General features: G+C 38.4%; 2 protein-coding genes across 4 annotated transcripts in view; one reads left to right on the top strand and one right to left on the bottom strand.

Annotated features, from left to right (window-relative positions):
• Positions 1-84,003, top strand: part of NTNG1 (netrin G1) — a 158,899-nt gene extending 74,896 nt beyond the window's left edge. For 2 of the 3 annotated variants that reach the window (XM_054212387.1, XM_054212388.1), the window contains 3 exons: positions 22,296-22,468; positions 32,953-32,979; positions 82,762-84,003. In XM_054212387.1, the coding sequence (XP_054068362.1) occupies positions 22,296-22,468; positions 32,953-32,979; positions 82,762-82,988 (427 nt within the window). In that variant the 3' untranslated portion in view covers positions 82,989-84,003. Of the gene's footprint in view, positions 1-22,295; positions 22,469-32,952; positions 32,980-43,028; positions 43,095-45,017; positions 45,078-50,231; positions 50,400-56,366; positions 56,505-82,761 lie in introns of all 3 variants that reach the window. The other variant, XM_054212389.1, reaches the window with a different exon arrangement.
• Positions 84,004-113,621: 29,618 nt separating this feature from the next.
• Positions 113,622-284,551, bottom strand: VAV3 (vav guanine nucleotide exchange factor 3). Its single transcript, XM_054211330.1, has 27 exons — positions 284,295-284,551; positions 251,286-251,402; positions 222,653-222,711; positions 221,696-221,761; positions 219,388-219,496; positions 213,465-213,557; positions 213,292-213,360; positions 209,877-209,980; positions 207,754-207,853; positions 206,375-206,470; positions 204,630-204,698; positions 201,922-202,008; positions 201,424-201,509; positions 200,918-201,050; positions 200,474-200,583; positions 183,343-183,444; positions 180,665-180,765; positions 171,420-171,442; positions 168,405-168,450; positions 144,834-144,970; positions 139,433-139,498; positions 133,971-134,005; positions 132,423-132,539; positions 131,628-131,715; positions 128,825-128,954; positions 117,934-118,085; positions 113,622-116,185 (listed from the first exon to the last, which is right to left on the bottom strand). Exons 1-27 carry the CDS (start codon positions 284,496-284,498, stop codon positions 116,144-116,146), a joined length of 2,541 nt encoding a protein of 846 aa, XP_054067305.1. The 5' UTR covers positions 284,499-284,551; the 3' UTR covers positions 113,622-116,143.
• Positions 284,552-288,358: the final 3,807 nt, after the last annotated feature.

Raw genomic sequence — 288,358 nt, 5'->3', positions numbered from 1 at the left:
AATGCAATACATAAGGTACATACGCATGCCCATGTCGCAGTGCTGGAGGGCAGTTTTCTAAAGTTATGCTCTTTCTTTGAACACTTGAGTCTATCCTCTGACTTTGATGTTCGCACAAATGTCAATAGTTGTCTGCTTCTTCCTTGTAAACTCCCTGGAAGACCTTGTTATTCTTTTCATTTTCACCCTTAAATCCATATGTGTCTTTATGGGAGCTATGCAGAGTCTCTTTCCTCTGTGCCGTGCCATATCCCCGCTTCCACCCTCTCTAGATGTGTGTTGGCCTGTAATGTGAGCCAGTACCTGATATATTAAGATTTATAAAGTACTTTGAAATACACTTAAGAAAGATTGGTAGAGAAGCACAATGGATTGTTATAATTTGTCCTCCCTGCACCATCACTCATAAACAGGCATGTAATGGGAGTACTGGTACAAATGTTAATGGTGGCAATGCTGTCCCGATGACAGAGGGACTCGGTGGGTCATGTTTAACTGCCGGCAGTATTCCTGTTACGCTGCACATTAAACCTATTAGCAACCAAAAAAATAAAATTTGATTACAATAAGGATACATACATTGAGATATGCGTCTTCACACTCAGCTAATTAGTTGCCATCGACTGTTTTCACTTTGCTCGGTGACATGTGGTATATAAATCATTTCAATATGTTAAATGCAAATGGTTGGTAATAGGGTAACCATCTGCTCACTGTTGGAAAGTTAGCAGAGGAATATAGTAAGCTGTACTTCTAATAACGATGCTAAACTCACATCCCTGAAATACCAAATATCTAAAAACAGCTGCCTCCACTAATGCCAACATTACTAATACGTCTCTTACCCTTTTCATTTTCAGAAGTAAACCACATATTGTAAGAGGTAATTTTGTTCTTCCGCATGAACTTGACTTCAAGGCTAGCGTCTGTTAACAGCAATGTGAACCACCGTATCTCTAGCCTGATCTTTTTCTTAGATTGTGTTGAGTGCTTTTGAACTGCCAATAAATAATCAGGCTGCCCACTCTTCTCGGGACATCTTTTCGTCCACAAATATAATTAAACTCTCTTCCTCCCCTAACCCCTGCTGCCAGGCCCTTTTTCAGGGATGACATTATTTTGTAAGTGATAGATAGTTGGCACATTGCTGTCTGGTAACGTATTACGCTGGAGACCGTCAAAGGGTGCCTTCCATCTAATAACCTCCCATGCCCTATGAGCGTTAAAGATCACCACTGCAAAGAGGGATCAATTATTTTGCCACAGACATGTATTATCAGGGGCTGTCACATACCTTCGTAATGAGCATTTCTGGGTACCCAAGTGACAAAGTAATGCATTGGAAAATTAGTAGTGGGACAAGAGTGAAGAACTGCCTGCCAAAGTTGAGGCTGTGCCTTCAAGCTAGAGCAGCTCCTTCTCTCCTTACCCATTCAGTCATCTGCTGGTCAGGGTCACTATCACAGCACTGATGTGCTGGCTCCCCTGTCAGTAATATTGCCTATCAGAGAGATAAATATGTTCCCATACTGAATTCCCAAGACGTGGCTCTCAGCATTAAAGAAGCTGAGGAATTAATTTGGCTCTCAGTGTCTGAATGGAAAAGAAGTTTGCGATTTCATCGGTCAGATGCCGGTGTTGCTGTGGCTTTCTTCAGCCATGTTGGGAGGGAGGGGTTGGTGTTTGTTTGGGGGGTTACATCTGGCATGGCAGTGTCTGATTCAAGATTGTGTTTCCCGGGAAGCACCTGCAGGGGAGGAGGCTGCAGGAGAGCTCATTAGCCTGGCGGTTTCTCAGCCCCGGGATGAATTACAGAATAAGATGCTTGCTCTACAGGGTCTCAGAAACCTGCGGCTTTGTGCAGGTGAGCTGTCCTGCAAAGCCTTCCAAGTTTAAAAAAACATTACAGGGAGACGTTTTTGTGCTAACACATTTTCCTTTGTTGCCTTGCAAGAAAAGAAGTGCTGGCTGAAGGCTGCACACATTTGGTGACTCCATTTTGATTCACAGTGAACGCTTGCCTGTTTCAAAATGGGGTGTCTGCACTTTAAAGTTATCTGGAGCATTTATAGACAGAGCTGGTGTGATGAGCAGCACTTTATAATACCTCAAAGGCATGGTGCCAGAGCTAGGAATTCGATAAGCCGGGGTCCTGAATTGGATTCCAGCAATGGTCACAAGTTTTAGGAAGCTCTCATTTGAAATTGCAAGCAGGGGAAAAACAGGATTCTTTCTCTTTAATTGCATTAGTTTTATTGAACTGAAGCATTGCTGCAGTTCCCAGAACACTTTATATATATTTTAATGCAAGTTACCAGAGACAGAACGGTTGCAGGACCGTTTATTGTTTCTGACTTTTATATTTGGTAAAATTGATTTTACTCATTTTCTCATTTAACTCTCTCGTGCATTAAGAATCTTTAGACTTTGGGATGGTGTTTACTGAAGTCATTATAAACATAGTAATTTTTTGGTAATGCTTCTGCAGCGCTTTTGTTCAGACCTGTTCAGAAAAGCCAGGCCAAGCCACATGAATGTGAACTGGAGTCCAGGAACCTCCAGTAGCCTTTTGCGCAGGAAAGGGAACGTGAAATTAATTCCCTCAGTAGCTCATCCTTTAGTTTGTTTGATGTACGCTGCTGGAGCTCACTGCGACATGAATGTCCTGGTCATCAGATGTTTCCCATCTGTTGTTTTTGGGGGAGAGGGAGGGTCATTTGAGAGATTTGGGGTTTTTTAACCTTGCTTACCGTGTCTGTGTTTTTATAGCCTCACCACATTTTGATTTACTCTAGATCTTCTCATTGTAATTATTGAGCAGTGGGCTGCTTCTTCCCTTACTTAGAGCTAGGGGTGTTGATTTTGCCATGTAAGCACAACCAGGAAACAAAAACATTGACTTGAAAAAAAAAATTTGAAAAAATTACCATTCCTGCCCCCCAGTTGGAGCACAGCAGGTCCAGCGACCTTCTGCGCCACCGGGGGAGCAGAGCTGGCGGGAACAGGGTGCAGCAATGGCAATTGGGACAGGGGACAATGCTGCACTGTGAGAAGGCATCTGTTTTGTCAGTGACCCACTTTGGGAAATCCTCCTTCCATCGTCCCAGCCCCTGCATACCTCCGGCTGCTCATTTCTCACTGTCTTCGCTTCTCTTTTTGGTGATCATCACTCCTTCCGTTGTATCGCATGGGGAGTTGCTGCCCGTGTGGCTCAAAGAAAGCATGGAAGCCTTCGGCCGGAACATCTCGATTTACAATGAAAAAGTAAACCTATTATACTTTGTCAATGCAGAAAATTGCTTATCATTTAACAAGCTTCATTAAAGATACTGTGCTTGTGGAACTGTGCCTCTCTTCCTTTGAATGCCCCTGAAATAATTCTTCCAGCAGGACGGCAGAACAGCAAGGAGCCAGTTACATTTTTAATCACTTGAGTCCCGTAGGAATTGCAGTCTGCCAGCAAGGGCAGCTCCTTCCCCTCTGTAACACAGGAGAAGAATTAAAAGATGGGAAGCTGTGTTTCCCGAATGGTGTGTTACAGTTATTAATGAGCTAAAGATCAAACAATCTGAGCGTCATTAACTGCTAATATTCTGCTAGTGAAAATGTTTAACCCAATCCACAAGCTAGATCTGGAAGAAAAAAAACGGGGGGGTTTCATCCCCCTTTTCCATTTGTTTTTTTCCTTAATGGTTAGTGGAGAGTGGAGAAACAGCTGGATGCAAGGAATAGGGAAAAGTAAAATAACATTTAATTTCTCCTCTACTGTACCTATCTCGAAAGAAAGTTTCAACAGTGTAGAATCCTTACACACCCAAACCAGTTTGCATCATTTTACCTTCTCATCAGGTTGATCAGTTAGTCACTGCAGAAGTAACCCTCAGCGTGGGGATTCTTTCCAAGATTTGTCCTTTCAGGTGGATGACAGCAACAGCCTTAGTTCTGACATGTACATATATCCATGTTTTAGCCTTGATGTCTTAAAATATACATCTGGACTTTTGTTTTTTACAGATACAGAGTCACTATATTGAGAGATCAGATTCTGAAATCTCTCTTCATTCCAATGGCTGCTTTTGGAGACTAATGCAGGCTTTGGATTTTGTGGTCTGTACATTTGTTTGTTTGTCTGTTAATGCTTCATAAAATATACATGCTTTAAATAGGAGAGATGCAAGAGAGCGATACCACCAGAATGACAAAGGGTTCTGTGTCTTGATTCCGAAAGCCAGTGAAGTATATACTTTTACAATAGTTCGTTGGTTTCCTCACTGTACAGTCATACCCAGGTTACCCAGGTTTTGCCAGACAAAGGCACAATTAGCGTGTGGCTGACATTCAGCTTGCCTGTGAGTTGTGGAGGGGAGGTGCATATCCTCTAAAGGCTTCATACAGACAGCATCACGTTAGATTTTTAGAGGCATTTGGCATTTAAAATGAAACCACCTAAAGGTGGTTTAGTGCCGGCACTTGGAAAAAAATTGGGGATTTTGTAAATTTTGACTGTGTTTTATTGTACCAGGACTTTTGAAAAATCTCTTGCACGTACTATGACCACCAATAAAAGGGCTTACTCCTAGAGAAAAGGTTCTGCAATTTAAAATGGGATGAGTGTAGGCTGTAACAGGAGAGGCCTTTTGGAGTGTTGTCCGAATATTGCTGCAATGCACACACCATTAATGGAACATAAAGTCCGGTCTCAATGCCCTGTATACAGGAGCTTCTCTCCCCTTAAGTCCTAACACATAAAGTGTGTACTTTTCTTATATCCTCATATGAAACCAGATTTGAAAATTCAGCTGCTATAACTACATTAGGCAAACAGGACAGGGAAAGAATTGCCATGAGGCGTAGGGGAGACTTCATCCCAAGAGAGTGGCAGGCAGCAGCCCGGGACCCTTGTCCTGCCTCCCAGCTGCAGGAGCGGGTGCCAGTAACACTGAGAGGGGGGCAGCTGTTTTGTCACGGGTGTTACCGGAGTTCGCAGCCTGCAGTGCATCCATCTCAAGAGAAGCCTCTTACGGACCTTTTTTTTTTTCCTTATTTTTTCCAGTTCTTTATCTTCAGAGGTATGTCAGCACCTGAAAACCCAGAGATTATAATGAAGGGGTAAAACTGAGATGAAACACAGGACTGATTTGCATAGGAAAAAAAAAAAGAATAAAAATGTTGTATTTTGAAAGCTACATTCAACTTTTGTTACAAGAAGCTTGGACAGGTGCCAGCAGCTTATTCCCTTTGTGATATGATTATATGGCCACTAAGTCATTTAGTTCAGTCAATTTGCTGTATATCATGATAAATCTGTATCTAGCAGAAAATCCACAAAGTTCTGCCCTTTTCCTCTCCTGAGGCTTTCTGCCCAATGTGAAAGCAGAGACCAGCTTTAACAAGATCTGGGGACACTTCTGAGTCCTTGTGTAATGCTCCCTTCCTGGCTTGCATAGGTCGACAGGAGGAGATGCTGAGCAGGCATGAGAATAGAAGAGGAAAGACAATGAGCAGTAATGGCGAGGTCAGAAGGTCATGACTGCTGTGGGCACCATCCTAAATCCCAGTGGAGCTGTCTCCGTCCTTCTTCTCTGCAGCTCTCTCGGTGTCCGAGAGAGAACAGCACTAAAACAAGACACAAACACTAACTCCTTCATCCCCAGAAGTATTACTTACAAAAATACTTCCTAATAAAGTGGCCGCTAACCTTTTCTTCTTGTTTTTTTATTTGCATAATTCAGGAGGCTTCTGATAATTAGGCCCAAGTTCATTAAGGATAAAGCTCTGTGTCATGCAAGAGGTCTTGTTAGATTCTCTTGGGGCACCTTGTCTCTTCCTACTCATCAGGTCTTCAGGAGAGATCCCTCCTCTTCTTTTCAGTGGATGGCAACTCTGTCAGTGTGCAAACACACGAGATCCATGCCCTGAAGAATGCTTTAATTCAAGGGAGCGAATGTTCACCATCTGACTGTCTATGCCCTGAACAGGATCCTGTCCAGCCTTGCTAGATCTCTTCCTTGTAATAAGCTGCTGCTTGAGAAATAGATGCCGCTAGACATCCCGGTATTAACGACCTCTTTTCTTTGTTATTCCAAATGTAGGGTCTTTCTTTACCTGCATCTGTTAGTTCTCTAGTATTGTTCATAGAGCTATGTATTATATTTATTTTTTATATATATATGCATACATTTTACTTCCAGATTAGCTCAAACATCAATTGAGAACAGAAACAGCCTGTACATTTTCCATTGGAGTTTGAGGCTGAGGAAGCCTGCTTGACATTTCAAGGAAAACTGAGAAGTTTGTATAGGATTTTAAAAGCTATATTATGCAAGATGGAATTGCAAAAGTTTGTTCTTCAGTATAAACATGTACTGATTGTTTTTGTCAGCAGTATTTCACAATTTGCTTTCCCCTATGACATCCTTACATTATTCATAACTTGCAATCTATTCCTTAAATTTTCAGTTATAAGAGTTTCCTGGTGGGGGTCACAGAATACGAAGGGAAGTATTGATTTGAAACATTTGAAATATAAATGAAGTTGTTTAGTTCTTCTGGTACATAGAATATTATAGTCACTGGATCAAATTTGACCTCCCAGCATGTCTGTTTTCATAGACAACAAAAACATGTTCCCGACCCCTCGGTGGACAGTGCAGCTCAGCTCTAGCCTCTGTCTGAGCATCCTTTGATTTACCCAGTACTTGTTAAAAACAAACATGAAAAATACATGTTTCAGTGCACTCGAAGGCCAAAAGCAATCACTATTTTATTCTAGCCTGACCCTAGGTCAGAATCTTAAGACTTTGCTTTGAAACTACCAGTCCATTGTCAGTTAAACTTATGGAACAATATCAAAGCAGTATCGTCAACCCCATTTCACAAAGACGTACACAAAGTCTCCTGTCCCATGTCACGAGAGTTTGGGGCTAGGGCAAGTACTAAACGCAGTGGCAGACCTGTTTCGGCACTGGGGGAAAACTAGTGAGTGTTGGTGGTACTGCGACGGGCAGGCGTATGTGCATGTCTATATGTGTCTCCTGCTCGCTGCTCCAAGGCCAATGCCAGAAGCCAGGTCTCCTCGCCCTTTCCCCATCGGAGGTCTAAGAGCTCCTTTCCCGCTGCATCTGACAAGCGAGTAGGACTGCCAAGCTCTGGTCACCCACCTCTGAGAGGACCGGGTCATCCATTAGGAGCCATACCCGCAGACCATCTATTAATTTACTACATTCAGATTTTTCTTCGGTAAAAGGCCAGTAAATTTGACCCGTGATATCATCTATATCTCAAGCTTTCTAATACTAAAGAGCATTTGTAATTTTCCCATCTTTGTGTAATTCCACTGACCTTAATAAAACATAAGGCAGAATCTAGTCAATATAATGGCTTCAAGATAACAATAAGTAGTGTCTATAATTAAACAGTAGTTATATGGTATTTTTCAAAAAAGAAGACAAGCTTTCTCTATATGAAGTCACCAACTGAAATACAGTAGGTGAAAGAAAAATTGTTTTCCCAAGTTAAAAAGAAAAAATACAGTTAGAACTTTATTTCCTGAACCATTAAAAATTATCCCCAGCAAATGCTTCCATTGGGCTGTGTTATTATACCAACAGGGCTAGCGATAAGATGACGCAATAGCCCTTCTTCAGTTTCTAAGTTAGCTGAAGGATGCTAAGTTGCTTTTGGCATACTTCAAACACTGTGCACAGACACAAACCACTCACTTTCCATCTAGTTTTCTTCAGGAGAAAGGATTAGTATTTTTGAAGTATAAATTATTCACAGAATAAACTTCTATCAGGGATGGCTGAAAGTGTCTTCAGAATTCAACCCACATTAATAAATACCTTTGACTAATATTTTTGAAAATTCAAAAAAGGCACTAGTTTTCCTTTGGAAATATTTTTGTTCAAAAAATTGTCAAAAATAATTTCTAAAAAGGGATTTAAAACCTGAAAATAAAACTACACATTTCATTTGGCACAAAAGATTTTTCCCCCCAGTTTTTTTCAGTTCAGCCGGCGAACTGAAAAATCAATTATTCACACGGCTCTACTGGCAAATAATTCTTATCAGAATAATTCCAGAGGGGATTATTCTGTGACAAGCAGCTTATATTGTATGGAATTTAAAAGTTAAAAAATTGAGGCTAGCATGATAAACAATGAGAAACGATCTGTTCAGTTTTCTCAGTTTTCTCTTTCAAATTATGACCTCCAATCCGGATGAAAAACTGAAAGAGAAAAAGGAAAAAAGAGAAACAAAAAAAGATCTATATATTTTAAAGTGGATTTGCAGTATCTGTTTTGATAAGAAGAAGCCAGTTCCCAATTATTTTAGACGGAGGCTTAGATGGAGGCCTAAGCATTTTGAAAATCAACCCTAATGAAACACAAGAAAACACCAGAACAAAACCACTTTGGAAATATTTAGTCAGCGTCATTCACTCTGAATGGCTCTTTATGCACCCTCAACTTTGATAGCTTATTCATTAATACTTTGGAGCACACTCCAGAAAAGAACATAGCTGCCTTTTACCTTATAATTATCCCTAAAGTTCAAGTTCAGCAAGATGATTTTTCAAAAAGAGACCAATTAACCTGCCCTCGTAGTAAGTACGTGCTTCTCCTCAGCCTTTATGAGAAGCACCAAACGGAGGTGCCGTCGGGACCCGGCAGAGAACGATGGCAACCCGCAACTTCCCAGTGCTTCTCTCTTTTCTGGTAACGACGGCAGCGCTGCAGAGGGAGAGAGGTGATTCCAAGTCCTTAAAACTCAGGCAACACCTAGAAGTAATACCAGCGATAACCAGCAGAACGGCAACACCCTGGGGGGAACAGCAGGAAAAAGGTGACCTTCAGAGTGGTTGCAGCGATGATTCTTGGGCAGCGGCTTCAGTGCAGACAAGGAGCAAGGTATAAACCTGGAAAGAGGAATATTAAGCTAGTTCTCAGAATCTAGTGTTAGTGTTTTGGGCTGGGCTGTGTATTCACAATTCAAAAATATTTTACATATTTATCATTTAAAAATAACTGCCAAGAGGACAGGCCAATAAATTCCTACGCCAAAGGTTTTCATGTCCGGATTCTCAACAGAGAGCAACCTGAATTACATTTCTGTTACGCCCTCGCTTATCCCAATGGTTTTCCTAAATGTCCGGTGAATGCCTAGGCATCTCATGGTGATATTGGTGTGTGAAATTAGAGTGTGCTTTTATCAACAGTTCTTTACCTTTTCCCCCCCACGTCTCCTATAAAAGGATAAGATAAAAGGAAATCTATTTTGAAGTACGTGTCTTTTTAAAGTACTTAAGACCTGGGCTTTTCAGGGACCATGAGGTTGTGTGTGACTGTATTAACAGAACTTAACTTCAAGAGAACTCAGCCTTTGTTCTATATGTGTGTTTTATTGCTGGTTGTGCGTATTTGGTGGTACACCTAGAGCAAAAAGTATCCAAAATATGTAGCAAAAAACCCCAAGGATATGTTCGATATTCCTTTGCTCTTTGGAGAAAAGTCTGCCTTCTTTCTGGCGGTTTTCAAAGGGAGGTAAAAAGTGGGGTCTCCTGATCAACTTGCTCAAAGCTTTCCTGCTGTCTCCTACCCATTGCTCCGACTCCGCCTCCCTGGCATGTCCCGCATGGCTCCAGCCACTGTTTCGTAGGAGCCACCATGAGTTGGGTTGAACCAGCCACTCCGACAGGGTTAGAGAACCTCCGTAAATGATTCTGCTCTGCATTTGCTTTTCTCTGAATGATGACTCATTTTCTTCTTGGAAACAAACCTTTCCCTGGCGTCTGTGTTTGGAAGGGAGGTGGAAGTCTCCTCAAGGCTTTGTTTGATGTGTAAAATCCTCTCACCCACAGACATAAACTTAACAAGAGGGCTTAAAAGCAGAGCTGATCGAAGCAGATACCTACCGGAGGATGAGCAGGGGAGAAGGTTCCTCACTAAATCCTGATGCTCGGACCTGTTACTGACTGCAGGAGGAGCAGGACCGAGCTAGTCATTGCGTTAAAGCTATCAGAGGTCTCACTTTCTCAAGAGAAAGCTGGTGTCCAAGAGCAGAGGTGTGTGGGGTGGGCTGTTCTGTACCTCTCCTGTGCCTCTGTGGACGGCTCCTGCCCAAAGGGCTGCTGCGGTTGCACGGGGCCTGGTCCTCGCCAACTGCAAAGGGACGCCCAGCGAGGACAGCAGCGGTGGCATGCTCCTGCACTGACCTGGGGCTTACATCGACTGCTCCTCCCAAGAGTACTGCTCAGGGTAGCACAAGGCATGTTTTCTCTCCCTTGGAGGCAACCCATTATACCCAGCTCTTTGGTATACACCGTCCCTGCAGCAGGAACTACTAGGGGCACATTCGAGCCTTTAAATAAGTCCATAGGAGGTCTCTTAAACAGAAATGCTTTAAAACCTTTTGAAAAAGAGCAGCAGATGCACTGCTTCACAGAACTGGTTTCCCTGGTGTCGAATTCTGCGCGCACCACGGATTATTTTTGTGCTGCTTTTCTCTATTATAGTCCTCAAAAAGTTACTGAAATCAGTATGAAATTAACCTTGCTTGTTTCTCACATTGCAGAAATGCTGCTCCCCTGACAATGGCTCATGAAAATACTTTAATCCCTACTGTGACACAATAGGTGCTACATCCTGAGTCTTTCTCTAAGCTTAAAGTAAAGATATTTCTTCTTCGGCCAGGTCTGTCCAACATTAATCGTGGACACAAATTTGTAACAGCTCACTTGGGCTATCTCCACATGCAAGAATAAAATTTTTCCCATTGCAGAGAGTTAAGTAACGTTTTTGAATGGTATTGTAAGCATGTCCACTTGGATGGTAATTTAATGACCACAATTTTAGACCTCCCACACAACAAATTGTTCCTTTTCAGTGTTGTGCTGGGAAAAAGAATTCAGGGTACCAGCTGGCAGCTGATACTGTGAAATACTACTTACAAATAAAGACAGGAAGTTTGGTGTAATCGCTAGCATCTCAGAGCAGCTTTCTCGGGATTGCTGCTGAGCAGATGTAAGACTGGTATTAATTAAATTAAACCCAGAAAAATCGGTCTCTCAATAAACTTAAAAGTGGTGATGCGCGTTAACACAATGCCAGGAATTTCAAACCTAATGTTCAGATTTGTATTGGGAGATAAGAGAAAAGAGAAGAAACGGTGACTCCTAAAGGCTTTTTAGATTTCCTTTTTAAATTTGTAAGTTATGAACCTTTGCAGTGATGTATTGCTGGCCCTCTCCTCTGAGCTTTGCATGTCACGTTCTTAACGATGTAGCAGGTTGTGGTACAGACTTTTACAATTGCTGTGATGTGGTGGTTAAGTTCTGCCTGGTGGTGTTATAGTGATTAAAATAGAAGGTGTGTCTGGGGTATCTGCTGATATGTATTGACTTGCTGATAATGACTTCTGCCCGAAGGATGGATAGCAAACTAAGGCTGGCTAAGCAGGATGTTGGGCAGCAGCAAAAAAAATATTTAAATTTTTTTTGTTTTTACACATTTAAATTTAAAACAGGTTTAAAATTTTGTTTAAAAACAAAAACTCTGCTTCCTTAACATCCTGATGTCAATGAGCAGTAGCCAGATCTCAGCCAGCATGCTCCTTAACTTTTTTGCACCATCAGACAGACAGTGACAGGGTACTGCCAAACAGATTGCGTTAGTCCAGCTGGTGGAGGGAGAACTGCATTCTTGTCCCAGCAGCCCTTCTCTCTCTGGTGTAGAACAGCCTAAGCAGCTGAGGAGATGTTTGGGGTTTTACCCTCTCCTGGTTTTCTTGATATTTAGAACAAACCAATTAAAACACATGTGATATGTCATGGCAGCTCAGAACACCTAAACTCTGTAGTAGCTCTGCAACAGATGTGCATCCCATCTCCCATCCCATCAACGTGTGCAAGAGACTGATCGTTGCGTGAAGTACGGCAAATTAGTAGGTGACACCAAGTGATTCCAGTGAGAAATAAGGGAAATTTCCGGTGGGAGAGAAGGGAAAAGAGGGACTAATTGTAACAATGACATACTTAGAGTTTACATCTGCTTTTTCTCCATTCTTCAGTGGTAGTCTGGGAACCTACCAAAATAATCACTAGTGTTAAATGATCAGTTGGTAGCACTGGAAAAAAAGGTCATTGTTCATCTTCACCTTAGCAAGAGATTTGGCTTCCTCTTTGGGAGAGACACGACTGCCATGGTCCCCAGTTTTGGCATCCTTCAAGTAGATAATAAAAGCTTCCTAAAGTTAAAGATTAGAGCAAAACAGACGCATGTGAACAAGGTAAAATACCAGCATCCTACCTTCTCAGCAGTCATGTCCCTAAAAGCACATCACGCCTGGGCTCTTTATCCTCCACTGATGCCCAGTTTCCATCTCATGCTTGTTCAAGGTCTCGGGCCTGCCATTTAAAATGATAAAAAGATTATCTGCCATTATCTCAAAATACAGCCACCGAGCCTAGGATAATATGAATGAAAGCTGGAAATAAATTAGGCCACATTTCAGACAGTGTGAACTAACATAATTTCATTGATTCTAGTGGAGCCAGATGGATTTACATCAGCTAAGAATCTGGCAAACTGTGTTCACGGGTGAAATTATTTGCGGAACATGCTGCTGGCAAACTCTAGCAGATTTTATAGCCACTCTCTTTATTGACACATTTCCATGAAAACTAATATCTCTGAAGAAAAAGCAAAAATGAATATTTGAGAAGGGGATGGAAGTTAGTTCTCCACAGCAGCTAACAGCAGCTCTATTTTCAGACGTTTATTTCAGCTTTAACACTTAAAGAATGTGAAATAAAAATTAGAAAAAGCATTTGGCCATTGCACTTGGCTAGATGTATCTAAGTATTTCGTATTAAGAATAGGTATTTTTTAATGAGGTAAACTGAAATAACTCAGACTCAGAATTAGCTGTTCTGTTCTACTAGGTATAAGCATCGTTGGATTATTCTTGGACTTTGGACCTCAGAGACCGAAGTAAGTCTGAAAATTTTCAGATCTGTTGGTCTGCAACATTTTTTATCTAGCCAAGAAATCAGAACAGTTTCAAATGCTTAACTACTGAGGTTTTTGTAAGAGGTTTAATGGGTTACTGCCTCCTCCTTTCCATGTTTGAGTTCTGAGTGTTGCTGATCTAGCCTGTAAACATTTTGAGTTGCCTCTGTTTGTTTGGAAGGATGTCATCTAGTAAATTACTGCATTTTGGAAACATTTACAGTTTATTTGGCAAAGTAAGGTCGCTTGTGGCCCTCTGTCTGAAAGGGGGAAAGGAGCGGGGAAGCTCAAAGGAGCTGCCCCACTACCGTTTGCCTTCAAAAGGAAGGCAGTGTGCATCTGTCAGATGATGTACTCATCAGGAACGGGTTGAGATAGAAATCGATCAGTAGCGATCCTGTAGTTCTTGTTCGTATTGACCAGCATTTAACTTGGCAGTAGTTCCATTTAAATAATCAGAATATACAGAAATGTTTACTAGCATGTGAAGGCAATAAATCTTATGTTAATTTAGCGCTTGTGTACTCTTGTTGGGCTGGCTTAGCGCAAACAACGCGCAATTCCATGCCCTGCATGCTTTCTGGCAGTCTTGGAAAGTCCTCACTCCTGTGGGAGAGGGAATTATGCTGCCCTTTTGGACTTTGTTTTCTTTTTTAATTTCAAGGTCTCCAGACTGCTTGGAAGTAGGCCACTGAGAAAGCAAAGCAAACATGCTCTCTGTGCCTGGGTTTTGCTGTTCCCCACTAGATATGTTATATTCAGCTGAGGGAGAGTAAGAAGCTATTTTCCCCAATTTTCCATACCGCCTGTGGGAATCTAATTCAATTTCCTCCCAAATTTAGCAGCGAAAACTAAACAGTAAAGAATAAAGTTGAAGAGGCTTCTGTAAATCTCTGGATTCTAAGGTACTAAGGTGCAGCAGGATTACTCAGCGCAGGTTAAACTTCTTTTCTAGCCACAAAGCTACTTACAGATTTAAGAAGCTTAAAACCCTGATCCAACATTAGTCCTTGCTTTGCAAATGAAAGAATAGTATATCTACCTATACAAAGTTATATTTGTTATTATTGAATTTTTTTATCCTTCATTATTGATGTAGCCCCACTCCACAAAGGAATCTTTTTTTTTTTTTTCAGTGGGAGATTATGATGTATTAGATAAATTCAGGGAAAGGGACAGGGAAAAGAGATGGTGACCAAATGCATTTCCAGAAATAAGCAAATGAAAGAAAGCACTCACATTTCATTACTCTCACTACAGTGGCTACATTTCACCAGCAGACCACAGGGGTCTTATTCATACCTTCCAGAAAAATATGTAGCGCCTTTTTTGGACCTGGATTCTGTACAGCAGCGTGGACCCGAGGTAGTCAAATGGCTCAAAAAATACTGAATAAAAACCACAATTGACTTTTCTGCTTCATGTGAGCTGGAGCGTTTGTTCAGCAGACCTACTTGCAGCCAGCAACCCATGCCGTTTTCTGATTGCCAGCTGTCCTTAGTTTTTCTGACTCTTTTAGCTCAGAACTTCTTCAGATGGGTAGTGCCTGCAGTGAGCACTGGTAGCCTAGATTGCAGTAATTATCTTGTTACCTCTTTTATGTGTGTGTTCTCACTGTCTGTTCCGTCTTCGCAGAAATAAATTGGCCAGCAATCATTTTATTTCTTCACAATAGTGTCCTTTATACTTGTTTTCATCCCCACAAAATCGGCTTCAATAGTGAAGCGGTGTAGACATCTATTAAGCTTTGGAAATTAGGCTAAGGACCAGCATACTTTGGTTTTTTGACATGACATGGAAAAGTCCTATGATATAATGAATAATAATATTCAGCAGACATGTGGTGTTTCTGGGGCTGGAGCCTCTGTGAAAAGATGTTCCACTTGTTAGAGAGATTTAAAGGAAAAACAGACTTACCTAAGTATTTTCATGATGTTTATCTTGTACACTCAATGGTACAAGAGTTTTGTCACTTACCTGTACAGACAGTTTCTCAAGTTATGATGAATTTGTCTCATGAAGTGCCAAAAAAAATTAAAAATAAAATAAAATATTAAGATGCAAAACCTGAAAAATTAATTATTCAAATGCAAAGCTGGTTTTATCCCAAAGATTTCATGGTATATTTTAAAGGTGCTTGTATTTTAACTTTCGCTTTCTCAACCTACATCTCTTCCTCCTTCATGGTTGAGATATCACTTTAAATGTATTTGCAACGTGGGATTTTCATCTTCGTCTACATTATATTAGAAAACTAAATCTCAGTGGTGAAGCTGCCTCAAGGTCATTAGAAAGCTTGAGAGGCATAATGTAGATGACAGCCTTAACATGTTTGATGTCATGCTAAACACAGCCAAGTCCTTTAGGACAACTGTAACAAGGTGCTGGAGGTAGTTGCTAGCACTGGGGAGCTGACTAAGGCTCCTAACATTGCTAACAGTGATTTAAAATGCCTAATTAAATCTGCGAGGATGGTATTTTACATTGTGTGTGCACCACGTTGTGTGGGCAGTAATGTGAAGCGCAAACATGCCAACTCCTCTGCAAGCTTGGGCTTTGCTTACCTGGGAGCAGAGCGCTGACGCGTGGCATGTGAGAGCAAAGAGTCCATGCACAGGGCTTACGAGTTGGTTTTAAGTTGATTTTCTAAACTTTCACGATGACCTAGAATGATCCAAAGAGAGGAACATATGGCTAGTTGTTAAAAATATATCAAAGAGCTTCTCTTGCCTTTCTTTCTCATGAATGATCTCTTCAACAGAAACGATCCCCTCATGTAACCCCCAGTCTGTTGGTTGGCACTCACATGCAAGAGCACCAGCACGCTATTAGCAATTACCTTCCTGGTATTTACAGCATTTTAATGTCACTTGTCTGTATGTAAATCGAGTCTGAGAGGAACGCAGCCGGCTGGGGGCTCCTGCTCCCACTACAACAGCCCTGCTCCTTCAGCACACCAGAGTGCTTCCTGCGCCTCACCTAACTGCCAAAAATATCACTTCAATTGCTTTATGACAAAATAATGAGTCTGTCAAAGATGAGCGGTCAGAAAAACAAATTTGTTCTCCCACACAATTAGAGTTTATAACGTTGGACAGCAGTATCAATCTCCCGTGATTCAAAATTGAATTTGCACGTTGGAGGGAAATGTGTTCTTGCGTGTGCTGTAACCAGGCTGCTTAGCGGGACGAGTCCTTGCAGGTTGAACTGGAAAGATGGATATCAGCTGAGCTGTGGGAACATCAGGATGGAAGTTTCCAAATGCAGACAAGTGTTGTGGGGACATGGCGTTCGCTTTCACAAGCTCAGCACTGACAGCACTGCTCCCACAGTCATCAACAAAAAAAAAGGTCTGGAAAAACTGTCACCAGATATATAACAGGCAGACAACCGTTCCCTTCAGGTAGAAAGCTGTTTCGAGACCTGCAGCTCCCCGTATGTAACCTAATTCCTCATGGAGTTGTTGATGGCAATCCCAGGCACAAATACAGGTTGGGCGGAGAATGTCTTGAGAGCAGCCCTGAGGAGAAGGACTTGGGGGCGGCTGGTGGATGAGAAGCTCAACATGAGCAGGCAATGCGCACTTGCAGCTCAGAAAGCCAACCACATCCTGGGCTGCATCAAAAGAAGCATGGCCAGCAGGTCGAGGGAGGTGATTCTGCCCCTCTGCTCTGCTCTGGTGAGAGCCCACCTGGAGCACTGCATCCAGCTCTGGAGTCCTCAGCACAAGAAGGACACGGACCTGTTGGAATGGGTCCAGCAGAGGGCCACAAAGATGATCCGAGGGCTGGAGCATCTATGCTATGAGGACAGGCTGAGAGAGTTGGGGTTCTTCAGCCTGGAGAAGAGAAGGCTCCAGGGAGACCTTATAGCGGCCTCCCAGTACCTGAAGGTGCTGCCTACAGGAAGGATGGGGAGGGACTCTTTATCAGGGAGTGTAATGATAGGACACAGGGTAACAGCCTCAAGTTGAGAGAGGGTAGATTTAGATCAGATATTAGGAAGAAATTCTTTACTGTGCGGGTTGTGAGGCACTGGAACAGGTTGCCCAGGGAAGCTGTGGATGCCCCGTCCCTGGAAGTGTTCAAGGCCAGGCTGGATGAGGCTTTCAGCAACCTGGTCTAGTGGGAGGTGTCCCTGCCTATGGCAGGGGTTGGGAACTAGATGATCTCTAAGGTCCCTTCCAACCCGAACCATTCTGTGATTCTGTATTTATAATCATGGTCTTCAGACATTCTTTGTAAAGATGTACAAATCATTAGACCTCAGCCATGCCATTTATGGTGAGCATATACTCTGTCTCAGAACTGCACTTTGCCCTTAACATTTGCTTTATCCTTACACGGGATTTTCCCCTTCGGCTGTTTGCCCGTGCAGTGCAAAGGCTGCAGCACACATCCCCTTCCATTTGCCATACCTTACCCCGTGTTCTCAAACCTGCCCTACTTATTACGGCTCCCTCAATCATCCCTTCTCAGTACACATGCAAACCCACTCGATGTGCCAGGCAGCTGCTCCCCACCCACTGCTGCCTAGTAATTGCATTTCTGGGCATGTGTACGTAATACCTCCTGAAGCACTTTGACTTTTTTCTTTGGATTTCAGGAAACTATACAGGCATGAAATATTGTAATCTGAAACTCAGTACACAGGATGCAGAAGCAGTTTTTTAGGTTTTCAGAACTTCTCCATTCTTATACATGCAGCCAAAGTGACTACGTTCTTCTCATGTGGTTTTGTGTTTAATGTGCTTTGTATGTAAATCTAATTAAGCCTTTTGTTACTATCTCAGATATAAAGCACTAACAGTTAGGAACAGACTTTCAAAACAAGTGTTTAAAAAAATTACAAATGGTACCTAAGATTTTCAGTAATAATTTAACATCATGCATATTCACATAAGGAAACAAAATATTTCCTTACCTCTGGAGCAGAAAAGAAAGGTAATCTTCCTTGAAGAGACGAGGCAGATGAAGGACTTTCAACTTGGGCAGGTTTCCATAGGAAGCTGATGTCCACATCCTGACAGTGATCCGATAGGAGCCCAAGTCAGCTCCCAGCTCAGGGGTGCTCACCTGATTCACAGTTATCTGAAATGCCTAAGGCCCAGGCTCTGCTGCTTTGCGTTCACACTGCTCACAGTCCAGTATATCTCATCACAAGAGTGGTTCTTTCGTGGTCTGTCTGGATGGTGCTTTTACCTAAATAGTCTTCTTTCTGTAACCTTAAATATTTCCATTTTCCTTACTGCTTATCCCGCAAGTAGAAGTAGCTTTTTATTGTACTCTAGTCATCTCTCAGCCTCGCTACGCACATTTACCTCTTTCATTCAGCCAGAGAAGTCTGTCCCTCAAGCACAACAGGCATTTCTCTTCTGTGCGGAAGTCTCTGGGGTTGTCCATACATACACTCTGATGAGGTCCCTGGGACCAATTCCCCAGTTCCTAGTGCAGCCTTCCTAAAAAATCAGAAGTAGACAAAGTGTTATTTCCCTGTTTCAGTAAAAATGTCTCTCCACATACAGCATAGAATTTGGTATGTTTTTCCCCAGACACGGTACCCTCCAAACTTATGCGTTTTACACTCATTCAGTATTCAGCTACGTCCTTGATTTGCTGTGGAAATCATGATTAATCTCTCTGAGATCTGTGAAGTGACCTCAGCAAAAAATTGGTGCAAGTGAGAGGAGAATCAGAGCCTCTGTGGTTCAGTCTTCTGAATGTCTTTTGCTGCTTCTGCTTCTGCTCTGTTGCTCCCTACGTATAGTTACTGACACCAAGAACTCCAGTTTAATCTCTTCAGATTTCATTAATCTACACATTTTTTTTGTACTTGTGTAACACTAATAATCATAAACCAAACCGAACTTTTATGTTGCCTGTACACTAAGAAGGCAAAGGTAATGCTTTTTGGCACACATTGTCTGACCTTTTGTGGTTTGGGTGTTGGTTGTTGGGGTTTTTTTAAACATTTCTTTTTGTGCCCACTTTAACTAGCTCTCATGCACTCCACATTTGACTTTTTAATGTAGATGTATTTTTTTAACTTGATCTTTGATCTTTAGCTAGTCTTGTAGAAAACCACAGTGACCACATTTGTTCCTTCCTTTCTTCTCCTTGTAAGTTGTGCACAGCTAAATTTGAATTATTCTGAGGGGTTTTAGGATTATTCATCATTGTCGGCTCTTTTTTTTGCTCAGTTGTAAATGTTAGGTTTTGACTGTCTATTCGCTGCCCACAAAGGTTTTAGGTCAGTCCTTTATTTTTCTCAGTGATCAAATTTGTTGTTTTCTCTCATTCACTTTAAATGATACTCCTAGAAGGCTACACCTCTCTCCCTTCCCCATTGCTGTTTTTTTGGTGGGAGGTGGTTGGTTTGGGGTTTTGTTGTTTTTTTGTTTTTAATTGGAAATAATAATAGAAAGTTTGCTCTCCTTTCTCTTAAACATAGTATTATTTGGAATTTTCTTTTAAGGGAGAAGGCAGCATTCTGAGGGATTCTGCTGGGAAGGTTTTCAAAAATACATATAAAACATCCAAATAAGTTAATTTGCAGAGAGGCATTGATTGAATGTATCTGTGATTATTCTACCGGTTTAGGGCAGGAAGAGCCATTTAGCAATTCCTTCATTTAGGAAGCTAAGTGGCTAAGATGTCCCTAAATTGTCTGTTTTGTGTGTGTTTGTTCTGAATGCCCATATGAGGGCTGATTGTTTTAAATCTCAGTTAATAGGGTTTTAAAATTTGACAGAAGGTCCCCAACTACTTCCACAAGAAAATGCATTTTACTGTTTTTGTGAAAACCTGCCCGTATTTGGTACAAACACAGACCTCCAAAATCTGTAGTTTTCCCTTGTCTGCCGGAGCTCGGTGACTGGAATGGCAGAAGATGCCTTCTGCAGAAACCCTGCCCACTGCTGCACGGCGTGGGCCCTGCCGTGCGGGCCACAGAACAGCTGCCGTGGCATGATGCCACAGCTCTGGGCTGAGCAGCACTTCCTCCGCAGCAATCTTGCCCCAAGAAATTAAAAAACCAGGCACCAGAACAGGCTAATCCATGCTGTCCGTGCTCTCTCGCCTGGGAAATAAGGAAAAGGAGGAGGCAACGTTATGAAGAGGTGGATCACAGTGGAGCCAGGGAATGTGGCAAATAAAAGGAAATCAATAGGCATGAGAATGTATGGGAATTGTTCATGTATGCATATGCACATCCATACATATATGCATATGTTTAGTATATATACGAAGAGGGATGGGACAGGAGTGGGTAGAAGCAGAGGGAGATGGAGAAGGCCAGAGTCCGCCCAAGGCTTTTAACCATGCAAGCAAAATTGAGGAAGGATCAGTCTATCTCTTCAGGAACACTGATAAATATAGCATCTAAGAAGTGCAAACAGACTTTGCACAAATTTTTCTGACACAACCGTTCTTTACTTTCAGGTGCTTATTAAAAGAGCTGTGCACATTTACACCAATTAGCAGATGTACCTGCATCTATTTTCCCCCACCAGTCTGCAGCACCCTTTCAGAGCCCCAGGAACTACAGCTTTTCCTCGGAATCAGCTGGCTTTTTCTTCCTGCCCAGATCAGTTTGCTGCCGCTGACACTGATGAGTCCCTCCAATAAAACAGAAATCTCCCCTTGAAAGAAACCCAGTCGGTTCCCTCTCACTTATTCTAGTGACTCCACAGTCTCTCCTGCTTCTTTCTCCTGTGACTCTCTCTGTTTTTCAGTCTTGTCATTATTGTGTCTCTCTCCTGTTTGGGAGTCTTACGTTTTCATATTCCTGTGGAAAGTAAAACCACCCGTTACTTTTCTTAATAGCAGTGCCATTTACCAAAATCCTCAGTCTCTCCATAAGTTGGCATACCTCATCCACTGACACCCAGACAGGCATCTTTCGTTCTGCAGTGGCTAGTCATTGAAAATTTACTTTACAATTGGTGTAGTCCTTTAGCATCAATACTCTGGAAATGATATAAAAATGAATCACGCTTTCTTTTTTCTAGCATATTCAATACATTTTGGTAAACGCCATTTAAAAGGTGCTGAACCTGTTTTTCTTTAGAATGAGCATTGCCCAAGTAACAGCAGTTTCATCGGCCTCATTTCTAGCATTGAGGAGAGAGCTCCACTATCTACTGCATTACAGATTCTGGTGGGTTTTCTCCATCAGCCACTTATGACAACTGCAAGCTTGTTTTACCCTGGGGATATATATGTATGTGGCCAGTTGCTTCAGGTCATATTCCTTCCAAATGGAAGTCAGCTTGACAGCTGTTAATTTGCACTGGGCCCTTCCATGTGTTGTTTTGCTCTAATTATTGGTCACTGTATGGAACAGGTGACAAATGCCCACATGAGAACCCTTTAAATCACTAGATGTACAATCATTAGGAAAACAAACAGAGAGGGTCGTTAAATACTAGTTTTCTCTCCAGCCCCAAACAGAAACAGATTTTAGGCAGTTTTGACATCTATTGGAAAGGGATGGAAAGAGGTGACAATACTTTACTGTTTACGAAATCAGCTTCCCATTCTGTGTCCTAGTTTCAGGGAAAGAAGGGAATTTAAGGAAAATACAATCTTTCTAAGACCAGATGCAGAATCTGGTTTAGCTAATGATTTTGTCGCAAGGTTCAATTAGGTGTTCTTTCCTAAGTAAAACTAAATATGCTTACCAAAATATCTCCTCTGAGCTTCAGCTACAACAACTATATCAAATTAAAGCAGGCAAAAAATTTTCCTTTCTGAGCAAGACAGTACTTGCTGAACAAGAATGGCAAAAACACCATTACAATGAGCTTCCCTTCTACTGAAGTGTAGCATCGCAGAGGATATTTAATTGAAGTCTGTTTTTTCAGACTCCCAGGGCCTAATTTGGATCTTAATTTGGGCCAGATTCTCTAAGGACGTAAGCAGAGGACTTTTTTTGTTCCTGTGAGTAGTGAGTAACTCTTGAATTTTTTCAAGATTATAGACCTGTCTGTAGTGAAAATTATGAATAATTTAGTTGATCTCAGTGGAGCTGCGTTAGTGAAAGCAAGAAAAGATTCAGCATCTTGGAGTCTTGGTGAAATTACTGCTTTTAGACCTGTGTGAGCTGAAGAGATTACAAGATGCTACTTGAGGGATGTCTTGTAAAACAGGCTAAAACAGTAATACAGGCACAACACACAGAAATAGAGCGATTGCCATAGAACATGCTTTACTAAGACTTAATCTGAACTTAAACTCACTACTAAATAATATCTCACTTTTTTTTATTTTTGCCTTTTAAAAATAGGTGTAAGTGCAACCTTCACGCTACTGGCTGTAAAGAAGAAAACAAAAGACTACTTTGTGAATGTGAGCATAACACAACTGGCCCAGACTGTGGAAAATGCAAGAAGAATTACCAGGGCCGACCGTGGAGCCCTGGTTCTTATCTGCCTATACCTAAGGGCACTGCTAATATCTGTAAGTAGTTCTGTATAATAAGGATATTTCATTATTACAATTCTGCCCCATATCGTGACTCTGAAGGAAGGTTAATGCTGGCAAAAGTTTGTTATTTCCTTATGACCCGGTGCGTGTAATTTGACAAGGTGTCAAATTGTGTTAATTGTAAGTACACATATCCGTGCTCTCACATGGTTGTAAATAACTTGCATGAGAACTGCATGTTTGTATCCAGACACAAATCCCTGGACACTGCACAGGAAGGGCTAGGGAATGAAAAAAAATTAGGATCCTTCACATAAAAAGTACCCGCGGAGGAGAGACAGCAGTGGGAATATCTACAGTACTGCTCCAGCCACAATGCCCTCAGCTCTCCAGTCATACATCCTTATTACCTCCAGATTCAAAACCTCCGCTCAACACGTGAGATGAGGTCCTTGCTCATTTTTTGTCCATTTAAGGAAATTAAAACAATCTCAGACAAATTTTTGCAATTAATAAGTAAAAATCTAAAGGTTGATAAAGGAAGTTTGTGCCTGATGTTGCCCTGCAGTCCAGATTCACATGCGCTCTTTTAGCTCACTGTAAGTGTTGTGAGGGGAGAGCAAGGGTAAACCCGAGTTTTTATATCTGCTTGTTTCCAGCTAACAGCCATTCAACAACACACATACTCGCTATTCCAGCACCCTTTCATATGATCCAAAGGAAGTTAGTGACAGCTGCGTGTCCTGGTGCTGGGCAGGATTGGGTCAAAAAGAACATGGTGCTGAAAGAGAGGGCGCGGAGACAAGTACGAGCAGCAGTTCTTCCTTTCGTGCGTGTTTGAAATACACGGTGATTCAGACTCCTCCTGAACTGAGTAACAGACTTAAAACTCTTTGAAGAAAGGATTGAAGAAGATGAGGATAAATCACCAAACCTTCTGACAGAAGTTACGAGCTTCTTTTAAAAAAAGAGTCCACAGTTTTGCCCTGATTAAAAGCAAAACATTCATTTTAGAATATTAGAATATAACAATTTACTGAAAAGTTATTTGGGAGAAATAGAGCTACGTACTGCAGTTGAATTGAATGAAAAGTTTAAAACCAGAAGCAATGTGCGCTGCTCAGAATGTTATCTAAGACTTCAAAGCAGCAGCTGTGAAGAATCAAAACTCAAAAATGAATATCATAGGAAGCAGGACCTTATCAAGTTAAATGTGAGAGTAATAGACCAACTAACAAACCGTGAAGTGTGGGGGCATAAAATTATGATAAAATCCTACGGAGCAGAAAAAAATGAACTTCCAAAAGGCGGGGGAAAAACATTTTGTAAGAGTATTCACTTTTTCGCATGTTATAAAAAGTGAGTGTGGCTCACAGAATTAATACTTAAAAGCTATGCTCAGAAAAAATAGTGAGATTTATCAGGTTGGTTTTATTTATATATTTTACATATATATACATATACACACATACATACATATGTATGCACGTATATACATTTTAAAATTTTATATATATATATAAAAATGCAGTTGCTACCCCAGCAATCATCAAAACTAGGGACAAGATACATCCGAACATGAAAACCGGGATCTTTCTAAATGCAGCTTGCTATGTCAGTTACATCATTTCCAATCAGTTGAGCACACACCAGACGGAACAGCGGAATTAGCACCCACCGAAAGGATGCCTGAAGCTTGTTAAAACAACTTTCAACATTATTAAATTCCATCAGATATACAGTTCCATCAAAAATCAAAACCTTTTGCAAATAATAGGCAGTCTTTTCTGATTTTTCTATTATTAGTATTATTACTATTATTATGATAGCATCACGAAACTGTAACTTTGTTTGAGCTGACAAATGCCCCACTTACCCTCAAATCCTGACTTCAGCAGTGATCAGCAGCAGGAATTCATGGCAAACAGGAAGAAGTATGGCGAATGTAGAAGGATTTCTTCTTTGCCTTCCCGATTGCTGGCAATAAACTGGGTTTCTGAGCTGGGCCCTCCATCACACCCGCAGTGGTTCCTAGCAGCTGAGAGGAAAGAGAGAGACTCAGTTGTCATAAGCCTGATCTCAGTGACATCTTATGGCAATACATTTTACATTTTAATGGTACAATAAGCAAAAGGTATTTCCTTTTGTTTGCTTTAAATGTTTTTATTTGGTTAAGTCTGTACCTCCTAAGATACGAAGAAAGAGAATATAATGCATCCCTATTTACATCCGTTATACCATTTATGATTATATAGACTTGACATGTCCACTCCTCCAATCCATTTTCTAAAAGGTGAATCCTAATCTATTTAATCTTACCATACATAAAACCGTGCCACATCTCTGGTCATCTGTGCTTTCTTGCTTTCTTCAGGTTCTATGATGTCATTTTTTTTATTTGGTGAGGCTAAAACTACTTGTGATATTCTAGACATGAGAAGAACATGGATCTTCTACAGTGGCACAAAAATGTGTCTGCTTTATATTTTGTTATCAGCCCTTGAGTCCTTTTTTAAAGACTGTTACAACATTTCTTCTGGCATCAAGGCTGACGTAAGTGACGGGTTAAATGTTACAGTACTTCAGAAATGTCATATTTGAGTTCCTTTAAAACACTGTTTGGGTGATCACTTTGTGGCAATTCTTATTGTTTGATATTACTTATGTCTTCTAAAACACGTTCAGATGATGATAGACATTAAGAAAGTTCCTCAGACTGTGAGAATCTCTCTAACCTTCTTTGTTGGGAACATCAGTGAAAACCATTAATTTAGTATTCAGTCCTTTTTACCTTGATTGCCTATCTACCCAATCATCTCTCTGGGAGGCCTTCTGCTTTTAGTGTGGTTATTTTAACAAAAAAGAATTATTAACTTTTATGTCTGTAGCCAGTTGATTCTCAAAATACTGTGGTTTATATTTAACTTGACCGATTTTGTGCTTTTTTTTCCCGTCTTCTCTATTGAGATGACTTGTTCAAGGCCAGGCCGGATGGGGCTTTGAGCAGCCTGGTCTAGTGGGAGGTGTCCCTGCCCAGGGCAGGGGGTGGGAACTAGATGATCTTTAAAGTCCCTTCCAACCCGAACCATTCCATGATTCTATGACTTACATTTTTGAAGCGTGCCTTTCCAAAATCTTCCTCATTCTGCTGTTTTGGGTTGGATGTTGGTTTCATGTATTTATAACATAGTTGATTTTTATATTTTTTTTTTTTAATTGATGGGTTATATATGATTATTCTGAGTGTCTCATACACTTTCTCTCTAGCCTGCGTCCACACTATTTGCATTAAATCTTTTTAGCTGCTCTTTTCATTTTTCTTTTAACTAACTTTCTTGGTTTTATCTGCTCACTCTCTGAAAGATAAATATTACTGCAGTGGAATATTTTTTTTTCTTTTCCTTCTCAACAAGTAAGTTGACTTTCAGTTCAGAAGTGGTTCTCTGGTAACTACTTTTTGAATCGGGTCCTATGTACTACTAACAACTAAATCAGCTTCTCATTTTGTGGGTTGTCTGATTACTTGCTAGAAGCAGCAATCATTTATGGTATGTAAAAGCTTAGTTTCTTTTGTCACTTCCTGATTTAATGCCACGCATGCTGCAGAATATGAAATTTTGCATTATTGTGTAAACTGTCTGCACAGCCAGTGTAATTCCACTTAGACTGTGTTGCATTTATGTCACCATCACCATTGTGTGGTCAGCAACGCAGCCCTAGCATTATACTCTCCTTTTCAGGCGTGAATTCTGTAAATAGTCGCTGGAACATCTTAATAAAATTAACTTACCTGGTTTGACCCTAAACTTCCCTTGTATTACTTTAATTCCCTGGCGACACTTTTTATAATCCAGTAATACAATGTCCCTTTGATACTCTTCCTTCTTCCAATTTTCGGAGTCTAACCTTTCCATCTAAGACCAAAATATTTAAAATTTTAAATGGATTTGAAGGAGTTTCTTATATGAGTGTGCTTAAATAAGATATAGCTTAAAATAGTTGTATAAATGAAACACAAAATAAAAAGATCCTTTTTCTTGAGATTGTCTGAATTGGGGAAGTTTGCTCAGATTCAACAAGAAGTCTAACTTCCATTTTCAGATCCTTCCCAGCTGGAACTTCTGATGTTTCCACTGTTCTACTTCTGCCATTTTTTTTGTGGCCAATAAGACCTTATACCTCCTTATACCTTTTCAAGCTACAGCTCATGAAAGACAAGACCATGCTAGGTTATATTCCAGCCATAGCCTAAACCTTGATGTAAAGCTATTTTCTGTATCCTTCTCATTTTAAGTCAACATGAGTTTTTCAGGAGACCGCAAAACATTTTTTCCCTGCTTTGCTTGTGAAAGACACGGAGTACTCTGTTGTTTACTGGCGCTAACAATATTTCCGCATTTGTCTCCCGCATAACATTTATTTTATATTTTCCCTCTATCTTATTGACTATTTTGTGATTACATTTATTCCCTTGTGCTGCCACATTCTATGGATAGTTTGTTCTGCAATACGTTTTGACACTCAGAGTGAACTTATTGCATTTCTCTATACTCGATATTACAAGATAGCTTTTCTCCTCACTGGTTGTGTGTGTCTGACAGCACTAGCCCTTTTCTTCCTCTGTTGTTTAGATCATCTTTGGCACTTACGTTCTTTGCTCCATCAGAGCGAGCTGTCTAAGACTGTGCTGGGCTGCCATCCATCAAAACCTACTCGCTTTTTGTCAGTCCCCCCACAACCAATAACCTGTACCAGAAGTGCTTGACACTCGGCGAAAACCGCCTCCCAGCTGTTACACGACTCTCCTAATTCGCAGTTCAACGTGAAACAAAGGATCGACCCGAACACAGGGAACTTTGGTGGTTCTTTTCAGTCAACAGTTAGGCAGATAGTCTCAATCACTTTACTGAATTTCTCCTGCAGTGTGTCCCCCTCTGACAGTACAGCTTCTGTCTCAGCAGCACGGCCCTAATCCTCCCTGAATGGGGAAAGACTTATGAGGCATCCCTGCGGCACAGCTGCCACAGAAACGGTTTCTGGCAAAAAATATGGCACTTGAAGTATTGCACTGATTACCCTCATCTGTGTTTGTAGTTTTCCGCACGAATATTTGCTGACACAAAGCCGTCTTGAAGGACCGGTGTAAATGAAGTTGGCCAAGAGGCTGTGTGATGGCAGGCTTTCTATTCAGGAATCCGAGTAGCATGTGTCCCTGTAACTCAAAAGATGACACATCCTGCTGTCCTGTCAAAGAAGAGTCCTAAAGTAGATAGTGTCCATTTCCCCAAACAACTGGAAGGCGCTTTCCAGTGCCCACTTCATGACTGAGGTAGAGGAGATGATCACACATGATCTTGGCATGAAGGAATGGGACACCCCTGCTTAAGACGTAAAATACTCTTCAATGATTTTGATAACATCTTTCGTAGCAAAAAGGGAAGACACAAATGCAATAATAAGTTACAAAACAGCTAAGCTTCTTATTGTTCCTATTTACATATTAATTTTGGCTCATGAAGCTTTCAGAAAATGTAAAGCCACAGGAAGATGTCACACAAAAGCTGTGTCAGGCTGGGAAACTTGGTGGTGGGGGAAAAACTGTAGTGTATCAAGAGCATTCAGGAAGACAGAAGTGTCGGGAAAAGCTGCAAATGATTAACTTCCCTCCAACTAGGTATTCAGTAGAATGGCCAGCAAAACATTGCAGGTGCATACCTAAAAGCCCATGCACTATAAATAACATGAGCTGTATTTTTTTAAAATGGGGCTTGAAAAATTATTCTTCAAGCACTCTACCTTCTTTTGTGACCCTGCTGAGTTGGTTGTTTGTGCTGGTTATGGTGGCATCTGCTGCTGGGAAATTAATTGCTTCCATCCATCACTGGTTTCCAACAACTCTGTTTCTACTGTACGCATTGAAGAGGAGCAATGAAAGAGGGTTCCACTCCTTACGCAGCAGTACGGGAAGGCAAAGTGTCTGTTATAAGATACACAAAGTTCTAAAAATAGTCTGAGTTTTGGGCTTTTTGAACTTTCTAATATCTAATATTCTATCAATAAATTATGATTACTTGAAAAAAATCTGTTGATCTCACTGGGAGTTTCCTAGACAGAGTTTTCAATACTGGTTTGGAGTCACTAAAACATCATGAGAAAAAGTCCAAATTTTAAAAGACGTTACCCCATAAATGAATAACTATATATTTTCTCTGTACCATATATTTGTGGCAGTGTTGCTTGGGAAAGCAGAGGTGGAGGATAACAAACTTCGCCTAAGTAGTTCTTTTTCTGGGAATTGAAACATTTTCAATCTTTACAGAGCGAGCAACTGCAAAATTAACAGTAGCAGGAATTCTAGGGCTCTTGGCAATGAAACACATATGAAATTTCCTGAGAATTGTGTCTTTCACTGTGTATGGTCCTTTGGCTGAATACACGAAAAGTTTACTCCTATGATCATAACAATCACTGCCTTTGAGGGATTACAAGGTGCTAGGTTCCTCCAGCTTCTCAGGGCTTTAAATTACTAGAGAATTTAGAACTTCTGAAATGGAGGCCGAGGATCTGATACCGCAGTCATGCCTCAGTGCAGGAGTTGCAAAAGGCAAAAAGACTGACTGCAGGGAGTGCCGTCATGCTGCAGCACAGATATTCTAGCAAGAATCAGATCAGATGTGGCATTAACAGCCCTGCTCTGACTCCTTGCTGTGGAATACAGCTCTGTATTTTATTCCCGTTGAAGAGTTAAAATGTGCGGTGTATAGTGCAATTACAAGGACATCTCTTTTGTCAGAAAAGCGCTCACACAGCTTTGATCAGCAATTAATATGAATCCAAACTTGCACTGCATTATTTACTATCATACCCTGCCATGGCTTCCTTGGAGGCAGTCTTAATTCTCAGTCTCTGGGCTGTATGCACCTCACCTGGATAATTCACTGAGCTCTTGGTGACACTTTCCCTGAACGTCAGTGAGCTGTAAGTGGGGTGTAGTGTTCTGATAGCAGCAGGAGCCTGTCCCTGGCTCCCCGTCGTACGGCAGGTACATGTTCACCTTGTGATGGAGAAGAGGCAGGGAAGCCCATGGAAAAGACGGTAGCCAAGACTGAGTTGACACAATAATTCCTTCATCCTACATGTACTCCCTGCCCGGGAAGAGATGCAGCCTGGCTGCATTAATGGCGCTGCTGGTGGGACGTGCACACAGGCATTGAGGATGGAGGTGATAAGGGGGACCGCAGGGTACGACCCACAGCATGAGCTCAGGGTATGGCCTGAGACTGGAAGCAGCAATGTGGCCCTTCTCACCGAAAGCTTGATGCTCTTCCTTTGTGGTATGGATTTCACACTGACACAAACTACAGAAGAAATCAAAAACTTGCTTTGTTTGCTAGCATCTGATTTGCTTTTTTCTCCACTCAATAGTCAGCTCCCTGGTAGCTTATAGCTAAACCAACCCGTTTCTGGAAAAAGGGGAAATGAGAAAATTACAGGGCAGATGCAGAATATCGTATGAAAGGAAATCACCAGATTTTTTTCTCTCAAGTAATGCATGTATATTTAGATGCACTTACAGTGAATATGTAATATACCAAACCACTACCCTCAAGTTAAGTGAAAAATAATAAACAGTATTAGGGACTTTCTTCTGCAATGTCTGCCATTTCGGGGGCAGTAGCTACCCTGAACTTTCATTGCATGCTTTACTCCCTGTTTCCTCACTATAAAACTATTACCATTAATAACCATCCCAGTGATTTCAACTGGAACACAATTTAGGCTGAACATTGCTTTGGTTTAACAAATGCAGTCACTTGGTTTAATTTACTCTGTATGTCTAGCTGAATAGAGTTGTGCATCATGACTCTTCATCTCTCTCTCTAACCTGGTCACACCATTTCACTGCTGCAGAGTACTCACAGATTTCAATACAGGGCTGACTGGAAATGATCCACATCCCATAACGTACCGGTTTCCATCCAAAGGGCCGGCAGCGGTGGGATGAGTCCCCGCAGCCTGTTGGTGTCCCCAGCTGTGGTGCCACGGCAGGAGCCATGCTGTTGGGCCCCCACATACCTCCAGGTTGGCAGGGAGGGAGAGGCAGAATCCCACCTCCTGGGCTGCATTACTCAGGGCCTTGCACCAAATACAGCTCAGCTGAATTCAAGAGCGAGCCTCAATATGTAACTCCAGATCTCATGCAAACGCTCCAACTAAGAATAACTTCCCCATCATATGTGCGGTTTTCACAGTGTTAATGGATCCGCTTTGTGGCCCTACCTAACCAGCTCTTTTCCAGACAAACTTAGGTGTGCCATTCTCACTCTCTTTAGCAGAAAGGGCATAAAGTAGTGCACTATCAAGGCCAGTCACCACACGCGGGGATACCTGCTATTACAAAAATCAAGCTGGTTACAGAAGTTCACCCCAACCCAGAAACTCTGTATGGCAAGAGAAAAAGAGCTTTTCAAAGAGAACCTGAAGACAACTTCGCAAGGTCAAGACAGAGCCCTTCAGGCTAGCAGGCATCTTGTTTTCATTATTCTCTGCCCAGGAAGCATTTATCACTATGAATTCATTGAAAATTTTGAAATACAGTAAAAATGAGAAGAGCGGACTTGCAGGAAAACCTCTCCCTTTGCTACAATCTGTTCAGGAGAGAGCCGAAGGAATATTTGTATGTGCGTGTGGGAGTGCGAGCGGTGCCAGGCGGGGGAGTACACCCAGAAGAAATACAAATACCATTTCACAGTGGAAGTGTGAGTGCGAGAACGCAGGATCTGTATTTTATCTAATATTTGTGCAGGTTCCATCAGTTTATAAAGGAAGACGAACGCTGCTAATTTAAAACAGCTACAATGACTTGCAAAAATGTAAACAAGCTGCTATGGAAACTTCGGGGAAAATTATTTGAAAATTGATTGCCTTTTTGACATTTAAGACAAAGGGATAGAAGTTCTCTTACATTATCTTAACTGAAAAAAAAGCACTTTTTGGTACTTTTAGAACTATAACAGCATTTTTCTATTATGATGATATTTTTATGTAGCTTTTAAAACCTCATGATTCTAAAATTTGGGAAAATACACATTAATCTCGGCAGAAGTAGAAACAATTAAGTTTGCAAACAACATCTGAGCGTGGGGCTCGGTTCGCGGCAGGTGCTGTCTCCAGCGCGGTGCCCAGCACCCTGCCAGACCGCAGGTTCCAAAGGAAATGAAACCCGAGAGCTGCAACTCTGACAGGCGCCCCAGGACTGATGTGGTGAAACACAAATGATCTGTTTATGGTCGCCATTCTGCGAATGTAATTACTTCGGCGTTGTCTGAGCCATGCCACGTGTTAGAAATGTTCCCAGCTTGACTCCGCAACCTCGCTTACAGTGGATGTTGTTTATCCCCAAGACATTCCTTCGCGCTCCAGTTTGCTTAATTGCAGAATGAGGTCCATGCCATCTCTGAGTAAGACACAACCTCAAGATAGATGTTGAAAGAAGTATAGCAGATGTTTAATGGAGAAACAGACAGATTTCTGCAGTGAAATGCATGCCATCAAAAGTCAATAAAACTTAGAAAAGACAAACTGTATTTAACTGAGAGGATGCAAATATCCAGGATTTAAATACTGATGTGTAATTTGTGACTTTAACCCAAGAGACTAGCAATAGTGCCGTTAGCAATCCCATTTATTCTAAAGAAAATGGCATTTCAGAAAAGGTTTCATGTCTGTATTTTTGTGGTACAGACCTTTCAGGGCAGACCTGACAACAGGCGGCGTGTTGGGACTGCGTCATGCAGCAGGAGATCCTGCACTGCTAATCCGGCAGAGGAGTTTTACTCCTCAGCAGCCCCACCTCTTCTGATAGATCTCACCTGCCTCTGGAACGGTTTCCTTGCATTAATTCAGCTTAGGAATTGAAATGAAAGCAGGAGGGAAAAAAAAAAAGAAAAAAAAAAATCAATGAGAGGCTTAGTCGATATGACCAACCTAATGCATTAGATTGTTTCGGTCAATTACATTTCTTTTCCATAGCTTAATTTAGATAACCATCAGGTAAAAGAGAAAAAAAAATAGCTATATACAGTTAATGCAACAGAAGGTATCAACTGATTTAAGCAGCTGGCCAAAGCAGTTAGCAATGCATCTATCCCTTGCTTAAATTATTCTCCTAGATCTGCATAATACATGCATGACTGATATTTTTATCTAGAGCATTAAACCTAATGGCTGGTTAGTTGAAATACAAAATTGTTCTGAACAAATTCATGAAGTTCAGAGAGCTGGTGTAGGTCCCAGAAATACCCATCTGTCAATACATTTTAGTGGTCCCTGCAGCCTCGTACAGAAAAATCTAGACTCTGCATTTATAAAGGGCTGGGTACATATTGGCAATCGCTTGGGTGTAACTATGTATTGAAATAATATTCTGAAAATTGTTTTAAGAATCTTAGATGTAATAGCTCAGGCAACTACAGCAAACAGCTAACTATACTTTTTTGTGTTTTATTTCCCTGCAGGTATACCCAGTATTTCCAGTATTGGTAGTAAGTAATAAAACCAGTATTGTTTTGCATTGTCATTGAGCTTCTTGGATCTAATTTCCCAACATCCCTTTCTGTTGTAGATAATGTTTCTCTGAAAATGTGCTCCATAGTGCAGGGGCTCCGTATTGGCCTTTGCTCTGTTGCATTAAGGTGGTCAGGGAGAAGGTCACTCCTGACAACACACCTGCCTTCAGCCACAGGTTTTCTGATGAGTTCTGATCAGCGGATGAAAACTGAGTGTTGGAAAACTGAGTATTATACAGAGGATTAACACACTGTTCCGCAGAAAATACTCGTGGAGTATCTTTTAAAAAAAAAAAAAAATGTTTGCTAATAACAGAGAAGTATATTAATTTTCATGAGGGTATGTGTGTGCGTAAATTTGAAGAGCAAATGGAACAGTTCATAAATGGAAGAGTTTTCATTTTTATGAAGTAGCTAAGCAAATGCCAGATATCTGCTGGAATCTTTGCATTAACTCCAGCGGCCTTTGAAGTGGGCTTTACTCCAAGCAGAATTGTGTTCCTTCACAAAAACCTGCTTTCCTCTAGGCAATTAAAGCACCAAAATATTAACACTTAAACTATACCAAAACCATAACACTGCTGTGTAAAGAACTAGTGTATCAATGAAATAGATGATTAATTCAATAAAACCCGTGAAGGGACTAAGTGTCCAGTAGCTCAGCTGTGCATCCCTAGCTGAGTTCCGCGGCGGCGAAGTGCACACAGGCACGACACGTTAGCCGGTTACAAATAAAGCAAGCAGGTAGAGGTGGGATCCTGCTGGGGCTGACTGAAAGATATTCCCCACAGCCTCAGCCTGGCAGAGGCTTTAGGCACAACTTGTGCGACGCAGGACTATCACAACGATAAAATATTGCAGCAGTGAAATGCCATTTGCCATACCTGATACCCAACTGAAAAAAAACTGCCCCGCTTCTTATGATGCAGGGTCAGGCCTGACAATTTATAAATCGGCTCCGTTTACTTAAGCTCATGAATGGCGCTGATTTGTTAAGCTCTAGACGGCAAGTTAAATGCCAGCAAAAGTAGCCTGCTTGCAAATGAGAGCAGCGTTTACAGCTGAGTGCCATGGCATCTGTTTTGCAGCTCTAAATAGTGAAACAGCATCAATGACAATAGCGTGTGAATGAACGCCTTAATCTTAATAATATAATTTTCCCGCTGCAGTATCTCCTTTGGCATTTGCATGACTGCAAATGTGTAGTGCTACGCTATTTTCAAAACCTTGTGTTATGCATGTGTTTTATAACCAAAAAAATGAATTAAATGAAAGAGAAGTTTATGTTGCCGTTCTCAGGAATATTCCCGCCATTAATAACAGAAATGGGATGAATGGGAAAATAGCTCTTTGGAGTTTGGTTGTGCTATAGTTTCTTAATACTGTGTTGCATGGACTATATGGTTGTGTTTTCACTTCACACTCCATACAGCCTTCGTCACCACATCTACCATTTCTGAGCATCAGCAGATGTTGGCCTTCAAAAACTTAATAGGGAAACTCAAATACCTTTTAAACAATGGTGACCTGAAAGGATGCATTGTTGACCTCTTTGTATTTTACACTGGGGTGATTAGTACAGTTTATCTATTACAAATGGAGAAAATTCTGTTTAGCATTCCATAGGAAATACAAGAGTTTCTGCAAGTCTATGCTTTATCTTTAATCTGCTGTAAATGTCTTGGAGTCATATGTGGTAGAATTGAACAAATTTCTTTGCCTACCTGGAAAGGATGAAGCATGAGCATCTCTTCATGAGCACAAGTAAATACTGATACTCTGCTTGGTTTTTTCGTGTGTTTTTTCTTAAATAGCTCAGGGGGAAAGTAGTTCCACTTGCACAATGTTCTCAACATCTTTCCTATAAAATAGAAATAGCAGAATTAATCGTTAAACAAGGATAGAACCCATAAATTTATGCTGCTCTGTAAGAGAATTTAACAGAAGTACAATTAACACATAAAACCAAACAAGATTAATTAGTTGTGGCTGCTTTAATGGATTCTGCATGATTTCTTCTTTTGTCTATGCTAATACAATGTTTGTGTTCATATCAGCAGAGTTTTTCCCCATCTGGGGACAGGAAGTTACTTTCAGGAGACAGAGTTTGGGTTTCATTTTGCCTGGCAGCAAACTCTGACGGGGGGGTATTGTCTTTTGTGTGCTTCAGGATTTTCCTAGTATATCAGGAGGATGGGGTTGGGGCGGGGAGTTATGAGGAGTGAACTGCCAATATACAAAGAAGATGCCACTGCAAGTCATGTTCATTTAACACTTTTAAGACTGGGATGAAAGCAAAGAAAAAGATTTACCCGTGTGCACATATATGTATCATTCTCTATTCCTTTTCTGCCTCAAAGGATCTTGTATTAAAGCAGCTCATTGTTAAAGTTTGAACACAAAGAAAGAGTGGTCATTAAGTAAACATCCTTTCTGATCATCTAGAAGAAAAAAAGTTACAAAACAAAAATCAGAGCTTTCCCATTAAGGTCATGTGTACCTGCTGTTGTCTATCAGTCAAATAATAGGTTCTCTGGTCATTTCCAGCATTCTTGATTCCAATGCTGGCCTTTTCAGCATTTTTCAGCCATGTCTGGAAAAATACTGGTGAAAGTGTTAGCAATTAATGAGTCCCAAAACCATTTCATAATTTTAAGCAATGCTTATATACAGTATGTAATTATTCTGAAAACTACTTTATTTTACTTGCTAAAATAATAATTGTACAATTTTACACAGACCAATGCATCAAAATGTTCATTATTGTGACCAAATACCAAAGTTACTAATCTACGTGTATGCCTTCAAAAAGTTGAATCTTCTAAACTATAGCTTTTATCTTTATTCCTGTAAAACCTAACTCCACTAATTATGCTAAACAGTTTGTTATAAAGGGTATAATTAGATACAGGATAGGATAGACACGATGTGCAAATAGCTATGTGTGGGTGATTATCACCTTCGAGCCTGCTGGTGGCAGATGAGTCAGAGTTTAGAGACAGACCGTGCACCCAAGTGCAAGATGCAATCACAATAATCAAATGGTATTTTCTGCTTTGTTCTCTATGGTTTTGTTTTTCTTTATAGCCAATTTCAAATTAAGAGAACTTTCTTTTTTTTTTAATGATAACAAATGCAAGACACAAAAGTTTAAAAAAAAAGACTGAATGGGCACTCTTTTATTTTATTGTTTTCTTAACCTTGAAAGTTCTAGTACCTATTTTTCTGGAACTAAAATAGTGTCAGGATGAGCGTAGCTTTATTTGTTTTACATATTTGTTATGAAAATTTAATGCGGTAAATATATATCTTAAAAGGTTGTGAGAGCAAATACTCGTGGATTTTTTTTTCTTTTTTATAACAACGCAAAGTGTTTTGGACCTGATTTTGCCCCTTGCTCTAACTGAGAAGTTCTCTCATTAAATTTCCAGCCCTGGGATCAAAGCCATTACACCATGCCAGGCTCTGGACTAGACAATATACACAACACCCACATGTGTCAGTAGGAGATAAACATACATAACTAGGTTGCACGTTACTTTTCTATTATTATTTGAGGTCAAGTTTTACAGAGAGCGCTTGTTGAGAGGCCATTAAGATGTTTATCTCCTTACAACATTTAAATATTGTCTTCAGACTATATATATTATTTTGGACATGGTGGCCAAATGTTCTCATTTCAATTCAATTTCATCCTAATCTGACTTTTTAATAAATAATAGAGTTAATCAGGCTCCTAGTCTGAGGCAATCACCTTATCTAAATAACTGATTATAATAATAAGCCAGTAACAGTATTTGTTTTCCCTCCTTTAATACTTTGAAGCACTCAGAATTTTTCACTTTAACAACTAGATTTTCCATTCTATTAAAACATTACCAGGCTGAAAGAAAAAACTGATAGCCTCTGTGGTACAATGCACTCAATTGAACACTGACTCTGAAAGAAATGTAACATTCCAAATAAAAGACATTGTGAGTAGTTTATTTACCTGGTAGGGTTCTTACGGAAGCCAGTTTTCTTCTGAATAACTAGGATTTCCCCCTTGAAGTTCAGTAAGCAGAGCGCCGAGCAGAAACCCTCTCTTTGCGGAGTGGGTTCTTGTGCAGGGTCAGAAGCCCCCAGCGCTGCTGGGGTGGGATTTGGGGGAGCCTTTCTTTCAGTTTTCGTTTTGCCAGATCCACCAATTTTAACAGATAAGAAGAGCCATTCTCACCAGCCTAGTAGACATGGCCACTTACACTTTAGTAGTTTCTCATTCTTCATCCCAGTTTACCTTCATCATCTTGGCTTAGTTAAAATCAGCGTATCAGTCAAATTGTCTTTTCAGTGGTTTTTTGTTTGTTTTTTTTTATTTGCTGTAATAGATGGGAAATTACTTAGGTCACAGTTATTTTTGTTTTAACCGTTAATAAATAATCAAGTGATAGGACACTACAGAAAATAAGTTATCAACGTTTCCATGTGTACCATGGTACCCGTGCAACACACATTGCCCTTGCAATATGCAGGTTTAGCTACAGTTACTCAGGGAAGTTTATAGAGAGCAGACATGATCCACAAAGACGTTTAAAAATCTAATCTTTATAGATTTAAAAATCTATAAAGCTTGGGGAGAAATTGCTAGGAAAAAATGCACTTCTGTATTTTACCCTCTCCTGTTTGTCCTTCTGTCCCTTAGACGTGTAATCAGTTTATTTCATACAGTATAAGGGAAGGATGAGGTTTCCAAATCAGCATTATGATTTTTAAAAAAAGATCTTGATTTACTGTTCTTCATCAGTTGTGAATTACTGTACAATAATCCTAGTCGACCAGCCAATTTCAGCTTCTTTGTAGGAAAAAGCAAACTCAATCAAAATAAAAAGGAACAAACCCTGCAAACTATCAACAGAACAATTTACTTTTTTTTGTCATGAAAAAGTATCTAAATATTTCCTTCCAAAGATACTTGAATTCATTGTGCACTTTTGCTAATATTTTAGTTGAAATACTCACAATTGAAGAATACTCCCTCAGACCTCATTAGTTTGAGAATTAGCCAACATGTTTGTTAAAATCAGTGGATTTTTTTCTGGTATCTAAAAGTTTCCAGAGCTGGATCATTGGATTATTTTTTTAAAACTTCTAAAAAGATCACTTTCTTTTACTCTAAGACAACAAGTGGACACATAAAGGACTAATTGCATTTAAATTCTTCCAACAGTTATAAAAGCTGTTATGGCTGAGGAGCTGCCATAAAACAACCACATCTTCCCATTTATGCAGAATTCTCCTTTCTTCAAAGGAACAGGTATGAAACTTCCTACATTGCTCCAAAAAAGATTGCCTGACATTGCCCGAGTATTTATAAATTAATAAAATAAAGGGGTGATTTTTTTTACAGAACTTTTTTCAGCATTTCTTCCCTTTTGATGAGTTAGATTTCGCAGTGTTATGAAAGTGCTGAAAGGCAAATTTTACGTGAGGAAGGTTATTATGACTTCAAACAGACCTAATGAGATAGAAATGCCGTAATAATGATAGTGTCATCTTTTCAATAAGTGATGGAACCTGATCTGATCTAAGCATAGCCAATTACTCCAGCAGTTACTGAATCTGCCATTGATTTCAGTGAGTATTATTTTTTATCATTCCTAATTTTTTGTCTAGTTAACAACTAAACCCACTGTCATGCATATAACTCCACTCCGCTCGTCAGACATCTATATTTTAGAATAGATATTTACTCCTAACTACTCATGGTTTAAAACAGGCAGTGGCAAGGCCAGTTGTCTATGACTGGAAACACAGACTTCTACTAGAATCATTAAGCTTACATTGGCAATTTTTTAAATTTTTTTTGTGTTTTAAATAGCAGTTGAAGGAAAGTTAAAATACATCTTGGAGTCTCTCACTAGGGTTCCTTATTGTTACTATAAATTAAATAAGTAATGATCGTTGTCAACACAAGTGCTCCCTGTCTGTCATTAGAGCGAGCATTATTTAAGACTTACTGATTTATCGGTAGTAATTTTCAGCAAATGCGTTGTTCGTGGAACAGGTCAGCAGAAACAGTTTAGGAGATGAAAATACACCAGTCCGCTGTAGAGCGCGGATGCCCAGGCAGCAACGTAGTCTTCTTGCGCGCCATCACTCGCACTCTTCATCCCTGAGGAAGGCTAGCCCCTCTCAGTGGGAATGCATTCTCATTTTACTGCCAGCTCTGTACTTCGTTGGAGTGAGAAACCAACAAAGTGCTGATTAATTTCTGCCGACACGGTGACAGGTTTTGTTCATGTGCAGCTGTCTGCTTGGAGTCAGGCTGGAACTGCCCCTTCATTTCCACTGGTTCCCCAATCCAAAACCACGGTGTAGCCCCCAAGGTGCAGACTGCAGTTCCTGCCAATATTTGAGACAGATTTTCTTCATTTAATATCATAGGTAATTCCAATACTGTATATCCAAAAAAGGAAATGATCATACACCTAATAAAGATCATGCAATCAGTTTCGCCTTACTTCGTGAAAGTAAGATTTTTTTTCCCAATAGTTATTTTGCATATAATTGGCTTTGGAACAATAGTAACTAAAAATGCAGACATTTCCAATGCAAATTTAAAATGTCATATCTGATTTTCTGCTCAGTCATATCGCTCACATACCTCTACTCTTAAAGATGCCTACAATAGCATCACTTTTAAATAATAACACTAAAATGTACTTTTAGAAACTCTTTTTCACATTCCTCTAGGCTTGTTTGCCCAGAATAACTGTCATAGAATATATTACAGTAAATTTATATATCTTCTAGAATACCTACAGCAAAATTCATTAATTATTCTGGCAAATAATGATTTGAATTACAGAATACACTGTCCATACATGGAACTGTGCTGGAAAAGCTTGGTTTACCTAGTCGACTTCTTTATAAATAAAACCCTTAGTGGTAATCACTGAGGACTAGCAATATTTTCACAAGTTGCTATAAAGGAATAACTAGCTGCTAAATGAATCTTCTCAGTGCCAGTTCAAAGGATGACTCATCTGCTCCAGTATACTTCTGGGAATGACAGTCAACATTCTTTGACTTGGACGTCTCACATACTTTTTTAGACAGAGCATTTAAAGTTGTCTTCATTAAAAAAAAAAAAAAAAAAAAAAGCCACACAAACCAAACCCAGAAAATTTCAAAGATAAGAAGAAAGGCCTTTATCAAGAAACCTGTAATCTCGGTGATAATACATTCCATGAATAAGGGTATAAGAAAAAAAAATATTCTCTTTACCAAAGATTTAAAAAAAAAAATAAAAGGAACATAATAGAAGTATGAAGTCCCCAGGAGCATTAACCACATTACCAAGCAGCCCAGGGGCTCTGAAGACAACGGCTGGTCTCAGCTGGATGTAACCCTGAACAACCTCATCTAACTTTGCAGTTGACCCTGCTGTGAGCAAAGGGTGGAAACAAATGACCTCCGGAAGTGCCTTCTAAGATGGTTTTAATTATCACTAATAACTCGCTAGTAATACTTAATTTGTAATCTTCAGGCACCCTAAATATGCTCTTTATCATTTTGGGTGTCCATTAAAAAGCTCAGCTCAATGTAATCTCATTCAAAGGGTCACGGAATTTTTAATTATTTTGCAGTAAGTCACAACTTCCGTTTTAATACATTTGCTAAAATGAGCACAGACCTATAGTATTTATAGGATTACTAAGAAATCTGTAACACTGATTTTTTCTATCATACAAGTAATGATTTTATTTGCACAAGACAAGAGATTACTTGGGGAAATCATCACCAGAATAAGATCATATACAAATATTATTGATTATATGGATCAGATTATATAAAATATCTAATTTCCTATATAGGACTTACAGTTTATTAAATGACAGATATTCCAAAAGGTTAGTCTTAAGACATTACAAAGCTTTTACACTATTACTTTTACTTCATAACTAGGCCATTTCAATTAAAGACCATTATATATGTGAATTTTTGGAGTAGATGTGCTACACAATATTCAACAGTGGAAGTAGGATATTGGAAGCTCCAGTCTGAAGTGTTACAGGTTTTCTGCAACAACCCTGATGTTGCACAATAGCTAAAAGAGAAAAAGGCTCAGGGGACAGCAGGACAATGTAGTCAATTAATATTGCTTTTCCTTTTTTGGCTACAGATTTTTACATGTATTCTCTGATGTCCAGTCCCTTTAAAACCTTCAGGTCAAGCCTAAGTGTTCCTAAAATTACCAAAACTTTAACAGTGAATTAACTGCATAAGTAATTTGTATGTGCTTGAAACTTCTTTAACATAACCAGTCAGTCAGTGTTTCAGGAGGAGGAGAAGGAAGGTGGTGTCTCAGGTGCATGGAATTACAGTCTTTCAGTGGGCTAGGGTTATCATGCCACCTCAGTAAGTATGGCTTCTAGGTACCTTTTGTCATACGCTCTGATGATTGTGTTTGCACTTCCTATGTGTGTGAATTGGTGGATCTGACCAGTAGAGGCAGGTTATTTTCAATCAACACATAGACTGTTTGAGAATCTACAAAACTGACTCAGGTTTTCTTTCTTCCATATTCTTGATTGATAAGAAAAAAGCACAAAAATGCAAGAATATAATGTAACGATGTGATCATATCACAACTTGACTGATACAATTGCAGAAGACTACCTACCAGTAAATGGCACAGTGCAGGTCATCATCCTTTCCTTGAATTGTTCTCCATGTGGGAGGACCTTCAGGACAGCCATCCCCACCCAGCCGATTTCTCTTCACCCTTGACAAATGGGTCGGAAGATACTGCAGAAAAAAAATCATGTCCTCCTTTCACATCAGATGTTTGAAGCCCCAGTCTTTTTGTCATAGCATCCCTACAGGTCTTCCGCTAAGGTAGACATAACAGTGAGACACACCTTCTTCCAAAAGACCTATAAGCCTAGAGCCTTAATGCCAACCAAGTTGTGACAACTGCAATCTACTCACTACCCAGCTGAGTTCCTTGTAGGTAGAAATGAAGAAGTAGCTCTCTCCCCACTAATATCACTGCTCTGTAGGCTGATGTGACCATTAAGGCCAATTCTGTTCAGCTCAGAAAGGACACAAACACTGCAGTACTCACAGAAGATGATAAAAACATGGTCCAAATCTGATGTTCAAATCTAGGCAGATGAAAACAGAGGAAAGATTATAACAGAAAAATAAGGAGAGTACAAATACCATTTCCCACATCAAGGGCCAAAGAAAAGCTTTCTTTCCTCCTCCCACAACCCCAACCCCCCTTATTTAGTCTCAGCTCCAACACCGGGCACCATTCTGCTACGGATTGTCACTCCCCACAGCCCCAGCCCCAAAGCACATTGACCAAGGGAGATGAAGCTCTAAAGAGACATAGCTAATTCTTTTGCTGAGAGACAAAGTGCTTCTACATGTAGGTTACGCATTATGTAGGGTGTTTAAAAAATGTAGACATTTCATGTTCTTACAAAAAAAAATCAAGCTGTAAAAAACATCAGTAGAGGTGATAGGAAATAGATTCAACACACAAAAGTCTGAGAGCAAAAGAAAAGGCCCACTCGACTAGTAAATATATTTCTTCTGGTAACAGAAATATAATTCACTCATAAGGCCCTAAAACGGGACGTTACGGTAAGATACGTGTCTTTGGTAAGAAATCCATATTTGTCTGATATTGTCATTTTATCTCCACAGTGCAGATTTAACGGAATATGTTCCTTTTTTGTTCCTGGTGTTAAAATCACATATATTGGTCTACGATATCTTGCCATCAAGAAAAATTATATTTTAAACCACGGAAGAGAAATTGTTATGCACAGTATTTTATGTCCATTTGGTGTTTTGGGAATCATCAATTGCTTGTTTTCTTGTTCACTGTGAAGTCACGTACTGTTGAAGTGCAACCTAGACTATTCCAGTACTGGATGTTTGTAATCTATGTCTTTTGTCCATATGCTTGCCTGTTTAGAACAATATCACAGATGTAAATAACAAAACCTGATTTTTCCTGATGCATGCAGATCCTCCAAAGTTTGATAGGATATGGCCGAATATTTCTTCCCTTGAGGTTTCTAAACCAAACCAAGGTAGGATGCTGTAAAATTCCTAGTGGTCTAAAATTACTGAAATTGCTTTCAAGGAGTCCCACATGGTGGCAAAAGTAGTAACAATGATAATCCAACTCATTTTTCTTCTCATGCTAAGTAACACTATTCTATGAGACAACAGACATAAAACAAACCTTACCTGAAAAGCCTTCCAACACTCAGATTACACACATCGTTACTGCAAAAAGTCTGGAAAAGTAGATGCAGATGTTATAAGTACTGATATACAGAAAGCCCTAGATAGTGTTGGACTTGTTTAGGCAGCAGTCTGTCTTTTGAGTAAGTCTCAGGATTCTTGAGTGAGAAAGATTGTCATTGTCTACATCAAACCCATTTTTAATGTCTCGTTTCCACTTTGTTTTCCCAAGTGAGCTGAGAGGCTTTCTCGGCTTGCGGGCCATCCGCAATACAAGCAAGTTCTCTGGAGGATAGACTCATAGTTTTCTGCAATTGGAGTGCCACACAAAAAATCGCTCACAGACCGTGGCATGATGATTAGCATTGAAAGAGACAGAATGACTTTTTAAGATGGCTAATAAAATAAAAGTAAGATTCTTTGTTATTTGAAGTTGCGTTCAGCTATACTTCACATTTAAAAATTATTGTTCATTATAAAAAATATAATCCTTTATTCTCTTTATTTACTGCCCTTCACTCCCCCAAAAAAATCCTTGCAGAAATCTAGCCTGTGGCTTGCTTCGCCTGTTCAAAGGCTGTCCTTTCTGTGCTATAACATACACAGATGGAGAATAAAATTAACGAAAAGGTGATCTAGAAAATAGCTACTAAATTGAACAAGATGTGTTGGGAATCTGTTGGGGAATTACAATGGAAGGGCTGTAGTTGAATCCATTGGTCACAATGACCAAATCAAAACATATGCACATACACATAGAAAATCTATTGTGTTATATGTACAACTTTCTATGTGCTAAGTAAAATAGAAAATAATAATTGATCTGTGCTCTCTATAAGGATTAGCAATGTACTTTAGTTTGCATTATTCAAATAGATTTTAAATTAAATATCCCTGATGATACTTAGCTTTCCAATAACTTCATTTAGCCCATGTTATATTTTCCAAGCTTTTGCATGTGTTCCTTAAGCAAACAAAAAAACGCCCAGCTTGATCTCTGCTCCTCTGCTCTGTGTAAGGATTAGCCTACATTATTCACAGGAATTTTAAATCAAAACATTCCCAATGAAATGACACTTAGCATTTCTAATGGATTTCATAGCTTAATTATACTGCTTGTGATCTAAGGCTTAACTTCATTGCAAAATACATCTTGAACAGCATAAAATTATTCAGCATTTCTTCCCCAAAAATAAGAGTTTTAGCAAATGTAGTTTTGACGTTTTGTTAGGGAGCACAAAACACAAAAACTTAAGAGCATTTCTGTTCAGATTATGTGTTTGCAGCGTATTGTTACGGCATTTAACGTTTATTGTAGATTAACTACTTCAGTCAAGGACAGTGTATGAAGAGAATAATTATAGAAATCTGCCTATACCTAATATTATTTCATTGTGTTCTCTTTGTTTATGCTATTAGGCCAGAATAAATATGCATGTAAATTTAATACATCCCTTTGCAGACCACTGTGGCTACCATATAGTCATTGGTCTTGGATTGGGAGAAATCATCAAGTAACTTCTAGCATAAAACTGCTAAAATGCGTAGATGTGAATTACATTCTCTTTATCTTGGATATTACAGCTCAGATGATTCGATAGCTGATAGTATATAACTCATTTTCCCTAACTTTCACCCTTTCCTTACAAAACAATCACCATTATTAAAGTTAATTGAGAAGTTAGAAAATAAAGACCTTTATGTTAATCTTTTTATTTGTTCCTATAATCTTTTCTAATTTACTGTTCGTTTTATTACCTATCCAGTTGCTCCCAAATTAGCTATGTCAACTGTTTCTTCTGTTCAAGTTGCAAACCACAAGAGAGGTAGGAATTCTTGGATTCATACAGTGATCCCATAGTGCTCTGTGTTGTGAAAACATTGCACTGTATGAATCTGGAATATCTGTGAAGTGAAGTGTACCCATCAGCTTACTGGTGAGGCATCTTCATTGACAGCAACAGAAGCATTAAGTCACATAAGTCATACAAAGAAAATAATAAGTACGCCTCTTAGTTACTGCTGGGATATAAAATGACATGGCATTTGTTCTTAGATGAATTAAATATATGAATACGGCCATTCAGGTTGTCGCCTAGAAAGCAGAAGTTTGCTAAAGTCTTGTTTTCCTCACTGATACGCTTGTAAAAGAGGATACAGAAGGAGATTAGTCGAGGGCAAACACTACAGAAAACATCAATTGTCCATATCCTCAAGAAGTATCTGTAAATGCCACGGGGTGTAATGCATAGTTATGTCTTTTAATGCATTGTAAGTGTGCCTTACATCTTCATTTTATTGTAACAGTGTGCAAATTCAAGAGTATAGGCATTACATTTTGAACCGATGTTTCAGTGTTTTATCAAAATAATGGAATTATGTGGGCATAATGAAGGATGCCAATATTCTCTCTGACTTACAGGCAGCCTGTTTCATTTGCATATCTACCATTCACAGTCTGAACCCTGAGATCTTCTCATTGTTTTTCCTCATCAATTTATCTGTAAAGAGTATGTATAAAGATGTTTTGTCTTTCTGTAGCTATTGTGAATATCTCATTATTCATGAAATACATATTAACGAGGAATAGGGTTATTAATAAATGTTTGAACTTAGTTTGACCCATTTGATGAGATCATGGTAACGAGCCGTAATGTTTGGTACGAAGCAGGTCATTTCTAAGGTTACAATGAAACCCCCTTTGTTTGCCTTTGGTTAGTGTATAGATGGAGGAGCACAGAGTTACTGGAAAATGAAAAAGAAAAAAATATTTTAATGTTTTCTGAATGCACTTTTCTTGAAATACTCTTTACGCTTTTAATCAGAGAATGACACTGATAGCTGTCTCATGCATTACCTGTCTTAGTTTAAAAATTATGCTTCCCTTCCCTGTGCGTTTACCATTGTTTCATGTGATGACGTTTCATGTGTGATTGGTCGCAGCTGAAGCTTCAGCTGAACCTCGTCCCCACAGCACAATAGTATGTCAGCTCAAAGATGCAAATGCATAGCATTATAATGGGGGAAAAAAGTATTCAATTTATAGAAACAAAACAATTAAATGATAACCTCACAATAAGCCTCCTTCAATAGGTAATTTTATCGTGCTTTCTACAATAGGATCAAGATTGTTGCAATAGAATAATTGCGTTGGAAATAGTCTTTAAAGACTCATACCGTCAATCCTTCTGTGGGTTGGCAAGGGATTTGACAATTCCTGAATCATCCAAAGACAATTATCAAATCTAACATGGCTGTCTTTTCTCCCTTTTCCCTTCACTTTAAACCAATCTAGCTATCTTTACCTTTCCTCTGAGGTTTTATTTTCCAAACCATTTACTCCTTGATGTTATTCAGCTGTACACTCTCTCCAGGTTATCTGTGTCTTTTCTTACTCAGAACTGAAGCAGCATTTTCTAGTGCCGTAAGCTGGTGTCATTTCATTGTTAGTAAACCATTTGCAGCCTGATTCCGATACTTTTCCCCCATCTCCTTCAGTGATTGCATGGCTTTGCCAGTGCCTGAAAGTGGTTGGGCTGCTAGCCGGAGACATGTGCCTAAGAAGCTTAAGCTGCCCTTCTGACAGCTCTAATAAGCAGGCTACTTTTGGTCTTGGTGCGCTGGTTAAGCTGAACCACGCGATAAGCTAGAAGGGCCGTACAGCATCGACAGATTTTAGCTTCCCAGATGGCATGATGCTGAATGCAATTCTACACGTTACGTTTGACTGGTTCAGGGCAGCACCTCATGAGGCCAGTGGAGAAAATAATTCCATTTCAATCATATCGGGACCCCTTACATAGCTTTTTTTATAAACACAGAGGGATGTAAAAATGATTCACTGATCAGGCCAACAGCAGTAAGCAAAAGCATTTCATATTACCGCACTAGCAAAATGTGAGGGGGGAAGCAAAAATAAGGAAAAAAATAATTTAATCATTACTTGCCATGTTGGTTTTTTTTCCTTTGTGCCATTGCAAAGGCATTTGATCAGGTGTTAGACTGTTTATAAGTTAACTGGGGGGTTTTCTATACCATATAGCATTTACCAGTCTGATGATCAAGATTCCTAGAGCTTTCCTGTATCTTAGTACAAGTTAACTTTGAGACAAAGGCTTTCTTCCACACAGCACAGTTGTTCCAAAAGAGCTATAACCCATAGGAATGCAACCAAGCGTAGGAATTGGTCTCATTGTTTAACTTTAATACTGGTGAGCCACAACTGAACTTGGGTAGTCCTTCTGCATATGTTTAGGAGCATGTGTGTACATCAAATTAAGTCCTTCATAATTATTAGATGTTTCTTCAGTCCAAATCATGAATTGGAGCAAGCCTTGTTACAGAGTGAATTACTTTATGCGCAGCTTTGTTTCTTGTGTTTTTGTAATGGCTAATTACGTGTAGTAGTAATCTTCCTGGAGGTCATACCACAATTTCACAGTGGAAGTAGCGCAGTCACTCATTCACAGGATATTCTCAATTTCTTCCTGCTACTTCAAACACAAAAGACGATGTAGCATAGTCTGAATTACTGTCACTTCTTTATAGTCCGTGCATTTTTGAAACATAAAAATGTAGTATTGTGCTGCCGGTTACTGATTCGAAAAAAGGGAAATTACTTCCTCTAAATTCACCTACGGTATGATTATGTTTAGCCACACGTCTGACAAACATACCAGTACAGTATCGTCTCACCAAAACAAATTATCTAATGCCAGCAGAAGACAGGTCCTTTGTCAGACAGAGCCTAAGACGGCATTGCTTCTGAATCTGAGATTCAGAAGGATCCGATTGCTGGTCACTAACCACTCTTTCTTATTTTAAAAATCAAACACACAAAAACTTAAAATCATAACAATTTATCCCGTGACTCTTGTTTGCTAGTGGTAGCTTCCACTTTTAGATCTGTGGCCTCTGCCCCACACAGACAGTTTTTACTCGAGCAAGATGGATATACTGGGGGAGAAAAGCTGCTGGGTGGCTGGCTGAGATGCTGAATCCCACTGACCAGCTGCAAAGGACAACAAATATTAACAATTCTTTTCCTCCCCCCTCAGTGATGTCAAATGGCGACATACTGAGACTGATACACCAAATGTTTTACTGTACTCCAGCAGTTATAGGCATCAAAATTACCAGACTGGTGTGAACCACGAAACATCGGTTTAGCAGTATAACATTGAAGAGCGCAAGAATGCGTATATGTTAAACAAATGTGTATACGTAAATCAAATTAACGTGTCCTGGCAGTAGAAAGGCAGCTCTCAACACAGAAACATGTGTTCTGCTAAGCGTTGTACAGTATAAGAAAAGATACTATCTATTTACAGCCCACTACATCAGGCGACAGCCAAAGAAATATATACATTAGGTGTGCATAACATACTCATAAACATGTACCGGTATTGCTATTTCTTTATAAAAATACAGACAGGCACAAATACTGTCTCTGACACCCTACGCCAACAATCGGCAGCACACCATAGGAAAGGCAGCACAGGGGACTTGGCCCCTGTCGTGTATGGAAACATTTTACACCCTCTCCTACAGCGTTATCTAATTACAGGCTAAGTTCACTTCAAGACCTTGAAGCCCTTCCAAGTCACTGCATCCAGCACTCCATTACTGCGGGAAACACACCGTAATCTCTTTCACCAGTTAATAAACTATATCTCTAAAGCATCAGGTTTTTGCTACAAATTGGAAGTGTTCAAGAACCTCAGTGCCCTAATGGCTAGATAGTATCTCCGAATTTCCAATTGAAATTTCTCAATGGCCAGTTAACACCCATTTGTTCCTGTGCCAGTGTTGTCCATTAGCACAGATATTCACTTAGGATGGCAGAAGGCTATATCCTTGATGTATTTATAGCCCAGTGATATCCCATCTTCAGTTTCCTGGACTAAACAAGCCAAATTGTCCTAGTTTTCACTTTTTAAATAGGCTCTCTACTTCTCTGATCTTCCTAATAACGTTTCCTGCATTCATTCTGGGCTCATAATCTCAGAGTTGAGCAATCAGACTTACACGAGCTTTCTACACAAAGCATAGCTGTACCTTCTATAATGATATTGATACGTTTCTAATTTCTGCTTCTTTCTGCGTAAAACCAAGCATCACTTGTGATTAAAGACTAAAAGGCGGTAGCATTCTACGTTTAACAAAAGGGTTTTTAAAAGGTGGCTGTCATGCCAGCTGCGTTTCAGATGGCTGCAGTAAGCATGCTTTCTGTTCAGTACACCTTTCAGAACTTTCATGATGTTTTCTGGCCCAATTGTTTCTCATCTCAGAATATAAAAATGGGTTAATGTTTACCTCAGAAGTGCAGTAGAAGTAGGTCTTAAATAACACCTCTCTTCTTTCCTTTTCTTCTCTGTTAATTATTTTAGGAGGTGCTGGCCAAAATTGTCAAACTAGAGATTTGTTTGGTCTCGAAATAAGAGAGTCTGGTTCCCAAGGTGCCTACCAGTTATTGTACCCTGAGTTCAGTAGTATTTTTGAATACTCACCATTTATGTCAGAAGAAAGCTTTTATTTTACCTACAGTCATGGATTTAAGCACGATGAAGTTTGACAATTTTGTCCACTGGATTTAATATTTTTAACATGAGGAGGTTTTTCCCATGTCTTGATTTATACTTATCTCAAACATGCAAAAAAGATGTGCATTTCTATCAGCGGAAACTGAGCCTCCAGTACCCCTGAAAGGTTTACAACTGCAAATGCTTCAGTTCCATCAGGTCTGCCAACAACAGCCAAGCTTCAACGTCATGCCATGGTCCTCGGGTCACGCTAACCTGCCTGAAACAAACGTCACTTTCATTGCAGATAAACATCTGCTGTTGTCCATGTTACATTGATTAACATGTATGTGCCATCCATTCATACTTCTGTTCATGGTTCATTTTTACTAAGCATGTAATGTGCTATTACTCTGCTGCTGTATACATTTTGTATACATTTCTGTTCTTCCTTGAAAGACTGTGAATGCTTCGGGCACTCCAACCGGTGCAGTTACATCGAGCTGCTCAATACGGTCATTTGCGTGAGCTGTAAGCACAACACTAGAGGTCAGCACTGTGAGTTGTGCAGGCTGGGCTACTTCAGAAATGCTTCTGCAGAGCTGGACGATGAAAATGTGTGCATAGGTCAGTCCCGGGATAACTGCGGCTTTTCTTCTGTGCCTTTTCAGCTATACTGGCAGCTGCTAGGGCCCACTGCTGCTTACTTCCAGTTGAGCCAGAATGAGCTTTTTCAATGGATAAGAACATCTGTGTAGACTTTTCACCTCAGTTCCGTTGCCCCTGTAGCCCCATGGAGGTATTTTAAATCTGTACGTGACGATGAACCTCCCTGGCTAAGGGTCCTGGGAAGACTTTCCCCAGAAGCCCCTGAGAAATGGCTTGTGCTGTCCTTCTACAGGAGGGAGCCACGCTGGAGTTGCGCACATGAAAACCCATCATAAATACCCGTTCCCAGTCTAACCTTCAGAATTATTAGTACAGGCTCTTGAATACTTGCTTGGAGACCTACAAAAGTTGCCAGCTGCATCAACAGGACATGGGGAGTGGTGTTTATCGACCCCGTTTATTCACTTAAATTTCATAAAAACATGTTGCAGCTAATTCTGCTCCCAGACAGAGGGCTGTAAATGCCGTGTCAGCTCCTCTCTCCTTAGGGGAGAAACTGAAATGATGCCCATGTGGTTAGGAGCAGCATTTTGTCAAATCAGTTTGACATGATGTCAATTTAGAAAAGGGATTCCTAGGGAAAACAGTGCTTTTAGACCTAGCATCTGCTATAAGTATCCAAAATACAGAATTAAAGAAAATGCCAAAACATAATAAAAAAAGATCTTCATCGCAGTAGAAGAATATGGATTGTTCCTCGTGTCACCACAGACAGTACATAGCAAAAGTTAGGACACTTTAGGTGAAGACTGAGCATAGTCGAAAAAGGAAGCCTCATACAATGGCCAGTAGTTAACAGGTAGCCACAAAAGGCACTGTTCTAATAACAAACAGAGGTGAAGAATTTCATTACATATGTTTCTTATAGACATAAGCATCAGTAGAACCTGTTCTGGATTTTCATTTTGATTTTTTTTTCCTTCATATTCTCCAGGAAGCAAAAAGAAAAGAGCAGAAAGATTTTTTTTGTGCCAAAATTGATGAGTGGATAAATTATATTTTAATATTCTTTGTAATCCATTGCTGAGATTCAAGCCAGAAACTATTTAGGTTGCCATTATTTGTTTCAGTCTGCAGCTTGACAGATTTACGTTTTATTTCTTGATAAACACCCAGATCCATCCACGCACTGCATTTCAGGTGTCCTTCTTTTAACTTTGCTTGGCAACACATTCAGAAAATGCGTGATCTCCTTTGACATTAATTAGTCTAAGCTAATAAGAACTTTAGTAGGCAAGCCATGATTTTGTATGATTGTGCTGAGGAGCTTAACCCAATCAAATGTTCTTGGAAAAAAAACACTGTCCTTCATATTTGTTTGATGCAGATGATGGACATTATCGGTATGACATCAGGGCTGTATAATTTTAGCTGCCTAAATAGGCTTAATGAATATGACACTAAATTACTCTATTTGGGATTTTTCATCAGCTCATTCAGTAAATTGTTTTCCCGTGTACGCTGAAATGCTAAAACAGCAGCTGTAGCTACGTAAGACAAGGAAGTTAATAAACCAGGAGTCAAAAATAAGTACATCTTAAATTAATTTGCAAGTGATGTTTTTAGAATGTCTTAGCAAAACAACTGCGCACTTCAAAATTGCCCAGACTCTGCAGAAATAACATTTAGAAACCTTTCATTTAATAAAAGCCTTAAAAAAATAAAAAAACACAAGATGTGATGCATTTGCTGACTTTCCCACCTTAATGCAAGCAGAATTCTCTTGGGGTCCCATGAGAATTGTACAATGTGAGATGACTATAGGATCAAACCCTGGCTTGCTACATATTAGGTAATTTGTTTTAAATAAGTAATATTCCTGTTGGACTAAGACAGTTTTCAGGATCATAGTGATCATACTGCATACGAAATGTATGTATCCTAGCTGATTTGCCAACTTAAGAAGACTTTCATAGAATCATAGAATCATAGGGTTGGAAGGGACCTCTGGAGATCATCTAGTCCAACCCCCCTGCCAGAGCAGGGTCACCCAGAGCAGGTTACACAGGAACACGTCCAGGTGGGTTTTGAATGTCTCCAGAGATGGAGACTCCACCACCTCTCTGGGCAGCCTGTTCCAGTGCTCTGCCACCCTCAGGGTAAAGAAGTTCCTCCTCATGTTTAGGTGGAACTTCCTATGTTCAAGTTTGTGCCCATTGCCTCTTGTCCTGTCCCCGGGCACCACTGAAAAGAGCCTGGCCCCATCCTCCTGACACCCACCCTTTAAGTATTTATAAGTGTTGATAAGGTCACCCCTCAGACGTCTTTTTTGCAGACTGAAGAGACCCAAATCCCTCAGCCTTTCCTCATGAGAGAGGTGTTCCAGTCCCCTAATCATCATTTCATACTATTTCTTATCTGAAGTCAGTGAAGTGAAGCTGATACCTAAGTGACTTTTAGAAAACAAAGAAGTTTGTGCTTCAAGTGCTTTTCTGAACTGGGGCTCCTAAGATTTGTTCCTATAAAACGTAGAGTATTTTCACCTCTGAGAGAGCTGATGGATTCACCATCCTTCTAGGTCAAGCACAAAGAGTCTTGCTCTATTGGAAACGCTCATTTTTCTTTTCTCTGAGTTTCAAAGCAGTGTTGTGGGGTTTGAGTACGAATGGAATGTTGGCATGAACATTTTAATAAGCAGATATCCAGTGACATGTACAAATCTTATTCCCATATGAAAGTCATTTTTCCAGGCTAATTCTTTCCTCTTCAGTCATATATGTAGAAAAATAAAAAATGTTTGGATAAGCTAGTTTAATGGTAGCTAACAGGGCTTTGGCTCTGATTTATCAAAACTACTTGTTTGATATATAGTTTTCATAAATATATATGGTAAGTACATGGGTAACAAATCTGTGGATCTTAGTCGATACTAACTAAATGGAGAAAATGTAAAATGTTTCCTTTTGAAAACTGACAAGTTACAAAGAGTTGAAATATTGAGAAGGTTTTTACCAGTGAACCAAATGCCACGCATTATACAGTGGGCTAAAATCTAATTTCATTATGCCCTTAATTTCTTTAGAAGCAAAATAAATTTTCTTTCCTAAAATGAAATACCAAAAATTTGTGGATTTGTCAGCTAACTGCAAATTTACCTCATATGGGCAATTGCAGTTTCTAAATAAATCAAGGTATTTTAAAGTTAACAATCATTCACTTGACATGCTTACAGTGAAAAAGAATTTAACAACTTGAAGAGCTTTTTATTTTTACAAGTCCTAAAAACTCTTTATTTCACTAAATACTCACACTGGCAAGCATGGATAGCATGGAAACCACCAAGTAGACCCAGAGTAATGAAAGATTTCTTTTGCCTTACAACATAAATACTGAAATGACAATTATTGTCACACCTATAAGAAAACCAGCCTTCCAGTCACTTAGGCTTAAGCTTCAATTGATATCTGTGAGATCATTAGAAACCCTAATGACATATGGTTAAGTGAACCTTGAGGGCTGTCCTGTAGCCACTGTCAACCCAGACTGATAAAAGCAGCAACCCTGCAAGCTTCAGCCCATTTTCCTAACCTTTTTTACTTATTTTCATTGTGTTTTGTTGGCAGCATCACGTTGATATAGTGAATCTCAGTGAACAGATGACTTCTGCTGTCATTCCCATCCTTCAGTCACCAGATGGAGGTTAGGAGGAAAATTCCTTCCCAGTTCAGATCTGCAGGGCTTTTTTCCCCACTCTGGAACCTGGTGTGTGGTCTGCTTATTAGGATGACCTGGGAATGTTAATTTAATGTTGTTTAATGCCCTGTTGTAAGGGCATTGGAGATACTGACTGCCTCCTTGTGGCACACTGGAATTGTGGCTTTTGAGTTTTTTAATGTCTTAAGTATTTGGCAGGTCTTGGGAAGTGTTCCACAGCCTGTGATATTGTGTTGGACAACAAGCTTGGATGTTTGGTGGACCTCTGTAGGTTCTATATCTATGGTATCAATTGTGTATTGCAAAGGATGGAGGCTAGAGTCAGTTACTAAAGGTTACTGGGTCTGTTTGATGTTCTGATTTCATCTACTACTTTTGTCAAGGGGCCTGGCTTAAAGTTTTGTTCCCACTACCTACTTTCCCTTAAACAGCACAATATGGGCCTGGTACTTCTTACATATTTGTATCACAGAGTTCAGCAGGAAAGCTTTCACTGCTTCAGGGTCAGGCTCTTGTTCTTTGGAAAATATAACATTATGTACCTATAAGCATTTATTATCACAGGCCATAGATTTGTTTCACAAACTCTTGTTTAAATCTGTGTAACTCTGTTATGTCCAACTAAGCTATTCTTATGTACAAGTATCGGGCCCTCTGTTTCTAATGTAATTCCAAGCTTTTTGTCTTTCAAGGTTCTCTATAAACACTTTTCAAGCAAATTTTACTTCCTGCATTTAATATGTATCTCAGTTCTGTGCCTGTTTACGTAAACATTTCATACATCTGATTCACATCAGAATTGCCAGCTTTTCAAATGGCACTCACTGCGCTACCATTCTGCTCAGCCTTGCACAGTATTTTTGGCGTGTCAGTTTTCAACTTCATTAATGAATGTTGCTAGCTAATTGACTCTATTATTATTGTGGAACTCTGTTTGCCAAAGGTAACTATTCTTCAGCATGCCAAATGCTCAAAGTGCCATCTGTAATTTATAGTTAATAAACACTGAGACAACAGATGACAAATGTCTTCCTGGTAATTTTTTTCCTGTTACAGTTTTTCCATTGGATTTTTTTTTATATATATTTTACTTCCCAGTTCAACTCCATTTTGTCATTTACAGTATCGCTGAGGTTTAACCTAATGCTAGGGAACAACTGCCAAAGGCAGTCATCAAAGTAGCAGTGATTCACAGACATACAAAGCCAGACGCCCAGCAGGTTGCCCAAATTCAGGAATCGATTTGTGTGTCTTTTGCCTTCAGCAGCAGCAGAGATCAGATGCTGCCAAAACGTGTCTGTGGTCTCAGTTGACAGTGGAGTTACTCTGGGTCTACATGGGTCTACATACAAATAAGATACAGCCCTTCATTTAAAAGAATAATAATAATAAACTGAAGAACAGGAATGCCAAACATGAGCTCTGCTAGCTAATGTCTTAGCTTCAGATATTGTAATCGCGTTAAAGAAAAGGGCTGTGAACGAACAACACGTTAAGTGTTGTGGGAGGAAATGGGTTACCCTAGCCCTTCTTTAATTAGGTGAACACACCTGGGAAAGAGGCAGTGGGGAATGAGCCTCATTGCTTTTTCCATCTGCCCACTGGGAGGTGAGAGAAATGGAAACGGCAGCGTAAAGCCAGTTCTGCTAAGTTTTCCATTACATTACTGCTCACCTCAAGCTTTTCACTGTGGACTATCTAAAAGGTTTATTAACGTCACTGATAAATACAGTCTCATCAATTTAATGGCAAATATCCACATAAAGTATTACACTGCTCAAAACTATAAAGGAAGACTATCTTGGAAATAAGTAAAGTGCATTTATATAGCCCTGTAATGACATTCAGAACTTCTGAAAATATTGAGTAACATAGATAAGCCTATTTTAATAACGCAAAACATTTTACCCTGGTGGCACATTGATATATCCATACTATACAAAGCTTTTCTAATGTTCATTAAATTGTCAACAACATCCTTACCAAAAGAGAATCTGTTACAATCACTTATCCTCAAAGAACATGGTATCTTCTGCCTTTATATTTTTTCTGTTTACTTTTTCTCTTCACATCATAAAGTGCTTCTTCCTGAAATGACACAGGCAAACAAATAAATGGACCTATAGTAGTTATATTCACTACTCTAGATATCCTTAATAGACAGTCTTCCTTTACCTTTAGCACTGGAAATGCACCCTCTATTGGTATTGCATGAATTATCACCATACGTAGACCTGAATCCAGTGTGTATGTGTTGTCTTGTTTCTGCAGACTGTTATTGTAACCCTTTTGGTTCAGTCCATGATCGCTGTAATGACAGAGGATTTTGTGAGTGTAAGGAGGGAACATCAGGGCCTAAATGTGATAAATGTCTGCCGGGATATATCTGGCACAGCTTGGGCTGTCAACGTAAGTAACTCTGAGAGTCGCCCCTCTCCTGCAGCTTTGCTGCCTCTGCGTCTGTGTGCTATCACGTGCAGCTACTTCAGAGCAGAACATGAGCGAAGCGCGCTACGAGCTGTAAGAATGCCATAGTGCCTGAACCTTGTCGGAGACTCCCAGATGAGGACAGTAAATTGCCTGTGCCATCCATTTATTTCAGTGTGCTTTCAGTGTCCTCTCTCTCTTGCTAATGCCTGGAGGAGCTCCCACTGAAATATGTAAATATGCGTGTCTTGCCAACTGCAAAATAAGTGTTGTACACTAAAACATCAGTGTATTTACTCCAAATTTAAAATTCTTACTAAAAGACAAAAGGTGATTCTCTGCATGTTCACTTTTTTCTATACTAAACTTCAGCTTCTTGAGTAACTTAACCATGCTTTCATACCTTAAAACTATGTCCCTGGACAATAAACCTGCCAAACACTGGCTCATTACCTGTTATAATTAGTGAAAACTAGACAAAAGCTCAAGAGTTTAAAAAAAAAATGGAGGTATACTTAACATCCTTAAAAATAAGAGCTGAAATTTTGTGTAAATACTGCTAGAGCAGATGATGTTTCAAGGCTTAGTTGTATATTTGGCTTCTCTTCTGATTAACAGGTTCTGTAAACAAGTGAGTGGAAATACCACATGTGTATATACAGGATTAGGCTCTTATTGTGAATTTCTTTTGTAGTAAATTCTTAAGGTTTACTCTTTATAACTGTTCTGATCATCTGCTTCCAGAAACTGTGGAGAGTCCTCTCATGTTTTTCTTTCACTTTTTCTCCCTGCCTCTCTGCATTCTTCCACACACATATTAAAGAGATTTCTACAAGAGCTTGATTTTGGCTTCTAAGAGTGAGAAACACAGGAGAGAACGTAATTACTGACACCGATTAGCCAAATATTAGGAAATTGGCCATACAGACACACAAATGCTCCTAAACAAATGCAAATCTTATATCATAATTTTTTTACAAAAAAAAACCCCAAACAATAAAGCTAGAGATTACCACTGCCTCGCTAAGTGATGAGTACCACTCAAGTAGAAGATCTGGACTTGTGACAATTTAGCAAATATATCTGGAAAGAAAACCAATAAATAAGGAATTTCAGGAGAGATTGCGATAATTAACCAGTTAGCATTAAAGCTAGCACATGAAGAGAAAGGAAGTTTGCAGGGGCAACGCAGTTAAATGTCACCCGAGAAAATTGGACTTTCTCAGCTCCTGCCAGAAAGCTCCTGTTTGTATTTGGCAGGTTATTTAAACCATACTTTTCACATGTGCTTGTTAACTGTATTCTCATTTTCTGGATGCTTGCACTTCAGTTTTAATTTACAAAATTATTGAGCACTTACTGTTGCAGCAGAAAGCAGGCAAAGTAGTGTTTCAAATCTGAGATTTCTCTATTATTAATATTTTGAAAAGTCACATCCTAGGTGTCTCGAAGCACTCGGAAATCATAGGATGTCCCTCTGCCTCGCACCCCTTATGTAGAAGGGGGTTGTCGCCACCCCTGTGCCTTACGCTAGGTACTGGCAAAATAAGCATTAGAATTTGTGAAGTATTGAGATATTGTAGTGACAGGAACCACAGGGGGGGAAAAATGAGAAAGGAAATCAATATGATTCTCTGCAGTAGAATTTGAATAAAGTACAGTGAACACCACGTCCACACAGTGGGTCTAAAAAAGGTACTAAGTAGCTGAGATATTGAACAGGTCTGGAGGTCTGCGAAGCAAATTTACAGTCATATAATTAATATAATAACATATATATCAGCTTGTCAAACCAATGGCTTATTAAATGCAGTATTTCCTAGCTTTTCAGGTTTGGACATTATAACCTCAATAATGTTCTTTTAATGAGGATTTTTTTAAGCCCAATATATAATTAGCCTGATTTTAGCTGAATCAGAGTATCTGTAAAAGCTTTAGACAGTTTCTGGAAATGCAAGCTAGTGCCTTTATACATGCTGACAAAACTAATTAAGTTTCCCTCACTGTGTTGTAATTTTCTGAACAAATCTCAGTCTGATTGTGAAACTGTTAGATATTTGCCAAGTTTGACCGAATTATCTGATCAAATTCAGAAGAAAAACAACTAGATGCAGTTGTCAGTTTCACGGAACAGACATCAAATTGCCATGTTTTACCAAGCACACACTGATTTAAATCTCATTTCAAGTCTTTTCATGGAGGAACAGAATTCCAATTCATTTAATTTTGTAGTGTGGCAGTTTTAGCTTTGTTTGTTATTTTCCCATTGAAATATGAACAAATGACCGGGCAAGCATGCAGACCCCAATATACAAGAAAAACAAGAACTCATTCTGCTGCCTTAGCGAAGCTCAAAAAGATTATTTGTCTGGACGTGTAGCGTGTGGGTTTGATCTGTTTCCCTGAGCTTGTGCTGTGCAGAAACGTACGTATGCAAAGACAGATACACACACACTCAACAGACCAATATGTGTTTGGGTACTTCTTGTTACACATAGCCTATTGGCATTATTAAGAAAATCTATTCTTATGGAGCTTTGCTGCTAAAAATCATTGACCTAGGGCAACCCGAAGCTTGACCTATAAATAAATACGTTAGATCTATACCATAGCTAGTTTAATTACTTGTATGATTGTATTAGTAAATGGAGGGGCTTCGTTTTATGTGTTAGTAATCGTATTTGGGAAAAACCAACGCTAAAGTCCTGTTGTGTTTTCTAAGGCTCACAATATATCATTTGATAAATTACTGTTCATAGTCCTACCTTATACCACGTACGGGCAAAAGACACAGAAGCTGTTATCCTCAGAGGTATCCATTTAGGTACCTCACTCTTACTGATTTCATCTAAAACCTTTGAGGATCGAGGCAGAGCGCTCATCACTTGCATCTCTGTGCATACAGAGGTCAGATGCAATTTTAGACTTTGCCTCCCAGATAAAAAGCACCGTGATAGCCGCTGTTATCTTATTGAATTTGGGGTTTATGCTGCATAGACACAGCGGTCAGCAGGTTCTGGTTGGTACAGGAAGGTTTGTTGCCCTCAGAAAAAGAGGCACAAAAGATGCAACTGTGCCTTGCGCTACTTCTAAGCCCTCCCCCAGAACCGTTCCTGCCGCCGGCGTTGTGCGTGTGGGGAAGCTGCTGGGGTTTAGCTCCCGCCGCCTTCCCGGACACCGACAATGGTTTTCTCACCCACATGCATCTATATCAAAGCGCAAGGAATGAATTAAGAACAGAACAGTCTGGTCCTGAAACCCTTTTAGAATTCCAGAAACATGACAAAATGCATAGCTATATTTCATTTTTCTATTTAGAAATTAAATGATTTCCTTTAAAAATGAACACAAAAACATAAGAAAAAGCTCCAAGCCTGGCAAGAAATTTAACTAGCAACTACAGCTATTTTGGGCCAGCCTTAGACTGAACATAGTGCTTTGTGATAAGGGGAACCTGTAACAAAGGGCAGAAACGTTTACACACAGAAGAACTGTCTGAGTTTAAAAAAAAAGCGGATGAAGGCAGACTATTAAGCAGGAGCATCCATTTGATTTTCTGAGCGTACTGCTCATAGTCTTGCATCTTTTGTATTTCTTGGCCATGACATTTCGGGTGACTAAACTCTGTTGCATACGTACAGGAGCATTTAAAAATAACACCTTTTAATTTCACGCACTCAAGAATTGATTCCAAAACCAGCTGCATATTTATCCAATCGGGCAAAGAAAAAGTGACTCTCTTGCCATCTCAGTTTAGCAGCACAGCTCCAATTTTCATTCCCCCCGCTCCCCCACAGGGGCAAGGGGGAGGGGAGGTCCAGTGGCTAACATTATTCACTATCTCCCTTCATACAGTCAGTGAGCGATTAAAGACGTTGAACCTGCAGCCCCGCAAAGGCCCAGACTGGCTACAAGCGTTACCAATGGCAGCTTGTACCTGAGTTAAATTCAGGGCATTACTTATTATGAATCACTGTTTTAAATCATCTTGGTTCAATGGCGTAAATCTTAAACAATTAGCAAATGAGTTTTCAGCCAGATGTCTTATGTCAAGCTCTGAATGGCTTCTTTTATTTTTCCCTTTTTCGTTCATTTTAAATAGTTTTTATTGAAGTAGGCAGAGGATTACACTCTTATCTTCAATGCTCAAACTGTGCTCAGTGCTTGTATCTGTCTTCCAGACTGAACTTGTATTACTCTGCAGCCTGTTAGATAATTCATATTCTGTCACAGTGTGCATTCAACTTATTATATGATTATTTAAATATAAGCTTCTTTGTCTACATTTCATCGTGTGTTACAAATGTTAGAAGCCAAGGCATTTGATCAAAATCATCATGCAGATTGAACTGCCAAAGAAAATCAAACCCTGGAACTTATATTAACATTTGCTTTTGGAAGTTTGTGTTTACAATTCAGCCAGAAAAAGATATGTTGCCATCCATTTCTTTAAAAAAAGAAAAAAAAAAATTTCTTGAAAAATACATCATGCGCTTCTTTATAGATGGATTAAATACATAAATGTAACTATCTCCCTTCTTGAAGGTCAGTGATCTTCTATACAAGTTTGTGCCCAGATGAATCCCGTGAGTCCCTCAATACCTACACATTGAACATGTGCCTGGGGAGCTACGCGCTGGAAAAAGAAATAGAAATTCAGAACTGGGATGCCCTGCTTTCCAGTTCAGTTTTGCAACTGCCTGTGTGGGGAGCCGTAGACAATCCATCTATATCTTTTTATATCTTTTTACAACTTTTTACCAGTAGTAGTTTTAATGCTTTTAGCTGGTGAGGATGCAGCGGGATTTCCCCTCTGCACGGGTGCTCTCTGGACTTTCAGTTCGAGTGTGTTTTGGTGCCAGGACTGGTGCTAGTAAGTGCACTGCCACACTTGGAGCTGGAGGGGAATAAAACATAGAAAGAATTTATTGAAAAGGATAAAGTTCTGATGGGGCTAAACATTGCTGTCCCCGAGAACCAATCCGCCCGTGGTCTTTATAAGTGAAATACCAATTTCATAATACTTATCTTACGTGATTGTTATACAGACTAAACTGTGTGCGTATAGGGGTTTGGATGTAAAAGGAACAGACTCTGCTTCAAATGGCTCCAAATTTAAATCCAGAATAATTCTCTTTAAGTCAATGCAGAATCCCACTGCTGCAACTCACGGCAAAGCGTGGCTTACAGATGTGAGACAAGCAAGGCAAGATTTCAATCAAAATTACAGCGTTATCAGGCCTGATTCTCAGATGATGCAAAACACTGATTCCACTCATCTTGAGGGAAGCATGCTGACAGCTGACACGTGTAACGCCATACTGATATACTTGGTCTTTTAAACCTGAAAAAGACAACATGAATGTGTATATGAACACATTCATTCCAAAATACATGACCGATACAGGAATACATAGGAAGTTGTTCACCAAAGTATGAATATCATGGAATGGTATTATTTTTTAATGAGATACTGGATTTGAAGGAGAAAAAGAAGGTTGATATCTCTCGGGGGAGGGGATATTTTAGTCAGAATAAACATGTCGGAACACAAACACTGTATTTAACAAACATTATTAAGCAAAGCATCTTTCTTCTATGAAGAGCACAGAGAAGATGAAAACATAGGATGCTTTCTCTATGTAGTTGTAGAGATCTACACAATTACTGTAGCATGCCCTGGCCGGGCATCGGCTCAAGCTGCTTTTAATACTGCTGCCTACAAAGTGTGTGGAATATTGTGGACATGGAAGAACATGCAGGAGGAATAAACTAGAGAGGCCTTGGTGAGAGCTCAAGGACGTTATCTCAGCGTCTCTGTGCTGGAAGGAAGGCTTCTGTGAGCAGGATGGGGATTGTGAATTAGGTAACACCTGTGTGTGGGGAAGCCGACTCCAAATAACAGGTCGTAAATCAGCCAGAGAATGAGGCATAGAAAAGGGGGCTAGTTAGCATAGTTAACATCTTATTAAGAAGCACCACGATCTTAACAGACTGCAGCTCTTCACTTCAGGAGATTTACTCTGATAACCTGGTGATCAGACTTGCTTTCTCCAAAGTGAAAAGAAATGGTTCAGTGGCAACATTTATACACCTGACCTTTAATAGAACAATTTTTCCCCAGCAAGGTGAAGGATTGGATTGGAGCAAAGAGGTTGTTCTCCTCTTGATCTTGCCCAGGTGTCAGCTTCAAAGCTGCTATTCCAAGGCTGTCTAAACGGCTTTAATTGCAAGTGCTGCAATCCCTCTTCTCCCAATTCCCAGCTATTTAGTCCCACACCCCTAGCAATCTCTCGGGCCCTCTCAGCTTGACCTTTCATTGAACCGTTTCAGATCTAACTCAGCAGGACACTCACCAAAAAAAGAATAGTTTTCTGCTGTGTTAGTTCTGTGATGTGAATCAGCAGCAGGTTGAGCGACCCGGAGCGTCCCAGGAGAGCTGGGAGTGATGTAGCCCTGGCAGCCAGCACTGAGGCCGGACTGGGCTGCCATGCGACTGTCGCACATCTGTGGGACCGGTATTCTCCTCTTTCCATCACTAGATCATTCGTGTTACAGTCTAGCAAGTTGCTAGACTGTTGTTGCTAGACTGTTAGTTGTTTTTATCAGATAAAGCCACATAATTTCAAATGGATGAGCAGGTGGATAATTAGGGAAACTTCCTAAAAAAAAAAAAAATCTATACTTTCCCCAAAGTAGTTAAAAAATCCACTAACCTACCAAAAAAAACCCCAAACAACTCTCTAAGATTCTTTTGTACTGAAGTAGAATCGTAACTTTTTACAGATGGCAAAACTTGGATTCTGCATACAGAGCCAAAATGAACAGTGGGGACGGACGTGAGCAGAGTGCATTTCAAAACAGCCCAATTTAAAAAGAGGGATTGCAATTTCTAGGGTCTTCAGTATTTTTGGTGCTGTATCATGGGAGAGTTCTGAACAGCCAAATATTAGGAAATTCATGAAAAGTTAAACATTATTTGTTTTCTTTAGTCAGATGATTTAAAAATGGTTAATATTTGATAGCACAATGATAAATATTTTAATATAGTATATTGCAGTCAGTTAGGAATAGATCAAAAAGATACAAAGTAAGCTCCACTAGATAAACTTTTATTAGGTACATGAAATAGAACATAAAGCTTCATAGCAATTACCATTTAATCTATTCACGTTTGGAAACGTATTGAAGGGGAAACTTATAATGCAGTTAGTTGTTATGAATTATTAAATGTTCATTTGAACAGTGATGAGCAGGACTGCTTTTCCTCTGAAAGATCTGTCACGCTTTCCTTTTAAGCCTTCTCAGTGGCCATAACTTCTGTGTAATTGCCTGCTTGCTGCCTTTTCATGAGGACAGAAATGAAGAGATCGATAGCACCACAGACACGCCCAGGTGGGACGTTTTTATGAAGGGGCCTGAAAAGGATCATTTAGGAGCAAGTAAAGTCTTGCTCCTAAATCTCCATGCTACTTAACCGCAGGTAAAAACTACTGACCTGAGGCAATTAAAGACAGCCAAGGCTTCCTATCTTGACACTGGAGCAACTGATGGCATTGCTGACACCAGCACATGCTGACCATTAAGACTTCAGTAGTTATTGGTTTCGCTTCCTTTACACATGTGCAAATACGACTCTCCCAAGAGATCTTTCTGTTTACAATGATGGCAATATGAAAACCAAAGTTCAGTTTAGAAGGAAGCGTTTAACTGAAACACGTAACAGAAGTGCCTCTCTACATTTCCCAGTTCCCACTTCACCATATTGATTTCTGACCATCTCACCTAGCCTGTTTGAGAGCTGGTCTGCAAAACCTTACAGTCTTGTGAGTCGTGTTTATCTTCATTCTTGCATGCTTATAGACAGTAGAACATCTTACGATAGAAAATTAGAAAGCCTGTACCAAGTTAAACCAGGGATCAATTTACCTTAGTGTCCTCTCTTTGCCAGTAGTGAGCTTAAGTGGCATTTCATTCAGCATAGGCATCCAAACCCCAGGAAGCTACGGCTTACCAATTTTCTTAGCCAAAGAGTTCATCACTATCTTCACATTTAGTTGGTCTCAATGAGCCTTTCATCCACTAATTTGCCTAATCACTTCTTGAGACATTCATACTTTTGTTATCCAAACATCCTAGGCACACAATTATGCACAATGTAATAGTAATAATTTCTTTGCTTTAACTGGCTGGCTGACAATTTCATTTGGTACTTCCTAGTTCTTTGGGGGAAGACGTAATAAAAGTAGATTAATAATCATTTCCAATTCACCTTTTCCATAACATTTGTGATTTTTCAGATGTCTATTTTATTTTCCTTCCATCTATCTTCCCTTTCTTATGCTGAAGAAACGTAATTATTTAATCTTTCCTTTTACAGGAACTGACTATACCTATGATTGCTCTTCATTCTACCTTTTTTAGTAGTACTATATACCTTCTCAATATGCAGGACTTAATGCAGCCTTCAAGAGATGGGCACGTCATGAAGTTATATGGTGACATTGTGGTGTTTTCCATTTCATTCTTTTTTTCCTGTCCTAAAAAATCCGAGAATCTATTTGCCATTTTGACCGATGAAGAACATTAATTCAACATTTTCAATAAAATACCCTGAGCTACTCTTAAGGTCCCTTTCCTAAATGGTAAAAGCCAAGTATCTATAGGGGTGCGTTACTCTTGAACACTGAATTTCATCTACCATTTTGTTGTGCTGTCACCCAGCATCTTAGAAATTCTTCTGAAGGTCTTTACAGCTGCAGTACTTTTGTAATAAGAGCAAACTTTATTACATTACACTTCACTCACTTTTCTAGCATAATTCTGCATGTGTAAGTCCTGACACAGTTCTTACAGGACTGAGTAGTAGTCTCTGACATTTATTCTTACCCTGTTTTCTATTATTCAATCCATTATTATTCCATGAAAAAAAACAAACAAACAAAAAAAAAAAAACACAAAACAACTCTTACTGGTTTCTTTGAAAAACACTGCTGAGGGATCTTGTGAAATACTTTCTGGAGATTCAGATACGTAATCAACTCGATCATTTGCATCCATATGCTTATTGATTCCTTAAAAAGTCATCTACTAGGTTTGTACACGATTATTTCCCTCTACAAAAAGTTCACTCTTCCATGCTCATCATGCTCATTCGTCTATCTGCTAATTCTATTCTTCATTACAATTTCCATCAACTTGCTTGCTGCTGAAGTTTTACCTGCTAGTCTTTAGTTCCTCTCAATCTCCTTGGAGCTCTTTATAAAAACCACATCTGCCATAGTCCCTTCTTATAGTTAATCAAGCCCCTCTTGGCAATTAAATTAGTAAAATCACAGGTAACAGTCAGAAGTTTGTTTCTGCATTTTTTCAAAATTCTTGGATCAATATTATTTGCTTCTGGTGATCTGATGCAACAGACTATCTTCCATTTTTTAAGAATGGTTTGTATAAACTTTGAAACACACCTCCAGAGCGTGTCCCCATCAACATAGGCAGTAGCCTGGTAACCTCCTAAAGCTTTTCCATAGTTAATACTTCCTAGATTTTTCCCTTCCCTACCTTATATGCCATTCGTTTGCCCTAGAGACTTCCTAGAAAGTTTCTGCTTCTGATGTGTTTAGAAAAAAAAAAATTACTAATTTTTATTACTTTAGTACATCGCTCAATCATTTCTGGCCTTCCCTGGTACTTTAGCATGTTCTTATAGCTAAATTCTGAGAGTCTGTACTCTTTTCTTTTTTCCTTCATTTCATCATCATTTCAACATTTTTCTTTACTGTTTGTAAATGTATTTCTTTATAAAGCTTTTTTTTTACTCTGCTGCTAACAATGCAATTTTTCTAAAAATCCTTTTAAATAGTGGTCTTTTTTTTTTTATATGCCCTTAACTCTGCATCCATAACGTGACCAGCTCACCGACTCATCTACAAGCATTCTGCCCCTTTACCTTCTCCTTGTATTTCTTTCAAATACGTGCCTCCATGATCATCTCCTCTTCCCCTAGATCCATACCCCTGAGACATGCACTAACCCTTCCAGTAACTTCAAATTCATCTTCAAGTTAAGCATGCCAGTAAATATTTTGACAAGGAACACGGGTATGATAAAATCAGGAACAAAAGCTTGATCTTATAAATGTCAGTCCAGCTTTTTGTCAGATCTTTGACTACTACCCTTTACGGCACAAATTTTATTCAAGCTATTCATACGAATCACAACTATGAAAGTGAATACAGCGTTAGAGGATTCAGCAAATATATATTTAGAGGAGACTGATAGCCCATACAAAAGTACCATGATGTTCTGTAAAATAGTAAGGGTATTGTTCTTCCAATTTCTTTCATCTCTGCACAATTTTGAGATGTGTTTTTGTTGATTATGAACTCTTCTTCTCTCACATTGGACTACAGTCAATGGCAAAGTCATTAAAAGAGACTTTTAATGGAAACCAAGTCAAGCCTGTTACAATTATTTTGGCTTCTAAAGAGAATAATTAAACTGTTAATAAAATTTTTACCTATAATCATCAGGTGAGAAGCAAAAGATGTGACAGTGCTGGAAGTTTAAATATTTTTGCAGAGAAGGAGAAAGGGTCTGATCGTAATTCAGTTGTTGGTAATTAATGTCTATAGAAGATTACTAATGACTGAAATCAACTTGAAATAATTATATTAAAGAGACTGTGTTCATTATCACTGATTTTGATATACAGCTGGGGTCCAAAATGATTAAAGCAGTATGCCCAAAGCTATTTTGTCTTTTTATAATGACAGCTTGGACGAGTACTTCTATATATGCTATTTTTTTCTTCCCGATGACTATCTGTCTTTTGGTTCAGATGGAAGTGGAAAACCATGTAATAACGAATGCACTGATGCCACTAGCTGACTCTAGAAACAATATTTTGATTTGTACTCCTGTTTGCAGATCAGTTTACCCACTTTATTCCCTTTCTAGTGACTGAGTGGAGTAACTTTCCAAATCTTTCATGTTTCAGACATTTACCAAACCCTGTGTATTTTCCAGATGTACGAAGAATAAAGCATAACAAAAATCTTCCTGTGGATAAACCAAAACATTGCTCCAGTTTATGGAGTCAGTGGCCAAGCTGTAGATTGAGCACCGCTGAACCACCAAACAAAGACACCTTTATCTTTCTGCAACCCCTATGTGCTAGCTCCTCTTCTTACTCCATTTCCTGCTTAAATTGGAAGACTTTTCGAATGGACCCAAAAATTCTATTCTTGTACTTCAAAACTGCTAGGTTATAAGGAGCTCAGCCATAATCTCTTTGGAAGAGGAATTCTCCCCTGAGTAGTTATTTAGGTTTGACTTAAGAAATAGCATTAAGCAGCTATAGGTTGGGGTACACAAGGGCTACAATCAAAAGAGCTACCAGCTTTGTTACTCACAAACAGTAACCAGTCCCCATGAACGCTGACAGGTGCAGGAGGAACAAACACCTCCAGTATCCTCCATATAGAAATAGCTGTCCATGGGGGACGAATCAGCAGGGTGTTCTGTTAATGAGATGCTGCATCACTAAGCTCTGAATGTTACACATACTTTAAATGGGAAATGAACTTCCCTTTTAAGCCAGAAGATCCTTGAAATAGGACTCTTACTTTGAAGAGTTTAGAATTTCATTTCCAAGGAGAGTAAAGAGAGTTTCACCACATGTAGCTCTTTAAAGAGCTGAAGCTGCATTTTGATCGTGAGGCAATAAGCACTGACTAGCGTCCAAGGAGAACGAGTTACTCTCACAAGGTTCAAAAACCTGCCTTACTTCCTACTGTTTTCAAGAACAGGAGAATCCCACAATGAGATTTAAACTGGGGCTGCTAGTGCAAGGAAATTCATATTGAGGGCAAATGTAGCACCCTTAAATCAGCCCCATTACGTTGACATTATGCAGCAAAGTGCAGCTCTCTGCAAGGAGACTTCAGTTCTCAGAAAAAACATCCTATTCCGCATATCTTTACAGACAGGTTACAATAGTGTATTATAACACAAACGTCTCAAAAATTGAGCCAGATGTTTTGTAATGCCTCAAATTACATATGCACACATGCCATTTGGTACGCAACTGGGGAGAAACATGAAAGGCTGCCTGTACATAGCATAATTTCTGCAAAGGTTTGAAAATTTGGGTCAAGATTTACACCACCTATCAAAATAAAACCATATACTGCTATATTTTCCTGCAATGACCTGAGAGCTTTGCTAGTTCATTGCTAAACCATTACTGATTTAAAACACAACTGAAAAGACGCCTAGGGAAGTGCACTCCACTTACATCTTCTCTTTTATTCAGTGGCAACATGACAACTTAGCAGTGATGCTGCAGCCCACGCTGCTCTGCATCATTAGAAGACCTTGACTGTTTTGCAGATACCAAACATTGAGCCAGCCAAGATGTGTCGAGCACCTCCCTCACCTCCTCCCACCCATCCTGGCTTTGGCCCAAACCCCTCCGTTCCAGTTCCAACCACTTCCCTTTAGCACTCATCTTTCTCTTTCAGCCCAGCAGCTACTCATTCTGTAGCTTTCTCGCGGTCTTCAGAAAACCATCATCCCACTCAGATCTGCCATGTTACCACTGAAAAAATGCTGTCTCGCAAAGGCAGCATTAAGCCTTTGTATTTCACACTCCTCTCACGCTCTCATTTCACTGGGCTTGTGTTTCAAACCTGAGCGTGGACCACACTGGAGTCTCTGCTGCCCAAGATGACACGTCTGGGCAGAGATTGGCCTTACGTGCTGGCTAGCCGTGCTCGCCACGTGGCTTCATGGAGCAGGAGGAGGCTTGGTGTTTAGTCTCAGCATTTGACCCCTCACAATGGTCCAGGCATAGACCGGTCCTACAAAAAGTCATCCTACCTGGAATTACAGCCTTTTCTCGCTCTCCAATATCATGGGCACCCATCAGCCAGCACTGTACACAGGCATGCAGCAAACGCCGGCTCCCACCATAGGAGGCAATGCGAAGGGATACACACAGTTCTGGAGGAGCTGTGATCGGAGAAGTCGGATTCCCATTGCCGTGGCTGCCAAGGCTGCTGAAAGAGAAGTACAAGCATGTGATAGCACCTGTGGGGGTTCAGGTTTTGTAAGGTACGGGTATGCCAGGGGAGTGGCAGAGGACAGGACTGGACCCAGAGAGAGAAACTTGTCAGGAAATATGGCTTCATCATCCAAATTCTATTAACCAGAAATCGGTTTCCATTTTCTCTGAGAGTTCTACAAAGAAATACACTCAGATACTAGGCTTTAAAATACAGTCAGACATTATGTTTTAAAAGAATATATAACATTCTAGAACTACATTTTCATAGAAGTGGAGCATTTTTGTGTGACCCTTCCTTCTCTAAACCAAAGGTGAGTGTAAGAGTTTGTAACATTGTTATATGCACAGCTTCTCAGGAGCATGAGAAAATGACCCAGGTCTTGGCTTTTCAGTCCTAAGTGCGAGTGGAAGACTTTAACACAATTATTTCTTTTCATCATGAAGTTTAAGGGTATTGATACAATATATCTTTAGAAATATATAACACATTGATTATAGAGGAATTTCTTTTGTCTAGATTAATGGGGATATCTTTGTTATTTTTAAACTCTGACATGACTTGACAATCTAAAAGTTGGAGAAAATCATTTAAAATAAAATAAAGCAAGTACTTTGAAATGAAGTGATATTTTGCAGTGATCTGTTCCTTGAGGATTTCCGGTTATTTCAGTCTTCGCTAATAATTGAATTTTAACACGCCTTTGTGCATCAGGATTGATAAACAGAAATATAAATATGTTGATCAGCATGCCAAAGTAGTGCAAGAACCATATAAAGCACAGAGGGAAACAGTGCTTACTCACGAGAGTCGTTTAACCCTGCACTTTTTAATATCCTGAATTATCTTAACATTTTGTCATAGGGAGCAATATCAGCATCCACGTTTAGAGGCATTATCTTTAGTTCATATGTGTGTAGAAAGAACTTTTCAGACATTAACCCAAAGAAACACATTGAGCGCGCTCTTTCTAAGTCTAAGTCAGGTCTATTGCTATTCAGATGTTTTCTACGTTGTAGCAGAACTGTAGAGTTGATAAAATGAGATTAGTGCAATCCTGTTCCTATTGCAACAACTTCTTAGTAGTAGCCTGCATAATAATATTGTGAAAAACGTGTAGGTTGCCTGTATGCAGTCTTCATCTGTTTTGGTCAATGTGTAATACTGAATTATGAATTCTAACTGCCTACTTATCAAAACATCACTTTTGAAGAGACAAATAAATCTTCAGAGCCTTTGAAATTTTGTCAAGAGGCAATATCATTAGATAAAGACAGGTTTTTTGTGTTCTGGTGTGAGCATCTTTTGGGCATTTTTGCTGACTGGTGTGATATTATAAGTCAGTTCAAAAGGCGTTTTCAGCTAAAACACTGGCGAAGCCGCTCACATTGGTGACACCTGCATAGCACATCGTGGAAAAACTAGTGTGCCTGATGAGGTTTGTGTTGGAAAGCAAGCATCTATTATCTATGTTTTCCCATCTAATGGCCGCTCTGTCATAAAGATAAATGCACAACGATACCTAGAGAAAGTCTGTGTGTAGCAATAAATATTGTTGATGAAAACTTATCGTGAAGCAGCTAATAGCTTTAATTATTTGATACATTAATTTATTAGATCTCATTTTTGCTGAGTGCTACATGCCAGCTGTTCGAGTCATTTTATTGATATCCTGATGAAGAGAGCAGGAAAGGCAAGCATGACACCAATTAAAACCCCACTCACAGGAGAGCATATTATCATCCACTACATCTCAGGAAGGAATTATGATATAAGAATCTGCCTGTTGAGTGTCATTTTTTAATTTTACTCTAATAATTGAAAATAGAAAATAACAGATAATATTTTTAAAGGCCAAGGTAAAGCAGAGGGGGTAAAAAAAACATTTGAGAATATTGACCGTGTTTCTGACAGATGAATACGAAGCTGCTAAAGTTCTGACTGGAGAGAAGAGGAGGTACATACATGACATCGGTATTTCTAATTGTCAGAATGTTTAAACATCTTATGCAATTGAATATGACACTTAAGTGGACAAGATTGCATGTTCCTTTTTTAAACTTCATTGTTTACAAGTCTTTTTATAGCTGAGAGTCTCCAAACTCCCTTGGAAACAGTAATCAACCCTGCTGTTGCATTTATCTAAAAAACAGTGCAATCTAGTAAATAGAACTGGAATTCACAAGACCCGTGTTTGTTCCATTCTTCCGTTAGCATAGGCAAATCATTTGACTTTCCTTGGCGTCAGCATCTCCATTGTTCACTGGCAATAACAACTCTTACTCCGAAGAGCTTTGAGAGACCTACAGGGCCGACGGTTTTCTCCCCGTTCTCCAGCTAGCTCAGCAAAACCACTCTGGGGCATTTCATCCACATTCAAAACAATAAGTCAATGTCGACTCAGAAGATCTCCTGATTCCCAGCACTGATGCTTTATCCAACAAACAAAAAAATATCCTTCACATTTCCTGTGTTTTGTAGGAACTACATGAATGTTTTATCTTTACCTTTGCCTTGTAACTAATGTTCACATAAACTCTGAATGTTCATCTCCTGAGAGTTTCCGTGCCATTTACTTTACACATTAGTGTATTGGTCTCCTATAGTAGGGCATTATCCTGGTATCTTAAATCTCTCTGTTTGGAAAAACGCACGCAAGAGGAATGCATAACGACACAGAAAGACAAGCCTGGCTTTACCTTTACTTGTGGTCACTGTAACATCGCTGGTTATAAGTCACGCTTACGTGACTCCCTTTTCTTAGTTACCTACCCGTTCCGTTTTAATATCTTTGATATTTTTGATAGTGTAATTAAAGATTGCTGATGTTTCCATTGCAAATGCTATTTTATGTAGAAGTTGATCGTAACATATATTTCCAGTACATTTTGTTACTAATTATTCAAAATGTCCCATGCAATTGGCTTGAAGCCAAAGTAGCGAGAAGAAGGTTTGCAACATTCAAATTATTTTAGATCACATGTAACTTCAGAATAGCAGTGTTCAAAATTTAACTTAACATGAATAGAACACCTTCTGTGTAAAAAATAAGTAAATACAACTCAGTCTGCTTTAAAAAAATAGCCCTTACAATACAAAATCATTACTTTGAAATCAAAGGGGTTTTTCTACATAAGATTTGGTATACCCAGCAAGTATTGTAAAATAAATTTTGCAGAACCAACCTTACTCCATCTGACTGAATACTAAACTGATTATTAAAAATTTATCCCTTCCTTAACACCAAAACCAGGACATATGTTATTAACATACAACAACTATGCTGCTCTCGGCAATACAAACTGTATTAGGAGACTGTAATTACAAACTGTAATGAGGAGACTCATTAGTCTCCTCTTCTTTATCAAACACATCATGGACACACATGTGCACAAACATATCATATATTTGGGGGAGCAAAAAATTAGGAGAGAATTTTTTTTTTAAATACTGCCATTAAATAGCATAAGATCACAATTTAATCTTAAAGTTCTCACTCAGCAGCTCTCTGAAATAATTTTAAGTTTTGTCCACTTCGGGATCCAGGGCCACGCAGATGTTTTGAGGAATAGCAATACATCCAATATTTGTCTTTAGATTAGTACTATTTTGGAATTAATGTCATTATTAATAGAAGCCACCAACACATTCGCTCACTCTCTCTCCCTTTCCCTAAAAAATTTTAGTAAAATAATTACTAGAATAATTCTAATCCCCTAAATCGTTAGGAAATCTTTTCAGTTATGATTTTCTCTGGTTTTGCTGCCAAATAAAGTAATAAGCGTGTGGGACTGTGTCATGGGTTTTGAAAGGCTTCAGTGCAGCTTTCGTTGGGAGGAATGGCAGGAAGAGAAAGTTTTGTCTTTGTAAAGAAAGAGAAATTATTTGCGTTCTTTTGTGTCCAAAACATTATTGCAAGTCTAACACCCTAGCGGCTAAGTATGTAGGAACATTCAGCCGTTTGTAAAATTCATGAGCATGTATTTGAATTGCTGACCTTTGCACGCTCCTGCTTTGGTTTGCTCTCCAGGCTTTCTTCTGCCTTTCTGTGCTCTGTAAAAGCAATACCTGTTGCAGCTCTGCCTAATAGTTCCCAGGAACCTTTAAGAAAAAACACTGTTGTCAGACATGAAGCTGAAAATGCTGCCGTTCCGGCAAAGCCATCCTGCTGGATTTTTTGATGGGACTGAAGTGCCTGACCGTAGGTGTCTAGTGCCACTGCAAAGGAGCAATGGCTGTCGGTGGTTCCACAAGGAGACGGCAAGCCAGGACCAGGAGGGGACTGCTCAAGCAGACGGGGGTGCGGCAGGCAGGGAGGTCCCCGGCACAGGGTCCCTCCCACAGCACCCAAGCCAGGCGAGCGGAGCTGAGCAGCTCCAATGGCAGTGGCAGGGTCAGTCACCACCTGCAGACCACCAGGCAAGGCTCTAGTGGCGAGGCAGGTCTGGGGTGACACCAGGACGTCAAATGTGCAAGGCCAGGATGGGCCGAGGCCACCAGGTCACTCGGGCAAGGAGCAAGGGCAGGGCCTGAGCTCAGAGGCAGCACCGGGCTGGTGGGCAGAGGGGGCTGGAGTGGAGGCATCAGCTGAGGCTTCTCACCGCTCTTGCTGACAACTGCGGGCTTTCCACAGGAGCCGCGTCCAGTGTAGCACAGCAGCACTGGATCGGAGCAGAGGTCGAATGCCAGCAGGGAAGCCGGGCAGGGGACCCGGAGGCAGGATGGCCACAGGCTGCCCGCAGCAGGGGAGCCTGCCAGCACGCCGTGGGGCACAGCAGCTGCCCGAGACAGGCAGGTGTCCCCCTGGCAGGCGTCCTGCCACAACCCCCAGAAGCCTACATCTCTCATAGAACTTAGGACATACCTGCCAGCTCCATGTAAATGTTGGAAATGCCCTCTGGCACCTCTAACGGCAGCAGCTGCTGGTATTTAGGGAACTAAATACCACCTTCCAACTCTTCACAGGGCCTTTGATGACCACTTCATTTTCTGCATCTGAGGAGTTTTTGTGCTTAGCCAGTTTTTATTGATAGTGGTTACATCCAAACCCTGACCTTGCTGTTGGCACTAGACAAAAAAAAACCCCGTAGTTTCAATTGCCTCACTTCCTAGTTAAGGAAAGAGAAGACAGATCGTGTAAGAATGTTCATTTATCTCCAGGAAGATAGAAATAATGGCACTGCAGCTTACAGCTTTGTAAGTGGAATATGAATGATAGCCGTATGTAGTCCCTTTTGAGCAACTAAAACTATGATGTAGCTTATTGCTCTCCTGAGATTATCCTAAAATGTGATGAGGGTCATACCAATTCAGTGGTGCTCCTCCATAAGCAAAGCAATAAAAAGAATGGGGATTTTTTTCCCCCCGCACTTTGGGAATCACCCTCTTCTGGAGAAGTATAAAATTGGGACCATCAAAATCAGAAAACTGAAAGGTTAATCAATCATTTCCTGAAACCAGGGAAGATTGGAAGGTATTATCTCAACCATAATTCTTATATAACTAAATCTGGATTTGTTTTCATCCATTTTAACAAGCAGTCTTGTGTTGTTTCTGCCAAAGCTACTATGGCTTCTCTATCACGCAGGAGAATCAGTTCCAAAATTCAGTTCTCCCCCTTGTCCTTTTGACAGATTTGATGTATTTCTTCTCATTATCTTTTACTAATTAAATCTAAGGATTTTAGATTGAGAATAGAATGGCAAATGAGAAAGCATAGACACAACCTCTGAAATAGAGTCACTTTCTACCTGTATCCTTATACCACGGTAAAAATAAAATTTGTTCTGTAGAGGATTTTGTATTTTCAGTAGTGAAATGTAATCAGCTAAGCTTACCCATGTGGATGCTAGGATAAATCGGTACCTATTTACAGGAGAGAGGAATCACCATCCATTCTGTGGCTGTGTGCCGGGGAGAGCTCTGAATAGCAGCTGCATCTTCTTGTAGAAGTTCTGAAGAGTTTTCCTGCAATTTGATTAGAACTGGCTTAGCTTTGAAGTGAGAATTGTGCAGAAAGAACAGAAATTACATGCAGGCAAACAATCTAAAAATCATACCAGAAATTTTCAGCAAAAACTCTACCTCCATTACGCACCTATTCATTTACTCCCTGATAACTTAACAAAACCAATTTGATTTTAAAAAAAAAAAAAAAATCAAGTGTCATTTCAATTGTGCCTCTAACGGGCATTTCTAAGACAAGTCAAGATGGAGATGTCTGCCTTCAGAAACTGCTCCCACTTGGTCAGTGTCTATTACCTTGTATTGTTGGCAATATAATTAATCACAACATTGGTTCAACTTTGCACAGGAGATCTTCGTATTAATGTTTGTCATTTTATGACCGTAATTTGGACACAGTAAGATATGCTTTAGGCTTGTACTTGTCTACACTGATTTATTTTGTCTTAACTTCACAATGTGCCTTGGTAGATAAGCACAAACCAGTTTTCTTTTCGTGCTATCAGAGCATCTACCTCGTTTTGATTAGACAGTATTCTAAGATAGTTTTACTGGTCCTACTACAGCAAATGATGAATTAGTGTCACTTCAAAAAAACCAATCATTATGAATATCTCATTTAAAAGAGTAATAGCTGTTTTTCATATCAAGCATGTCTGTGGTTTAAAACCCCTGAAGAAGTCTGATCAACACTGACAGGTGTATTCATGGCAGCAAAACATTTAAAATGCATTTGGCAGTAACTGTAACTGGTAACAAATTAAATTCTAATACTAATAATCTAACACTAGATCTAATCGGAAGACAGGCCAGGGGAGAAATCTAAGTGACAAAACATCCAGGTCAGTTATTAGCCACTGGTTCTTCAAATGAGTAAGATACTTAAGTTATAAAAATTTGAGGTTTTGTCGTGTGCTGTGCAACACTAATTGTAACAGCAATAGCTGTGACCTTGCAGAAGCAGCCCAACTACTTACAAGTTTTCCCCATGCCCTTATATCCTCATTTCCTAATATTTACTTTGCATGGGTAAAATCTCATGACTCAGTGGAGCTCCACACAGAGATCTTTAACTCATAACAAGTATATATTGTATTTTTAGGATAGTTTCCAAATAATGGAAATAATTTGTTGCTGCTAGCTCTGGTAATTTGAAAATATTTTGATTGCGGTCACTTATGTTCTGATAGAATTGGAAACAATTGTAAACCTTTGCATTTGAATGAAACTAGGTGTTTTGCATTCCCCAATTCCATTAATGTCTATTTGACAAATTGTGGGGAAAATACTACTAATACCTTCATGACTGCAGAGGTTTTCTTGTGCATGTATGTGCAGATGTCTGTATTCTTACTAGGCATACGCACCAGCTTCCTCATTTGTTGCAATTTCTTTTATATTCTATGATTGTTTTTACCATTTATTGATTAAATGATCACATTTGTAGAGAATAATGCATGTTAATTACAGAATCTTTCTAGTATTCATAGGAACTAATTCTGCATCTGACAAGAATCGCTTGTACTTGGCCTCAATTTACTGAGCTTATTTATGTAGTGAGATGAAACCTCCTAATTTTTTCATGGCATTTCAATGTGCTATTCACAGCTCTCTATATATAGACAACCGCTGCATATATTGAAGCTACCTATGAACATCATTACTGAAAACATGGGTTTCACTATGCTTGGGTTTTTACTCACTTATTATGCCGAGACAGAATATTCTGTTTGCATGTGTGCTGAAAACTTCCTCATAAATGAATTCAAGTAACATTCTTTACTAGATAAGAAGTACCAAGGAAACAGATGCATTACAGAAAAAAAACAGCCAAGAATCATTTCCTTAGCCACTAGACCTCTATGCTTTCAAAGTTATGAACAATGGGTGGAATCCAAGGTCAAAAAATTCTCATGATTTCAGTAGTGCCATTCACACAAGCTACTGACGAACACTACGGAAAATTCACTGCAGCAGAAGTAGGGTCAAAGCTTGCGTCAGGGCTTTAGAATAGACTAAAACGTTGTGTAATATATTCAGAGCTGTCAACCCACCAACCTGTCCGGGAACTATAATACTCATGGCCTGGGAGACAAAAAGGAGAAAAGCGAAGAGATGGTTTGAAAAAGAGCGAGAGGGAGAGAGAAGTCTGTAACAAATGCTACCACAAAAAGAGCACGCTGAAGAAAAATTGTGATGGGAGAGATCATACAAAACATTGCTTGAAATGAAAGACCAGAATTCAAGAAAGGAAGCAAGGACCTCCAATAAAAAGTTTTCTTTCTGTGACTTTATCATTCATGATCTTTATGCTGTTGCTACAAACAATGAACATTTCATAATAAATCCAGAATTTGATGCAGAAAGTGAATACCACCTATCCTAGATTTAAAAAAAAAAAAAGTGTTCTTTTGAATACGTTCATTTTTTATTTTAAGTCAATAGCCTGTCCTTGCTCATACTCATGTGGCCGACCCACCTGAATAAGATGCTACTGTAGGCAAGGTGTACAAAAATTAAGGTAGCACAAAGAAAGGTACAAAATGTATTTTCTCCCCTCTTGGATGGCCTCCAGGAAAGACAAGAGGCTAAAAGAAATTGTGTTTAAGTCCAATAGTGTATTGGGTTTTTGTCTGAGCCATAGGCAGACCAAAAACCCTGTGCCTGTGCTCTGAAGCTGCCCAGACACAGCGACCAGCAAGAACATAAGCCAAGAGCACAACGCTGTGCCTGAGGTGGCCTCCAGATCGAAGAGAGCAAGACGTGCGTTTGTGGTACCATGTCTATATTGCTGCTTCAGAACTAAAATCAGCCACAGTTGTCTAACTCTCTTCTTTCAAGAAGCCGCAAAGGTATTAAGGTTGAGTTTTGGACAGACTCAGAAATTGTCAGGTATTATTCAGATTTGATCATTTAAGAGGAAAGTAGACATTTGTCAAACAACCATGCTAGTCTCAACACCTTTCATTAAATACCCAGTATAAATTCTATGAAATGCTAGCACATAACTTAACCCCTGAAACTGCTTAAGCTGGTTCAAAGACTCGATATTTTCCCCTTGTTTTCCTTTTTATTCCATTTCCAAATGTAGTAACATTGGATTTACAAATCAAGAATATTCTGTGGCTTGTGGTAAGGCATCTTTCAACATCATTCATAGAGGTCTTATCCTAAAAATGAGGCTTCGATATTTTGTTAACTATTACTTTGGAAAAGATCTTTACATTTTAATTAAAAAGGAATCATATCTCTTTCTAATTGCAGGGGTTTGTTGGTTTGCAGAGGGGAGGGGGGATTGCCTCAAGAATAGAGAAGCTTCAGATAGCTATCCATTTTTACATGTGTCTTTTTTCTGTCTCCTTTGTGTAGTGTTTTAAGGATCCCAAGCTTAGATTGTAAATTGATGAATTTGGAAAATAATATTTTAAAAATTCCTTTATTTTACTTTAAATATTTCACTTCCCACAGTAGCACAGACTAGAGACGGTGCTCAGAAATATCGCCCAAAAAGGCCCGCAAAGCTCTCCGGAGCGAATCGGCTATCTCTGTTTTGTTTCTTAAATAATTTATTTGATGTCCTGTCTTCTAATTAACGAGGGTCTGCCAGCAAACCCACCGCTAGTTCAACCCCACAGGTCTCAATAGTCATGTGCAGATTTAGTTGTTTTACTTGCATCACTTCTCCATGTTTCATTCTTTGATCAGAACTTGATATCTCATGCCTTTCAGATTAATTCCGACTAATTTTTCATTATTATCACTTTTAATGATAAGGCAGAGCTGGTTCAACAGCTCTCAGCAGTGGAGGCAGCATTTTACTGCTTGGAGTACAGGGGGCCAGGGCCGGAGAAGGCAGGAGGGGTGCAGCAGGCAGGAAAGCCCGTATTGCCCGGCTCCTGGCCTCCGCTGCTCAGGGAAACGAAAAGGCCCAGGGCCAGGCAATGCTGGGGCTCCCCCAGCCCCACCTGCACCCCCCAGCACCCACTGCAGCAGCTCTCCTTGGGCTTCAGCACAGATCCAGGCGTCTGCCCCTCCTGCCTTGCTCCGCAGCTCCCGGGTCACCACCTTCTCCGAGTAAAGCCTGGAGCCACATCAGAAATAAAATGGGTTATAACATGTATCCTAGCACACCCCTCTGTTAACATTAGAAACTTTGTTAACTTTCATAACAACAATTAATATACTTGCCTTGCTTTCATCTCAACTACTTTTGTTTAAGGCATAAATTTTGTTTTAGATTCCAGTGAAAGCGCTCCACTGAAAGTGCTTTTCTTTATGCTGTTGACGTGCTACACTCGTTAGCTGTAGCTAATCCAATTCCTAAACTGAATGAACATAATTAGTTAATATTAAAGTTTTAAAAGTAATCCTGACCATGTTTTTGGGAAGGTAGAAATGGTATTAGAGTTGGTCAGAATAAAATTAAAACAAAATTGGCAAAAAGTAAATAATGGGATTTCCTATTTTCATAATTGTTTCATTTAACTTCCAAATCACCACAGTTGCTACCTACATGATACATATATGTGTGTACGTGTGTGTGTGCAGGAGAAAGAGATACAAGGACGAAACTAAGGAAAAGAAAGCTGTGACAGTACAAGATGAACAATTCAAGAATTTTCGGCTACATAGTAGTTTGCTGAGAACATCAAGATCTGCCTGGTTTTACTTCAGTGCGTTTCTGTGGGCAAACTTAAAAGCACACAAGAACAACGAAGGGGAAGCTTTTGATCCACCCCTTCTTTAAGCACATTTTAAAAACTTCTAATGAGAAGTAATTGGTGCTGATTTAAAAATCAGCGTCTATAATGTTGTATCCCGAATTTTGTAGACAGCAATGATTAGAGGCGTTTGACAGCGTCAGCGTGTCAGACAGAACAGCCAGCATGAAGCAAAACGCCACTTCAGCCACCCATCTCCAGCAATCTGTAACTACAGAGCAGAATCGGGGCTGGTGGCCTCTTAAAATAACAGGCTAGAGTTGTCAAAATAAGTTTAAAAATAGGAAAGTTATGAGGAAATAAATTTATTTTCCAAATACTTGGGAACATTTGGATAATATATTCCGGGCCAAACACAAAATGAAATATCTCATCTGCTGTTTAAGAAGTGGTATCTAATTAACTATTGAATTCCACTCAATTATTCAAGGCAAACAATGGTCAGTATTGATGAGACAGATATTTCGCCATTTTCATTGCCTGAGCTGTAGGAAGCATCTCAGCAGTAAGTAGTCTAGCACAAGCAGATGCTGTAGTTGTACCACCAGATAAAGTATTTTGAGTTTGTGTATTGATACGGATAAATATATACTATACGAATAATAAAGTCAGCTTTAAAGATACATAGCTTCGGTTATAAGAGATGTAACTCCAATATTGACTTTAAAATAGTTTATTTTTTTGGCCTGTTATCATTATATTTTTCTGGGTTGTTAATCTCATCACATTTATTTGGTGGTGATTTACTGTTCCTTGTGTGTATATATATATAGTATAAATAGTATAAACACTATTTTTGCTCATGTATGTATAGAACATTAAAATTCAGACATACGGCTGTCATCAATAATATGTGCTGTTTGTTGTACTTTACTGTTCAAATTTTGACATTACAATTCCAAAATTGGACAACAAAGTTAAATCCATAGTTCTTAGTAAAAGCCTTTGATTGCTGAAGGAATCACTGAAAAAATTTAACTGTTCTCTCTCAGTTGCACCTATGAGTTTCTAACACGCTGTGTTATTATTGGGCCCACTGGGATGCAGAACGTTAGAAAGCAGTTGTCAGAGAGTCCTTCTAGAGCAAGAAAAATATTTTTCTGAAAGCAACAAGGACAGACAAGATTACCAGTAAGGCCGCTGGTGCACAGAATTGTACAGATTTATGGAGAATTGCGTCACTTAAGAACTTGGACTGTTTCAGTTTTAGTTCTCATAATATTTGGGTTGCGTTTAAAAATAAGTATATTAGCATTTATAAAACCATACCTTTTTGTAGCAATAAATAGCAATGTTTAAAGTAAGATTAACAATATTTTCCCTATTCTGAATTCTTTAGGGTATTTCCAGGCTAAGGTATGCATAAACAGCATGTAATGTTGAGTCTGCTTCTAAACACACTAATCTTTTCCCTAATTCTCTGAGCAAAAATTTACGCTGTTGTGTTCTGCCTAGATAGTAGGTGCAAGATGTTTACTAAAATTGCCTTTCCTATGGAAGACAGAGCTGTAATCTAGCCCATATTCTACTAGTGATATCACCTGGAGTAAAACACAGTTTGACACGTTTAAGTAGTATGTTCCTCATATCTCTACATATTTACCTAGTGAAATATTTCAATTGATATCAAGTAATACAAAATAAAGCTGTCAGTTTTTCAAATGCAATGCTATTATGCAGCTCTAAAACTTCTGCCTGTATTATTTCTTCTTAACTCTTGTCAAATCTGACTTCTGAAGTTGTTATATCAGGCTACAATATCTAAGATAGTTTTAAGACGCCAGTTACCCTTCTACCAAAGTAGCAAATCTAATTAAGAAGAAATATTTGATCTGTAATGGAAATAACAACATTATCTTTTATTTCCATATGTATATACCACATAATCCCCATCAAACAGCATGCTGAATTTCCTGCCTCTGCTTGCCTTATCTTTTTTGTGTAATTTTTTCAGATCATTAATACATGCAATTCTTGATTATAAAACCCTGCCTTCTCATACAGATCTTTTTACTTCAGCAAAGCCACGTTGCATAAAAATGCAAAAAAAAACACTGTTCCTGCTTTCCAAAACCCCTGTATACATTGCCCCTTTCAAATAATAACAGACCCACCTACAGCTCCAGTTCAGTAGTAACTATGAAAATGCAGACACGGGCACAAGGCAGGTATTAATATTCATAATATTTCATTATTGATCATTATTCATATTATTTCATTAATTGATATTATCGTAGTCAATGGTCTGAAGTGAAATGGTTCTCCAAGACTACAGCCTTAAAAAAAAAAAAAAAAAAAAAAGGATAAAAGGATGAGAATATATCAAATAAAATAAAAAATTCAAACTTGATTAAAAAAAAAAACACATTCCCTGTTTACATGTCTCGGGAAGAGGTGGGAGGTAGTGTTTTAATCCTGGGTTGAGTGCAGAGTTTCTCCTGTAGATGAATTTATATTTATTCTGCTTTTCTTTCTGCTATCTTGCAGCAAACGTATGTGACAATGAACTCCTGCATTGCCAGAACGGAGGAACATGCATCAACAATGTGCGGTGCCAGTGCCCTCCGGCTTACACTGGCATTTTGTGTGAGAAGTTGAAGTGTGAAAGGGATCCAGGAGGCTGCGGCCAGAACTCCGCGCAGGGGGCAATGTCACTCGGGCCCCTGGTGCTGCTGACGGCGCTGCTGGGAGCCACCGGACTTTGCCTTTGCTAGACTCCCTGCCGCCGACGGCAGCCCGTTCGGACTGCTCCCAGTGAACGTGCCACACCACCACAAGACAAAATCCAAGCGTTTGCTACTGAAATTTAAAAAGGAAAAAAAAAATATAAAGAGAGAAGAAATAACCACGTACAAACTGAGAAGGCCTAACTGAACTAAGCCATATCGATCAGTTACGGACAGGGCTCTGAGTCAAGACTGGTCACCTCTGACTCCAGACAAGTTGGCAGCTGCCTGTTCTGTCAAATCAGTGCTAGCTGCAAAGCTCACACAGGACTGAAACGGCTTTGACAGCCCCCAGAATGGGAAGAGAATTTAAGAAAAAAAATTAAAAAAAACCTTTGCTACTCCTATATGGTGCGCTACTGTACCTCCGCCCGGTGTGTGGACCGACCAAATAAAGGCATTCTTTGCTGTCAGTGCATTGTGGGTATAAGGAAATCTGTAAAAGCTGCCATATTGGCCTGCTTCAGTCCCCGAATCCTTTCCGACCTGTGCTTTAGTGAACGTTGCTCTGTAACCCTTGTTGGTTGAAAGATTTCTTTGTCTGATGTTAGTGATGCACATGTGTAACAGCCCCCTCAATAAAACTCAAGCCAGTCATATCCTTGTATACCTTAGCAGCACTGCATCAGTAAGATGCTGTGTTCACCTACTGTACAAGAGTGGCTATAGGACAAAAAGTGTATTTATCCTTTTGTATTCAAATGAAGTTATTTTTCTTGAAATAATGTACAATGTAGATTTTTTGTATTATTGCCTATTTGTGTTACCAGACAATTTGTTAATGTATTTAATTCTGATCAGATAAGAGAAAAATATTACTTTTTATTTAGTCCTTTTCTTTTTCCTTTCATTTAATTGTGCAGAGATTTCTCTGTATGGGCAACGTGCTGGCATCAAAGAATATCAGTTTACATATATAACAAGTGTAATAAGATTCCACCAAAGGACATTCTAAATGTTTTCTTGTTGCTTTAACACTGGAAGATTTCAAAGAATAAAAATTCCTGCATAAACAGCTCCAGGATGACGTATTGCTATTTCTTAAGGCCTTTTTTCGAAAACAAAAAAAAATTTGATCATTTTATCACCTAGTATGTGGAAGAAAAACAGGTTCAACAGTGGAAATTACATCATAACAATCTAACCTGGGTTTTTTTTTTTTTACTACTCTCATTATTTTTGCAAACAATTTTAAACGTAAAGCTTATAATTTGTTTGAGGAAAATTTCATCAAATCCCAAACTTGGAAAAGGTATGAAGTTGAAGAGTTCTCATCTTTGTTGTCTCAATTCATCACAGAAATTATTCCAAGACTAATTTGCAAGGTATTACAGAAGTTAGTCTTTAATTCATACCATTTTTGTGGATTTTGACAGTAATGAAGTAGATATAGCCACAGCTTATATTGTTTCTCCAAAAGCTTCATTAAAATGATATGTTTATATATGTACTAGTCTGCCTAAGAAACTGCAAAAACAGCAGCAATCACAAAAAAAAAGCGCCAAGATTTAACTTTTAATAAAGTCAAATTTAATATTTAGAAGGAGTGTCAAAATATACATCAGCGAGTAGATAAAAAGTGCTGCTCCAGCAAATAAAGTTTGTTTCAAGTATTGCCCAAGGTGTAATAAATTCTTGTTTCTGCCTTTTATTAGGCCAATTACTGAGTGTGACAGAAAAGTATAGCAAGAATAGAGAGGCAAGCCAAAACCACAGCAGTGTTTCAAAGTCCTGGGAAGGAAAACGAAAAAAAAAAAAAAAAAAAAAAAAAAAAGAAAAAATCAAATCAAAAGGTAGCAAGACTGTGTGAATTCATTTCCTGGCAATTTTCATCATAATGGCTGTAAATATTTTACCAACATAATAGCCTAGTAGAGAAAACAATTAATCAGCAAAAGAAAAATTCCTGGGAGAAATAAATTCTACCTGGCTGCCTCTTCCAAATGGTGAGCAGAGCAGAATTTAGGGCACTGCCTTCTTGGATAAGCTCTTTCCGCTGAGGAAGCAAGTTTTGTAGGCCAGTACCCAGCCTCCAGAAACAGGTAAGTAATAAGTAAATCAGGTCTTCCTTTCTAAAAGGATCCTATGAGGATGAGGATGATGAAGACCAGAAGCTGGTGCTTGTTCAGGCTGTCACCTTGGCCCTTCACGTGGAATGTTTGCTGTTCACACTGGCACTCTCTTTCGGTGGGCTAAATAAGATAAGGCAAAGATAAATTAAGGGCTTGGCTGGTTGCCAGCCACAGCCTACGTGTTATTTCGGGTATATATCAGAAGGATGTTCACAAGAATAAATAGAAAATTATATTGCAGACAATGAGAAATATAAATGCTAATACAGGTGACATGCAGAGCTGGAGATTACCTATAATTAAGTGGATTTCTGATATTAAAATGTGGAATTTAAGTTTTCTTAAAGCTTATTAGCACAGACCAAATTCAGATTGTGTAATTATTGGAAAAGATGCACTTTAATTGTCATTATAAACTCAAGGCTTTGTGAAAGTGCTAAGAAAGCACGTTATGCACGTTTGGTTAGAAGGGATTCTGCCAGCTGTGCTGAAGTATAATGAATATCAGATCGCAATCAATTCAGCTGCATTCCAATTTCATATACTTATGATCTTCTAAACCAGGGCAGAGTATATGGCTTTCCACGTATTTAGCTACCATTTCGTGCATTTTATTCTCCCTCACCTATTAATAAAATTACAATTTTATACAGGGGTACATTCAGCGTTTGGTTTTCTTATCAATCATCCTTTTCTTCAGCTTCATTATTTTTTCCTCTGAACTCCAGAGAACTTCACTAATGGAAAATTTTGAATATAAGTTTCTGCTACTGTATTCCAAGTATATTTGTAAAATTATGTGTGCATCTTTTGAGAGAAGAGATTTACATCACTCAGCATTACTTTACCTGCTTTTTTATTTAATTCAGTGGGAAATGAAGGCAGAAGCTGTTCCCCATTTCAGAAGCCGTGAAGAACAACAGATTCCTTTTCCTGAAGATACAGTAGGATCTTTCCATGAGAACATGTAGTCACAGTATCTGCTTTATTTTTCACATGAAAATACATACCCCTTCTATATTCTAGGTTTCTTGAGCGGGTATCCTGTCCCTGTGAATGCCTGTAGAATAGCAAACACACACAGGATACCAAAAAAATAACAAGAGCAGCACAATCACTAACCTAGGAATTTGGTTCTGTGTCAGAATGCAGCAAAAGGAACCTACTGCGGAATTGTTCTTTCCTGTATGATATTTCTTTCCTGGAAGGTTTAGCATCTAAGAACTGCCCAGGCTTCGCATTGCTTAGTTGTCCAGATTATAGTTCAGAGTCCAATGACCTTAGAGCCCAGTGACAGGACAAGAGGTCACGGGCACAAACTTGAACACAGGAAGTTCCACCTAAACATGAGGAAAAACCAGAGAGGTGGTGGAGTCTCCGTCTCTGGAGACATTCACAACCCACCTGGACGCGTTCCTGTGCAACCTGCTCTAGGTGACCCTGCTCTGGCAGGAGGTTGGACTAGATGATCTCCAGAGGTCCCTTCCAACCCCTACCATTCTGTGATTCATAATTAAATTTATGCAGTTATATTTGTTCCAGTTGTTTTGCTAAATCAGTCAGTCCTAGTCAGCTTACAGTTCCTGTGTTTCTAACTAGATAGTTGGTTCTGATCCAGGATCCACATGCGTTTAACATCTGAAAATGGGGCAGCTTATGAGAAGGTGCTGCTGCCTGACAAGGGGAGCTGCAGAAATTTCCACTTCAAGCTAGCCGTGTTTATCAAAGGGACATTAACAGAGAGGCATCTGTCTTAGTGCTGCATAACTGTTTCAAAAACAAACTATCCAAAGGGGGGGGGGGAAAAAAAATCTATTCAGACGCAAATTGACCCCAGATATTGCCCTCAAATGATAATTGATCTAATACTTTATCATGACTGAGCCACAGATAACAAGTTATTTCATGTAGTGAACAGAACAAAAAAATAATGTGCAAAAGACTCCTCAAATTTAGAAAGAGATCTTCTGCTTGCATTTAATTTTATACATCTTTCTCATAACTCCAAGATGCCAGGGGGATTTGTTATAGCCTCATTGGGATTCGAGGTTTATTAAACCATTGAATTAACTAGATTCATCCATGCATGCCATTTATTCACCTGTGAGAAATTTGAGTAATATTTTTCGTAGAATATGCAAGACAAGATTGTCAGGCAACCTCCAGCCCAGCCTTCGTGTTTGTCCTTGCAAATGTTACAGATGTAAATATTAAGACATAGTCAATCAATTCATTCCTAATAAAAACTGTAAGTTTAATTATTTATGGATGCAAACATTTATCCACCGCAATGCAGATCTGGCATTATAAATCATAAATTTTATATTAACCAACTTAATACCTTTCCTACCATCATACAGTATCAGGAAGAAGAGGATGTAAGCAGCGTATGCAAAACAAGCAAGCACAACAGCAGCATTTCGCACCATATGGTGCATTTCATTTAATGAAATGAAAGTTCATCACCAGTACAGTATGTTCACCAAGACACCATTTTTGCCACAATATGCAACAGATAAAATTCCAGTACAAAGCGTATGTTTCCGTTCATTGTTTTTCTGGCCATCATTATCTATACAGACCCAAACATACACATGATGAAATACCGCTCAAGAAATTTTACAGCCTCCAAGAGCAGAGAGAAGACTAACCTTATGCAACCTGTAGACCTAAACAGATCGTAAAGGCTTTGGGGCTGAATTCCTGCATGCATTGCTAGCTGATACTCATTTCTGAGAAGGACCAGAATAAAGATTCACATTATGGAAGTGCACCGAATCAGGGTTTTGTGGCAGTCAGTAGAACCAAAGTGACAGCCTAGTTACAGAAAGCACAACAGAACGGTGTTAGTCCTGCATCCGTCAGTGGGAGCAACCACATCTCACCCTGGGACATGCCCAGGCATCACTCTCCCGTCAAAACTTGCGCGTGTGCATTTACGGATGTGCACATTCTAGCTACAGTTGCTAAGACACCTGCCACTTACACGATGCTGCTCAATGGAGTTGCTGTACACATGTTGAAGTGCACTGTTGTCACCGGAAATAAATATTTTTTAGAAATTGAAGTAATAATAGCGTATTCTGGCAAAAGAAGGTCAGAAGTGGGTTTTGAGGCTATTGCTTGTTTGTTTGGGGAAAATGAGACTTGTTTTGGATGAGTATTTTCTATTTCTCACATAGTGTAATTTTCACTTAAGTACCCTGTGCAGGTCTTTGTAACATCTGAGAAACAAATTACTAATAAGTTAACTCTGACAGTCGTATGTCTGAACAAGACCTCTCAAGAACAATGGAATGAGTTCAATCCTATATACTGGCAGTCTTTACAGTTCAAGAGTACTCTTCTTCAAAGAGAAGAAATATTAGAGGCACTGACAGGAGTGAAAGGGACATGAGAATTCCTACATATACATGTAAAAAGTTACGTACATATGTATATACACATCCCAACACGGAAGCCCAAATCTCTCTAACTTGTGTGCCTTTGCATTCTAAATAGAAACTGCCTGATTTTCACAAGTACTCCATGTTCAAAACTCCCAGAGTTTGTCCCTTACTATTATTACAACAAAAATACAGTGAAGGACTATCCCTGTTTTAGTGGAAGAGGAAATTAAAGTCTTTCTACATCATACTGTAATTTGCAAGGCAACATATATAATCTATGAAATCAATGCAATTTTTAATACATAGAAGAGTTATGCAAAGTTTATGGTAGAACTCTCAAGTCTAATATTCTTCAAACATTAAGTTATAAAAAAAAAAGTCACATTCTATTATTTTGGAAAACTCTAAATATAATTAAAAATCAGGTTTTATTCATTACTAACCTAATCCAAGTGATGGAACTTACAGAGCCCACTGCCGCAACCTGAAGACAGAACTCAGAAAGGAGTTGAGGCTAAAATGTCTTCTCCAGAAGAAATATTGCAGGTCAAAAGTCACATCTAATAGAGCAGAACCGAATTCCAGCACTGTCACTGCAGCCTAGATCTGGAATTACCATCATCACTTCTGATCTCACAGGCATGCTTAACTGTTAAGTTTGTAAGTATCTCTAGAAATTCAAAAAGCTTTGAGAATTTGTATTATTGGCCAGGGCCAATAATTTGAGTTTTCAAATTCTGTCAAGTTGTCTTTAGTTCTCTAGTCACATGTGTTCCAAAATACCATTTATGGGATGACTCATCACTCCAAAAACCATTTTATAACCTTAAAATGGAGTCACCAATTTTACTTAATCGGTAATCAGACACTTATGACAATGCCATAGTAGTTCTCTATTTTTAGATTGTAATATTAATTAGATAATGGAGGGCGAAAGTTAACTTTGTCCTGTACATAGAATCATAAAGTCATTTACGTTGGAAAAGACCCTTAGGATCATCGAGTCCAACCATTAACGCTGTCAAGTCCACCATTAAAATATGTCCCTAAGTGCCATATCTACATCTTATATATTTTTGTTCTTCCTTAATGCACAGGAAAATCACAAATCAAGTCATAACACCAGTGATATTTTCTTTCTCTCATCCCCTCCATTGTCAGTGGTATCCAAATGTAGTTAGAATCATAGAATGGTTCGGGTTGGAAGGGACCTTAAAGATCATCTTGTTCCAACCTCCCTGCCATGGGCAGGGACACCTCCCACTAGATCAGGTCCCTCATTTATTCTACAGAAATTAGTATTTTCCAGTTATTCAATGTATTGTGCAAAACTAAATCTTGGTAGCTATGTTGCAGAAAGCACAAAATTAAAAAAAATAAATTTTTTACATTAATCTCTTCAAAACAAAGTTGACAAAAATTAGTATAAAATCCCTTCAAACTATTTTGCTGCATACCACTATTCAAAATATATTAGCAAGTATTTTCTATTTTGCAAATGAAAAGGGGTTATTTACCCACTTGTGATACTACAAACCACTTTACATACAGTCAATTGACAAGCCATGTAAGTCAGATTCCTGTGTGATCCCAACAGAAGAACAATGTTCATACATTGTTCATAAAAGTGGTTCATAGCTACTATGCTATTAACGTAGTGCAGCAGGATACATCTGGAGGGCAAATTGTCTGTAAAGATCAGTACAAATCTGAAAAAAAAAATATGGAATAATCCTGCAAGTTGTACAAGTTCTGATTCAGCTCCATAGCATAAACAGATTTTTTTAGAATTTTTTGTTCTGGTTGGGCTATCAGTTGGTTTGAGATTAATGCATTCTCTACATTCCGAAGTGCAACACCACTCCTCCACAAAACTAGCAAAATCACATTATGAGAAGTACTCAGGCCCTTAGGCTGCCAGTTTCTGCAAGCCATATTTTAAGTTCCCCGATTTTAAGAGTCCTTGATCTAGCTGATGCTTTCACACCTCTCAATGACTGTTTTCAGTGTTACCTGAACATGTTAACGAAAACATTTCAATCCTTGTACATCTACTGTGAACATGGTTCACTTTGCACCTGCAAATAATTGTGGATGCAAAATTAGCAGCTGCTGTCTGTAATTGTTGCTTATAATTGACAGTACTGAGATCTCCTTCAAAGGCTTGGGCTCTCTTGGACTAAATTCTGTTAACATGTTGAATGAAAAGATGTATTTGCTTACTGTAACTAAATAAAACACAAGGCAAAATCATTCTTACAAGATTCTTATGATACTCAAAATGTCAAAGCACTTCCATGTATCACAATTGGGATACTTCAAAAACTCTCAAGGAAGAGACAATAGGCCAGATTGTTATTCTCCACAACCTATAAATTCTCAGATACTTTGAACAGAAATTCTGTATCATTTATCTTTTAATAGAAATGAGGCAACTGTGATCCAGAGAGGTAAATGGAGTTGCCTGAAACAACCCAAAATGCAACTGGCAAAGGCAGGGAACAAGTTCAACACACTCAAGCTCCACATCACATTGACTATGAATAAAGTATATTTTACAAGAGTATTGAAAACTTCCTAGTAGCTTTGGTTATAGTTACCACTATAATTAGTGGTATTAGTATATATATGACATGTAATATTATTATGCATAACGTGTATAACTATTTACAAAATATGACCTCACACCCCCTCATTTTAGCACGGGACTTGAACCAACATGTGCTCTCACAAGGGATGTGCAGGACAAATGGATGTATCCCAAATGCTGTGAAATTATTCCTTGCCTAAACAGGTAACTATGACACTTCATTAAGGGTTATAAACACTGAGGACATTAAGAAATTAGTTTTTCTATTCTGTTTTTTAATGAGAATTACTAACATATACTGGATGTTAAATTACAGTTAGCAATCATGTTTTTAACTATCACGATATCTCATAAATGATTTCCTAAAGCTTAATAGAAGTCATTTAATGACAGGATAATTTAATGTATTTACAAAAAAAATGCACTAATAAATTTGGACCTCAAGCACTAAAATAGCTTAGTTTACTATTTACTTTTTACTAGTTTTACTGACCTTATGGATAATAAGTCTATTAAATTCTTCCTGCAAAACAGGCCTGACAAATACATGCCCAGCTCAAAGCTGGCACAAATGCCAAAAAAAAAAAAAACCCAGTAAGCTAAAACATAATACCAATCACATTTATAAGCTGAGATTTTCTCAGCTAATCGAGCTAAAAAGCATTCACAGGAAATGGGATTCAAATACTAAAACAAAGTCTTCAGCTTCACAGTGTAGAAACTTAAGAGGCTGAACACAGAAATGAAGGTTGGTGCCTACGCTGCAGGAGCAGAGGTTACTGAAAACAAAATGTAGACCAGCAAGAACAAGACGAAGTAGAATTACCAATTCTGTTCTCACTACCAGTCACACACAAATTTTACCTCAGTTCCAAACAGAAGCATATGTGAAAGGCATTGGAATCCAAAGGGAAACAAAGCAAAAAAAACACTTTTCTCAAGAGTTATGGTATTTGGGAGAAACCCAACACTGGGCGACTGGAAAGAAAAAGATGCCCCAAGATTAAAAATATACTAGGATCTCAGGGAAAAAGCCAATGTAGATTCTACACACATATCATAAACTCATAGACGCAGCATTTGGCATTGTAATCTCTGACTTGCAAACTGCAGGACTTGAGCCTCGCACAGAGAGGACACTCTCCGCTTGAGGACTTCCCCTCCTGTCTAGGCGAACACTGTTCACTGACCTGCTGGAAGAGCCTAGGCCCGTCAGCGCCACCTCGGCTTTGTCTTTGGCTCCTGCCGTGAAATTAGCAGCGCTACTCTGGCCATCTACTCCAGATGTTCATGAAGAAGCTGCTTTTCAACACCTTCTGAGAAAACACGTCACAGGCCTCTCTCAGGCCAAAGAGCAGCAAGCTCAGTGCAGGAAGAACCCTACCGCCAAGATCTGTGTAAGGCCAGTGGTTACATCTGCTCTTTGCCATGCACCTCCTAAATCATTAAATGTAATTCTTATAAGGAGATAGAAAATGAAATGCATTCAGAAGAGAACATTTTCCCTCCGGGCCTTCTATTGGCATCTGCTGTCACCATGTTCAACACGGGACTGAACTAGGCTCTGAATGGCTACACTGACTCATTCAACGCATCTCTTCTTAACATCTCTTACCTCTAATTACTGTTGCTTGGTAGGATGGGAGAACCAGCATGTAGAGCACTCCAGTAGTTACATTTATTATACTGTTTTCTTTTGCAATCCTACAGCTTTCTTTTGCCATCCTACAGCTTGCTTTCTTCCCTCATGTCAGAGTTTTTTTCTATGCCCTCATAAAATATATTTATTGCTTCGCTCTAGAGATCTCCCACAGGCAAAAAGTAGGTGGATTGGTACTTATGAATTAGTCTTGGCAGTGCTCTTTTGCCTCCCTAGATCTGGTAGAGAGTCATAACCACTTTTACAATTCTCTCATTGAGTAGGATGTAAGGAATGATGACTAAACTATGTAGATTTAGTGGTGAACAATTTTTTGACAGGTTTCTCATTTACTGACAATATCTAGCATCTGAGTATCTCCCAAACTTTACTGAGGTTAGACTCGTGAGACTACTGCAAAGCAGGGAGGCATGCTATTTCCATTTTATTCATGGGGACTGAAGCTTGAAGATGTTGAGAGACTTACAAAGTCAATTACAGAAAGGGAGATTAATTCTGACACCTCGTCCACCACATTAAGTACTGAGACCTAGAGTTCCCTACTCCATCGAAATTACACAAATCTGAAGTTAAATACTCTTCCATCTGCATGTATTTGCCACCCACTTACTTCAAATTAACTTATCCAAGTCTATTTTACATTACACCTCCCAAAACATTGTCTTAGCCTACCATGCTTAGAGTTTCAATGTTGTGATGTGTAACTCACGCATTTGATTTTGCTGTTCGGGGTTTTTTCTCTTTTGCACTTCAGTCTAAGGCTAGAGGGAAACCACAACTACTGTTTTTTGAAGGGATGTTATATATGCGTCACAGTAATTGGAAGCATCTTAACAGCCTGAGAAATTAAAAGACACGCATATAGAAAGAACAGTAAAACACTAAAATCCTCTTCCAAAAGAAAGATGGCTATGAGGTTTTTCCCCTCCTTATCTGATTTCGTTCTTTATTGGATGTATTAAAGCTCATATAATAATAATATTATGACTTTATAAATGAATATATAATATCTTTTATAGCTTGAAATACCTATATCTTAGGCATTTAATTTCTTCCATAAATGTCTAGATACTGACACAATTAGGTTTTGATACATAGATATTTCTGCTTACTGGAAATCTGGTAGCAAAGAGACTCTACATTTTGAATGGGCTCATAAATATATATTGAATTTAATTTTTTAATACACAAAATCCATTTTCCTATTGTTTGGTTGGTTTGGTGACTGCTTGAGAGAAATATTTTCTATAAATATTTTTGTTTTGTACAACTAATTAGTCCATAAATCAGTACGTTGTAATATGGCAGAGATTACCCTCAAGCCAATAAAGAGCAACTGATTGAATGTACTTACCTTCTTCATAATTCATCTATCTCTAATGTCTCTGGATTTTCCTCTGCTGCTTTCAAACATTGTCCTGCCACTTTTTTCTCTCTTCCCATTCTTCAAATATATCTACCAGTTTAACCAACAAGTGTACTTTCTATTAAACAACAGATTTTTCCTGTGTTTTGAATCAAGTGCAGTGGGTTGATGAAGTACATAAATAAACAGTAACCAGATAATCATAGATTAAACAGTTTGATTCCGTAGAAGGAATTTTTACATGCTTTCCATTTTCACATTTTTATCGGGGCCATTTAGTGATATTAAAAACGTGCCAAGTCCCAAGCAAAAACATGCCTCTAAAAGAGGGGAGAGGAAAACTACAAAATCCTGTAACAGATGTCAAAGACTAATTTAGAAGTCAGTTCAGGATGGCAATCATATTTTTAAAAAAACAAGCGTAAACACATGCTAAACTTGGTGCGTGTACTTGAATAATACTGAAGCCCCCTTTAGTGTATTTTTTTTCTTCCCGCTCTATAATGCCTACTTTATTTTCCTCTAAATGACTGGCAATGGCTAAGAAGAGGTAGGATTGTTCTGAGGCAGTATCACTTGTGAGCTGCATGCTATTAGTCATCTAGCCCTCTACAACTTTAAAAAACAAAACAACAACAAAAAACCCTAAAAAACCCAACCAAATAAAGACGGGCATGGCTTTGTCATTATTTCTGATGACTTAAAATTCCTGAGTGGTAATCCTTGTGCGGCAATTAGTTGGCAGTCTTAGTACAGCTGCTAATGGAGAGGCACACGCTGATTAACAAAAGCCATTGGTGTTTTTTCCCTAGCTGTCAATCTCAGCAAAGGAAGCCACGTGGAAGTGGAATGAAGAGGAACTAGCTTTGCATCTCTCAAAACCAGGCCTCAGAGAAGGAGGACGCAGTCTGACAAAACAGTATTAGAAAACATAGAACTTCAGTGTACACGATGCATCTATTCTGTGGGACAATTAGGATTCATTCTGCAAGGACTGACCAGTTTGCATTCGTTAATGACCTGCTCCAGAATCCACTAAATGCAAAGGAAAGCCTCACCTTGATTTCAACAAAACAGAATTAGGTTTTAAATTCAATTGAAAAATAATTTCAGGAAAGGAAAAAGTAATCCCTTAGGCATTATCTTTGATCCTTCTATAATCTGCAACATTTGTACAGTTCCATATACTATTTATTGTGCATTATCCTATTGCAGCACTTAAATTATTCTCATTTGAATGTTTCCACAGACCCAACAGTTCTGGTGACAAATGTCTTAATTTTAAAAGCTGGTCTGCATGGCAGGCACCATTTCTATCCAACAGAGAAAGGAACTCCCTAGCTGAAGCTGTTTTCACCAACAATTTGTTTGCCAGCAGCATGTTTTCCTGTTTAATCCGTGTTAACATTTTGTTCAGAGTTATCCTAACTGGCATGTATTCTTTCTGATAAACATCTCTTTTCCCTCACGGAAACATTATTTATTTATGACATTATTGTTACAGACAACTAAACAGCCAAGAGGGAAACACATTTGCTTTTCTACAAATACCTGCACATGCTGTTAAACCTGCATCATTTTTCTTAGAGAAACATCTAAAACTTGGTAAAAGGCTTCCTAGCATGTCTTTGGTATCCACTGAGAACAAGGAAGAAGGACAGACACGTGCAGCAGTACAAAATCAGCAAGGGTTCAGGAGAACAGGAGGAAAATAATGACATTTCAGGTTGTTAGGCTGATATATGAAACTTTCTCCTTTCCAGCCCAATTTGTCATGACTCCATGACTAAATGAACTAAACGGACCTGATATAAAATGACTCAAATGAAGAGCTGCTTTCATTCATGTTCTCTGTATCTTTGCCAACATAGGAACCAGCTACTGTATTATCAGGAAACCAGTACCCAAACATACACACAGTGAGCCGACACCAAATAATCTGCGTTGGAGGTCACAGTGTCCCCCAGGTTGCTTCATGACTGAGGCTGCATTAAGGAGGAAATAGTATAAACCAAAGTGCCTGAGAAGCAAATAGCCTCAAACTCCCTGTTACTTCACCAGTTAGTATCACATTTGGATCCCCGGTGACAGAAAAACATATCCATTTACAAAAGGACTCGAAGACCTACCATCTGTTTCATGACTGACACTGAAAGTTGTAACTGGTCATGAATTAAGTCACTACTGTGCAACAGATTGGGACTGGCAATCTCCCACATCTTTGAAGATCCTCTTCCATCCAGGGTCTGTACTTTTATCAACACGTAAAGATTTTAGTGTGTCTACCTGTAGGTTTCCCACCGCTCTTTCTGTGTGATCTTTGTCTCAAAGTGCAAGTTTCTTTAGCACATACGTGTCTTCGAACTATGTGACACAGCTCAAGACATAGCACATAGCCTCAACTATTATTAACTGACATATTCTTGAATCTTCTCACACTGGGCTCAGAATTTTTCAGGTACAAAAAGGATAGGCTCTGCAAAAAGGCTCAAGTCAAAGAAGCAAAAAGACAAAAACTGGAAGAAATGGAATGCATTGACTTTTGACAGCAGGACAAAGGCAACACTTAAAGATGCACTCAACCGTAGGTGTATTTAAATAAAACATACTTACATGCCTTGGAATTATGTAGGTGGATATACATACATGCTCATGGGCTTACAGTATTTGCTAACCAAAGATTTTATAAGGCTTTCCAAATATTTCAATTCTGTTACATAGGAAAGTATTTGCATATTATGCGAACATACCCAGGTAATAGCTGCGTTTGACTATCTACCCACCTGCTCATTTGCAAATTTCTTTCTAAGTTAAATCAACCTTATCTTCTGTACTTTTTCTCAGCTAAAGGACGTTTTTCTGCTCATTATCTGCTTCTTAGTATAGAAGATTTAGAGACCTTCTGGAGTCCCTCGTCAACAGAATCTGTGTTTTGTCAATACAGCCCTTTGCAGCAAAAAACCAGTGTACCCGGGAATATTAAATACGAGAGTCACCAAATATTCTTTTCCACCCAAAATGATAGCCGCAGCATATCAAGACACGATGGCCACAAGTCTTAGATGAAATTCTGTGCAAAACCCAAGCACATACCTATGGTCTGTGACAGTGTGAACTGATGTCTCTGTCACTCTGAGCCTGTGCCTTGACTATAGTTACCCACATCGATTAAAACAAAGAAAGAAATAATCTGTGCAGTCAAAGCTGCGCTCCTCAGATGCTGAGCCCACGTAGTGCAGAGGAGCCACTGCATCACCTCTCAGCCAGGGACCGCAGGGATCACCACCGGCAGGGATGGGGAGGGCGGCAGGGAGAGCAAACACACGCACAGAGGGCAGGTGAGAGGGTCAGTAACGTGGACAGCAGAAATAATGGTTATTGGCAGGTCAAGGGGGGAGAGGGGTATATTTTCCAATAACATCACAAGCATCATTGACTAACGTAGAAAATTTTTAGTTTAGCCACTAATTAAAATTTTTTGGTGCACACCACTACTCCTAAGAGCAGGTGAGGTTGCTGATTAATAAGTTCTGCCTGCTTCACGTTTCTCTGCTAAATTAGGAGAGTCACGGAGCACGTCTTACAAAAACTCAAAAAAAAAAACCCAAAACCCACAAAAGAACTGCCCTCCCTCCCCATACAATCTTGAAAAACGCATCGTGTTTCTCATACACCTTAGAACTTTCTGTGTCTTACAACAACCCTGAGGAAGTGGGAGGTGAATGGCAAGGGGTGGTGTTTATAAAGCCTTCTTAGAACCACGTGCTGGTTGCATTTTCAGACTCATTATTCACATATCTCCACTCCCAACTTAAGTCACTGGGACCACTGACTCAAGAGACAGCAGGCCAAACTCAAAATCCTTGCATTCAGTGCACAGAACTCGCTTTCTACCAAATTATGCCTTTGCACAAAACAGGAAGGGCTGAGAGTTTTAAAGGAAAGTGAGTATCAAAGTCTTTGGGATTTGGAAAGAACTCATTGTCTGGCTTCTTTAGATGCCTTTAAAAAAACAAGACTTAATCATTAGCTTCATCAACATTTTTACTTATACACACACACACATATAAAAACCTATATGCACACACAGACCACAGACACAGCACTCCAACCTCTGCTTATTGCTCCTTACTCAGCCTGACATCTTGTGGCTGTACGGAACATAACACTGCGTTTAACCAAACACCTGAACTCCATCCGGATGCACTTAAGCATACTAATGCCTGGATAATTTAGGCAAATACAAAACAGCTCTTGAGCAACGCAAGACAATTATTTCACTCAATTAGATGTGACGTGGTGTCAGCATCGTGTTCCGATAAGACAAGCTGGCACACAATTGTAAAGGCAAACCACAGCTACGAATAACGCAGAGCTTTGGTTAACTGGACTACAGCAGATAATATTTTGCTCAAACCTATGTACCTATCTAATCCAAAATAAGAATTGCCAGGATATCTGCAGTTGTTGTTCTGATATCGCCATGTTAAATGTTACTTTGATTTTTGTCACAGGAACCAAAGCACTCCTGCTGCAAGAGGAGAACCTTAGTGCAGCAGATTACACGGGGAAAAAATGTCTTCTCAGAGAGGAAGACAAATGACTAACAAAGAGTGTTTTTGCCTATATACACAGGCATAGCACCAGGTACGCGTGTGGCTGGGGGTAAAGGGGAAACCCATCCTATGAAGAGTAGCTGCTTTTTCTTTTCCTAAAAAACTTGGTCTATTGATTCATTTTCAAGAAAAATAACTTTAATCTCAGGGGAAGAAAAAGATTCTTTCTTTTAGGAGGATTTTCTGCGCTGTGTGAAGAGGTTTGACACTCACCTCCTGTTCTCCTTTTTGGCATAGAGAAGAACAATCAAGCAATAACACAGAGAAAATAATTTGTGCAGTTTGATTAGTTTCCACACCAGATGTTCCCACATATATTCACATCTCCTCAACTCTCTTTCTCCAGCCGAGAGCGTGCGCAGCTGGCACTTCTGTAGTCAACACCAAAGCTATTTAAACAGAGCTATTAGCAGGGGGGGTTACATTATGGATCCCACCACTCTTCTCTGGGGGCCTGCTCCTGTTCCCATTGAAGTGAAGCCATCATCACGTTCATTGTCTTCAGAGACAGCCAGAAAACGTTGCTGGAAAAATTTTTACTACCCTGTTATATACATGCACTTTCACCTCTTCCAGCCTATGATTTCCATTTCATTTTTTTGCTGGTACCATAAGGCACTGCAGCTGTTCACTGACCAGCTCTGGGTTTTCATTCTTTGTGAAGCAGATTCCAATGGCAAACAATTTTTAAAAGAATCGCAACAGATAAAAACTGTTGCTTGTTCGTTAATTAAGTTTTAATAACCATAGATTTCAAGAAATGGCAATTACAAAGTTTCATCTCATTAATGTACCAGTGACTGAATAAACCTCAAAGATGGACATGAGTATTCCCAGATGAAAACAAGTCATAGTTTCAGGCAAACTCCCCCAGGACAAGGTCTTTCTGGAAAGCCAGCCCCCAGCTTTCAAATGGCCACGTTAGAAGAAATTCTAAATTCCTAAATAAGCTCCTGTTCATTTTAAAAAAAATGTTCTTAATATTGACAGAAATGCTGCCACCACCTTGGAGCTTTGAGGTTTGTTCTAATTGCTCTAGTTGCAAGCAAAAGGTTTACTGTAAGATGCATAAAGGAAAAATTTACTACCCCTTCATTTCTTATTAAGAAGGAAATTACAAGGTTCTGTACATCTGCATTTCTAGGAACTCAGTATCCGTGCAAATTTTGCAGCTAGTTTGTCTTCACAACTTCTGTGTCTTGTTACAGAACACAACATATGTGGCATTCTTTCGTGAGGGATTTGTGCTTTCTTGATGCAAATTAAAGGTGATCTGAGGTGGAAACACGCTGGTGGAAGCATTGCAGTAACAGCTGGGAAGAAATCATCCCATATACCCACAGTGGTGTCCATGGGGATCTTTTGCCACTAGGTTCTCAGTGCGTGCATCTGAGGACCAGTCTTTTCTGTGTGGATGATGACTTGGAAAATAATGTTAAAGACGACTGAAGGGCTTTGGTTACCTGCTGAAAGCTGCTACTTTCCAAAAGGGACATTTTAAATGTTTAGGTGCCAGGTTAGCTAGATTACCTTAGATAACTACAAGCATAAGTAAGGCACGCTGCTTTTAGAAGGCAAGGGATTGCAGGAAGCGGTCAGTAAGAATGCGATTTGAGAAGAAGGAATGGTCTGTACCTAGCCCTGAAGTCCCTGTAAAGAGACAAGATGCAGTACTGCACTGTAACAGCACACTAAGACTGGGTGAGTGCTGACAACAGACTGCCAAAGGACAGCATGGCCTGGGCAAGTACTACCTGGAAGTAGGAAGGTATATAAAATAGGACACACTGAAATGTAGTCAGAGGGGTCTGGGATATGCTTCCCTCCAGCAGCACAGGGAGATGCAGAAAGGAAGATTAGCAAACCCAGCCCCCTCACACTGAAAGGGACAAGCTGATAAGCAGAGGATCTCTTCAGAGCAAAGAGGGTGGTGGGCATCATATGGGTCTCCTAAAGCCTTAAAGGGAAGTTATAAGTACCACTTGCACAGATAATTGGATATAAATGATCATACTGTTCATTGCTGGTTTGGACCTGAAATGTCACAATGTTTAAACACCCTCCTGTAGCGACTGCTACTCCAGTACAGAAATCTTGTGTAAAACCAGGCAGATAAAGAAAAGGACCCACAAAGTAAAGTAAAATAGTCCATTGTTTTCCTCCTCCTTGTTGAATGAGGTGAAGAAGGGCAAAGCAGCACAGAATTAAAGGCAAAGTAGACTATGGCTAACAATGTCTGTATACTAATCATTGAAAGTAGAATTAACAAATACAGGCATCTGTATTTAGTATGTGAAATCCTGTTTCCTGAACTTTGCTGAGTTCTGCCACTGACTTCAATGTAGTCATAATTTTATCCAGAAAATGTATCAAGTAAAACTCCATGAGAAAATGGAGGCTTGCCAGTGTGTTAAGATGTGAGGAACACTGCATACCTCAGTCTTAAAATAAAGAAATAAAAAAAACTTTGCCATGAGAATTTTTCTCTTCATAGGGAAATAAAATATATTTGCATCATACCAGCAAAGTAGCTTATTCCCCTCCCTCATGCACAGCTGATGCAAAATCACACTCTTCTTCTGCCCAACAGAGAAAACAGTTGGGCCTGTTTCAGCTGTATTAGTGGAACCTGATTTTTAAAGCCCCAAAGATGCAGGTATGACATGGGATTCCCAAATGCATCTGAATACTCTAAAATCTGGCTCCCAGGTTCCTGGCAATAAAACAAGACACAGGATGTTTTATCATGTTCCCAAACATTCTTGAGAGGTAACAAGTGACATCAAACATAACATGAGCAGGACACTAGGGTCTAGCAAAGCAGAGGATATCTTGCACAAGCTGAAACAGTGCAAGAAAATATCATTTGGTCTCTTCCTCCCAGTAATCAGAAACCTTTGTCATCACAAATACTTAGAGAGACTACGTGGCAACCAAATGTTCCCCCTCGCACCCCCTTCAGCAAGCTCATTTCAGTTGCAGTTATTAAACATGAACATAAAAAGACTTCAATGAACCCAGGAGAGAGCAGATGTTCATTATAGCAAAATGGTACCAAAGCCAAACTGAAATTTGGTTTGGTTTTGCATGATCAGTTCGGCAGCGCTCCCAAACACTGTAAACTACGGGGCATGCAAACCCTGACCACTTGACAAAGATATATGTAGACTTGCCCATCCTATGTAACCGAATGTCACCTGGGTAGTTATTAGCAATTGCCCTTAAGCTAATGCATCATATGTCTTTTTGACAAGAGTAATGGCTGGGTTCTAACAAAGAATAATTGCCATTTCAATTGAAAATGTTAAAATATAACTGAAATCAAACATGAAATTATTAGTGAAAAATGTAGGAGAGATGACAGAAGTGTATAACTTCACTGGAATTACCAGTAGCCTGATGACCTTAATTTAGTTCTAATAAGCATCCAATGCAGCACAAGCCACAAAAGCAAATGGAAATGGCAGTTCCAGCACTTTGAGACCAGGGTGCCTTCAGTGCCCAAGGAGCTTCAATGCTAACCAGAGAACAGCAGTGCTCCTCGGCAGTTTCCGTTCCCAGCAAATCTAGGGCTAAATGGCCTAATTCTTCAGTTTTAAACTAATTTTAAACTGTCAAGCTATTGAAAATCTGAAGCAATACGGTGAACCAAAATGAGGAATAGGGCCATGTCCTCCATGCCAGCTGCTGTGCTCCTCCAGCACAACCTTTCCGGGAAGTAATGAAGAGGGCTGAACGGCAAGTACTGCAAGTGTCTCCTTCCAAACCTCAGACTTTTGCCGTGTGCCACTGTCTCACTTTCAGCAATTGAAATTAAGCTCTCTAAATATTCCAATCAATTACTTTTTGATTTACTGCCTCCCATGGCATTTTCCTCTTTCATTTATTGGTGCACTTGACGTGCATTTCCTACGGGGACATTGTGTGCTAGAATTATATGTCATTCTTTCAAAATGTCTCTTTCCTTCCAGCACAGGTTTAGGCTGTACTCTGTGGGGTGCCCCTGAACTAATCTCGTCTCTCCCCAGTCCTAACAGAGATCTCTGCCTCTCAGGCTAGCAGTTTTTCTCACCACAGCAATGATTAGAATATTGATCAAAAGCTTCCCCTGAATTCTGTCTCTATAGAACTGCACTAAGCATAACAAGTTAACACCCTTAAACATCTTCCAACGTGCATTTATAACATAGTAGTGACTGATTTCCTACATTCAAATGCACTGGTTGTAGTCCTTGTCTCCCTCTGAGGAATAACGGATACAAATTGCGAGTGGACTTTGCCCACGCATCTGTAGTATTGGGCAATCCAGACTTCATGATTCTTCTTTTTATGCTGGCCAGTAATCATTGCCAAACAAGTCAGAAGATACTTGTGCCAGCTGTGGGGCAAATGGGTGATGGAAATATCATTAGAGCAGCTCTTCACAACCCGCTGAGTTACGCATCACCTTACCGGTCAACTGTTACTTGTTTTGCACTAGCTGGAAACTTAGGTGTTTTCCTAAAAGTGAACTTAAAATATCCCTTTGCATTTTATCCAGCCTTCAAAATGCTCTGTCATTCAGGCCCATTGCTTAGTCATTGTTACTTACATAGATAATTTTTATTGCGCGCACACAGCCCTCATTCCACCCCTCACAAATACTGCGCTTTTCTTCAGCAATAGAATTCTCAAATTCTCTGATTCAATCCATTTCCAACATTATTAAGAGGGAGACCTTAAAAAAGCAAAAGCCTTTGGGATAGTAACCTCTTCACTACAAGTATCTATTTTCCCATGTGTAAACATTGCAGAATATATCCTTAAGCCTAAGTATGATGTTACACGTTCTTAACGTACCAGAAACTCATAAGGAAACCATGCCTACACTGTATTGATAATTCACAAGGCCAAAGAAAGAGACAGGGTGGGGATCTTCTGAAATTTTAATTAAACCTAAGAGAATCAATAAAACCATTTGTTTTGTCCTAGCACCTGGTTTTAGGCAAAAATACTTTCATGCTGCTGCTTGTTTAGTTATATTAGAAATTACATGATCCGCTCAGCTGCAAAAAGACTATTGATTTGTATGTAAAACCAGGCAAAAGTACTGGCTGTTTACAAGGGCTTCACAGTTACTGTGAATAGTGTCTGTAAACAGTCACCTGACTCCAGTGCAACATATCAACATGCCTCAAAGGAAGCAAGCTACACAAATTAGCAGTTCACACAGCGCATAGGAACCGCTAAGCCACTTTCTTTGTCAGGTAAGAACCTTTCCAAGCCTGACAATGTAAATAACACAAAAGAACACATGTGTTTCAACAGCTCCTAAGAGGAAGATTAGGGAAGGGGAAATAAGAGAAGAGGAAAATAAAAGAAATTTGATAAACATGATCACTTCCCATTCAGGCAGCTTTCTGCTATATTGTCCTTTCTGTATACCTACCAAGAATTCTTAGGTTCATGCACAATTCTAAAAATATGAAAACAATTATCTAGCTAGTAGTGACTAACTACTAACCAGGGAGCACTCACTGGTCCAAGGCACACCAGGGAGCAGCACTCACTGGTCAAAAGTTTTTTTGCCACTGAAAGAATAATAGTCTGCCCTGAATCATTTCTGCCTCTACTAGAGGAAGGAAACACAGCCAGTGCAAGTGGAATCTTCGTCACAGCCATTACCCTGGAGAGTTTACAACTTCTTCTCTGTGGGATTTAAACAGAGAGTCTTAGAACCCTTGTTGACTATTTCTGCAATACTCATAAATTACTATTTCCCATCCATATTTATTATTTCTTTAAAAGTGAACATCATCTTGTCCAAGACTACAGTAACTGCAGTATCATAAAGAAATCCTGGATCCATTCAAGTCAGCAAATTGCCTGAGCACTTGCAGATTCAATTGTCAAGTTTCATACTTCTGTTCACCTGGTTACTGCATAACATTTCTACGAATAGACCGACAGCTCTTTAGTACTGGTGACTGCATGTTTTTTCCTTTTAGTAAGCTTGCTTTGAGGCACAAGCTTAATTTGAACTTCCTGACTTTCTTACATGTAGGACTGTTGTTGGTAATCTTTTATTATTAATAAAGTAGATAGATGGAGGGTTACTTTTTTAATTTATAACACTAACATGTTTAGTAAGGATGACATAGTTTCTCAGTCTCAAGAATTCAAGAATAGAGAGACAGAACAGTCTCTTTTCAGCTAATAGGGCTTTGTTGCCCTTTCGGGAAATTCTAACGGAATCCAACAAATGTGAATCCAACCCAAATACTTGCATTTCTTCTGCATTTACTAATGGAATTAGAAACCCCAAGCAAATAATACTAAACAGAGAGGAGACAGTCACAAGTAATGCTGCTCAAAGTTTTTTCAGCAGATTCTTCATCCTAGAGAGTTTTGTTCAAAAAACATCAGGCATCCAAATTCCAAAAAGCTGTTCTCAAAGCACTTCCTTTCATGGACGACAGAGCTGGGTAAAAGCAATAGATCTTGATTTTTAGACTACTTTATTTCTGACACTTTAGGATTACTGTAGCTTTTAGGCTCAGCCTTAGGAATGCTTAGCTCCCGCTGCAATAACTGAAGTTGAGGCCTCTGTGGAACTTTGGGGTTATGTCTTTAACCTCAGCTTTCATGCATGCGATACAAGGATGCTGACGTGTTCCTCCCCATGCACTGAAGATCAGTTTGCTTGAGATGCAGCTGGAATATAATTTCCTGGAGAGTTATTTTATGTGATTGCCAGAGAACTATGACTTAGTCTGAGACGTGTCCTGAGGCACCATCACTGCTAAAACTCATGCAGCTGAATAGTTCTCAAGAGCACACATCTTGAGCAATCCATATGGCTTCAGTTTGCACTAGTCTGTGTCCTTTTGACAATGAAAGGTCCAGTTACAACTGATCAGTTCTGGTCAAGCTTGAGCTGCTTGAGATTGGTGGCTGTATTCTACGCGCTCCATGGTCTGTGCTTCAGATATTTTTTTCATGTTAGAAGCTTAAAAGAAAATATCATTTTAGTGTTATGCTAGAAAGTGTAAGTGAATTATGATCTTGAAAGTAACCCAATACATTTAAAGGACATTTCAGTTTAGAGTTTTCCCCCTCCTTATAACAAGCTAGTTTGTTGCACAATCACAGTTGATCACTTAAATAGAAGAACTGTATAAAATATTTTGGAATAACATAAAATCTCCAGAAACTTGCATTACGTGGCGGAATGTTTTTAAAATGAGTGTTCGGTTCCTTCTTACAACAAATTTCCTCACAGCCTCGCAAGAAGCCAAACCCAGAGTGTCCTATAAACTCTTAGGTAAGAAAATGCCACCACTAAGTGGGTGATATGATGATTCTATTCTGGCCTCTGTTCTTATCAAAACATTCAATATAGAATGTTAATATTTTTCCAAAGAAATAAATGAAAAATACAATATCTACAAGAAATGCTCACTTCCAAAAAAACAGAGGAAATGTTGATTATACTTGATTAAGTGTGTGTTTTGCCACTGAATTTGCTAAGTGTATTCGATAGGTTTTTATATTCTATAAATACGCACCATGCTGTGTCACCGTGCTGAGAAGTGTTCCAAGCTGCTTTAATATGTATACTTCAACAAGTTGAAGTTAATGCTCTACTAAGCATTTTTCACACAGATTGTATGAAAAAAACCAAAACGTTAAATGCTTCTTGCACTGGTAAGTATAATAAGAAACCACTGCCAAAGGCAAGGTACTCCTTGTGAAAACTTCACACAGGCTGGCAAAAGGCCTCTCTGGGTATTGCTTCCTAAAACAGGGATGAGGGGTTGAATGAAGTGGTCTTCTGTTCGTGTCCTTAGAGGAGAGGGAGAGAAAGAAAGGAAACAAAAAAGCGTAAGAAACCAGGGAAGCGATATATAGAGAAAAAAAAGCCACAAATGAGATTTAAAGGGGGGGGGGGGGGTTTAACAAAGTATTCACCCGAAACCTAGATCTCTGGAAAGAAAACTGATTCTTGGTCTGGAAAATGGAAAAATTTATATAATCTTTGTAAGCGTACTGGCTGCACCAATGAAATACATTGTTTTTTCCACCCACTTTGTTCTCCTAAAAGCAGGAAGATTCCAAATAGTGGCTAACCACACAGACCACAAGGAATATTCTGTATGCGCATCTGAATGCATACTATGTAACGCAATCTTATCATACAATCAGAGCTATAACGTCAGTGTCTAGATACTATAGTTTTTAGAATTTATTAAAAAAATTAATATACCAGTAGAGCAAACCCTGACATTTTACCAACTCTTTGAAGGCAGGGGTGGAGCTACACAAGGATACATTAATATCGGCTCGAAAATAAGCAGCCACAATGACAAGAGGTTCAACCGCCCTGTCAGAGCTCAGGCTGATATGCAGTGAACCGTGCTCCAAACACCAGCCACATCAACAGGTCCTGGATTTTGAACCCAGTTGCATTTTGTGAGCGGAGACAGGCCAAACTCCAGTGACACAGGGAAGAACGAACAGTGTCACATCGCATGCCAGTTGCTCTCCAGGCACATTCTGTTATGTCACAGGTTAATCATTGTCACTTCATTCCGCCACACGTCACATGGTCTATTAATTATTACTTAATGTCACTACACTACTAAATGGTTTGATGACTTCTATTAGTAATTAGAACTGCTCACGTAGTGACATTCAAATAAAACTCTTCTTTTCACAGTACATTCCTGAAGAGCCAGAAAGAGAAAATACCTAGGTTTATTAGTCTTACTGACAAGATGCATTTTATTTGAGCTACAGCTCTTCTGTGCTTGTTGATTTCTTTCACTGATAACTACAAAATACTCCTGACAACCCAAAAATAGAGACTAAAAAGTCAGCTGCGTGTTAGACAAACCACTGCACCTCTTTACATACACTTAGTACTGAAAGAACGCCATACCAGAAACTAACACTGTTATTTGTTATTAATCTAGAAAATGTGAAACCAGATGCATTCAGACACAAGGTAGAATTAATCTTAGCACTCATATTCAATCATTTGACATTAAAAAAGATTGCAGTCAAGCTGATAGCTTGTTTGCCACTCTCTTTTACGGACAAATTCTAGTATTATGGTACTTTTGCAAATTCTGCATGAGAACTAAATGAACTGGTTTTGTTTCATAAAAAAGTAGTTTCTGATTATTTGAGGGACAGATGCTTGAAGCAAAGCCATCTCTTTCTCAGATCTTTCATTTTCCATCTGTTTGGAACCCAGTATAAAGACACAGTACCTGAGCTGCCTTCCTCGTTAACCTTCCCTGAATCAAGGCATATTTAAGAAAAGTTCTGATTTTGACAACACTGCATAAGTTGCAGCAACAGTATGTTCTATCTTATAAACTGTAATAATGCTGTTTAGCTCATGCTTCAAACTGTGAGCCAACTCTCAAGAGTGTGGTTTTACACCATTTTTACACTACGGTGAGCTAAATATGAGCCAATTGCATCCCCTGAAGAAACTGTTTTAATTTGTAAACATTCAAACTCTTTGCATATTTAGTAACCTGCTAGCTCTGTGTTGGATGTGCACCTTATTACCTTTTGTATATCTTTTCCTCTCTACATTGGTATGACAGTTCTACGGCATTTTGGCAAACATCAGCAGTTGACTGAAGCACTGCACAGCTGAAAGGCAATTACAGCAAGGTAGTACAGCAGGAGCTCCAAAAGAACATGTGGGATGTATCTTGGGCATCTGTAACTGTATATAAAGTATCCCTGACATATATTTAGCTAACCTTATCTTTAAAACCTCCAGTGTTGGAGATTCCACAATTTCCCCAGACAATTTTGCGTTTAGGTAGCTTGATATTCAGAAAACTTCCCTAAAGACTAAATCTCCTTGCTCCAGGTCAAGTTATTTTGTTTTTTTTTCCTGGTACTATTCACACTGACTACGGAGAACAGTTCAGTCTTTTAAGTTGCATTAAACCTTTCACTTCTTTGGACACTGTTACCGCCACGCCCCCTTAGCCTGTTCTTCTATAATTCGGTTCAAACAACTCCAGTTTCTTCCCACTTCTTTGTTAGTCTCTTCAGGAATATTTTCAATGAGACTATATCTTATACAAAATTTAGTGCCCTAAGTTGGACAAAGTACTCCAGCAGCCTTACCGGAAATGAATGATTACGTCACATTTTATGGAGAATGTTCCCCATTACCATACACCAAGAGAGTATTTACCTTCTTCACAGTAAAATCCCATTAACTTATGTTCTGCCCATGATTCGCTTTTACTTTTCTCCCTCAGTCCTTTAATACAGTACTGCTGCTTAGCCAGAAGTTGCCCAGTCTTAACTGGTGTAGACAATTCTTTCCACCTGTAAACGTAACTTCATAGAAATTCTTATTTAATTGTATCCTCTTTTCTAAATTACCAATTTATCAGTATCTGGGTGAGTTAAACCCTACCCTCCAGCCCACTCACAGTCCATACTTGCATTACATCACCTAAAAATATTTGAAACATATTTTCTAGACAAGAAAAAGTAGTGTTTGTGAAGAATTTGTTTGCTGAGGGAAAGTCATGTTTGAAACGGACATCCCCGAGCACGGTATAAAACTTAACCCTCTATAGACAGACTGAGACCCTCAGAGATTTGCAAGTGAAGAACACGCAAGCAGGGAATCATTGCTTATGAAGCTTGTTTTTTCTAAAACCATGTGGCTCTTTGGGGTAGTAGGCAAAAGAAATCCTGTGATCAGAAATATTTTCTGTAGAAATCTTTTGTATACTTATTGAGTGTTTACTAGCATGCCCCAGAAGGTGTAAAATAAAAAGGGGGTTGTGCATCTGGTCACATTGTATGAATCTGAGGAGTTGTAATCAGACCCTGGTGACAGGAAGACTAAGCCTGCATTCCCACGTTCAGAAGAATGCAGACAAAAAGGTATGTTCCCCCGAAGTGGGCAATAGAGTTGCAAAGACTGAAAAGCTGTACGTAGATTTTGTTTAGACTGCTGGGGCTTAATTTTCCACAACTTACTATCTGGAAAAAGTTAGTGGCATACAGACTTGGAGAGCGATCTGCCTTTTAATCTTTTAATTCCTGTCTTTACTCAATCCAACTGGATATGCTTACATTGCTACACAATTGTAAAAACAATAAATCTCTCTTTTTAAAATAAAATATGAAGAGAAGCGCTGCTATTGCATCCTCTACTTGAAATTGTTCTTGGGAATAGAGCAGTTGATATAACAGGTAATGAAAGTCCCATCCCGCCCTTCCCTCAACAATAAAAATTAATATTACCAAAACAAAAATCAGGCAATGAGTGCTTTTATCATCTGCATGTATTTTTCTTCTCTCCTTGTTAATATTCCTGATGACTTATATTCTTATGGGGGGCGGGAGGAGGAAGAGAAGGAGAGAATGAATGAAAACAAGCCTCCCTTACAGTGTCTAGTATATTCAGGTGTTCTTTCAGTCAAAACACTCAGATGGCACCAAAGAGTCACACCCAAAACATTACAGAACACACAGTTCCAGGGAATTTAATCTTTCATCCATCACAAACACAGAGCAGCCCAAGTTTAATGAAGCTATATTCAGAGATACATCAAATCTAGAGGATAAAACTGGCCTACAAATTCTTCTGAGGTAAGTGTTCCCCTCTCTTACATTAAGCCAAAAAGTTTTCTATACCATCCTTACAGCCATTCTCAGTCTATCTTAAGCAGTAGGGAAGCAAAGAAGAAAAAGTTCCCAAGGCAGTGTGTTCACACTGTATTTAATTAACTGGCCTTTCTGAGATATCAACTTTAAATAGTACTTGACAAGAAGGCGAAGGCAAAACAAACTCAGGATTTAAAAAAGAAAATATCTGGGAGAAGAGGTAGGAAAGGTGTTTGTACATCACCCGGTAACTTAGTAGGGTGGGCACCTCCTGGCACATTCCACATTATTAACAGCTTACAAGCTGCAGGGACACTGTAAAACTAGCAGAGAAAAAAGTTCCTTCAATTATACATATTTCTGTTAGCCTTATGCATGAGTAAGAATTATAAATCTAGGAACAATATTGCATCTCCTTGAGGAAACCTTTTAAGTGCTTTGGGAAAAAAAAATACAACTAATTGAAGACAGATTTATAGAGTTATCTGGTAAGACTGGGACCGAGTCCAAGGGTCCTTCATCCCTCTACCTCATTAGCAAAGTTTTCCCATACAGAAGCATTAGAGAATTTCTGTTTCCAGTCCAATGCTATCAATAGACATTTAATATTTTGGGCAATCATTTAGAAAAGTTATCACACACCAGGCTGTTTCTAACACATATGGTATGGTATCAAGTTTTTACTTTGTGTTCTCTGATCTTCTCTATTTCTGTTCTTCCTAAAGCCACATAATATTACTCTATTAATATTAAAAAAAAAAAAGTTCTGAAAGAAGCAAACCAGTCTCATGCCCCTTGGCAAACAGCCACCTCCGAACCTGCCATTTGCTGTAACTAAGAGTTTATTTAAGGTCAGACTGCAACATTTTAAAATGAACTCACATATTTTCTGAGAAGCACGTTACCAGGTAAAAAATCATAACCCAGAAAAAAGTCACCAATAACTCAAACATTTCAGGAGGCTTATTAAATAAAATCTAGCTTTACAGTCATGTAAACAGCAGAGATCCTTATAATGAATGGGCAGAATACACTACAGCAGATCAGGAATTAGAAAACTAAATTAGAAACCCAAATCTCATTTGCTATAAAAGCAAATGGCTCTTTGTTCTTGAAAAGGAAGTTGCTAAGATAATGCAATGAATCACCCTTCTGCAGTCAATTTCTGATGCTTAACCCTTTCTATATTTCTATTACCTAATTATACAGGCATCAATTCAGCATTTTGTGAAAAAGTGGGTATCATTAACGTCTCATCTCACAGCTTTATGAAGTTAAAATTACTCAAAACTACCTTTTCTCCATATAGAGGACTTCTAGGTCAGAGATAAAATTCCATGGCACGTTTCAAGAAAGGCTAAGGAATGTATTCACTTCTTTCTCGTAAATTAATACATTCCAAGATTCAAAGTTGTATGCCAGTGATGACCCTACCTGAATTTGATGAGAACCAATACTACTGTGGCTAGCTAAAGCACTGTGCGTTACATACACACGCGGCACCTCTGCCTGTCGTTTTACCTTTATGCCTGCTGTACGGGGTCTGGCTGAGATGGCATTAATTTTCTTCATACCAGCTCTTACAGTGCTGCGTATTAGATCTACGACAAAAACAGTGCTGACTACACACCGATGTTTCAGCTATTGCTAAACAGCGTTTTATATCATCTGGTTTTCACTCTGTGCCTTCCCCCTAGTGAATAGATTTTGGGAGGGGAGACACAACCAGGCAGGTGACCCAAACTAACCAAAGAGATACTCCATGTCATATGATGTCATGCTCAGTAATAAAATGGAGAGGAGGGAGTGCTTCCTCTGTCGCTCAAATGGAATAACCAGTGCTCTCTGAACAGAACAACTTGAATTTCAGATGAAATAGTGATGTAAGCCTCTCAGCAGCCCAGTGTGTAGCAAAGAGACAAGTTAATGTACTGTAGTGCCAATACAGTTGGTGAAACTCTATGACAGTGCCAGTGCATAAATTATATCTGCTGTTGCAGCTCTTTTTCCAAAGTGTTGGCAATATTGATCATGAAATAAACCCAAAGATTTTTCCACTGAACATCAAAGTCAACAGAACAAAACCTGAGTCTGAGGCTGGGTATTTTGTATAAAGCAGTCCCACTTTTTTCTAGACAGTACCTCTTTCTCACCTTTATGAACTGTTAAAGCCTTAAGAATCGACCTTTTCTTCTCCTTCATAGAGCTCAGAGAGTCTGCCTGTGAGGCAGAGGAGAAATGTACCCTGTTTGGCATAATTTTCATCGTTCAAACTAGATATTTTTTCAAGCTGAGATTTTCAAATAAGCTTCCAAGCCTTACAACTGAAAAAAATACTCAGAATACAGTCACAAGTGGTTCTCATGCCCTAATTACAGTGCTTTCTCAATTTCTCACCCATCAGAGGACACGCATCTCTTCTTGCATACAAGGGGAAGAATGTCTGTAACTGAGTGTGATATTGTTAACAAGAGAATTTAATTGAGAAACATTTTTGCATTGTGCGTTAGGTGTGACTCTTCGTTATGTGATATGTTCATGGGTGACAGGCAAATTATGCCTTACATCTGTAGAGATGTGTAAATGCCTCATTAAGTTTAATAATTATCTGTTAGAAGGGCAGTTCCACAAGAAAATATCTACTACTGAAAAATAGAAGGGACACAATGAATGAACACTGCAATTGTATCATCGCTGACCTTGCTAAATTAATTCACCTGCCCAGAAATATTTTTATAAACATATTAATAATGAATGTTATATTGTAAAAAATGTATGAATGGGTTACACCATGAAAAGGTTATCAAGTAGCCCATGAAATTAGACACAGATTATATTTTCAGATTTGAGCTCAATTCAGCCTGAATTTGTATGTTAATTCACATATGACAGAGGGAGAAAGCAGAAGATGGAAGAGAAAGGACATTACTATGAAACATGACACGTAAAAGGAAACTTTTTAAGAACACCTTCTTTTCAATCATAAAACAGCAAGTATCATCTTTGACAGACAAAGATCAGTAGTATATGACTGAAACATAACGAACAAAAAAACCCATCACCTTCCTGGATGTGGCAGAAGACAAGGTATCCCAACAATAAGAAGCTCTCAAGGAAAGCTATACTATCCCATTTACATGGACAACTCAGTTTTACAGCTAAACCAGGATTATACAAACCTGGGAAACCAAAACAGAACACTATCAACTTCTGTTCACAATGAGGAGGTGGTTAGGCAAACGAAGTACAAACTTCATAATAGCCAACTATGCATTTTGACACATACCATTAAACAAAAAATTAACCATTTTATTATATTTAACATATTTACAAAATAGTACAAATTAAAGTACTGTAACTCCATTATTGCATGACAACAAAACCTCCATACAGGCAAAAGTAGCACATGAAAGAGACACTCCAGAATATTTAGGAAGTCTTTGGTACTCAAAATATAGTTTAAGATGCAGCATTAACTCAATCAATACAGGGCATTAAACACACAATGACATGTAGATTTATACCACAAAAGTAAGTTTAGCTATGGCTTTCATTCATCTCAAAAGCTGATTACTGGACTCAGGAATCGCTTAAAAGCTTTACAGCAACTTTAAGATCGAGAGACTACTCAAAATTATTCTAAAACCAAGCTGTTGAAAATGACTGATGTATTTCTCAACTTGTATTGAATTAAACTGCCTCTTCTCAGGAGAACTATATGACAGCAAAGCACTAAACACTTCACAGGCCTAGAGCTTATTCTTCTACCCCTTGAGCAGGCAAAACTGTGAAAGAATCAACTTTGTCTACTTAAGGAATATAGGATCAAGCTCCCAATAAACAATAGAACTGCATGGCAAAACATGATCAAAGACAGTATACCTCCTAGTCTACACTGCTGTACACATAATTTACAAATTATGTTTTATGCATAATCTACATATTTACAAATGCTCTCAATTGTTCCATCAAGTAATGCACTCAACACAATCACAGTTTACATAATTTTGAGGTAAATCCTTGAAAAGTTAGAGCATCAGCAGAGTTTCATCTGCAAGGCTGATCTCCCAAGTAGAGCATTTCTAATTAGACGATCCCCTCTTTCACCTGGTCACACAGCAGTGTACGCTAGGTGTAGCAGATGGGCAAGATGGCTGCAGAGACAATGGGGATTATTGTGAATCCTCTGTGCTGTGCTTGGTTCTTCCTGATGGCCAGAAGGAGGCCAGAAAGAAGTGAAGAACACTGGGGACAGGCAAAAAGAATCTGAAATACGTACTAGCAGATTCTGGTCTGTGGATGAACAGTGGGTATTATGTTGCTTGTAGAGTGGTAAAAACTGCGGTGCTAACTCGTGCAGCGTGTATGCACACTAACTGCAAGATGCCTATGTGCAAAGAGGACAGGGAAAAACAAGAGAGAGGATGTGGGACAGGATGAATTAACTTTCTTGATTGGTCAATATTACCCTAGAAAGAAAATGCATTTATATTTTCTTAGAAGTTTTCAAGCCAGATTAGACATTATCTAAGTATTCGAAACTGCACATCTGAAGACATCACCCACATTTATTTTAGCTTGTAACTACAGCACCTCTCACCCTCCATAAATACATTAAAACACTGCCTCACCGAGCAGTGGACATCACTTCACAACGCCTGATGTTTCAAGCTAGCTAACCTAGACACAATTTCCTTTGGGATGTTCATAACACTGCAACAAGATCACTCTCTCATTGAACTGCCACTAACATCCCAGGGAACAAGAGAGGAAAGGGCACAAAGAAGTCTGCAAGTTCTCTTTGCATTACCTTATAAGAGTATAAAAGGAGATAGAAACTCCTAACTAGGAAAAGACATCTTAGAGGTGGAAGCATCAAAGCTCATCTGAATCAATCAAGAGGTTAAGATAAACAGTTCTGTTCTTGAGGGGTGACATCATCTTGCATTAGTATATGCTCCTTCAGAATAGACCTAGAAGATTTATTTAATATTAATGCTGAAAATTTTAAAACTGGTCTTGTCACGACTATCCTCAGTTGCACTTTTATGGTCAGCTGCTGAAATGAAAAAGCCTCACACAAAGACTTGGGATGACAAAGAAAGGATCCCACAATTCCACTTTGTGGACACTTTTTCAAGCGATACCACATCACTACACCTTTTTAAAATGTTGTCTTCAAACACATTGTTAGAAGTTTAGGCAGGACCTCAAAGTAGTCAGTTAACTAATTACATATGCATGAATGCTACTCATGTTTACTACATTCATATTTCCTTCAGAAGGTTTTTGTGAGTGTAGAACTGTTTGTCAGGTGATAAGTAGTAGTTTGATGTTTCAAGACAAGTCTACTAACTATACTTTATGCCCATTGGAATGACTGAACTCTGTTTTCTGCATGCAGTGATAAGGAATAATAAGCCTTCATCTCCTTGTACCATCACAGATGTTAGCTAGAAGAAAAGAGACTTATTAAATATTCAGCCATAGCTAGTATTCATGGTGTAGTACAGGGTGAAATGAAAAGGAGCATAAAGAAAATTGTTTTCCAGAGATCTTCTGGGAAGGTGAGGGTTGGACTTTGTACTGATCCCCAGTGACTGCAAACCAGCAGGTTGTTTCTTGCACAGCTCTGGGCAAGGTAATAATCTGTCAGCACAAACCTCTGTATAAATCCCAACATTAAGACTGGAAGGTTCAGACAGACAAAAATGCTGCTGTTTAAATACTTAACAAGACCAATAACACTTTGAAGATATTAAATTTTTAAAATCCCTGAAACTGCTGGTCAGCAGAGGAAAGTTTTTAATTCATTCGTCCTCTTCAACGTAAGTTGATGGAAACCAGCCCACCTAAAAATGGAAAAAGCAGAACAAAATAATACATGAGATGCACAGGGTTGTTTTGAACAGCTGAACTAGCCAAAACAAGGATGGATCTGTTTAGTAAATATAAGATTACAAAGATAAACTTGACTGACCTGCCACAGTTAGGGTAAGTACCCCAAATAAAATAATAACTTCCAGATATGATGATTTGGAGACTAAATCTTCTTCCCCCCCAAAAACCCCCACCCTTTTTCCCAAATTGGAAGTCTAAGCATTCAGAAAAAAAGTCTAGAAATGCCAAGAGCAGAAGTAGTTTTACTACAGGCAGGATGCTGCTATTTTTTGAATGAGTAGTTAAATATTTAACAGGTTTCAGTCAGGTCCAGCGAATACTCTTCCAAAGGAAATAGCGACTGATTTGATTGTACTAAATGGAGTTGAATTCCATTGCCACCAACAGGAGTGTTAAATAAGACAGAACTGGAAGGCAGAGTCCAGAGTTTTACACTTCATAAGTTATAATGCTATCTCCATTCTGAAATTAATGATGTGTCAAAGAACGATTGTGTAAGATACAGGGAAGCAATGTCCTGTATTTCTTATTGTCTTATCTATTTGCTTTAAGCTTTTTACTCAGACTTCTTTATACCTAAGTCAATTTAATACCTGTGAAAGACCTCAAAACCAAACCCAAGGGCATGATTGGAAGGAGTAACTGCATAAATTTTGTTTTAGACTACCTGGCCAAAATACGTCCAGAGGTGAGCTTAGGATCTGAAGTCCAGGCTGTGAAAGCCATCAGAAAGAACGTTAGTATATAACAGGACATCCCTTAGGATGGGGGTAGCTGCATTAGAATGAGATGCTCAGTTTTATTCACAGGTAAAATGTATACAGGATAACCGTTATTTCTTCTGCTTCCCTACTTCTTGTATAATTGACCATTCCACTTTAAGATCATAACCAGGCTCATGTACATTAAAAAAGGTTCTCAAAATTGCATAAAGCAGTAAATCTGGACATCTACTTCAACCGGACTTGCAACTTGCATTTCCAGCTTCCAGCCAATCTACTTTCTTTCACCTCGCATTCCTTGACCCTGCATCTCAGCCCTTTAGACGTGGCAACAGCAGCCTCAAACACTTCTGACTAATCTGCATTAAAAAGCAGTATACTAGGATTGAAACAAATATTGCCTTTACAGATCAAAACCAAAACTTTACTTCCATGCAAGTCTAAGAATGCAGTGTAAAGTGACTTTATAGAAATCCCTGCTAAATATGCCACTTCATATGAGCCACCTTTTCAGAGCTGAAAGAAACAGCCTCCTATAAAAAAGGAGGCTGATTCCATTACATTACAGTCTGGCAGAAAGGTGTGGAAATCATTCTGTGTTAAACTGCTGAACAGACTTTCACGGCACCAGGAACCTGAGCTTTTGACCCCAAATACATGTGTGTGACAGAGTTCAAGAAACTTCAGCTGTAGCTGTACTATTAATCCTGGTTATTTTCTAACCATATAAACTTGCCCAAATATTCAGCCTGGTAGGTCACATTAAATAACTGATTAATTTACATGCTGGGAAAGCTGCCTGGCAAGACTCCTGCCTGGCTCCTACAAAACAGAGATGAGAACATGTTGTATCTTGTGAATTTAAACATACAAAGAAGGTTTATGATGTAGGAACACACCTTATTTTTTTTATAAAATCACCGTCAGTGAAGGCAGAAATAAAACAAAGAAAAAAAAAGCCAAACAAACAACCTTACCCTTCCATTTACTTCACCTCTCCACCAGCCATTCGCACTCATCTTTGTATAAATTTTGACAACATCCCCTTTCAATAAGGACAATTCTCTCATGTCTCTTGCACAGAAGTCATACCTGGCTATGGCAATGCCTATCACCTTCGGACTTAGCACTGAAATGAAACAGACATTGATATTATTACGGTTTGTTAATTGAAGGCTACTAAAAGTAATGTAAAAAGCAGTACTCTATATATAAAACAATGATTTCACTACATACACTGGCATTAATTTTATGCAAATGTGAAAGCGTCTGCACTATACAGATCAAGAAGGTGAATTGTGTAAAAGTTGAAGGGATTTTATGTGATTTCTTTAAAGTTCTTTTTATTTTTAGAAAAAAGTCAAGCTAGATGAACCTTATAAAGTGTCTCACACCCAAAAATTGCTAAATACATTTGCAATTATTGTATTTTTGTGCTTCATAATAAAACTTGCTGCCAGTTACGTGCATCAACATATTTTACAGGTCACTAGTTTCTTTCCAAAAGAATTATTAGCATTTACAGTTGATTTAACTTTAAACCTCTAATGAAGCAAAACAAACAGAATAAGGTGCTGTTCTTTCAAAAACAACCTCCAAGTTAAATATTAATGCGCTTAAAATTGAAAGCTAACATCAGCATGAACAAAAAAGTAAAGAGTTTCCACAGGAAATCTGTACGGATCATTTGTTACAATCCACATGAACACTGGCTGATGTAAATATATTCTTTTTAGGAGCTTATTCTGTAAATCACCAGTGAATTTATTCTACAAAACTTTTCATGAAGAAAAAAATCCTGTTTCAGTGAAATTAGTACTTAAAAATTGTAAGCTACATCAATATGTAAGCATTTTGCCCATGTAAAGCCCAGATGTTTTAAGCAGTAACAAATTGTGAAATATTTTTAAAAAGCAAATGTGGAAAAAAAAAACTCATTTCAAAACCCAGCACCCCTCTCCCAAATAGTTTTATAGGAAATTATGCTTTTTAACCCTGACGTAGAATGTCCAAACTTGCAAAAGAAACCCTCAACTGTTCCAATTAGAGGAAAGGGGGCATAGCACCTATGAGATAAAGGCCTTTGACCTGAGCAGTTTGGAAAAAAAAACACCTACTACTCCACTGCATTTTGTAGTTGGATTATTTGGCCAAAGCATTCATTTTTTATTTTTTTTCCATTAATGTCATTTTCCCTTGCAGTTGTTTTCCTATGTAAGTCACCATGGATAGGAATTTACCAGCACGAGCAAGCTTCCTACTGAAAAGATTTCAGAAGAATTCATCATATGATCACAATGGATGACTTCATATAATGTATGTATAATTATCTTCTTTTCTCAGAACCCTTTCCAATTTCTCTGAAATTCCCAATCGTCTTTAGGAAATACCATTAAGATTCAAGTTTTAGCAACACCTTCAACAATGTAATACTAAAAGTTCATAGCTAGTTGCCTTTAACTTAAATCAGGAACACAAAACATGGCAAATGAGCTAGAAAAATTTGACGGTATCAGCTCTGCTTGTATTTAAGATGTCTTCTAACCCCACTGGGGACATTTCATAGAAACAGAGGCTTTTGCATAACAGTATTAAATACATAAAACTCATTATATATTCAAATATTTTTAGCTTACAGAGACAATACAAACAATTTATTTTAAAATAACAACAAATACCGTGTTTAAATTATTATTTACTATAAAAATGGAATGTCTAAAAACCTGTTTTGGCAACAGATTATGCCCTTTTTATATCATGCCACTAAAGTTTAGTCCAACATTTCAGACTGCTTATGTAGAGTATGCTTATCAGATACTTGATACAGGATGTATAGGATGCCATACAAAAGAGAATCAGCATCTCAATGTATTGCTTATATTTACACTGTGAAGATGATGTTAAAATCTAGGTGATATATTAAGTATATTAAAGTTCAAGCATACTTTTTCCCCCCTCTAAGTCAGATGTGGGTGCTACCTGTTTAGATTCTGACATGAATGTTATGTCCTATACCTTATCAGGATTTCAGTAATCAATTTTACAAGGAAAGAAGACATCATGGGCAGCAATTGTTTTGGAGAAAGAAAAAACAAAGAGAGCCGTTATTGATTGTAAGGTCAGTAACCATTCATAGGCGTGCGGCAATATCACTGGCAGATTTGGGGAAGCATCACAGGATGAAAGGGGAGCAGGGTATCATTTCAGATTCTAGAAAGGAGATAAATGGGGCAAGGAAGAAATTTACACAAGGCAAAGATGAACAAATTTGGTAAAACATGGAAGAAAAGAACTAAGGAGGGAAGAAATGCATGGAAGAATAATAAAGAGGGAAAATACTGAGGAAACTTAGGATAGGAAAAGAAGGAGGGGCAGATGGTGGGGAAAGGAGGACTTCTGTTTTTCAAGTTGTGAAGCCAGGGAGGAAAAGCAGAAAGAAGCGAGAGAAATCAAAACCATCTATCTCCAAAAGTCTTCAGGCAGAAAGTAGCAGAATTTAGATTAATTTAGAATCCAACATCCATATTTTCAAATAAAAGTGATGCTCATGATAGGAACTATATAAAAGGAAGCCAGATGAATGATGGAATACAGGAAAATGACAGTGCTAATTTTGGAAAAAAATATTAGCCATATCTCTCTGGTGACATAGTCCCAAAACCAACTTGAGTAGAGACTATCAACCCTGAATTCCCAATCAGAGCTGTCCCGGGATAAATGAAAGTTAAGGGAAGACAGTCAGCATCTGGAAAGGGCATCCGTACAGATGGGAGTGAGAAGAAACACTGAGTGAAGGAGAGAAAGAGGATATCTACAGGGAGAATGAGGAAGGAGAGAGAGAGAATGGGATTAACAACAGAGACTGACAGAAAGAAAGCGCCCAACAGGAGAATGTGAAAGTGAAATTAAAGAGGGGAAAAAAGAAAAAGCAAGAAAGAGAAAAAGAAGCTATTGAGAAAGCAGTAATAAATAAACCTGGTGTATTAGGAGGGAGATACCCAAAGGATTAACAGGAAATAGAGTGAGAAATCTGAGGCAGGTGAATAGAAGGTACATGTGTGAATGAGAAAAATACACTTTTGCTTAACCTAGTCTTTCCTTCTGCAAACAGAAGAAAAGACAGGGAACTGTCATCAGCTTTGATTCCCATTAGAGTACATTGGAAAAGCTTCTCATTGACAGTGAGATAGATATGCTACAAATGCATTTTAATACTAGTTTGGGCCACTGATGAAGGAACTGGGGTGCCAACAAAAGAGTCTCCATATGATCACAGCAGGCTGCTCTAGCTTACATTTTTGCCTGCACTTAAATTCCACAAGGGTCAATGTATCATTATAGAAGTTGTGAGTAGATGTTTCTCTCTCCTTGTGGTACAGCCTCCTCATAATTCTGCAGCCATAGCCCCTAAGGGTTGCTCTTGTGTATTATTTTCCATGCTCCTTGAAGCAATGCACATTTATTTGCACTGTTTAACCAAAGCTCAGTTCTATTATACAAGCATGGGCAGCACCTCCAGTAGTGCTCAGTAGACAGTTTAACCCTTCGGGAGATGGGTTACCAACTTCCATATCAGCAGAGCTAAGCCAGCTCTGAAGATCCTTTAAAAAAAAAATACTTGTAACATCCATTAAATAAGTATTCCTTTATTTAATGTAAGCAAATTCTTTGGCTATTTTAAAAAAGATGGTTTTGCTAAGAACATGCCACATAGTCTATCCAGCAGAACGTGAAATCCCATTCAAACAGGTAGATAAACTTAAATTAAGAATTACTCATCAATATTTTTCTTTAATGTTTTGCACTTGTATGAAGAAGTACTTTACACAGCATATTGCAATATGCAAGATATTGAATCCTTACTGTTACAGTTATTTAAGAATTTTCTGATAAAGCGGTTTTTCATAGGAAAAAAGGAATATAATTATAATTTGTTGAAACCATATATGGGAACATGTGATAGGCTTAAAGTAACCCTGAATCTTGATTGCTGTTCTATCACTGTAGGCCACTTCACAATTTTGTTTTCATGGAACCGATACCAGTTTCAGTAAGAACCGACTTTATGATCAAGTACTGTGCAGTTGAATGAAAGAGGTCGTCCTCTATCCTCACCCAAAATGATAGAACCTCACAGTATTCACCTACGATAAAGTGCCAAAACTTAACTCCTTTGTGTTCTCCAATTCAAATGAGATGAGTGCTTCAGACATTCCAGTTAAATGTCATGACCACCAGGTGAACAGCTATACCAGAATGGCTTTCTATTAATCTTTTCTACAATGCGTACTTTATATAAGTAAATGTCAACTGGAAGAGTGCCTTAAAGCTTGGATTCCGAGTCACTGTTGTGACTACTGAAAGGAAGTAGAAGTATCTGCCTCCAAAAAAATCTATATGTAAGGAGACAGAAATAGAAAAAACAGAATCCAAAACAGTGAACAACTGAGAGGCAAAACAATCAAGAGCAGTATAGGACATCGAGATTGAAATCCCTGGCATGAATCAGAGAGACGCTCAGCACAAGTAAGCACACTAGCAATTCTACTACTGAGCTGCTCCCTACGTCCTTTTCCCCTCTAGAAACTGCGGAAAGCCTTAAGAATCCATCTCTGGGCACTGAACAGCTTGGATGGCCTCTGTGGGGCAGACATAAAACATACTGCCTACTTGGATGTCCTAGTCAGATCTTGATTACGACTACATCCATGTTCGTGCATGCTAGACACCTCCCTTCCCCTAGTGCAAAAGCCAACCCCACTCACGATTTCCACAACTCAGGCCAAGTCCTCCACCCCCTGTACACAAAGGTGTGCCAGTGTAATGTGAGTGAATGCTGCGTTAGCAGCAGTAGCTCCTTCCATATGCTCCTCGAAGGCATTTACCTTCCTACTAGCAAAATTCTTCTTGAATCGTCCAGCGGTGCAGTTCACCTCTTTGAAGACCAGGTCTTAGAGACCAGAGCAAGTCACAGCCATACTGAAGCACTAATTGAGACTACCACTGCTACTACTTCAAGCATTTTTATGCAGTCTCTAAGTTTAAAATGTTTGCATTTACTAAAGCCAGGGATGGTTAAATGAGAATAAAGAAAACAATATTTAGAAAACAGATGGGTAAAATTAATAACAATGTTAACGCAGAATTTAAAGAAAGCATTTTCTACAAAATAACTACTGTATTCTAGGATGCTGCTGCAGTATGGTTTGCTGCAGGGATGGGACGAATATATCATTTATCTATAAGCAGTGAAATTTTCAGGTTTGTGCATTTGAACAAATACATTAAAATATATATAGCTCATAGATGACAACTACACAGCAAATTAACAGATAAGTGATCATTGATTGAATCTACTGCAACTATTGAGCTTTGAAACACCTATTCAAACTTATGCTAGTATACACTTTTTCAAAAGTTTGAGAGTTTGATTTTTGTTACACTCCAAGAATAACGTGTAATAACTCAGTTTTTGGAGTCAGATAAGAACGGAAGTATTAGATTCGTCCCTTCCCTTGCTTGCTGCACATAGAAACAACAGAAGCAAATTTAGAAGAAATATAAAAGCAGTAAAGCAGTACCTGACCAGAAAGGAGTGGAGGAAGGGGGAACAAAGCTGTAGTCTGGAGGAGTTACAAAAGAAAACCCACAGAACAAAGAAGGGGCTTAGAGAAAGAAAGAGAAAAAGAGAAAAGCAAAAGAACATTGAAATATTGTCACAAGATTTAAATAATAGTTTTTTAACTATATAATTCATTGATAATAAGGAAACTAAGGTTCCCTACTAAGGATGTCTGGAAGGAAATTGACTATAATAACTAGAAAATTTGGATCTATTATTTCATTTTTAACAATTGCATTTTTCAAAAAGTAAAGTAGAAAGACACCCATTCAGGGTTTCAGAGAAGCAAATGAAAACTGCAGACTCTTGCAAATATTTTCAGATTTAACAGAATATTTGTTTCTTCTTTAATTTTGTGTGGACCCCACTTCCTAACAGAACAAAAAGCAGGAACTCATGCATATGTAAGAATTCCTCTTGAGCCCAGGAAGATTAGTCACACGCCCTTAATTAGGAATATAGTCTAAGTACCAGTTGCACCAGGGTCTCATAATACGCATGGGAAAAAGTATGCATTTTGTCCTGATAATCATTAACATTGATAGAAATTCCACAGCTAAACTGCATCCTCTAAGGCCCAAACAGTATTCCTCGTCTTTGTAGTTTTCCCTGACTTGAGAAAACACCCTTGAGCAAGCAAAAAAGCGTTAAGTTTGGCCTAGGCAGAACCAGCACATCATCCTAGTCCCTGTAACAGCTTCCTCAGATGAAAAGTTAGAGGGGCACTTGCTCTATTGCCAACAAACCTAGGGTCAATATGTTTTTAAATACAAAGTTAGATGAAGTGAAATAAAATTCCTTCAAATGGAACTACAGTTTGTTGACGTGTTCTCCCATTTTGTCCCTTTTTTGAAGGGACAATGAAGATATATAGTGTACGAAGTCTAATAAAATTGGGAAATTTGCTCCCAGCTGTGATTTGGAAAGGGAAGTCCATCTTCAACTGTATAAATGATAACGTAGCTTCTAAATTATACCCAATAATATCTCTAATTACTGACCAGGAGTGTTCCTTAAAATTGTAGCAGGATTATATTCATCACATACAGCTGTTACACTGAACATATTCTTGTGACTACATATGAAACAAAATCATTTTGGTTCACAATGGTTATTTGCAGGAATGACGACTAGAACTATTTTATGCAAGGAATTAACAAAGAATCCATGGTGGAGGTAATGATACAGTTTTGTGCCTCTCACCTGGATGAGTATAGATATATTTGTGACAATGAAACTACCAGCACAATTAAACTAAACAGGGCCAATACTGTATTTTAACATTGACAAGCTATGGCTTACTTGTTAAAAAAACCTCACAACATAAACCAACAGCAGTATCTCAAAGTAATACAAAAGAACTATACTCCAGGGCCTCACACGCACTAGGAACTCACTTCTGATCCTTCACAGCAACGATCCTTTCTCTGCCTCTAATACTAAATGGATTATCTGAAAATGCATGAGGTTACCCGAGGAACTCCTTTATACTGGAGCTAGTAACCCCACATGACAGCTTGGTGTGGAAATATGTTACACAAATCAAAAGGGCACCTTGACTGAAGCAGCGTGCCCATTCTTAGAGACAAATAACTGCCTTTATTTCTACAAAAGGACAATTATAGTGTGCAGAAGTAGTGTGCAGGAGTGAAGATAGGTCAGGTGCTACATAGGGGGTGGGGGGTGGCTGGTCCTTTCCTGGCCATACATTATCTTAATTTTTCGAGAATTTTTCTGGTTGATATAACTGAAGATTTGTTTTTACTTGTGAAATTCTGGACAACTAAACCTATGTGGGCAAGGAAATCCTACTAGATTTCTACAGATAACTAGTCTATTTTTAAAGGTCGGCGGTAAGGGTTTTGGTGTTGGCTTTTAAGGAGAAAGGCTGAGTTCTTTCGTTTCCTTAAGGGTTGAGATGACATTTGTTTTATTTTACTTTATTAACAGATACTTTTACACAGTGAATGGACTAAGTAGTAGAATGATATGATATAACCAATGTACCTACTCCTAGTCTACAGCTGATGAAAAACAGTCAAATAGTATTTAGGCTTTGTGATTTAGGTTATATTAAAATCAAGGAGACTCAGATTTCTCAGTATGATTGTGCCCTGCATCAGCAGATTGGAATAAAAACTACTCTGCAGAAGAATGTAAACTTTTCTTCCATTTTTGCCTTTATTTCATTAAATGGTCAATCATCTCTCTAATCTAATATAAAAATTAATATTTTTCTTTGTAGCAAAACAAGATTTGATCATATTACATCTAGAAAAGACTAGGACTGGAAAATTAAGAAGAAAGAATGTACCATTTCCCCAAAAATCTTCTTAATTAACTTGAATTTCTATATTGAGAAAAGTAAATGTCTGACAGCTTTTACAACAACATTAAAAGTGTACAATAAATATCGGAACAGTGGGTGACCTCTGCAAGACTAGGAGACTAAAAATCTAAGTTCTAATTAAAGTGGGATGGCAAATTAACTAGCTCCATAAAATGAAAATTTTTGTTCTAAAATTCTAATAGATGCTGAAGGGAGAAATAATTCTCTAAAAATTTAAGAAGTTACAAGGTGATTTATTATGATTCATATCAGAAATTACAAGTAAACTGAAATGCCACTTGATTTTCTTTCCTTCAATGGGTAACTGAAAACATGACAATTACAAAAAATGAATATAATCACATTGTTCCAGAAAGTGAAATTAATTTGGTATTGCCATTCAATTTCACAGCAGCTCAAAGACTTCGGCAGTAGAAAATAATACAACTCTGACAAAGTCTACAGTAGTTCAACTCATGGTCTTTAGAAATACTTTTCCCACTTACTCTGTCAATTATATATGCTAAAGGCCAGCTGTTTTGAATAAGAAGCTGGTGCCTTTTCAAAAGATGGCCTCATTAAAAATCCAGATACAGTCATGTGAATAATGTTGTGCAAAATACTGAGTTGAAACCCAAAACCTCCTTAAAATCAGCTTCAGACTGCCAAAGTCCATTGCATTCACTGGCTTCAGGCCCGTGCTTGTTAAAATAGGGTTAATGTGACATTGAATAGTTGAACAACTGAAAAAAAAAAAAAAAGAAAAGAAAGGAAAAGTACCCCTCTCTCTCTCTTCAGCTAACTTGTCTGGCTTCCTTTTAACAACTGTTTTCTTGCACTCACATTAAGTGGGAAAAGGTCAAAAAAACCAGCTATGTTGTTTTTCCTCACTGAGGGCTGGACATGGGGCATGTCCAACCGCTGCCCCATGACTTATTTGCTTCCTCTACTAAACAAAACTGCAGCCTAAAGTTTACCAACTTGTTTCCAAATTCAGCCCAGCAGTGTTCACACAGCCTAGATATATAGTTATCCTAACATCAACTTGGTAAAAACTAAAAGGACAGCTTTAAAACTGAGCAGCGTGACTCACAGATGGGCTGTTAATCATGGAAATTTTGCTTAAAAAAAAAAAACAACCCAAAAAAAACCCCAAAGAAACAAGCCAACACCACACATGCTAACACTTTAAAAGAAAACTGTCAAATCCATTAATGGAAATGTCATTCAGGGTCAATCTAGGTAGGACAGCAGAACTGTGGAAATTGAGAGGGGTTTTTGATCAGTATGGCCCAAGACAAAACCTGCCATTTCCCACCAGCTGAGTTTATAACATTAAAGGGCTGATATTTATTTACTGTGGCAGAGATGCACTTCCTCATCCCCTTGACTTAAATGAGAGCATCCCACACTCATTTCTCTTGTTCTTCCATATATTACCTAAAAGGTCTTGTAAAAGGAGATGTAGACAGAAGGTAATGAGGATGTAACGTAAGTCTTGTGTCCTGTAAAGTTTGAAATGATTTAGCTAATATTCCTGCAGACTAGTAAGTTGGTGGATAGTATAGACACATTCTAGCTGGCCTAAGAAAGGCAAGAAAAGAAATTGGCTCTGGTCACAGTCAACAATAACCAAAACAAATGCAAAGTAAAGCAAGCAGGGCATATCCTCTCAACAATTAAAGCCTCAATGCTGTGAGGAGGCAATGGATGAGGAAAGCACAAGAGACAGCAAGAGGAAGAGAGATGCAAAGGGAGGTGGGAAGCTAAAGGGAGAAGAAAGGATGGGACAGAAATTCACCAAGAGTGGAGATGTACTGAGATACAGCATGGCAGGGAGACAACTGACAGAAGTCCTGGGAAGCAGAGAAAGATAAGAGAAATGGAAGGAATAAAGAGGAACTGGGAGATAGAGACAGTGAATGAAATGCACGAAGACACACTGGTTTCTTACAATCATCTGTCCTAACTTATTTTCACTTTAATTAGGAGAGGAAAAAAGTTATAGAAATGTTATGGAACAGAGGCAAGCAAGGAAACAAAAGCTCACAAACAGCAAATGAAGGTAACACAGCCAGCTTCGTCATCACAAAGACTAGACGGGACCCTATGGTCTTTCACAGCAGTCTTCGTATTGTTAAAATCCCCATTAATTTTTATTTTCCTCTTATTATCTGTTGCAGTACAAAGATACAGCCATCATCTGCAGAATTGCAAATCTAATATTTGCTCTCAGAAACATCATATACTTTCCAGAGGCCAGCCATGTGGTAGTTTTTATCATTAACATTGAACCTGTACGTGTCCTAAAAATCATGCTAACTTCTATTTAAGTTGTAATAGGCTAAATAAAGGATACCACGTGCATTGTAGATCTTCTCAGTTCATTCCTAAAGTTCAAAACTTTTTAACTGCTATTTATATCATACAGTAGTTCATTAATTTTCAGAAGCCTACAGGCCTGTAATAAATATTAAGGTTAAAAGGCAGGCATAAAAATGATTATGATATAGTAAATCTAATGGGGTTTTTTTGAGACGTTTATGTGGTATTACTGAGCTGCTACTTCATGTGGCTACAAGATAGAAATTGTCACAGATATTATTAACACTTGTAGCTGCGTGTATGCAAATGCCTGAAAAAACTAGGCAGGACGCAGTTTAATCTCTCACCAGCACGCCTAATAGATTTTTGAATATCAGGGAGATTTTAAGTTTGGCAGCAAGACAAACTTGCTAGACATGTTTATAAACCTCCTGGCAGATCTGAATCTGCTTAGCTTCAAAAAATCCTAGCTAAAAGCATTACCATATTAATTGGTTCTATGTCAAAAATGGGAAATGAAGATGTTCAAAGTACCTTGTCCTTTTAATATTTATATGACAGAAAATAATATAAAAAAAATTATAATACTCACAGTTGCCACCTGTTCTGTTACTCCTTTGTCCCACTGAGTTTTCAGATTCTTTGTATGGAAATTGAAGAGTAGTATCCAAACTTCGAAAGCCTTCTTTGAGAGAGTGGTGCTTATAGTATTCTACGAGTTCCTTTCAGAAAGGAAAAATACTATGTCATTAGAAATTGAAATCACATCCTTTTCAACATTCTGGTGTACAGTCAATGAGAGTTTTATCATACAAGTGACCTTATTTTATAATACAACATCCCACAGTACGTGTTTGTTTTTATAAAATCAAGTATCCTAAATATTGACTGCTTTTACGCTGCCACTTAACTGGGTATTGTTTTTTTGCTTTTTGTTGGTGGTTTTTGGGGGACTTGGGTTTTTTTTGGTTTTGTTTGGTTGGTTGGTTTTTATTGTTGTTGGGTTTTTTGGTTTTTTTGTTTGTGTTTTTTTTTTTTTTTTTTAAGTAAAACCTTATTGTCGGAGTCAACACTTATTGCTCCTTTGAGCCAGGCTGAGCTGTTGACAAACAGCTGGCCTCTAAAACATTCATTGCACAAATCACGGTAGCAAGCTCACAAACAGGTAAGTAGCCCCTGTCAGTGTGGATGGGGCTCCTCAGGAGCCTGTCACATCACCGTGATTCACATCAGCAGCAGAGTTGACCTTTCACTGCACCTTGGCCTGCTTTACATGCTCAGCACATTTTAATTACTCTTGTGAAAGTTTTTCAAATGTGCTATGAAAACTATGTACAAGAGCTGTTCTACTTTTGTTACTTCCAAAGTAGCAGAGAACACCGTGTCACTGCAGATCACTACTTTAGGTTTCCATGGCTGCTGGCTTTGTCTCTCTTCGGCTCCCAGTTGTACTTACGCTACTTTTGTTCCTCTCTTCTTCCAGACACTGTTACTTTTTCTCTTCCGTCTACCCAGAACAAAGCAGTTGTTCCACAGCATATGCAAAGAGTACTTACACTATCTCTTGTCTACGTAACTCTCAAGGGCAGACTTCATCATACCCTAAAACTGCGTTATGAAATTACTTTTCCCTCATTGATTGTTAGCAAGGCTAAATTGGTAGCAGTGAGGCCTTTATACCAGAAATTTCTTTTGTCCTCTCAATTCTTTGACACAACGCATATCCTTTTTATTTCTTTTTTTATCCAAGTTTGTCAGGACATTTATCCAATGTCCTGTACTTACATCTCTGATCATCCAGCCCTATTTTGAAACCTGCATCAGTGCGTTAAACCGCATCATTGCCATAAGATATCTGTCAGCCTGGGACTCCAGCTCCCATGCTTTGTCAAGATCCTGAGAGCGCTCTGATGTTCTCATCAGCTTCCAGTGAACTACTTGTAGCACTTGCAGACTCAGCAGCCACCTCCTTTGTGCATTTGGGGAACACCATGATTTCTGTTACTGCCAATCGTAAGATCTCAGGGTCCCCAGCCCTAACACTAAACACTTCACTGGTTTTTAAGTTGTCAAATGAAGACAGAGTGTGGAAACAGCTTGGTGCATTCTTCATCAGGAAACTGATGTTCTTCCCATTATAATAGCCACTTATTTCAATAGGATCAGGCAAAGCATAGATTTCTGCTTGATTTTTTACCACTTGTAGGATGCTCTTGTTTTACAGAGTATCAGTGGTTAAATTAAAACAATTTCTAAGGCTTCCTGGTTTTAAAGCTTCTCTCCCTAATCTTGTTTTGCATTGTCCTTCATTTTTATTTTTTGTTTTAGAGTACTTGGATATGCATGCAGGAAGGCTGCAGCATAAGTTTTAATCCAATTGATTGCAGTAAATATAACATATTGAACAAGCTTCGTTTAACAATGCATCAGAAAACGCTTAAGCAGTAAAATTTTACAAATGCACTGCAGTAATTTATTCAGACATCTTGTATTTATGAGTCTTGTCCGAGAAAAATGAGCTATTATGAAATTCTTTCAAATTAGAGTTCAAAAAAAAGGAATTTACTCCCAGTACAAGATGACTCCGACATAACATTGAAAATTCACTGATCTGGGCAGTTATAACACGACACTCTTACTTCAGGGAATGAACTATGGCTATAGTTGGAGTGAAGTTAATGACAGAGCCTACGTTTTGTGTGTTATTACTATAGATTGCTAGTGAGTGGTTTGCTGACACAGAGTATAAGTTCAAAGTAGCCACACAGTTGCTTTAAACTAGTTGATATTGACTCCAGATTACTATTATTCCAACAAGAATTTCTGAGCTATTAGCAGTTTAGACAGTCCCATTCTCTCGCCACACTTTGCCTGTTGCACCAGGACCAGGAAGACCAGCCTGTCACAATTTTTTCTGGGCTCTCTGACACAGCTGCACCTTATATCCTTCTCCTTCTGAATTTACATGTCAATAGGCATCATTATGTTCAGAAGTACAGGTGTACATGTGCTAGGCTGGGAAGGAACCTTCACTTAGCTACTTTTAGGGATCGTTACTATATAGAGAAAGATTTCCAAAGACACCAGATTCTCCTTTCAAGATTCAGCCTAACTCTACAGTGGGCTGACGCATGGGATTCAAATTCCTCCTCTCTTCTACATCACTGCAAGGGACACAGACCAGTCCTAAATATAAATACGTAATTTTAAGCACATGCTACCATTGCTTAGAGCATAAACCATAAATATAAAAAATTATCCTATTAGTAGGTATGGACACAATCAAACCTCTTACTCTCATAGGCTTCTGTAATTTCACAAACCAAGGTCGCTCTCACTAACAGCAACAGCTACATAGAAAATCGCACATTGTTAAAAACTTAATCAATACTTACCATTAAATTTTTAAATTTTCTGTTTTCTGCAATGTGGAAAAAGCCATCTCTTGTTAAAATCTTGATGTGTTTCACTTCGTTATTGTACCTGTGGGCAATGAGTAACTTATGAATATAAATGTGTTTTTAATCAGATGCAATCAATAATTTCCTGAGGCCATGCCCCAATAACACCACATGAATAAATTCTTAAGACAAAATGTATATTTGTGCTAAAACAAAGCTGACATCTAATTAACCAAATATACTTATTAAAGTAAAGCTGAAGAGTTAATCTGGATTCAGAAAAAAAGTCACAACTAACTGCTTGTTCTAACTGGGAATTCCCATGTATTTCTTACTTTTATATTAATTTTGATAAACAACATGAAAGCAAACAAGACCCTCATAATAATTTGGATGCACAGAATTTATGAACCCACATTTTACTGAAATGTCTGAGATGAAAAGGGCTTCAACAAGTTCTCACTGAAGTCAATGAAACATTCTTATTCACTTCAGAGAAGGAGATGACATTACACACCAAACAATTGCCTACTCTTACCCAATATACTAGACCATCATTTTTGTAGACACATTTGCTACATCAGCATTATAAAGCCATTGTTATCTTCCTACTATAAGTTCTGGGTATTTTTGTCAGCAACTTCAACTTCAGTTTTCCTATATTGACCCCCTTAAAGGCTGTGTACGATTATATAAATTGAAACAGGTTTTTATTTTCCTAATTTCAAGTATTACCTAGACACAAATGAGAACAGGAAAACTTTCTGTAGGAGATCTTATTCCACTTACTTAATACTAATTGCATATTCTCCTGACTCTTTGGTCCTGTGCCGCACCAGGTAAGTGCTATTTATTCTGTTAATAAGTTCACTCTCTGCTTGCAATCTTTCCATTGCTCCTGCAAACCTGTAACAGAAAACAGTAACAATTGCCTATGATTTTTTCAAAGCTACAAATATAGGTCTATCAAATATGTAATGCAGAGTCTCAATATTCTGCATATGAAGGGGATCTAAAAATATATCAGTTGCAACTGAATACCACTTCTGGATTTTTGAATGAAGAATAATGCATGAAAAAAATTCTGCACTGGGGGGTAGAAATTCTTAATTAGAGAAGTACATGTGCACGTTGATTACAACACCTGTTAAGGAAAGTACTCAAGCCTGAACATTAGCTGAATGACTACTGGCTTGAAGACCTCAAAAAAACAAATGTTTTTCTGAATTGTGTGTTGCAAGTGAAACAATAAAACGAGGTCCAGAACCTTTGAACCTCCTTGACTTCTAGTGGGATTTATCTTAACAGAGTGAAGAATCAGCCATCAGTAGTATACTAGGTCAAAAAAAAGACCTACACAGAAATTTGGTATTTATACAAACACACTATTTTATTTGGTTTCATAATTAATCATCATGTTTAAATGATAAACTTTAATGGGTAGACTAAACACCCACAATCAAAAAAAAAAAACCCACCACCAGCCTAATACATCCAAATTTGAAAGAGCTAACGCTAAGAGTTGAAAGCTAAGAAAGCTAAGACAAATAAGTCACTGGTTCTGCAACCTGACTGCATAAGCAGATTTGTGCCCTTGCTCTGCCTTGCTGGTTTGGGTGGGACTTCATGAGAGGCGGTCAGCAGACATTTATTTGCAAAGCTATATTAAACATTCTATTTGGCTTGTTATGAAAAATCAATATTTGTTTAGATCCAATTCTGATTTCACTTTTGGCAAACTAGAGGAAATCAGAATTCTCATCTAAATGACAAAGCATAAAAGCAGTGAAAGAACACAAGTGGTGCTTGTTCTGTTCTCTCAGAATTACCACATCTTTTTGGGAAGCAAGTTGAATTCTGGTAAAGAGTTCACACACTACATAAGCCTCAGACCAGCAGTGGTTGTAGTTTTGATACAGCATCCTTCCATCCTTTTATATCTCTACAATCTTTTTTTTTCTTTTTTTTAATGAAACGAAGGATTATTCATGAGACAAGATTTATTTAATGTTATTCCTTCTCTTTTTTCACTTAACATGTAAGATCTACTTGCACGCTTCATATTACACTCATCTCTTATTATTCTATTTCAGACCTCTGGGACTAACGCTGCACGGCTACAGAGTTGTAAACAAAATGTCAAAATCACTAAACACTTTATTACATCAGAAATGCTTTTAGGCAATGCATGGTGTTGCTTTCCTAAACCATTACACGATGCCTTCTTCAGAAGCCTGGAAAGGTTAAACCAACATAAATTAAATTGCAGTAAACACAGTTGTCTTTCTATGACTGCTTCTTTCAAAGAGATTCTTGTGAGACTAGACAGGGACTCACCACGGTTGTGAAGAGTAGTCTACTGGTTTAGGAACCTAAGACAGGAAAAGACACAGGGGAATGAGGATCAAGATTTTTTTCTAATCAACGCAAATTAGATAGCATTTATCTGTCAATATCCAGATGAACAAGTTACAAGAAAGAGATGATCTAATTAGTTCGCAAGTTTGTTTTCTTTTGAAGGAATTTATAACAAAGGACAAAATCATTCCAGAAGTTGTACAAAATATTTTAACTCTTTGCTGCTGCGATAGACTTTTTTTTTTTACTTAATAGAACTGTTAGAAGTTTTTCTGACACTGCCTACATTCAAATTTCATACATAAAATAGCCCAATGCTACGTACTGTTGAAAAGTATCATTAAAATGTGTGCCAAATTTACAGTAACATTTATAAAATTCACTTCATGTATGGCATTAGAAAGACTGTCTACTAGGAAATATAGTATATAACCTTCTGAGCGAGTTGAAGATAATGCACAGATTGCATTGTATGACATCATTCATGCCTTTGTATTTGACTTGGTTAACTCTTGTACTGGATTTTAATAAGCATGGAATTTGATTCTCAAATTCAATTTAAAAAAATAAAGCAAATGACAATCAGTTTGCAAAATGGACATTCTACATATACATAAACATATGCATAGATAATGTTCATACATGCGCAAGATGCACAGTATAGCGATCCCCATGAAAATCAGCATTTCATGTGGACCACCTCCCACCGGTGTACAAAACTGCTATTACCCTACTCTTCTAAAACAATGTGTTAAACTTGCAAAGTGCTGAAAAATTTATTTTAGTGGAAGCTTAGCATACATACAGAGACTTTGAAACACAGGTCAACTGAGGAAAATATTATTATACGGGCCCACAAACTTAAATTAATTTAAATCAAAATCAATTACAACTCCTACTAACTTGACCTCTGATATCAACTGAGATCTTTATCAAGTCTCTAGACCTGATCTTGAAATAAAACTCCAGTGATGGCACAAAAAAAGCCTCCCCCTTGCCCTCCCCAAAAACACACCACACATGCCAAAAAAAACCCAACACCACCACAAAACCCCCATCTCCCTGCATATTATATCACAGTATCATATGTATTATATCATAGTATCATATATCATAGTATTCTGCAGTTAAAGTTGCGCGAGTCAAGTAATGCAAAATTTTTGTGTTAACCTCTCCAAAATGCTATCGTATATTCTAGCAGTATTGCTAAAGTAGTAACAGGCACCTTTTGAACAGAAAAAAACAGAATAGAAAGCTATGAAGTGATTATTGAACCAGGATATTGTAAACTAAATGACAGCAGACAGTCTGAGCTGAGGGAACGTACAGAGGAATATGATATTTACAGCCACTTGTGTTGGTAACCTTATCTTGCAACTTCCTCAAAAAAGCACAGTTACTGGAATGCATAATTACTAAATTATTGAAACAAGTAAGAATAGTTACAATGTCACCATTTTAAGGCTCTCATCTTCACGCGAAGAAGCCTCAGCACTAGAGTTATATAATGCACTTACTCCAAAGGCTCCGCTTAAACCACTGGCCAAGTATTTTCTTGCATAACTTCAGGACATTTTCCAGTTGAGAAAGTTTTCAAAAAAGTTTAGATTAGGAATTAAATTAGTATCTCTCCTATCTTCTTTTTCTCCACAGAAGTAAACAAAACTGCTCAGGTTTTTGTGATGGATAGGTTTTTGGCTAACTTTAAATTTACTTAAGATGTAACTTCCATCCCTGCACTGTCGTGATTCATTTCCATGAACCAAAATTTGCAGAGCGCACAAAGCTCTGCTTACTACCTTTGATATAATGGTCACTCAAACTAAATATATAAATACTTGCTCAAATGACTCTCAATCAAAGATTTTCATGATAAAATACTGAATTTTACAGGAGAGACCAAAACTTACTTTTTTTTCTAAATAACAAAGCAGACACTGGTGTGGAACAAATTAAAGTTCTCTGTAATAAAACCAGGGTCACATGTTCAGCTTGCACAACAGTAAATCTATCCAGCTGTTAAAACAGTCATTAAGTTAGTCTAGCTCTTGAGAAAGAAAAAGGAAATATGCATAACTCCCAAATACTGTAGACAACGGGCTCTCAAACAGCAGCATTTATAGTGCTGGTGGGCTGCAAACTCCTTTGAAGCGTAGGGGGCCTTACACAGCCAGGTACTACCACTGGTAGCAGCAGCGGCACTTCATATCCCTACAGCTACTGATGGTGTTACCTGGGGACCTCTGCTTCTAGTGGTGAGACTTGGAAAAAAGTCAACAGATTATGAATATGCTGACAATTAATTCCTAAGAGAAATGTTTTAGCAAAGCGACCAAATGAGACGTTTCAAAGCCAACTAGGCACTTATAAAGTCTTTGCATGCTGCAAGATATATCAATAATATGTTTCATCTACAGAAGAATTTCACCTTTAATGATTTGTATTATCCCCATAGGACCAATTAAATAACATGCATTCTATCAGCAGCAGGAATCACGGAATTTTTCAGAGTTGGAAGGGACCTCTAGAGATCACCTAGTCCAACTCCCCTGCTAAAGCAGGATTGCCTAGAGCACATTACTCGGGACTGCATCCAGCCGGGTCTTGAAAGCCTCCAGAGAAGGGGACTCCACAACCTCCCTGGGCAGCCTGTTCCAGTGCTCTGTCACCCTCACCGTAAAGAAGTTTCTTCTCATATTTGATCGTAACTTCCTATGTTCCACCTTGTGCCTGTTACCCCTCGTCCTGTTACTGGGAACCACTGAAAAGGGTCTGGCTCCATCCTCCTTAAACCCACCCTTTACATACTTGTAAGCATTAATAAGGTCTCCCCTCAGCCTGCTCTTCTCCAATAAAGAAAATAAAGGAAAGGAAATACGGAAAATAAAGAATAGGTAGGAAAAAAAAAATATTCTTAATTTGTCAAGTATCCTAATATGTTGGAAAGGATATAAAAATTCAAAGATGGTTTAAGTCCATCCTTCAGAGCAGTTAAACAATAGAGAGTAGTCCTTTTAATTAATTTTGAATGGGCAGATATATAGATATATAACAAGCATCGTTCATTGTCATGAAAAACAGTAAAATCAAATGTTATTCCAGAAGCTCTTGGCTCATACCGTGCTATGTATCCAATGCCTCTATAGAAATGAAAAAACTGGAAGCTAGAAAGAACCAGATATTAGTCATATGGTGCAGAAAATGTCTGCTGACATATACTACTTATTGCAAAGAGAAAAAAATTGTTTATAGGTACATCTGTGAAAAGTCTGGAATATAGATATTCTGGAGCTCAGCAGTTTTTCTTTCAATATTCATTCCTAAAGTCTTTTAGATGTATGTATTTTATGCTGTTTCTGGGCATTTTTATATCAGCTGGTTGTAAAGACTGTTAGACTTAATAATAACAGTAAAAGTTATAGCATGTTTAAAACCTGATTGATGTTTCAGTATCTTTAACTGCATCATTTATCATAATAAGATGTTTATATTTCATCCTTCCAAGTTAACAGTGGTGAAGCATCAATTTATCTTTTTGTTCTGATCATGACACCGCTTGGTAACATTTCATGAATAATATTTATTCATTCTGTAAAGCTGTATTATTTTCAATACTCCTCTAAATAGTATATTTCTAAATTTAGCAGAAAGCTTTATCGCTAGAAAGTAATCTTCACAACACCCCAGTAGTATTTTTCTTAACTTTGGATATCCCACTTCGTCTGCTTTAAAGTATAGTGGTAGTTCCTAAAACATTGTTAGAGTTGCTGTCAATGATACTATGCAATGACTGACTGGGTGGTTCCAAGAACCTAACGCCAGTACCGAACAGGCACTGCCTGTGTGCAGGACAGAGACACCATGGCATGGGAAATCCACAACTTTTACAATAAGCAGGGGGTGGGGGGAAGAAAGTTAAATTCACATGAAGACAGGCTAAGTTTCTAAGAAGACGGGCTGAGAGAGTTGGGGTTGTTCAGCCTGCAGAAGAGAAGGCTCCAGGGAGACGTTCTACCAGCCTTCCAGCACTTAAAGTACAGGAGAGATGGGGAGGGACTCTTTGTCAGGGAGTGTAGCAATAGGACAAGAGGTAGTGGTTGTAAACTGGAAGAGGGTAGATTTAGATTAGATATTAGGAAGAAATTCTTCCTAATATTCTTCCTTGGAATTCTTCCTTGAGGGTGGTGAGACACTGGAACAGGTTGCCCAGAGAAGTTGTGGATGCCCCATCCCTGGAAGTGTTCAAGGCCAAGCTGGATGGGGCTTTGAGCAGCCTGGTCTAATGGGAGGTGTCCCTGCCCATGGCAGGGGGGTTGGAACTAGATGATCTTTAAGGGCCCTTCTAACCTGAACATTCTGTGAGTCTATGATTCATATAACATTTTCATCTTTATTCCAGATCTGTTCTCTCACTCAATCTAACATATCTTGTATCTACAAATATTCTGTGCACCCCTCTTCAAGCAAAATTCTGAAAATACAGGGCCCTAAGGATGTCTCAGAATATACTAATGTGTTTATATTCTTTAGGATCACATGTATATTTGTTTTAGAAACTAAGGCACAATATAAGCCTCAAAGGGATATCGAAATGCAGCCACTCACAGCAGATTCCACCTACTTGGAAGCCATTTAAGTGGCATATCTTGATTGCTGTAATGAAAGCAATTCTATTAATAAGTCAAACTTGTGAATCAAGTTAAAAGAAGTTAAAGCTGTCTTAAAGCAAAGTAAAAAATATGATTCACCCCTGGTTTTATGGGTTTACATCAATTAATCTCAACAAAGGGACATATAGTAATCCGATGCACAGTGTTACAGAGGGCAGAGAATGAAGGAGCAAGCATACAGTGTATTAATGCATCATCACACCTGTATACAAAACTCTTCAGTACATATTATAAAATAATTTTTCTTATTGTTATCCTGAACTTTTCTAGATTGAAAACATCCTTATTTGAAATAAAGGCAGGTAAGAACCTACAGAGAGGAGAAAATTTATCAAGCAGTTCAAAGTTTTATATTAGTTTTACACATTTTTAAACTCACCGCTTATGGTGTAATCCCTCTCTCTAACCCAAAATGACTGGGGAATAGATTAGAATCAAAGCATTCTGACCTTACTGCTGGGGAACGGAAGAAAGTGCATTTTCATATAAAATGTGTTTGTTCTATATTCTGGAAACTCTTTAGACAGTTCAATTTATTAATATTCCCAAAAGTTAAATCTGCTTCTCAAACATGTTTTCTTGACATGTCCTATTTACAGCCGATAACCAAAACTATTAGAATGCTATACTTTAAGCAATATTGAACATACCATGAAAACACAAAGGAACTAGAAACAACATGATTTTTCTAAGGTAATATTAATGAAGTGATGGTATGAACCAGGCAGTTTTTCTGTAAAATGACAAACAGAATTAAACAATTGTACTTACACATGGGCTAGGCTTTACTGCATCACTGGGGAAGAATCCAAGCTCTCCTGTTGTTAGATTTCTGCCCTAGAAAAAAAAAAACCAACAAAATTTTCCATTTTTGAGACATAACAGGATTAATAGTAAATAATAATACAGGCACAGGGATTTAGGACAATAAGAGTATATCAAAGAAGCTAAAATAAAATGCTGCTCTAATAAAGCATCACTCAATAGTTGTGTGGGTTTTGTCTTGTTTTGGTTTTTTTTAGTTCATATAATTAAGTAGTAATTATAGCTGATACACCTGAGCTCTGAGAGATGAGATGCAAGAAGGTGACTCGGAGCCTGAGAGCTGTGATTCCCAGTTCTGTCCATGTCTGCCAGTGTCTGATATCTTCATTAATGTTGTCTGCTTAAAGTTACTTCCTCCTCAGTTGGCATCACTCTAGTGAGAGCTACCACACTGCAACATTACAGACTCCCAAAATGACTACACCACCGTGCAGCGGCAGTTGCAGCACATGAGAAATCACACTAACTCCAATGGGAACGTGGGGCTAATAATCCATCAGCCAATTCAGATACAAAGTTCTATGTTAAGGATTTCCATAAGTGATGCAAAGCCTTAGAAATCAGGTGGGCACAAGAATACTAGCAGAATTAGATTAACTCTCTGTCTATGATATATTCACAACATGTTGTAGATGCGCCCACACAACTGGGAGACCAGCTGCAGAAATGTATCCAGCACAGCCTAAACTGAGCCTTTTATGCAACCCAACTGCTGCCCCAAAGTTGCAGGACCAGCAATTTATTCTGGGCTTCTTAAGGCCAAAAGTGACCTGATCAGCACAGAGCCATGCCTCAGCAGCTCACAATTCACCATAAAGCTCTCCTGAAGAATGTCTCCTCAGCTAGATATAAAAGCAAAATAAGAACACCTCTCTAGAGCTTGTAAACATTTAGCTGTGACCATGCTGACCACATTTTTCAGAGCAGAACAGAGCACATAGCTAAAATTTCTAAGCACAGATACATATAAGGAAGGCATCAAAATGTGTATTTTGGCAAACAAGTGTTTTGATTTGGCAGATTTTTTAAAGGCACATAAATGCCTAACCTCCATTAAATCTAACACACTGTAAACATAATATACTATCAACATTTGGCAATGAGAGTAAGAATGAGTACTTTACAAGCATTGCAATCTTGAAAATTACATTTATTTTTTATTTTTGATGGCATACCTGTAACATAAAAAATTAAAAGGGGAAAAAACGCTTCAGAAAAAGACATGGAATTTCTTTGGGGTTTTAGTTTATTTTGTTTCTGTAACACTAAATGTGTAATTGTACCCTAATACCCCCACACAAAACAGAAATCAGCAATTTCAAACAGGGTGGAGCTGTCCCAGACGTCCCAGTAACCATAACTCTGTCCCAGCTGAAACCAGGACAGTCATGAATGTAACAAGCAGTGAGACAACCCAAGAAAGGCCTTGTGTCCTGAAGACAAGCTTCACATGAAATAACTGTAGACGGCTTTCTTAGTTAAGTAAAAGCAAATCCTTATGCAGAACAGGGCTTCATTTATTACACACTGATGAAAGAACAGGTCAATTTAAAATCCTCTATCGATAATGAGCTCATTGAAATAGTTTGATAATGTCCTTAGGAGACTAGGTGAATTTGTTTACCTTTAGAAATCCTAGCTAAATTCATCAAGGCTTGGTGTCACTATACACAGAACCATGACCTGTTGTCAGATGATGATTTTAAAATTTAAGATCTATCCATCAACTCATTAACAATAGCAAAATTATTATGCCACCATACTTCACTTCTACTAATCATTTTTTTCTACTTTATGTTTCCTAATTGCTTATTGTTTGACGAGTAAGCACTTCCCTTGAATGCTGCCTATAATGGCTTATGGTCGTTATAAAATCAGAAGCAAAGGACTGGACAGAACTAGTTTTAAAATGTTTCTTATGTATATACTATTACATTGTTTTTCTAAATTATTATATTCTATATTAAAATATATATTACGTGTATGTGTCCATACATATTCATATACATAAGGGCCAATGAAGCCCTTCGGTTCATTTCTTTCAATGACAGTCTCAGCAAAACTAGAGGCTGATTCATGACTCTTGTACCTGTTTTAATGAGGGAGAGTTTCTGAAGCCATTTGATGCTTTTGCTCTGTATTTCCACATTGCTGCCTCCTACTTAGCTATGCAATGCCCATTAGCTTCATTGGACATGCACAGAACTAGAACTCCAGAATAGCTAAAATTTATAAATTATCGTGTCCTTCTCCCATTTTCATTTTGTTTACTGCAGTGTGGTGAAGAGAGGAAGGAAAGAGACGAAAAATTACAAAACAAATTGCAAACCAAAAGGAAAAAAAAAAGGGACTTTCAAAAGGCGCTTTTACCCTGCTGCCTCCCCAGTGTTTCAATTTTATATCGTAAGTGTACTTACATATACTTAATGCCTTTTGGCTGTTTGCAGCAGGACCGCTAACTACCAAAGCATTAGAAAGTACATCTGTTTTAGCTATTACTTGATATGGGTTTAATCTGCATCAAAGAAAAGCTGGGTTTGAAAAAGGAAAGAAGAATCAGTCCAGGAAATATCTGTATTCTTTTGGCGTACTTGAGAAACATGACTGCCTGAGGATGGCGGGTAATTGCAGTGCAAACCTGTAGAACTCGAATCACATTATATGATATGGTAGGCATCGCGGCACCCCTGAAAGCCTACCCTCAGGTTAAGCAGGTACCAATTTACTCAAACCAAACTCAGAAGAGGAGAGAAATATTCACATCTATAATAAAAATCTGACTACTTCAAAGCTGCACTACTACAGCTGAAACACTTAGTAGCGCTCGGAGAAGGAGCCTGAAATTTCCATTTAAAATACCACGTTTTCTCCTCTCTCCTCCCCTGCCCCCAGAGCCTCTTCCTTTTCTTATTTCATTCCACAAGTGACCTTAGCTGAGCACGAGCCAGGCAGGCAGCACGGCTCTTCTGGTCTCGCACCTGGGCTGAGCAAAGCAAAGCAAAGCAGTCACGCATAAAGGGACGCATTAGTATCAGCACAAGACCACCCTTCTCTTCATATGCGGCCAGGTGCTTACTGAGAGAGTAAATAACTTGTGACAGTATCAACCCCCTTATATTACACGTTCTCTTTGAAGAAAGCCTAGGTTTGGGATGATACCAGCAAAGAGGCAGAAAGCAAATTCCTGGAATTCAGAAATGCTTATCCCAGCTATCTTCTTGTCTGTGATTGCTCAGTTTGCCTCTCAGAAAAGTGTTTACTGTTTCATAAAGAAAAAAACCCCATACTTCTCCTGTCTTCCAGACTGCATAACAGGTAGATTCATGTGTACACAGTCTTGAATTACTACACAACTTACCACAATAATTGCTATACAATCATTCAAACATTAACTTAGCAGAACTCTAATGTCTCTCAAAACACATTTGATTGCATTTAAGCTATAATTTAAGCATTACTTAGTAACTTGTGCTGTTTATTTGATGGACTGTAAAGAACAAAAAGTTATACTTAAGCCACACATACTTATCTATTACAAGCACTTGAATTTCTACACTGAGCAACTGCTGACTTAAAAATCCATTCTAATATTAGTCTTGCAGGTCAGTTGTAAATTACTCTAAAACGCCTCTTGAATAAAACTTACAGATTTTAATACAAACTGTGCTTTGCAGGTTTTTTTCCTTAATATGTATTTTAAAACGCAGATGTCATTACAAGACAGCTTGTGAGAAAAAAAAAAAAAAAAGTCCTGAATGATGCTAATGGAGATGACAATTTCCATTAAGATTCAAATCTATTATTAAGGCTTCTGGGGAAAAAGGCTCATGCACTTCCCCATTTCTGCTAGTTAAACACAGTGAGATTCTAGCTAAATTCATTAGCATGATAGGTACAAATAACATCTAAGACAAATTCCAGTAGATTGAGTTGACAGATGTATATGAACACAGCAATAGCATCAGTCCCACAAGGTGCCAATAACTCTGGCTTGTACTAAGTGTATTAGTCAGATGATTACCTTCATGCCAGTCCCAAATCAAGAGTGCGCTTAAATGCTTCTCTGGATCAGAACTCAAGGCCTTGCAGAACCAAGCCCTACACATAAAACCACCTAGGCAAAAATCTGCCAAGCAGTGTTTGAAAAAAATTATTTTTAGTGATGTGAAATATCTATTGTTTGCTAAATAACAGGTTTGGAGGGTTGGGGGGAGGGGTGTGTGTTTGTTGGGGTTTTGTTGGGTTTTAGGAAGGGGGGTGTTACAGCTATTTACATGTTTTCAAATAGATTAAACAATTCTCTTGTTTATTACTTCCCCCAGTTAAATGTTGTTCAGGATGATGCAGTGGCATAGGAACAGAATTTACTGATTCAGTCCCGAAGAGTTTGGAGAAGATTCAATCCTAACTGAAGCCAGCAAAAAAAAAAAAAAAAAAAAAAAAAAAAGTATGACCCAACTCATGTTACAGACCAAGCAGTTTTTATAATTATATTCATTAACTTATTATGGCCTCACAGAAAAAAGAAAATCACAAAGGCAAACACAGGAACAACAATTCAAGACAACGACAGATGCTTCCCAGTTGTTGTTCTATTAATATCCTGAAAGTTCTTCTATTTAGCTCTATTTCCATTTATCCAATAATATCAGTTTTACACAGGATTCTAGTATGAACAATTAAAAAAACAATAAAGAAAAATGAGACATGTTTTAATGCATTTATCTTTAAAGTGAATGCCAGATGGCATTTTGAATCTGTTTATAGTTCTCAAGTAAAAAGAAATTGCAGTAACGCTAGTAGTGATGTGAATCATGTGACACTGAATTTTGCTGTCAATAGAATATGCTTTTCCCATGTACATAAGAAACTGTCCTTAACGGACTTGAAAGGTCATCAAGAAGTTTAGGTGTGGTTCTGTTTTGCAGAGCTATTTCTCTCCTCCATAAAACTAATATTCGTAACTGGGTTTCGCCACTATTGCTTGTAGTTCTGCTATGTTAGAGAAGCAGCGACTGAAAATTCACAGGACTTTGCTGTTTATGTTCCAAACATTTTCCTTAACTCCTATAATTTCACTAGAAGGATTGATAGCTACCAATGCCATATTCCTGCAGATTTATTCACTGGGACTTTTGCTCTAAGGCAGCAAGAACAAAGCTTTACACAATATAGGAACTACTGGTTCTTCAAAAGTCAAAATAGTTGTATTAGACATTTATTTTGGGTAAAACACAAAGACATTATTTTGTGGTTCAAAAAGAAAAAAGTTACAAGAGTGGTATATCAATAAGAATTTAATATGTGTGACTAATGGAATATAGCCATTTGCTAAATGATACAATACCTGCCAAAATAAGCTATGTGCATCTCCTCTAATTAGTTCAATAGTGTCTCCAATCTGGATATGCAATGGTGGACCATCTTGTGTTGCTGGCTGTGGTATTCCATTGTAGTTTCGAATTACTTGCATTTTTGGTAAACCTGAACAAACAAACAAAAAAAGAAACAAAGCAAACATAAGTCAGCATATATTTTTAGTTAATGACAACTTGTAAAATCTGAAGGCCACAAAAGCAATCAATCAACAAAGAGACACTGTGTCTTTACTAGGTACCTGACTACGGCACTAAGGCAATGCCTTAGTACAATACTACATACAACCTAATAGAAAAAAACTACTTTGAAGAAACATCTTTGTCCTCCCTTCTTCCTGGGTTAAAGCTGATTTCATGTCTGTGGAGGCTCTTTATTCTAAATGTGCACCCCTAGCTCGGCATAAGGTTCAAATATTAAGATTATCTTTGTAGTTCAAGGCAAAAATTGTGATGAATTAATATTAAAGACACCAATATGGATAATCTCATCAGCTTTAGATCAGTATTACCAAAAAGCCTACTGCTGATGTGAACGTGTCCAAGAGCGTAAGGATGACAACCCTTCTAGGCTTCTCATAATACCTTTTTTTTTTTTTTAAATTTCCAGGTTTTGACAGTATTTTTGGGTACACATAGCAGAGCCTGGATCAATTTCAGCTTTCATTTTCAAGACAAGAATTCTAGTTGCACACTAGTCCTTCCACATCAATACTGGTGCATCTAGACAGCTGATCTAGATTCTAATCTTTTTTACTTCTTTTTTTTTTTTTTTTTTTTTAAAAAGAGAGAAATCCACACAATACATTTTCCACAAAGATTAGTCTCTCTGCCTGTGCAAAGAACTAAATCACTGTTTATAATGACAGTTCCAGAGCCCTACACAAACATGTATCAAATGGTGGGGGCAGGATTTCAGCTAGAAGAGAAAACTGTGGGTAATGTAACTCCACATTCTTATAACTATCACGGCATTTAAAAAAAAAAAAAACCACACACTTAAAGCATTATGGACAGCACTAAAAGAGTGTGCTGTGATATTATAAGAATACTCAAATCAAGTGAAGTACCACCCACTCCATAGTAAACAAACATAGTAAAGACTTAAAAGCTTTTACAAAAGCATTTTTTTTCTACGCTTTATACTGCCAAGGAAAGCATCATTTTAACAGAACAGATCTATTTTTAATTACTCTCCCTCTATCTTTAAATAAAACTTTACATAATAATTGCCCTGGGTTTAACTGCACATGGGATGTTAAAAAAAAATGCTCCAGTTAAATGGGCATATCCATTTATAATCTTAACCAGGAAGGTTTTGGTTAAGTAAGATGTTATAAGAATGTATATTAATAAATAAAAATAAGAGTGAAAGCATGCAAAGTCAAGGCAGCTGGACTGCTATATTTAACCAGTTTCTTGCTGGAGAGTCATTATTAACTTAATTCTAATAACAAAGGATCAGCAGGCCTACAAAAGACCTATTTCTGTTGCAAGATCACTACTGTAATTTCGGTGGTAGGAAATACAAATATTCTCTAAATTTTATGAAACACGAAAGAGACAACCTTCAATAATTACTACTCTCTGTATTTAAGAATAAATACTAATCCAAAGTGCTGACAAAACATTAAGCAAATAATTCCAGTTCTTACGTTACTCAACCCAAACGACACCATAACTTTTACTATTTTTTCAAGTTAAATGGCATACTTAAAATAAGCACCTTAATTATTAGTTAACCATTATTCCACTTAGGTAAATACTAGACTTTGCTTTATTTCTCAATTGAAGGCTGTCACGCTTTCAAATACTGATTCAGCACCAACAAATGTTGCACCTGTGTGGCAAACAGAAGCACTGCTGCATACAAGCATCTACTCAAAGCTGTCAACTTTGTCCTAATGCAAGGAAAGCCCCTCATCACAATACAAATGGTAGCTCTGCAGATGCGATAAACAAACTGCCATCATGCACTCATCTCAGAGACATACTTCGAAGTCAAAACAAATGCGCAGGAAGTTGTTCACGTTATGAAACCTTGTATCAGGTGATTTAGTTTATCACATTTTTCATGTGCAGATACAGTATCCTTAAAACACCACCTTTGTATTGATCTCATCAGAAGATAATCAAGAAATACTTTCATGCATTTTTCAGTGCAAATCCTGGGTTTTTTTTAAATATACTATACTGCTGAAATTATTAATCACAAACACATGTAAAATGACTTATTTCTATTCCACTGATAATTATGATTACTGGCATCTCTGAAAATCAGGCCAAGAGAATGTTGGGGAAAAAAATCGTGCTGCATCAACTAGCAGAATTATTCAAAAGGTAACACAGAACTAATCATATTAAAACATATCATGTCTAGAATAGTTGCGTATAATTCAATATGCTTAATTCTGTAAAATCCTCCAGCAATGTTGATTATAAAATTCCCTTGGCAGATACAATGTTTAAAGATTTGATCTAACACCTCTTGACATCACTAGAAATAATCCTGTTCACTTAAATAGGCTTTTGGGTTAGGGTCTTAGTCTTAACAGAGTTCATTATCTTGCTTCAGATCCCTTCTTAAAACTTCTTTGCCATAATGTCTACAGAAACTGTGACAAGTACCGTGTTGATGTGCTACAGCTGCTCTCTACTATGGTGACCAATAAATGTTATTCTTCTACTGTAATTTTGCTACCTACTTATCCAGTTATCCTTTTATCCAATTGTCATCTTTGGTCTACTTAGGAGTCACTTGTGCTCAGTGGTGTCTCTGTTATGAATACACACTGCCTAGCACAATGTATATGGTCTATCACCAGACCTACGTAAACCAGCACCTGGAATAACAGGGATACGTGGCAAGGATTCCCATACATTGCATCATTGTGATGTCATTAATTACTGTGTTACTTTCATTCGCCCACTTTAGTAATGATACTGTGTGCTAACGTCAAGGCCACTGATCCAAGATGCACATATAAGCAAGGGAAATTATTATTTCCCTTGTGCTAATGTGGGCTAATTATTTAAGCACACATTAGATTTAACTCAGATTCTGAAAAGTACTTTGTACCTCAAAGTACAACAACCGAAGGTAAATTCACTCTCCAACAACAGGAGTGTCTGAGTCACAGAGAATACATTCATTTCAATATCAGCAATACCAGACATGCGTAGACAGCCTGTATTGATCAAAGATATAAAAGCAGTGAATGTGCAACGAATGTGTTTTACTCATTGTACGAAAATATCATCAAAAGGACCTGTCCCTGCTACATGATTTTAAACATTTTTTTAAAAATCAGTTTTTCCAGGAACAAAAGACTTAATAAAATCTTTGAATTAATCAGTCAGAAAGAAGCACATACTATTCTGGAACAGCTATTTTTCCATGTATAAACAGAACTTCCCTTATATCACCATTAAGCATGGAAGAAAGGTTAATAAACTGAGGTAGTGTCAAAGAGCTCCAAACAGAATATTCAACTCTATTTTCACCATACAATTACAGATTTCATAGCAGTAGCTCAGAAACAGTTTAGCAGATTAACATTGAGACAGTGTACATTTAATTGGACAGAATCTGGTCATCCCTTCACCTCCTGACCTATACAAAGTAGACCGGCCTGTGATGGACCAAGTCACACCCATCGTTATCACAGGAAACAGGTTATACAATCTTTCAGCTGTTTAGCAAGTTTATCCTAAAACTAATTTGTTTGTTCCTACTGTTCATTATAGAACTTTATTCTCTGAACATTGAGAATCTTCTACATTCCAGTGTAAATTAGTTCATGGCCAACTTACATCCATCTAGAGGCATCAGTCTGAATAGTTCTTTTCCTTGTCTGCATTTATTTTCATAATGTAGTTATAGAGAGCAATCACATCCCTTTTAACCTTAATTTCCCTAAGTTAAACGAGCCAAGTTCTTTTAGCCTCCTCCCATAACATATCAATTCCTCTGAGTACACCAACTGCTTTATTGAAGTTCAGACAGACAAGACCTAGAATACTGTCATTCTTTATCTTGAAATTTCATTCTTAATTGGCACATGGATTCATCACAAATACACTCATTAAGAATCCTGAGTACTTGTTGGAATATAATAAAACAAACAAGAAAAAGCGGTATGTTACAGAAACCTGAAGTGTAACCATGGATTACTTGTGATAGAAACAGTATAGAAACATTATGCATTAATGACTAAAATGTGAAATATGATAAGCATTAGAGATACTGCCATTGCGATGTACACAGCTGCAGTAATGAGAGTATCTGACAACTACAGAAAACTTCAGGAAACATATCTAGCACAAAAATGTTATTCGTTAATATCTTTAAAAGCAGATAAAATTCCAACACAAAGGACAAGGTCAGGATTTCAGCCATGCGTTATTATAATTAATATTAAAAATCCCATTGGATTCCTTGAGGTCAGATTTCCACATGACTGAAAGCTTTTGTCAGGGAACTTCCTAATTTAAAGATGCAAAACCAGCCTGGCAGCTTCCAACCTTGAAATCAAAAAAGCTAACTGGTTCAGTTATTCCACTAATAAGTAGCTGAAATTTACTTCACTTGAAAACCAGGAAAAACCCCGGATTCCTAGAAAAGTCTTCATAGCCCAGCTCTGGGTCCCAGACATAACACAAACTGATTATGTAACGGTAGCTCATGAGAAAAGCAGAAAGCATGCCGGAGTCAGGGTTTACAAAGTACCATATTTGGCTACATTATAGAAAAAAAAAAACATTTCATAAATCATACCACGCATTTGAGTATCTAATCTCATAGTTATGAGTCAAGGAAGAAGGTTACATTTTAGAATTAACACAGTACATAATAAGTTGTAATACCCATTATATACGAAATTCTGAGAACATAAACCACTTGTATTCCTTACAGCAGCTCTGCATTTATGAACGGCACTGAACGACCCTCAGAGTTCCACGCAGAGATTCAAGAATGCTATTTTTTGCTAACAACATGCATAATGCATGCCCTGTGATGACCTCTATCTGTCAAAATTGATTCCAGCATCTGTTATTTCCAAGCAACACAGAACATGGTTTACGCTTTGGACAGGGATCGTTTCAACATACAGAATAATGACATAGAGTACAGAAGACCACGGTTCAAAGGTGAATTTGTGGATGTACTATATACTATTAGCACAAAGATATAAAACAGCTTTTTCTGCATTAAAGATCCATTCCTAGTTAATATGAGTCTTGAGGGCAGACTTCTTTTTTCTCTAGGGAAAATATAACCCAGTCACCAAATATTTATAACCTGATCCAAAAATCATTAATGTAATAGAAGAAATCCTCCTGACTTCATGAGGCTTTGAATCTAAAACAGAATTTTAGACTATCTGACAAGGCCACATGTTTCCAGAATCTCAACACAATAACATCTGCCTTTCCTATAGGAAATGACATGAAGTCTCATTAATTCTGTCCTTTCTTTCACCAAAAGAGTGGTTTGGGTGTCTGTTTGGACACTCTGAACTTGCTTTAAACTTTTTTGGTTTATATTTTTGCAGCAACAAAAATAGGGAATGCAGCTCTGCTGAGGGACAGATTGACATTTAGTAACTGATAAGCCTTCCATAGCATACACCAGAAGAAATACACCATCTCAAATCTCAGAGTAGGTGCATCTCCAGCCATCTTCACCTTCCAACCAGGAAACAAGGGCCAAGTAACCCAGAGCAGCATCTCATTGTCTCACTGGATTAAATGTTTGAACAGTGACCCACAGTGTCACAAATCATGTTCACATCACAAACTAAAGACACACTGGCAAAGAAGACCTTGCATTTAAATAAAAGTGAAGAAATCCAAAATTAGTATTTACACTACACTAAGTTAGATTGTGAAGGTTTCAGATCAATGAGCATAACTGCAGATAATAAAGTAACAAGGAGTTATGATAAAAAAGAAAGAGGAAAACAGACAGGTTGACAAGGGCAGGAGTGTGAAGAGCAGGTAAACAGTTATACTCACAATCCAAGCATCCACGACCCAAAAAAACATTAGTTTTGCCACCTTTTTTGGCAATATCTTGGTCCAATATTAACATTATTAAAAGGTAGTTAAAGGGAAGCTCTATTCTGAGCATGGACTACATGAAAACAAAGTCCTTTGGCATTCTCTGTACATTCTTCAAATCAGATCTATTTAAAATTCCTGTTCTTAATGATTTTATTTCAGAATTAACAGTAAACTGGAATCTCCTCTCGCATTTATCAATAGAGCTGCTTCTTAACTCCTAATCAGTGTCAGCTGTCTCCACAACCAGTAGAAGTTGATAGCTTTGTATGGTTACTGCCAAAGGCAAAACTTGTCTAGAAGGACTTCTCAGCTAGTGAGGAGACATGAGAAAAGCAACACTACATAATCACTTACAAAAAACCACTTAGGTTCCATTTCTGGGGCTGTCTACTAATGAAACGAAAGAAAAGAGTTGGGTTGGTTTTGTTTGTTTTGTTTTTTTTACTTTTAGACCAAGTATTTATAACACAAATTATAGAACTCACATACATGGAACATGCCAGCACAGTCTTTTTCAAGTGCACTCTTCAGAGTGGCAATGATTTAAATAATTACTATTGGAAAAAATTAATACAATGAATAAGTACATAGACATACCTCAATGAAGATATTTTAATTGAACTTTTAATTCTCCCAGTCTTAAGTCATTATTTTTCTATGTCATCATAATTAGAAGTTCTAAATTTAGATATTGCTTGTAAGTCTTACATTCAAGCAAGATGACTGAAATGCCAACAGTGCTTACAAAGCAGCTTTGAATATTTCACTTGTTTGCCTTCTCTTTATCTGTTTTGTCTGAGTTACTTTTCTAATAGTCTAATATTTTTCATATGACTAACCACAACCCCTGAGTTTGCTGCTTGACTCAATTTTAAGTCAAAAAACTTCAGAAGGCTGATTATTAAAACATTTAACAATTACCATGAGTCTTACTCAACTAACTGTTTAAGCTTCTGCTTATAAAGGTACGTAAGTAGAGCAGCCCTGACAGGGCTTGCTTTCATAAACAGAGAACTCATAAGCAACTGGGGGTGGGGGGCAGCAAAAATCTTCACTATCTCATAATTCAGATGACAAATTTGTAATGCAGTCCAAACCACATCTGCTAAATATTCATATTTCTCTTCCAGTTCCACAGAAACAGGAGATTTTAAAACTGTCATCCTACAGGACAACTACAACAGAAATTTTTTTTTTTTTTTTACAGTCCTAGCCCTGCTTTCTGCAATTGTCCTCCCTCAATTGTTCCTACCATTGTACCTCCTTAAAACCCTTCTTGAAGCAGCGTTCAGGGTTCCCTCAAGTCCTTTACTACCTGTCAAATCTTCTATAATTATTCAAAGATTCAATTTTTCCACCATTTCTCTTTAATACTGCATATATAAGCTGTATTCTTGGCAGAGACCTCTGCAAAAATGGTCAACCATCAACCAAAATGAAGATGTGGGGGAGGAAAAAAATCTGTCTAACAGTCTGATCAACAACTTGTTATCAGAAACAGAAAAACACCACAACTCAGGAAGTCCTTTTGCTTCTTGGGGTTTTGTAGACCTGATCATTAGCAAAAAGCCTCCTGATAAGTAGATGAATCCCCATTTTCCAGATAAGATCCACACAAAACTTGGAACTACATTGTAGATCATAGCAGGAGTTCACTACAAGGGAAATAAACAAGTCTGGCTATGTTATTCAATTTACATGTTTACATTTTTGAAATTGTGTGATTTCTGAAATATTTCTACACAGATTTTTTTTTTTTACATTAGTTTCTTTTGCTTAAAGAATGATGCAAAGATAAACAGACATCTTCCCCTGCTCTGAACATCAGGATTTGACTTAGCTCATATGTTTTTTTCAGCAAAGACATCTGAAGATAACTCTCTCTTTATGCTTAGTGACAATATGAGCAGCATTAGTAAAATCAGCAGGACAGGAACATGGGCACTGACTGAGGTGGACTGTCCCCTCTCAGTAGCAGCTTTAAGTTTTCAGGTCTTCCAAGTCAAGGCCAAACTTAACGCATAACTTAGTGCTCCTAGAAATACAGTTAGCATTTATTTTGATTAGAAATAAGCAACTTAGTTAAGAAAATTCAAAATCCAAACTGAAGTTTCAGAATTGAATTTTTTATTTAGAAAAATAACTCCAACAGAAGGCATTTTCTTACTTAACTCCTAAGCAGGGACATTTGGCACATCATGACATTCATTTTAAGGAATCTGGAAGCTTGCCTCTGTGCAAGAAAAAACAGGCGCTGCAGAAATGCTTCTGAACAGCCATGTTTTTGAAATTAAGACGAGAAAGCCAGAAGAGCTGCCTTTTGGGAAAGGAATGAACCTATCATTATTTAGATGGCTGACGACCATTTGTCTCTCATGCCCTTAAGGGTGGTTCTGCTCACAACTCTCACAGATTCACTCCTCAGGTTTAAATTTCTTTTTTGTTTCTCAAAACAGAACAGAAGGAAAAGGAACTGTGAAGGTTTTAGGAAGTCAGGGACAAAATGTTACAACAGAGCAAAAGCAATCTGAAAATTATTTACCCTGCAGAAATAATCTACTGACATGCAAACGCCAACCCATTCCTGTTTGCACAACAAACATTTTCAGAAGCTGTCCTAGGCATCATTCAAACACTGTCTTCTCTTAAAAATACATACATTTGGTTTTGTACATCCATATCTAACTGCAGCAATAAAGGAATGCATTTTCAGAAAGCCAAGTACCAAGTACTAGAAAGACCAAATACCACTAGCTCCAGCTGCACTTGTCAAATCTTTTTTAAATATTTTTTTTAAGCTTGACACAGGAACTTTAGTGCATTAATTTAGAAAACCTGGACATGCCCTACATGCATAACTGTGGATTGCAAATGCAAGAAAGGATGTTTAAAATGATAGAAATCTCATGTGCAATTCCAACACCATGTCTTATTATTTATACTCAAAACCAGGTACTTGGCATTTAAAACTTTGATGTCTGCAGCTTGTCCTCTCTCAAAAAAGAGGGCTGCACTGAAAGAAAGTGGAAGAGAGCTAGGAAGGCCACAGACTTTATAATGGTCATAGCCATACACGTTTTGTGATAAATCAGAGTAAGAATTATTTTTCTTTCACTTACAGACCTTGGTTTCCCTTTCATAGCACATCTTCCTCCAAACAAGTGTTAACAACAAGCTCTTGCTTTGTACAATTTTAACTTCAAATACTTATTCAGGCAACTAGTCCTTACTTGCAGTGACACAGACAGCTATCTTTGTGAGAGTAAGGGATTTTGGAATCGTCTAGATTGAGAAGAATCTCAGCACTTTGAACAAATGTTACAAATGGCTGAGTGCTAAATGTCTGATTATGTGAATAAACAATAAAGAATAATCAGGTTTCAAAAATACAGTTTTCATTTGTTTTGACAAAGTAATGAAACTTCATCATTTCAATGCAGTCTAGTAGGTGAATTGGGGATATAAATTTTAAAAATACTGTTGCCTCAAAACTACGAAGCTTCGTTATTTTCTTTAAAATTGAGCAAATTAGAGTTTTGGCATATGAATTAAGAAGTATGGTACACAAGGTGCTGCTTTTTATAAAAGCACAAAGTATGAAAATTAACCAGTGTTAATGATCACATCTTTTAATGTGGTGCCATAGACAGACATGGCATTCTAAAATGTGTATTTGTTCAAACAAGTACCTGCCCTGAGGAGCTAACAACTTACATTGGGCAGATACTATAGATGAGCTATGAAGGTGTGACCAGACAGTAGTAGATCATATGCAGCAAAAGGCTCTGAAAAACAGGGACAAATCTTGGAAGATAAAAATCCAATATTCCACAGAAGTAATTACTTTGAGCTATATTTTTAATACTTAATTTAATACTTCATACCTTCTGCCTGCCCTGGGATGATTCTGCAGCAAGCAGCCAGAGGAAAAAGGCTTGAGAACAAGAGCCCCACTTTGGAAACTGAATTTAATACTGTGAAACGTCATGAATGTTCTACAGGACCTAGGCATTTTTCTCTTGTTGAGTGTTCACAGACTGAATAATTTTGAAAACAGCTTGGTAAATTAAATATAAACAAACATAAACTTTGTCCTTTCTAAAAAATAAATATACTGCAGTAAGAATATGATAGTCAAATCTCACCTGCAGCGTGCCTGAAAGCACAGAGGCAGACCTACCTTTCAACAAGTCTGTTCAGCACAAACAGAATTAGTCATCCTGCTGACTACACTGCACACTGCAGTGTGCAGATATTGTACACCCAAATAATAATCATGGACAGCAAGACGGTAACTGTGCACAATATAACCCATGAAAATGCACACCTACGCCACCTAGAATCTTTCACAGGTCTCAAACAAAATTTAAAAGCATAACATGCTTTAATCAACAAACACTGCAAAAAATGAAAAATAAATAATCTTTCATGCAATTTTTTTTGTATTCAGTATTGACTGATAGCATCTGCATCTATGATAAAAGATCTTGCTCTCCATTTCTGCTACTTAAATAAATTCTCTGGCAAGAAAGGTATTTTAAATTATTACATAACACGACGGGGAAGTGGCTGATGGCTGGCAAAGTGGGCAGGTTCCAGCATATTACAGAATAATCTTGCCTGCACGCACCCTCTTCGTAATGCTACATAATCCTTCAGCTTTTTAAGTTAAACACGCTTGTGATCTTCTTTGAGCAATTTTTCTTTCCCATGGCCTCTACCTTGATTATGGCAGATACCTCTTTTACTTCTTAAGTGACATTTCTTAACCTACGTACAAGAAAATTTCAGGCTGATATAGACCTTCTTTGCCTGGAAGCATCTGTAGATGAACGTTGCCAAGAATTACGGCAGTATATTAAGCAATGAGAAGACATTGTTGCTTTGGCTGAAACAAGCCTGCTTTCAAAAAGTATGCCTACTGATTTCTGGTTTGTATAGGTTACAGCAAATAACTTATTTTCTTTGGGAAAAGAGAACAAAACTCGCCTTTATTACAGAATATTTGCGTTATAAAAGTAAAAAAGGATGAGTATGTATTTCACTGTTACTGCAACGTAGTTAAAATCGTTTATGCCTACATAATGTATACGTGTGATTCTGCTTTTATGCTGCATACTTTGCACATTTGAAGCACTGGCAATCTGAAAATAACTTCTGGGAAATCCAAAAGGCATAGTATTTTGTGATACCTCCAGCTTTTCCATGAATTCGTAGTATCCATTCAGACCACATTTTAAGTATTTACTGAGTATAAAAACATATATATCTTACATATCTGATCTGTCTTCATTTAGAAGTTACCCCTTCTTTTCTAGCAGGACTGGCATATCAAAAATTATGTATGACTGACACACTAAAGTTTCTTTAGTGCATCAAAGAAAAATACTTTAAATTTTTAGTACAAATTTTAAAAAAATTTACAAAATTAAACAGCTTAATTTTCTATGTTTATATATAAGTCCTTAGCGTGAAGATGGATCACGACATGAATAAATCACAAGCAGTAAAACGGTGTTGTTTTAAAGATAAAAGTGAAAACATACAATAGAATCTTCCATGGTCACTTGATCCTTCTTGCAAAATCAGGAGGTTATTGGTAAATTATCATAGGCAATAAAGATGGGAATCAAGTCTAGTCCCCTGTCAAGATGTCAGTCCCACCACAATAATCAGGCTCCATCATAAAACCTTTTTGTTTCTTTCTCTTCCCCCAAGAAAAGCCTCATATATTCACCTTCCCAATAGTGAAGGTTCTCCTTCTATATTTTGTTTCCAGTCTGAATGTGGATTATATACGCCAGCAAAGGGTGGGTAATTTGTTAGGACACAAACCATACCTGAAAGCAATACAGGATATGGGTTGATGTTCCGTCTAAGCCAGCAGGAGCGTATTCTACCTCAGCCCCACTATAACCGTGCAGCCTCAGGACTGAGCTGGTTCAGCAACCCAATCGGAAAGAAAATCACTTATTTCCCCATTGCTGCTGCCACCACCACCGCCTCCCATGACCGGTTTTCCATTACCTCATTGAAGTGACTTAGCCCTGTGACCGGATGATCATTAGATTCAAAAGAAAGGGCAGTTCGGGAACACCTGGGTGGGAAAAATCACCAGACCTTGTGGCAACAGCATGTAGTTACATCAAAGACTCACCAGAGATTAAACTGACACCAGCAGAACACTCAGAGTTGGTTCTTTCTCCCAAAAATACTGCCCTGACAAAGAATACCCTTTACGCATTTAAATCCCAGCATCACCTCTTTTAGCTTAGTTGATCATTTGATGTTTCTCAGACACCTGAGCCATGTGCAGAGCAATGTATAATTACAGGTTTTAAATCAATACCATCAGAAATGGAAAAAAACCAAAACCAGCACACAATACACAAGAACAGTCACAGATTTAAGTCTCCATCATTAAGTGTCATACTTTTTTCCTTTTGAGTCTTTCTCCTTATTTATCCTCTCTTCTACCCACAATCAAGCAAAAAAGGGTGAGGGGGAAAACTACAGGGCAACCTTCTAGGGTCTCACAGGAGAAAAAAAACCCAAAACATTGAAACTGCAGAAGATGTAGTGGCATTAAGTGAATTCCACTGTACTAAAATGATCACCACAAGTTGCAAGAAGACCGCTACTGCAAGGGGTGAGATGTTATTATGGAAGGAAAGCTATAATCCATACATGCAGCTTTTGTTGTTGTATCCTATTTCATGTGATTTGTTGCTGTCAAATCCAATTAAGGAAAAAGCATCCAAGAACAGTAAACGTGCTGCTTTATCATCTAAACTAAAAGACATAGTGCCTCATGCTCTTCTCCTCTCCCTGCATCTCCTGGTTAGAGGGTTAAAGAATAACCTCTAAGGTTAGTGGAACTAAGGCACATTTTCAAGGTATCAGATAATGAAGTTACTATTTAATTCCCTGTTACGCGCTAAAGCTTAAGAAATGCGAGTTATAAAAAATACAAGACTGAACATGTCTTCTATTTACCTGCAGGTCAGCAAAAGCAGCAATGAGGGCTGAACTCAAGTGCTTTCTCTGAATCCCTTCTAAAGGTACCTCACCTTTTTTCCTGGATAAACCACGTCAAAGGGTTAAAACAACTGGGTTGAATTAATTGATTCTACTGAAAAATCAACCAGATCAATTTTTATACTGTCACTACCTGGAAAGACTAAATACTTAGTAAATTGAAATATGAAGTTGATGAGTTGTTGAATTGTGATCTGCAAAGTATTTCTTAAAACAGCCTCAGTACCAGAGAAATAGGAAGTTAACTGTGAAAGCCATGTTTTAAAGCAACTCAGTTGAAATGAGTAGATCTCCCAACACAGATATCTGATATTTGTACGAGGCAGATGGGTAAAGCCTACTATAAAAACAGAGCTTACCAATATATGGATTAATATAAAGACTAAAAATACTTTTTAAAGGAAAATTGGGGACATTAGAGTCCTTTGAAGTAGACAATGAACACGAGGATCAAAATTATATATTAATAAGGATGAGAAAAATAACTATAAATGAGAAAAATAACCTCACAATGAGGTTCTCATCCAGTTTTCACAATATGAGAGGCAAAGCTCCCCCATGATAAAGCAGCAGCAAAAGAACAGGAAGTGAAAGACTAAAATAGTAATATTTTTTTCAAATAGAGGTGGTTTCTAAAAGGGTCAGAGGAATCCAGAATTCCAATCAGAATTCCAGGGGAATCCACACTTAGACTTCAGTTGTTCAAAAAAATTAATAAGCACTATTGAAATGAGAGTAAAAGCGAATTAAGTCTTGTAGAAGGTGCAAAATTGTTTCTTTAAAAAGAACATTACTTGCAAAGAACTGAAGGAAGATTTCATGATCTGAAGTGCCTGTACAATAGGATTACTTATCACAGAGTAACTCGGACTGGAGGAACCCTTGGAGGTCATTTGGTCATAACTTTATGTAAGATGTAACTTAATAAATACAAAGAAACACGTGGGTTGAATATTCATACATGATTATGGACTCTAAAAGAGCTACAATCATGCAGACAATAGATTTCAGAGTAATTGCTAAGTACTTTTTAAAATCAGTTCTTTAAGATCGTAACCTAATTCTGCTGTGTACCAATGCTAAGAAATGTCTTGCAGCAGACCACAGAACTAGAAACATCAACTACGCTTGGACCTAGAATTATGCAGACAAGCAAACAGGATGGTCAGGCGTACAGAAAAGCTTCTGTATCAGAATTAAGCAGACAATGGCTCTTGAGGCTAGAAGAGAGATAACTGGAGGGCATGTGCACACAACGAATTATGAAAGTAACAGTTAAAGGATGTTGTGAACACCAAGACTTCAGATTGGCTCAAAAAGTGGTAAAGAAAATATGTGGAAGAAAAATTAAGAGCTAAGAAACAAAAACACATGGTATTGGGGGAAGTACCACAACATCTCACCCCATATTCTATCCTTAAGCATGCATTTAATTGACTACTGTTGAAGACAGGATCCTGGGCTAGATTGGCCTGCAGCCTAACTCAGCCTCATTGTTCTCGTCTCTGGGAAGCTCAAAGAGGTGAGCAGATTTAAAAACTCTCCTGAAAAGCAGCATCAGTTTCTCAGGCTCTTGCCTCTGGCCCCTTCCACCAAGCTGTAAGACCTTCCTCAGGCAGAAGGCAGAGGCAGTTCTGGGAGCTTCTCTTCTGTGAATTTTCAGCAGTCTTTTTTCTCCCATGGGATGGTTACATTCAGTTTTACAACGTTTCCCAAATTCTTTGTGTGAGAATTACTTTGAAGTAGTGATCAAATACTGATTTAGTTAAATGAGTGCGCCACAAAAAAAGAAACCATATGCTTTAGAGCACTGTTAAAATTCAGTAACTTTTGACTATTTTTAATCATTCATTGCCTTATTATCTTTGTTTTGCCTTCTGAGAATGACAGTACCCTGAAGATTAAAATCAGATATGAAAATAGATGAGTAAATGTAATACTCCTTTTGAAGATGAATAAGAGATTTTTAAGTCCCAATAAAATTTAGCAAAATATTATGCAGTTCCCTTATACTTGCCACGGTAACTAAAGGCAACTTTGGGCTGTATGATTTCTGCACATGCCTTTTTTTTTTTTTTTAAATAGTGCTGTACTATTTTTTTGTGTGTAAAATGCAAAACTTTTTTTTTGTTTTATTGTATGCCCATTTTACCCACTTTTACCTTAATCTTTTCCTTCTTTGTGCCTGCCAACTCCCTTGTAGTTACCTGTAAACACTGATGTTTTGCTTAGAATAGTTCATGTTGAGAGTTTTTATGCAGAAAAAGAGAAAGATACTGTAGGATTTTTAACCCACCTCGCCTTAAAAGTTATTCTAATACATGCTGAGCATGTATTAAAACACCACTATTTCTCTAAGAGAAAAATAAAATGTTAGTTGCTCAAGATATAGAGACAGTCCCAAAAACATATCCAATAAGACAAAAGAGCCTAAATTACTCAACTACAAACTAATCTTGCAATCCAACCAGACAAGGATGAAAGAGTTTGACAAAATAAATATATTTCACCCTTTGGCATCTGGGTCTTCTGATGTTTAATTAAAAGAAAAGGCTAAAGGCTACGTTCCTCTCTGAATGTTAGCTCACTGCTGAGATGCCAAAGGGACAGGCACCTTTCAAAATACCTCTCCCCAACAGGAATGTAAAAATAATTTTAATTTAAAATATAACAACCCAAATAAAAATCATTAAACTGCATTTGAAATGCTTCATTGGAAGACAAAACTCTGCTTTGCCTTCCAGAAATGCATTAGTGGAAAATTTCTTGGTGCAAAACATTAGACATGTTCTTTCTTGTATCACAACAAAGATGAATTCGTTATTTTGGAAAGCAACAATAGCTCAGCACACAGCATTAGCGCTACAGTGAAAAACAGCAAAGATCTTGAATGTAATATGTATTTTTAATAAATATGTGAGATCGAATCAATTTGATCTCACATATTATCACACAATTCAGTGTATCTGAATTCACTGTTGCTGAGGTCCACTTGGACGAAGCTGTTCCACTAACTGCTCCTAAGAACGTGGTGATCACAAAGAAATTCGCTGACTCTGGTCTCAAACCCCAACACTGCCCCAGACACATGATGTAAAACATGTCAAAACACATCTATCAATACTAAGAGCTGGTCAGTTTACAGCTGCAATCTGAGTCCTTGAAGGACTCCAGAACATTCAGAATTATTATATGGCACATCAGTAAGCAGTACTGCCTCTGTCCTGCTTCCTTCTGAGCAAGCGTGCCCCTAGCTGTCTGGTTAAACCAGTTCTTCCCCACGATTCACCTGGTTCACACAGATTCCTAGAGACATGTGCTGCATACTTCATATGCAACTTGATCAAAGCATTTAGATGCTGTGTGGGGAAAGAAAAAGCATCCATAACCCAATAAAACCCCCCAAAATTTAAGCATATATGTTACATGTATAATCAAAGCTCATTTTTGGTTCTGTAGCTTAATACATCACCATGTAGAGAAGTCTTTAGCTACTTAGAAAATATAACGCTCCACAAACACTACAAAACTATCTCTAGGGAAAACACACAAAACTATATATACTTTGTTATGACTGTTAATTATTAGACACACTTTACTTCCAAGAGAAGTAGACGTTTGAGTTCCTTCAAGTCTCTAAAATAATAATTTCTCTCTTTTTTCTTTTTTCTTTTTTTTTTTAAGACATATAGGCTGCATTTTTTTAAGCCATGGGTTGCTTTTTTTAATCTCTGATAGGAAACTGCAAAAACTAAATCAAAAGGACATAAACAAGCAAGTCATTCTGCTTAGCCTGCATGCAGCACATCTCCAAGTCTCTAGGCTCCTACTCAGTTCCAGGATGCAATGGATGTTTTACTACTATGAACCTTATTAGGTTATCCCATACCAGTAAGCAGTGGGAAAGACCTCATGCTTGTCAAACAACGAACTCTTTGCTAGTCCTGTGAAACATTTCTCTTTCCTCCAGTGTTCCTTCAGGCTTTCCCCAATTTAATTTAGAGCCCGCTGCTCCTTCATGTATACTTTCATTTTGACCAGCCATTAAAAACCATGGTTATGCTCAATGTAAACAGTATCTAAAGCTGAAAAGAATGTCTGATGGATACTCTAGTACTTCAGTCCATGCTGTCACATCAACTCCTCCATCAGCTTTTCACAGATATTTAACCAAGAAAGAAATAATCCTGTGGGACTCTGAGCAAGGTCCCAAGGGAAGACGCAGAAACAGAAATGGCCTGTAATGGTATGCTCTACTCAGTCTGAAAGGAAAGACAGGAACTATTAAAAAGGGATCGCTATTCACTCCTACATTTTATTGACAGGAAAAATAATTAAGTAACATTACTGAATGTCTCAGAAAAAAAAAACACCTATCAATGTATTTCTTGATTCTATACACAGAAACTCCTTTACTAACGGAAAAAAATGCTACTTTGGTCTAATCCATCTTGATGAAGACAGTCATAGTGAGGAGATACTATTAGGGACGTCAGTCAGCTCCTGACTTCCCATGAGAAAACTAAAGACTGGGGGCTTGCTTACTGGCTTTTAATTTTTGGTAGACCTTCTTCTGTGGCTTAAACCCAAGATAAATTCTTATTTTCAACAATGATATCGACAGCCAGTTAGTACTGGACCACCAGAAATTCAGCCAGAATCACAGGTAGCTGCGCCCATTGCTGAAACAGAGAAATGAATTTCTGAATACCAGTTTTTCAGCACTGGGCTTCATGTTGTAGAAGGTTATCTTTTTTTATCCAGGAAAATGGGTATTTTCTATACTGGGCTGAATGAGAAAGAAAACTGTCAATCGGGACTACCAAGGACTTGCTCGGATAGTTCGTAAGACAAAAAGAATGAGAGACATGCTTCAAATTCTCACTCAAACAGAGCAGTGTTATGTATAACAACTACATGTTTGGCAAAGAATTATCTGCAGGTTAGGATATCCCAGTATTTGAATTTGAGCCAGATTTTGCTTTTGGCTGGGCATATGGTTGGAGTGGCACTGAAATGGAAATCAGAGTTAGAATTGCATATCATAGAGTTCACTGTGTCAGAATTTTTTTTTTAAATATCTCACAGTCTAATATACGTCACTCTTAACTGCTAATATTATGCTATCCCCTAACTTTTACTGTGAATACGAGACGCAATCATTACCACTATACACAAATATCTGAATATTGTTTCACTGCTTAGTAATCAAACCCATATAACAATGACACAACCTAGTTAAAAGACTCCACAATCCAATTTCAACAAAATATGAAGCACACAGTAGCTCATTTCCCACAATGTCTAATTAAATAAATATATCTCAAATACTGTACTTCTCTCTGCACTTTTTTTTTTTTTTAAAACATGTATACTTCAGGCCATAAACCCAGTTATCCTCTTCAGACCCTTTTCTTTATAATCTGTTTATAATCCTATATTACAGGATTGCTTCACAAAGCAAGTATGGACCGGGCACCAGCCCGAAATACAAGTATCTCTTTTTAAAATTACTGCTTGAACTTTGAACTCCCAGGCTGAAAAATAGCTTTGCCCAAGCTACTGCATTGCATACATTACCTGTTAATATTGTGTGTCCCTCAAAAAAACACCAGTCAATGTTTTACTTTCTTTGAAGGGAAAGAACTGTTGGTTCTGTGTCTCAGTTTAGAACTAAGGTTTTCTAAGATTTAATCCATGTTTATAAAGAAATCAGCTATTTAAGAAGTCAGAATATGCTCAGTGACATTCTTTGACAGATCAGATTTTGAGTTTAATCTGCAATGAATCTTGAATATAGGGTTTCTCGTGTTCTATTTTTACCAAGTTTATCCTTTTGATATGAAATATACTTTCACACTTTTAGAGATTAAAGTTCCAATGTTTATATTAGCAGAAGTATTTAGGGTAAAACTAGTTTTAAAAACATCAGGCTGTGAATCTACCACATTTAGACTCTTTATGACGTTAAAAAAATAAAAATATAGCAAACATACACTGTATTATTCCAATAGGTGTGAAAGAGAAGGAAAATAATTTTTATTCTTATTAAAATACATACAAAATTATTTCTATTTAAAAAAATCAATCAGATTATATCTGATATATCTTATATATTCTCAAGAAAACAGACAAAGCCTTAATTTATGCTTACAAATATACATATGAATGGTCCATTTGTCATTTAAGTCTGTAGTGCATATCACATGCTTAAAATTAAACACATGCACAAAAGTTTGCATGACATTCCTTACACAAGGAAAAAATGTTATATAATTACAACTTCTGGGCAAAAACTGACACCAATCTAATCACTTCTCAAATACATTTAAGCAGAATCATGTTGTTTTACAGTAAAATGCAAACTGACCAAGTTTTTCCCAGCTCTTTAGGTGCAGGTGCTTTTACACGTTCATTCTCTCAATAGCTTTTATTATCTGCTGATTAATCCAAAGAAAGGTTATCTAAAACCTGTCTCCCCTAAAACTTAGTAGATGGACCAATTCAGGAGACTATCTGCAACTAGCCCACGAGCTGAAGTCCCAGTGCACATCATAAAGAAAAGGCAAAGTCATATTTTATTTTGTTTTCCAATTTGTTCTTCACTTGTACAGGTTATGCACACATTTCTTTTCTCATGACTATTTCCCAGGAATTTCTCCGTCTCATCATCCATTAATCACTTTTACTTCTCTTTCCTTCTTCTTTAGCACAAAGCAAAGAGCAAGGAGAAAACTGTCGCTGTAAAAACTTTTCACCACATTTCAAAGAAAAACAAGAAAAACAGCCATGAACAACTTATTGCTTTTAGGGTACTTCAGCTAGATAGGCTCCTCCATCAATGAGCTTTACCACCAGAAGGCAAGAGATATTTTAGTCTAGTGTTTTGGTTTTTTTATACCTCACACTGTTTTGTTTAGGCCATCCTCCTAGAACCATAGAATGGTTCGGGTTGGGAGGGACCTTAAAGATCATCTAGTTCCAACCCCCCTGCCATGGGCAGGGACACCTCCCACTAGACCAGGCTGCTCAAAGCCTCATCCAGCCTGGCCTTGAACACTTCCAGGGATGGGGCATCCACAGCTTCTCTGGGCAACCTGTTCCAGTGCCTCACAACCCGCACAGTAAATTTCTTTCTGATATCCCATCTAAATCTACCCTCTTTCAGCTTAAAACCATTACCCCTCATCCTATCATTACACTCCCTGATAAAGAGTCCCTCCCCATCTTTCCTGTAGGCCCCCTTTAGGTACTGGGAGGCTACTATAAGGTCTCCCCGAGCCTTCTCTTCTCCAGGCTGAACAACCCCAACTCTCTCAGCCTGTCCTCATAGCATAGATGCCCCAGCCCTCGGATCATCTTTGTGGCCCTCTGCTGGACCCGTTCCAACAGGTCCATGTCCTTCTTACTTTGGAGGCCCCAGAGCTGTATGCAGTACTCAAGGTGGGGTCCAACCAGAGTGGAACAGAGGGGCAGAATCACCTCCCTCGACCTGCTGGCCATGCTTCTTTTGATGCGGCCCGGGATATGGTTGGCTTTCTGGGCTGCGAGCACACATTGCCGGCTCATGCTGAGCTTCTCATCAACGAACACCCCCAGTCCACCTCAGGGCTGGTCTCAAAAAATAACCTTTTTTTTTTTTTTTTTCTTCTGTGTCCCACCCCCACAGTGTCACCAGCCCACGGGGCAGGCAAAAACACTTTACTGGAAGATGACCACCTCTCTCTCTCTCTTTACTCACAGTACTTCTCATCAAACTTAAATGATTTTTTTCATTCAGGGCTAAGCTGTGTCAGTAAAAGTTGAATTTTGCTCTAACAAGCATAAAAAGAGAAGCACAATGTATCAACTTGACTATGCTATGCCTCCTGCATTCATTATTCTTTACTATGATAGCCAAAGAGAAAACAGAAAGAGACAAGACAGAACATGATGTTGAAAAGTTTGCGCTAAAATACTTGCAGCCCAAAATAACTGTATTTACTGCTGATATCGAACTCCATCAATATTTAGAAACTTTGAGTACTGTTATTGATTCACAACAAATGCCTGCTTTCCTAAACCCATGCTTCGGCACCGTAACGTGCAACACAGGTAGCGGCAGCATATTAAACCTCATAAAGACAAACCAGTCTGGGCAGCAAACTTTTTTTTATTTTAAAAAAAAAAAAAAAAAAAAAAAAAAAAGAAAAAAAGAGAGACAGCACATTAAGATTTATATGTTATCTCTGACTTTGACTACCTCTCTCAGGAAAAAGAGCACCATGTTTCTAGGATTTCCTGAGACTTATATGCCAGCCTTCTTGAAAAGCTCTTAGGATCAATGCCTGAAATAACTGATCTCTTAAAAGTGCTGCTATGTGGATAGCATCTTCTGTCTCTCAAGGCAATGCGCAATCTGATGAGAAATACTACTTAGAATATGCAAAAGAGATGCCAAGAGTTTACCAAAGACATTAATGTCTTAAAAGTTATCTCCACCACATTACAGCAGGACTCTGAATGCGTACGTTGACAAAATGCAAATAGAAAAGCTCACTTCATTTGAAAACTGACAAAGTATACCTATGGAGCCTGTTTACATACAGAGCCTCTTAGTATGCAATATCTTTTTTATTATTATTTATTTAAAAAATTTATAATGTCAGACGCAATTCTGTAAGATAGTCTTCTGCAACAATATCTCTAATAAAGGGACCTAAACATAATGCAGATGTTCTGCATTTCTACTGGCTTTCAAAAATATAATGGAGACCAAGAACTTTACTCAATAAGACTACCCAACAACTCTAACTCAACTACCCAAGAACTTCTGTGTAGGTAAACTCTGGGGGGAAGGGGGGAGAAGCGTGCAGAACTATATTTCAGGCATTGGTTTCAAACAGCTTTTAAACATGTATTAAATTCAATGACTCCAGTGATTTGAATGGTACTTAGTCTCAATAAAAACTAATTTTAAAGTATCCTTGTATATAAAGATCATGTAAATACTTCTATCGGACTTCAACAGCAAGTAAAACCACTGATACACTCAAAGGGATCTCAAAGCTAAATTAGTTCACCTTTTAGGAGTCCACATGAGATAGCTATGCTTAAAGATCTGGACTTATAAGAACTATTCTGCAAGAACACTTCACTGCAACATATACCTACATAATACTGAACAGGAAGAACTCAAACAGTCCCGCTTGGAAGAAGTATTCTCATCCTCTTCTGCCATATTTAATTAAAATTCTTCATGTTTCACTCTCCAACTGTATTAATTTTCAGAGTTACAGGGTGTTCATTTTATACTTTTTGCTTTAATGACTTCAGTCAACAACACACAGAACAATTTAGGAGTATCATGAAGCAATTTTTTTTTGCTAGAGGGAACGAAGTGACGATACGTGTTCCAAAACATGTCAAAGGTACGTGAGTAAGAAAGGTGTGGTCTGTATTCAGCTAGTTACAACATTTAGACTTTCAGAGCCAAGGCAGCTGCAATTCTAGTGGCACAACCAGCATTCCTACTTTTTGAAAAGCGCTTAGCTCTGCCAGGCTGTAATGTGGTGTACGGAGTTGCCATCGTGTTTAATGTTTGACTCCAACTATTCTCAGGTGTCCACATCTAGAAATATTTAATAATCCACGGCTTAGTTTTATTCCAAATAATATCTGCATAACAAATCTCCAGTAATTAAACTATACAAGAAACATAAAGGACAAATGTAATTACTGTAAAAAATGGCGCTAAAAATATCACACATTTACACTGAAAACCACTGAGAGTTTTCTACAGACACATAATGGGTCTCCAGAGGAAATGTTCACCCACTTGAGTATATAGTCTATAAGCAAGGATTTAATTTTCTTAAGGGCTGCTGCTGCCATGATTCCAAAAAAGTATCTACTATAAACTAACAGGAAGGATAGAATCACTTTGAAATTCTACCTAAAACTGCAATCGGTTTATGACTTTTAGAAGAGCAACTCATATTCAATACAGCTAAGCACTGAGCACCACTACAGTTCGGAGTTGAGAATACCCACAACTTTGCAGATCAGAACCTGAGCTTTATAAGCAACTGTCTGCTTTTCATCACTCAGTTATTTCTTTTAAAACTACAGAGTACAGTAGGGTGGGTCATGTTAACCAAAAGCCCAGGGGCATTTTGTTGCTCAGGTAGAACCGAAGCACTGCTTAAAAAAAAAAAAAAAAAAAAAAAAAAAAAAAAAAAAAAACAACAAGAAAAAAAAAGAACAGAGTTCAATCAGCTGACCTTATCTTCAGAATCACAAACAGAGCAATCACTTTAGACCTTCGGGACTTTAGCCATAAAGAAAGTTCGCAACATTGCACGCATCGTAGTGGTATTCATAATGCAACTTGATAAAGCGAGTTACAGCTTTCTCACTCTTTTTATTTAATGTTTAACTATTAAAAAGTCATGGCAAACCTGGGTCCACGTGTCTAGAGTTTCTTCTAATTCCATTCGTTCGTTTCTGCATAGCAAAAACACAAATCAAGGATATGAGTAAACATGTTTTCATGTAGGCACATTGCACTCCTTTCATTCCCACAAGCTACTATGCAAAGCTGGTTTTCTTAAGTTATTTCTCCCAAAGTAGACAGTTTTTTCATACATCCCATGTTTTCTGACACTAGGCTCAAAAGATTCCTAGTCCACAGAAGGTTTATTCATACATCAGCATGTTTTGATACCAAGAGCAAATTTATTTTCCAATTATATATGAATAGGATAGTGGAAAAATACACATTTTTGGCATTATCTGCCCCAGATAATGTCTACAAACACAAAAGTATCAAGCTGCTTGCATTGCTTTAATAACATAGACACTTTCACTATTCCTACTTTGCACTTAAGGTAGATAGAATTTCCTATGCAATTCTTAATTTCCTTATTTTATGGGCAAGTACTTAAATATATTGAGTAACTCACCCCCCTTTCTTTTAAATGTGGATGAACCAGAGCTGTGTGAAATCAGAAATTCTCTGACCTCCAACACGACAGACTTTTTTTTTTTTTTTAATTTTTTAATGTATTTTATACTCCAAGACACTTAATACGGATCCCTGAAAATTACAATGTGAAATAACGCATATCTGTGAACTACTGATCTGCTTTTGCAAACTTGTTTTAACTGGTAGCTTGCATGAAGGCTCATGCATTTATTTATTTTTTTAATCAAACCAAGCAGAGAAACGCATGTTGCATAACAAAGGGAACAATTAGGTTGCTCCGATTTACTTGCAGTTGATAAAAGCTGATGCAGGACACACACCGAGGCAAGCCAGAAAGCAGTACCCTGAGGCACAACCAAATTACTAAACCCTCTAGCAAGCTGGCAAAATGGAATGCTTGGTTTAAAAACAGCCTCCAAACCCTTGAGTCTTCGAACATACTCTCTCTGTACCCCACAATTCTAATTACAGAAAGGATGCAAGTTTTGTTTCATCTGCAGTGTAAAGAAGAAAAATTTAAAACTGCTGCTACAATGGAGGTAATATTACTGAATAAGAACAAAAGGCTCAATTATATCGTAGTTATTTTTTTAAATGGAGGCTGTATTGCTGATAAGGATTGATGCAGAGTGGTGAGTAACCACAGAGTTGCACAAAAGAGGGAAAGGGGCAGGAGTGGGAAAAGCAAGCACGAAGGAAAATACAGAAATGTTTAACTGAAATGAAAAAAAAAAACTAAAAATTATGTGACAACTTTAAGTCATATACACCAAAGGACAGGATGGGAAACAATTTTAAGGAAATAACTCTTGAGCTGTATGAAAACATGCTCAATACCACTAAATATATATTGCAGTACCAGTAGATTTTATTACATTACTGGTATGAAATCTAAATCCATGTTTTCCACAGTGACAGATCCTCAGCTATGCTCAAGTTTTCTTCTGCTCAGAGAGAAATAAGGCAGGCACTTAAATAAGAGTCTTGGTAAAAATGAACGCAATCTTCACATTTTTGATCAACTCAGTAGTCAATAGCAAATCAATAGCTCCAGTGAGGAAGCCATTTTTTCCCCACAAAAAAGATTTATGAATCAAGCTAGGGGGTGAGAAGCTGAGCCACGAGGCACAGTAAGTGACCTGTTGCTGGCTGCCCCGTGCTGCCTGTCAGCCTGAGAGTGCCAAGCAAACTGCCCATGCCGTAGTTTCCATGTTTTAGAGTGCCCTTACTTAGCGGGTATTTCTAGGCAGAGACATGAAACGCCAGGCAGCACACGGCAGGAGGCACGGTTGAGGGAGCAGCGAGGAGAGCAGGCAGGAGCGTTTCAGGCACAGGCATGGACTTTGGCAGTGCAGCCCCCTCTCTCCTCACCCAGAGCTCCTCCCGGGCCACCTCACCCTTCCCCGGCCAGGCCCCTAGGAAGCCGGTGCCCGCTGCGGCCCACAGCCCCTTAGGAGCTGGCCAGAGGGTGCCAGGGCTCCCTGCACCCGGCCACTGCTGCTGGCTGGGTCACAGCGACACTGAAAGAGCTCAAATGTCAGCAAGCACAGACGTGGTCAGCCCTGCACCTGACTACCCCCTGCACCAGCCATAACCAGTAATGACAGCCTTCTGATTCCATCACCCGTTTTAGGGACTGCATCAAACACAGATGTCCTTATGGATAAAAGTAATTTACACGCTCCTATGTTGTTCATAACCAGCGTGTCATTTAAGCAGTTAAATTACCATAAACTTCTGATCTAAAATAGATACTGGAAACAGTTACACTGTACATTTAAAGTGCCGCCCCTCCCTTTATCAGAGCTGGCAGAGAAAGCCCTTCTGCCCTTCAGGTGAAAGGCACCAGGAGCTAGCAACAAAATAACCCCAGGCAGCTTGCAGCCACCTTGGGCTGCAGCAAGGTACGCTATGTGCACCAGGGTAGCTCCTCTGCACAGGGCCCATTTTACCACTCTCTCCAGAGTACATAAATTCCATAGCCATTGGATAACTCTGCAACTGAAGTCTTTTTACATGAAGCAGCAAACACTGCCCTGGCGATCCTTCATCGCCCCGCAGTCTGGCGTGGCAGAGATTGGTACACTAGCATGTTAGTCCAGCAGGGCTCACTAGCAATTAAATAAAAAAAAAAAAAAGAGATTACTTTTAACTCTACTGCTAGGAACAGTTAGCATTTACACATCAGTTGTGAGGCAATGTATGTTTTTACCTGCAACTTAAAAACACATCTCCACCCCTTCCAGTGTTCTCAGCATTAAGCCATATCAACTGAAAATTGACTCACACGTTGAACAGAATACACTTATATTTAATTATGAATACCTGGTTTCTTAGACAACTTCTTTTTTCCACTACTCTAAAGAAATCTGTTGTTAAACGCAGCAGAAAAACATACCTGCTCCAACAGCACACACACAAAGTAAATAAGGAGCTCTTATGTCACCGACAAAACAAACATCACATGCAAAGGAAAACGAATCCTTACCTCATGTTTCAGGTTCCCGTGTTCTGAAACATAAGTAAAAATTGGCATTATTGGCGACTGTAAATTGCACGCTTTTTACAAATCAATCTCAGCCTGTGCTGCGCTGCATTACAGAACCCCCTGCTGCCTTCTTTCGCTACCTGATACCCGCGGCCGCCCCGGCAGCCCGGGGCTGCGCCAGGTCCTGTTGTGCAAACCCTGCTGCGCTCTGCTCCCGCCCACGGGAACGGCTCCCTCCTGCCACCTGTGCCGCACTTCCCAGCAGGGGCAGGGATATCTGGTCCTCTGAAATTTATAGGCTTTTTAGAACTTTTCAAAAATGCCTTACAAATATTGACTCGTTGGGAATTCAAAAGCAATGGTTCCTCATTGCAAGTCAAGTCTACACCTTTTCTCGTCTCTGTCTTTTCGTAGCATGCCAAGATAAGATGTATACCTTTAGCTTCAAAATATTCTATATTTCGTGCCTTTAGAGTTCAATTCAGCATTGCATTAGTATACCACCGACTTTGAAGCCATCGGTGTTTTATTCACCTCTTTTGCTATGAATTTTCTTGTATTACTTAAAAATAAGGAAAAAAAAATAAAGTCCTGTGGGTGATCAGAAGGACTGCATCAGGACAATAACACTTTTGCATGCACACACCCCCACAAATCACAGAAGACACAAAAAGGGGTATTTTTTTACATTTTTCTTTGACTGTCTCATCTGGTAACAGGTATTTGGGTGTACTCTAGATTTTGGTTCACTGCCTTATCAAAGCTCATGCAGCTGTATTTACCTGCGTGCACGCTCTAGGACTGCACAAACTGCACATGCCCTGTCTGTACCTCATCACCTTTGAAAACTTTTACTGTAGTATCTCGTAAACAGTAAGCCATATCCACAGTAAATGGACTAAAAAGCTTTAACTGCAAGTAGATTGCGCTCTGCTAAAAAAAAATTATATTAAATAGTAAAGTGTGGGAAAAAAAATAATCTTTGGCTTTCTCGCATTTTATGCAAAGCCGATAAGGCATGCCGAGACCAAGCACGCCAGCTGAGGGCTCGGGGCTGGGCCGGGGAGGCACAGCCTGTTTACCACTGGCAGAGCTCTCTTCTCACGTACGCTCTCGGTCACCGTTCCCTCTCTCATACCGTGTGCCAAAGACGCATCGTCTTGTCATCCACAGAAAACACTTTTATGATTATAACCTTTCCAAATGTATTAATTTGCATTTGTACAGTGAGCAAAGAGAAGAAAAATAAGCCCGCCCCAAAGAGGGAGATGCAGGTAGACTACTGAGGTTTTCTAAGGAGCCTAAGGAAATTAGTTGCCCAAGTGCTGCTGAAATTCAATATAATTTTGGTATTTACTTTCACAATTTGATACACCTTTCAGAATTTTTGCCAAAATCTGAATAAAATCACTTTTTTAGAGTGTTTCATCTCAACATTATAGGTGACTTCAAATGAAGGGAAGTCATTTAGGGAAGTACTGGCAGGGAGGGACAAAACTTCAAATTCAGACTTACGGTTTGGGTTTGATTATTTTTTTTTTTAGATGGCCTTTTAAGTTCTGAAGATCTCTTATCAAAAGAATTAAATGGAAATGTCATTCTATCCTCCAATGGGAATTAATGAATCTTATTTTTAATGGTTGCTGTTGAACATTATTTTTACCTCTAGGAAATATCCCAAACCCAACTAGATGAATGAGCTCCATTTGGTGATTGCAGTATCACAACACTTTTCAAAATAAATAATTAAAAGAAACTCGCTGATTAACTCTCAATAATTGGATTCAAGTAATCACTACACAGGAAGGTAATAAATGCTCCTGATAATTCGCATAAAATAAATTTAATTAAAAGGGAGGTGGGGGGATTAGATTAAAAAGAAGGCCCAAAACTTTGCCAACACTGATGGACTAAAGTGCCATTTGTGACTTCACTATTAATACTTCAGGAATAGAAAAATATCCAGTACCTGTATTTCTACATAAAAGCCTATTCAAAAAATAAGACTTATGTTTGTCTTATTATTTCATTACAGTTTAAATATTCCTGTATTTCAGAATATTCTGTATTGAATTATGTGAATTGCTTCCTCATGAGATCTTTTTTCTAAATGTTACACAAGAGCAAAAAACCCTCATTTCTATTTATTTCTACTTTTAGAAAAAAAGAATGTCTGAGGATATCCACCAGCAGATATTTTACACATGACAATTTAAATTCAAGCTCCTACTCATCAGCAACATGCCAATGAAATTATCAAGTGAGTAAGTTCTCAGTTCTGACAGCAGGCTACTTTTACTGGCATAGTTCAGCAAAATTTTCAGGTTTTTTGTTTATTTCCTAAGGCCATGATACCATTGGGTCACATTTTGATAATTATATTTTACTACAAAAGCAACAGGAGCAGCAGCTGGCCTGAATAAATGAGGGAGCACAGATCGGAAAATGGGAATAAGCTGCTCCCCAGGGATGCAACAGTGCGGCTGGATTTACATGCTAACTAAATAGAGAGTAAATAAAAAGGTTATATAGTAAACTACTCACCTTCCTATTTTAAAAGAAAATTTAAAATATTTAAAATGCAGGAAGTATACAGTAAGCTACTTTGAAGGAGCTGTGGGACTACCTGCTCCTTTCCGGTCATTTAGCTAGTCACTGCATAATCAGAAGAAAAGCACGTCATGACCTAGTCGTACCATAGTGTAGGACTCCGCACAAAATATCAATCAAGCCCCTTAAGTGACTTCTGTTCAGATTGAGCAAGGATGGTTAGTTAAACAATACAGCTCAACCTTTGTTGCAGTTAAACAAAAGGTGGTGTAAGTCCAATGGAAATTCTGGGATTTGAACATTTACTTGTCAATTCTGTTGGCATGGTAGGTTTGGAGGAGAGCTGGCAATTTTGCAACTATTGATCAAGTCAGCAAAAAGGTAAACAGTGAAAGCTGCTGTTTTCTTTTCAGATGTCAAAAACACATGCTTTTTATGAATAATGTCTAATGAGCTGTAGCAAGCAATTATTACATTAACAGCATGGACTATATTATTGAGTATACACATTACCATATGAAAGCAACTCTAAACTTAACCCATTCATATGGTTACATTTTCTTTCAAGTTCATCACACAGTTGAAGAAACTTCTTTTCCAACTAGGGAAATGCAGTACTTTTTCAAATGGAATTATCTGAGGGAGAAAGGAATCATGCATAAGCTAACTAAAAATTACTATAAAAATGCCCACTTAATGTTTTTCTAATCTATTTAGGCCCTGACGAGAGATGCTCCTAACATTCCCTGGGAACAGTGATATAAAGAAGAAAATTTTGTGGGTTTGGCACCGTATTTAAAATATTCAAAACATTTTCAGATTCTAGAACCATTATTGGAGGTTCATCTAATTGAAATATTCAATAGTCTGTTGAACCAGCAACCATTTGCCTGAGAATGTGTAATTCAATATAATTGGACAGACTTGGAAAAATTCCAGTCTGGCAATAGAAATGGATTGTTAATTCTGCTGGTTTAGACTAGGAAACAGACTGGAGTTCTGGAGTATGTTCTGGGCAGAGTGATACTGTTTTATCAGTCCTGAAGGCCTCTGCAGAAATTGCAAGGGCCACAGAACAACCTGCACAATGCAAGTGGGCATAAGGAGGGAGACAGTTTCTCCCTTTGTCTGCTAAAGGTGTGTCTTACTCATGCTCACTTACCAAAGGTCCCAGTCTTAACCATTCCCAAATAGAAACTCTTCCGACTAGTGGGAGAGCATCACCAGGTAAGTAAAATTGTCCTCTGCCTTGAAATAAGGCATAGGAGCACAGCTGAGAAGCCAGAGGAGTAGAAACAGAAGGGGAGACCTCCACATCAGCCACCAGAGGAAAGAACACCACATACATCCTTATATGGCCCCGTCAGGGAAATATGTGCATCCATTTTGTAATCCTTGTGTTTAAGGATTTCATAAGGCTTTGTCTTTAAGACTGCACAATCAGACTTGAAGTTCATCCGAACATTAGCAAAAAAGAGGGGGCACGAAGGATTTCAAGTCACAGACAAAATTAAGCGATGGGACATAAAGGTAAAATATATGAAAATGCAGAGGACTAGTTGAGCTTGTATAGGGCAGCACTTCAGGGGAAAAACATTAAACCAATAATGACAGAAATGAGCACAGAAGACTGGGGGGTTGGACTAGGTGATCTCTGAAGGTCCCTTCCAACCCCTACAATTCTGTGTGATTCGACCAGCACTGCTGACTTACGGCAACAAGGGCAGGAACAATAACACAAAAAACCAAGGCCTAAATGCAGACCTTTTGTTTTATTTATTAATTCAGCTGATTAACTCTGCATCTTTTATTGCTGTGACTGCTACAGTCTGTTGAACTGGCCTTCTCTGAAGCAAAACATCTGAAGAGCTGGCATATGTTTGTGTATAAGGCGTAGCGTGACAACACAGCAATTTATCTTCAGATTTTGTGAATGTTTCTCAGAAGTGCATCATCTAAATCTGACACTTATTAAATTTGTCATTCTAAAGGTTTCTTTGGATGTCTTTTTGGATGTTTTGAATTTTCACAAACTGTGACTTGGAATGAAATACAAAAAGATTTAATCCACTCAGGGAGGTTCTAAGCATCATTTCAGAAAGGCTAGCAAAAACTTCTGCTTACTAGTCTAAAAAGAAAACAAAATCTTAAACTGTACAAAACTAGAAAATGCTGAAAAAAATTCAAATGCCTTTAAAAAACCTAATGGTATATTCTTATAGCAGCATTTTGAATTCTGACCACCTCTTTTAAAATAGACCTCTAGAAATAGAAGAATTCTACAGAATGGGAATGGAAATTGAGGCATAGAAAAAGTTCCACTTGTGAAGAGATAATAAAAAAAATTTAAGACTATTCAGTTCAGAGAGTATATTAATAAGAGGTCATGAGAAGTTACAAAATGATTTATCATATAGAAGCAGTCAGTCAAGGCTTCCATTGACCTTTCTCACAAAAACCCACAAAGTCTCATGTTAAATTAAAAAGGTCAAACATAACCAGGATAAGATATGCAACCTACAAAAAACAACAATAAAACCTAAAAGCCAAACAAGAACTTTACAAAACTCACTGCTCGCTCCAAAACTTCTGAAATGCAGTTAGATATTTCTATCAAGAAAAATAGGGAAGGTATGCAAAAGCATTAACAAGATATAAAAACTCTTAGAACACCAAAAAGATAAAAAGAAAATTTCACAGGATTAAGAAAGTAGCCTCATTCCTGGGCATTGTCTTCCACACAGGGGATTTGCACTTTCCTGTGAAGCATCTCAAATCAACCATTGGCAGAATGACAGAACACCAGATTAAACAGACCACATGTATATCATGGGATATATATGTACATATTCCATGTCTGTGGCCATAACTAATACCACATGACTGGGGAATAATAATGTCCAGTTTCCTAAAAAGATGATTGTGTTTCATGTCCATTATACCCTGTGAAAAAGGCTCTACTAGTTCCCTAGAAACAAAAGAAATATATAGTGGCACAATAAACGTTCCAGGCATTTTGCTACTATTGAAGCATTCCGGCTACGCTCCACAATTTCTTATCTAACAGCACTCTCAGGCCACCTTTGCTAATTTCCCATAGGAGCAGCAAATGTTACTACTAGAAAAATTAAATTTAATGTAAATTAATTTCTCTAAAGATTAAAAAAAAAAACAAATCAGCTTCAAAATTAAAACTATGTTAGAATTTTGTGCATGTAGAGCATACTGTTTCCACAAAATGGAAATGTTGACTTTTACATGGTATCTTTGTGTCTGCATTCTTTTAATAACATTTCATAACTTAGCAGGCATGGCAGATAACTTATGGGAGACTTAATTTCTCAGTATAGTTCTGGAAAATCATTCCTACTTAAGCTGCACAAACCAGTATTTAAAATAGTCTGAATTGTCCCATCCCTTTATGGACCATATAGGAAAGCAGGAACTGGTAAAGCTCCTCCTTAAACCTTTCCTTTCTCTGTGCACATTATGAATAGACAGCACTGCTCAATCAACACTTCTTGCTTTAAAAAGGCAAATAAAGAGTAAAAAAGGAAAACAGTAGAGAAAAATCTCAATATTTCCCTTCCTATTCATTGCCTAAAGTCCCTCATCAGGTGGAGAGCAGACACATTTTCAGCAAAGTGGGCAAAACCATTTGCCCTTTCTATACTTATTCATTCATAGAGCAAGAGGGAGCATGGCAAGAACTGTAATTTCGAGTTTGCTTTTGCTGCTACAATCTACTCTCAGAGCAGACTGTAAGGAAGCCACAGCCCAGCACCTCCCGTCATTCTGCCTCATGAACAGGTGGAAGATGCACAACCCTTCTAGCTTGTACTAGAGCTACAGAAATCTGGGAGCCTTTGCATAGGAAAAAAAATAGACTGAAAAGAGAAAAAGAAGTTTGAAGAAAGGACAGAGAGCAGAACACCTGGATATAAGCAAAACATGTAACGCAAAACAGTATCTTAACAATACAGTTGCTTCCAGCTTCACTAAAGAAAGACTCAGTACAGCATCATTTTACAAAAATCAGGGCAATGATTTAAAGTAAAATCCAAAATAACATTCTGCTCCTTTGAAGTTGCAAAATGATAATTTATTCCACTTACAAAGGAGCAGAAATGTTATTTATTTTTTTTCTTCATTTTGTTCCCTCTAGCAAGTGCACAGCATTACTTAAGTATATATACAGAAAAACTGCAAGAAATCAGACCTTGTGTTATCTAGGAATTTATGGCCATTCTTACTGATACACATTGCACCATATGTGTCCACAGATCTTTACAGAGGAATAGAAAGACAAGCTCCTGCCTCCTGGGGTGCCAGCTATCCAATTAAAATAAAAACTACAAAAGCGATTAAAACAGAAGGTGCAAAGGAAAGAAAAAGTAGAAGTAGGCGGGGTTTATACCACAGAAGATAGCTCTCTTGTGAAGAACAGTATGTGTTTGTTTTTCCACTCTATTAATTTAAATTTAATTGCTTTAAAATATTCAATTTTTAACATAATTTTAAATATTTATTTTCTTTAGAATATCCATAGGAGGTTCTATGAAAAAAAATCTGTGTTACAAAAAGCATTTCAATGAAAAATACCACGGTTGCTTTTATGGTTTTCAGATCTACAAAAGGTTATTTTTTAAAAATCCAGACTTGGACAACAGCATGGAAGATCTACAATGCAGGAAAGCAACTGAGAAAGCAAAGTTTATTGACTGCAGGAGAACTCAGCACCTGCTAAGCCCTCAGCACAGGAAAGACGTGGACCTGTTGGAGCAAGGCCAGAGGATGGCCATGAAGATGATCAGAAGGCTGGAGCACCTCTCCTATGAGGACAGGCTGAGAGAGTTGGGGTTGTTCAGCCTGGAGAAGAGAAGGCTCCCTTCTCTTTTTGTGGCCTTTCAATACTTAAAGAGACCTTATTGAGGTCTTTCAGTACTTAAAGGGGGCCTACAGGAAAGATGGGGACAAAATTTTTAGCAGGGCCTGTTGCGATAGGACAAGGGGTAATGGCTTTAAACTAAAAGAGGGAAGATTTAGATTAGATATAAGGAGGAATTTTTTTTACAATGAGGGTGGTGAAACACTGGCACAGGCTGCCCAGAGAGGCTGTAGATGTCCCATCCCTGGCAACATTCATGGTCAGGTTGGACGGGGCTCTGAGCAACCTGATCTGGTTGAAGATGTCCCTGCTCATTGCATGGGGATTGGACTAGATGGCCTTTAAAGGTCCCTTCCAACCCAAACTATTCTATGATTCTTTGATTCTGATGATTTTATCAAAGAATGAAGGCAGGCAAATAGCACAGTGAGCCAAAACCCAAGTAGAACTCAGAAACAAGCTTATACAATTTTGAAAGGAAGAAAAAGCCAAAACAAAAATCTTGAAGCAGCAGCTTAGTGAAGAGCAGTGGATGGAATCATGATGTAATTCAAGCAGTGGGAGAGCAACTATCTCTACAACAGCATTTTGCAAAGATTTTCAACAGTAAAGTCAAAAAGAAAATAACCCCATGGAGGAGGTTGCGGTAGCTTATGTGAGATATGTGAGACATGAGAAACTTCACAAACTGTACTGAAATAATTCTGGAAAGGAATGTGCAGGTTTTAGAGAATTGAGAAGGACAATTAACTAGAAACTTCCCCAACATATACAACTATACTTTCCAGAAATCATCATGTGTTCCAATGGCTTTTGTCTTTCAAACACATTCAAACAACAGGAATTCAAACATATTAATCGGGAGGGAGATTTGGGGGTGGTGAGGTGTGTGTTTGTCAGGTGTCCCCCCCACCAACACCAAATAATCTCCAGAAAGAAGAAAGAATAGTGAAGAACCTGGACAGAGGGAAGAGTGAAAAACAGCACTATGGTTATGTGACTGGCTGGAGCGTAATGAAATCACTGCCACCGATTGAACAGCTACAGGGAAGGAAAGGGGCAAATGATGAGAGCTAACATTTGGCATTAGCAGTGGGAGATCCGGAGGATGTCAGAATTATGGATACAATACTGAGCAGAAACGAAAGAGGTCAAATTTGAGTCGTCAGAGGGAGACCAAACGGTAGCTGAAGTCAAAACAGTCTTTGAGGTCCCAAAGAGCAGAAGAAGAATAGGGCACATGCAAAGTGACAATGCCCAGGGAAGAAAACTCACAGAGTACCGCAATCGATTAAAAGAAGAGGAAAAAAACGGTCCTTAGATGTGGGAAGTGGAGAGAGCCATCAATCACCTTTTTGTGAATATTGTGAGTGGACAGAAACCATGGAAACCAAAGAGATGAAAGAGGCAACACAAACAAACAGCTATAGGAGCAGAGAGGAAAATATGGAAATTGATATAGACATAAAGGGAGAACCACAAGGATGATAGATGATATGCCGTACAGTATGTGTTACATATGAGCAGTCTACGATTAAAATGAGAGCAATTCTTTGTTGTATACGACATTGACGAAGAAATTGGGTTTGACCTATAACAGTTCTCTCCTGCTTTCAAACATTTCAATTTAGTAGCAATAAAAATCCCTATGAATTCTAAATGCAATTCTAATTGTGCTTATAAATGGTAGTTTCACAAGTATGTATGTTACAATAAACACAAATTAGAGTCAAATTAAACCTTAATTATATCTAGCAAGTTTTATGTCCTAATTAAAAATGGTATTCTAACAATAAAAATGACTTACCACCTGAATTAGCTCTGCCACAATTGTCTAATCTTCCTAAACACTCTTTGTGTGCTCCCGCGCCACACTTAGAACATAAATAGCCTTGATAAAATGTTCCCCTGTAAAATAAAATTCGGTAGTGATACATTAGAGATGATAAATTCCATACATAAAGGAAATAAGAGACATGGCAGAAGGTATTAAAAGTCATTTGCTGCTCTGCATAATGATGGTCCTTACAGGCTTAAGAAAAAGTGACAACTGACAAGCAGCTCATCCGCTTTTTGTCACTACTAGCCATTTAAAAATCACAACTAGATGGTTCTTCTGGACTATTAGTAGAAAAATAATCTCCATTTCAATTTAGCCCAAAGCAACTTTGGCACAGTACACTTGAAATTGTACCAATATGTATCTATCCTACTATAGATCTACACTTTGTTTCATCTCAATGGGAATTTGCCTACACACCATGAAGAATAAGATCCATTCCAAGAGAGTTGCATTAAGGAGTTTATAGGCTACATTGCAGCTATTCTTGACTTTAAATTTGTTCATTTACACACATATGCACGCACACAAAAAAAAGATATAGATATCCAGGTACACTTTAGTTAATGTTGAGAGCTGCTAAATAAGCAGACTTTCCTTACTCTAGATGTCCTCCAATTTCCCTTAATGAATCGGAATCTGAATTTGAATCTGAGGAAACGGATTTATTTCAGATTTTGTATGGGTTTTCTCTCAGGTATGATTCACTGAATGGCTAACAGGGGCACTGTTTTTTACATGTACCTCTAAACAATTATATGAGTTCCATCTACTGATGTATCTGCTTACTCTTCACACTAGACTTGTCTGTCTCCGACATCATCCTGACCAGTTTGGAGTGGTTATGCATCCTACTCTAACGTAACACCTTCAGCTTCAAAGGAAAATCAGGTATCTCATATGGAACACAGGACCGCACAAGTTAAACCTTAATGAAATGTACAGCAACTGCTATTTACTACAGCAATTTCTAGACTGCTAGTGATGAAATATATTTTTAATTAAATTCAGAAGCTCAGTACTTTTAAGGATTGGAATACGCAAACTTAAAGACAAATAAGTAGAAAGTATAAAAATATTTTAATGCAGTCTTCCATATTTTTTTTTTCTTATTGCTACACAGGAATGCAAGATTCTCTAGATAAAAATATGGGATGTAACATTATCTTTCACTACAGATGCTTCTAAGACCAGGATTTTATTCCCACTTAAAGATTAGGCAGTAAGGTTCAGATTTTTTTTTTCCAAGTATTTACACATTAGCTTATGTTTGAAGCTTAAAATGACAATCCCTTTTAAAAAATGACTTAGGCACTTTATGAAGCTAAGTCCAGTAGGCTTTCAATACAACTTAGATATCCAGGGGAATACCCAAGCTATCTTCAAGCAAATTGGTATGCCTATGCAGAGCAATGCAGCATCCCGCGGGCTGTGTCCCGAAAGCAAGAGAGCTGTTTCTCAGCAACAGCAGTTAGTGCAGTAACAGAGACACGACAACTCTACTATACTGCTTCAAATTCAGAAAGTAGCCCTGCCGTCTCTCTTTAAGTTCCTTAAAAGTTCAGGACATCTGCCCCGCTCTTCGTAGTCACTTAGACCTTATTGCATTGAGGAAAAAAAAAAATCATCCAAAAAAAAAAAATCTCTGAAAATCCAGGTCAATCTAACTGTTCAGAAAAAAGGTTGCTAAAGGAAAAAATACATGAGAGGGAAGAATATACCTGAAGTTATTTTATTCCATGCCTGTGCTTAATAAAAGCACTACCCATACTTCAAATGACCTTTCTAAAATGCTGTAGCTACATTTTTCGAAACATCAACAATATGCAACATGAGCACCTGAACTGGCCAAAGTTTACAAAGCTTTTGCACCTCCAACTTACACTATGAAATTTAGGTTCAATACACACCTCTATACCATTGGACATTCCATATTTACAAAAAACCAAGGTAGCTCCTAAAAGATAGCTTGAATAACGAATGAGAAACTACAGATGTGCATGCGTGTGTGTTTCAGAGGAAAGAGGCAGAAAACATGGAATTTCTTAGCTTAATTTAGCCTTACAGATCCTTGCTCTTGAAAGCATTAGCTGTTTGCTTGCATTTCTTATCTAGCTTTGTAACATCTATCTTCAATTTGTCTACATATCTCTGGTTCAGAAATGCCTGTTAATGCCTCACAGTTATTTTCTGCCTCACAAAGCAAGCTCCCCCTATCAAGCATTTATGAGCATTGTCATAATCCGATTTTCTGAAAAAAATATTCCATCTGTTCTTGCAACTGGTGGTCTACAGCAGTGGGACCTGTGGAACAGTCATGGTAGTCAAAGCTGTACAAAATGCTTGTCATTCACTCTTACATAAGAACTTCTGTATTAAATAAAGCAATTCTCAAAGAATTGTGATAAAGTACCCTTCTGATAAATGAGGAGCATCTTGAGGTTTTGAGCTTTTAATAGCACTCCTGCTAATATTTGGAAATTTGATCGTAAAAACTTGCTAATACAACGAGAAATACTACGTATGACTTCATGGCTTGTCTCTCTTGGACAAGTAACCAGCTAGCCATGTATTTCCACACACTCCTTTGATTCAGATATTTCACCTGGGGGGAAAAAAAAAAACCACACCCTTAAAAATCTTACCTCAGAAGCATCTGGCAGACTTTGCAAGATGTCACGCGACTGAAGGTATGCATTTTGAACTCATGAAAGCTGGTATCCGCATAGTCTGGCCGTATGTTTGACCTTAAAAAAAAAAAAAAAATATTAAAAATCTGCTTTAAACTGATGAAATCTAGAACATTATGCAGCATTCACAGCAGGAAACCCTGAATCCGCGAACAACTAGTTTTATTAACACTTTAATGTTTTTCCCTGAGGTGAGCCAGAAATATGGATTTTACCACACACCTTGAAACGAAGTCTGAATTATGATATTATGCAGACCTGGTCCTTAAAATACACCCTGCAACTACCTTAACTGTCACAATAACTAGAAAGACCATACATCAAAACAAACATCATCTGGTTTTTATTCCTACTCAAGTAACTAGGATCATTTTATGGACCTAAAGAAGGCTCACTTTTTCATTCTCAAGTATTTTGTTATGTGGATGTACAAGGAAGAGCAGCTCACACCAAGAACCACGACATTGGAAAACATGAGCAGCAAATTTGTGACAGTTAGGTCACAATTATGCAGCAATACACTGGGTAACATAAGTGATTTCAAAAGCAGTTAGAAAATATCTACTGGGGTTTAGCTAGTCTTTCTTAAATGAGTTGCCCAATGCCTGCAGCTGTTGCTACGCACACTTAATTTAACAAATAAAACAGAAGATCACTATTCATACTGCTAAGATACTAACACACTATCGTCAGACTTATTTCCAAACATCAAATTTATGTACAAAGCAGTGGTCCATTATTGCACATGTGTTTTGTTTATCCTCCCTACTGATCCCTTTTAGAAGCAGGAGTATAATTTAAAAGTGACGTGTTTTCTTGCAGCGGTGACTGTTTGCAGGTTTACTTAAATTTTATTAAGTAATCCATTCAATTTTTTCTGCTATCTTCCCAATTTCCAAGACTCAGGGGACAACAGGAATTTTCAATTGATTTGGTTTTGGTTTTGTTTTTTTTGTTTGTTTTTTTTTTTTTTTTTTTTTTTTTTTTTTAATTCAGTAACATCCCCAAACTAGCTTAACACCATCAAAACCAGTAACACTGAAATGCTAGGTGCATAATTTAATACTAAGCTAGATTGTATCAGACAAGCAAAAAAAAATATATAGTAAGGATTAATGTATTTTAAAATATTATTTATATTGGAATTCTGGTATTTTTCTAGCAAAAACATAGGAATGCACGATGCACAGGAATTTAAAATAGGAAAAAAAAACCCCGAGGGTAAGAATGTAAGAATCTACAACACTCAAAGAAAAGACCAGAAGCTCTTCCAACACACAGAATTACAACTTCATGCATTAAAGTTGGAGATACTCATCATAGAAATTTCATTTTTATGTATTATAAATAACTTCTAGACTAAAACATAGACCAGCCACAAACTGCAAGGAAACATAAATATAGCTAACCATGCAAGCATCAATCTCTCCAGGACTGAATGAAAAGTCTTATGAAAAAAAAATTCAAAGAATCTGTTTAAGTACCTAGGGTCAGAAAGGTCAGTCTTCTGATCCGCCTGCTGAAAATGAATGTGCTGAAAATGAAACTATACTCAAAAAGCAAATGGGATTTTGCTTTTATGCTTGAAAATAATCTTACAGTCAGTACTGTTTTAACTAGCTCACTAGTGTCTCTCTCTCTGCTATGATATGCAAGATGTCAATACCACAGCTCCTGCCTACTAAAACGGGCATGGATACTACCCATTCACAGCAGGAAGGTACAGCTATCAGGATAGAATTAATCTCAAAAAAGTAAAGAACTTTTTAAAGCAGGAGAACAGTGTATAATTTTGGGGTGGTTAACTCCACAGAGCAAGGCCTGTATTTTACAACATGTTTACGAAGGGACTGCTAAGACCTCTTAGGCTACACAAGTTAACTATGGACAGTCCTGAAAACTCCCTAGAACAAGTTACAGTACTTACACCCCCAACAAAAGCTGCTTTTTGTTGACCATTTCATTCAGGCCAGGATAGCTTGCAAAACATGTCAAAAGTATCAGCCTAATGTGCAGAGACTGATCAGATTTGAAAGCGTATCAAATTAATCCTAACAACTGGACCATTTTTCAAGAACAAGCCAAAGAAAAAATTCCATTCATTTAATTAGAATAGGATCAATCTTCAAAAAATAATAAGCATAGTGGATGAAAAGAAAAAAAAAAAAAGACAACCTCACACAGATAGTTGTTTAACACAAGCATATCACTATATAACTTCCTTTCGTATGTAAAAATTCTCTTCCATTCTTCTCTCGGGCTATCTTCCACAAAGATTGAAATACATGAACTACTGAAAATATACCTCCTATTAACAGAACAAAGATGATACACTGTGTTCACTCTTCTTTATATTAAAAGTAATATTTGAGTTTCTTTATATTTTATAAAGCCATTCAGTTTCATTTTGCAGTCCTTAATAGAAAAAGTTACTATTGAGAGGAAAGAAAGCATAGTGCTAAAGTGGCAAAGAATAAAGCTGATGCCGCACGGAAGAGCTGTCACAAGGCCCTCCACCTTATTTCAACATAAGTTGTTTTATTGCACCTCTAAGCTAAACTATCGGATTATAAAGTCCTAAATAAGACAGAAGATTTATCCAGATAAACAGACTTACAACTTCGGCTCTCTACTGTATGCAAAAGTTTGGATACACTTGTCCTACTTGCATAACTGAAAACATATAATACAATACAAACTGTGGAACATAATTCAAGCTCCAGTTTATCTTCTCCACTATTACCTACGGGAGGACCTGGTTTGGTTCCAAGTACTACTCAGTTCTTAAAAATCATAAAAATGTACCATGAAGAGTGAATCCCTCACTTTCTTTAAACCCCAGCATGTATTAGTTTAGTAGTTGTAAGACTCTAATGATTGCTTCAATAAATTCTCTATCTAAAAACCTTTTCTTTCTTGACCACCTACACATCTTTCATACTTCCTACCAATTCACTGCCATCTAACTTTATGTATTTCCTTGTTCACTAAGGCCAAGCTAGCACAAAGATCTTCTAAAACAGCTTTTTTTTTTTTTTTTTAAAAGACATGAGCCTGAGTAGCTCTTTTAGGGGCAGATAGGAACTATTCATAAACCAAAAGGACCTTTTAAATTTTGCTAGCCCGCCCTTCCACCACTCAGAAGATACCCTTTTTCTCCCTTTTTTCACCCAAAGCCACATCGCTCAGAAGGAAAAGCCTAAAAATCCCTAACAACAAAAGTTTAGTGAATCAAAGGAGATGCCACTGAAGTACATTACCCATACATTAAAGGAATCTGGAGGGGACTAAAGCCTCAGCATAGCACAGAAGATCCTGTGCAGAAAGAGCAGGAATCAGCAAGAGACCTACCTGCTGCTAGCAACCAACAACCTAACCTGCTGCTTAGTCTTATTTTTTGTGCAGACTTAGAAGATACTTACGAGCTGTCGTCTTAAAATGAACAATGCCATTGCATTCACTGAGAACAACATTCGAGTTCTCTTTTGTCTCTTCCTTTCTATTTTCTAATCACTCATCCTTACTGTCTCGGATTTAAAGCCAGACAGGAATGGGAAAATATAATGTGTTTTATTTCACTTTACACATCAGCAAAATATATTCTCAAATTTGAGAGTTTGTCACATTTCAAAAAGATATGGATTTTACCCATTATCTCATCATTTTCTTCAAAAGGAAATAGTCTATTAAAAATATTAATATTTAGATACATTATCAGTTGATTCATGTTGGACAAGAAGGCGTTTCGTCACTGCTCAAATAAAAAAAAAAACATTCACATTTATGAGAAAGCAAAAGTTTCCACCCATCAATAAAGGCATTAGAAAAGAACCACACAAAGTAAGAAATCATATGCTAACTCTGAAGACACAGTACTGTAAAGTGAAGCACAAAATAGAAAGATAATTAATGATACAACAAAAACCAGAAAAAACTACAGCAAAAATAAAAAGATAATGTGTATTACCTACTGTAAATGTAGAGGTGGAATAAGGAAAGCTTTATAGGAAAATATATATTGCAGTATTAACCATAGACAGGAAAACTCTTGCACATTCTAGTACCTGATCAGTCATGCAGCAATATGGCAAACTCAGTTCTGTAGTCACATCACATCAGACAAGTCTGGGATAATCTGAGGTGATGCACTGTAACAGTATATATCAAGTAGCAAGTCTTTTAATGTAAAGTCTGAAACTTAATGAATCTAGGGGTTTGATATTTTAGTTTTCAATAAATAATGCAAAAATAACCCAACTTGATACCACACAAAAGTTTCCAACTAGAGATTAAGTAAAACTCATCTGTGACTGTCCAAGCCCAAATACCACCAGGACCATAGGAAACTTCTTTCCACAAAACTTTGCACACCGAATAGCATATACTATTTTTTGATTTTTTTTGAATATAGTAAATAAAGCTGATAACTTCAGTCACAGGACAGCATACAAGTTTTCATAGTCATGTCATGTCCAACCATAAAGGAGCTCTTTCAGTTACAGCATTCAAGCCTTATGCTGAGAATACAGAACAGAGCTGCCACAACACAGTAAAGAGAACATTTCAGCCTTCTCAAATCTTCTTTTCCCTTCTAATTCCCAACCTGTGGGCATGTTCCAAGACACAGAAAAACCTGAAAATTAGGTGGGTATTAATTTAAGCTAATATTTTCTTCTTCAGAATGAAGATTTCGTGGCCGGGGGTGGGGGGAACACACACACGATTGTTATGAAAATTCAAACATATTGAAGTAATTTCTGTGGCTAGCCTTAGGAAAAATCTAATTTAGGACTTAAACTGGGTTCCTTCCCCATCACAGTGGAACAGTCACCAGGGAAGCACTCTCACAGGTTCCTCAGTCCTCTTTCACAATAACTTCTACTATGGGGTGCCCCAGGCTCACTGCAAATGAAATACTTTATCTGTTTCTGCTGCTGAACAATCTTGATGAGTGGACAGTGCAGGAAGTCACCCACATACCAGGAATACTTAATCTGAGGTAAATAATGACAAAGAACATGTTCCTCATTTTATGTTAAAACTCTTGTCTTTTATTTTCACAAGCAATCGGGGGAGTGAAAAGCAGTTTCCCTTCCTCTCTTCTACTTTTTCCCCAGGCTGTTTTAACTCCTACACTCTAGCAGAGACAAAATGTCAGGATACAGAAACAGTGAATCTGTAATTAGGAAAATTTTTCCAATTCTCTCCTCAATTCAGCAGCAGAGTTTTTGTAAAGGACAACCACAAGTGCCCTCTCCCGCATAGTGCTGGATCCCCATAACCAGATATACTCCAGTCACTCCATGTCCTTGGGCTGCCCCTGAGCCTTTTGAGTAAAGCTTTCTCTTTCCAAGTTACTTGCAGAATATTAGTCCCACTGGGACCAATTCACTGCTACACCACCAACCCAGAGACCTGCAGATGCCTGTCTTGCTTGTCTCCTTCATCATTTGGACACGCAATTCTCATCTCTGCATTGGCCATCGGAGCCACTGTTCAAGGAGCAGAATGACCACCTTCTTCAGTCAATCCTGCGTCTCTGAACAGATCTTTTGTCTGTAAAGTCTGCAGAGTTCAGTGTAGAAGAAAGTTATCCAGGTATCTTATTTGATTGCTCTCAATGCCATCAGATTTTGGAGTGCAACATTTTTGATGACCTTGTGTGTGTGCAATATTCCCCTTTTAAAAATAATTCTTTGCATTTAGAGTGCCACTTCTTTCTATTGACTTTTACTTCTCAGAAGAGTAAATTGATCATAGGCCAACTCTGTCTTCAGGTGCCCAGATAACACACCACCTTTATAAATAGTGTCAGAAAGTGTCACGTTATTAACAGTCCCCCACAAGCTTTTGCAGTCAGAATTCACTCCAGGAATAATGTTTGCCTAGATTAATGGCACAGCTGACCACAGTGTAATGCTACAGATAGCCCAAAATTATCTTGTCAGACGAGACATCTACGCACCTATTCCTATGCCTATAGAATAAGGAATGAGTTCTCTCTACTATCCTACCTCAAAATACCAAAATAATTGTGCACATGAATAAAATGAAACAGTTTAAGCTACAATTTTCTAGCACTTTCCTATAGCAATTGGGATAACAGTTCAAAAACCTAAAGTAATTCTTACCCCTCAAGACATAAATGTCACAATCAAAACACTAATACTTAAAATAAAATAATGAGCCTTGGAGATCTTGACGTACCCAACAGCGTAAGTTCTATACGTCATTTTACAAAACTGATCACCTTGGGACTAAAGTGTTTTCAAGACGCATACTACAATGAAAAGTGTACAACATCAGCATCAAGCAGCTTAGATGGGATTTGTTACTGTCATTTCCTTACTTAATCAAAACCATATTCTGATGAGAAAACATTAAGATCAGAGTGCACCTGAATAGCAATAGCATACAACGGGCACTTGGCTACCATGCAGAAACAGTTTAATTTTTTTACCAGCATTCTTACATTCATGTTTGTTTCCAACAAGAAAATGTTTCCAAGAACTATATAAAGTATCTTTCACAACAGGTTGGACTAAACAAATGCACTGTAGTTTCTTCAGTGTGCTACATGCAAATATGATTTCTTTTACTGTCAGTTTAACTTCCTCTACACAGTTAAGGCTGACAAAATAAAACACACCGGGAAAACTACTAAATTTTCAGACCCAAAACTCTGTCTTATCTCTCTATTAAATATGTAGTTACTACAGATAATGTGTTCCAAGAGAAGAAATAAAAGGTTAAGAGGTAGTTTACTATAGATCCTTCCTTCTACTTTCCCACGTGGAGAATAAGCACGTTAAAATCACAGTCTTCGTTTCCAGAAAGGCCATATTTCTAAAGATATAAACAATGAAAAAAATCCTTATTTGACAAATTTTAACATACTGAGCACATCTTCCCTTGGATGTTTTGCCCTTCAGATGTTTCGCTATTAGCCTTACAGACTTTAAGAACGATTGGCTCGAGTTTGTTTTGCATGGACATATTTCTGAAAGCCTACAGGCTGACAACAAATCTAACAAAAATATAATAAAGGGATGAAATAAAGTATTATGTTGATTAGATTAATTAAATTCTTATAGCAAGTTTAATTTTTAAATAGGAAATTAATGAAATGCAAATAACACTGCCTCTACAGTAAAAGGGCACACAAAAGAGAAGAGGTGGTGTTACAAAGACGCAGAGAGCAGAAGCAGGCAGAATCTGCAGCCTTTGGCTCCTGGCTATGGGTGTCAATCTCATCACTCAGCACCAGCAACATGCAGGTATCCAGCAGCAGAGAGCGCGGGAAGCCTACCAACCACCTTGTGGCTTCATATACTGCAGGGAGCTAAAGGAAGGAGACTTCAGAACACAGCACAAAGAAAAATTCTCCTCTTTCTTTTATTCTAGGCCTATTTACTATTAACTTTAATGCCACCAGTTTAGAAACTGTAGTTTAAACAACCTGCCTGCAAAGTCTGCTGCTGTCCGTTAGTGACCAGTTCTGCTCTCTTTCTTGCTGTATTTTGAGGGCCATTTCTTTTAATTGCTTCATTGGCAGCTTTTCAATACTACCTTGACTTCAGCAATTAAGACCTGGACAGATTCTCCCCCGTCCCTGGATCAAGACCACTGAGAAGGTGTTGCTTATATACCCATTAGTAACATTTCAATTAATGTTGAAAAATTACTTCTCTGGAGTACTTAATTATCAACTCATCTTCTCCTTCCCAGACTTCAAGTATTTTTAAACTAAATTACCTGGGGGGGGGTGTGAGGAGGGGTGTGGGGTGCAGGGAAGAACCTGAAAAATGTTTGATATTCCTTAGATATACACACATCATTTTACCACCAAGAAAAGCACATACATACTTCATTGTCGGAATTGCAGCACATACAGAAAAATAAAGAAGAAATACATCACACAGAGAAATGCAAAAGTAACTCTTTGCAAATGGATCAAGAAAGCTCCTTTCAAAAGTGAATTAGCTGCAAAACTAGACAGGGTTATCAACAAAAGCAGGTGCTGACCTAGACAACATTGAGTAGATCACTTCTACTGTTAAATACACAGAAAGCAAAGGCATTCTAAATACTGACTGAATCGAACTGTTCTGCTCAGGGGACTGATGATAAACCTCACAGGTATCATTTCAGACCAGGGATGTTCCTCAAGATTGTCATAACTCAGTGGGACTGTCAACCTGGATAGAAGAGGAACCTTCTCTTCCCCCAGCAGCAATCCCACCCGCATGTTTTTTCTGAGTGACAGCAGGTGCCCAGATACGGATGCTCTTGGGTTGGGAACGGGCTGTCCAACAGTCACAGGTTCCGTCTAACAGTACAGTGAGAGAGCTGCCTTTTCTTTGAGGTTGACAATTTTCCCCCAAAAGGGAAAAGTATGCTAGGAAGTTCTAATGATACTTCTTGGTTTTGGTTTTGACTCATTTTGCAGAAATGCTATTAAGGCCAGATTTTCAATATCTTTTTCCCCGTACCAGTCTCTTTGAGAAAGGCAATTATGTCACAAGAAATTACACAGGGTTCGATTGTATGTATATGTTTGCAAAATATTCCATAATTTTAAAAGTGCATTATATTTGAAACTGAGTAGCCATTTCACTTGATTAAAACTTGGCTTTAGAGAACAGTTAATGTATGTATGCCCACCTGTGAGCCCAGAGGCGTAACAAATAAGCAGATGCACGAAGTATCAGATAAGGAGTCTGCAGTGAATTGCAACTGTTTTAAGTATTAAAAGAAGAAATACTACAGGGAGCTCAGATAAAACTCAATACCTTGAACTCTCCTCAACTCTCAACCCCGAGTTAGACCTTTGCATTTTAGAGCTGTTATTATTCTGCACTCCATGCTACGCTTATAATAATTTAAAATGCTCCGTACAGAACCGTTCAAAATTATGGACACCCTGAGCACAAACTGCTGAAGAACATTTTAAAGTGTATGTGACATGAAATCTGATGCTATATTCATGCAGTATAGCCTATAAAGAAAGTGGCACAGGTTAATACCCGAGGACACCAAAAATTTTCATTCCGGTTTTACTTATTTTACTAATATTTGACATCACTATAGAAAATGCATCAATAAACCTAGCTCTGCCATAAGTATTCCTAAGTGATTAATTGGTAACACATTATTTATAAGGACATCCTAAGTTAAAATTCCTGGTTTGTGACAAAGTTACCTCCTTTCGAAATTGTAAGCACCTTAGAAGTTAGCCACGACAACTGGTACTAAGCACCTCAGAAAAATTAACTAGCCAATAAAATATAGCTACCATTTGTCATGTATTCAAATGTTTTAAGTAACAACATGGACAGAAGTTAAGAAACAGAAAACCATATGTGTTACTGTCAAACAAGACAAAAATCTTTCAGCCAAACCTCGTATGAAGAATTTCATGCAGAGAGATGTTCAATCTCAGTCCCTGCTCTGATATGCAGTGAGCCTCCCTTAGAATCCTGTTCCCCACTAACAGCAGAACCAGCCTCACATTTGCACTATCCTTTCTTTACACATGAAACATTTCGGCTCTGTGCAACTATCGCCATTTCAACTATCGCTTCATACAACATGCTGTCATCTAATTGAAAGGCATTTGTGTAAAAAATGACAAAATAAGAGTGCAGAGACAAAGCCATGAGTGAATAACGCTTTTTCAATCTTTACAAGGATTTTATTATTTACTGTAAAAAGGTGAAGATAGAAAATGACATTCTTAAGGGGTATTCTCACTAGAGGTGGGCAATACCATTTCACAAAGGATGACTTTCAGCCTCTTTTCTACCTTCTTTTCTCAGGAGCAATGCTGATTACTTACAGCTAATTCATTTTCTCCATTCCAGCTAGGCTGCTATATTTCAGAATCATCTTTGAAGATGCTATTTACTGAATTAATCAATCAATCAATTCTCCATATGCTAATACTCAAACATTCTGGTTTGTCACATCAAAGAGTCTCCATCAAGAAGACATGTTATATAATTAAATTAACCATATCACAAGTAAATTGTGCTTTTGATCAAGAACGCACAACTTCTAAGACTTTGCTAGGAAATTTGCTTATTTGATCATATGATGAGTGGCTTTTTTGAGATCAAGGAAATTATCTTGTTAGCTTTTTGGAAACATACTGCATTGTTTCAAACAAGATAATGGCTTTCCTTTTCCTTATCAGCCTACTTCACTGAAAAGCACGGAAGATGGACTGCTTTGAGCTAATCTATTCCAGTATAACATTTTTAACCACCACCTGATAGGAACAAAGCTTGTTGTACATCAGTATTTGTAAGTCAAAAGCATCAATACTTCACATACTTTAATATTCACTAGCTGAGTCTTATTTGTGCAAGTTTTAAGTCTTACAAATCCAAATTTACAAAGTTGCTTGTCTTGATAAGCTTTAAATATTTTATCATATATTTAACACTTAACTGAAGACAAGAGTCTATGTTTTGGAGTAAAAAACAAAAAAATATAGGATGTATACAGCCATAAGCTTGTATATTACTGGGCAAACACCTAAATCTGCTAACAAAAAAAGGTAGCCTTGGTTTGCAGGGAGAAACTAGCACATGTGTAGGACAAACATGTAATGCAGAATTCCATGTTTAAGACTGAAAAAAAGTAACACCTTGACCAAAAAAAACCCCAGTATTTAGATGGTCGTACTCTGTTTTTATGATGTAGTGTCATTACATCTTTATTTCACTGAATTTTAAGAAATATTTATTAATTTTCATATTAATATACCTCACATGTGGCAAGGTATGTTGTAAGAACATAAGGACTGGGAAATTTTTTATTTTTGTGAACCAGAAGACAGAATATCAAAGTACCTTTACCATCTCCAAGTGCTTACATACTGTTTTTATAAATTCTGTTTGGCTTTCACATTCTACACTGTCCTTACGCTGTGCTCTTAATCATATACAGAATCATCACACAGTTCTTCCTGTGTCTGGAATAACCTGAAGAAATTGCGTAACTATAAATATGTTGTGAATGGTTGCTTATAACCCTGAAAAACATTTGATCAAAAACAACTGGAGTCATAGGAAAGAACAAGCAACCATTCTTCTTTGCAGACATGAACTGGCATTCATTTTTGCTGTATTGAAATATTTATACTGATGGAGAAGCCCAGGTAGACGTGTGTGTTTATTGCTTTGGTAACCTATGTGAGGTTGGTATAAGTGAAACACCTTTGCAAGCTATTTGAAAAATGCAGCAGATGTCTAAGGCTTTTAAAGTGCTCTGATAAGAAAGCTTTAATTTAATATGTCAGTGTTCAATATGTCAGGAGCTCAGATATTCTCTCAGAAGAAGTCTTAATGCATATGCATTATTAATGCACTGAGGGAGCAGATCTATTTGAGCTGAATCTGACCAATGTCATTAGTCACAGAATGCAAACCAAATTTGGAAATGGGTATGGTAATAGGTAAAAGAACACTTTTCACCTACCTTGTTTCTTGTACTAGTTTTCTTTAAAATTTAGAAAATCAATGAGCTCTAGTTACAATTTATGTAGCTTGCCTAATCTAAAATGTTGCGTGCACACCTATCAGGTTTGAGAATCAATGCATCTCGGGATTATTTCCTTACAATCAGATGATAAGTTCTGCATCCCTTGAGTTACAGGGTATGAATTTATGTCTAACTGAAATGGTAATTTTTCAAAACTGTATTAGACTGTACCTGAGCTGCTGCACAAACTCTGTAGTGACCTAAAACTTAAATACAGTGTAATTAAAACTGAAACCACTAATTTTTTGAGGGATGTACAGCTTTCATGTCTGAAATCTCTTTTATTTGGATGTTTTTCATTAACTCCATGCAATTAATGCATGCCCTAATCACTGTAATGATCATGTGTTTCCCACTGATTTTTCAGGCATTACTAATTAGACATGATGTTAATATTGCAATTTCAGAAACAATGTCAAAGCAGAAACTACAATCATAATACTTCTGAAGGTGAAATTTTAACTAAGTACATTTAAAAAAAAAGGCCTGTCCTCTGCCTGGAAGATGTTTCATGGACTTCTCAGTGAAAGAGAGATGTTGAGTAAGGCCTAATTAAAAGGCGTGTTACAACACTGTTGCATGAGACGTTGCAACATTGGTTCTGTGCATCTTGAAATCCAGCAGTACTAACTTAGGTTGATCAGGGCCTTGTCAGCTCAAGCCCAGCAGGAGAATGAAGGAGCCAATCTCCACACACTCCTTCTAACCTAAATTCTTCTGTGATTAAATTTTAAGTTGCATTTCTGTGTAATATGTTCCTATCTAGGAATAAATACTGAAGCCAAGTTTGCTGATGGCCATTTTTAGAGTGGATTATAAAGCCCAATTGAGAAACCAGAGAAAGACTTAATTAAATTAGCAAACTGGACATTGTGACGACAAAAGAAATTCAGCACAAGCCAGCATAAGATATTGCATGCTGTATTACACTAATGGATTCAAATAGTAAGTCAGTGGGAAAATATAGTACGTGGCCTTTCATGGAAAAGGTCTCTGTTGTTGTGATGAAGGGAATACACACCTGCTCCATGCTCTACTGTAATGAAGAAACAAACTACACACAAAGGAAGATTTAGTGGATGGAGGCAAATGTTTAGTGTCAACATAAGACAGTAATAACATATTTTCTTTCAGTATTTATTCCATCATTTTATGATGAAATAAAAGAAAATTAAATTCATCACAGCAATGATGAGAAAAGTAGTTGCCACATAATAAGAAATTAAGCCTGATAATTAGTCAGCTAAGTAGTTCCAAAGTAATAATAACGGAGGTATATACACGCTTATAATAGAGGACAACTTTAACTTTCAAGGAGTTGTTTCTTTTAATAAAGAATGATTAGCATAAATTCATTAGTCAACTATTTTTAAAAATAAGTATTTTTAAAATAAGAAAAGCATCTGTAGGAGAGCTTTCTAGGGGAAAAAAAAACAACAATCAATGCTCCTACCTTTTAGTATACGCTGAATAACAAAAATATAAAATATTTTATGTAATTTCCAGTTATATTACGAGACATTACATATTTGTTCTGATTCTTCTGGTTGTTTTTAATACAGGAGAAAAAAATTAGATAGGATATGCTACTAGAAAATCTAACAAAACTATCTTACACTCACAATTGGGTTTTGAGGTTTTTTAATGGCTTAGTTACAGCAAATAAGCCATGCACTTTATCACATTGCTGACAAACTTTCACTTGATACTTGATGCGTCTAATCTGGTTGAGTAATTTGGTGCAGTAATTTGGCTGTACGCTTCTATTAATATTATCTTGGATATCACTTGGAATGACTTTGCATTTAAACCAATGCTATTTGACATGCTAGATTAAATTTAAACATTCCACATCTTGTACAGTAAAGTCTTTGTAGCACTATGTTTTAAAAGGTCCTTATTTACTCCAGACAGCTATACACTCATCCATTACTATGAGCAGAGTTCCAAGAACAAAACAGTAACTGCTCAAATTAACCACTATCGCTGTTAAGCAGCGCATCTCTTCTGAGGCCATAAGGGGTTACGCTCCCCCGTGCATGCAAAACTTCCATTCACATCAATGGGGGAACGGGCACACCAAGAGAGAATTCAGCCGTTTGTGATATGACGGCTCCTGTTGAAACATCCTCCACTGGTCTCTGCCTACTAGCTCTATGAAAATCTCTCAAATTCATCAGATTTATCAGTCCAACCAAAGTTTCAGCTTTAAGAGCTTGACTGCAATGTTAACTGTGCTGCCCCAGCGTCCTACTTCATTTTATTGTCATCTAGAAAATCCAGCTCTCCCAAATAACCAGCAATTTTGAAGGCTGTACACAATAAACTTAAAGCAAAACAAAATTTTTTTAAAAAAAGGGGGGGGAGGCACAGGGGAGGTGACCCAGCCTCAACTGTGGAGATTACTGTGAACAGGTCAATAGCATCCAATTCAGCGCAGCCGTGCCGCAGTATCATTGCCGCTGAGGATGTAGTGTATGAGCAGGCTTCATCAATAACCATCGTGAAATTCTTAGGAAAAATAAAAATTGCGGTGCTTTGGTATTATATATTTTGTAAATAAAGCAATAATCTCAGGAAAACAGCAAATATATACTGTAGCAACAGAAATGCCATATGAATAAAAACAATTTACTCAGGTTCTTATGACCAGTAACCCATCGTTCCCAACCTCCCTCATGACAAAACAACTCTCCATATACCACAGTAACAACAGAGCTGGCTAAGATGGAGAGTATTTTCACAGGTTTGTGAAACTAGTTTTCTAACAGAAACTTACTACTCCGAAAAGTAACACTCTGGAAATTGCACTGGGATTTCAGCCTTCCTTCCTTCAAAGATTTTCCATATCGAGTGTGCCTAATATATTCCTGCCCTCCAAACCTAAATCAAGTCCTACCAGCAAAGCAATGTTCTCCTCTATTTCATACTTCATCAATAACATAAGCTTCTGGAGACAAATTCTCATCTCGGTAACACCACCATCTCAACAGTAGGTGCCTTTTCAGCAATGTAACTACCATCACTGTTGTTCATACACTGCTATAAACATCTAAGCTCCTAAAAAAAAAAAAAGTTACAGCCTAGCTCACGTAGTTATGCCAAAAAACTGTTCTATTGGCAGCAAGGTTAATTCTTAATTTAAAAATAATAAGAGAGATTCTAATTTGTTCTCTTGTTACATTCTTAGATTAACACTTGCACAGCGTTCTGACTTCATACAGAATGCTATCCTGAAGGCAGCAAAACTGCATTGAAATTTCTGTCTGGAACTCTGTAAACAACATCATTTCTGATAATCAAAAAAGAATGTAATTCTTCAACTGTGCTGCTTTTGCAGTCTCAGTAAAATTTTTAAGTAATGAGAAGTATTTTGCCCATAGAAGCAGCAATTATAATTGAGTATGATGAATAACAGCATAATTTCAATCATGGCTACTTTTCAGAGTAGAATCACGATAGAACAGGTAACCTACACAGCAGGCAGTGAGACCCCTGAAAACAACAAATCAAACCAACCAGCAATTGCTCAAAACACTTGGCTTAGTTTATTCCCAAATACAAATTCTGGTGCCTCTGCATGAATTAGAATATAATTATCACTACATACACCGAAGTATGTTTGGGGAGAGCTGCTGAGGGAAATATGCTATGAAGTCAAACCCATGTAACAGAGTTGGGGGAAAGGTATAAAAACTTCAGGAAGCATAAAAGCCCCCCATTGCTTTCAAACCTAGTGGTCATAAATATAAGGGCACAAAAGCATTGCCCAATACAAATAATGCCACTACATCATGTTACACCTCAGCCCTGACGACCTGCAGCAACCCTGCTGCTCACGTGCCTCTGCATTATGGCCTTTAGTCACACAGGAAGAGGTTAAACTAGAGGTATGGGTTTACAAGAAGGACAAACATCCACGCAAGACAAGGCTGACATCACCACTCATTTTCAACGACCGACTCCATCTGTCCAAAAAGAAAGAGTAGCACATTATCTTGTCAACCCTTCAGGTTCCCTTTGTTCTGCTGGCATGGGACACCCGGCGGCAGTAAACCATTGTGCACAAAGGCACACTCATGAACAGCTCATGAGCACGGGCTGGTGCCTAACGCTGGGTAAGGATACGCAGCTGCACTCACTCACCACACACATGGCAGGGGGTGGGGGGCTACACAGAATGGTAAAAACATTTGGGAAGAACAGAGGATACGCTCCTGGGAAAAAACATAGCTCTCTTACTGCACTCTTTAGCTCCTGGGCTGACTTTTGTTTTGCTTGGTTGGGGGTTTTTTGTGCACTGGACCAGGATGCCTGAAGGGCAATCAATAGTTTCAATGCTAAAGCTGATAAATGTGCGTTCCTCATGCTTTTCATACACATTTTATCTATGTTTAAGTAAATATCAATAATGACACTACAGAAAGTGAAGCAGGGAGAGTACAGGGACAGAAAGAGACAAAGTACTCAGCTTTCTGCATACGTACAAACAAACACCTCTTGCCATCTCCCATTATGCTACCCAGAAATTTTTGCCAAAACACATGCCATTTTTGTCTTCAACAAAAATCAGCAAGATGGGAACCCTAGCAAGCAGGCCTTATATTATCTGTCCAGCCCAGGCTCTCCTCCCATATGTTTTCATTTAAATCATTAGCATGCATCATACTAAGTTCTTAAATATATATATAGATATATATAGTTTACGAGCAAGTTTCACTCCTGTCAGCTCGTAACAGCCTTTTTCTGAATCCACAAACCTTTACAGTCACACCTAAAACTATCTTTATTAATGCTGTGTCTCTGTTTCACTGGGAATATCTCACTCCCCCTCACAATTTTTTTTTTTTTAAACCATAAAGCAAGCATCGCCCTGTCATCCAATTCCCTTGTTCACATGTTTTAAATTTAATCAGAATACCTGAGGTGTCAATAATCATGTTTATCTTTCTGACAAGAATCAGAAATGGAAATAATGCTCATGCTGCATAACAATAATGTAATCTGCATCTCTTTTAGTTGAAAACATATAAAGGAAATCAGTCTTTTGACACTAAATTTAATAAGCCAAGCAACTTGATCCAAATACTAAACAATAAATTAGTTACAAGTCACTAGGGAAGATGCCAGGATCCTCTCTCAAATCATCAGCATCACCTTTCAAAAAAATATATTTCAATTAATAAAAAAAAAAAAAAAAAAAAGGAGGAGGGGAAAAAACGTCACTATTATGTTAGATATTTATTGCTAGAAAAACTAATATCTCCCCCTGGTTGCTTAAGACAGTATTACTAAGACAGTCTTAGCAGCAAAGTTGGAAAGTGATACACAGCCTAGAGTGCCCTCTTCCTTTTCCAAGAGGAGTTTCAGGGAAATATTCTGTTCATGAAGTTGCCAGTCAGTTGTCAGAAAGTCAATAATAAAATAGATAACTAGGCTGTATTAAAAAAATCTAAACATGAAAGCAGTTCAGCATAATTTAAGTGATATGCTTACACTGGTGATGAATGCAATTCTACCTTAATAAAAATATACTTACAGAGCCATCTGAAATTGTTCAAGCCATTTTTTCTTCAAGTCTTTGGTTTTGCAATAAACTTCTAAACCATTTTGACCTTGGATATGAATGAGGTAGAAGCCATAAGACCACTGCATAAAAAGATTGGCAATACGAAGGTCATCAGTTATAAAGGAAGGAAAAGAAACAACAACAACAAAAAAAAAAGAATCATTTGTATGTTCCTTAATTCCCTGATTTTGGGAACAGCAAGATTACATTATTGCATTCGCTTAGGAACAACTTACTTAAATATTTTTATTACATAAAAATAATCAAAGTTGAAATCCCTAAATATTCACTTCAGCTTACATTTCAAACATAAAACTTTGTAAATAGATTGTATATACATTCTGAATTCCTGCAAAACATTTCAAATTGCTGCTAAAAATATACATTTTATATGAATCAGTAACAAATAATTACCTTCTTATTTTCTTTATCTGTGGTGGGGTTATTTGTAATTTTGTATTTCTGAAGATCTATTATTTCCTTCATTTCATAATTATCACCTCTCCGTTTGCAAACAATTACAGCTAGATCAAACAAGAAGATATGCCTATGAAAATACAATATAAAGATGGTTAAAAACACTCCAGAAAGCCAACATCCAAAGTATTATTTTACACACCTTTGTCTGTGGCACTTAATTTTGAAGAGGGACAACTAAACTACTGAATAATGAAATAAAACACACTGAAAGTACTTTTGCTAGAGACATACTACTTGCAAGGGACTTAAGTGATCTTAGATGATAACGTAATAGCTAACTTCCCATGAATTACTTTGCAAATTCACTTGGTAAATGGTGGCTAGGCTCTGTGAATGCACTGTGAAATGGAGTCTCAAGAACCATTGAGCTGACCTCAAATCTAAAAAGAGAGTTACTTCACAGGCTTTTTAATAGCAAACACCAGAAGTCATGCCATCACCTGTCTTGCCTCGCACGTTTGTCTAATGTAGTTATCCTTATTTCCCCATCACCTTGAGGTCTTCCGTACTGCAAGAGGGAATGATTCTGAAACAGAAGTAATACGTATGATTCAATAAAGTGTCAAGATGATGACATATTCAAATGTTAGACCACTCCTTTTACCCCAAAACAGGGCTTTTCAGGCCACTATCATCTGAACTAAATACAATAAAGAATCAGTCCATTCCATTTTTGTCTTCAAAAGGGAAAATTACTAATACACCTGAGTCACTGTACAAATACAAACCTTAACTATGCAAATATATTTAACTACAGACAGACCCTCAAAATAGAAGAGATTTCTGTACTTAAATATTCATTTCATTCTAAACCAAGGAAAGCATACCTAAATATTACCAGAATACTGTAATGTTGTATGAAATGGGCAAAAAAAGATCTACCAATATATTTGATGAAAAATTATTTTTAAATTGTATAAATGAAAAATATCACATACCAAATTCTCTATTGATAGTTGAAACTGTCTAATTTCACGGAGCGTTTCATTATCTCTCTTCACTTCATTTACGTATTGAGCCAAGTCCTAGAGCATCAACAGAAAAAGGGAAGGGAAAAAACCTTTTCCATAACAGACCGCTTTAACACATTATTTTGGCAAATTTATTTCTAATTTTGTCTCTGACTCATGTGCATATTTAGTCATTTAAAAAAAAAAAAAAAACAAATCAATCTTTAACATTCAAGAATTACCAATACGTATGCCTAAATAAAGAAGAAAGAAAACCTCTGCATATCTTCAATCGTATCTACAGCTCTTTTCATCATACCCGTTGAAACACAAATTTAGTAGCGAGATACAGGGAAACACATAATAAATTGTAAAAAAGGGCTGATTTTTTTCCTGAATTTTGTTAATGTCTTATTTTTAAGATTAAAGATGGAAAAACGCTGCCGAAAAAGCAGTCAACACCATCCAGTATCTGAGAATAAGACAGACGGTAAACAGAGCATATAGTAGAAAACATATGTAAGGCAGCTCAAAAGCAGGACGTAAGGTGTAAACGTATCATAAGCCTGGGTGCTTATTAGGAGAGAAGAAGCTGCTGCCCCAGTAGTAGGATCTCGTTCTTACTGTTGCACAGCAAAGAGAAGCCATTACACAGCAGATTTTAAAAGGGGTTTTTAAAGGGATATACTACCTGAAGTCGCAGGTTGAGATCATTACTGTCCTCTTTACCAGAACACGTACTGTACACATTTCACTAAGGCCTTTAAAATGCTCTGAACATGCTTGAGTAATACTGACAATTTGCTGGGGCTTCCCTGCTTATGCCTAGAGATGAGGAGTGAGCAGGAGTGGTAATTGGTAAGGTCAGGGATGCTGAGAGCAGCAGTTGGAAAAGGCATTCTGATCTTCACAACTTGCTTTTACAGTACCCCTTCAATATGGTCACAAATTTGGAAGGTGGGAGAAAGATACATCTTCTTCCTAAGACATTTTTAATCAGAATCTAAGAATAGCTGCAATCATTATGCTAGCTTCCCAAATGAATCTGTGCAGGATACGTTCACATCAGTCTTAAAAGAGTTAGTGTAGCAATTAAATAACCTCTTTTCTTGCTGCTAAAAGAAAACTGACAGCATAATCCTTCCCTAGAATTTCCTTGCTTGGGGGGCAGTACCACTTTGCTGGCAGTTCTTCCAAAGACATTTTAGTTTTGAGCAGACACACCAAGGTTTTTAGAAGCAACATACCGATGTTGCGTAGCTTCTTCTACTGCACTAGCAGGGACTATTGTAAGAGGATACCATAAATCGGGAGGGAAACAATGCTGCAACCTTAAGGAGAGATGCTCATATCTGGGTTTCTTTGTGGGGTGGGTGGTGGTGTTTTTTTCAGTTTTTTAATTGGCGGGTTATGTCCTGCCAGCCAGCAAGCCACAGACACTCTGGCTAGAGATTTCTAATTGGTTTTTGGGTTTTTTTGTTTAGGGGTTGTTTTGTTTTGGGTTTGTTTGTTTGTTGGGTTGTTTTGGTTTTTTGTTGGGTGGGGTTTTTTGGGGGGGGATGTTTGTTGGGGTATTTTTGTTTTGTTTTATTTTTTTCATTTTTCACCAAAACCAATGAAGCAAGCCAGCAAAATGGGAAAAAAAAAAAAAAGGGGGGGGGGGGGCGGGGCAGCACAATAAAAACCAGAGTTATTTTCCTAGCCAATCAGCAGCAGCCAGGATGCATGGCTTGCCACTAGATGGAAGCAACACTGTGCCATCCCATTTCAGGCATCTCTCCGTGGGAGATTTATCATGGTGGCGCTCTCTGCATTCACTGCACAAAACCAGATGGCAAAAAACAGGAGCCAAAAATCTCATTAGTGAGCTGGTCTGTATTCCAGGCATTCAAGGCAGACAGTCACATAATTTGAGAAAGCTGTGTAACCCAAAACTAACTTAGTCTGTCTTCAGCATCTTCTGTGGACCATACAAATTAGAGTAGGACACACAACCTATGTCATTATTGGCTTCTTTCCCCACAAAGGATAGAAAAAATTTCACAATTCCAGCACGTGAATGTCACATTTCATGCCGTGAAGCCAAGTGAAGCAGAACTGTACTTCATTTCTGAGGCTATGCAGAGGAACACATAATATATTACCTTACCCATAAGGCAGTACAGCTATTCTATAAAGCATTTGTTTGTACGACTTGCAGGTGAATGTAGTGTGACAGATACTCTACCTCCAGAAAGATACTACTGCTTTCAAAGGTAAAGCCACAGAGATCATATTAAGACGACAGAAAAAAAGTCTTGTAAAGATAACTGTCTTCATCTCACTGGGAAAGTACTAACCTTGATTAGAATTGACTTACAGTAGTAGAAATATTCCTAAATTCTGGAAGTGAAACTGAAATTATTGAAACACCTGTTTTTCATCTCATTATATGACAGCAAAATGATGTGGGAGTAAACTGAAATAAGGAAGTTCTATTTCATGAACCCTCCATTTCAGAAAACTACTTGTTTCCCAGACTTGAGCAAAGCACTCAACTATATGCTTGCCCTGAGACACTCACAAAGCTCACAGTGACCTGTGAAAACATGTTTGACCTGCTGTGAAGAACTTTATCTCCTCCAGGAAATACAGTTCTGAGCTATCATTTTAACTGCCAACCTAGACATAAATACTTCATTGCCATGAATACTTACCTTCATTGCATCAAGTGCCAGTTTTAGATTTGCCTTCTCCATGGGATCAGTAGTGTGCTTTACCAGCTCCTGTGGACAGAGCAGTTAAAACTTTTCACCCACTGTCTGTTTTCAGTGGGTCACTGAAATCTGTCAGTTTTCAAATGGAAGTTGTCATTGCTCATCCCCAACCCGCCAAAAAAAAAGAAAAAAGCCAAAATCAGAACACACAGCCCAAGAATTCACATTTTTATCCCCATAGTGAGCAGCCTGTAACTGAGTGGGGACTACTGCAAACAGATAATTGGCAAGTGTTTAAGAATGATTGCTGTGGAGCCTAAACACTGACTTTAGCTGATAATGAACCATCATTAGAAACTAATTTGGTCTGTCTAGCACTTAATACTTGCCAATCAGATCATTACTGTATGTGCATGCTGAAAGCACAGGTAAACACTTGAGGTCATTTGCACATTACTATACAGTATATCATCCCCTTCCAAAGCATGCACTTGTCTGCAGAGAGGGATGTACGCTGGCAATAAAGTCTCAGCTAAACTGTGCAACTGCTTAAAAGAAGTCACTGTCTCATTATCCCTAAGATAAAGCTGACTCAGAAGGCATATTTAAATCAAATGTAAATGTTTAAAGAATTATTTTCCATATGGGAAGTGGCTACAAAAAAGGGGGTTTTCAGTTTTTATGAAGTGAAAAAGTAACCTCTTGGGGAAACAGGTTATTTCTTCTTTATAATTTGAGAAGAGAATTACACATTTCACCTAACATAATAACTTGCTAAAATTCTAGGAAATGAAGGAATAAGTATTTATGTTTCACATTACAATCCTAACAATTTACTGGATTATTTTTTTCTTTCAAAGTCTAGAAACATTTATTTCTTATACAATGTACACTAGTGTCACACATTAGAGCATAGTGACATATTGTACATCATCTTTTCATAATATACAGGTTGATTATAAAATGACTCAGATCTCATCAGTTTTTTTAAAAAGCAGTTGTACCATTAATTTTGTTCTTTCCTATTTTCTATTGATCAAAATATTGATGACTCATTTATAGAAATATTTCAAAAACTTTAATATTACAGAACGTGTGTTGCTCTGCCGAGTCAAAATTATGCTTCACATGCAAGTAGTATATCTTTTTTAAATGACATTTTACAAGCATCAGCAGGGTTGACAGCCTAATATAGTAATATATTTCTTTGCAGCTGAACTAATGAGTCTCCTGGCACAGCTATCAAATTAAATTTATAAGACTCTCCACCCTTATTACAGGACTAACTGCAAAAGCTAACGCTTTGTGGGTTATAACAAGAAGCATTTCAAAATAAATATGGCTTTATTGTAATTTATGACAGCAAAGCAGCATCTTAAAAGTATACTGTTAAGTATTATCCAGTTTTGTCTTTTGAGGGGTAATGGTTCACATTTCAAACTACCATGATTATAGTTTGGTACTACTAACCATTTTAAACATACCAAGAACGAAAGGTTCAGATACTGAGGAAACAATTGTGTTTTATTCTTTTTTCCTCAGATACGCTTCAGCTCTGAGGAACGATCTCTGTAAGAAAACCCGCACTTGACTGGATTTTATTTCGTAACAAATCAGCCTCAGATCTATGGAAATGTCAACCACCTTCCTGTGATAAAGGCCTTTACTTCTCATTCTTACAATCCACTGATGATAAACAATCATAGTTTTGCTCTCAGTCCCCTTAAATTTCAAAAATAAAATACCTGGAGCAGTAGGTGATATTTTAGCACTCTCTGCATTGGAACTACTAAAAGATCTCGCAGTGTAAATTTCCCGTTATTGGCCCTCTTGGAACATTCCTAGTTCAAGGCAGAAAAAAGAATAAGACAAAAGAGTTAGAAAATATAGATATTCAAGTGATACATATGAAAATCCAGTGATATATGGGCCAGGCAACTATATTAAATATCTTAGATATCTCAACAGAACGAGAAAAAGTAGAATAAACATCACAAAGACAACAGAAATTAGGCATTTCATTGAACTTAAAAAGATGACGCTGCCTATAAGCATAGCAAAGATGGCAAATACTACACCTATCTTCAAAAAAGCAAAAAATAATTTTGGAAACTACAGACCCATCAGTCTCACTTCAGCCCCTGCAAAAATTATGGAGCAAGTCCTCTTCGAAGCAATTTCTGGGCACATAAAAGAAGGTGACTGGGAATATCCAGCATGGTTTTACCACAGGTAAATCAATGCCTGACCTATTTGACTGCTTTCCACAATGAAATGGCAAGATCTGTGAATGGGTGAGGATAATCCAGGTTCACTTTTCTAAAGCCTTCAACATCATCTCCCACAGCATCCTGATCTCCATGGTGGGATGTTATGCTCCAGATGAATGAACTACTAGGCGTATGAAAAACTGGCTAGATGATGAGGCTCAAAAAAACTAGTGACTAATGTTTCCTATGCTACCTGAAGGACAGTTGCAGGTAGAGCTTCTCAGGGGTCTGTTCAGGGACCCCTCACATTTAATATCTTTAGCATTGGTGTGCAGGAAGAGACAGAGGACACCCACAGCAAGCCTGTGGACAACACCAGATTGGAGGTGCAGGTGACAATCTTCAGGGCATGTCCAACAGGAACCTCACATGAAGGCAACAAGGTGAAAGCTCTGCTGGAAAGAACCACAGGGTAGTGGCAGACAGCAAGCCCTGTCAGGCTGTGGGACCAGGGCTTGTTCAGCCCAGAGGTCCCTCCCAACCTGAGTCATTCGGTATTTCTGTGTTCTCAGCTGAGATGCCACAATAAATGGAAGGGTATTGCTGATGATCACTTCCAAAAAAAAAAAAAAAAACCCCTAACCCTACTGATGTCAACGGCAAAACTCCATTCACCTCAGCGCCAGGATGCGTACCACACCAGCTCACGTATTCATTTCATTTGAACGGAGGCTCCCAACAAAAAAAAAAAAAAAAAAAAAAAAGGAAGAGAAACACATTCACATATCATTCCAGCTAGTTTTTCATCATTACGTTCATTACGTTTTTGACTTGGATGAAAGATGAAAGCAGGACATATTCATAGAAAAATGTGGGGTTTTAATATATGTATACATGTTAAAAAATACTGATACCTCTAACTTCAATTTAACATCTTCTTTTGTCTTAGAGATGTTGTCTAAGCATGATATCGCTATCTCCACTTGACTGCAGTACTGTCCATAAATAACCAATCTAAATCAAAGCAAGAGATAAAGAATAAAAGGAACATTTGCTTACTTAAGAACAATCTTTGATCATTTTTCACAAATACAGTGTTAACAATCCTCCTTTCAAAAGGAGCAGTGCCTAAATAAGCAGGGATACGATTTAACAACAGACCTGAATGGGCAGCATGAATACAAGGAAGACAATACAGAATACAATTTTGATCTACCTTCAAAATTCTGTAAAATCACTGCAATTTACTTTAACACTCTCATGTATATGTTCTGATAAATACAGGACTCGTTAAAAAGCAGCGTAACTGCTGTTTAATAGAACAACAGTCTAGTATTTACAACACTGTAGATATCCAATTCTGTAACACAGGCTTAAGAGGATTAATTCCAGCTATCCTTTAAAGAACTCGTAGGTCACTCATCTCCAACAGTTTCTAACAACTTATATCCTGTGAGTTCTCAGATCAAAATAATAGCGTATGAAAATTCGAGAAATTTTCAGTAGTTGTCAAGGGCAGCAATACTTCCTGAAGGAGCCTCGTTTTATGACTGGAGTTTCCTGAGTTTGGAGTGCTTCTTTCTGCTACTGCCATTGCAAAGAGTGCTGTGTCCTTTCACCTTTTCATATATTTCTTGAGGTGATTCCTTCTGTATGCTTCAAATCCCTTCTTGGGGGTTCCCATGAGCTTTTCATTGGGGTCTTCTAAATTTCTTTTTCTCTTGCCTAATCTTTACCGTATTTTCTTTTTTTTTTCCCCCCAAATTCTTTTTTCACAATTAAAGTGATGATACTGATTTAACACATAACACTTCTGATTAGTTTTATCACTACACGGTTAAGACACTGAGTCTACCTCCATCTGTTTCCTTTTTGTATAATACAAACCTGAGGTTTCTTCTCAGCGTCCTTTGTTCCCTTCTTAGTACACATTTCAGAACTACTTTTGAAAGATAAGCATTTTCCAGAACAACTTTTTGTCCCCTTTCCCTCCTACAGCAGCAGAAAGTCTAACAGCCTGGGAAATAACTACGTCCTGCTCCAACATAAAAGCTGAGACAGAGCGTCTCTGAAGGCAAGACTGTTTATGGGCAGCCTGGGACACCCTCCTCCCTCAGAAAACAGCTCTCCTGTCTAACATTTTCTGGATGCTGCTGTCCAGTTTCTCACAAGGTTGTTATTACTGCAACAATGCTCCTTCCCCATTACCCTCAAGCAAATCCAATTAGCTCCCACAGGTCTTTCCTGCTCTGGTCCCAAAAGGAACTGATTTTTAACCACAACCCAAGGGTTACTTCAAGGTAGGTCAGCACTGTAGCCACAGTACAACTGTTTTTCAGCTAGTACCGCAGGCATATAAATTCATCCATACAGTCCAACAGCTGTTCAGTGCTGGCAGAAAAAACAATCTGAAAAGGTGGATGAAAAAAATTGCCAATTAGCCTACAGGGCATGGCATGCTGCCACAGCTATCCTGTTATCAGCTTGGCTGTTTTTCACAGTTTGAAGGTAGAGTGTGTTTGCTTTACCGTCACACCTCTGACTGCAGGGTAGGCTAAGACCCTAGTCTCTTCTCTCTTCTCTTTTGCACCTGCTTTCTCTTCTTTCAAGTTATGACCGTGTTTGTTTTCTTTTACCTGGAATAGCCTTAATATATATCCTAGCCTTATTTTGCCCCCATCTTCCCCTTTTATAACATTTTATCTGTTAAACAGTACAGGTACATGCTATAAAATACCTGGAATTATTTGCATGAAAAAAAAATGCTGTGCAAAATAAGCTATTTAAGTTTTGTTCAAAATATAGATGTTACCTGTCTATGTAACAATAATGCTAAATACTGGGAGTAAGAAGAGGGAGGGGTTCATATAGCAATAGGTTACATTTTGACTTCCAGGCTCAAAAGACCAAATACTAGCTTAATATTGATATTAAATTCAATCCCATTTCAGAAATATTCATCAAACAAACAAAAAAAAAGGTAAAATACTTTATGGAATTTAGATTATCACAATTAGTAAGAGTGCATAAATCTTACCTTTCCTTGTAGTTAATAAAAATTTGATATAGGTTCTGGTCATTTTTGTTAACAATGGAATCATTGATGTCCTGTGTTAGATTCCTGTGAATTTTCACCAAATCCTTTAAAACAGTAATGAGGAGGGGGAAAGATTTTTAAAAACAGAGCAACTTAAAAACTTTGAATGTAAAAAAAAAAAAAATCCTTTCACATTTGATACATTAATTTCAATAAACTGGAAAACAGATCATTTGAGAGTAGAACCTAATTTCAAGGTTTAACACATCTTCCATATAGTGCAACAAGAAAAACTAAACTCTAAGAACTACCTATTAGAGACTAATTTATTCTAGCTTGGAACGTGAACTGTTAATTCATCTTCATTTTATAATGATAATTTTAAAATTAAGCAAGTCAAGTAAATGCTTTAGTGACAAGATAAAGTAATGATTCATGTCCCTGAGCTGTGAAAAATTAGTTTTGTACATTACATTAGTCAATTAGTGATGTTCTAGTGCTAAGTTAACTGCAATCATAATGAGTTTCCCAATACAGCAGACCACTAATGGCTGAAAGACAAGAATACTGTAGAAGGATTTGCTCCCTGAGTATAGTAGCAGCTCACCTTACTTGTTCGCTATTATACAAAAAATTGTAAGCAACTATAGGAGATTACACCAACCTTAATACTATATAGATACTGTCAGAGAATTCACAAGAAATTAAGTCAAAACAGGTTAAAAAGTTTTGAAATCAGGATAACTGACCACAAGAAGCATACAGATTACTGCAATGAAAAAGAGAGGACTGTTTAAAAAAAGGCCATTGAAGATGGTTTGATGCAGTAAATGTACTGCATAAATAATATTCAATATTGAGTTGTGAAATAAGTGAAAACATTTTACTTCACACTGATGAAAACCAGGAGTACACACAAGGTCAATCACATCACAGGTGAGGGAGCAAAAGACTTAAAACAGATCAAATTCAGTTGCTAGCAATTGCATGGCCGTATCAGAACCTTAAGTTGCAGCAGACAAAGACATTATTCTAGAAATGCTTCCCGATTAATTATTACAGGAGCACATTTTCTCAGGAGTGCACAGGGACTCAACTAAGCAACACCCCTGAAAAGCAGCTTAATGCTAAGGGGACAAAATGTCTCTTTGAGCTTCTACCTCCAATTCAAAATCCAGTTTTAAATTAAACTGATGTTAACTTCATTAGAAATTAATGAAAGTTCCAACACTTCAGTATCTGTTACACATAATTCCATCTCTCCTTCCCTCTGTATGTCCACATATATGCCTCAATTCAAATGTATACATAGGTGTACATACAAATGCATCTATATAAGCGTGTACAAGTATATACATAGACAGATGTACATACAAATCCATATATATGGACATATATAGACATGTACGTACACAGATACACAAATATAGAGTCATACATACATTTTACACAGCAGACCTTTGAAATCTGAGCCCTAATGAAAGTCACTGTCTTTAGAGTGGTAAGTAGTCACTAGGGTGGTTGGTTCGGGGTTTTTTCTTAAAAATAAAATATATTTTGACATCTGCAGATGATTTTCTCCAGCAAGCATCTTTCAGACTCTATATAAGGAATATAGCATCAGCCTAAAGCACCGATCCTTCACCACAACCCTTGGACAGAGGCAAATCCACCCTGTTCTGAGAAGACCGCACTTGCTCTCCACATTGCAGTTTGCTGTAGAGCTCTGCATAATGGCTATTTTTAGTTTAAAACAAGCTTCCACTGCCCTCCAGCCTTCCTGCTGAGGAACTGCCGCAGAGACACGGTCTGAGCAGACAAAGCATTTGCACATATTTTTAGCTTAGACAAGCCCTATATTTCATTTAATGTTTTTGGATGCCTATGAAATGTTACTGGAGTCAGAAATAAGCACCGTCTCATAAGAGCAGAATACTGAATAATGAAAAGCAAAAAACATCCTAAATGTAACAGTTTACTGCATGTCTTCCTAGTTTCAAGTAAAAGGCTTTGTTCTTTTTACTGCTATTATCTGATCCCCCTTATATTTCTTTACCGAGCAGTAAGTAGGCTGACCTCTCAGTTTGTGCTTACAGCCCTTTTTATACCCTTGCGTAGCATTTCACGTTGGCTGGCTTTAGGTCCTTCGGTGCATGTAAGTCAACATGCCTGGACAAACGGAGCCTTAGGAAAGCGCTTTACAGTAACTTAGGTAGGGCACATCAGGGCCTTATTTGCAATGAGTTAGAAACATTTACATAGGACTAAATACAAATTTGTTTTCAAAAGCCAAGGGATCTCTATGGGCAGCTGACATACTTCATGACAAGGAGAAGGTTAACAGATACCTGTGGCATTATTTTGGACCAATATTCAAAGAGAAGGAAATTACAGTGATTGAGATTCAGGGTGAAAGCTTTAATCAGGACAAATATGGCAAGTTGTCAGGTATCATCATCAGTTAATAGCTGTTGTAATTTAGCTTCTGTCAGGATGGTGCTGGTACAGCAACTAAAACATTCTTACAAACCAGGTTCCTGCAGAATAAAAAAAAAAAAAAAAAAATCCCCAATACCATCTCCTACAGCCCTGAGAGCCTGTGGGACATGATGGAGATGGCCAAAACAGAGGTGATCTTTTACAGCCAAAAAAGGTTTGATGTGGCGTGCGGGCCACACTCTGGGGACCCGTTTCTTCACAGTGTACCTCATAAAAGAGCATTCCTTTCCTTTATCTGTGTTGAGAGAGGCTTCAGACCATGTCTGATGTCTTCCTTTAAAGTCAGATAAAGACATTTACTGAATACTTACTAAACTAAAATATATGTAAATTGTCATACAATTATGATTAGGCCAAAAATAAATGGAACAAAGTAATAATCACAGAAACCTTTAAGATTTCAGTCAAATAAAGAGGTCTCCTAGATACTTCACAGAGGATTTCCTATCCTTTCCAGCACCAGACTATGAATCCAAAACTGTGAGTTATCGTAACTTTAAATGTGTTCAATGATGACAGAGCCAGGGTAGATACAAGGATTTGCAAAGTAGCTATAGCAATCCTCATGAAAGCACCACTCAGCATACAGTGGTAGGCAGCCTAACAGTCACAACTTTGTACCATCACTAAAATACCAGCATATATTAAAAGATAAACCATCTTCTATAAATTATTAGCTTCTAAGGGTCAAAAATACTCCAGTTTATAAATAGTCACTATTTCTCTTATCCTATTCCCTTAAGTAGAAAAAAAATGAAATAGCTTGCACATCTTTTTTTATCAACTACCCTAACATCTATATAAACGCACTGTGCACCACATTTCAAATAATCATTTTGTGCAGTAACATACAACACAAATATATCATAACCAGCTATGAACCTTGTATCTGTTCATTAAATATGCAATTACTTACAGGAATGTTGATGAAAACAGTATCAAACTCTGATGCTGACAGAAACCTTTTCAATGGCACCATAAAGAACTGCAAGGAAAAAAGAATTTATATATACATTGACTATGCCATTATATTTTCTAAACTGTTATAACAATGCATAAGAAGTTACAATTCTTTAAGTAGTATCTTACTTTCTCTATCGATTCCAGAGTTTCAGTGTATTTCTCTTCAGTTTGCTTTATTTCAGTGAGACAACAGCTTCTTATGTCATTTTCAGTATACTTCTGCAATTACAATGGAGTCAAATTTAAGTCATTAACAGGCACCTAATGGATAACAAATGCATTTATTTGTTTAGAATTAAGCAATTAGGATAACTGCTTCCTGAAATTTTCTGAGTACTGCAGCCTCCAAAGATGATAGCAATAACCAAGAATATTTCAATGTTCAATTATCTGATGACTTAAAGAGTTTTACTAAAATTCAGCATCAAAGGAATATTATGAAAAGTTAATGTGTAGACATAAAACCCTGAACTCTTTGCATGTACTTCGGAAGCTGAAATACAAGGTCACATTTAATTCACATCCAGACTGAGGAATCTTATTTAAAATACTCAGCAGTTAATAACTCCATTAAACTTAATGGGGCTAAGTCATGTAAGTAACTTTGCATTGCCATAAATATTGAATTCAGTATAATCCCTGCATTTATTTACAATTTTTTCCTTTTAGTTCTCAAGGGGAGGTTTCTCTTCAGACACAATATGAGTACGTTCTCGAATCAGGAAGTGCAATGACCTCTAAGTTCAGCTTTTGCATATGTATGCATGTGTCTTCAATGAGACCCTGGGATTTTTCCATGTAAACCACCAGACTCATCGGAAATTGAAGTAATTATCAGCACAAGACTCTGTAAAAATAGTTTACAAGCATTCTTACTGAAGATCAGAGTTACATTGTTCCAGCTTCAATAACTCTCAAATCTGATTTCAAATAAAAGATTAAATACCTGCAGGAAGGTATGGAAGCATTCGTGTCAAGCAAGACTTAAAACATCTGGAGAGATACAGGTCAGCTTGGAGACCTGACACAGTAACTGGATAGGCTTTTACACGTTAAAAGCAATAATTGATCCAAAATGTTTTCTCCAAAAACAACAATGTCATGGTTTAACCCCACAGGCCCTGCTAGGACCACACACCCGCTCACTCACTCCCCCTGATTGGGATGGGGAAGAGAATCAGAAGAGTAAAAGTGAGAAAACTCATGGGTTGAGATAGACCATTTAATAGGTAGAGCAAAAAGCCACGCACACAAGCAAAGTAAAACAAGGAATTCATTCACTGCTTCCCATCGGCAGGCAGGTGTTCAGCCATCTCCAGGAAAGCAGGGCTCCATCACGTGTAATGGTTCTTTGGGAAGACAAACGCTGTAACTCTGAATGTCCTCTCCTTCCTTCTTCTTCTCCCATTTTTTATACTCAGCATTACGTCACGCGGCATGGAATATTCCTTTGGTCAGTTGGGGTCAGCTGTCCTGGCTGTGTCTCCTCCCACCTTCTTGTGCCCTCCCCAGCCTACTTGCTAGCAGGGCAGTGTGAGGAGCAGAAAAGGCCATGAGAGCTTAGCAACAATCAAAAACATCATTGCACTATCGACATCGCTTTCATCCCAAATCCAAAACACAGCACCACACCAGCTGCTAGTAGGAAAGCTAACTCTATCCCAAATGAAACCACGACAGCAGTGGCTTAATAAGCAATAGTACTATCATATCCTTTCTGAAGTCTATTTATCAATTTGTAACATCCTTCCAAGGCATCCTTCAGCATATCCCTGGCTGTCCCTTACCTTTTTTTCACCCAGTGTAGGGAACCCACATACTGCACAGAATAGACCTGATGAGTAGATGTTACTCATATACAGGGGCTAGAAGTCCTAGTCAGGACTAGAAGTTTAGTACTACAGTTCTTTCCATTCAGAAAAAAATAAAGATGTTTAGCTTTTGAATAAAAGACTTCTCTCCTCCAGGAATACAAAAACTTCTAGACTGAAATTGTAACAATTATCTCTTAGTATGTCCAAGAGCTAGACTCCTTCCATTCCCTCTCTCTGCTATCAGTCTACTTCACACACTTACTAAGCACACCACAGCAAATAGCAAGCCACACTTAAACTGTCCATGAGCCACATACAGCTCCTATGATACTGCTTGGCCACCTATGAAGAGTGGGAGATGTATTCCTACTGCCTAAACTAGACGCCAAGTTGCAAATCATACAGGCACATAATGCTTCATCACTGTTCACACTTCTGTTTGCTGTTTTGACGTACCTCCTCTACCCTTCTCTCTGTTCATCTCCATGCGACTCTACAAGCTGGAACATGGCTTCTCACTGCCATCTACCAGGTGCTGCATTATCTCAGAAATCACACTTTAAAACCCAATTGGTGCAGTTATTAATCTTCCCCACAACAAACATTAAAGCGCCATCCTTACCAGCTGCAGACAGAAGTAACCATTTTCCAAAAATGCAGTCTGTCATTATCAGTAGAAATGTACTTTGTAAGCATCATCTGATGATCAGCTTCATCTCAAAATCTATCCTTTATTGCCAAATTCTTTGGCAGGGGGAAGTGGGCACTGTCACAGTTAACCATAGTTAATTAATCCCAATAAAGTAATAGAATTTTACACGATTCAGGCTTTTAGTTACTTTTCACCTTTACCTTTGTGAGCTCAATACTGCTCAAATTGCTTGCAGTATTTGCCCCAATACAGAAGTTGCTGTACCCAATAGGAGTTTATATCCATTTGCAAAAAGCGGGGGTTTGCTGTTTACCAACTCTCATACGACCAACACAAATAAAATCTTGGGATTCTGCTTAAAACTATTCACTTCAGATTTATGCTCACCTGACCCAAACAGGTCATTCACATAAGCACTTTTGGCAGAAATTAACATATCCATTTTCTTTCTGTACCACAAGCTTTTAGAATTTGAGTGCAATAAACAGAAGGAGAGAAGAAATATGAAATAATGTGCGAATACCAGTACAAGTGAAAAAAACTGCCTCTGAAATTCAGCTACTGCTAGTGAAAATTTAGCGGAACAGTTTAACAGTTTACTTCGCAAGATAATGACGATAAATAAAGGATGAGGGAGATGCAAAGCATTTTGGCTGCTATTGGAGACTCTGAGGTATTGGGTTCTTCTAAAAATCTACTTGAAGATTGTCCTGTGCTCATGTTTTCATATGCAAGGAATTCTCACATAGGATTCAAATGAAAGAACTGCACAAAATCATCGTGTTAGCATGCAGTGTATTTGTAAAGCTGAGAGGAAATTATCACAAACCAGAAATAATTACCACATTCAAGAATGCTGCCACTGCAAATTGTAATGTCTCCATTCACTACATGTTGTGGAAAAAATATTTTGCTGTTCTGTGTTTTCAATTTTCATTTACTTTCTATAAGAAACAAATACAAGTCTGTTCAATCTGAAGTATCTAGGCTAAGATGTAACTAAAATTAGAAGGTGAGAGTTCTGATTGCTATATTAATCATTTGCTAGAAACTCGAATATGCAAGAGTGACATTTGCGACAGGAAAGAAAGAATCAGAGAAAGTTTACACACTACCAACTGCCAGAGATTACCAACTGTTACGGTTGAAGAAAAAAAAAAAAGCCACCCACACTCATTATGTGAAACTCAGAACTTAACACATTTTGAGTTTCAATATAAAACAAAAACTCAAAACAAGATCACAATGAAGATTTCATATGATTCAAACACTTTCCTAAAACATTCTGCCTGCAAGTGACTGTGACTTCATTAGATATAAAACACCGTCTTCTCAACTTGATTTTTTATTTGGCTTTCATTGAATAACCTAAACTTTAGGAGGTAAATAAAATTAAGCAAAACATGAAAAACAAACATATCTCTGCTTATCTCATCCTTGATTTACATGCATTACCTGCAGGATTTTGTATTAACAGAAAAACAGTCTTGAAAACAATATTGTTATATTCAAAACAATAGAGATTAAAACAAGTCAGTAATCTTCCCAAAGACAAGATAGCGGTAACTTTGGAGAATCACCGTGAAAGCAGAGAACACAAATCACATTAGCAATCTCCTATACTTGTATTGAAAAGATACACAAGGCTAAAAAAAAAATAAAAAAATAAAAAAAAACACAACACCACCACAGAAGACTAAGATCTTTAGAATTTTTCACTGCTTCGTGTTACTATATGTCCTGGTTTCAGCTGAGATAGAGTTTATTTTCTTTCTAGTGGTTGCTGTGTTTTCAAATTTGGTATGAAGGGAATGTTAATACTGCATATTGGTTTAGTTGTTGCTAGGTGATGTTTATACTAGTCAAGGACTTTTTTCAGCTTCCTGTAGAAGATGGGAAGTGGCATAGAATGGAATGGCCCACGGAATATTCTGTACCATGGACATTATCCTCGGTATATAAAAGGGGATTGGCTGAGGAGGGGAATTCCTGATCTCTGCTCGGGTCAGGTTGGGCAATCAATGCACCAGGCGGTAAAAGTGACTTGTATATTCTTTTACCATTATTATTATTTTCCTTTTCCATTATTGTTCTGTTAAACTGTCTTTATCTCAACCCATGAGGGTTTTTTTTTTCCCCTTTCCCCTCCTTTTCTCCCTACCCTTCTGGTGGAGGGCGGGGGCGGGGTGGGAAGAGAGGATGAGCCACAGAATGCGTAGTCTTAGTTGCTGGCTGGGGTTAAACCATGACACTGTATTACTAAAAAGCAACATGGAAAAGTAAAGGCAAGTTTCCAATTTACGACAACAGGAAGCATAACATAGCTTCATGTCAATACAGAGGAAGAAAACAACTGTCCTAAAAAACCTAATGTTGTCACGGCCACAGACTAACATTTTCCAGATCAGAAAGCACAGCTCTGAGGAAGGGCAGACAAGTACATTAGGGTTTCTCCCAATTAGCAAGTAAATTTTGTTGACAAAGTTTAGATTTTTTTCAACACAGTTTTGAAAACTGAACATGGTACCTTTATATGACAAAGTAAATAAGCTACTTATCCCATTCTTAGTAAGACCAACCCAATGATCGACAAAAACTACATGGCTGAAGTAAGCAGGAACTTCATTGATATGAAACAATTATCAGTTGTCCCTGTTAGATTAGTTGTCCAAATTATGGCTGAAACAACAGCATTTCACACTATTACAACTTAAATTTGGAAGTAGGACACTTTGAGGTAAGCAGTTAAATTAATTACTCTTAAAATAGCTGGTAAATCTTACTATTCATAACTGGCAAGCTTAACAAAGTAAGTAATTATCATATTTAATTTAAAAATTACATTTCTTTCAAAAAATTACCATAGATAACTGTCCTGGTTTCAGCTGGGATAGAGTTTAAATTTTTTTTCTAGTGGTTGCTGTGTTTCAGATTTGGTATGAAAGGAATGTCAATAATGCATATTGGTTTAGTTGTTGCCAGGTGACGATTATATTTTTCAAGGACTTTTTTCAGTTTTCCCATAGAAGCTGACAAGGAGCCTAGACAGAATGATGGAATGGCCAATGGAATATTACATAGCATAGACATCATGCTCAGTGTATAAAGGAGGTTAGCGGGGTGGAGCGGGGGGGTACTCACGGTCGCTGCCAATTCACCAGTTTACCAGGTGGTGAGAGTGACTTGTGTCTTCTTTATTATTATTGTTATTTTTCCTTTTCTGTTATTGTTCTATTAAACTGTCTTTATCTCAACCCACGAGTCTCTTTTCTTTTTTCTTTTTCCTTTCCCTTTCCCCTCTTCTCCCAGCTCTTCTGGGGGAAGGGGGAGAACTTCGTGAGCAGCCACATGGTCCTAAGGTGCCAGCTGGGGTTAAATCATGACTTTAATGTTCAACCCTCTGCCAAAACAGCCCGCAAAGTCTTACATGGGAGACAATGCACTGCACATGACAGCTCCGGAATGCAACTGAGCATGAGTGAAGTTTCAGTACAACTAGCTATAAAGAGATAATTTCACAAATATTAACTTTCAAAAATATAACTACTATTGTTCAAAAAAAGCTAGGAATTCAAAAACGTACAGGTTGCTGTGCTGCTTCATCTTTCATTAGGTCTTCATAAACCTCCCCACCTTCATCTTCTCCATAGACGCAATCATACAACTCCTCATCTTCATCAACACCAGTTTCACTGAAAGGAAGAGACAATTAAAAAAAAGCTGTGCAGCACAGGCAAATTACCATCAGCTCTGCAAGGGACCACTCCTCATAGGAGAAGGTTTCTAGAGTAAACAAACAGATCAATTAATAGAACTATCTAATGAAAAGAACTCATTAAGGGAAATTAAGTCCATTAAGTTTTTTTCCTCAACACATTTAAAATACAATTGTACAAAATCAACGCAACATTGAAGACAGGAACTAAACCAGGGCCCAAAAGCAGCTTGTCAAGACAGTTTTGTCACGAGGTACTGTCCAGTTGCTCTCTTCTCTTCATCCCTCTTCCCACCACATCCAGTGAAAAGGAACTGCCTCTTCCTTACTGCCTGGCATCCCACTGCACTGGGATGCAAGACACTGATACAGGCCTCCTTCCTGCCTAAAGAAAGGATTATCTGGGGTAAAATACACTAAAGATTGCAGAGCCAGCAGCTGAGAGCCTGTACCTCCACACCATAAGCCAGTATCTTGGTCACCTCAAGGCAACCTTCAGCTACACAAAAATGAAAAAAGCAACCTTTCAAACTGAAAATCAGACAGCTCAATAAAATAGAGTATGTACAAGAAGTGTCCTCTTACAGAAATACCACAGCATAAAGTCAATGCTCAATTCTACCCTCAGCTAATTCAGCTTCATTAGAGCCAGTCCTGCTGGAGTTTTGCCTACTTTGCACTAGGACCATATCAAGCCTATAATATATCTTTCGCCCACAATTCTTAGGGTATGTCTACAAAAGAACTCTAAAAGATACTGAAAGTAATCCAGGCATAATAATACAAGGACTTGATCAGGTGTGCTGATAATTTTGGGGTTTTTACTACTGCAAGATAGCACTGAAATCCTTCAGAGCAAAAAACAAGTTGAGGATCAGTACACCACACACATGAGGACAACCATCAGAAGGATACAGAAAGCAAGCATTAGAAGTTTCAAGAGATGAAGTGATTAAATATATATATATTTGGGGGATTCAACAGAAGACAGAAATAGCTCACATCCCTTCCTTTTCCAACAGATACCATGCCCCAGGGGAGCAAGAAAGCTCAGGTACTCCAGGTTAATCTAACATTTCAGGTTGCACAAACGAGGCTGGTGTGCTAGCATTTCACACTAAACTCTAGCAGCTGTGTCAGGTGGAGCACAGACACACTCCATTTTACCACCTATGCTCCAGGGAACAAAAGCTGGCAAAAAGGCAGAGTAAGGATCAAAACATTTAACTACTACAGCTCTTTCTGACGGAAAGTCTTAATTCATCCTAAATTCCTTAGACACTATTTAAGCTCACGGACAATTAAATTCCTTTTAGTCAAATACACTTACTAATTAAGAGAAACTAAAAAAATGTGGGCCACTTCCACCATTCACTGGCACTTTTGTTTCTTATGAAGAGAGTACTTCTTGAATTGCTTGCTCCGCAATTGAGACAGCATGTAATTACCAAATTTCAGTGAGTAATATTTGTAATTTGATGCAAAAGAAGAGCTACAAATCTCAATTTATTTGGTATGATTTGCTAATTTTTATTTTTTTTTTAAATGAAAGACTATCTCCAGGTACTCAATTTGTATACCTATTTAAGAACAGATAGAAATATTATTTTCAAACAGTGCTAATACCACCACATCTAAGAGATGAGGACATCACCTCTAAGCCCATTTGGGTCTCGGAGGAGTCTGCAGCTCCTACCTTCTGCACATTCAGCTACGTAGAGTGAAAAGCAGCTATCTGTGAGACAGCCAGTCAGCCGCAGGAGACAAAGACAAGCTTTGCAGGGAAGGTGATAAATTGAAGGTGAAAGGAAGGTGAAAGGAAGGTGAAAATTGCATTTTCTTTGCAAGTTCAAGACCATTTCCTTGGGTCCCTTACAACCGATATTGTAATTCTGCAAAAGCGTTCTTGTAGTACAGACAGATAATTTAAAAACCCATTCATGATTTACTTTGCTATCAGCACCCTCTATGAAACATGCTTCCTTACATATATAAACTTATTACAATCATTCAGATAAGTTTCATAATTAATTCCTCCTGTGCAGCATAATGGACAACAAATTCTTTTAAAATGAAATAAATAACCCATCCTCATTAAAACTATGTATTCTATAACATCATATAAATAATAGCATGCAACCAAAATCTTTAATTTAACTAAAGATTTACAACATACTCTATTAAATCAGGAAGACCTTTGTAGACATCTTCATCATCAACGCTTTCGTCTGTAGGGAAGGGCCTATAGAAAGAAAAATAACATGAGTTGTTATAGACAGCACTAGTCTAGTCACATAGTGGGGTTTTGTTTGTTTTCTAAAATTTTCACACAGATTACTGTATGCTAATGTGTTTGTACGTTCCCCTCTTTCTCTGATGAACAGTAATGTGTATTTAGACTTCCATATATGAATTGATTCTTAATATAATAAAAAACCCTACTGGATGGGGTTGTTACAAATCACTACACTAATACATATTATTGTCGGTTTTTCAACTGAGAATATTAACTACTCTTGCTAGCACAGGACATGGATTACAGGACTGGCTAGGGAATTTTCTCTAGGTTTTAAAAACATCATCCATTCCTATAAGATAAGACTGCTGAATCAAACCATCCAAAAAGATACAGAACACCAAAGCATGAAATCTTTCACTTTCTCTCACAGACCACAATTATAGTTCATGAGGTTAGCTTTGGTTGGGGTTTTTTGGTTTCTTTTTGAAAATGAGAATGTCAGAAACTTGGCAGTTGTGCTGATTTTTATAAGGGAAAAAGAAGAGAAAACCCATCTGTCTTTACATAGATCAGCACTGCATCAGCCTGACTTACAATTCATGTGTCACAATTATCACACAAGTTCTGTAATAGTAACTGCTCCTTTTTTCACCTCGTGTTTCACCATGAGACATAAATGTAATTCAGACACTTCAGTAAGTTTAACCAAAGTAAAAGATACCCTTCGGAGCTCCTCAGAGGTCCAGAGCCTTGGTCAGCTGTCCACTGGGCAATTTGGTTTACAACCAGAGAAGTTCTTACTGAGGGACACTGCCTATACTGCCTCTAACAACTTTTCCAAGGAGCATCATGCAAGAGGCATTATTCCCACCATACACTAGGGCAATAACATACCTTATTCCTGTGCCTAATGCAATAGGGGTGCGAGAAAGTTTTGAAAGTGTTTCTATCACCTGGAGAAGAAGGAAACAGAAACCATGATTAGTTGTAGAACAGATGCAATAAAACATTTTGTTCTCTATTGTTTAGTTATCAGTAACACCTTTTCACACTGAATGATACAAACGGACACAGAATCTGGCTGTGCCAAACACTGGGTGCACCACACTTCCACGGATTTCCCAGGAGCTGCTCTTGAGCACTTCTGTATCACATCTGGGGGATGTGATAGGAGCACAAAGAGAGGAAAAGAAAAATCTCTTATTTACAAGTTTTAACACAAGCAAAAGCCAATTTAAGTGGATATAAAACCAGGTCATACGCGCCACAAATTAGACATTCAATTTACAATTGGACCTGGATGCAATTGTAATCAAATTTTATCTTACAGGCTGCTCTGAGGATTTTTGTGGTTTTTTACTGTAGCTCCAGAAAGAAAAACCGAAAGTATTAATTTGAGCTTTTCCAAACGCTGGCCAGGAGAGGGAGCCAAATGCCAAATCAGCAGAAAGCCACCTCTTCAGGACTGGCTTGCAAAGGAAAGGTAATCTCTAATCAGCCAAACAATTACAGAAGCTGCACATTTGAGCCCATAAGCTTTGTTTATTTTTAGAATATGGCAGCAGTCTGTAAGATCTTATTCTAAGGAAACAGAAACATCCCCTGTAAGTGCTCAAGGTTACACAATAAAAGGGGGAGAACATTAGGGAGGGTAGAACATACATACATATGGTCACATACATGGAGCTATTTTGCAGTCAGCTGTAATAATTCAAGACCAACTTGTACTCTGCCTAACATGCCCTCTCCGTCACAAATAGTTTCTCTTATTTTGAGCATTATCAGAATAGCAAGACTTATTTGCTAGAGAGAGAAAAAAGAGCCAAAATGACACCCTGTCTGAATTTCCATACTTCCAATGACAAGGTTCCTCTGAACTTCCCACAAGTTTCAGGTTGGGTCTTTACAAATTAAAATTCATATTAGGCTGAAGTGAAATCTCCAAAGGTTTTTATTGGTAGTATCAAAAGTCACTATAGCAATTTTAAGTTCCATGGGCATTTGGGAATAGTCTCTACAACTAAAATTGTTTATTTTTGAAGTTCTAATTACAAGACTATCCTGACCATAAAACACAGAGTTGAAAGTACATCTCTCAAAGGACGGACAATGACACGTTTACACAGGAGAATGACAAAGTAAAAACCACAGAGAATAATCACCAACTACAGAGCTTAGACTGAAGTTACAAAGCCTCCAAAGTGAATCAGGTCTCATATGCAGATCAGCAAAATTCAGAATGAACTAAGTTATACTATTTCTGTGAAAGGAACATTTTGGGTTCATTTAAGCTGCTGTGAAAATTAATGTCACAGAAAATCTGGCTTTGCCTTATAGAAAAGTCAAAGAATAGTAAAGACAAATCAATACACTATGAACATAACCAAAGGTGCAGGCAAATTAATATCCCTATGAATAGAAGAACTGCAATACAGCCTAGAATAAGTTTTGGAAATTGTGAATAAAAGTTGATTAAAGTTAATTTAAAACTATGTCACATTAGTCAGGAGGTCAAAAAGGAAAAAAGACTCTTGAAAAGTCTCGCTGTTGCAGGGGAGTTCTGGTTTCCGTACCGGACAAGAACCTGCCTCTGCACACCTGTGAGAACCCCAGTGCAGGACTGCAAGGACTCCTAAACCGCATGAGACAAGACACTATGAGAATTTAACTGAAAATTCAATAGCTGGTAAAATGATCTGTCCTGACAGATGGGAACATTGATTGGCAAAATCACAGCAAAAGAGGTTTAATGATTATCGAAACAGAGAGGGGCAAGTCTGGTGAACTAAATATTCCTTTCTTGTTTCAACATGTTATTTCCCAGCACACAGAAAATCTTCTGCAAACTATTCCACCCACACAAACCCTCTTCCTTAGAGGAATTCTCACTTAACGAGCATAATCAAACCCAGTAGAAGGATGGCTTGCTTTTCACAGCTAATTATGGTTGCTTCAAGATAACATGAAAAAGATCTGTACAAAATGAAATTGTGAATTTTAGGAAGATAACTAAAAAATGTTATTTCTGAAATGTACCGCCAAATTACATTTTACAGCTATCAATATGTACACAAAGAAAAGCAAGACTTATAAATTAAGAGAAACAGAAAAACTTATTCAGGAACTGATGTGAAACCTTCATTTAAGGAAGACAAACGAAAAAAAGCAGGTGGCGAGAAAGGGTGAGAACCACCACACGCTGAGGAAGCCAGAAAAGCGTTTATGAGAATATGCACACACAGAAAAGGAGAGAGAAAGGAACTATATGATTAGAGAAAACAGAATACTACTAATAATTTTCACTGCTCTTAGAACGGAAAAGGTCTGGCACTGCAGGAAGAGCAAACTGACAGGCTGGAAAGCCAACAGGCAGACTTCTATCCAAAACTGATCACTGGATAATCCGCTAAGAAGAAAATGGTAATCATCACAACAGCTGTCAGTATCTCAGAGACACAATGCGTTATCCAGAAGTACGTGAGAAATCGTGGCCACGCTGGCACCACAGAAGGGGAAAAATAATGGGCAGAGATACCTGTTCTTCTATTTCAAAACAAAGCAATTAAGAACTTAAGACTATTAACCACCCCAGTGTGTACTTAAGATTAAAATACATAACTGAAAGCAGCCATAACTTCCATAAAATAAAAGGTAATGCTTGCCCATTGACTGCTCCTATTAAAGCGCAGCTTACAACAGTGCTCTGTCAAGAAACAGAATGGTTTCTACTGAGAGGTCTTTTTATTGCTGTTGCAGTTTCCTTAAAGAATTCTGAGAAAATGTCAGGAATACTTACACAAGTAATCATTCATGAAACTACCACTTCTGGTCAACACACTATTTCAACATCATATGTAAATGTATTTGCTCCAACACGAAGTGGGGCAAAGAAAGATTCTCCTTCCACATGAAATTTCAGTTCTTTGCTTCTGAGCCACTGCAGGAACTCTTAATTAAGAGTTCCTGAATTTCTAGGTCCATGGGGAAGGTCGCAGTTATGCATGGGCTGAGTTGTCAGAAAAAACAACCAGAGTTTCAATAGACATTCATCAAAACAATCAAACTAAACCCAGTAAAATGTCTGATTTTCAACAAACTGACAAAAAAAAAAAAAAAGACTCAGGAGTTTTTCAGAACAGTGCTAGTTTGAAGCCTTAAACAGCTGACATGAGGGAAGCTATTACGTAGCACAGTTCTAAACTCCAAAATTACAGTGTACCATACACATGAAAGTCCATAACGTTCAATTTAATGTTTTTTTTGCCTTGCTCTCTTCCTTTCAGTAGAGCTTTAATCTGTTTCACCCATTTAACCCTAAATGATTGCCCAGTTCTGTTCCACAGCAAGGACTCAGACGGATGCTCCTGTACCTTTGAACGAGGCTAAACTGCAACTTAGCTTAAGTGCAGAAGTAGCACTCCTTACTTGTACAAAGTCCAGAACAACAAGGCTTCCATGGCTGACTCTGGCCTCCAACAAACAAACGTTCAAAGGGCTGCAGGACCTCTGCACACACGCTATTACTAGGAACAGGCAGTGAAAACTAGATACTGAGTAAAGATTCACGTTTATGTTCTGGCTAGCTACAACACATGAAAAATGAAATGTTTATATTCCGAAACATCCTGCAATGACTACATCCCTTTGCACTGGAAAACTCAGTAACTCTCCTGCATTGAACCTGAAATGGGGAGATGTCAGCAAGAGACTTCCAGGCATAAAAGGGAGCCCCACCTGCACCGGCCTCAATATAGCTCCTTTGCACTGACTAATGCTGTCAGACAGAGGTTAAGCAAGTCTTTAGAAGTCACATCAAAGCCACACTCGCTTCAAGAAGATGCGAACATCCAAGTTCGTTTTTCAGTATATAGCCAGTTTATGCAAAATATGCCACGAAATTCAAATCTACGGCCCTGCAAGAGGAAGCATACCTCAGCCCACACCCTGGTGAGTGGCTCTGCTCCTCATTCACGTTTAGGGCACAGCTGGCAAGGGCAACGGTCTTGCACTACACATTAACTTTTTACTTCATGAGTTACTCTCAGAGCAGGGGGTTTGGGCTTTGGTATTTATTATTGTTTCACTTGACTTAATGTTGTAGGTCAGAGTCTCCAGTTCATTTAAGTGCTTTCATATTCCTTTCTGAAACGTTATTTTGTAATTTCCTGCAGCCATACCCTTCAGTAAATCACACCAGATACTCCTATGCATACTTACACCAGCAGTACGCTAGAGGGACTATTTTACTTCTTTCCATAGCAGTGGTGTGTCTGAGTTTAAAGTCTGCCCTATTAAGTATTTTAGTGGGCCTCACTTTGTATTCTTGTTTCTTAAAAAAGAACTTACAAATCACGCAGTTCAAGAACAGACTTTTCCACTTTTAGAAGAAACAGAAGTAAATCATTCTGCAACTCACTGCCTCCCCAAGCAGGCAACATTTCCTTGCTATTGACAGCTGCTGTCAGGACGAGGCCCATATTTATATTTCTGATGTTTACCTAAACTCAAAACATGGAGTGATCAACAAATGTTGATGGCAACGGTTTCACAGTTTATGCCAATAAAACCTAGAAAGACTCACTTGTGGGTTAGATCTTCAAATCAGTTGTTTCCATGTATGCACTTAAATCAGGATATGTTTTTTTAAGACACAGTAAAAGTCACCAAGACTTCATAACCATATTACATAACAAATCTTTTTTCAAAATCTGGGCATCTAGCTTAAGTACTTGAGTGTTGCATTTTGTTGAAAACTTAGCTTTAGTTTCTCCCATGAAGTGAATTTATTTAGCAGATACGTAGAAACAAATTAGCGTAACATAAAGCAGTTCTTTGCCAATGAAAAATATTTGCAAGACCAGCCCTTCTTTTTGATATGCTACTTGTAGATACATCCACATGGGTTTCTTCCCAAATGGGTCTTCATCAAATTTTGTGGAACAAAAAAAATAAATCTTCAATTACAAAGGAAAATTAATCCTTCAGAGAGTTGATAAGATCCTTGCCTATGGCCTGTCTCCATTCCAGTCTCTAGGTTGGAAGAATGATCTCGAGCACTCTTACATTCAAGAAAACTTCAGATCTCTAATTACACGTCCAACTGATGTGCCTTCTTATCAAGTGACTCTGAAATAGTTCTATTTGGTGTGCTGACTTGCAGTCATATAAAAGTATAGCAGTGTAAATAGTATATAAAACTAATACCTGTTTTATATGTAGTTGTAACTACTCTCAAGCTAAGGTCTATGCATGAAGAGAGCCTGATGGCCGCATAAAACTGATTTAGGTACCACCATCTCAAAGGAAACTACAGAGCTGCTATTTGCATACCTGTATTTTGTTATTCAGAAAGAAGGATGTTTTTCTGTCCCTGCTTCACAAAACTCTTAGCATCCTTTACTTTTGCATGCAATCTCAGCATAATTAACCATTGCCATTTCAAGAATCAATTCCTTCAAAAGCCTGTCTCAAGGACACACAAATTTCCATTGGCAAAGGCGGCATTTGCTCATTTAACACAAGAGAAATACTACACTCCATTCTATACTCTATCCATTCCAAGTGGTTTCCAAGTAAAATTTATCAGCAAGACAACCACGAATAGAAAATGGTTACGCATACTTTAGACTACCTATAAAGGCTACGTTATATTTTCTGGGTTTTCCCTCACTTCATAACCTGAAAACTTTGATTGAAAGAAGAGAATATTGGTTTTGAGATGACAAATATCAAAGGGTTTAATTTAGTAAGAGAAATTCAGCATAGAATATTTTAGAGACTCAAATTAAGAATATTGAAGGGTAGTGTAAGAAATAAGTTCTAGTCCAAATGAAACAGGCTCAGGCAGAATCCTCTGTAAAGCACATTTTTATTCACCTTCTTGCAAGAGCGTGTGACCTAGCAAGTAGGTGCACTTTCAGTTCTCGAAACACACCTTTTTATTTCCTAATCCAGGCCGAATTTTTCCCTCCCCTGTTTCCCATTGGTTGGGTACTCCAGGGTTCAGAGTCTGTCTGAAGCACCTAAAATTCTTCACGGCTGTCTTGCCTCTGTTTACTTCCCTTTATGCTACACCTAAAGGGATTATCTGACTAGTTTATTTCTTTCCTCTTTGGTAAAATAATTGCTCAATGTCATTAGCCCTGGTTAAATGTTTGACTACCCTTCTAGACACTAATCCAGTATGAATCAGTTTGTCCTTTTGTCTGTGTGATAAGAGATGTTCAACAAGCCTTTGCTGGAGCCTCTTTGTCTTAGTCATTCCCTTATCATGTCACCTCTGATGGAAACTGCTTTTCTCCTCTGCAAAAGCAATACCTGTCGTTCTTACAGTAGAGAGTCTTGAGATTTGTAGGTGCCCATATTAATTACCTGGATATATACATACAGCAGATCATGAAAAACAAAAAGCTAATGCAAGTAGAAATTCAATGTTCCTAGAGAAAACGAAGACACATACACTCTGTGTCACTAGAGTAAGGCTATCATGAGGCCAATTCCAAGTGTCTCATATCCAAGCTACTCCAAAGCCAGAACTGCTTTGCCCACATGCTGAATGAATTTTCATTAAGCTGTTTTCACTCATACATCAGACTGGAGAGAGGGGAAAAAAAGAAATCATCATTTTGCGTCTCTGTCACTCAAAGATAAGATGAAAATGCTATACATTCTCAAATGACAAATTAAGAAAAGGTTTATTATCTGCTACTCTGCAGTTCACCAGGCCCCAGACAACCCCACATCAGTACTGTACCACTGGCACAGTACCCATTCGGCACAGAAGAGGGAGAGGGGGAAAACATATCTTAATATTTTACTGTAACCCATTATTAACTTTTGAACCAGAAGACCTCTAAGGAACTGATACATCTACATTTGCATTTAACTTGGCTGACAAATGTAAAAAGGACATGTAGCTAAACAACTCCAGGGTGATTACACAGCTGCTGATCTAATGAGCACATTATTCCAAGTAAAGGGTGTTCATAAGTTAAACTGGACATTTTCTCTCCATCTGCCTTATTCTGGTATCATGTTAGTACTCTGTGTTGGTTCAGGTTAGTTTTAATCAAACCACAAGCCCCTAGGGAATTAGAAAGGATGAGGGCTTTTCAAAAAAGGCAAACTGAATGAGAACTCATTAAAAAGAAAAGAAGGAAGAAGAAAAAAAAAAAAAAAAGAGGAAAGAAAGATGGCCTAAAAGCAAATCCTTCATTTCACATAATGGCACCTCTAACAGGCCCTTACAAACAAACAGAAAATTTCAAATATCAGCTACACAAATATGCCTCTACTAAATACTGCTATGGCATATGTTGAAGTGTCAAAGTCTTGCAGACACAAACACATAAAAGACAATTTACAGCTTTGGCACCCAGACCAACATTTCCTTAGGAGCACAAAAGTCTGCAGACTTCCAGCAGGAAGCTTCACATATAGCTGAATACTGATTTTCATCTCATTCAAATGATGAAATCCAAGCTTTAGGTGTAGAGCACTGACAGCTGTAATCCAAAGGAAAGTCATAAATTTACTTTCCACAGGGGTAATCAACAGCTGTGGGATGCTGCCTGTTTCCTCACTGACATCACCTTCAGCTACCCCGATTCTGGCATCTCTTGTAGTCCATGTCCATTCTTCCATTTCCACTGAACTACATCCTCAGGAAATACACCTGAGGACTACTCCATCCTTCTTTCCCATTAATGCTTAACGCTGGCATAGTAGCAGTAAGGAAAATAGCCCAACTGTCCCAGGGAACCATGCATGGAAATTCACAACCCTGAGCCAGGTTTTTTTTGTGACTGACCGGAGCCTGCCAGCAACCCTGAAAAACCGTTTGAAACCAGGTGCCAAATGCTTTTATGCAGGGGCAGTAAGGGTATGGTGACTGCTCTAAAAGCTGGTTTTGGCAGTCACGTGTGTTTCCTCTGAACACAGAGCCCAGCTCCCAGCTGCCACAGGAGACCAGAAAGGTGCTGCCGTGCTGCTGGGGGGAGCCTGGCTGGCTCCCGGCATGCGAACCTCCACCCATGCCTTCCTGGGCACTGCCCGAGGGAAGTCTCATCTTGTATCCATTTTCTCCAGTGTCTCCACCGTGTCTTCACAGGTAAAGTGGCAGGAAATTCTTTCTCCAGACTCAAAAAAAAAACCACCCAACATCCAAGACAAAAAACCTCCTGGGTGTTGCCTCTTTCTGTTTGTAGATAAGCTAACTACAGAGATGCAAACTGCTGGGTCTCCAAAAGCCCTGGGGAATCAACAACTGTAAAAGCTGCAAGATTTTCTCCAAAGCCTTGTAAGGAGAGGTGAGGTCGGGAGGAGGGCAGTTTGGCACCAGGAAGGCAAGCAGAGACAGAAGAACATAATTTTAAAAAACCACTCTGGAAGATATAAGAGGACAGATGATCTAATGTCCAAAAGGATGGGTTAAGGCTGGACATATTTTCCGCTTTTAGTAAAAATAAATCATTGACATTAAGTTAGAAATATCCAAAACTGAACAGTTCTGTTGTTTTCACATTTCTAAATTATACCAAGCAACACTTGATGCCGTGTTGACATTACAGATGTAAACTATCTATAGCGTTTTTCTCTAGGACAGTAGTTAAAATAAAAGCATAACTGCAGTTTCCAACAACAGCAAAGGGCAGGTTGGACTCCTCACTAACCAAACTCCTCCTCCACCTCTTTCACACGCTGAACATTTTTAACATTTTATTCCTTTTATAGGGAGTGATATGTCTGATCATGCAAACTCCTGAATTGGAATAGTGGGACAGGCAGCTCTAACTACATGGGACTGCACACACAACTTCTAAACCCGCCCCCCCCCCAAAAAAAAAAAAAAAAAAAGAGAGAGTCAAAACTGAATGCTCTCCAGGAATTTCAAAGACTCAAAGCCATATTATTAGGACTATAATGATCAAGTTTTTAATAATCAGTATCCAATTATGGACACAAATGTATACACATTAAGCAAAAGTTGTGCTTAAAATGTCATTTTTTCAAACTTCAGGTCAGTGATGAGGCTAGTCCAAAAGCATGAAAGCTTCCCTAGACAGTTCTGCTCTTAAAAGGAACTGAGAAAGTCCAAATTGCACAAGCGGCACCGTCCTGTTAGTCTCTTGGTTCATTTTGTCCAAAAGGCAAAGACACTCACCAATCACAGTGCGGGGTGGGGGAGTTTTAGCAGCCGCTTCCTGCCTGCAGCTTGTGGTTTTGGTTCTATGAATACCTTCCAGGCCTCACCATGCCTTGAGAGGGTTTGGGTTGGGTTTTTGTTTTTGGTTGGGGTTTTTTTTGTTGGGGTTTTTTTTTTTGTTTTTTTTTTTTTTTTAAGACGTTCCTTAAAGAATGACAACCTTCCATCACGCACTGCTGTGATAGAGCACTTGAACACTGCAGCTCACAGCATGAGTGCAAACTACCTTCAAGCATACTATCCTTGTAAAAGACGGAGAATGAAACAGAATTTTGTCCTTTCTAGTGCATTTATTACATTACAGCTTTTGCACAGGGCAAAGGAATACAAAAGGATGTCTAGGACGGTACTGCAAAACCTAGCTGCTATTAAATAATTCTTTCCCTTCATAATAAACTTTAGAAGGAAAACGTATACTTACAAACAACATCTTCAAACTGTATTCAGCTTTGATCAAGTGCTCAGATTCAATGATTTGTAAACACTCTTACTGATGATACCACCATTTTTCACCATATTTTATATGGGTCATAACACAAAATAACCAAGAACAAAACCACTTTTCCCTGCATTTTAAGCAGCACATTTTAATATAATCTTGATTTTTTTCCCTAAACATAAGCATCCATTTTAAAATCCTTAATGACCTAACAGTGAGATTCTCAAAGGTATTCGGACTTTGAACAGAATGTATTTTTTTTTTTTAATAGGAATGGACAGAAATCAATGGTGTGTATTTTGCAAAGTTATGTTTCTTTTGCCCTTGTCCCTTAACAGATTTCAAAAGACTATTTTTACATGTTGGAAAAAAACAAGCAAATTCTCTGAGCTGCAACGACCAGTTTGCACACTATGTATACATTTTGGGTGTTCTTGACCTTGGATGTTTAAAATTAGCATACATATGTTTTAGAAGGAAACAAGTGCCTTTGTACTTATTATTGATTGCACCTCAAATATTGTTTTACGTATGCATCCTGGACTTTAAGTGACACACAGTTTCCTCACTCCCACTGCATTATTTCACTTTAATACTTAAACTGATTCCTTGTCAATTTTTATATTAGCAAGAAGGATATTTGGAGGAGACTGCGCAATGGAGCTTTTCTTCCTCTCTTCTGCTAAAAGCAGAGGAAGATCTTTCTCTTCCTGTCTCGAGTGAACCAGTCACTGCCACACCTCTCCCTTTTCTGAATTTACTTGAACCATTGACTGTAAATTCAACTACAGCGTGGCTTTGCCGAATGGTACCAAGTCACACTTGAACCATGAAATGAATTTAGTCCAGTACACAATCACTGAAGATAAGGATATTTATTAGAGGTAAACACACACCGTATGTCCCCTCATTTTCCGAGAAAAAAATTTCCCCTGCTACAGTGGGCAGTGCAAAGGGAAGTGAGCTGTTCTCTTTGATGCAATGACCCTCCAACTCGCTCACAGTGGCTTACAAAAGCCCAAGGCTATCTTCAAGCCTCACGCTCTGTAGCAGATGAGCCAAGGGATTCAATCAGTCCATTGGAAAAGCGTTGCACTTACCTTCAACACTACAAAGAGGTACACAGTACATAGGATGGTATAACTCAATTTTACTCTCACTGTCTTCCACTCTTATTTTAAAAATCATCATCTTTGATACAGGATAAAAAATTATACTTGAGAAGACATCCTGCAATGGGAATGGTAATGCTATTAACTTCTACTGCAGAAACCTGAAAAGGGCAGTGGTTTGATTTTCCCCCTAATCAAAAAAAAACCAAAAAAAACTACACTACTGTAGTGAAAGAAAATACAGAGTGAGATTTACGTTCTCATTATGTTTGTACCTAATTCTCCTTGAGATGGAACCCTACACTGAAGATTACAAAATGAATAAGAGAAACTAACCTGCTAATTTTATTTGCTACTGCTTCATTATTCTCTTGCTTTGTTCCCTTGAACATGCAGGAGCTTGCAGGTTGTAACATTATCTATGTATATATCTTTCCCCTCAGAAAGAATACTGCGCTTACAAAATGCCCCCGCAGAACCAAGGGAAAGTGGGATTCCTCTCTACTTTCCTTTTTTTTTTTTAATGTTTGTCATATATTTGTACTTAATGGTGATAACCCACAAAATACAACTCTGTGCTAGTCAGTGTCTGACTGACATCATATCTTCCTTTGCACTGACACCAATGCTGTCCTTACACTGCCTATGACAAAACTAAGCCAGCCAGGCCTCAGAGATTTTACCATCTACAAGATCAGTTAGAAGACAGAAAAGATGGACAAACAAGACACTTCATTTAAAATTTGAATACTTTTTGAATTTTCATTTTTATCTGAAGCACACATTTTTATCTGAAAAACAGGTCAATGTTTTTTTCCCAAGACAGCCACCTATTAACATCATAAAACATTACAAAATACAAACAGAACAAATAAAAAAGTATTTGAACACAATAATAATTGCAGAAGATCAAAAACTCCTCACCTCTGTACCAGGCACATCATCATATTAGGTGCTATGCCCATGTTATTAACAAACAGAATCAGAACCAGGTCTCGTAACAACTCTACATCCCTGGTCCATCCCATCCCAAGTCCTTCCCCCCCACTAGATATAAAATAGAGGTGCTTCTTAGCCACTCTACACTCGACGACATGCCATCTCTAGGTAAGGAAAACATTCAAGGATGCTGCAATACAACTGAGTGGTTTCAGGCACTCTATTTCTCTTACAGGAAGAAAAAACTTTGAGTACTATTTTGAAGAATACTTTATTCTTCTGTTATATCAATATCTGAAAACACACGGCAGCCAACATGTCCAATACTCATCTAAGAACTACAGCACCGGACCTAAGCTGCAGAGAGGAATCAAATTTCTTTATAATATATCTAACAATGTTACATGGCTTATAAGAGACTTGTTCTTCAGTTTTCACTCATCTGGAGATTTAAAAGTAGATTTTGAGTTCTGCAAGTATGTGATAAGAATCGTACTATGTATTTTAGACATAGATGCTGTGATAAATAAGAGGATACCACAGATACCTATCACTAGCCATTTAGTTGTATTTAATATTAAGATGTCTCTTGAGATTTCACGAGCACTATCGACTTCAGAAATTTCTCTCTGCTGCTTTGTGCTCTTCATCCACTTGTTTCTGCCCTGCTCTTCAGCTTGCTGCTGTCTTAGCTGTGCTAACCCAACTGTTAGCATGGTCGTGTCATAATTACATCAGAGAATTGATAGGCAGAGAGAGAGGGAGGGACCGATTTCTTCAAGTGTTATTCCAAAGGGCAGATCAGCTCCTCTGCCTGTTTCCCAGGTCAGCCACACCAACAGGTACGTTGGCACGACAAAGGGAGGAGAGCAAAGGAGAAGCAGTAACTTCAGACATTAATATTGCCTCTCAGAGTACATGGGACTGTACCTCACTTTTACTCTATATGGTTTATAGGCATTTCCAAACATTTTGTCTGGAATTGTGCTTAAAAGCATTTGTGAAAGGACACAGGACTGAACACATTCCAGATTGGTAACAAGTTCTGAAACTTCATCTAAGGCCAACTTCAGTCCTAATTATTCATGACAAAAACACTAGCAGGACACAAGAGTTCAATGAAACTCTTTACGTGAATAGAGTTGGGCGTTTCAGTCCAAATATGGTGTGTCCAAACCAAACACAATATCCAGATCCCACTTCTTTTGCAGTCAATGCACAAAGTCATTTTGGGGAGATAAAACTGGGAAAAAAATTACGTTGCTATCAACCAACATTGCACAAGTGCTCTGGTTTTATCTAACATACAATATGAATGATAAACCTTATGTGATACCAATATTCTCCTAATAGTTTGTCATAGGTATTATGGTCTCATTGAAAGGTGATGTTTGTGTTAAAGAAAGTTAAATTTTCATGGGTCAACAGCCCTGGGGAAAAAAAAATTTCAAATATCTAAACCTTTCCTCAGGCCAGCTGCAAAATTCACAAGCTTCACTATAAGCACAGGTTGGGAGCAAATGTTTTGAAGTTGTAGTCCATGTCCAGCAGCAGCTTAACTTGCTTGAGTAACTTGAGTTACACCTCTACATTCTCCATTTTTTTATCTCCAATTTCAAATCTAAACTAGAGATCACTTAAAATATACGCAAGATGATGAATGCTAAAACAAAGTGACTGAAACGGCCTCAATGCCAAAATTACAAAGAGCTGTTAAACATTAGTGCTCCCACACTAACTGTAATGTTTCTTAAAATTGTGTCCCTCAACACATCTCCCATTTTACTTGACAAGCACTAATTTTACTTCTCACAGACATTTCCAACAGCACAGAAATTCCCTTGCTGCACTCATACCAAAAATAGTAGCTTCAAGGATGAGACAGCATCAAAAACAGTGAAATAAAGCAATGCTTAACTGAGGCAGATGTGTGAAATGTAATCTTCAGACAGCAGTGAAGCTGGAGGGTTTGGGGAGAGAGAAGTTTTGGGAAAGATGAAAACGTCAACAGGAGAAAGATGTCAGAAATGAAGTTGAAAGAGAGAGGGCAAGGCAATGGAGGAAGAGGAGAAATCTCATTCTAGGAAAGTAATGTTGTCACCTTTTGAAAGGGTTTGAGATGACAAAACGTCATCTCAAACATCAGGAAACAAAATAAGAAAACTGAAACTAACCTGAAAAGCAAATGAAATATAAAATGAGAACAGTCACAGTTCCCTCAATGGTAATTTGTTTCCAAAAAAGATACTGCATGTTTTCCACAAAGAAGAACAAAAATATCAACATATGAATCTTCTTCATTAGCTATATTCACACTGTTCGTTTGTTGCTGTAGCCGAGGTACCTAAAGCAGGCACAGCACAGGCAATGTAGATTTTGTGAGGTATGTGGATCAGCTTCATACAAGGTACAGTATTTGTTGTGAAGTTAGATTTCACGTTTGAAAAGTTTTAATTCCTGCTGTTCAAGAATAACACAACCATTAAAACCACTCTTATACAATGTTTTTTGGTATCACTTGTACTGTAGACTACAGAGAAAAGCTTTTAAGACCTGCATTACAACAAATGATAACTATTTATTTTCTAGCAAGATGAAGGTCTGGTTCTCGGTCAAAATTTAGTGTTACATATATAACAAAGAGGCCAGGCTACTGCAGTACAAGTTTAATTTTTCAGTGGATTTTTGTTTACTGATATACTTACGTTTCCCACTGACTGTGAGAGTCAGAACATGCACCACATGGCCTCCACCTTCAGAAGCCAACTACAACTTATTAACATCCAACGGAGCAGGCAAGGAAAAAGGGCTTCTGACAGGATTCACTGCCTTGCTAGCTCAAGGCTCCTGTGGCTATGAGAAGCTTCACAGCAAGAGGATTTTTCCCTTAAGAATTTAGTCTGTCAAGTGAGCTAACGTGGATCAATTTAAAGCCACTGTGAGGTGTGAGGGACTCTGTCAGACAGATTCTTTTCTACCAGATGAGCAGCTTTGATACAATGGTACCAAGTCACAACACTTTTTTGAGAATGCTGAGCTTGCTTTCAACATTTTACCTAACATTATGAAACAAATTTATAGCTGAATTCCCCTGAGCTCTGCGCTTGCAAACATGCAAGGAAACACATGACTTTGATACCATACCTACGTGAATGACCAATTTCACTGTGTCTGAGCAAATTGTTTTCAGTGTGCACACAAATGGCAGAACAAGATCTAGTATTAGTAAGTTTTGCTGAATAGCTTCATCTACTAGCTACTATCTATTAATAAGTATATTTTTCATTATATTATGGGACTGAAAAAGTTTTTTAAATAATCTCATTACTTGGCATAGAAAGCAGCTGAACTTCTCTGTGAGCTTACATTATTTTTACTTGGCAAAAGCAATACTTTCTCTCAAATGTCTGTGAAAACAGCTGCCACTAAAACAGCACCTGGATTCATCTTCGCTTCTTATTTCTGGGAAACCACTTGGAAAATAACATTTTGGATTTTATTTCTCACCAGAGTAATGCAATGAAGAATCTTTCATGCCTCCCAGAAAAATATCTCTAAGGAGAAAAAAGCTTATACTCACTAACTCTTACTCACTGTCTTAAATAAGACACATCTTTTCTCTTAGCCATAACCAGAACATTCAGACTATATTCCTAGGTGGATTACTTCCACATACTCCATCTACTCCAATGGTAGGAGCTGAAGACCTGTCTTGTAGCATCAAACTGTATCAATGTTATAAGGCACGGGTGCCCAGGTTAAACAAACCAATACATCAGCATCCAAATTAGCTTCTACACAAATGAGCAAATATCATTATCTTAAGCACTCTTTGTCCCCCCTGAACTAGGCAGAGATTTGAAACCATACTAGCCCTGAACAGTAACACACAAACTTGCTGAGACCGTCCTCAATGCCTCCCGCCTCGCAATGCTGCCCAGACCCTTGCTAGTGGACAAAACAGCAGTAAGAGCGGCACAGAGAACAGCAGCCCGTGCTGGTGGGAGCTGCCACCAGCAGCACAAGTGAAAAAAAAAAAGCCAGGGTCTTCTTTCCATCATAACTTGAAGGACTGAACAGCCAAGCTCCATGCAAAGGGAGAATCCAAGTAACTCCAGTCACCGCAATGGCCTTACAGTCTGACTTCACATCCAGGTTTTACACTCACAGAAGTTAGTACATCGTTAACAATGTCTCAGATTTCCCCTCCCCTGCATTTATATGCCTCAGGCAACTCACACTGCCAGCAGTACATGGAGCCTCTGCTGCTGCAAACACACACTCAAGCAGAAATGCACCACAGAAGCAGGAACATACCGTAGAGCAGGCTGTACTTCCCCGTTCAGCCCAGAGGTGTGCACTGGCAGAAGACTTGCTATTTCTATATATCATTGTTTCTGGAAAGATCTTGATCAGCTTCTGGAGTTCACAATCCAGGCTTCTTAAAAGTCCATTACTCAGGTACTTTTTATTGCCTTACTTTCTATGACACAAGCCTTGTTCTCTGTATTCGAACACCAATAGTAGTTTTCACCATCACATTTGTGAGTACTGATTTGATTAGAAATAGAAAGCTAAACCCTCCTCTCAGATTCAGGTTTTCTAATTCAGTTTTAAATGAGTAATCCATTACTGCATCTTAGAATTTGATTAAAAAAAAACACTGAGAAACTCAGGAAAAGTAAATTTGGTATAAGTCCAAATTTCTGACCTCTTGAGAGCTCACAGCAGTTCATATATGCATGCATCGATCAATATTTGTTATAGACACCAGTACATGAACGATCTCTCCTAAACACCCCTCTACAGCATACCAAACTGACTATTTTTTAATGTCAGCTTTTTTAAAAATTAAGAGAGGGAAACATGGTTCTAAGAAAAATTTACAACTTAGAGTTAAAACATCCGTTTGAGTTATTCCAAATAAATGAAAATATATTCATGGCTCGCAAATTTTAAAATTTTAAACTAATTTTATTGAACAATTTGTGTTAAAATTGTAAGCTCCTTCTTTGCAGCTTCATTTCAAGAGTTTTGGGGGCTTTTCAGTTTAGACAGAGGAAACAAAACTTTATCAGAACATCAGTGCTAAGAATTCTTTCTCCTTTCTAGAGGGTTGCTGGTGCCACATAACACCAAAGAATGGTCTCTGAATGCTATTCAACATATAAAAATATGGTCTGAATCAGATGCAAGAGGAAGCAAACAAAAACACACTTGAAAATTTCTTCTTTACGCGACCAAAATGAGAGAAGACACCCTCATATTCAAATGTATAAGAGGAAAAGAAGCTGAACTGCAGGATTTCCAATACAGCTACAGTCTTCCTCTTGCAAGTTGCGAGTACTTATCTAGCAGGCAGAAAATTTTGAAGATGTATTTAAATACGCACAGGAATAACAGGACCAGTCTCCTGGGGAAAAAAAAAAAAAAAAAAAAAAAAAAAAAAAGAGAGAGACAAAACGAAACTGCAGAAGCAAACCTGAAATGCAGAAATGGAAAAGGCCCAAGAAGCACAGCAGCGAGAGGGACGTACACCGCACTGCAAAGCAAAGTGATGAGAGAGGCAAGGGATGAAGGCAGCAAAGGAGACAAGGCAACAATGAAGAGCAAACAGTAACTAACCAGGGAAAATGAGTTTAAACATTATGTGATGAGAGCTTAATTAAGTAGAAATTATCATACAGATTATGTTCTTTAAACGTAAGGCTAGAGCAAGGGAGAACATAGGCCAGCACCAAAAGCCAAACGTGGAGGAAAGAAACTGACAGCCCTGTGGTCCAGAGCCTGCAGCGAGTGAGTGGCCAGAGCAGTCTGCTGTCTCTGCTTTACCACTTCACCACCTGCCTGTATCTCATCCCTCATCTTTCTTCCTTTTCACATTAATGCGGACCAATAAAACATCTATACAACTTCAAAACCAACTAATTTTAAGAAATCCCCACAAAGCTATAAACAGGAAAGCATGAAAACGTATTCTCCTGTACATGTCCCATACTTCTGAACTTGTACCATGGGGGAGACATGCACTGCTAGTTGGTATGGGTATTACTTTGTTAACACAAAGTTTGTAAGCAGCACCTTTTCCTAGTGTTTAGGAGACTATTCAAGGCACAGGGGGACTACTCGCTTCCACAAGGGAAACAGACATAAGGAAATATCTAAGAGCTCTACAATTTGAATAGAAATTTTCTCATGCACTCCTATTTAACTCCTCATCCAGCATCAGCATGCTTAGCACAGCTGAACTGATGGTTAATCTAATTAATAATACATACAAAGGCAAGATTTAAAATCAGCCTGGTTGGGTCTCCTACAGATTCCAAATTTATGCCACCCATCTGTGGGTGGCAAATCTCCATCAAAAAAACAAAATGTAAATGTGAAGTACTCTGTAAAAGTTGAAAACCAAAGTCATGTTATGCTTAAGTTCCTACTCTTTCAGCTCTTTCACTAAGTTTTGGATTATATTACCTACTGCTTGATAGATATAGGAAAATTACTTTGTCTTTCCTATGTTCTGAAAAAAAATTAATTCACATTCCATTTTGTTTAATTTTACCAGGAAAATGTCTGTAGAAAATGAGACAATATAGGGACTTCTGTTTATTTAAAATCAGATGCCTGGTCTGGAATCCACTTTTTCAATCACAAACCACATGCTAAAATGTTTTAATAATATTAATATAAATAAAAAATATTTATCCTAATTTAAAGCAACCTTGTACTAATTTGGCCAGGAAAAACCTGTTTGTTTTCTAATTAAGGTACAATCATGCTTTAAACAGAATTTTTTTGCCACAAAATACGCAACTGAGAAAAACCACCTTATATCTAGTCTACATCCAGCCTCCAAGTTAGCATATACAAAAATGCAGACCTCTCCACTTTGAAAATTGTATGACGACATTTCTAATCCGGTGGTTTAAGAACTTTCATTAACTTCACTGAGCAAATACTTCAAGACTCATAACAAAGCTTGTTTCAAACACCCTGATCGTTTCTCACTGATCACACAGACTGTCTGTGTCCATCCACTACATAGGGTACTCAAGTTGTCTAACCTTTCTTTTTGTCTAGCTGAAAAACTCTAAGGGAGGTCCTCTCCCTCCCCAAATCAAAACACATTAAGACTCAGTCTCAAAATAAATCCAGAAATACGTCACTCAACATTATATAGTGTACCAGAATAAGTTGTAAGAGAGGCCGCCATATACTCAAGTGCTTAGATCTCAGAAGATGTACATATATTGTGCTTTTCAAATAAATGGGTGGTGATCAAGAGATAAACTAAAATCATCAGAAATCGCAGCAGCCAAGTAAATATCTTAAATGCAAAAGAAAGTGATCTCAAGAGAAACATGCATAGCTATTCCTGGCTAGCCAGTTGTTTCAAACAGCTATGAAATTTCCAATTCATTACCTGCCCAAGTGAGGAAAGCATTTAAAAGAGAACTTGCAGGTAAAAAAAAAAAAAAAAAAGTTTGGTCTCACTCCTTGTTCCACTGCTTTTGAAGGGACAGCTTTTGAGGGCAAGAATACATTGTATGGCATCATTGCACCACATGCAAATTACAATCTCTTATCAGGACTTTGATAGCAATACTGTTTAGACAACAAGTAGAGCCAACTGTTTGGACAGTGGCTGCCACAAGCTTGGCATTGTTTCCCTTGCAAACACCATGTTTTACTTTGCAAATCTTCATGGGTCATGTTCTGTGAGGTGCTGGGTGAGGTCACCTCCTAGCTATCTCCCCAAGCCCAGAAGCAACACCCAAGGTATATTCAGGTACATCAGTCAGAGGGCCTACAGCTACTGCTATGCCTCATGCCACTCAGGAAGATTATTCTCTTTTCACCTAGCACTGGGGGAGGAAAAAGCTACATGATGTAGTACTGAGTCACTATGAAATCAACAGCCTCTCTGCTTGACACTTTAAACCGCACTGTGAATTTTGGATTACAGTTTACCCCAGTGAAGGTTGAATGGGAAATTATGGAAAACTCCCCACCCCACCAGTGACCTACATTCCGTTTTTGCTCTACTCCCCTGCAAGGGCACAAGCAGCAAATCCTCCTGCAAGCCATTTACATATTTTGGTAAAAGCTGGATTGTGTAGCACACTGAATTACTCAGCTACTATCAATTAGCCACTGCAGGAAACACACATCATGTGCTTGCACAATGTCACTGATGTATTTGTACTCAAAACAGTTCTACTTTAGAAACACTTTCAGCATCTTGAAGTTGATTTTGGGGGAACAAAATACATTTATGAGAACAAGCCCTCAGTTAGCTTTCTTAAGTAATTCTGCCAAGCGTTCCTTAGATGTTCACAGAAAAAAATGGTTTTCAGTTTAAGATATATTCAGACCTATAGGCAACTCTATTTAATTTGGGAATTTTATTTTATTAAGGTTAAAATTTGCATATAAAATATGCTCAGAATAGCACCTTCCAAAAATTCAAATAATATCCTTTTGTCAGTTTCTTCAGCATCACGCTACACTGTGCAGTGTACCTATGTTGCTGCTTCATATCAAAGGCTCTTTACAGGCAGGTCTTCAGACCTATGCTGGCATATTACAGTTTTAAACTGTAATTGGGTGAAATCTAAGAACTGATTTACTTGTAGAGGATAACAGTAGCTGAAGTGTGTCATTTAATTTAACTTTTGTTAATCATTTTATTTGACAATACTTTTAATTTCTTCTGCAATAATACTTAGCAACTGTCATTATTTAACTGTTTTTAAAGAGGTTTCCAAGTTTATCAGCTAATACATTCATCATAAGGTTTTACATTGAATGATTTAATTATTGAATGGGTGTTTTGGAAATTAAATTTTCAATTTCCAACCACCAACGTTTCACCTTCGAAATCTCATTAAGAAAGCCATGAAAATGCAAACAATCTGTTTAACAGAATATCTCCAAATAAACCTCATCTCATGCTTCACAGTTAAAAAAAAATTAAGATTCAAAAGCTAAGATCCAGCATTTTGCTGTAACATGTTTTGACCAAAAGAAAAAGCCATCTCCCTAAATACACTTAGCGTTTGCACAGAAAGACGCATCAATTTTCCCAGCAAGATAGTCTTTATGATCTCAATCACCTACAAATGATATATTCTTTTCAGATTTATAGATAACTGTGTTGGAATACACTCTTCTGATTTATTTTTCCCTCACCAAACTATTTCAAGTATCCATCCTTTTCAAAGGCATGCAGTAGCTGTGCATCTGACATTTATTCATAACACAACTGTGTCAGAATGAAACACAGCAGAACCTAATTCTTTATTAGCAAACACCTCTGTAGCCCTGTTACCAACATGTTAAGTAAAAGCCTTTTAACACATTTTGTAAACATTTCTCATTAACTCATACCTATTTCCTTTTTATGAAATACTCAACCATTGTTTCCTGCTGCAAACCATTCACTGTAAGTTTCACTTTCTATTGAAATTGGACAGAAAAAGCAGTGAATGAAATTACCATCAATCTAACTACCAGAGCATTCTTCACACTAAATAAACCCTGAATTCTTAATACTTACAAAGAAACCAGCAGCAACTACTGTCTTTGAAAATACATTATTATTTGGGACTTTTCACTCAAGTACACTTCTGCTTTACACTGGAGAACTAACAACCGTAAACAGCTGGCAGGTGTTCACCCGCTTGCCTGCATGAAGAGGGTCACTCCACAGACTGAACAGAAAAATCACTGGCTTTCCACCAGCACACTAACATCTCCCTGGTTTGGCCCCATGACATCATTGGCAGCTAGTCTTGGAGAATGCTTATACCTGCTCGACTAACCCTTCACAGGAAATCCCAACACTGCGTAAGAGATGGTTTAAGACACCATCTCCCTAGTTTGTAATTGTTGCCTCTCTGGTAGAGTTCAAGAGTGGCACAAATCTCTCTGGTGGAGGTTTAGCACAGACATCCGTCAATAATGTTTTAAACTCATTGTGTATATATACATATATATACACATGTGTGTATATATATATCTCTCTATATATATATAGAGAGAGAGAGGGAGGGGCTAGGAGACATCTTTCAGTAAAAGCTATTAAAAAAAAAAAAGCTTTAGCTATTTCAAATCATTCCAAGGAAAAAATACAAGGAGAAACACAAACTTAGTAATTACACTTTCACTACCTTTTTTATATTGGAATGGAGCAAAGGAAGTCACCAAATTTATTGCTTTAAAACTACACATAGATGATGTAGCAAGTTAATTGAATTGCTATTGTCATCATTAACACATAACACAAGAAGACATTTGCCTCCTAATCTTTGATTTTTACCAAGATGCAGACAGCTAAAATTCAAAGTGAGCTGCAGAAAACAATAAGAATAGCAGGTAACAGTGCAAAAATGCGTTCTAGGTAATTAATACTGTTGCTTGTGTCACCCTCTTGCTCAGACAAAATGCCAGGTGCAGAGGAATGACACTGATCATTATCAAGAACAGAGTTTACCAGTATCATAGTAATTAAGCTAAGTTTGTTATAGTCAAAACTCTTCAAGGATAGACCAGTAAGAAACTGAATGCTTTCTTACATAGATCCTACACAAAATCATTTCCCATTTTAAACAGTGTGCCCGGTTCAGTATTACTTTTGAATGAGCATCCTACCGCATCTTGAACACAACCTACTCAAGCTCCAGCTGCCCTGTTCCTCCAAAACTTCTTCCACATCAAAGAGAAATGCATGCTACCAGAATTCAATGCTGTAAGTTCAGTGTCTCCAGGACACATCAATCAGATACACCTAACATTTGGACACGATCATCTTAACAACACAGAAACGCGCTCAGAAACTCAGTTTTATTCTCTCATATATATTAGCAGTTTCTCATTAACCTTGACTTTCCAAACTTGGTCACATTTGCTGATAGAGCCTACATTATGTGAGGACTCAAAGTCTTCTGATACTTCCAAAACATCCCAAGCACTCCCTGGATGAGATTTTTTCATTATCAAATACTTGTGGTATATTCAACGCTTTGTGCTGTGGTCAAAACCAAAGATTATCAGTAGCATTTTCACCAACTGGAAGCAAACATTAGAACTTGAAGAGTTATGGCAAACCTTTAAGAAATTTGTGAACATTTATTTGGAAAGACCAGTGTGGTGATAGTCCACTAATATTCTGTCACAAGAACATTAAAGACCATAATCATGAAATATTCAGGCCTAAATAGATATGCTCACGTAGAAGTTATAAGCTCATGCTAACGGTTTTAGATTTATTGAAGTTACATGCCTAGCAATTTGTACAGACTCTTTGGTGATGATCGCTGCAACAAATTATTGCAGATAAGTACACTAAATTTATCTAGTGTTTGTAATGGTTTCCACTGTCACACTATGGCAATCTACTTCTAGAAATTTTCAAGGACTTTTCGAACAGGTTGTTGATGAGCTATACCATTATTCATCCCACTCAGTCACCCATCTCATCACTTTGCCCAAAACTATGATTTTTGTTCTTTGGGGCTGGAAGTCGTTTGTTGTTATGATTTAAGGGAAGCTTTTAGGAAGACTACTGAGTGCTTCACCTTTCTGTAACTTTACACAAACAGAAATAATATCTAACAAATCAGGTCTTCCATGCATGCCAAGCATTTTAGCAGTTTTGCAACAGGCTAGTGTTTTCTTGCTCATTTTGTCCAAAGCATTTCTGTGGAGAAGGAAGCTGAAACCTGTCCATATCTTAGTTTCTTCATTCTCCCATATTCACAACTACACCTTGAAGAAGTTCAAGTTCATTCATCCCAAACCAGTCCCTCTCAGCAAAACACTTCAAAACATTAAAATGCTACTCCTAAAAGCAATCGTAAACCAATTTCTTGAGCAAACCACTAAGCTTTTTGGTTTTTTAATTCTACCACTAAAAGATCTCAGAGAATGAAGATACAGAGCTCTGGTTTTAATGATAGTCTTGTTTTCACCAGTTCATTTCTCTTTCTCCATTTTAATATCTTTACAAAAATATGCCATAATGTCTTAGCATATTCCTTAATGTTCTGCAGTTTTAATACGACTTTATTAGTGAAAGTGCTCATATTTTGCTCTATTACCTCACTTATTAAATTCACTAAATAAAACATGAAACAACTGAGGTTAATCTCAACTGCTTCAGTTTTATTGAAGATTTCCTAAACGTTTTTTCTCCTCTTTCTTCCTGGAAAGGTATATAACTTTTTATAACAACTGTTGCTGTTTCTTGTGTTGATTTTGGTGTGTGTATCTCATGCACATCTGCCTGATCTTCCTGGAATCTGTTAAACCTGAGGGAATACTAACACACCAGGATCCTCAGCTTCAGCATGACTTTCTGCTGCATCATAGCCCGGATTTCCTTTGCACTAAGAGGGTGACTAAAATGATCACAAACTATGTGACCTTAGTATATGCACTCAATATTTTCACAGCAGTTGCTTGCTTTTACATAAACTAGCCTTTTAAGCGTCACTTGAGAGTTCCTACACTAGACATTATGTTATATGCTTTTAAATAATTAGGTAATTGTTTGATTGCTAGCAGTTGATATTTGATCCCCTTGTTTGTTTTTTAAAATCATGACTGAATATTGTATGTTATTTCTAGACATCTATTGCAGAATAGTTACTGGGGGGAGGTCTATAGCTATGTTCATATTAGATCAGTTATATCATAAAAAACACTGTGCTCAGTTATCCATTGCTTAGACTATTTAAAAGCAGAGCACACAAAGTTCTCTTTCTGACAGTATCTGGACACCATTTTCCCCCCAGAGGACCTCAAACGCAGCTCTCTGAGGCCAGGGAGCGTCTATTGACATCAACATGCGCTGCAACTAATCCTCAGATTCCCATTTCTGCAACACATTAGTTGCAAACTTCCTTCAGAGAATAGGGATAGCAACAATTTGTTGCGGCGTACCAAACAGCAAAGAGTGCTGTTCGAGGAGTGTGTGGGGCTCACAGAGCTGAAGGAACAAGTATCAACAGTATTTGTTGATTCTGGCACACAGGTAGAAAGGGAGAACCTGACAACCCTGCGCTAGTGAAAAATGACTCCCCAGCATGGAATTCATAATGAAAACACTGTCTGGCACCCCACGCGCGTGGGAGGGCATTTCATGCTCCGTCAGGAACTTAATGCTGCAACAAAAAAATTTACTGATAGAAAGGTGAGCAAGTGGGAATGGGTGAATACTGTAGAACTCAAGGAAAAACAAGTTTTATGTAGTTTTAGAAAGCATGATTTAAGAACTTTCCTATTTCTGTGTAATGTAGCCCCTCTTTTTTCAAGCACAGTCTAAAAATAAGAAAGCCTGTGCTATTATACTAGAAACAGAAAAAACCCTCATCTTGTAACAGCTGATATCAGTATTCATACAGAATGTATGCATTAAAAAATACTCATGGGGTTACCTGCTTCCCTGTTTCTTTACCTATTCTCTATTTACATGTTGCTACTTCAGCTTCACCTCTGATTCCCATCCACACCACATACACCCTTCTTTTTCTCTAATCACTGAGAGATCAAAGAGCCTCTGCAAAGTGGAGGACAAAGTTCAAGACAAATTTTCATATGTTATATGTCAAAACATCTGAAAACAGCTCATTTACTCCTAGCTATTAAATGCAAGTTTCACCATTACATCAAACATTTTGTAACCGGTATTTCACAAGGCTGTTAAACGTCTTATGACTATATAGGCAGTTTACAGCTGCTACTTCTACCGTGCACAGAGTTTTGCTGCCATTTTCTTTAAAGAGTTGAAAAAACACCAGAGTATTTAGATTAAAAAAAAAAATATGAGTTTCCATCACCAGGTGTCTCATCTGATTTTTCCCTTCAATCTTATTTCCTTGAAGGCACATTGTTCATTTACAGTTGACACATTTCTCCTGTTCCCTCCACTAGCGTGCTTAAATAGTCATTGAAGTCTGTCATATTAAACAGCATACTCCATTGTAAAACAACAAATTCAATAATTTCTTTATAAACTCAATTGAAGCATTTAAAAGTACCACGTATATAAGGCTTATGGAGTCACCTCAGCTACAGTTTATTTACATCTCACCACTAATAAGTACTTGCCAACTTCTGACATCTCAAGACACCTTCCAGTACATTCATATGTGTTAGAGGCTGCAGATATTGCACACCCTCATTCCATCACCTATTTGGGCAACAGTTTGGAAAACAGGATGTTTCTAAACCTTGTTATCCTTTTTTGTTTGTACCTCTGATCATTTTAAGATCATTCATATTTTGTACACATTTAGGGAGAGCAGTTCAAAGAATTCTTTTAGAAACAGCAGAATGACTTGGTTGCAGTAGCAAGAAAAGTTTGCAGTGCTGGTTTTTTGGCCTTTGGCATATATACAACTTCAATTCAAGAAGGCTGGAGATTCAGGACTATATTGGAGATGTTAGGAAAAAAATAATGAAAGGGAAAGTTGAGAAGCAAAGAACAACTTGAAAAAGATAAGCTTTCTTATTCTCACTTCTGCTACTAGCAATCAGAATTTCCAAAGTAATAAGAACATTATCAGATATGCAATTGAAATCCCATGCCACGTTACAGATGTTCTCAGCTAACTGTACAAACAATACACTTAAAACCACAAAAATAACTCAGCATAAGGCTAGCTGTATATTTTAATACAGTTGTAATTTTCCTCTCCACTTTCTTAATGGCCTCAAGTTCATCAACTGCCTTAGGAAGCTGAGTACATGCTCATTTGCAGCGACTAGTAAAATACACAGATTAGCCTATCTAAATACAGCATATTGCAACCGCCACTTGTGTGTGGCAAGCTTCCACACAAGCACGCAATGGAAACAGCTGAACAGCAGAGCCATTATGCACCTAAAAGCATGCCCAACACAGCTATTGCAAGGATTGCACAGGCTTGTTCAATTTAACATCTCCACCTCTGCACAAGCAGCTGTTCCCGTGCACATAGTTAGCCTCATTAAAGAATCCCACACACCAGCATCTGTCAAATTTGTCACTGCATTTTTACCTGGTAGCTTTCCAAGAAAGGTGACAAAGGCCACTAAAAAGGCCAAGACTAGAGAAGCCATTGCTTCTACGCACTATCACCATCACTGGAACTGAAATACTAGTACCAGGAATAATTAGTCTATTAGTTCTATACTGTGGCAACAAACATGGTAAAAAAAAAAATCCATGTCTCTTTGACAAGAGAAATAAAATACTAAATATCGTGGATGGAAGACAATATTTTTTTAACCAATTATTCCACTTACATAAACTCATATTCTAAAATAAATTTTTTAAAATGACAATGAAAGAGTGCCAGAAATATATTTGTTGGGTTACATTCAGTCTTAATTCAGAACTTATTTTCTGGGTATTCAATGATGCAGCAATAATGTTTTGCACTGCAAAAACTTATTCAAAATTAGACTGTATTAAAAAAAAATGGGCTGGTTATGTTTATGTAGCACAAAATGTGAAACTCTCAGCAATTAATTAGAACATGCAATAATAAAAAAATTTATGTGCATAGGTGTCAGAGATTTGAAGCAAGCATCAAGATACCTGACTTATGAAGTGCCTTACATAAGACATTGCTAGCACACCAAAAAAATAAAATTTAAAAAAAAAATCAAACCAAACAATTTAAATTCCCCTGCTACTTGCACAACCAAAACAAAAAGAAATCTCATTTTTAATAAGCAATACACTAAATTTGTAAAAAAGACCACATTTTAGCAAAAGCTTTGTCTTAACCATGATTTATGAGAACAAAAGATGTTCAGCACAACTAAAGAACAACTGAAATTACCAGGCTTATCTAAGTTTATATACTCAAAGGACTTAAAACAAGACAAAAGATTAAAAAAAAAATTAGATATTTTTTGGTTAACAGTAATCACTGAACCATTTCAAACATTCAGTCATGTTGCAGCCCTGATTCATGCTTGCACTCTTACATCATCTTTATGTCTACCTATAAAAAGACCAGTGCATAAAAATTAGTTAGTGAAATTATAATTTCTTAAAAAAAGGAATAATGCTTCAGATCTACTAAATTTGAATAAATAACTATTTTTGGTGCTACTTCAGGTAATTTTTAGACCTTTTCCTGTGAAATTAGGGTAATGATACCCTATGACTCAAAAGCGGAAACTGAAGTTGAACTGACAGATGCTGGCAATGACAGATCAAACAGAAACGTAGGAGGTTATGAACAACAGACTGGAAAAAGCGTTTACATATAGAATAACTAATCATAGGCTTACAGAATATACTTCAGGCTGTGTGAATTAGAATAGTCACATTAACCCACCATAGCTGTGTCTGAGCTTTACAGCAGGTTAGAAAAAACAACAGATTTAAAAAACAACTGTAAAAAAAAAAATTTACAAGGGCAGATACATGGGTGAATTTTGAGCACTTGAGACTAAAGAAACATGCTCTGTGCCATGTGGTCTTACAATGTATAGGCCCAGGGTTTCTGATTCCACCAGACAGCACACGCCCACAGTTTGCCATCTTCACACATTTCATATACCCTTAAGTCGGCATCTTTCAATCCGGATTTTTAACTTATCTATGCTTTTCACACCTTCAGAACTTTTCTGCCAGGGATTTTTCTCTGCCCTTTATTAGCTCTTCCAATGTAAATCTAATTCTTTAGCTTTCTTAATTCTTCCCCACTGTTTTTTACTAATGAATCCTCATCCATTAGTCACAACTTCTACACCACATCTACCATGAAAGTCTTCTCTACTCAAGCAGCAGAACACAGGTGTTACTTAGGATATAAGTAAAAGGTTCCTTACCTTTCCAAAATCTCTCACATCAAACAAATCGAATGCTTCAAAAAGTTCACTTTTCTTCATCCCAAATATTTCACAACATGCCGAAAGAAAAGTCCTTATATTCTTCAAGCAAAGAAACTAGGGGAAAGAAAACAAATATACTAAGCATCAAGTGTGTCAATTAGCAACTTGTGTGCTCACTTTGGTCACAAATACGCTACAAAATTCACGGATACAATTATTTGTAAGTCAGCACTTCCACACTGTGCTGTGATCTTCCACTGGTTGTAATTCAGCCACAAAAGTTGCCTTCAGACTCAAAAGCATTAACCAAGATCTGAGTAGACACTTTGTGAACAGAAACTATTTTATCTTTTTATGTAAACAAAGAGAAAAGACAATATGCTGATACAAATTAGTCTAAATACAGACTTACTTTTCAATTCTCTATAGATAGCATAGAACAAAACAAACGAAGTTACCTTAATAAAATTATATTAACGTAAGAAAGTTATTCTTCATTTATACGTCAAGTGTCTTCAACTGTTAAGATAAAAGTCTAGTTTGAATGTTTAATGAACACACGTGCACTGTTTTAACACACTAAAGACATTATGAATACATATTCTCCATCTGGAACACAGGAGCAGATGAAATTTGCAATTGAGAAGTCATTTACAATTCATCTAGTGGAGACTTAAGATCCTCAAACCACCTTGATTTCTGTACTGAATCAAAGGCTATTTCCCTTGAAGTTATCCACATGCATCAATGATCATCTGTATCTGGAAAAGAATAAAGCTTCTGCCACAGTGCTCTCCTTATACGTTTTTTTAATGCATTTTCCTGTAGACTATTTTTTGGAAGACCTTACCAGTACAAAAGACGACAACTATTAATAGCATTGCAATAACCAAAGAGGGGTAGCTAAAAAGTACAATATCCATTCCTGATAATGATTAGCACCATAAGGTACTAGTACTCCATAAAGATATTGTCGTAGTCCTACTCTGTGCAGTACAGTTCAAAAGCAAATACGATATTTATAGGCAACAGTACTTCAAATGACCCAGCACTGTGCTTTGAATATGCATTTAAAAAGTACTGATACAGCAACTCAGTATTAAAACTGAGTTCCTAGAGATGTCCTGTTATACTGGATTCATAAGAATGAGGATCATTTACATTAGGATGGATTATAGAATTGCTGTACATTCCAACTTAATGTTGTTTATAAAAGTAGTATTTTTGATATTATTATAGAGTGTCACAGACATACCTTTCCTGAGTGCAAAGTGATAAATACTCAAACTGCCCACTCAGACAGAATATGTCACTGCTTTACCTTCAGCATGAGAGAACAAAATACCGATTCAACAGGGAGCCCTACTTCATGTCCGACACAGAACTAACCAGCCAGACGCAGAAAAAGCAGAGCGCCTGATAGATCGGATTTACGGCAGTGTCACACGTGTGAAAGTACCGGTTCAACAGGAGAAGCTTCAAGAGTAGACAGCTCTAGTAGACAGTTGTGCATATCAAGACAATAGCCGACAAACTCATCGCAAAGCATCACAAAAGCGATCGCTGCACAAGCTGAAGCTCCCAGGAAGGTATCCATGACTGACAATTGCCACACCAAGTGTTAGAGGCCACAGATATATCAGGTGGAGCTGTAGCCTCCACCCTTCCCTCCACTCCAAACAGCCCCATCTGCACGTGCTCCCAGCACACCCAGGGCAGCCAGCACTGGGCTACATACTGGGCTGCTGAAGGACAACACTGCATTTATGCCAGACTGCTTTTATACCCAGTGAAATTTAAACAATGAGTCTTGCTTAATCAATATCACAACCTTCTCTGGTTTTGCAAAGATTTTAATTTTCAAGTCAAAATTACAAGGTTAGAAGGCTAAGAGATGTAAAATGAATGTGCTGCTTCCACCATGATGCTGCTGGAAGAAAGAACAAGATGAGCTGGTCTAGGAGTCCACAGTTTTGAAAATGAGATGGCACATTCAAAGTGATTATCGTTTTCTGATATATTTTTTCCCCCAGGTTTTTTATTATGTTTCTTAAAAGCCATCAAGGGCCACTAGGTTTGTCCAATGCAGAATACTGATTCAACTTGAATACCGATTTACTTTATTACATTGAATTTCTCACAACCACTGACAAATTTTTTCCTCACTGGAAAACTCAACTGCCTTTTTAAAACCTAAGTTTTGAGTTTCAATTAGTTACTGCTGACATCTGCCAAAGTGAAGAAAGCTTACAGCTGCATTAAGTTGTTTACCTCTAAAGAGAGCAAGAAGTCACGGGAGAGACAAGAGCTGTCATGGGCCTAAAATCTGGCCTAGATTTGCTAAACAGCATTTTAGTGAGTTGCATTTAGCTTCTTAATATAGCTAAAGGAACGTTTAATCTATCAGCAGTTACGCATAAACAAACTGCCCTTCCCATTCGACGAAATTTCTCCTATTATTCTTAACAGAGGTCCCCTACAAAAAAGATAAAGATGGCAGCATTTTTTCAACAAGATTTATCAGTTACTTCAAATTTGGAAGGAATTTTGTGACATCAGCCTTTTGTGCTTCAATTATCATTACTATGAATTATATGCAAATAGATGGGAGAGCATATTACAAGAAATTAAGTTTCCCGTAGCCCACGTGTTTTAAAGAAAATGTTAAAGTACCTACACTGCAAATAATAAATTCTTTGGAATATTCTGAGAGAGGGACGAAAGAAGAATTTAATTCCCAAACACCCCCCTCTTTTTTTAAATATTAATTCATTAAGTGGTAAAGTGTATTAACAGGAATCGTATGTTAAACAGACTTGACATAATTATAATCTAATATTCAATAATCATATGACAACATAGTGGTTATATTACATTTCTTGTAGGCTCTAAAGACCACAGACTAAGCATTTGTCAAATCTACCTGCACTTGAGATGGGACCACATCATCAATGAGTGTGCACCAAATGGTGCCTTTAGCAGAATTTGTCAGGCCTCCTTACAAAACAGTCTAACCCCCCTGCTAGTTCAAAGACTGCTTAGTGAGTTTAGTTGGGCATCTAATGATTCAGTATCCATCAATTTTCTCCTGTAAAATGAAATGAAAGGCTTATTACTAAACTATTAAGCTAACCACAGTACCTACAAAGATAAAACTGTGAGGCTGCTAAAATGAAAAATGTGTTCATATTTATATGTGCTCATTTTGCAATAAAATGTGAGGGGGGAAAAAAAAAAATCTTTAAAAAGAACTTGTTATATGCTACTCATGTTTTAGAAAAGTTATTTGATTCTATTACCCAGGAAACTTTTAGAATTATTTCCAAAACTTTATATTGCAATCATCTAAAGAAACTATTGTCTGCAATGAAAAAGATTTTTATCGCTGTGGTTGTTGTATGAAGAAGTACAAATTAGTAAAAGAAACCTCCAAATTAAAAAGGAGCATACACCTAAAACCTAGGAAGTTCTATAAAAGACAACCCTCCTCGCTGGCAATAAGAAAAAGGCACCATCAGTCTGCAGTCTCTCATTAGGAAGTACAGTCCTCAGGATATTTGGAAACCTACTACATTATTGTGTTTCTTTTTCAAAGAGAAAGATTATACTTCAGCACACCACAAGGGAGATCATTAAAGACATAAAGAGCAGTTGGGTACCCAGTTCCCTTAGAGATGCAAGGAGAGCTAGGCATCTCTCATTTGGTCTAATCTTCAAAAGTCTCCTCCACAGGAAATGTTGTCTTTCAGTACAAGAACCAGTTTATCTTCATTAAAAGATAACATAACTGAAAAACATTCTCTTGAAAAAGTTAATGCTGGCTTTTTGTGTTGTTGGATTTTTTTAAATTACATGGCTATATTAGGAGACAGCAGACCAGAATTCTTAATACGCGGATCAGTAAAAATATTACAGTGGGGTAGTAAAAGCCATGAGTTCAAAAAAGTTTACACTAGTGAAAAATACAGCTTGTACATGGCTCATCTCCAGGTTTACCATGAGAAGAGAACGTACCCAGAGACACATCAACATAATCACAACCCACTGGGGTTCAGGACCCCGAGAACAATTTTCAATATTAACATCTGTAGATTATCAAGACATTTCTAAAGCACCCTAATATTTCACAGCATAAGTAGTTACACTACTACAAACTGGTAACGTCATTGTCAGGGCTGCTGAAATGGTACAACTCTTGTGATAAACCACTGTGTTTTTAAGGAACTGATTAGAGTTTTAGTGGCCTCTGGTCCATTCTGCACTGAATTTAATTTTTTGAGAGCCATTAACACATTTATTTAAATGAAAAGCAAGTTTGCAGGGAAAAAAAAGTCTACCACCTAAAAAAGAAGGTATGGTTTATATAATTGGGACCGTATTTATCTGAACTTAAAGTGGAAGAGTGTAGGCAAACCAAATTATACTAAGTTCCACAGAAAAAGCATGCTGTTTTCTACCATAACATTTGCTACTTCACACAGAAAGAAACATTTATTTGAAGCTTTTTCAACACAGTACATGGTTATGTGTGCTGACAGAAATGCAGAGAAATATTTTACAAAGGGTACTGAATAGAAATGACTAATTAGACACAAAAAGCACAGGCAGAACTATAGCTGCCCACAGGGAAGCCGGACTTCTCTAACCGGGCCTCTAATGAAATGAAAGATGAAATGCAAAAGAAAAAAAAAATCAATTTTATATATCCTCTATTCATAGAGGTATTTCTCAGAAAATATATTTTAGCACTGAAGTACTTCAATGGAATAAAGGTCTGTTTGGTGCAGACAATAATGTAGATGTATCTTTTATACTAAAAGCTCTCCTAAGGGTGTTCAGAGACCAACACAAAGAGCTCTGAAGATCAAATTCTGCCGTGAGACATTTATATGAAATTCCAATAGAGCAACACCAGTCAGGCAAGTGAAAACTGAAAGGCCAAGAAATGAAAAGTATTTAGGAAAGACAGAGTTCTAATCCACTTTCGACTTTCTTTTTTTTTTTTAATTACAAATAGTGGAAAAAAACAGCTATTTGTATTTACTTCAACTTCCACCTCCTTTTTATTATCGTGATTTAGTCACAAGCAAGGAAGAAAGCTTGGGTAGCTGGCAGTTTCCTTACATTTGTATCTGGATCAACAGATATTCATACCTCATTTAGGACAAACAAGAACATACTGAAGCTTGAGCATCTGAGACACTCTAAATAAATGCTAGGCTATAAAGGGGTATTAAAAACCCAATGGATCACTCTGTGTCAGGGAAGGTGGTTTTTTTCCCAGGGTGACTGACTTTTGCTGACATTGTATACCCATCCCTTCATCATCACACTTCCCAGCCTTTTTTGCATGTTCTGTTCACAGCCCCATGCAGTCTTCAGCAGGTTCCCAATAAGTGCGTGAGAACTGAGTTCAGTTGCTCCTAGCCACCATCAAGTTGAAGCTACGATGAAAGAGTAAAAATATAGAAAAGGAAGGACTGTGCTTAGCCAACTGTCCACTAAATCCACTTTGCCTCCTGTGGGAGAAATAAGGCACATCAATCAGGGAAAGTCCAAAAGTCTTCCCCTCCTACTCATCCTCAAAATGGCACCACTTTATAAACTACACATACACAACTGCAGCTATTTGCCTTAGCCTAGTCTTTAAACAGCCTTAGAGGCATAAACAAAAAACGGTGGCGTTTCATGTAACAGCATAATATGTAATATTTTATGACAAAAATAGTTGAGGAAAGGCCAGATATTCAAAACAAGTGTATAAAAGAGAAGTAATCACATGGGCAAATTTGGCTTCAATTCACACATCTCAGAAGACAAAATCACTTTCTTTTTTTAATTTCTGAAATACTGGTGTTAAATGCAAGGAAGCGCATACAGGCTTGTGAAGATGGGAGATTTTTCTATTAGTCATTTACGGTCTTAGAAAAGAAGAATTACACAAGAATAGAAGAGGAACAGATCATTGCCATAACACATGCTCTTCCTACACCTCAGTACTTAGTGCAAAACATGGGCTCCTGACCTTTCCTGACCATTTCTGGGATGCTGATGAGAACAGATTAGCTAGGAATATCTCATTTTGATTTCCACTCTGTTCCCGAGAATATACACAAAAAGGAAAATAATGCAGTTATACCGCTTGAGCACAAGGAGAAATGTGAAAATTGCCATAATGGATTTCACTGGAAGAATTGCTTTTCTGTATTCTGTCACCATGATAGATATGTGCAAGTTGTTTCAGTGAAAGAAAGCACTGAAACAGAAGAACTTGTCCCCTTAAAGTTGCCTTCAAATAAGTTGGTTAATGCCCTGAGGGTTGCAGATTTTTTTCTTGTCACTTGTTTCAGTATTTGTTGCAATAACTGCATTGATAGGAGTAGCAAATTCCATAGTAACCCTGTTTGAATCCTGCTAAGTCCAAATGTGAGAGACCCAGGAACTTCCTACTGTGACCAAACAGCACCATCACCTCTTTTAGCTACAAAGTGAAGATACTGTGACCATACTGAACCTACGGAGCAGCAAGACCAAAATTGTACCTTGAACCTATATACATAAAAAAGCAACAGTAACTAGAGATACAGACCCATGGGTTTCATCTGCTCCTACATAATGTGTATGCACAGGAAATGTCTAGCTTCCTTTAAATTCTTCCAGCCACATCCAATAAAGGAAGAAAATTAGGTACTTGCAGATACAGCTGCTCATATATCAAGGGCTCCGCTCCATAAGCTAGGCTGCACGGTTCCCCAACACGTCATCTTTGACAGACCAATCCCAAAAGCAGGGTTACCAAAACAGGAACACATTATACCTCTATTAGATAACACAATTATTATTATTTTTTTAATATCTGTATATTCATTAACAACAGATTACTAGGTACTCAGACAAAGCAGGGGCCCACTGTGGTACTGACAGAATTGTACATTCAGGGTTAACAATTCAACACAGAAATCATTCCTGGCTCCTTCACAGATTTCAGCAGCCAAAGCAGATTAGATTAGTTCTGCTCTGCCAACAGGAGTAATTATCACTATATGCAGTAAAAAATAGCTGTAAGGATTTCTAAGTGAATGAAGTACGGACCCACTGATGAAGTCTTAATTCAACATCTATTAATGTCTTTTCCTAAGCCAGAAAAAGGAAAAAGGGCAATAACAGAGTCAAGAATGGAAGTTTTAACATTTCTATTGTTCCTATGGGTGCCATTTTTCTTGTAAAGATCTTTAAATCCAGAGTCTTACTGAGGATAGGCAATGCAAAAAGGGCCATAAGGAATTTAAAGACCAAGTCAATGCAAGAGGGCGAGTGCTCCTATTTTCAGTAAGCAAATGAAAGCTACAAGGCTGTCTCCAGAGATTTTTTTTTTTGGTTTTAAGTGTCACAACACCACATTATTCTTTTTCTCACTCTTAGATAAAACATATTAAATTGCAAATTACATTTTAAAAAGAAACTAACGCACACAGGAAGAACACATCACTCGCAGCAAAGGAATTCACTTTTAGGTTCTACATTTGGCCTCTTGTTCTGCAAGCCATCTCCATCATTCAGATAATCAATATTTTTAAAGGTCTAAGCAAGAGCAAACAAGCCAAATAAATGTTAAATGCCTCATAAACTTTGCTCTCCAAAAGAGTACAAAGCAGATACAATAATAAAGACGGAAGAGACAGCACAATAAGTTCTGCAAGAGGTAGGCGCATTATCAGTATCTCAGCAGCTTGCAGCCTATACAACCTTAGCTCTTCGTGTAGTTGCTTAAGAACCATTTTTGGGTAACAAAACATGCAGAACTGGTACCATTACAGAGCTGTGAAGAATTTTGCTAAGAACAGTGCTATGCAAAGAACAACAGATATTCCGTAATGCAGAGAATTAAGGAATAGCTAGGGAGATCTGTAGTGTTATTAGCTTACTAGATGTGGGCATTCTTTGAAGGCCTACACAACGCATAGGATCCTGTATGAACTATAAAACATATTAAATTCCTTTGAACCACTGCTAACACAGTATGAATATTAATAGCATGTTCTTTATTTGCTCAGTTAATGTAGTAATGAAATATTCATAGAAAAGCTGCTCTTAAAATTCTTAACTGACTACTATTCAATTGTGTCTATTGCATTTTGGCTTGAGTATGAAGTTTTGTTTATGAACATTTGCTCTTCTCCGCACTTCAAAGAAAGAAAATGGAAATTGAAACTTGAAAAATAGCTGAGGAAGCACAAAGGATGCTCAGCTTTTATTAGTACTGATACAGAGTGAATAGAGCGGGGGGGAGGGGGACGCTCAGGACTTGTCATGCATTCCTGACTCTCTCCTTGGCTATGCTGGCACTATAGCATTGATTAAGCAAGTGAGGGCAAAGAAGCATTTAAATTCTCTCTGTCCCTTAAGTCAAGTACTCCTACAAACCATGAAACTGGAAACTGGCCACCGAACCATTCGGCAAACACCCTTCACGTCCTACCACCGACATCAGAACAGGAGTCACTAGGCTGCCTGAAGAAGCAAGAAACCTTTTCCTCCTTTACTTGTTTTGCAAGATGAAAAATAAAAGAGAGCTTCGGGAAAGCACACAGTCACTAAACACATGGGAATTTTTAGACCATAGAGCCCCAACTACAGGAATTCCCCAAAGTGTAATTGGCAAGAGGCATGAGAGGGAGCTCAGGACAGCATCCCGTTGCAAAGGGCATTTTTTTGAGTGTCCCTTTGTTCCCCGCTAGCAAGACTTAACAATTCTACTCTGCAGTATCTTCTCAAAAAGAACAGCAATTGGAGCACAATATTAAGTATGCAAAGTGCACAGAGAATAGGTAGGGAGTTACTGTGCTTAGTTACCTTTTCAAATTACTAGCCTTATCTGTCTTACATCCCGAAGTTGCATCCCTAAAATGTCTTTCACAAAGGATCTCAGTGTCTTGCAAACAAATGCAAAACTAGGAAGACAAAGGGAACACGGAAAACAGTCCTGAGAAACACAAGAATAGGAGGAAGACAGCAGCAAGGAAACGAAAAGAGGACCACAGGAAAAGGAACAGGAAAGGGACAGACACACAGTGAAACAAAAGTTTAAAAAGCAAATCAAAATAGACCAACAGAGAAAAAGATGCAACAGGAAAGACCACTGAAGTAAAAAGGGACTTAAGTGTCTAATGATTAAATTGTGGGAAAACGTGAAATAAAAGCCAAACACAAGAAAATTATATGTTAAAATTTTGGTATTAAAACACTTCAGATAAAACTATTTATGAAACTGCCATTTAAAGTGAGACAGTAGTCACTGTGCTATAAGTTGTATTTACAATTGTGACATGGAAAACTGCTTCTGTAAGAGGCAGAACTGTAAAGGACATTAGTTTTCTACTCAGATGTATTGTCATTGGTCCTAATATAGGGTTTCTAATCAGTCACATTTCAACTTAGCAGTTGTATGAAACTGTTTCATAGACACAGAAACCTCAAAACCTACTCCTACCTAATGTATTTAAATTTATGGGGGGGGGGGAACCCTGAAGACTGCAGCCTAGCTGATACAGTTAAAGAGCAAAACCAATGGAAAATCCCAAACAAATTAACACTAATGTTTTCATGATCAGAGTTAAAAAAAGCAAAAATTATATCCACACTCAAATCATGAAAAACCTTACAGCTACAGTACAAAATACGGATCTTCACATCAGTGCTGAAGAGAACACCCAACACATTTGTTTCATATTGTTAGCTTGGTACACCAAGATGCTGCTTCCATAGTATCTTAGTATCTTTTATTCATGACTCTGCTTGGTTTTTACAAGTCTCTAATGTTAATGTAATAACATGAGAAGACATCTTACTTTGCCTGTACCTGTGCAAGGGAAATTAATTTTGGGGTGTAAGGAGCCCTGTGAAGGTGTGGCAAAAGACTTTCATATAGGCTAAAGGCACAGAATTCACCTGAAGCATCCACACTTCAATTCCATTACAGAAACACAATTCATCTCGCTATTTCTACCCCACCCCTAAAAATAAGCACCACTGAATTAATTGTCTGAACTGGATCTCTTTTGTGAATAAATTGTGGCCCTAGTGCCCTGGACACAGGCCCTACAAGGCCAGACCTGGATCTCAACTATGTAATTCCTTTACAAAGATCTACAGTGTGGATTTTTTTAAGATAATTTTTTAAGTTAGCATGTACTGGCTTGTTCTCTTCTAAGCACTTTTAAAAAAAGTCTCAAAATCTGTCACCACTGAATCCTGCATGAAAATTCAACACAATGGGGGGGTGGGAGGGGGGGAATCTTCACAGGGTTAGAGGTGAACCTAACCCAAATAACGCCTATGCTCTTCTATTTCTTACCAGCAGACCACATCGATCACGTACTAGGTCTAGGATTTCCAACAGGAAGGAGCAATATTAACATTCATTATTGTTAACATATATGATTCATTAAATACTTAAAATGTTTTCTTGAATTGCATATGAGTAGTCTTTTCCAAGCTTTTGTGATCATGGAATAAATTGTTAGCAAGACCTTAAGGATATAAGTACAGCTCTCTACAAATTGCCAAATATGAATACAGTTGTCCTCTAGTTACCTATTTTAAAAATCCAGTGTTCTATTTTTGCTGATGTGTCACTTCAGGTTTGCAGTTTATTAGACCATGCTTTCTGTGGCAAGGACAGGGGTTTCTGATATATTCAGAGAACACTTCTCAAGGATTCCAAGTCAAGTAAGTAGAACAGCTAAGTCCAGAAACTCAAACCACAAACCAGTGGGTATATCCATGAATGAAAGACAAACTCCAACAATAAATTTGCAAGATTTGAAATGAAAACTCAGTGGTCAGAGAGTGTACTGACTACATTTTTGCACCTTGTGATATTCTCTGGAGCTTCAACATACTGACCTGGCAGCAAATCTTTCGTGCACAGAGTGTCATACAGTTCATATCTCAAATGTTGAGGAAGGAAGTCCCACACTTAGCTTCTCAAACTTATCATACACCTGCATGGAGCTCCATCTTACTTATCAGGCTGAGAAAGTTAGATGCCTCTGCAATCTGTATTACCGCATATATTGCATTTGAGCATTTCCCAGTAACAATAATAGAGTTATCTATTAAAAGCAAATTCAGAGTTTGCTTTATTGGTCCCAGATTCTCAGGCAATTTTAAGTAGAATAATGGGTACCGGATACATCATCTTTTTCTGCTCAGTAGTAAAATAAAAAATGACCCAGGCTAGGGTGATGTAGGCTCGCCTTCATTCACCAAGCAAGCACCAAGTGTTCCACCTGCGTTTCTGTCCTCAGTGAAGCCAAAGCTCAGACCAAATGCTTAGCAGTTCTAACAGCCAAATAATCAAACCTCTGCAGAAAACAAAACAGCTCAACCCTCTTAACTATTTAACAGGGGGGTTTTGTCCCACTCTGTAGGAGGGGCTTTCCACCCCATTGCCTTGTATCAAAGAAAATGAAGAGGAGGATGGCCCTAAAATCTGGATTGCTCTCCATCATGACAGTGAGGACAAAAAAAGTCATACAAGTTTACAGTACAAATATTTTAACTATATAAACTATAGTAAATAAACAGAAAAAGCAGCAGCTACCCTCACATGCCATTCCACTGTTAATGGAAAAATCATTAGTTCTCTGAAGGGTTTTTTTAATACATGTATTCAGGTGATTTCACCTCTGAAATGTCTTAAACTATAAGCTTTCAGCACATACGTAAAGATTAAAGCAAAGGAAATTCTGATTAAAAATAGGCAATAATGATTGCACTGCATTATAAATAAATCATTACTACTGTTTAAGTAATCTAATTACATTACTTACATCTAATTACTTCACTTACATAAAAATTTATTTATAACCCAAACATAAACCTGCAGAAAAAAACCACTCCTCTTCCCAACACATCAAAAACATGGGAAGGGCAGAGGGGGGGGGAACAGGGCCTCCATCTTTTTCAGTCATTAGGTCACTGCACTGACATGGCGAGAGGTGGGACACCCTCAGGACACTGACCACCACGGCCAGCATTGCTCTGCCGGCTTTCCCAGCTGCTTCCCAGAGGCACAGCTGGGCTAGGGAGAGCCCGGACGGGGTGACTGCTGGCAACAGCCCCCGGATAGCTGGCATCCACTGGGAGAGAGGGAGGAGGGAGGCCTCCGTCATGGCTGCTCACCTCCACCTGCCGCTGGAGGCCTTCAGCCACATGCCACCCTTCCCACAGCCACCCACCCTGCCAGACCTTTCCGACTACTTCCTGGCGAGCCCGTCAGGACCCATACAACACAGACAGGCTGAACATTTGCCAGAATAAAGTTACAAGACCGTACTGGATGTAAAATCCTCCAGTTCCCCAGCAGGCCTCATACTTCTGAAGTTTATGAAACAGCTTCTAAGCAGCTGATGAGACAGGCCATCCCAAACATCCACAAACCATAATCTTCCAAAATACCTGGCTCAGTGAGGGGAACCACAGGGCCATTCGTTCCCCCTCATCACAAGAGGCCTCAGCCTGGGCATTCAGGGAAGGTCAGGAGACCTTGCTGCCAGGGTCACCTGCACCTTGGGAAGCCTAAGGCAATACAACTCCACAAACACTTCATGTTTCCAGATAACACAGACCAGGTAAAGCAGTATTAAAAGCAGACAGCTACTATACTACAATTCGTTTTGTCAATGAGATTTAAATACATAACTCTGCACAGACCACATTTTTAACCAGCACACGCCTCACCTCCGAGAACACGTTCTCAAACAGATGGTGTCACACCAGGACCTGCAAGATCAGCACTAAGTATAGAAACATGGATACTTCAAGTAAAATACATATCTTTATTTTAACCTACAGTGAGGAAAAATGTTTAATACAATTTATTCCATAAATAATAACAATGTTCTAAAACTCTGATGCTTTATCTTATACCCTACTGCAAGTCTTTCAGAGGAAGGAAGTATTTGGATGATTTCTAAGACCAATTTTCATTTGGCTCAGTCATTTGTAGTACTGCATTACCTCAAATGAGAGTTAAAACACTTCAGTGTTAATGACAGCTTTTTGGAAATACTACTACATAGACTACACACAATTTGAAGTTGTGTTTTGAAAAAAAAAAAAACTCTAGCAGAACATACCTTCTAGGTAAGTTTGATGAAGTATCTTGCTTGCTTTGAATATGCTGCCTCCCACTTCCATTAGATACCCCTCTGTTTCTGTACTGGAAAGGACAGCAAATAATTTTCTCTTTCCTCAGGCCTCTCATATCCTCCCCCTATGTTGCCTCTTTTCAAAGCTGAAAACCCCTCCTTTTTCTATTGAGCTGTTCCTTGTTGTTTCATACCTTTAAAAACCTCCACTGCCCTTCTCTGCACCTTTCTCATTTTATTACATCCTTTCTAAAACAGGAGACCACAGCTACATAATACAGGAGCACTGTGGCTTATTTAGTAGACTGCAATAGCATAATGAGCCATAATGCATAATAGCATAATGAGTGTTTTGGGCATAAAACAAGCCCCTGCAAATGCACTTTGCAAAAACCCTTGGGTGCTACATCCTCCACAGACGTTTACCAGAATGGATTACTGTTCTGAAGAATCTGGTCCAGATGATGATGAGATACTGAAGTAGATGAAACAGTGGTTTGATCCACAACTGCAATTCCTGTGATAAACAGGACACAAAAACATAAATAGTTCTCAACTTCCTAAAATTCTCTGAGGGGAAAGTGAACTCACTTTTACAACTCTGAAAACGTAGAGACTAATGTGTTTGTACCCACAACTGTTTTCCACACAGAGTCACTCTGAAACCCAGCCAGTGTTAGGCAAACTGCACTGCATTTCTTCAGTGACATGTAACCTTCCTAATTAAGGAATTCAAAGTGAAATATTGACATAATGCAAGGATCGGCAAGTTTTAGAACAAATTCTACCATCGGCAACATTAATTTACAACATCATCTTAAAATCAGGTGACTCCTCATAAAGCTGCAGTAGGTTTCCTTCCTTAAGAAGGCTGACAAACAATGAAAGATAAACCTGACATAAAACATTTGGGCTGTACATCATCATAGGTCCTTGCTGTCTAAAAGGCTTCATTCACTCACCCCAGCTGTCTGCCAAAATGAAACACGTCATTAAAGGCAGCCCAAATTTGTGTGGGAGATGTGTCAAAATCACATAAACACCTACTTCCACTAGTATGAATTAACAGCTGCGATCATCTCAGCAGAGGCAAATGAGTGAACGCTCATGGAAATTCAACTGTCACCTCTATATGTGTCCCATTTGATGTCAGGGCTGAATCACATTGATGACTTGCCACATAGTAACATTTGAAGTACACTGACGAACAATCCAAAACTTTATTTCAAAGGTTGTCAATTTGGCATCTCACAAAATAAAACATAACCATGAGCGTGGTCTCATGAGAAGGAAGGATATTTATGAAAAGAAGAAAAAAAAAATTTAACATTAAAATCCTAGAGCGCAATTCAGTATTTATTAGATAGCCTAAACAATCAAACAGCGAATAAACTGAATACTATGAAAGCTCTACAGCAGAGTGTAATTTAGAATTATCTGGACTCTCAGTCTGCTGAGCAATTTGCTACAGTACAATCAAGGTTTTAAATGGAGTACGTGGGCGCCAGTGAGAAGTCTGCATTACTGAACGATACTACATGCTGAGTCTTAAGGTACTGGTATCATGTTTTTCTACAATTCAATTAAGAAAATTATTAAGTTATCGTAATACAGATGGCTGTTTCAAACAGCTCATTATCACCAATATGAAGGCAGGTTCAGTAAAGAACCCAACATAATTGTTAAAAGATCTGGTCCTCAGTCTTCAGCAGGTAAAGTCCGTGGGAGATGATACAAGACCACACATCAAAGCTGCCTTTTCAACAAGAGAGCAGCATGGAGCCCAAGATGCAGAGCAAGCTTAACGCCTCCACACAGCCTCCAGTGAGCCACCTCAGATACCACAATAATTAAATCCTTCAGCAGTGCGCAAAAGGCAACCAGCATAATGGCAGAAAGCTTTATTGTTATTGTATATTGGCAGTTCCTGCAATATAGATTACAAAATCAAGGGGTGCTGATAAAGCCCAGGAGAGGGGCGAGGGGACAGAACAAGATGTCACACACAAGAGAGTTCCACTTAAATAACCATCTGGGGGACTCTACCACCAACGCCTTGTCATGCACAATTAACTTGCCACCAGATATTTTCACTCCGTTGCTACACAATCACCTCGGGAAAAGAGCTATAGAATATTCTACCAAAATAATAATTCCAATTATAAAAGTACAATGTGCTTTGAGTTCTGACACATTATTCCAAGTGTCCGCAGATGACAAGCTCTGTTAAGGGTCATTTTAAAGTAGTTTAAAGAACTCATCCCAGTCTTTAAGCTACTGAATTCCAGCTGACCAACTTCAGAAAAACACTGCACGTATATTGGTGACCTCCTGAAAAGCAGATTTCCCAAACCATTGTTAAAAACACTTCTAAAAGGTATTCCCCATTGCAGAATAAGGGCTGCAAAAATGGTTCCCATTAGTTTCATGCTCATATTTTCATCTCTCTTAAATTCACAAATAATATACACATCAGCACCAGAAATGTTCTACCACAAAGGGGCCCTGAGAACCACTAACCTAGGAGGTGCTCACGCAGTGCTCTGCTGGTCTTCTGAACTTAATGAAGAGAGCTGTATCTTACCTAATCTATTCATAAAACTAATTCTCATACACATAGAAAAAAATAATTAAATATTTACTGTTTTAGGAACAGTGTATGCTAGCAGAACACAATTTAACTTGGTTTTATAAATACATCCCTATCATCTTAAATTTAATATCAACACCAAAGTTAAGTTTAAAAAGGCACACGGAAATCATAGCAAGATATGGCTGCTTGCACAAATCTACATAAAAATCAACAGTCACTCTTGTCATGGCAAAAAAATTTCTGCATGAGCAGTAAGCTATTACTGGTTTTGGCACTGATGCATACATAAAGGAAAACATAGCAACAAAACGTAGGGACAGTGAAAGCATCTGCCTGCCTGCAAGCTGTAGGCAAATATTTTTTTAAACCTATTATACGAAAGAACACATACAAAAGCAATACAAACAGCTGCTATAACATACTTGCAGACCTCTGAACAGGCATCAGCTTACTAAATTGCCTAACAGAACATCACTTCAAAACAAATGATTCCTTAAGTGTTTTTTTTAAACAACATATTGAATGCAAACATTGGAGCTAAGCTGTAAGAATGTGTAGGAAGCCTACTTTTACATTTGATTTTGTTCACTATTGTTTTGTTCTACAGACTATTCAGCTAAATATAATGAAATCTAAATAAAATATAGCATAATCCTGGACCAGTTACTGATTTCTAAAAGGCATAATAGCTTGGTGAGACAACAAAGCAGGTGGAGATTAGAAAGAACAACAAAATCAATATATATGCAATTTGTAACTGGGAATTTATAACAATGACAGATCATCCTCTGCCTCTCTATGGAGATGGTTCTCAGCACAGGAGAAGTAATAAGAGTGATTTTCAAACAAGTGGACACAATAATACCACAAGGCTGATTATTGCCTTTTAAGACAGATAAGCAGAATAGCAGCACGGAGTCCCTGTAGCAAGAGACAAATGTGTTCGATTTGTTGAAAGAAGATAATATAGCGTGAACAACTAGAGAGAAAATTTATTCAGCGACATCCTTTTGAATGGATCAGAATAAGTGAGGTTATGTGAAACAAGGGCAGGACAGTAAATAGGCAAAAGAATTAAAACAGAACCTTGCAACTAGTTTTGTGGCTATATTATTCAGGAAATATTTGTATTAAGATCCTGTTTGCTTTTTTCACATTCTCCATTTGTGACGATAATACGCTACGTCTCAATGTGTGTTTTAAAAAACACATAGAAGTCGGTATACAGCAGGGATCTGAAGTATAGAGCCAATTTATTTAACTTTTGCACTGCTCATTCATTTCTAAATGAAACCACGAGTGCAGCTATGTGGGTATTTTCTATACCAAGGACTGGAAACTCACAAGTTTGTGACTCATTATTCCCTGGCTGAGAACGGCCGTGCCATACACCACTGACAGAACTGACTGATCCTCTGAACATGACTCACGGGTCTACCAAAACCTGTGTCAAGCTCCGCTACCAGCCAGAGGCCACCCCATCGGAAGGCAAGCATCTCCCTAGGTATTCTTGGCAAACTCTCCCACAGCCACTCTGCTCGAGCCTTCCCACCTGCTTCAGAAGTCTCCTCAGGGCAGAAAGGGGCAGCAGTCTAACTAGTGGAGACACAAGTTATCCAAACATCTGCTGAAGCCTGTTAAATGCCAGCAATAAGCCATGCAAACCAAAGTTCACAGAAGTCTGTTCTCTGTAATTCACAGAGAAAATTACTCTAAGGATGGCAGGGGGGCTAATAAACTGTCTGCCTTCTGTGTTGTTTTTTTACTATGTCCACCCTATCCGCTTATGACAGCAACACCACAGTTAAGAGATGCAACTTCTCCACACAGAATTTATAAAGTAAGAAACAAGTAAAAACATCAGTTGGGTATCAGGGTAATATTTATCAGTCTATGTAAGCAATAAATGATAAATGTAACAATAGATGATTTTACTTCATTTTTGTAAGTCACTAGATCTACCCAGCAGGTAATAGTTTCAACCTCAACAGATTTTAAACTTTTAAAACCTTTGAGACATGCTCAAAGCACATTTTTGAGGGAGATCAATTAGCATGATTGCTGCTGAAAAGTACACCAAAAATAAAAGATTTGAGGTCAATCCTGTAATGTCATCAGAGAGCTAGAGTAGAGAGTAAGCCTTAGATCCTCTGGTTCAAATGAAATTCCCTTTTTAACACCAGTATGCCTTGCCACTGGAGCGTATTTCTGATTTTTTTTTTTTTTGACAGCTGCAGAGAACTAGTAAAAAATAAGTTGTCCTACCTCCACTTCTGTCAAAGCAAGTCAAGTTACTGCCCAGTCTGTCTGCTAAATGTGGTAATTTCTTGAATGCCATAGAGGACATTGAAGAACACGCATATGAAATCCAAGGACCTCCTAACACAACAACATGGAAATCACTTCTCCTTTTTGTCAGCTGCTGCTGCTTTGATAACTTTTAAGTTTCTTAATTAAAAAAAATCATATCCGTTTCAAAGACAGCTGTTAAAAAAAAAAAGGAAACATCTGCCATTCATTTATTTGTTCCTTCTAATTCTTGGAAGACTTCTACCTCCAAAGAAGGTTTTACTCATCCTACGGCAACCAACAATGTGTTATCATTAATAGCAAGCGAGTAGACAGAACTGAAATAGTTTTTCTAATGTTGACAGAAAAACCTACAAAATATTTGGTCATGCGTCCTTCCACTGAATCTCTAGTCACTCAAGACCTCTAGCTTACTTCCCTCTTGGGACATTAACAAACTTTCAATCAATAATATTTCAAAGAAAAAGAAAAATCTCAGGCACAGACTAGAGTACAGCATTATTTCCCAAAATGCAGAAATACCTTCACAATGTCATAGCCCACACCTAACATGTTTGTTTACAAGAAGAGAGAATCATACTGAAAAACAGAAAACTCCACAAAAGCAAGCATCAGGAATTCAGTGAAACAGGCCAGAGGTATAGCTGATATAGGAGGGGCAGCATCCCCATAGGGAAGGAAAACAGCACAGACACTCCTGTCCTGCAGAGAGAGACTTACAAGAGTAAGCACATTGATAAGTGACTACAGAGACATGATAACGGCTGGAAAAGAATATGACTAAATTAGAGTACAACAAATTTTTAAAGGAATTTCCCTAGTTAAAAACCACTCTCACAACTAGAAAAAGTGAATAAAGTTGAAGGAAACATAAGAGAGTGGGACAGACTTTACAATGGAAAACTTTAACGATGGAAAGCATTGATGCAACTAGAAAACTAAGCAAAAGGCACCTCCTTCCCAGCAGCATATTTCAGTTCTGAAGGGGCACGTGAGGAAAATGATTCTGAAGTTATGAAGGATCCAACGCTGAAGAAAAATAAATAAATAAATAAAAATCACTGACTTGGATTAAGTCCTCATTAGTACCTCATCATGAAACAAATAGTTCAAAGCTGCTCTTGTACTTCAAATGATATGAAACCATAAAATCAGCCAGCATAGTAGGATGAATGTCACAATAATTATTCTTCAAATACATGTTCTCCATTAAACCAGAACTGCATGACAAAATTTTAATTTAGTCCTGTGAGAACCTTGAAAAAAATAATTCTCAAACGGTAATATTGAACTACTTCACCCTCGCAAGGGGAGAAATGATGTGAACAAATCAAGACAAGGTGCTTGTTTACAGGACAGTTACTGACCATTTATGCCTTGACCCTACTGAGCTTTTAATTACAGCACATCCACAGACTTCAGTGGAGTAACCAGCTGGGCATCGCTGCCTCCTCTGCCTGCGATGCCTATGAATTATCCCAGACCTATAAAGACTGCATCCATCCACAGAAAGAAAGCAAGTAAACCTAGAGAAACCCAAAGAAACAAATTGTAATCTGAGTAAAATAAAAGAAGTTTCTAAGTAATCTTTGATAAAGTTATTCTTAAATTTCTATCTAACCTGATTTATAGCTGCCATTAGCTCTCAAGGTGATTCCTCAGGGACACCATGGTGTTGCAAATGCTTTTATCTCACAATACAGATGCTTAGTTATAGTGGCTGTTTCACCTTAAGTATAAATAGTCCTCTCACCTCCAGCCTGGGAAGCAGAAATAAAATTATGTCTATCAGCCCCTGAAGAGTGAGTGGAGCTCACTGGAAAAAAAAGAGAGAAAGAAACCATAAAGACTGATGCCCAACAGGAGGGAGCCACAGGATGAGCACGCTGGCTAGCAGGGCTGGCTGTTTCTGCCTTGGAAGCAACAAAGATACTATCTGCAAAGTGGTTAGAAATAACTACCATTCCCATCTCCACCTGCTCCCTCAGGACACAACCCCTGAAAAAGATTCCTCAAGCGCTGCCATGGTGGCACAAGCCTCCAGAGGTTGGTGGGAAGGGCAGGAATCAAGTGATGCTGCCTTCAAGAAGAACACGTTTCCAGCATCAGTGGCTGATTCACCCCGCACACTCCCAGCACTAGCTTTCATCCTCATCGCTCCCCGCTAGAATGGTCTGCCCTATCACCAAAACAATTTTGGGGACACGCTCACGTATATTGGAAACCTCTGACTGCAACAGAAAGGAAGCAGAAACTTTTAAAATAACGGGTAAAAGCAAAGCAATCACCATTTATGAAAAGTAGTCACTGAAAAGCAGCTTAAAACAGCCCAACATGCAATTGCTGTTCAAACACTGTCTGGTCTCTTGAAACCCTTGTGTTCACTGGTCCTAAAAGCGTAACTTCCACTCGAGCCTTCCTGCCTAGCACTCTCACCTACACGGGAAGCAGCTTCCGGAGGAGATGCACTCTCATCCATGTAGGAAACAGATTTCAGAGGATCTGCAGATCCTCTGCAGAGGCCAACAGGAACAGTGAAGACAACAGGGCAGGGAAAACAGCTGAAAGGAAGAAAGAGCATCAGGAAAGAAGTGAAAGAGGAAACAGATGCACTGGAGGGAAAAGAAAATACTAGGGGGAGGGGGAAAGCAAATGGAGAAGGTGAAAGTAATATAGTCCAGATTGAGAGGAGACAGCACGAGCACCGAACAAGCTGCAGAACTGAGTGAGTCAAAATGAGGAAGAAGCGGAGACAAGAAGGAAAGAAAGAAAAAATAAATTAAAAACCAAAACAATCCAAACCTGTCAGAGCAATACCTCTTACTAATCACAGTGTAGTCTGGGTTTCTGGGCACCTGAGTCAAGGCAGAAAAATCTGAGAAACAGGGAAAATTATAAAGAGGTTGTCACTAGCAGAGCTGACAGGAAAATGAAATATCCTACAGAAATCCTAACATTTCAAAATATGATCTTTCAAATCAAGATGAAAGGCATTTTAGGTTCGTTAAACTTTAACACAACTTTACTGAAACACTGGATTTCGAGGTCAAACTCTAATATTAGATATTCAGCACAAAACAGGAAAAGCTAAATACTTCTGCATTTCTTTTCCAAATTGTTTAAAGAACGTCTCACAAGACCGGCATTCCTGCAAAACCTTTTGAGGACTAGTTTTCCTGTAGAACTCCTCCACCACAAATTTTATAATTTGACGAAACATTAGATGAAATCACTGTTCCTCACAGGAATGAAAGAGATACATCACTCAGGAATCATCTTTCCAAACATAAGTGGTTTTTCAAAATGTATTTGTGGTCCTGCATGTTGAGCCATGAATTTTGAAAACCGTTTTGAAGACTTAGAGAGTTGTTCTGTGCACCTGCCCTCCCACAGGTCATGGAAGTGGTAATGAATTCTGAGCCAGAAAGACCAAGTCCTTAATTAATATGACAACCACCATCAGTAGACCTATGCAGAGCAACCCCTCCTAAACACCAGTTCTGCCCCAAAGGAGAACATCTCAGCCTTTGTTCACTGCTAATCAGAGGCTACATGGATTCATGGCCACTGTTACACTGCTGATGGTAAACGGATCTACTCCTCAGGCCTATCCCTAGTAAGGTGTGCTAAGACACAATGATACAAAATATGCTCCCTCTCGTTTCAGGAGGTTTTTTGATTAGCAGTTGTTTTCTTATGTTTATCCCTTTGGCCATGACAAACAATTTATAATTTCTTTTAAAAAAAAAAAATGACACTCCAGGAATACTATGTCATTTTAACTGGGAATCCCACACACAAGTGCAAGACTTTTTTTTTATTCCATAATAGGTATTTTTAACACTAGAGAATAATTCACATTACATTTATTATTGCAAGGGCTTTCTGCTCTTGAAATAACGTGATGTGCTACGGGGCTTACAAGCTACAAAAACCTAAATTTTCAGAAAAGAGAATGCAGATAGTTTAAATTAAGCAGATTCCCCAGAGGTCTGTGAATCTGAGCAATTATAGCTGGGAAGACACACAAATTTGAAACATGCTCCAGTCTGCTGCTCAGGAGGTTCTCATGAAAAGCAGTTCCCCTGTTCCCAGCATGGCTCAGCCCTTCCTGCATCGGAACCCTCTCCCATCACCATGTCTGTATTCGCATGCAAATCGCACGGGTCCCGGTCAGCAAAGGCTTTCATCTCAGCTAATCAATTTACCAGGGTCTTCCACAGGAAGGGAAATCTATAGGACTCTAGATACAGCTATAGAGGCATTCCAATAGGATTACTGGAGTCATTTCCATAACACTTCATGAAACCTGCAACAGCACAGAGACGGTAGCTACAAGCGTTTTCTAAGACACAGTCCTTCTAACCAACAGTATCGCTTAAAGACATCACCGAAAACGACAAATGTTAAACCTCAGCTTTTACAAAGATTGCCATCTGTTCAGCATACTTTAGAGTGAAATCAGTGGTCTCAGCGCGATCCGCAGAGAAGATGCATCACTATATTCAGTGCTGCCAGCCACAACTGCAAACTGAATGAACACAGACCCTGAATAACTTTCTCATGACTACTTGTAGCGATTCACATCGAGGCACAGCAGTGGGAAAATTCACGCTGCCCTCTTTGTGATGGATAAAAAGAAGATCAGGACATAACAGGGACAGACAGAATACAAAACAAAATGGCTCGGGTGAACCCCATTTAGGACTCACATAAAACCTCAATGCGCTTACACACCTGTTAAAGACCACTTAAAGTTTTAACATATTCTCCAATTTTAAAAATGCTCTAGGAATTCCCCAGACCCAAACATCCCCAAGAGGACACACTCACATCCCACACCAACCCTCTGGGTAAGGTCCAAAAACTTTTACTTTGTATCAAGCATCCCAAAACCTAAGCAAGATCCACAAAAAAAATAAGAGAAAAAGAAGGTGGGAAATCAAAGCTCAGCAGGAATTTTCAACAATGTTTAAAAATAAGCAATTGCCAATTCAGAGAAGAATGTGATACAACCTGAAATCCTGTGTCACTTTGTGCACACATGTGGAGGGTAAACCACTAAGAGAAAGTGAAACTTAAACGTTTCTTCATAAAATTTGGTGCAATTTAGCAAAACTGGTATTGCTCTGAAATGCAAAACTTGAGCCGCAGTGTAGCATCAAGAGGTTTTCAAAATATCTGCCTAAATATAAGTTAGGTTTTTAAAGCTTGGCAGAAATCCCTTTTCAACCAATCAGACATCAACTGACCACGAGCCCAAAAGCAGCAGCCTGCAAGGGCACTTCGAGGAGCCTCAGTCTTCCTATTTTGAGAGGAGCTACAGGCAATAGCAATAGTTTGAACAGTCTCTCTGGTGTTTCTTACTTTTTACTTATTCTCCAGGAAAAAGAAATCCAAAGCTCAATCTAAATCATACTGCCATAAGTAGAATTAATGAGTGTTTACCCTGAGTTGCAGTTCACATGCAGAACTCTACCATCACCGTACCTCCATCCAGAGACACCTAAAATCCGACAGGCCCATTAGTGCAGTGAAGGTGTGGTCCTCCATCTACCTTTAACCATCTCTGCACTGGAATCAGGTATATTTACTCACGGATCCTTAAGAACTCAGAGGGGAAAACAGCATGGCCCTCATGGCTTTTTATCAGTTGATGCAAGGCATCACTGTTACGTGGAGTAGCAGTTGGTGGGAATTTGAAGTCAGTCACCGGAGCGTGTAAATATAATCTAAATCATGACAGCCAACATGCAACCAAAACAAAAGGAACTACACAGGCTATGATGATGCCATCAATATTACACTATTAGAGTGTGTGCGGACAAAATAATGCTTTTTTTTTTTTTTTAGCATCAAATTTCATGCACAACAGTGAAGTGAGGCTGCTTTGACAGTCAAAATTTTCAAGGGCCAACCTCTAATCATTCTGCTTTAGTTGACTATATAAGGCTTCTTTCCATGTAGAAAGGATGTGAATGTAGGAACAAGCAATGGCACAAAGTATCCTAAGTATAGACTATACTGTACATACGCTTATATAACTGAGAAACAAATAGGTAAATTTGATGGTATCAAGGATTAAAGGGCATATCTAAGGATTTTGGAAATACAAATCTTCTTGTCCTGATAAGCTTTACCAGTTAAAAATAGGCTTTAAAAAATGCTTTATGTTTTGGGCTTTTTTCAGAAAACATTTGATTATAGAAACAACATCAAATATACATTTTGTTTGCTTCTCCAAGGCAATCATACCATATTCTCTATATCATTTAAAATAACTTTCAAGTGAATTTTAGAGGGATAAAACTAGTGAAAAATAGGTCACGACACATTAACTGAATACCTACTAACCAATTATAAAATAAAAGTCTGATTGAAAGTAAAGACAATTTACAGGCCCAAAATATTTTGGATTGTAGTACAAGACAGATGAACTTAATTTTCCCCAATTACATTAGTTCTTATCTGTAGGTCTGCAAGTGTTTTAAATAGTACGAGTGGCTTTTATACAAATTGCTACGATACCACTATATTACACAATTTGTGACTAAGGTGTCATGTTCTGAATATACCACGAACCAAATATCCTGTTAACAGTCCTTCAGTGTTTCAGGTTACCAAGGCATTCACTACTGACATTTAATACAGGAGGAAAGAAAGGGTCATTGACTGATATTTTTCTAAAAGATATGTTCTCACTTGACAGTGTGTTGAGCTGGAGCCAATAGCGTTCCCTGAGCTTTGAGAGAACACCTTTCTCCTAAACATAAAAATTCAAAACCTTACTACAAAGATGTCAGTTCAGATTGCATTTTACATATCGCAAGTCTTCGCAAACAGCTGGTATTTCACAAGCCTGAAGTCTTAAACTTGGCTTGTCAAAGCAAAATAGGAGCAAAGAAAGGTTCGTTTCAGATGATGATGAATAAACTGTAAAGCGCAGGAAAAAAAATCAATAGCTGATTTGACAAAGTACACATCAATTCGTACTTCTCTGTGAAACAGAATTTAGGAAATACTGAAATAATAGGGTGTAAGGTAGTACAAAACATTATTATGGAGTATCTTGGAAGTACTGCAATGCTGCTTTGGATCTATAGAAAGGAGAATAAAAATCAAAGGGTTTCTATGGGGCTTTTTGTTCATTTCTGTTTTTAAAGAACTACACATACAATTTTAGTATTGGGGGAATGAGTTCAAAAACTGACGCCTCTATATCAAGCAAATTTTAAGGAAGATAAAACTGTCAGTGACCTAATAAAACAATCTTCCTCTTTCTAATAAATACACCTTCCTCTGTACTCAGAGATACCCAGGCAACACAGGGCATAAGCCAGGACTTCCCTGCCTGCGACAGACAGGGACGCGCAGGCGTACAGAGGGGAGCACACTCCAGCAGGTTTCCTTTGCAGCCACAGGCACTTGTCCCATTCCCACCTGGGTCAGCTGCTGGTCAGGGAGCCAACATCACTTCAGCAGAAAACGGTCCCTTTCCCTGCCTGCCTGTATTTTATCAATATCAAACTGCGTTCTGAGTGTCCTTCCTACCCATGCCTCTCACCTGCCTGCTAGCTGCTGCTCCCAGTTAACCCTCCTCCCCAACGCCCACACCAGTCATCCAGGCTCAGCTATGCCAGGGCCGGAGCTGCCAGGTCCCCACTGGCATGGCCACGACGGACAGACCACCACGCTCCCTGCGGGGTCCTCCCCCTCACCCTTTCCCAGCAGCAGCTGCCTTACCTTGCAGCCGTTTTCCCCCCTTACCCTCTGTGTTTCCTTCTTTACACCTACAATTTAATCAACCCTTTTGCCATTCAAAGGAGAGGGGGAAAAGGATGCAGGCGAGAAATCCAAGATCCTCTGTCTCACCAGTGGACAAATTGTACCAAGGTATTGTACTAACCCACTCTGGTGCGCAGTGCTGCAGCCTGGGAAGTAACCTCCTGGACCTTAGAGTCCTAAGGCAGCAGGCTGTAACAGAGACCAGCACGCCACCATAATGCCATTATCACTAAAGAATAACACAGCATATCCAAGACTGGGTTTCTGTATTTATCTTGGGATAAATTTTAAACAATTTTTCCTGCCCTCTCTCAAAATCCTTACATCTCTTTCTTGCCGACACTACCTTCAGCTTCCCAACTTTTTCTGACCATTCTTTCTGGTTCATATTTGTTTCTTTGGATTGTTTCCTCCTACTTCTTATATATCCTTCTCTCTTTCCTCTTGAGCCCTTTTGATTTATTAGTTTCTTTTCAGAAGCAGTCCTTCAGCTTGCCACTATCACAGGTCTCCCACCTTTGTGCGACAAGGTTCAGAAAATAACTTGGCTTCTCGCACACAGCACAGCAGCGTGCCATACGCAGACATTAATTTAAATTATCCACTGCTGGCACACACTATAACCTGTGAGAAACCAGTATGACTATTCTTCCTGTTAATGCATTAGACAGCTTCCAGCACACTAAAATGTTGTGCAGGAGAGGACATTTGAAACAATTCTTGGCAAGATGCATATGCTGCATTTAATAACTGCATGATAAATACAGCTTGTAAAATAAATCTTTACAATATGGTACCACTGCAGTTTTCCCTTCCCCCCAACAAAAAAGAATAAATGTGAATCAATTAAAAAAAAAGTTACATCAGTTTTCAAATATTATTTTCCTCCATCTTCTTAAGGTAAGAAGAATTACCTCAAAAAACTGGGTCACTGCTTTTTTTGTCAGTTGCTTTTCTTAGCACAAAGCATAGAGGTCATATTAAGGCTCTGCTTTGAACAAATATTTATTCAAAATATTTTACCAAGTCCAATATGTGTAAGATATGCATATGTATACATAACATACATATGGATGAATCTGTCTTTTAGGGGTAATACATCTTACGGATATAACTTATGGCCAACACAGCTTTCATTCAGATGAATCATGGAAATAAAGTAAAATGCGGTAAAGACATTTAGTGGATCAAAGTACCAACAAGTAAGCAAAGAAACTGAAAAAATCTGAAAAGTTAAAAAAATATTTTAAAACAATTACATTGAATATGCAGAGACAGTTTTACATAATTCAAAAAGATGAGGGTTTTTTGAACACATCTCTTCTTTCTACACACTTACAAAAATTGAACCAGTTCCCAAACTCTTGTTCAAGCCCAAAAAAATTTGCAGCTTCAGAAAAACTGCATTAATCTAAATGTATCTTTGTGGTACTTTCTTAATTCAATAACCTAGCACCTAACGTAACAAGCAAACAAAGAGTAAGAGTTATTTTGCACAGCAGTTCTCTCAAAGATCTCTCTGCCCAAGGAAAATAGATTACTGATACCCTGTGACTCCTGGGAAGGGCCACAAGTATGACTCCGAATCCCTTTTATTTTCTCATTTAGCTCATCTGGTCCCTCCTAAGATCCCAGACCTAAATTGCATACATCCTTATGCACAGAGGTCAGCACATCCACTCACATCCCACTCTTTCTCTTTTAGATAACATGCAGAGTCAAGAGACAATTCCCATTTCCTCCTTTGCAGAGCCTCGTGGCACACGAAGTTTGATCCCCTGACATTTGGCATGCACTCCTAGGATAAAATTTGGAAGGAAAAAGACAATATATCAAGCAGCATGGCTGCAGGGAGGCACACATGGGGGAAAGCACAGAGAAGCGTACCCACCTGTGGGAAGCTTGCTGAGGTGGGATGCACGCTCACCGAGTTAGGGGCAAGAGACCATGGTTATCATTTGTGGGGGATGGGAAAGGTCCAAACCAAGGGTAGGATCAGAGGAAACGGAGAGCTATGTCTCAGCACACCCACATCCTGAGGCTACCTGATACCACTGTGACCAAGAAAAATAAACTACTGCCCAAAAGCTCAGTTGCCACACCGAAATATAACGCGGATGACAAAGATAATGAACTTCCTTTGGACTACGTGGTCACACCAAAAAAAAGTAACTGCCTAAAATTAGAAAACATTTGAACTTTTAATACAAAGTGAGGGATATTTTGTTTATTTTTATTAGAATAATAGGAAATCGTTATTTTTAATATTTAATCTATGTCAACATCCCCTTTAGTAAACTCCCATGCCAGTATTGCATTAAGTGCAGTTTTCCTGTTTAGCAATCTCTCACAAGTTAACTAAATGCCTCACAAAACCATTTCAAAACTAGTTTGCAAAGTATTAAGGATAAAAGATAAGCATTAAACAGATGACATCTTCTGCAAATCCATCGTAATCCGTTGGTTTAGGTTTTATATTTCTGGTGATAAATTATTTAAGTTCTTGTATGATTATGATTAAACACTAGGATTAGTACTCTCTGTTATGGATCACTTCTATTTTTATTATTTTCACCAGCCTACGTTAGCCAAGAGGCAGCATCTGAGGAAAGCGAATTGTGACAATGATCGGCTCCCATGGAAGACGCAGATGCTGAGGTGCAGGGCCCCGTCCTCCATCTCACTGTCACCAGGCACCAATGCCACACTTCAGGGGAAACCCTGCAACGCAGCAGCACGCCAGCCACATCTCTGCAATTCATTCAGCCCACCCCCTCTTCCAGCTCCCCTCCCAGCAGCTGCGAGGGTTAGTGCTTTGTCACACGGCACTGCAATAAGACCACTTTCACAGCACCAACTCCCAAGTCTGAATGAGGCAGTCTCTCCCCGACAGTTAAAGGCCAAAAGACATTATTTGATCCATCTTCCAAATATCTTTTCCTGATGGCACGTGCACTGGTTGAAAATAACAACGCATGTTGCTAGCTTGTGGGAGTTCAAACAGTGAAGTGTTTTTGAGCCTTGACAGAGGAGCTCTTAACAGAGCCAACACTCTCTTCTGTTCAGTCACTGGGAAAAAAACCTGGACATGACCGTCCCTGAACTTGAGAGTTTCCAATCTCATATGCAGCCCATGTGCAATTTTTCACAGGGGACCCAGTGCTGAGACTCGCCAGCTTCTCAGACAGGAGCTAGGCAGTGTTCAGCTTGCAACTGGGAGGTGGACGATTCATTGGCAAAGCAACAACACTGCTCGTCACTTATACATGCGAGGTTTATACTTTCACATCCGAGGCTTACTTTCTGGAAAGCGTAACTGACTGAATCAGCTTCTGTTCTTCAAAGGACAACTTCCACTAACCAAATACAAATATTTCCATAAACATACAGAAACGCAGATGAAAACAGCCAGCATTCAAATAGCTTCTCAACCCAATGCTTTGCAATCTAAAACCACCGAGACATTTCTCTGACACAGGCATTGTTGTCTCCAAAAAGGTAGGGAGGCTGAATCCACAGATTTCAAATGTGTAAAACAGCCCACCCACGAGAACAGCTGTGACACAAGGTGCGTGGCTGGTGGTGGGACAAAGGCATGCGGTTCCCTGTGCTAGCCAGCCTATAAAAGAGAATATACCCACTGCCATTTGGTCAAACATGTGTTTGTGTCGCAATGTCGAGCATCGCCAGTCTCTGTTTCTATTCCTGCCCTGAGAGCTGGCAGCAGCTGGGTGCCTACAGAGCAAATCGGTGGTGCTCCTGTTTGGCTGAACAAGGCTCCACCAAAAAGCAGCATCTGAAGCTGCAGCATCAGTCACAACCCCTCTACACTTTTGATGTAGCTTTTAAGGGGTTATCAAGGTCTACAAAGCAAAGCCAATGAGCATCACTGACGTCTGATCTGACACATTCATTCTGAAAAAATAAATATGTAACAAAATGAAGGAGACTTGACTCTTATGTCAGAGGCCTGACATCTACTCCCAGGCCTGCCTGAGGCACCATCTCTCACTTTCCTGTTCTTTGGCACTGCTGCATTTGTAACTAGCCCCCAAGACATGAAAACTTGGTTCATAGAGAAAGGCCTGACAAATGTCAACAGCAGTGAGAGGCAAGGCTAAAATCACACAGTCTGCCTTCCACGAGGCCCATTCGTGAAGCCTTCACCCACCTTTCTCATTCTCTGTGTTGCTTAAAAACTGTGTGGTAAGAATCCCCTGAGCCATTCTAAGATTTTGCAGCAGAAAACAACATCAGATCAGGGAGTATGGGAGCTGCAGCTCGATTCTAGAAGATGACAGATAAGGGCGACACGAGGTTCAAACGGTTCATCTAAGCAGCACAGAGACAGCAGCACGTTCAGGCAGACTGTGCAGTCAGCGGCCAAGACGATTTCCATCCTAATGCCAACTCTGCTCTGGCACCTTATGCCTCCAATGCCTATAAATCACTACCCCACAAGGAATAGGAGAGTTAGCTAGTGTATCTACAAGACCCTGAGATCCTATGATGCAGCAAATGCGTTAGTTTACTGACAAGTATTATTCTCACAAAACTCACACTTTAGGGCTCAACTCCGCAGACTCCAAGTAGATGTCACCACATTAATAATCTTCAAGCCTCTGAGACTTCACCGTAAGTTATTGCTAAGTGCTCTTTACAGTCTTAGCAACAAACTACAAGCAACTTGCAGAATTTCAACCTACTACATTTTTAATAAAAGACCCTTTCCAGCGGAAAGTGTCTCCTTCAAGAGACTTTTCATTAAACCCCACAGAACCTCACTACAATGGTCAAATCTTGATCTCACAGAAAGCGAAGGTAACATTCCCAGTAAATTTAATGCTGCGGAGAGTTATCCATTATAGGTTTTGATCCAGCAACGGTTCCCCCTATTTCAAGGGTGAAATCAGCATAGGGCAGAAATGCACCACTGGAGAGAGTGGTCTGCAGCACCATGGAGTGCAGGGTCCTCAGGCGTACAGCAGACAGACAGGCAAGGAGGCAACTGTCCTAGCTGTGAAACAATTCCAGTGGCCACATTATACATATATAAAGCTCAAGCTCAAAATATGCATTATAAATAATCCAAGATCTACAATTATAATCCATAGTTCAAATGCACTTAGAGAAATAAATATTCATCTTGATTCCCAAACCTTCTCTAAGAAAGAAGACAGCTGAGCATTTTGATACTTATTTTTAGTAGATGGAAGGAGACCACCATAGTTTCAATTCATCAAAAATAAAATTAAGTAATATTGGTCCAGACAAGCAACATTAATCTCTAATTGAAGTTGATTCAATAAGTTAGCTATCCAGAAAATACTGTGTAATATCACGAGGACACCCTTCCAGTTCATTAAAAAAAAAGAGAATCTGTTTTCATACTTTCTATCCATTATAAGCAGGGCAAGAAACCATTTCCAACGGTTCATATGCAAAGTATTTATAGTTCTGCAAGCTAAACTGAAAAAGGGTCAGTTTGGAAGGAATCAATTTAACTATAATGAAAATAAAAACCAGGGCTACGGTACAGTTTAGCAAAGTCCTGAAACACTCACAGAGTTTGCACCGTTCAGAGAGAGAATTTATCTGGATTTCTGCCATTCGGAGGAGCCCACCCTCTGCATCTCTCCATCGCTCAAATAAAGTATTGGCTCTGCATACACCATTCAAGCAGGCACTTGAGCTCTGAAGTACCTGGGGACAGCCTTTATACCATTCACATCCAGTACAAGGTTCTGGGAGTTTTTATTCTGACTAACTGAAATATACCTGATACTTTTTTTTCCTTTTCACACCATGGGCCTACAGAAAATGTCCCCTTGGTAGTAAAACATAGCTGCTAAAAAAAAAAAAAAAAAGAATTCAAGAAAATAACTGGCTTTGTGAGTAAACATGGACAAAGAACGTTCCTCCCAAAAGTGTAATTTGCTACTACTGCTTTTTGCCAGTGTCCTAAAAGTGGACGGCAATTTTTATTCCTATAAATGTAAAACAGAATCGTAACACTGAACTGTTACAGTGTACCCATTTCTCAATGTTTTAAAACGCATGAAAGGCTCAGAAGTTCAGTTTCCTTTCAGACAACATCTGCTCGGCTGCCACCGTCTCTGCGGAGGCATAGGTGTACGCACAGCAGTGACAGGAAGTCATGTATATATAGAGCCTCTTCTCATTGAATTATTAATATAATCTTATCTCGATATCTGAAACCAGCTTTATGAGGCACAGTAACAAAACATCAGTCCCAACTAAAAAAACGCCCTGAAAAGGGGATGAATTTGGAATTACGTTTCATTATTACTTAACAAAAACATCCAGTTGAAAAGCTAAATATAAAAGGGTCTGAAGGGAGGAAAAAAAAAAAAAAAAGAGACTAAAACATAGGCAACCAGCTATCAAGAACACGATTTCTCATTGCTAATCACTCTTTAACGTTCAACTTCATTGGTGGCAGAAGTAGATGCGAAGGCCAGCTGACAAGTATCACCATCGCTTCTGTGGCGCTTCCCTACAGGCCCCACCGGTCCCCCCCAGCCCCCGCCGGGCCGGGCGGGCTCCGCTCCGCTCCCCCAGCCCCAACACCACCGTCCCCGGCTCCCGGTCCCTTCGCCCTCCCCCTCCATCTAGGTAAATCCAGAAAAACTAGAAGCAAGAGGTCCATTTGTATTGTAAACCGCTCGTATTAAATACTACCGTAGGTAAAACTGTTAAATCGCTGACTCTGGGAACTTCTCCTCAGCACAGCCGCCCCGACGTGACTGTGTGACCCGTGTGGCTCCCGCAGGACAGGGAGGGACGGGACTCGGGCAGGCTCCCGCCCGAACCGCCTCCCGCTGCAGGCAACGAGCCCTCACGGGGGTTTTGGGAGCCGCCAGCCCGCAGCTTCGGTCGCGCCCTCTCCCGCCGCCCGGGACCCGCCGGGCTCCCGCACGGCAGACAGCGGGAGCCCGGCGGGGGCTGACCCGGCTGGAGCCGCCGCTCACCGCCCGGCGGGAGCGGGCCCGCCGGCTCCGGGCTGGGAACAGAGCAGCAGCCGCGGCCGCATCCAACCCCCCGCGTCCCGCCGTTCCCCCTCCGCGCCCGCCAGCACCCGCGGAAGCCCCCGCGGAGTGGGCAAAGAGGAGCGCGGGTGGGGCGGCAGCCCCGCGGTCGCACCTGGGACATCTGCGGGCGCAGGTTGATCTCCTTGAGGTTGATGGAGTGGCTGCGCAGGTTGTTGAGGAGCTGGCAGAGCAGGACGCCGTCGCGCAGCGTCTGCGCCAGGTCGAAGACCTGGGCAGTGTCCCAGGTCACCCGGTGGTTGGGCGGCAGCACCTTGCAGCTGATCAGCCACTGCCCGCACTGCTTCCAGGGCTCCATCCCTGACACCGCGCCGCGATGCTGCGGCCGCGGCGGCCCCCGCTGCGCCCTCCCGCCGCCGCCGCCGCCGCGGCCGGTCCCGCCCGCCCCGCCCCCGGCTCCGCGACCGCCCCGCCCCGGGAGGCGGTGCCCGCCCGCCCCCCAGCTCCCTCCCTGCGTCCGAGGCGGGTACCTGTCCCCGGGCAGCCGGGGGCGGCCGCGCCGCCCTTCCCGGGCAGCGCTGGAGGCTGGCGATGCTCCTCGCCTTTGCTCTCGCAGCGCGCCTGAGGTGGCACAAACAGAGCACCTGCCGGGGCACAGGACGCGGCTGTCTATACACCGGCATAATGGCCTGCTCTGGTTTGTTTCCAGTCTTTTGTCCATTCTCTAAGAAAACAGATAAATGCTGAGAAGGGGTCCAAGCAGCAAGCTGGCAGGCACTATGGAAGATGCTCTCGCAGCTATGTCTCAAAATGATAGAGAACATGGCATGGCATAGTGCTGTTTTCCTCCCTGTTCTCCCCAAAAGTATTTTGCACTAACTGATTTGAATTTTATTTGCACTTTAAATAATGTTAAAAAAACCAAACCAAAACAAACATCTTCCAAGATGCACTCAGGCAGCTTCAAATAAAAAAATATACAAGCAATTTTAAGTTACTAAAGGTGACAAACTCCAAAAATAGACATTACAAATACCAGAGTTCACAATATCATCTGCCTCTCAAAAGCTATTATTTCCTTTGGATTTCTGAAGCAGTGCTGGAAACTTACTTGAAAGGATACAAAAGCTGTTTTTCTCCTCTATTAAAGTGTTCATTAAAAAGAAAATAAAAACTAGGAAACACTTTTAAAGTACTCCTAATGGATAATTTCTGTGGGGAGAAAAACACAGCCCAGGGTGAGAAAGCCTTCTAATAGCAGGAGCTAATGTGACTATTCAAGATGGCCCACTACTATCGCTGGTTTTCACATCTCCTCTGTTAAAAGCCTGACACTTAACTGCTTTTTGAGCTCAGAGTAATCCCACAAATGCTTTTAATAATTTCTGAAAGAATTAATACAGAAATTCTGGGAATTTATTTTAAAAATATGCAGGTGATCTGCATGTTTCAGTAAGCTTAAAATGATGCTTCACTTTTTTATTTTTTTAAACAGGTGATATCTCTGCTATTCCAGGCATTTTCCTGAGCAGACAGTGGTATTAACTTTGGATCCTGAGTGCCTGGCTGCAGAACATGCCACAGGACGACTCACCACTTCGCATTGCTGTCAGCCAAAAAGAGAAACATGGCCCTTGAAAAATAAGAAGGTTCCAGCTCCACCATCCGTAACACCTGTGCTGTCACCCAGCGGATGATGGCATGAAATAGGTGTGACTGGCTACGTAATCAGAGGCACAAATGTTGCTCAAGGACATCTGGGAACAGTGTCTCCTAAAGATGCCTGAAGACGCAAGCAGCCAGTTTGCTTTTCAGCCCTCTGCTTGTGTTAGCCGGGCTGGAAAAAGAAAAGGCTTCCAGGCTTGGAGGAAGCACAGAGGGAGCTCACAGAGCTGCTCTGCGCAGGCCTGGCCTGGCCGAGCAGAAACATATTTTAGCAGAACACAAACTCCAATTAGCAACAAGTGGTTTTGCGTGAATAAGAATCCTAATTTCAAAGGATTGGTGGCAGTGCAGCTGAGTTTAAACTCTCAAAATAACTCTTAGATGGGAGAGTGTGCCTTCAGGTTGAGCTGCCTCAGCAACACTTCGTTCCCTGCTCTCAGCAGGTCCCTCCTGCTCCCTGCCTACCGCAGCCCACGCCGCTCCCATTGCTCAGGAAAGATGGGAATTCTCCATTTAACCACCTCAGCCCAAACACTCGGCCACCAGTGACCGGTGCCTCTGCCTAATCAGGGCAACACTTTGATTGTTTTGTGCCTGAGCAGCTGAAGGAGAGTGAAGTTCGCAACATAAATGTGCTATCAAAGTATCGGACTGCCTAGAACCAGGCAGGATTAGAGTGAATTTAATTCCTAATTTAAATGAAATGGGACTGAAATGAAAAGCCTGCACTGTGATCATTTGGATATCATCATCCATCAAAACGAACATCAGAGCAGTTTGATCGAGAATGCAACAAAACACTGTCTCATAGTAACATATTTTTTTATCTGTGACAAGTTAAACGTGAAGTGATAAGTGAGTAAGAATTCAGTCATGCCCACAAGCTATCCACTCTCAGATTGACAACAACTGTAACACTGAAGCAAATGCAAAAAATAGATAGCAGAAACAGAAAAACATCTGCACTGTGTTATCCGCATCCCCACTTGGGCTGCCTCCAGCCAGGATCAGCGGTACAGCACCCTGAAAGCAAACTGTTGGGATGCCTTTGCAGAGATAAAGAAAAACAAGCACAGTTCTGAATCATAAACAGCAAAACAAGCACTGCAGGCTAGTTGCTCAAATGGATCTAATCTTTTGACATGGTTTAATAGGAGCAATCCAACACTCCTTCATCCAAACTTTACATCCAAAGAATATGCATGCTTTAAAGGTGGTGGCTGGGATTCTAAATATCTTAAAAACCCACACTGCAGTTTTAAATTGTTTATAGTCATAGGCTGTTATACTGCAATATAAGAACTAAATTTCATTCAAAATACGTGGGTTTGTTCCTCTACCGTATCTCATGTAATCAACTGAGTGACATTCCTCCAAATGGAGAAGAATCCATATATCCACCTAAATTCCAGAAAACTAGCTCTCCACAAGGAGTTATGTGGTTGAGAGGAGGGAAGGGGCAAATGGATTCAGAGCCGAAATCTGTGGTCAGCAGATTCTTCCTAGAGCAGAAGGCTGACTGCTACCGAGGTCGAGAAATATCTGCACATTCACTTTCCTCCTCTCTTGTGGCGCTCTTCACAACCTTCTTCAGCTTCCTGCGTTGTCCACAGTCATTTATTGGAAGGGGTTTATATTTTTCTCTTAATCCTAAATTTGTGTTCAAGAGCTACATTTACATTGACTTATTTTTCACTGTTAATAGCTAGAAAAAAAAAACAGAAAACGCTATAGATCAAATATCAAGTACTTTAAATGAACCAGCTGATGAAAACATACTGGAAGTTTGAGCTATTTCCATCCTGTTCTCCTCATACTCCACAAATTGCTTATAGGTCTGTCTGGTTGGAGGATTCAACCTGGATTGAAAGAGGGGCCGGTTTAAAAGTCACCTCAGTCCGTCTCCTCCAGTTTCACTAGCACAGACTGGCCTTCATGAACCCGACAGCTAGATCTCAGTTTAGATTACTCAAAAGGTTCAATGTATGTCACATACTTTTTTTCCTAACGCATCGATAAGCCATCCACTGAAGCAGTATTTTTATAAAGAAACCAGTAACTTTTCGGACGTACATTCCCACTTTCAAAATGCTGCAAAGTATCAACACAAATACAAAAAAAAGAAATCTCTATTAAAAGAACAGCAAGTCTGAAGGGGAACTGTACACAAAAAGGCACCCAAAAATAGATTCGTATGGTTTTTCTCTCCTTCCAGGAGACAACTGTCTCCTTACTGGAGACGTCATCATAAATTTGTTTTCTTTACCCTTACCCTGTGCTGCATCCTATGAAGGTGGCAACTTTCCAACTCTTTTCTTGTTGCTTCATTTAAAAAAAGAAATTCAGGTTGTTTTATAGAGGCATATTTACAAGCTTTCTGAAATAATGATTTCCCACCGTCACCACACTTGCTGTGTTTAAATTACTTATATTGCTCAGGTTGGGGAAAAAAAAAATAAATTGAAACCCTGCCACAACACATTGCCTGTTTTTCAATTACAATTACAGATATAATAGTGCCCATGAGCCCCAGGCACAGACCCGCTTTGTACG

This window comes from Rissa tridactyla, chromosome 8 (assembly GCF_028500815.1).
Source record: "Rissa tridactyla isolate bRisTri1 chromosome 8, bRisTri1.patW.cur.20221130, whole genome shotgun sequence".
NCBI lineage: Eukaryota > Metazoa > Chordata > Aves > Charadriiformes > Laridae > Rissa > Rissa tridactyla.
This window is presented reverse-complemented; position numbering and strand designations above follow the sequence as displayed.

Bases quoted from the DNA above. Each gene is read 5' to 3' on its own strand.
- VAV3 (XM_054211330.1), bottom strand. From the start codon at position 284,498: ATGGAGCCCTGGAAGCAGTGCGGGCAGTGGCTGATCAGCTGCAAGGTG. The intron at 201,510-201,921 runs GTATGTGATATT...CTTCTGTTTCAG, and splicing joins AACTATCAATAGAGAATTTG to AATCATTCCCTCTTGCAGTA. The intron at 180,766-183,342 runs GTAAGATTTTTA...TTTATTTTACAG, and splicing joins GTCTGCCAGATGCTTCTGAG to GGGAACATTTTATCAAGGCT.